We start from the raw sequence: 288,358 nt of genomic DNA, 5'->3' as shown, positions 1-288,358 counted from the left end.
AGGGCTGCAGCAACTTATCGAATACTGAATAATAATCAATAATGATAGTGTTCAACAAAGTTCGTTATCGATCAGTTGGTACTTACTATGACGTCACTCGCCCAATCGCAACAGAGAGTGATGCATTTGCCCCATACAGCACAAGGTTCTTTAAAAGGATAGTTCAACCACAAATGAAAATTACCCCTCCAGCCATCCTCGATGTATATAATTTAATCTTTAACAGATGAACACAATTTGAGTTATATTACAAAATGTCTTGGCTCTTCCTAGCTTTATAATGGTAGTAAATGGTGCTTTTGATTTGAAGCCCAAAAAAGTCCATCCATTCTTTACTAAAGACATCCACATGGCAACCAGGGGGTTAATAAAGACCTTCTAAGGACAATTGATGGGATTTTGTTGTCAATGCGCCACTAAGTCTCGTACAATACATCTTGCGCTGAAAATGCACGAACATGCGTCAGTTGTTACCAGAAACTAAGTTTTAAGTTTTCCTTACGAAAATATTTTACTTACATCACACGGCACAAAGAAGCAGGAGTTACATGGTAATGTAAAAACAGCGCAATGTTTGCAGTTTTTAAAAAAAAATACGCCTGACTTATAACTGCGCAGTTGGAGTGGGAAGGTGGAAAAGTGACATCACAGAACTAATCGATAAGGATGTTTGTCAAAAAAATTTACATTTTCAATAAATTGTTTCGTTTTTGTAGCATTAGTTTCTCAAAAAGCTTTTTAAGGGGCTTTAAAATGACTTATTTTAAATAAAACAAAACAAGCATTAAAATAAGCTACAACCACAAATAAGATATAAAAATAACCAAACACTAAGTAATAACATATCTTTCTAGTTATGCCAAGCTCTTGGTAGAAATAGTATGTGGCTTCCAAATATTGCTGTGGACAATGAAAGGACATTAAAAGTTAAAAAACAGTTTGTATTAAAATATTAAAATAATTTATTTATTTTTATTACTTTTTATTTTTTTATTACTAGATTCATTATCATATACACTGCAAAAAAATGACTTTCTTACTTAGTATTTTTGTCTTCAGTCTTCTTTGTTTTCAGTCATCTTAAATTATTTAATTAAATTAAGTAAAATATAAAATTTAAGTGAATTTGGGCTTAAAAGAACAGAAATATCTGCCAATGGGGTAAGAAAAAAAATCTTTGAATAAGTTTTAGACTTTTTCTAAAACATTTAATTCAAGAAAAAATTTCTCACCCTGCTGGCAGATATTTTTTTGCTTGTTTTAAATTTTGTTATTTTTTAAACTCTATATGTCAAAGAAAGAAAGTCATTTTTTGGAGTGTATATTACACTGAAAAAAATGATTTTCAAGAAAAGAAATTCTTAGTATTTTTGTCTTGTTTTCAGTAAAAATATCTAAAAATTCTTAAATAAAGATGCTTTTTCTTGATGAGAAAAAAGACCCAAGAAAATAAGTCTAGTTTTTAGACCAAACATATCAAATGTAAGTGATTTTGTGCAAAAAAATCTGCCAATGGGGTAAGCAATTTTTTCTTACATTTTTTCTTACCCCAAGCATCTTCATTTAAGAATTTTTAGATATTTTTTAGTGTTTATGAAAAATTGTTAAGATTTTTTTGCTTACCCCATTGGCAGATTATTATTATTTTTTGCTTGTTTTATGCACAAAATCACTTAAATGTAATATTTTTGGTCTAAAAACTAGACTTATATTTTTGGGTGGTTTTGCTCATTAACTCTTTCACCGCCAGCATTTTTTAAAAAAAGTTGCCAGCCAGCGCCAGTGTTTTTCATGATTTTCACCAAAGTTTAATGCCTTCCAGAAAATGTTCTTCTTTAAATATATAAACATGCAATATAACAAATTAAAGAACTGACCTTCTGCTTTCAAACAAAAAAACCGTTTCATCCTACCTTCAGTGGTTCTTTTGCAATCAGCTGTTGAATATGGGTAGGTTTCTGCAAAAACACCACATTTTGAGCAAAAAGCAGAGATAATTTCATTTTTTTGACAGACTTTTCATAGAGATCCCATTCAGAGCGATCTTTAAAACAGACACGGACATGCAGTCGCTTGCCATAGGGCAATACTTCCGGGTTTAAAAAGTTGCGGAATAATCCACCTGGTGGATAATAGCGGTATTGCGGAAAGACGGAAAATCTCGTCATTGACGGGGAAGCGTTTTCTCTTAATTGACAAGATATCTCGTCAATGGCGGTAAAAGAGTTAAGAAAAAGCATCTTCATTTAAGAATTTTTAGATATTTTTACTGAAAACAAAACAAAAATACTAATGAAAATCTAAATGAAAATAATTTTTTGCAGTGTACCCATGATTAAATGACTCGCATTGTCGCATTTTTTTTTTCAAATAATGCTAAACAATATAAACAGTTGTCAGCAAAACTTCATCTTAACAAAAATAACAATAAAACATTTTTTGTAAAATGTTTAAATGATGCTGAAATCAGATTTTGTCAACAGAACGTTTGGGCAAAACAATTTCCCACCACAAGGGACTGAATGTTGTATTTTCCTACAAGTCTCATCTCCTGATAGTAGTGGCACAATAATGAGTCTAATGCCCTCTGTGCTGAGCCAGCACTCTATACAAACTCCCAACAAAGATAAAGTCTCTCAGCTCTTCACAGGCCCACTGTCGCTCATAAAAACCCACGGCAATAAACTCTGGCCTCCGATTACTGTAACTTTCATTTAGCGCGTACCCCATAAGGCAAAACCAAAACGGCACTAATGTAATAAGAAAAACATCTGAGTGTAAGGGCGACTTAAAAGCGAACTGATAAAAGCGATAAAACAGTGACCTGGTGGAGATAATATGTTTAAGTGGATGGCTGAAGTGAAATATTGTGTTCGAAATGTAATTCTTTTAGGTAAAATGACTCTTATGATATATTTTTCTGATTTACAGCTTTGTTGGTGAGTTGGAGACAAAAGGATTTCCAAAAACCAGTCTTGAATGGAAATACTGCATTTTATTGGCTATTTACTTGAACTATATGCACAATCTTAGAAAATTTGACAAATCTAAAATATGGGTGTATCTCACAAAAAATAACGAATTAATGCGAGACCTAATTTATAAGAAAAATTAATAACAAAAATATTTGTAAAAAACTAAAAATGAAAACTATATTGAAGATTAGATAATACTAGAGATTTTTTGACAGTTCTTTGCAGTGGGTGATTATATCGTTGTTGGTACATTTGGTATCCAAAGTCATTTTTTTCTGCTTTTTATCAAATGTGACCCTGGACCACAAAACCAGTCATAAGTCGCACAGGTATATTTGTTAGCAGAAGCCAAAAAATATATTGTATGGGTCAAAATTATAATTTTTTAATGCAAAAAAATCATTAGGATATTAAGTAAAGATCATGTTCCATGAAGATATTTGGTAAATTTCCTAACATGAATATATCAAAATATATTTATAATTCGTAATATGTGTTGCTAAGGACTTCATTTGGACAAATTTAAAGCAATTTTCTCAATATTTAGATTTTTTGCAGCCTCAGATTTCAGATTTTTCAGGTAAGATTAAAGTTAACTTATTTTTTTCTACCCCTTGGCAGATTTTTTGGCTTGTTTTAAGCACAAATTCACTAAAATGTGATATTTTTTGTTAAAAAACTAAACTTTCTTAGGTTATTTGGCTTATCAACAAAATGCATCTTGATTTAAAAAATTTCTAGTTATTTGTACTTACAAATTTAAAGCAATTTTCTAAATATTTACATTTTTTCAGCCTCAGATTTCAGATTTTTCAGGTAAGAATATTTTTCTTGAATGAAGTGAAAAAGTGAACTTTTTTTTCCCCTACCTCTTGGCAGATTTTTTTGGCTTGTTTTAAGCACAAATTCACTTAAATGTGATATTTTTTGTCAAAAAACTAAACTTTCTTAGTTTATTTTGCTTATCAAGAAAATGCATCTTTATTTTAAAATGTTCTAGATATTTGTACTTAAAACAAGATAAAAAAAACTAAGAAATAAATTTTTTGAGAAAAAAAAATCCTAGTATTTTTGTCTTGTTTTCAGTAAAAATAACTAAAAATTCTTAATTTAAGATTTATTTTCTTGATTAGCAAAACGACCCAAGAAAATAAGTCTAGTTTTTAGACCAAAAATATCAAATTTAAGTGATTTTGTGCATAAAACAAGCAAAAAATCTGCCAATGGGGTAAGCAAAAAAATCTTGAACATTTTTCTTAAACACTAAATAAAAAAAAATTCAAGAAAAATTAGCTTACCCCATTGGTAGATTTTTTGCTTGTTTTTTTAGATATATTTACTGACAACAAAAATACTAAGATTTTTTTTTCTTGAAAATAATTTTTTTGCAGTGTGTATCTCGGCCTAAAATTGTCCTATACACTATTTACATAAAATATGTAATATCTTGTGATCCATGACAATTAGTACCAAATTATTAAAAATATAAGCAATTGAAAAAAGCTGACTTTGGACACCAAATGTACCTGCGATTAATGACCCATATTATATAATCGCAAACAATCCTAGCAAAATAAATAGGCACATATTAGGTAGGTCGGGTGAAAATGATACAAACCCTACCTATTGGTAACCTACCACCTTTTGGCAAAGACATTTGTATAATAAATTATTCAGCTTGCTAGTTTTCAGTGACTACAGTTACCAATAGACTCAGTGACACCTTTGGCATTAATTTGCAGTGAAGTCCCTCCAATGCTTTTAATGCTCTCTATTGAGTTTAATAGGTTTGTAAGCTTTACATTCTTGTGACAGAGAGCCTGAAGTGCCGCGTCTAATAGTCGACATTCTCCGAATTGTAAGTGAACTGATAAATGCTAAATCCTGCTGGGACTTTATTTAAGAGAAGAGATTAAAAGGCAAAGCTTGATGCATATTCGGCACAGCAGTTATAAGAGCCGATTAAGCGCAGCTTTGGCATTTATACCTGTGCCGACTGATGTCTAGATCGCTATAGTGTTGGGAACTGTAGAGACTTGAATTATAGTCAGTGTTGTAATGGCTATGGTCAGGGTAATATACTGTAAACTGCTTTATTAAAGCAAAAGAGAAACTACTGTACTGGGTCCAAAATAAACACTCACACTGCGCCAAACGGGAGTAAAACTGGTTTTGCTGTGTAAATAAAATGCTGGTGTTGCTCAGCTGACAGATATTGCAATGTTACAATCGGATTTCTGTTTCTATTATAATAACAGAAGGCCCCTAAAAGAGTTTTTTTTTGAAAGCATAGGGTCTGTCCTTTCATTTAATTTATTGCATGTTTATATATTTAAAGAAGGTATTAAACTTTTATGAAAATCGTAAAAATGCTAGCGCTGGCTATTTGCAACTTGGTGTAACAAACCTTCATTTTAACTTGGCATTGACAGATGTGACAAAGCATGTGTAAAGCAGTCAGAAGTCTAAGCTTTCCCACGTCAACCGGATTTCTGACCCTTGTCATCAATAGGCAGGTCCTTCCTCGTATGACCCGTCTGTGAATGTTAATTAAAGGACTTCTGACAATTACCAACTCAACACATGCCGCGGGACTCTCTCCACCTGTGCGAACCCACTTTATTCTCTGCAGTTATGGACTTCGTTTCAGTTTAGTGCTGATTAATGAAATCAATTACGTGCCACGGGGAATAAGAATGAGTGACTGGACACTGCTGGGCCGTTATAGACAGATCACACTCGAATCAGCGTGTGGTCATCAATGACAGACATTCATATAAACTGCTCCTCATAATAGGTTTTCATAATTGTGACATAGTTTATGAGGTGACATTTATACATTTTTTGACAGAGTTGCATTACGACGATAAAAATCACACTTTTAATATGTTGGCACACTGAAAAAATGACTTTCTTACTTAGTATTTTTGTCCTGATTTCAGTACAAATGTGTGTGTTTATGAAAAAAGTAAACTTATTTCAAGAAAATTTTTCTTATTCCATTGGCAGATTTTTTGCTTGTTTTAAGCACTAATTTACTTAAAGTTTATATTTTTTGTCTTAAAACTAGACTTATTAATGTAAGAATTTTTTGATATTTTTACTAAAACAAGACAAAAATACCATGTAAGTCATTTATATATGTAAAAAAGTAAAAAAAAAAAATATTACATCGAAATTATGAAATAAAGACGGCGATAAACGTCAGTACAACTGAGTGGCAGAAGAGAAAAAGATAGCTATTCAGTGTTTGAATATAAATTTAGCCATGAAATAGAAACTATGAAAAGCTAATGGGCTCTACTATTTTGATTTCTCAGCTTTGTTTTGATGCACAACGGCAGCATTAATATTTCCCATTTACACTGCAAAAAATTATTTTCAAGAAAAAATTATTTTCCAAGTCTTGTTTTCTGTAAAAATATCAAAAAATTCTTAAATTAAGATGTGTATTTTCTTGATGACCAAAACGACCCAAGAAAGTAAGTCTAGTTTTTAGAAAAAAATATAAACTAAGTAAATTAGTGCTTAAAACAAGCAAAAAAATCTGCCAATGGAATAAGAAATTTTTTCTTGAATTTAGTGTTTAACTCTTTCGCCGCCATTGACGAGATATCTCGTCAATTAAGAGAAAACGCTTCCCCGCCAATGACGAGATTTTCCGTCTTTCCGCAATACCGCTATTATCCACCAGGTGGATAATACTTTATAAACCTTCCACAACTTTATAAACCCACCCAGAAGTATTGCCCTATGGCAAGCGACTGCATGTCCGTGTCTGTTTTAAAGATCGCTCTGAATGTGATCTCTATGAAAAGTCCGTCACAAAAATGGAATTATCTCTGCTTTTTGCTCAAAATGTGGTGTTTTTGCAAAAACCTACCCATATTCAAAAGCTGATTACAAAAGAACCACTGAAGGTAGGATGAAACTATTTTTTTTGTTTGAAAGCAGAGGGTCTGTTCTTTCATTTGGTATATTGTTTATATATTTAAAAAAATAACATTTTCTGGAAGGCATTAAACTTTGGTGAAAATCATGAAAAACGCTGGCACTGGCTGGCAACTTTTTAAAAAAACGCTGGCGGTGAAAGAGTTAAGAAAAATGTTCACGATTTTTTTGCTTACCCATTGGCAGATTTTTTTGCTTGTTTTATGCACAAAATCACTTAAATTTGATATTTTTGGTCTTATGGACTTATTTTCTTGGGTTTTGCTCATCAAGAAAAAGCAATTTAAATTTAAGAATTTCTAGATATTTTTACTGAAAACAAGACAAAAATACTAAGAATTTTTTTTTTCTTGAAAATCATTTTTTGCAATGGAAATGGGAAATATTAATCCTGCCATTGTGCATCGAAACAAAGCTAAGAAATCAAAATAGTAGAGCCCATTAGCTTTTCATAGTTTCTATTTCATGGCAAAATTAATTTTTTGCAATGCAAAACTTTACTGTTTTATGTGTTTCTGGTCTTAGGGGACGTGTACACCAAAGCGTTTACACCTGTGGCCGGCATATGTTTTCAACAGCAGCAGCTAGCGGGTTTTGTCAGCGTTTTTCCGCGCTCAGCGCCCAGAGTTGGAAAATGTTAAACTTTGAGTGAAACGCTCAGTTTGTCAATGTCACTTCTCACTCAGCCATCCAATCACAGTGAAGGAGGGGAGGGACAAATATTTTAACAACCAACCGGCACATCGTTCAACGACGAAGCAGAAGTATCATAGCAACCAAAGCACTTGTCTGAAAAAACGCTGGCAAGCGCCCACCGTTGGGGTCCCGCTGGCATTTTCAGCCGCTTTGGTGTACATGCCCCCTTACAGTGAATTATTAATCTGTACGTGTTATCCCAAAACATGCCTTTTTTATATACACTGTACAACTTTTTTACAATGGTTTGTGCTCATGTATAGCTTAGTGGTAGAGCATTACATCATCTCGGGTTTAAACCCACCAAAAATTTTATACTTTGTGTTAGAGCTGATGGTGTATTGGGCAGTGCTCCGACATGTGGTGCTTTCGCACTTTCGTCTCGTGGTCATTTGCCGATCCCATACCCCTCTCTCATCCCTGCACTTTCATGTCCTCTCCTAAAGCTCACTGTTAAATAAACGCAAAAACTGGCCAAAAAATATAACTTTCAAGTTATCACTTTGAATATAAGCATCTGCCAAATGCATAAATATAATATAATGTATGATATGGTCCAAACTTATATTATAGTTAAATATTAAGTCCCATCCTTTAAAGCCTTTTTAAATATCTTGTTTAATGTTGACTTTAAATTCAAGTCCAGCACTCCAGGCAGAACCAACCTAAAAATTCTCATTTAAATTAATTAATTATGAACATGTTTTGCTCTCATTACCGTTCACATTTAGTAGTTTGGAAACACTGAAAGCAGCCTGCCATAAACATCCATCTGTTCCTGCATAAAATCTGCAAATCACAACAAATTAACGCTGAATCGGGTGTAGCAGTGACCATCATGAGTTTTGAGCAGCAGTGTAACATTCCTCTCTGATCTCCCACGGTGCACGGTGAGGTCAGAAGAGGACATTGCAGATTTGGGATCCGACAGGAAATCCTCCAGCAAGCCTCTTACATGCGGTTGTTTATTGTCTGGGCAATCGGCATGGGGTCCCGGGACGTACATTCGAGGGGGTTTGGTGGACAACAGGGGCGGTGCTCACAGGGGTCTAATGATCAAGCAACTGTTCCTCCCCAGGAGACAAATCTGCTACTGGAAACAGTAATGAGGCCTTCGCTCAAGCTGGTGCCAAACATGTATATGTGGATAAACATTTGGACAGGAAATTTCTCCTGGGAAGTTGACAATGCTGCTGGCCTGAAATCTGTTTCGTCTTTGTCTTGGCAGGAACGCCCGGTGCACATTTGTCATCGTTCTGTGATGGCTTTGCGGAACGAGGACTGGAATAAAGACGCGATTCCTGGGAAAATTCCTCCTCCTGTTCTCTATTGACATTGTATCTGCTCTGTGATTAATTAAGCAACCTGTACACCTGAGCTAATATTACACTTTAAGAGAGAGAGAGAGATAAGGAGAATGTGTCATGGAAAACAGGATCGGCCCTGGACTCTTGAAATAAGAGTTTGATGTATCACAATGCATCTAAAGCTTGCAATGCAAAACTACGACTAAGCTGCCAAAACAGATTGTTTAAAAAATAGGGATGCACCAATACAAAATCTCTGTGCCGATACCGATATTCGATTACTTTTTATGTAGGGGTGTAACAGTACATAGAAGTCACGGTTCGGTGCGTACCTCGGTTCAGGGTTCCGTACGGGTTTGGTACAAAAGAAAGGAATCAAATACCAAATGCCTAGGATCTTTTCATTTATTAATTGTTAAAAAAGGACTTAATTTACATTTAATTTAAAAACGACTGGAAATTTGTTTTTTACATATATTTAAATCAGTAATACAACCAAAATTTTGAATATAAACATAAATTAAAAAAACATTTATACAATGATTAAGAGTTTTGCTCTTATATTAAAAGTTTATGTTTTTTTTTATTGTCACATGGTTTTACTACAGTAAAAAAGTTTTGGTGAACTTTGATTACTTTACAGATTTACTGGATATTCCTTGGTTAAAATATGTTTCCTGTAATGAGTGAATGGTATGTGTGGTTATACTATGGTCTTCCTAAAAATACTTTAGTATAACTATGGTTTAAAAATCATCTTTATTAAAGGGATGTTGTTTAATAATAAATAAAGTGTCGTTTAAGCAGACCGATTGGCACATCCAATCCAAGTAACATGAGAATGACTTGAGCGATTGCTTCTTGAAGTGCAATTCTCGTTGTCACGTGACCAACTTTAGGATTTCAAACAGCTTTCAAGAAACTCAGACGTCAAAGTCCGATCAGTCTGCGCTGCATGCACTTGAATGTATTCGTCATCAGACGAATGGGTGACACTTGACCACAAATGGTATTTATTATGACTCAACTTGTATACTTAAATGTTCGGATTTTTTTGAATGAATTTAATATTTGGCTTGATGGCTACATATGGTGAAAATTTTGTCTTATTTTCCCCGCTGTATAAACATATGATTTGCCATTTTACATATCAACATCTATTTACATGGCCCAGTCTGATAACACCAGAGATTATTTACATACAGAAGCCTCATCAATAACAGGCTGTCTATTTTTTAAGAGAGGGTTAGAGAGAGGAAAATATGTTTGTGTTTCCTGAGTTTTCACAGAGAGTTTTTATACTATATGTAAATCTTTCAGTAAAGGATTAAAAAGTAAAATTTCAATTCTGTAAATAATCTTTAGATGCTGTAAATGCAAACAGCAAGGATAAAGAAAAGAAGTGCACTCTGTTTCTGCATTGGAAACCATATGGGTGGTTTTGTTTATCATTTATAAATGGAAAAGATGACTCGGCATTGGAGTGCGGCGCACAGGAACCCATCTAGTTTTGCCAGCCACCCAGTGTTTTTCCCTAATATCCCAAAAAAATTTTGCTCTGTTAAATAAATACACATATATGCAACCCTTTCTGTGATTCCCAGGCTAAAGTCTCAATCTAATTATGAGATTTGGAGCATCAAAGTTTGATTTCATTTTAACCTAACAATCTTTTACATGACCTTACTTGGTCAATATTAAAGGGGGGTTAATGCTATTTCATGCATTCTGATTCATTAACAGGTTAAAGAGATGTAATCCTCATGCTAAACAAATGCAAAGTGTCAAAAAAGTATTTCTGGGCCAAACTCACGCCTCCTCTTTCCTACAAGTTTTGGTAAGAGTTTTTTTTTTTTTTCGAAAATGGGTACCCGTTACGTATCAGTGACCCCATATTCCTTTTATGGGCACTTCCCCCGGAAAGGCAAGAGTTTTTTTTTTTTTTTTTTCGAAAATGGGTACCCGTTACGTATCAGTGACCCCATATTCCTTTTATGGGCACTTCCCCCGGAAAGGCAAGGCCACACGTCAATTGGCATGAGAGCAAGATTGAGGACACTCATTAGCATTGTTCCTTCAAGTTGAAGAAGTCCCAAGCATCACCACACGCGACAGCTTTGTTTTTTATCAAAAATCAACAATGGCACGAAAGAAGAAGTGTGTTTTTGGATGTAAGGAGAAGAAAACCTTGTTTAACTTTCCAAGTAAGTCAGCCTTATGGAAACAATTGATATAGTTTGTTTATCGGGGGTAGCAGCGGCATTTTGCATGTGTGTTTGTTTAACGCTGGATTTCGTTGAAATGGGGCGGTCCCAACTGGGTCATGAGTCGCAGGCGGTAAGTAAAACTGCATCAAATGTCTGTTTTGTTGGCAATCGGCACACAAGTACATATAATGTAAATGACATGAAAATGTAGTGAATTATAAGTTATCCAGAGATAGTGGGATAATGTTTTGTGTGTGTTGCTTGCTCGTGATTCGCTCCTCCCGATAGACGCCTCCAGGATCTGATCTGTCTTTTATAAATCTGATAAAACTAAATACTATTTGGATATATGAAGGATGCAATAACCTGTACTCAAGATTAACATTAGATGAGCAAAAAGATAAGTTATGTGAGCTTTAAAGATATCAAGGTTATATGATCACAGAATGCTGTTTACATTATGCAGGATGGTTTAATGTAGAAAACATAAAATCTCACAAAAATGACTTTAGCTGGGTTTTTACAAACTGGGTCACATATAGGCATTCAGCAGATGCATTTATTCAAAGTCATCTAAAGGAGACAAAAATATAAAAAGTAAAAGTTATGAAAATATTTTTTTTTTTTTAAAGAAACTCAGCACCCTGAATGGTGCGAGATGTGTTGCATATCAAAGTTTTATGAGCAGTAGTAACATTGATGCTTGCCTAGGCAAACACCACTAATAAAATGATTTGCTAGTGATAATATTTGATATAACAATGCTCTTCAATCAAACATACTACAAACAAACTATCACAAATGACAACGTGCCTATATAAAGCTCTACTCAACCATCAGACGTATTACTGAAACAAACAAATATAATCTAGCTATTTTAAGTAATTCAATTTAGCTTTCCAGACCAACAAAACTGAAAACGTGTGGTATAAATCCACAACCCAAGCAAAATTTTTATTGACCAAAGCATCTTTAGGGGAAATGCATGTCCGTCAGACGACGTCTCGACACAGGGAATCAATGATGTCATCATTTTTCGGAGAAGTGAAGGCTTAGACAGAACTGCATTCTCGATGGCACCAACCCAAGCTGCTAACAATCACATCAGGTCCTCATTTCAAAGCCCAAATGAAAAAAGAAAAAGGGGGTTGCCTTGGAAACGGCTCCAGTGCACTGCACCTCCCTGGAGGTCCACCAACGCCAGACGAGGAATGAGATCCAAGCTCTCGCCTGGAATAAACCGCACTGTGTGAAAACTCTCCTATCCTACTACAGCGATCACAATAAACATTCAGGCTATCAATCTGCCAGGTTAAACGTACACGTTAATACGTCACAAGTGACCACAACAAAGCCGTTGGGGTTCTGCACGTGCGGTTTTATATGGGATGAATCATTTGTCGTGGCTTTTAACGTGATAGCATTGTGGTGGGTAGGAGGTTGGTAAAGGGTGAGCTTTAAAAATGAGATCTTATTTGCTTCATCTAGACAGCAATGTGTCTCCACATTTGCAATATGTCTTAAACTGTGCACAAATTTACCAAGAAGTCAATCATATAGTTTCAGTATAAAAATTATTCTTCAGAAAATGATCTAAGCAATGCTATACACATCTACACTGTACTTTATGCATTTCCTACTCAATTGGTTGAGCATTGCGTTAGCAGTGTAACTGTGCATTCATACCACCTTAAAGGTCATGGGCTCGATACCCAAGGAACACACATACTGATAAATGTATAGCTTAAACCCGGCAAGCAATAGCCATAATTTCTTTATCTTACTTAACTACAGGCCCAATACAGTATGTAAGCAAAGTCAACAGAGATTACGAGATGTTTGGTTTTTTATTTATTTATTTATCTTATTTCAATTACTATGAAATGAAATTGTTAAACCTCTTTAAAATTTTCACAGACAACCCTAAATTTTGCCTGGTTTTAGCCTAGACCAAATTTAAGTGATTTTGGGCATATAACAACAACAAAAAATCTGCCAATGGGGTAAGCAAAAAACCTTGAACATTTTTCTTAAACACTAAATTCAAGAAAAATTCAAGAAAAATTACCTTACCCCATTGGCAGATTTGTTTGCTTTTTTATTCACAAAATCACTTAAATTTGACATTTTTAGTGAATATTTTTCAGATATTTTTACTTAAAATAAGACAAAAATACTAAGATTTTTTTCTTGAAAATCATTGTTTTGCAGTGTGTATGTATGTATGTATTTATTTCAACTATATACACTGCAAAAAATATTTTTCAAGAAAAAAAATCTTAGTATTTTTGTCTTGTTTTTAGTAAAAATAAAAAAAATTCTTAAATTAAGATGTATTTTCTTGATGAGCAAAATGACCCCAAAAAATAAGCCTAGTTTTTAGACCAAAAATGTCAATTTTTTTGCTTGTTTTATGCACAAAATCACTTACATTTGATATTTTTGGTCTAAAAACTAGACTTATTTTCTTGGGTGGTAAAGAAAATTTTTTGCACACTGCACAATGCACACGGCAAAAAATTATTTTCAAGAAAAAAAAATTCTTAGTATTTTTGTCTTGTTTTCAGTAAAATTATCTAAATTAAGATGCTTTTTCTTGATGAGCAAAACGACCCAAGAAAATAAGTCTAGTTTTTAGACCAAAAATATCAAATTTAAGTGATTTTGTGCTTAAAACATAATCAAAAAATCTGCCAATAGGTTTAGCAAAAAATCTTGAAAATTTTTCTTAAACACTTGATTAAAAAAAAAAAAAATTGCTTAAGGAAAATGTTCAAGATTTTTTGCTTACCCTATTGGCAGATTTTTTGCTTGTTTTAAGCACAAAATCACTTAAATTTGATATTTTTGGTCTAAAAACTACACTTATTTTCTAGGGTCATTTTGCTCATCAAAAAAAGCATCTTAATTTAAAAAATGTTTGATATTTTTACTGAAAACAAGTCACAAATACTAAGATTTTTTTTTCTTGAAAATCATTGTTTTGCAGTGTGTATGTATGTATTTATTTCAATTATATACACTGCAAAAAATATTTTTCAAGAAAAAAAATCTTAGTATTTATGTCTTGTTTTTAGTAAAAAAAAAAAAATTTCTTAAATTAAGATGTATTTTCTTGATGAGCAAAACGACCCCAAAAAATAAGCCTAGTTTTTAGACCAAAAATGTCAATTTTTTAGCTTGTTTTATGCACAAAATCACTTACATTTGATATTTTTGGTCTAAAAACTAGACTTATTTTCTTGGGTGGTAAAGAAAATTTTTTGCACACTGCACAATGCACACGGCAAAAAATTATTTTCAAGAAAAAAAAATTCTTAGTATTTTTGTCTTGTTTTCAGTAAAATTATCTAAATTAAGATGCTTTTTCTTGATGAGCAAAACGACCCAAGAAAATAAGTCTAGTTTTTAGACCAAAAATATCAAATTTAAGTGACTTTGTGCATAAAACAAGCAAAAAAATCTGCCAATAGGTTTAGCAAAAAATCTTGAAAATTTTTCTTAAACACTTGATAAAAAAAAAAAAATTGCTTAAGGAAAATGTTCAAGATTTTTTGCTTACCCTATTGGCAGATTTTTTGCTTGTTTTAAGCACAAAATCACTTAAATTTGATATTTTTGGTCTAAAAACTACACTTATTTTCTAGGGTCATTTTGCTCATCAAAAAAAGCATCTTAATTTAAAAAATGTTTGATATTTTTACTGAAAACAAGTCACAAATACTAAGATTTTTTTTTCTTGAAAATCATTGTTTTGCAGTGTGTATGTATGTATTTATTTCAATTATATACACTGCAAAAAATATTTTTCAAGAAAAAAAATCTTAGTATTTATGTCTTGTTTTTAGTAAAAAAAAAAAATTTCTTAAATTAAGATGTATTTTCTTGATGAGCAAAACGACCCCAAAAAATAAGCCTAGTTTTTAGACCAAAAATGTCAATTTTTTTGCTTGTTTTAAGCACAAAATCACTTACATTTGATATTTTTGGTCTAAAAACTAGACTTATTTTCTAGGGTCATTTTGCTCATCAAAAAAAGCATCTTAATTTAAAAAATGTTTGATATTTTTACTGAAAACAAGACACAAATACTAAGATTTTTTTTCTTGAAAATCATTTTTTGCAGTATATATATATATATATATATTTATATTTATATTTATATAGATAGATATATAGATATACTTTATATATAATATTAATAATAATTGCCCTCTAGGTTTATTTGGATCTTAAAAGCAACAGGTTTATGGAAATCTATCAGGTTATGATGCAGGGACCTTTTTGTGCAGATGCTTTTTGTGAGTTTGTATGTTTGTGTCAAGTTATTAAACAGAAGGGTGTGACTTCTGGCACCGACTATGGGGGGCATACAGGGTCATACAACAGGGTGGATCTTTTGGGTGGGACCAACTGTAAATGTTGTCTCATTATGTGTGCATCCCACATTAAAAGTCACTTTGACCTCGGTCCATATCTTTGCAACTGTCTATATGCATATGCATCGATTCCAGGACTCAAGACGAAAACAGGTTTCCCAAAACCTTTTGTTACTCAGCAACTTGGCTCATCCTACTCTCTGCAGGATTAGATCATGTTGTTGTTGTGGCTTGTGGGTCTGGCCACGTCTGCATGGCAGGGTTGTGTCATCTTTGGCGCCAATGTGAGTTAGTGCTCAGTGTTTTATCAGTTCATCAGAGGTCTGGATCCAACTCAAAGCTGCTGGGTTTCCCTATTGCTGCCTGTCTGTAAAACTACTCCTATGAATGCTATTAATACCAAAATGGAAATTCTTAGTTATGTTGCATAATAGTTAACCATTAAATGCCTTCTTAACCATGGATGGGATGATTAGTCAGATCATTACGTTTACATTAACGCATTTATCCAAAGCGACTTACAGTGCATATTATTTATCACTATGTGTTTTCCCTGAGAATCAAATCCACAACTTTTGCATTGCTATCCCGATCATTGGTCAATCAATATGGGGTGGATTCTTAAAGGAACAGTTCACACAAAAATTAAAATTCTGACATCATTTTTTCACTCTCATGATGTTACAAACACGAAGAAAGATATTTTAAGAAATTTTTGTAACCAAACCGATCAGAGGCCCCATTGACTTTTATAGTAGGAAAAAATAATACTATGTAAGTAAATGGGGCCTCTAATCAGTTGTTTGCAAACACTCTTTGTGTTCATCAGAACAAAGACATTTGATGACAACATTTTCATTTTTGGGTGAACTATCTCTTTAAAATCTCTGCTTTGGTCGCCTAAATACTGAACATCTTACATCTCTTAACATGAGTATCTCAGTCGTTTCTACTAAAACTTTTTGGGAACATGCTGAAATGACCATCTGTTGTGTTTTGGATGCTGGTTTCCCCATCAGGCTTTCCCCTTCAGTCTAACCAGCATACTAACACCAGCTTTATCAATAACAAAACCAGCAATAAACAGCAAAAACAAGTATTGAGAAACACGATTCATGTGGGTCTTTGGCAGGTGAGCGAAGAGAATAGAAAAATTGCTTTATTAATTTTGTTATTGAAACTACAGCAAACACGTGTGAGATTACTACATTTCTCAAGAGAAAAATCTGAGAAACTTAAGTCTCAATTTGCACTTAAGCATTTTCATTGCTGATGAAATGAAACAAATCAAAATGCTAATTGTGAATTTATTTATGGCAAAAGCGCTGGGTTGTTTTTAATATTGGACAGAACAGCCTTATCGCACAAGAATTCAAACTATTTATGAATTGGCTAATTCATAGGGGTGTGACGGATCACAAAACTCACGGTTCGGATCACATTACGGTTTCTGAGGCACGGATCGGATCATTTTTTGGATTAGCAAAAAAGGGGTGGGAAAAATCTAAGAACAAATAAAGAAATGACAATCATTTATAAAACGAACAAAGTTGCACATTACGTAAGGTCTAAAATTAGCATTAGGTACAGAAATCGAATCAAATGAATCATAACACTGTCTTAATTGTATAAATTAAATGTAATAATTATTTATAAGAGCTACAGATGTGATTTTCTCTTTGTCTTGGGTTGTTTGATAAACATTAATGACACAGACTTAAGAAGGTTAATTGACGTTACTGTCTCTTTAAGAACAATAAGCACAGACTGGTTTCTGACTGTAATCTATACATACACTAAAGACATAAACACATTTTTTTATTAGAAAAAGAATACTGTGGAGATCATCGTTTGTATGTTCCCTATCAAGAACAGAAAGATTTTATGTTCGCTTGCTCTTTGAAACGCGTCTCTCCGTGTATGCACTACTGAGTGCACTTAAACCCGCGCCTTTGAAACACATCCAAACGATAAACTTTCCCTATTTAAATGTGCGTATTAATCCGCGAATCGCATGTGAGCCGAACCGTGAGTCAAGATCCAACTGTGATCCGTCACAGCACTACTAATTCGGATAAATTTGTACAAAGTGAATCTTACAATAACATACGATTATCATAAAAACAATAACAAAACCCCATTTCTAACATAACGGGGGCAAAAGTAAACCATACAAATATGTAGGAAAGTGGTCGTATGAATTAATACAAATTAGCCACCACGTAAAATATGTATGAATTGCCATAAGATAGCATTGGACAGAACACACCATTGGGGTGTAGTTGTTACCAAACATGGGTTGTAAAAACCCAGCATTAACCCAGCATTGGGTCATTTCTAACCCAACGATGTGTTCTGTCCAATATTCACTCAGCATGGGTTACAAACAAGCACTTTTTTTGACTAATCCCAAAACCAACACACTTCAAACTTAAAAGTCTGTATATGCAAACCGCGTATAAATTAGGGATGCACCGAATATTCGGCCACCGAAAATTTTCGGCCGAAAATAGCCCAAAGGAGCATTTTCGGCTTTCGGCCGAAAGACTTTTATCACCGAAACAATACGGCCGAAATGTTGTGATGACGCAAACAGAAACCGCGCCCTGCACGTGCTTGTCTGAAGCAACATGTATGCGGCGTGGATGTATTTAACCGCAAAAGGCGCTTAAGTACGCACAGAGGCACATGCGGTTGTGTCCGGTCCAGACGTGATCATCACAGTGAGTACTCTCTTCAAAGATCAGAACTCTTGATGTGTAAACTTTAGAGAGAGTCGCGCAAATGTGTCTCATACTGTATAGTCCATTAACATGTGCCGAACAAAGCAATGAAAAACAACGTAACGTTTTAATGCTGCGCTGTTTGGGATTCGCCTTCGTTCTCTGTGTGCGCGCGCGTTTAAGTGCCCTCAATAGTGCACACACGAGTGAGACGCAAACAAGCGAACGTAAAATCTTTCTGTTATTGACAGGGCACATATAAACAAAATTATCTCCAAAGTATTCTTTTTCTAATAAAAACATTTGTTTATGTCTTAAGTGTATGTATAGATTACAGTCATAAACCAGTCTCTGCTTATTTAAAGAAACACCTCAATTACTTAAGTCTAACAAAGAGACAAATAGCTCTGAAAATAATAATATATTTAATTTATACATTAAAGACAGTGTTATGACTCATTTAATTCGATTTCTGTACCTAATGCTAATGTTAGCCCTTATTAATGTGCAGCTTTGTGCTTTTTTATAAATGTTTGTAATTTCTTTATTTGTTATTATATTTTCCCCACCCCCTTTTTGCTGATCTGAAAAATAATCCGATCCATCCCTCAAAAACTGTAATGTGATCTGAACCGTGAGTTCTGTGATCTGTCACACACCCCTAGTAAATGTAGTACACAGTGATAGCCATAAATGCATTTGTACTAATAATTGGCATAATAATTTATTTCGGTGTTTCGGTTTCGGTTTTTCGGCCTTGGTTTCCTCATTTTCGGTTTTCAGTTTCGGCCAAGAATTTTCATTTCGGTGCATCCCTAGTATAAATCTTTATTATTTTTACAATATAAAAAAAGGAAAAACAGCCCGACACATGTAAAGTCTAGACAGTGAGCTGTTCATTTCCATGGCATGTGAAGCAGGAATGCAGTATTGACTGGAATAAACTGCATCTGTGACAGAATGCAGATTTGCTTACATTCTAGATTGGAAGTAAACGGGTGCAGCTGGAATTGGGCTGTTTCTATTCCAATGTGTACACAAAACCACCAGAAAAACACCTGCCAGCGTCGCTACGACTGCCAACATGACAAACAATAGCTAGTCAACAAATTACAGCAATTAACAAATAAGCCAAGCATCACTACAACTATTGCACCATGTTGATTTACACAAACCCTTAACCTTGAGCGTTAACCTTGTAACGTAACTCATCAATGTATAAATTGGGCAAAAACATATATAGATGAGCCTTGTAATACATTGAAACTCGTGCAAATGTTCCCACCATTATGCTAGGGTGTTATGGGTAGTTCCTCACTTGAATCTGTCAGGTTTTTACGGAAACGTGTTTCGCTGTCTCACAAGCCTAAACTCGAGATACTCTGATCTATCAAAGAGAGCACGACCTCAGAAATACGCAATTATTATATCTGTGTCTCCCTCAATCCCTCCCATGAGTCTCTGCAGATCCGAGGGTCTATCCATCAGACTCCGTAATAACCTGAAGCGGCAGACCGATATCCAGACAAAGGTGACATTTACACAGGGGAGTGCATAAAAATATGTACATGATACACAAACACATCTAAACCCGAGAATAGACGCTTACGTAAAGCGTGTGAATGCAATTGTCAGCAAATTCCTGGGATTATAGCAAGTGAGTGTGCTTTTAACATGCTGAGGAGAGCATTTTATGCGGATACAGATGCACAAAAACATGCATTTATAAAAAACAAACCATGCAATTAACAAAGTGTGACCTATACACACATAAACTCCAATGGTTGCCAAATATTTGATTTAGTCATTCACTGACTAATGCATAATCAGTCAAAGTCCGCATATTTATGCGGGGGCTGCATTTTTTAAATACGCCGCACTTTCGCTGCATAAATTGCAGATTTCTGCTCGCAAAATATGCGGGGCTTGCATGATTTCATAATTCACGCATTTTTGTAGCAAAAAGTAAAAAAATTTTGCATTTACTTCACACATGCGCAACCATGTCCCCTGTTGTCATAGGAATGTTAGGAAGTACCATAATTACGCAACATGAACATCAATGAAAAGCAGCAAAAGCTGCAAACAGTTTTTTCAAGTTCACGCAGTTTTTGCAAGTTCCTGCAATTTCAGCGCATAAAATTGTATAAATATCCCGCATATTCCATCGCATTTTTTTGAAATTTTTTTGCCTGCAACAATCACAAAAAACTCGTTTTTCAGCAAGGACTGCTTATAAGTAAATGTAGTCATTAACAGACTTATTGGCAATTTGTTTTTAGGCATGTTTGTGCTTGAACATCATGCAACTCACTGGATGCAAAGCCATGCGTCGTACTGATGTCTTTCTGATCGCTAATGTCTCAATCATAACACTCATCAATGGAAATCTGTTCAGTGTCATATCCTGCTTTGATTAATATGCAGAATCTCACTAATTGGACGCCTTATTAATTCAGCAGGGCCTCCTGTAGATGTTTTGGTGCAACGGTGAAAAGATGCCTTAAATAGCACGCCGTCAGATGTGCTGTCAATAAAAGCAATGCACGGGCTATAAAAGTCATTACTGACTCAAGAATTCAGTGTTTAGTAATAAAAAATGATTTTATGTGAGAGGTGCTTGCTTATCCATGCAATTTTCATCGCCCTGATTCTAGGGCAGTTGTCAGGTAGTTACTAGTTACCAGCCCAAGTGCCAAGCTTCATGTTTCTATGATCCCATGAAATAATTTGAGTTGGCATTAAACAAAAAGTGCAATGTTTTCACACAGTTTTTAAGTCCACCCTAATGAAACTAATCAGTTATGTAAAATGATCTTTAGATGAGCCAATTACGTTATTGAATGCAAATTTATTCTAAGCGTATGCAAAAGGCCAAACTTCCATCTCTCAGCGTCTCATCCCTTCGTTCCGTTGCAACTCGCATAAGAAGATTCGAGTGAAGAAGGGGGTTCGTTTTATATATCTTGCCTTAATTCCCTATTTCTTAGGGAGCTCTCGTTCCCGTAGCATTAAAAATAAATCATCTTCACCGTTGAGAGAAAAAAATGATAGAAGGAAGAAAAGACCACCTGCATCTTCCAAATCCCATTCGGCAGCCCTATCCTGCATTATGAAGGAGTCTGTGAGGCAGCGAGTGGCCGCCTGCCTCCTCTTCCTCAGCTCCCCGACTCGCTCCTCATTCATCATTTACAGCGGCACAAACTCAACTACTGACATGCTGCTCGCTGACTCGTACCGCCAAACAACAGCATCACACAGCACTGCAGCACAACTTTTACTATACCAACTTTAAAAAATAAAAGCATGGTTCTCCATAACAATGTGTATACACTGCAAAAAAATAAAAAATAAGAAAAAAATCTTAGTATTTTTGTCTTGTTTTCAGTAAAAATATCTAAAAATTATTAAATTAAGATGCTTTGGCTTGAGAAGCAAAATGACCCTAGAAAATAAGTCTAGTTTTTAGACCAAAAATATCAAATTTAAGTGATTTTGTGCATAAAACAAGCAAAAAATCTGCCAATGAGGTAAGCAAAAAAAATCTTGAAAATGTTTTTAAACACTAAATTCAAGAAACATTCAAGAAAAATTTGCTTACCCCATTGGCAGATTTTTTTTTTTGCTTGTTTTATGCACAAAACCACTTAAATTTGATATTTTTGACTTATTTTCTTGGTCGTTTTGCTTTAAGAATTTTAAGATATTTTTACTGAAAACAATAAAAAAAACTGAGAAAATTTTTTCTTGAAAATCTTGACTCTCTTAGTTAGTATTTTTGTCTTGTTTTAAGCACAAATATCTAAAAATTCTTAAATCAGGATGTTTTTTTCTTGATGAGCAAAATAAGAAAATAAATCTAGTTTTAAGACAAAAATATAAAATAAAAAGTGAATTTGTGGATTAAAGGAGCAAAAAAATCTGCCAATGGGGTAAGCAAAAAAATCTTGAACTTTTTTCTTAAACACTTAATTCAAGAAAAATTTAAGAAAAATGTCCTTACCATTGAAAGAGTTTTTTGCTTGTTTTATTCAAAAATTCACTTAAATTTGATACGTTTTGTCTAAAAACTAGACTTATTTTCTTTGGTCGTTTTGCTCATCAAGAAAAAACATCTTGATTTAAGAATTTTTAGATATTGTTACTGAAAACAAGACAAAAATACTAAAGAAAGTTTTTCAAAAAAAATTATTAGTATTTTTGTCTTGTTTTCAGTAAAAACATCTAAAACTTCTTAAATTAAGATGCTTTTTCTTGATGAGCAAAACAACCCAAGAAAATAAGTCCAAAAATATCAAATTTAAGTGATTTTGTGCATAAAACAAGCAAAAAAATCTGCCAATGGGGCAAGCTAATTTTTCTTGAATTTTTCTTGAATTTACTGTTTAAGAAAAATGTTCAAGATATTTTTTTGCAGTGTGTGCGTTTTCTGGGAATCAAACCTTTCGAATCTTTTGCGTTGCTAACCCGGTGCTCTCTAACAAACTTATATATGGGAACACACATCTTTAGTGCAAGATCTAAAAAATATTAAAGAAAGTTATAAGTCATTATTTGAACACAAAGTCACAAATTACTAAAACAAAAGAACAAGGGTATGAATAAAAAACGCTGAATTGTTTCTAATAAAAATATTCTGAGAAATAAAAAACAAGTAATCAAACTAAAATGACTTCACAGCATGATTATTAAATATAATATATCAATACTGATTCAATGCTGTCAGATATTTAAAGCCTGTAGTTACAATTAGCTGTATTATTGTTTTTTTGTGTGTTTATAATCCAAAAAATTGCCTTATTATACAGCTCTTACAGCTAAACTAGTTGACTAGTTATCTAGATAACCCTCCCAATATCCACAATTCGAAAAATATGTAGATTTGCTAATCACTTCCATGAAATAAATACAATTTAGTATAAGCTGAATGTCAGTACGCTATTTAAAATAGACTAAATGTCAATCAGGGAACAGTCGTGTGCGTGACAATCACATCTAATGCATACTGCCACGAGAGGATGAACACTTGTAATGCAAAAACCATTTGAACAACAAATCAAAGGAAAGTGAAGCCATTTGGAAATCGCATTACAAGGGTGGCCGTGCACTCAAGGCAAATGTGTCCGAAACGTGTGGCTCAGAACAGGGCGTTTTTTTCTCTTAATCCAGTTAAAAACTAGGAAACATGAGCCCAACAGGAAACTGGGAGCAATTCAATCTTCAATTCTCCTGCTTATTAAGAAGCTGAGTGCTGGCTAGTGCGGGTTTAGTGCTGCATCAGAGCGCACGACCGAACCAGGAGACGGATAAACGATGATCCAAGGACCGCTTCTGGGCCGTAACAGAATCACCATGAAGGTGTGCATGGAAAAAACGTATATTAAAATCGAGTCTGTCCCCTAAATAAAGCTTACTACAAAGAAATCAGGTGTAAATAGTGTGGGAGACGTTCATCCTGCTAGACTTTAATCCACAGAGAAAACTACAGACGAGGACGCTCTCAGCACTGCACCTGAGCTTTGATCCGAGTAGAAGTTGACTTTATTGTATTAAATCTTTCAGCCTATCACGGTCTGAGCAGCCAGCTTTTAAGAACGAGAAGAACCTCCCAAAATCTGAACTCAAAAAGATGCCAAAAACAGATGCAAAAATATCTCTACAGTGAATTAATGCTCTAACTGACTGCATCTGGATCATTCTCCAGCAAACAAATGATTTAGACTCAAATTTCATAAACAGTTTGTAGGAACAGTCTTTTTATTTGATCTGACTGCTTGTTTATTTGTTAACTGCATGTTTTTTATTTGTATATACACCTGATATTGTTCGGTGTCTGTTTGTGTTTGTTAAATTTGTAAAGATGTATGGACTCATACAATATGAACCAAATCTAACATTGCGTTCTTACCAGACGCGATTGAAGCGTTAAAGGAACAGTATGTAAGAAATGTATATCAATGTATCATAAAATGGCCCTGATATGTCACTAGACATTAAGAAATCATTTTCATTTCAAATACTAATATCACTGACATCAGTGGTCTGGCCAGGATATTGTCATTTGAAAAGTGGACTTGCAGCCCTCAACAGATGTTTATGTTGTCATTTTGTGTATTGGCCACCAGTTGTGTGATTGCAGTACCAGTTTTAGTCACAAGTTTTGTGATTGCAATACCAGTTTTGGCCACAATCCGACATACTGTTACTTTAAGCGCGAGTGGTTTACATGTTAAGTCAATGCAAAAATGCGCTAGACATTATGCAACACAATTCAGGCAGAAAAGGCGGCACGAATGTCGCGCCACAAATGATGCACTGCGTATTGAGCGTTTTGAGTGTTTGACGTGTGTAATGCATGATTCGCGCAAACCGAAAATAATAATCGAAACTTTGGCAGATATTTGCACCATCTTAACCAATCAGGAGCTTGCTCTAGTAGTGACGTGATTACAAGATTTCAAGTACATCTTTGTCAGTGTTTCCCGCAGAAAATTTGTTTGTTAAGGTGGTAGAGTTGGGCGGGTCCGAGGGCGTGGCAATCAAAGGGGCTGGGCGTACGCGTCATGATGAAAATATTTTTATTAAAAACACTCAAATAAAATTATTAATTTTGAAAAAACAATACAGAAAATGAACACATACTAGATTATTAATTAATTAAATGTTAACAGATACCCTTTAATGGGAATAGCTGCGTGACGGAGTGAAACAAAAGGGTTAATAAACACAAACTGAAGCAGATGTTATAGAACGTCTGGCGAACGATGATAGATAGCGCGAAAATTGTAAAAACTGATTATTTCCCACTATTAATTACATTATCTTAAAGGAGTGTAACGCTCGCAGTGTGAAGCGCGTTCGCGCTATTCTCCGAGATGTTTTATCAACTGGCTAGTTATCCTCCAGACAGTGACAGACCACATCTTCCGGCAGTGTGGCGCGTGCCCGCTCCCAGTGTGATGCGCGTCTGCGTTATTCTCCTAGATGCAATTGACGCCTTTTGTGCAGCAATTGTTTTTTGACGACCTAGTTAAGGCGGTAGAGTTTCCCAGCTTAGGCGGGCCGCCCAAACTGCAAAGTGCTCCCCTGTTTGTACTTTTATAAAAAAAGGAATAAAAAAGATCTTGCTTGGAAGATATATACAGTGGCGGCCGGGGACTTCTTCATCAAGGGCGCACGATGTAAAGCTTGTCACAACATGTGTGTGGCTCGCCATTTCAAAATGTGTGTTCGGCACGTCATGTAAACTCATGTGCATCAGGTGTCCTTTCGAAATACGTGTCTGCTGCAGACGCTTCGAAGGGGTTTATGACAAAAGAGACACTTGTGTTTGCCAGATACTTGCTTAATCTCACGTGTAAAAGTATTTTGTGTATTTGAGGTCTTTCGACTCGCGTGCAGCAGGCAGGTATTTTGACATGATGCATGGTGCACATGGTTAACATGATGCAACGAACACAAATTTTGACATGACGAGCAACACACATGACACTCCGAACACATATTTTAAATTCGTGCCCCTCGGTAGAGAAGTCACCGGCCACCACTGGCTATATATTTATAGCGCGATTTTTTTTTGCGACATTCGCGTCTGGTGTGAACGCACAGTAAGGGTACAAATATACCATAACCTAAAAAAATCCAGATAATGTTTTGCAAAAAAGTGTAACTATCAAATCCCAATGGGATTAAGAGAGAGAGAGGAGACGAAATAAGAGTAAAAGAGATGAAAGAGAGGGAACGGCGCAGGTCAGATTTAAACACACATCTCCCAGATGAGCATCACTGTTCATTGTTTCTTGAGCACATACATCAACTGCTAAATCAAAGCTCTTTACACTTGCGGTGTGAAAGATACACAGTGCGTTAACTCTACAATTATTTGACTTTTGGGATTTAAGAAGCTTAACTGCTAGAGCATTGCATTAGCAGTGCAAAGGTCATGTGAACACATTTGTGACCCTGTCTGTAAAATCCAGGCTAAAGTCTCATAATCTAATGATGAGATTTGGAGCATCAAAGTTTGATTTTATGTCAAAAGATTTTATGTAGAAAACAATAAATCACAATTACTTTAGCTGCGTTTTCACAGAATGGGTCAAATATAAATATTTACTGTAAAAAAAAATGCAGCATGAAGTTAAAACAACTTGGATTTGCAGGTAAATTCAACCTACTATTTTACTATATGTTCTAATGTACATACGTGGCTTTGGATAAAACCATCTGACAAATACATAAATATATGAAAAATATATATTCTATTTAAATTAAAATACAAAGCCATCCAAGCAATGCCTTTGATGTTAAGCAATGGAACTAGAAAGCTTTTAGTGGCCCTAATGACAAACAATTATCTCACGTGATCCACCATCATCTACAAAATGAGCTCTGCTACCATTAATATGATTGTGGTCAATCAATGGAGAGCCAAATTAGGTTTTCAGTGACCATATTTTCTTGGGTTGGAAGTAAAAACGTTTACAATTTCAACACTAGCAATGTAATGACACATATATCCCAATCAACTTAATTATCATGAAGTCACCATGAGAAATGATATAGAGACATTTATAGGTTATATTAATATGATGATATTTTGCATAAAGGGGATGGCAGGCCTTCGGTCTCTGGATGAACAGCAGCATGTAACATACACACTGCAAAAAATGACTTTCTTAGTTTTTGTCTCGTTTACTAAAAATTCTCAAGTCAAGATGCTTTTTTCTTGATGAGCAAAATATCTGAAGAAAATAAGTCTAGTTTTAAGACAAAAAAAATATAAAAATTAAGTGAATTTGTGGATAAAACAAGCAAAAAAATCTGCCAATGAGGTTAGCAAAAAAAATCTTGAACTTTTTCTTTAACACTTAATTCAAGAACAATTTGCTTACCCCATTGGCAGATTTTTTTTGCTTGTTTTATCCACAAACTCACTTAAATTTGATACATTTGTCTAAAAACTAGACTTATTTTCTTAGGTCATTTTGCTCATCAAGAAAAAACATCTTGATTTAAGAATTTTTTTATATTTCTACTAAAAACAAGGCAAAAATACTAAGTAAGAAAGTCTTTTTTTGGTCATGATGTACACTGCAAAAAAAATAATTTTTTAGTGTTTTTGTCTTGTTTTCAGTAAAAAATATCTAAAAATTCTTAAATTAAGATGTATTTTCTTGATTAGAAAAATGACCTAGGAAAATGAGTCTAGTTTTTGGACAAAAATATAATTGTGCTTCCTATCTTGTGCTTAAAACAAGCAAAAAAAAAAATCTGCCAATGGAATAAGAAACACTTTCTTGAAGTAATTTTACTTTTTTCATAAACACTAAGAAAATTTTTCTAATTCCATTGGTCGATTTTTTGCTTGTTTTAAGCACAAATATAAAAAATATCTAAAAAATCTTAAATTAAGATGCTTTTTCTTGATGAGCAAAATTACCCCCCCAAAAAAGTCTAGTTTTTAGACCAAAAATATCAAATTTTGTGCATAAAACAAGCAAAGAAATTTGACAATGGGGTAAGCAAAATTTTCTTGAATTTTTTTTTAATTTAGTGTTTAAAAAAAATGTTCAAGATTTTTTGCTTACCCCACTGGCAGATTTTTTTGCTTGTTTTAGGCACAAAATCACTTAAATTCGATATTTTTGGTCTAAAAACTAGACTTATTTTTGGGGTTGTTTTGCTCGTCAAGAAAAAGCATCTTAATTTAAGAATTATTAGATATTTTTACTGAATTTTTATTTTTTAAGAATTTTTTTTCTTGAAAATAAAGTTTTGCAGTGTGTAATGACTATCAACAAAATGTTAAACCCAGTGACATAAATTTTAAAGAAAGATAGCAAAAGAAAACATTTAGTGTTTGACATTTGAGTGAACCTAAAGGGATTGTTCACCCCAAAATAAAAAATACTTCAATATTTACTCACCATCATGTCTTTCCTTGTCCTTCAGAGCCCAAACACAGATTTTTAATTGTTGTTTGGGTTTCTGGTTACTATAGGAGTGGATGGTGACTGAGACGATCACCATTCACTCGCATGGTAACCAGAAAACCTTTCAAGCTTCAAATACTCCACTCATATAGTGTCCTGAAGACACTTACTCTAAAAGCAAACATCCTTACAGTAAACTGACTAAACAACAGTTCAGACACACAGATGTGAACTGCAAGAGAGGTATATGTCAAGACTTTCATAATATAATGGATAATATTTTAGTTTGTTTGTCCCCAAACCCTTCTGTATGCCTTCAGGACACTTAAAATATACGAAACGAGTCAAGTGAGTTATTTATTAACACTTTTGGGTCACCATCCACTCCCATAATAACCAGAAAACCCTAAAAGCGCTACAGTAGCACTGCACGTTATTTAATGCAATGTCATTCAACGTGAGTCTTAAGTGACCAAATGCAATGGAATTGCATCATCTGCTAGCATGACAAACATCCCTAACCTAACCAACAACAGTATCAGGACGGTCCAAGAGCGTGTTGCAACTCTCTGTGCCGAGATATGAAAACCACACGCTTGGCTCTTATCGTGAAGAGGAAACCAGCGCCAACGTCCTTATGGGACATTATTCACGAGCAGATCGCATTAAACCCTTATATCTGCCTAAGGATCAATTAGGATGCTATTCAGCAGTGCTCGGAGGGACTTCACAGTGCATTAGGACTCCCGGACGACCCCAGCGAACACGGCGACACAGAGTAATAATGGAGAACAAACTCGGTCAGCATATCTGCATATGGTTTTATTCTAACACCATTAACATGCCCACCAACAGAGAATTCATCACGCTGGAAATAAACCAATACTGGGGTGAAAGACCGCAGGTATTGAAGCCAAAATGCAGAAGCACAAGTGTGAGAATGTGACAGAATGTCAGAAAGTGTATGAACAAAAAACAGCATGCAGTCCATTATGTATAATGTGCATTTAGTCCGAGCGTTGTGATGGTAAACATCACACGACATTTATTTAATGTGTAAACCATTTATATCAGTCCCTCCAGAAAAACACGATTATGCGATGGCATGATTTAGTCCGCATATTTATGCAGCGGCAGCATTTTTTTAAATACACTGCACTTTCGCCGCATAAATTGCAGATTTCTGATCGCAAAATGTGCAGGGCTTGCATGATTTCATAATCCACACATTTTTGTAGCAAAAAGTCATATATATCTTAGCAGAAAGTTAAAAAATGTTGCATTTACTTCACACATATGCAGCCATGTCCCCTGTTGCCATGGGAACATTATGAAGTGACGTAATTACGCGACGTGAACATCAATGAAAAGCTGAAAAAGTTTCAAACAGTTTTTGCAAGTTCGCACAATTTTTGCAAGTTCCCACAATTTCATAGCATAAAATTGCATAAATATCCTGCATATTCCATTGCATTTTTTAAAATAATGTGTCGCAAGATCAAAGATTTTTGCCCGCAACAATAACAAAAAAATGTATGTGTTATATTATACTAATATTGTTATATTAGCTTAGTTTCATATCATGATAAACAGTATATCTTAGCAGAAAGGGAAATTTTTTTGCATTTACTTCACACATGTGCAGCCATGTCCCCTGTTGCCATGGGAACGTTATGAAGTGACGTAATTACACGACGTGAACATCAATGAAAAGCTGCAAAAATTCGTTCAATTTTTTCAAGTTCCCGCAATTTCATCGCATAAAATTGCATAAACATCCTGCATATTCCAGCGCATTTTTTAAGAAAACGTATCGCAAGATCAAAGATTTTTGCCCGCAACAATAAAAAAACGTATAACGTATAAATGTTATATTATACTAATACTGGTATATTAGCTTGGTTTCATATCATGATATATATCACTACTAGGGCTTCAACTAACGATTATTTTCATAATCGATTAATCGTCCGTTTTTTATTAATCGACTAATCGGATAAAACATAAATATTTACTTAATTCAATTTTTTTGATTATGCGATTGCATAATTAAGTCTGCATATTTATGCAGTGGCAGCATATTTTTAATACGCCGCACTTTTGCCGCATAAATTGCAGATTTCTGCGAGCAAAATATACAGTGCTGGCATAATTTTATAATTCCCTCGTTTTTTTAGCAAAAAGTCATATATATCTTAGCAGAAAGTAAAAAATGGTGCATTTACTTCACAAATGCGCAGCCATGTCCCCTGTTGCCATGGGAACATTATGAAGTGACGTAATTATGCGACGTGAACATCAATGAAAAGCTGTAAACAGTTTTTGCAAGTTCCCGCAATTTTTGCAAGTTCCGTCAATTTCATTGCATAAAACTGCATAAATATCACGCATATTCCATCGCTTTTAAGAAAACGTGACACAAGATGAAGGATTTTTTATCTTTTTACCGGAAGGACTGTTATATTAGCTTAGTTTCATATCATGATATATATATACATCTACTACTAGGGCTTCAACTAACGATTATTTTCATAATCGATTAATTAAACGACTAATCGGATAAAACATAAATATTTACTTCATCAGTCTTCAGAGACGACTCAATTTAATCTTCAACTTTAGACCTTGATGTGAATTAACATTATTTATTATTAACAAAATAAATAAACCATTATGATATGAAAGTGATGTAGTGATGTGACAACGATGTAGCACACTACTCTTTTAGTGTTACATACCGTTTAAAAAACAGGATGTAAAAGGTAATACTATAGTATTTAATTACAAACATATCTGAACCAAAAGCCACAACCAGGAACTGTGCCTCATCGCTTAGCATCCATGGGGAAAGGCAAAATTTTGACCTTGCTTGAAAGTGACCTCTAGGAAACTCTCTGGAAGTTTTCTTTAGATTATCTCTCTTTTAGAAAGGACGAGAAGAGGTGAGAAGGAAAGGATGAAGGGCTTTATTCCCTCTTTCTGAGCCACGGCACTGACGCTGAAGACATATCACACATTTCTGCATTGACTATGAGCATTGTGAATACACTGGCAGGAAATGAAGCACATGGGTAGTTGACAAATAAACATATGGTGTGACATAGCAGATATCTCTCACAAGCTATTTGGATATTTTTTCCTAGATTTTCGCTATGTCACACCGTATGACACATTTACATACCCAATGCATGCTGTGGGTAATCTAAAAGTAACATTCTCAAGGTCAAAGTTAAGCACCAATCTCAACCCATTTCCATAATCTGATGTATTGTGCATACATTAAAATAAACGCTGTGCACGGCTGTGACAAGTACAGCTAGTAGCCAATAAAAATAATAACCCTTTAATGTGATTTGTCCCCCATTCCTATTTTTAGAATTATATACATCAACTTTAGAAAGAAAAGTGTGCTCAGTTTGCAGCAGTATCACAAGGTTTCTTTAAGACAACTATGAAGTAACATTCCTATCTAGTTATTCCATGTCATTGCTGTGAAATACATTTGCAATTAGTCACAAAACCAGCAAATCTATTGGACAGAGATGTTCATGTTTAGGGATCTAAAGCTCTCCGTAATTACTTCTGTTGTGCCCACACTCCAGACGCTCTCTGAGGAAATCCGACTAATTGGAGCCGGAGACCGGCCAAACCAGCGATCTTTAGCATCGCAGCAAGATTTAGTCATCTTCTAAACTGTTCAAGCGTTTGACTGAAGGTATTCAAGCTCCTAATAGGACATTCGATCATCCTTTATGGTACAATGAGAAATATGTTTGCCTTTGCGTGCTCTTGTTTATAAGAGTTAAGGTGACCCACAGCCTGAGGTACACAGGAAATTGAATCATGCTTCCTTCCCGTATGTGCCAGCAATCCTTCTCATGCTTTTGGCCTTACTCAGATCAAAGCATTTTAAAGCAGAACCATAACTGACCCTTCATTTAAGAAAATATCATTTGCATTGTGATAAAATTTAAACTTTGAAATAAATCTTTGTCTGTGTGTCTGTCTATACATTAAGGCTACACAATATTAAAGACAAAATAAAACAATGTGTTATAACTTGCTAAATAATGCGATATTCAATATATATTATTTAAAGGAACAGTATGCAAGAAATTTATATCAATTAATCATAAAATGGCCCTGATATGTCACTAGACATATCAGAATTTATTTTCATTTCAAATATTTTTATCACTGACATCAGTGGTCTGGCCAGGATATTGTCATTTAAAAAGTGGAGTTGCAGCCCTCAACTGATGTTTATGTTGTCATGTTGCGTATTGGCCACTAGTTGTGTGATTGCAGTACCAGTTTTAGCCACAAGGTTTGTGATTGCAATACCAGTTTTGGCCACAATCCTACATACTGTTCCTTTAAATATGTGACTCTGCCCATGAAACCCCAACTAAAGTAATTTTTGTGATTTACTGTTTTCTACAGAGAGAGGCGTGCACACGAGCACGACTTTTTTAAATAATCGATTATTTGTTTTTATGCATCGATGCAGTAATCGTTCACATTAGCATCGCAACGCGTCATAAAAACTATTACATTCAACAGCACTAGGCATGGGGCGGTATAAGATTTTGGCAGTATGATAAACTTAAAGTCCTCGTGGCTTTAAGGGGGTCGCTATTGACTTTACTTCCAGGTTGTGATGTATTTCCGAGTGAAACGCGATAAATATCACACAAGGTAAGTAGTGGGCATGGCTTGTGTTTTCCACTGTGCTTTGATAAGATATAGATATATATAGATAAGATATATTTTCAATCAAAAAATAGGAGGGGGCGGAGTTAATGGATGCTCCCGCCCAAGCCATCTAACTGACATCATATGAGAATGATCGCCACAAGAGGGCGGAAGTTCATTTGCAGATTTAGATTAAAGTTTATAAGGGCACATACATAAAAAAAAATAATGACTACACACCATAACATACACACATAAGCATACACACTAGGGCTGCAACAGCAAATCGATTAAATCGATAAAAATCGATTACTAAAAGGGTTGGCAATGAATTTCATAATCGATTAGTTGTGTTGCGTGACACAGAGACGTTTAATAAAAAAAAGAAAAACTTCAGTTAAGCGCGGAGCGAAGTGAACACACGGTCTCTCTCGCGCATTGTTGCTTGCAGAGTTTGGCGCCTCAAAGATAGGGCGGAGAAAAACAGGGCGGCAGAGAAAAGATAAAAAACAGCAAAGGTAGAGGAAAACCACATGTCAGTATTTTACTCCTCCCAAACGTAAGCGCGTCACCTGGAAGTTAGCCGGCAAAGAGGTAAACAAACAAAAACGATATGCTTATGCTTTATGGAGCGACGAAAGCAAGTAAAAAAAGTTTTTAAAATGAATAAAAAACTCCAATGACAAACTCCAATGATATTAAACAAAGAAATAAAACGTTGAGAGAGAGTTTTATGAACGCTTTTCCCCATCATGGACCTGTATGTTAAATCATCGCGCCATCACTCTCCAGCTGTTCTGTACTGCGCGCTCCAGCTCATGCCGAGCAAGGAGACGCACGTGCCTGGCCCAACATACAGTACATCATACAGTAAGTGCACAACTAGATTACATGAAAAGTCAATGCAAAGACGCGAATAGACACGAACTGGTGCGGGCGATGCAAATGACGTTGCCGCCAAAACAGGCGCTATTCGCCTCATTCGGGCAAGTAACAAATTTATCAACTCAAGCAAAAAATTTGCATGAAATAAAGTTACATTTTGCGAGTAATTTAGAGCGAGGAATGCGATTTGGTGTGTAAGCCTATAAGTTAACTCCTGTTAGCATTGCATTTTAAGCAAATATTTCAAACATGCTAAGGAGCTCTTTAAATCTGTGCATTTCAGGAAGTGAGTGAAATCTGGAGCTACACAAATTTACGGTATGTGGAAATTATTTGTTTATACCAGATACACAAAATAACGTTGTTTTTTAGCAATGAAATAGGTGCTCTTTAAATGTAAACATCAAATCAATTACTTTTGTCTTATTAATTTAATTAATTTTGTGTAAACACAGCTAATACCTTGAAAACGGTATCACAGAAAATCTAATCTTAGACTCTTTAAAACCTTGGTATACCTTGAAACCCGTAACCGGCCCATGCCTAAACAACAGCACTTGAAATCATTGTGAAATTAATGGTTGAAATTTAACTTTGATGCTCCAAATCTCATCATTAGATTATGGGACTTTAGCCTGAATTACACAGGCAGGGTCACACATGTTTAAAAACTGTTAAAAAATACATTGCAATATGCATATTTTGGTATTTCGCAAATTGTGATATATCTTGCTGCCCTGCTAGTCATGCATTTCTTCATCCATCCATGCAATAGCCAATGTTAAACAGGATCCATACATTCACTTACATAGTCGTGGAATGCCTTTGCTTCGCTGGAATGCTCACAGGTTTCTCTCCTCTCAGGTGCCGCACAGTATAAATCCCAGAATACACTGCAAAACAGACGGGGGAAAATAAAACATTAGGCATTAAAATGAGAAACATTCAACAATGCAATCTAAAAAAACAACAAAATGAACCTTACCACCACCATGAATGTAAGAATCCTGGAGGTTCCCCTAACGTTATGTTCTTCTCCCATCTTATCTACAGAGATGACAGAGGAATCCAGCATTAAACTTTTACAGGTAACAGACTTTGCAATTTGGTTTATTTTGCAAAATTCACATTTTAGAGAGAGCCATTAGGGTCGATATTTGGCCATTTTTAAGGTTATCAGCATTGGCAGATAACAGTGTCTAAGTGCTTAGTCTGGTTTCTTGGGTTTTCTTCATTAGGCCATCATTTTCTGTAAACTTTCTTTGGAACAACGTGGATTGTTAAAAGTGCTATACAGATAAAAATTACTTGACTTGCTATTGGCAATCGTCTTAATAATAAAGCACTCACATCCACTTACAGCTAGTTGAATGTTTTCACACCATTTGTGACATTTGAAGCGTATTTAAACCAAAATGGCTGCTGTTTTGTTTTTCAAAAACGTTTCAAGATGCTCACTTATAATAGTCTCGCAAGAGACGCGTAGATGGGGTAACCTACTAATCTGAACGTATGAGACCACATGCACCGCTTGCGGCTCTTTTCTGCATATCATTGTGTTTTCTCAGATGGCCCGTACACTTAAGTGTGTGTGACTCATATGCAAATAACGGCTAGTCTATAAATATCAGCTCTTCAAAATGTCATGGCTTTCCTAACACTGATCTATCCCACAATGCATCTGCGACATTCAAAGGCATTTAAAACTCGTTCAGGCATAAATGATTGTGATCTTTCATAAAGCGCCTATATCACAAATAAAACTTAATTATAGTATCCAAAGCAGCCAGTTTAAAACAAAAGCACTAATACATATATTAAAAAAATCGTAAAATTGGAATAAGGCGACGATCAACATGCTAATGCCGCTCAAACAATTAAGTCGTTTTCTTACAGACTCTCTACCAAGCCTATTTAGAGGACACCGAACGTCTAATGTGTTCTGCTAGCTCAGCATATCATCTGCGTGTAATTAAATTAGCCGAAGTCCCGAGGGAAGCAGCCGATGCTTACGAGGCCGCGTGTCTGGATGGCACATCGATAAGTCGGAGTTTAAATAAAACCCTACGTTGGCTCACCTCTGACAGGAAGGTCTGTGCCGACTTCTGGGCTCCTACATGTAATAAGTACTCATAGACGTACAGTGCTAGCCTGCAAAAGAGAGAGAGGTTTTAAAATCACGTCATTTTATATGATTATGCACGCTATCGATTCTTTACACAAAAAAATTACGCAAATGTAGTTGATAAGCTACGCTCACACTGCAACAGAGCATTAGCAACACAAAAGTAATGAGTTCGATTCCCAGGAACCACACATACAGATCTGCCAAATGCATACAACTGAATGTAAAATGCCAAATCAAAGCAAGATCGAATTTGGGCCACATTCAACTTTTCACTTTACAAGGTAGGAAGTATGAAGAAGGTCACACTTGAGGGAAGAATTTCACTGTAAGACGAACTTCACATGCAGATCAGCTTTGCTGACGCTGAACAATCTGTCAAACAAAATGAGACACCAGAGAGATCACTTTAGCTGTCATCATAGCCAAAAATATTTCCCTTGAATAATAAAGATAGGGAGTGATAGTGGGTGGTCGACGTCCATTTATTGATCTGACGGTTTTAAAGATTTGATCACTTGACTCGGTACGGTTCATTTGAGGCCACTGTGGGATCTCTCTGTGCCTCCGATGCTAAATATTTATGTACATCTTAAACCTCAGTATGGGATCTCTCCTGTGGTCTATTTCTGAGTTCATTTAACAGCTATTACATCCCAATGTATTGCGACGTAATGACTTTAATGGCCGACTAGATGTTCACATTTTCTGAAGAGAAATGCTTCAAAAACTCCAGGGTGAATGTCAGGGCATTTCAAATGTTGCTTTTGTTTTCGACTAAACAAAGGAGAACTTTCAGTGTTATTGTTACCAAATTATTAAAATAGATGTGTTCACAAACTGCCAAAGATAACTTTAGCGTATGTGACCAAAAAAAGGCAATACCAAGCAATGCAACCACCACATTTTTGCTATCTTTTCGATTGACATTTTATGCATTTGTCAGACAGTTGTAGACAATTGAAGTTACCGCAATAACACACAAAATACTGCAACGAATATTGACGGCAACGCAACACTGCACATCACAATATGCATATCGCAATGGTTTGCAGTAACTGAATGATTTTAAAACTTTAAAAAAATACGTAAAAAATTATGAATAGACCGATTCATCAGTAACAACCTAAACAAACGACTTTTGTGAAGATTGGATGCTGTTACGCGTCTGGGCGGAACTTGATTTCCGGTCTCTGTTTGTTTAATGGTCTGACTAGTGATTAAATTGAACTCTGAAACAAATATCTTGTCGAAAATAACTCATGTTTTGGATTCATAAATGCGAGGGGAGACGCGATCATGGATCACTGCTATGTAAAGGGAGGTTTGGCAGCCATCGGGGCAGTGATAGGGATGTGAAAATTTCATATCATGATTATAGTGACCAAAGTTATCATGGTTATCAACATTATCATGGTTTTGTTAAAATAAGATGGAAATGTTCAAAAAGAACTGATACACTGCAAAAAATGATTTCAAGAAAAAAAATCTTAGTATTTTTGTCTAGTTTTTAGTAAAAATATCTAAAAATTCTTAACTTAAGATGCTTTTTCTTGATGAGCAAAACGACCCAAGAAAATAATTCTAGTTTTTAGACCAAAAATATCAAATTTAATATATAATATATTTTCTTGGGTCGTTTTGCTCATCAAGAAAAAGCATCTTAATTAAAAAAAAATTTAATATTTTTACTGAAAACAAGACAAAAATACTAAGAATTTTTTTTCTTAAAAATCATTTTGTGCAGTGCACACTGAAAACATTTGAACAAGTTTTATTTTTGAAAATGCACAATTTAATATTTTATGTCCCTGAATTTTTTTTTGTGGTAAAAAAATAAATCTGTCTAATAATTTTACTTTGAATGAATATAATACATTATCCTTAAATGCCTTCTTGTGCAAAAAAATATAGTTGCATGTGCGCACCTGCGTCAAACTGATTCTGGCTGAACCGAATTTACAGCGGGTTTTCAAAATCACGGTAATCAAACTTAAATTTTAAACGATAATACAAACTGTCAGGACATTTTATCGTGGTTAATTGTGAAACCGGTAATCGTCCCATCCCTAGTCAGTGACAAAAACGGTTTGGCAAAATGAGAAATTCAAAAATCTTTAAAAAAATATTTGTTTTAAAAGCATGCATCAGGCTTATTTCAATGTACATAGTGTATTTATGTTAATTTTATGCAATAAAAATTACATGTGCACCATTTTATGAAAGTTAAGAGTAAATGGACCTGAAAATGTCAAATGGTGTAACTGCCAATTGCCCCAAAGAATGAGAAATATTAAATATTTTATCCACATTGATTGCATAAAAAATCATTTTAAAATATAATTTTTTTTCTAAATGTAAATTTTAATGCGTTTTGTAATATTTGTCCTGACATATGCTATAAACAGCTCTATTTTCTAAATAATCTTTGGCAAATTATGTAACAATGTATGCAAAAAACGCTAAAGCAAATGATTATATTTTATTCAACATTTTTTATGTATATATTTATATTTTTATTTAAAAAAAAACTAGTTACACCATCTGACACAGACCGGTTACACCACACTGACATTTTTGCAATTATCCCCCAAATATTCTTTCAAAATTAAAGAAAACCAGAAATTTTAGACTCAAAAAAGAGAATGTATTCAAGTAATCTGCAAATTTATTTTATTTACATTTAATTGAACCATACGGACACAAAATAATTAACGTCATGTCATATAGGGGTGTGACACATCACAAAACTTACGGTTCGGATCTCAGTATGGTTTCTGAGGGACGGATCAGATAATTTTTCGGATCAGTAAAAAAAAGAGGTGTAAAAAATCTAATAAGAACAAATAAAGAAATTACAAACATTTATAAAAAAAACAAAGTTGCACATGAAGTAAGGTCTAACGATGATCACGTCTGATTTGAGCTGGACCGAACACATAAGAAACTGCTCACTCTAGCGGCGCATGCAAAACAACATTTAAATAAAACCACCTTCTATAAAAGCAAAGACTGTATGGAATGGTAAATCAAAACAACATGTAAAGAACCAGTCTGAAGCTTTGATCAGACCTCTCACAAACCAGTTTAATAAAATACAGATTAAAGGACGAGAAAGATACACCTGTCTGTATGATAGCTACTCTAATTGAACCTTTCCAAACAATAAAGTTAATCGGAACGTTGTTGTTCCAACATTCCCTTTGCAAAACACGGCAAGAATCCAGGCAAATAGCTGTGAGCCTCCACTAATAATGACTGGCAGTTAATGCAGATACTTAATAGATTTTAGTAAGGCTGATATGCCACAGTGCACGCAGCATCGTTTCAGTGCAAATGCAAATCAGTTTCTCAAGTCTTCCACCCTTCCTGTCATTACCGTAGACTTGGGGCCAGACAGTAAAACGCCTCGAACAGGTTCTAATGAACAAACCGGACAGAGTTTACACAAAGAGATGCGGTCTACTTATCTACGGCGAATCAAAAACACCAATGTGACAATTAATGAAGAAGGAGATCTGGGATTTGTTGGAGAGAGAGGCGGAAAGAGAGCAAGAGAGAAGGAATATTAAAGGAACAAAGGAGTATGACCAGAGTGATGCGGTGAGGATAATAACTACGGATACTGACGCAAATAAAGGCGAAGATGAAAGGAAAGGGTGGGTGGATGAGTGGGGGGCAATTAATACTCCCGAGGTCTAGAAACTTTGGTAATGTCATAGAGACGTGGGTATGATGGAGGGGATAGCTGCTGTGAAAATACCCCCATCTCTGTGGAAATACCCCCTACTGGGGCTGCAAACAGAATTGAAGGGAAAATATTGAATGTACATCTTCATCCAAAACCCTGAGCAGATCAGCCTGGATGCTCATTATGGATTACAGAGGAGAAATACAATTTTATCCATGGTTTGTGGGCACATTCTGATATAAACAACTCTTTGTTGTCTGAGTTACAGATTACATGAATCCATGAGTCGAAAATCGGTTGATAAAATCTTGGTGGTTTTGGTTAAAGTCTAGCACACAGTACGAAACAGACTTGTCAGTCATCCTTTCATGTGTTACATAAGAAACGTTTCTTCAACCTTATTTCTACAACCGTAGCATCATCAAAAAGAACTTCAAATATATACTGTTAAAATCTCTTTCTGTTAAAGTCGCAATGAAATTGAAATGAAAAACTATATATGTATTTTTAATAGTGTGGTATTATTAACAAATGACTTATCTGTTTAAAAATTCGTGTGTGCTCATAATCTTTAATCAAAAATGCAAATCTCCTCCCCTCCTCAAAACGATCTCTCTTCACTTCCGGTCAAAAGTATGGCAGGTGGGCGGGGTCCGGGAGAAGATCGCAGTGATTAGCAATAGCAACACGACCCAACTTCAAACGATCCAATCAGATCTCGATGGACAAATTCAAATCCAGCCCTGCCTTATTTCATCTCAAAAGCCGTTTCATTCGGATATACGTCACCACGGGGAAAATAAGGCAATCACTACTTCCGTTTCATGGCGACTTTAAATGTGTGTGCATTCATCTATACAAAGTTATTATACACAGTTCACACACACACATATATGACGTAAACAAAAACTTATATTATGCTGTAGATTAATCGTGATTAATCGTTATGCATCCCTAGTGGTTTGTGTAAATTTTAGTGGTAACTAGTGGTGAGATTGTGATATTGCAACAAACAGCTCACCCCTCAATTTTAAAACGCATATGGTAGCCACCACAGGACAAACAAGTCGTCGTCTGAGACAACATAGGGACAAAATACGCTCTATAGAGCAATAGTTGCTGTAGAAAATGACGACAACTTCCGTGTAAGGGGACCCGCAGTGTATGCAGATAAAAACGGCTCATTCAAAGGTAATAAAAACAATACAGTTCATTAAGTAAGGTCTTTAAACACCACTGATAATATAGTTAATTATGTATATTATATTGCATCTCTGTCAAGAGATCCTTCTACACTTTAAAACCTAAAAGGTTAACTCAACTAACCATTTAAGGGAACTGATTGTCTTAAACCATTTGAGTACTGTTAACTTAAATAAATTGAGTTATATGCACTTATATTTAAAGGAACAGTATGTAAGAAATGTATATCAATTAATCATAAAATGGCCCTGATATGTCACTAAACATTAAGAAATAATTTTCATTTCAAATACTTATATCACTGACAACAGTGGTCTGGCCAGGATATTGTCATTAAAAAAGTGGGGTTGCAGCCCTCAAATGATGTTTATGTTGTCATTTTGTGTATTGGCCACCAGTTGTGTGATTGCAGTACCAGTTTTAGCCACAAGTTTTGTGATTGCAATACCAGTTTTGGCCAAAATCCTATATACTGTTCCTTTAAGTTTACAGTACTCATATGTTTGTGTTTTGAAACTAAAATGGTTTAAGGCAATCAGTTTCTGAAAAAAATCAGGTTTAACAGTGTGTAAAAGTCACACAATACACCTTTAAATTAAGGGTGTCACGATTTGAAATCGATCGAAATTAAGTCAGAACTTCGAATTAAAAAATGGAATCATCGATGCTGCCATGCTAGGGGTGGGTGGAATGACCAAAAATCTATTCCACGGAATGAGTAATTTTATTTTACGGAACGGAATATTTCACGGTATACATGTTTTTCAGTTTATACTGTTTTTTGATTATAAAAATTTACAGAAATTTGCCACTCACTGTAGCTTTTAACTAAATGCTCACTGCAGTTTTAAATTATGAGCAATTTAAAGTTAATAATGTTAAAGTAAAAATGCCCAGAAGATAACAACAGATTAAGTCTTGATAAGACAGAATCTTGTTTATAATGGAGTTATTAATTTTATAGACTATTGAAGCTATAGTATGCCTTCATTGTATTTTGTCAAATGATAGCATGGCAGATGCAGGAGACACCACACAAGCTGCTCTTTACATGGGAAACAAAAAACTGCACATGCTTTCCGCCTTCAGCTGAACTCAATCAGAGCAGGACAGACCGGTCGTTTCTCTGAACTGAGATCTGTTTAAGTTTCACAACAACTTATTTTAGTTGCTTAAGAGCATTTAAAACAGCATTTAAACATGACTTATGGCGCTTTTCCATTGCATAGTACCCCACGGTTTAGTTTAGTTTGGGTCGGGTCAGCTTACTTTTGGGAGCTTTTCCATTGGGTGCAGTACGTAGTACCCGATACTTTTTTTCATACCACCTCGGTTGGGGTTCCAAGCGACCCGAGCTGATACCAAACGTGACGCGAAAACAGTGTAGATCACTGATTGGTCTGAGAGAATCGTCACGTCATCGCTATAATGTAAATATTAGCTTTAGCTTACTGCTAGCTTGCGCTGTCTCAAGCAAACATGTTGTTATCTGTGTTCTGCTATAAGTTTCCAAACACCCTTTTAGTAATGAAAAACATCCACAGGTTGAGAATCCGGGACACCATAACAGTTTTTTTCCAGACTTGCAGTTTGTGGAGGCACATTCGTGACGTGCACGTCCGCATTATATATGCTTATATGCAACTTGAATGAGGCTCAGCGGAGCGCCGTCGACTGACGCCACGGGTCGGGTGTTTGAACAGAAACTGTCATGTGAGACAGAGGTAGTTATTAACGCGATGAGCAAACATCTATTTGTGGTGGCCAATTTTAATTTTGTGGCAGACTGAGAAATAAATGAATGTATGGGAATGTACAACAACGCTCTCACGTGTATGATGTCACAGCAGTAGGCAGCGTAAATATAACGACACGCCTATAATCCCTCCCACTCCGAAGTGATACTAAACTCGATGGAAAAGCTAACCACGCCAAAGTGAGGTGAGGTGACCCGACCCAAACTAAACTAAACCGTGGGGTACTATGCAATGGAAAAGCGCCATTATTGAGGTATTAGTCTCACAATCTCATCTGACGGTAATAAAACCGTGTTTAAAAAGTCGCAAAGTAGTGTCAGGAATGTTCATCTGACAGGAAGTTTTGTTTTATACCATATTTTTACACTGACAGCACGACTAACATGGCACGGCATCTCCGGGTTCAAGGTCAGATATTATATTTCATAAAAGTCTAGTCTAAAAATGGCATAGAATTTCGAGAATCGAATCAAATCATGACCTTAGAATCGGAAATGCAATCGAATCGAGAATTTGGAGAATTGTGACACCCCTACTTTAAGTCTCTAAAAACTTTTTCCCCAATATAAAATTGTTTGTGAAACTAAAATGTTAACGTTTCTTATGGAACCATACAGCCAAAAATGGTTCTTCTATGGTATTGTGCAGCACCTTTATTTTTAAGAGTGTAGTAAATGAATGAATTCATTCAGACTGATTTGTGAATCAGCTGACTCAAAGGAAAGTTTCATTCACAAATTATTAAAAGAGATAGTTCACCCATTACCGGAAGCTAGTTTAGTTTTAAATAATTTTTAAATATAAAGTTTTAAATATGGAAAAATCCTATCTATAACCCTCAGAAGGTCTTTTTTAACCCACTGGGGCCGCGTGGATTACTTCTGTGAAGGGTGGATGAACTTTTTTGGGCTTTAAAATCAGTAGCACCATTTCCTACCATTATAAAGCTTGGAAGAGCCAAGAGTCAGGACTTTTTTTAATATAACTCAGATTGTGTTTGTCTGAAAATTGATAGTCACATACATCTCGGACGGCTTAAGGGTGAGTAATAATCATCAGGTGGTAATTTAAATTTAAAGTAAAGTTTAAATCAATACCTTTCGACTTCATTATGTAATCCATAAGGTCACGCTGTCACGTCATACAGCTAGTGCAAGACGAGAAGTTGTGGTTTAAAATTAAAAGTACTTTGTCATCTTTTCATTTTGGGGGGCGAAAATGATGATGATCATTTAAACTGCAATTTTAAACTGCACTGAAACTGTCAAATTTTGAGATCAACACTACGGAGAAAAATCCTGGAATGTTTTCCTCAAAAAAACGTAATTTCTTCTCGACTGTACAAAAAAGACATAAACATCTTTGATGACATGGGGGGAGTAAATTATCTGGATTATCTTTTTTATGCAAGCGGAGTAATCCTTTAAGTAACAGAGACTCAATAGTCATAATTTCAATAGTTATAATTTTATACATACATTTTATAACATTATTACTGCATTTGTAACTGCTTTAAAAATTCTAACCTTTTGTCTGTTGTGTGGAGTACATACTACAAGACAGACAGATTTCATACTCTCATTAAAGCACTCACTAGCAAACTTTATGGGACTTGAGTGCACAATCCAACAACATATTGATGAGCAACACATCCTGATGCAATCCAAGACAAATAAAACCAAGCAAGAAAAGCTTAAATTAGATTGGTAATTGGTCCAGCAGAAAGGTTTTACTGTATCTGTGCAAAATTCAACCCGGAGGTCTCGCTCGGGCTGTTATTCTGGCTGAGTTTGATTCAGCCTGTGGTCTCGTCTGTATTTCTCTGCCCCTTGAGATAAAACACTGATGGGGGATGGATGGCACTATTAATGTTTCATAACGGTAGGGCGGTCCAGATTAGGGCAGGAGATGAAAGCAGTGTTTGGGTGAATGGAGTAATAAAACAAACGAGGAAAACATCGGTGACCGGTCTGCTGTTGAGATGACCGCCAAACAAATAAAGACAGCCGAGTTTGTACATCAGGTCAATCGAGGACAAAGTCAGGTATGCCATAATCCTTTATGTAAGGGAGATTCTTTGTATACAGTTTTTTCCTGGGTCACATGCTCTTAAAACAAAGACTTTTAAGTAAGCAATTTGTAGGTTGATTATTGCAGAACAAAGTATGCACTGCGCAATAGTCTCCAGCAAATGTAAATCTGGTTATTTTTGCAATTTCATTTCATGCCACTAGGGGCAGAAGAGAATATAAAAACACTGCCGCGCAAATCCGCCTGTCTACAGTAAACAACTCCCCAACGCTGCCTATTTCAGGACAACAGGGAAGTATGTTAAGCCCAGTCAAGCACACCAGCGCCTAGCAGCCCAGTTTGTGTCTGTCAGGCTTTGTCATGAGAACTGATAATAGACCAGACCCCAGTGACGGAAATAAGAAATCAAACTGCCGTTGCTTGGCAATAGTCTCCCTGTTCGGTAAAATATTAAACAAGTTAATCGGACCAGCGTCAAGAGAAGTTGTGAGACCGTGTCCAGGGACTGAAGCAGTGCTGCATTTGGGGATGGAGAGCAGGCGTCTGGAGGAATTCACCAGAGTCGCACCTGCACAGAGGGGGTGTGGAGGTCAGACAGCGACTGCCGCCCTGACAATTCTTCCTGTCTGCTATTATCTCCTGCAGGCAGAATCGGTCCGAAGCCACTGCTGTCTCCCCAGGGTTTAAGGGCACAAGGCCACCTCATGCCCGAAAGCTCAGTGACGTCAATCTTTAAGGACCTCTCGCCTGGGTGACTGAGCAGAGAGGAACGCAAGAGACAGAACGTTCTGAGGACGCCGCTGACATACGGGCATAAACAAACAGTTTCATCAGTGTGTCCCCTGAGGCTGGACCAGGCTGTAGCTAGGAAGTGTCTACCACCAAAATATTTTTAAAGAGACAGCATACTGTATGTGTCATTCTTTAAAATCAAGGGTTTCTTTGTTATTTAATTATTAGAGAGATGCAAGTACAATCAAAGTCTTGTTTCCTATAACAAATGCTTTTGTGCAGACGGGCATTAACACACTGTAAGTGGAACTAGAGTAGAGCTAGATCAATCATAAAGTGAAGTGTTAACGTCTATTAAGGCCTAATCACACCAAGAGTAACACAACAAAGCAAACTGCTTCATCTGCAAAACAGACAAAGTCAAAAAGTGATACCTCTATATATAAGTTTGTTGATATAATGCATGATTTCTGCTTTCAAAAATATTAGTAGAAATATTTTGAATATCAAAGTCAATACTGGGTGTGCGCATTTTGCTATGATGCATATATATATATACCACAGGGCTGTTGAATGCTTTATTCTGATTGGTTGAGAAATGTTCCATAGGTATGCATTATTTTTGGATAAACGCACACCTAACCTGTCAAATGTCTTAAAATAACCCCTAGAGCAACTTCTTAGCAATGTCTGTGTTAACTAGGGGTGTAACGATACATCGTGTGATTCTGCTTGCTATGCTTTTCAATGAGTTATGGTGAAATGCCGCTACATCCAAAAGCCAGATGGCGCTCTCGTGCAAAAACTCAATATGCATCGCAGAAGAAGTACCATTATACTGGTCGCTCCAGGAAATATATAAACCTACTTAAATCAGGTATTTTCATGATAATAAAGAATATTTATAATGATTATGTTTGAAAAGTGTTGCTTTTTCAAAAAAACTCAAAATGTGATTTAAAATGGATAAAAACTTGATCAAATAGCCGAAGTACATGAAAGAGTTGTGCATCAGGCAGGTATTATAGTGTGCGTCATAAAAATATCATTACACCCCTAGTGGTAACCATGGTAAAAGCAGAATAATTGACTCTGGTCCTTTGAATTATTTGAAAATAACTAATAAATATTTTTTTTAATAATTTAACATCTGGTCGTCAATTATTCCTTACATTACATCCACTGATTTGTATGCTAAATTATTAAAAGTGTAGGTTAACTAACAATACAGACTAAAAAACATTTCCGCAACAACAGTGATCTGGGGGACTAAAAAAACCGAACTTTTGAAAACAGATTTCAAAAGTGCAAGTTTTTAAAAACAATACCTTAATCGGCTCCGTGTAAACTACTAAAAAGCACAATTGTAAAAACTGTGACATCATACACATGCACATTACGTGTTCAGACATCATGTGACATCAGCTATTGGCCTGGCATGCATAAAACAGTGTTTTTGTCATTTTCATCAGATCTGTGTGAACACAGATCATTTTGACAACATTGTTGTCTATACTGGAAAAACACTTGTACCCTACGCGTACAAAAGTATGTAGTATGTAGGCCAGGAGAGGTATTGCAATGTGTCGCAATGCGCACGCCAACCCCTTGCTTACATGTACGAATCAAATGAAACTTTGCAAGCCTGTGTGTTCGACTGTGCGAAGTACACTTGGACCTTTAGGGCGTACTAACACTATACAAACTAGAGGTCTTCACAGGTCCACTTACATCCGAAAACCCGAGGTCCGACCCGAGACCCCATCCAGTTCGGGTCTACAAGTTCCACATGCGCCTCGAACACGGGTCTGGTACAATAATAGCGGCATTGGGTCTCGGGTAATTTTAAATTAATGTGATTTTGCTGAAAAGACCCGAGAAGACCCGAACTCTCTGGCGTGTGTGCATCAATGTCCTTTCAAAACTCTCATCTGTTTGCCAAGAGCGCTTGCGACATTGTGTGGCTGGCGGTGCGTTAATTTTCGTTGAGACAGACATGTCAGTCAATTTTAAATGTAAATTTTAACGGTTACCTTGGTGTTGTCATCATATAACAAAGTAAAAGAAATGGAGAAGCTCGCCAAATTGGTTGCGAGGCCAGCTGCTGACAGCTGCGTGTGGGTCTGCAGAATGCACACAAGTCAGTGCCGTTTACATTCGGGTCAAAAAAAATTGCCACTAGTTCGGGTCGGACTCGGGTTTGTCTGGGGTCAGGTCTCTCTTGTAAAAAAAATTATTTATGGACGTCGGGTTGGGGTATAAAGTGATTCGGGTCTTTTCGGTCGGGTACATTTCTTTGGACCCGAGAAGACCTCTAATCCAAACCTAATCGCGCCCAAGCAATTTTGACCCCTAATCCAGATTCATTATCTAATACATTCACTCCTTACCATTCCCGGGCACGGTTTGTGCGTGCAGCACAGTTATGTGAACGTCTGCGCGGCACAAGCGATAGATTGACTAAGCAATATGATAGGCATGGTGAATGGGCTGTGTGTCCCAAAAAACTCAAAATAGAAGCCACAAACTAAACATTACAAAGCGCTCCACTGTTAAGAGAGCGATTTTCTTCCTGTTTTATCAAAACAATCACATTCTAATGATGAAAGCATGCTTGGGCACAGATCAATAAAAGTAGTGTGAATCTAAGCCTATAGAGGAGAGGGGACAACAGCACTCGAGTGCACCCTTAATGTCAATATCTTTGACCCCCACAGGTGAGCAAAAGCCCCATCCTACTGTACAACAAACTTCAATGTGACAACAAATAATACTTTTAAATAATTGTTTACTATTAATTTAAAAATAATATATATATATAGTAAATATATATATATATATATATATATATAAGCATGAGTTTCAACAAAATACATGATATGATATCAAATCTACTATAATAATTTACACTGTAAGGAGAGCAAATTCGATCAATATTCATTTACACATCAGCCTCCCAGGAAAATTCCCTCACCGAACACCACAGTTCACATTCCTTACAGCTACCTTCAATGTGCTTAGGCTTAGCCATCTGGCTTGTTGATAAAGTTATGATCCTAAAACATAACAGGAAGCAGATCAGAGGAAAAGAGCCCCCCTCCGACAAAATGGTTTTAAAAAATCCTCATCTTTTCCTAGGATAAATGAGCTGCAAAAAGTGGCCCAGTTGAATGCAATATGTTCAAAAACCAAACGGCTGTTTCCTTAATCAGGGAGTTGTTTTAGAATAATGACAAAACAATAATGCGTCTTAATGAGACAACAGGAAATATCATAATGGTTTCAAATGAAGACGAGGAATTTTAAAAACACCGGAAGAGATGTTTTTAGCATACTGCTTTACATAGTGTCGAAAGGTGGTCATTATGTCTTGTTTTCCGGAAAAAAAAAGATCCTTAAAACAAAATGAATGTCTCCAGAGACATTACAACTCACTTAAGTGTTTAAATATAAGTTTATCTTCTTGCCCCATTGGGATTTTTTCCCAAGTCGTGTCTTAATCATATGCAATTTTGTTTTTGAAGTGAATTTTTGTTTTAGAGATTTTTTGATATTTTAAATGGATAAACAATTACTTGACATTTCATGACTTTAACTCTTTCCCTGCCATTGACGAATTGACTCATCAGCTAAGAGAAAACACTTCCCTGCCAATGACGAGTTTTTACGGCGATCTATATTTCCGCTATTATCCACCAGGTGGCACTCTTACCCAAATTAAAAAACCCAGAAGCAAACCCAGTAAGAACTCTGTGTATGTTTTGATCATTGCTCTGAATCTGATCTTTATCAAAAGTCCTTCACACAAATGCAATAATCTCAGAATTTTCCTCAAAATTTAGCATTTTTGAAGAAACCTACCCATATCTGAGAGGTGATAAAAGAAAACAAATAAAGGTAGGATAAAACTTTTTTTTTGAAAGCAGAGGGTCTGTTCTTTCATTTGATTTATTGTATGTTTATATAAATGCTGGCGCTGACTGGCAACTTTTTTTTTTAACTCTGGCGGGGAAAGAGTTAAAGCAGAAGTTCTGCTTCACAGCCCAAAAAGCTTTTCTCAAACAGGTTTTGCTTTCGTTTTCATGGTTTACATTTTTAGGAAACAAATTAGTAGCTCATGGGACACTTAGGATCAGTCACAAGTCTCCTTTAGACCAGTCACAAAACTCCCACCTAAAATAAAATTATAAGGAATGCAAGAGGCAACATGTGCTGTGCCATCCCACACTGATTGAATTTAGGATCAACCCAAGTAAAACAAAACCAAAACGATGAAATAAATAGCGTTTTCTGCAGCGTACAAAGAATAGACAAACCAAAAAAATACAAAAAGTAACCGCCCGCTCTTTCCTGAAACAGTAGGTCAGTTTGAAAGCCTGTCGCAGTGATAAACCGATAACATGTCACAAGCTAGTTCCCTCAACATTGAACATCGCCCATAATAATGAATGCAGTGACGGGGAGGAAAGAAACGAAGTTCCTGACAGTGTCTGGGTCTTTTCTCTCTCTCTTTCTCTTCTCGTCACGCATGCTTAACCTTGTGCTGCTGCGTGGACCACACTGTTTGCATATTAATGCATTGAGATATTAGAGAGGTCTGCACTCCTGAGGATCAGCAGGGGAAAAAGAAAGAGGCATGCACACAGAAACACCAACAAACCCCACTGCAGGCAGACAAACATCAACTGTGAAACCACAAACTGCATTCTGAAACACACCTGGATGTCTTTTAAGATCTTTAAGCAGAGCACAGGGAAAATATGCACAGCAATAAATATTTCCTAGAATACTACTTAACAATATGCACAGAGCAATGGTTGGCAATAACTTCATGATTTTAACACTTTAAGCTTAATAAAGATGCAAAACCCTCTAAGTGCGTCTGGCATGTTTTCTTGTAAATGAGCTCTTTTATCAGGCTCTTATATTTAGGTTTATTAATTTAATTTTACTTTAATAACAATGAAAATGTTATCAGTCAGCATTTAAATGCCTTATGTTCACAAATGTCACTACAGTCATTTCATTGGTTTTTAACTCATTTGTCTTTTTCAGCAAAACCCTCTAAGTACATGCAAAAATCTCCACTTATAAAAGTCTCTAATCACCCTTCACTGTTAACTTCCAAATTCAAGGACCTTTCAAGGACTTTCCAGGTCCAATACCCTCAAATTTAAGGACTAAATGTGGGGACACATTTCAAGTGAGAGCAAGGTTACATCGTGTTACCTTTGAAGATACATTGTTACAGTTCCCTTTCGAGGGAACTTGCGCTGTGTCACTGCGGTGACACTTTGGGGACGCCTCCAGGGGTAAGTGCGTCTGAATGTGTATATCAAATTCAACCAATGGTGAGGCTTAAGTACTTCTGGGAGCCAGGAAGTATATCGCTATCCGAAATATTGCCAAAGTAGGCGTTATAGGGACGCAGGAAGTATGGCAAGGGAGACGCAGCGTCTCGTTCCCTTCTCAGGGAACAACAGTTACATACGTAACCAAAGACGTTTTCATGTGTGAAACACAACTATGCAAAAAAGCATTTTGGTATGAATCAACATTCGCATACAGAAGATATAAGCATTTAAAGCGAACAGTTTAGCACGTGTGCTTAAAAGTACAGAAATTTTATGATATTATCCTTACACTACACAAGGAATAATATGGATTTTATTTCCTGAAAACTTCTTGCACAAAATAGATTCAAGCACTTTCAATGACCTGTATCTATGTATGTATATTTTTTAAAACTTCCAAGGGCCTTGAATTATATCCCCCAGATTCACAAACTTTCAAGGATTTCAAGGACCCGTGGGAACCCTGGTCATTTCTGAATAAAGGTAAAAGGTTCAAATTGGGATAATATCCTAATATATTCGGTGAACCTCCATTAATTGGGTAAAAAAATTATTGCAGCTTGATGTATGCGTGCCGTCGTTCATCCAAATCTTCTTCAATGCACTTAGAGGACTTTGCTGAAAAATCGTCATAGCATTTAACAGATTCTGCCAACAAACTGGTCTTTCTATTCATTATGGACTGTGGCCGGGACTAGGGATTTTCATATTGACCAGTTAACCGCAGGTAAGAATTTATTAATATTTTCAATTAAAAGAAAAATATATTTGTTAACACACGGTGTGTGTCGACATTAGGGTTGTAACGGTATACCGGTATGGCGGTATACCTTGATATTACCTTTCACGGTTATCATACCGTAAACATTTGCTTTTACACGGTTTTGGGAAAAAAATAAAGCGGATCTGACCTGCGCTACTACGCACATGCAACTTCATTCGGCGTGAAATATGTAAAGCAGAGAAAATGTCAGAGCCAGAGACTACAAATTTTAACCTCTATCCCCCACTAGAAAAAAGTTAAAATCTACAGTATGGGAATACTTTGGTTACACAGAAAACGAATGCGGGGTTGTCCTTTAAGATGGATATCCAGTTTGCAAGAAATGTGGACAAAGAGTGGCTGCAAAAAGAGGCACTAAAGCCCATTTAAGTAATTTATATTACAGATCAATTTAAGTTGATTATACTAAGGCCATATAATAAAAACTATACATTTCACTCACTATATGACAATGTGAACAAATGAATATATCCAGAGCAGCTCTGAGAGAATTTGTGTGGGTATTATATCATTTTATTTAAAAGAATAAAATTAAAATTAGTAAAAAAATTAAGAATCAAAGTTTATTTATTTCAAAAGTTTGATATAATAAACCATATGTTCAACCCAAAACCCCTATCTGTTTTTTATTAATTTAAGGGTTTAGCTAATAATAATAATAAATAATATAATAATAATAATAATACGTGTTTAATACCGGCAAACCGCGAAACCGTGATAGTTTCTGAGACGATTATCATACCGTGGAAACTCACACCGTTACAACCCTAGTCAACATACAGACATTTTGCCACTTTTCTACCCTTGAATTGTGAATATCCTGTAAATGACACAAATTATTGCACCCCTGACGGCTGGAAAAGTAATAATTTGTATGAGAAATCATTTGTGCGGCATATGTGTCCGGTCTTGGTTCGGAAGCTGCACGGAGACGTCCCGACAGACCTTTGCTGATCGCCTCTGTCCTAGACCCTGACCATAAACATTTCTTTTTGCACATTCAGAAAAAGAAGACGCAAAAGCAAAACTTTTTAAATCTGTCCTACTGCATGTCGCCACTGTGGTAAATGAAAAAGAGACCTTTTTGGACATTAATCCTCTGAACTGATCGCATGCTCTTTGATAATGTCCTGGTTCTATTGTTGATCTGTTGCTGCTGTTTGCATGTTCAAAATAAATAAAATGTTTGTATTGTTTTACCGGATCACAGACAAACGCCAACTGTATTTTTACTCAATGGCAATTTAATATTAAAATCTTATCAGTTAATGTTTGGTTAACAAGCGGCAGTTGTCGGTCGGGAAAATTAACCAAAATTAACATCCCTAGCCGGGACTAAGCGGATTTTAAGTGAAAGTATTTGACAAATGTTTAGCATCTGGTCAATATCATTATCTAATTTTTGACAGAGCTGGTGTTTAGTGGCTTTAAATGCTTGTTATCGAGTTTGTGTAACCCTGTGTGAAGAGTATGTGTCATGCCCAAGTCTGGTTATATGTACAACTTGCTCAACTTCTAACAACAATGGATCGCAAGACTAATGCCTCTGGGACATCAGCTTTAATTTTTTCGCCTTTTTTCTTCCTTATATCAACTATCCTCCTTGACAGTTAACTACTTCTCCTCTATTCTTTCAAGAGAGAGATAAAAGGTCCTGTGATCCCTTTAAACCTGCCGCTGCTACAACACCATACAGTCTAGCGGCTGTCAGATTCAAACAGTTTAGGTGTTAAAACAGAACTGTGTGATTCTGCACTTCCTATCAAATAAAACATTATGTCACACGGTGAAACGTTTACACACTCTGTCACTTTAAATAACACTTGATCTTTAGATGATACACTTTAATCCATCTGCTGGTGAGGATGTTTTCGTTTCTAAAATGGAAACATATTTTATCAGATCGTACAAATCAATTAGTGATAAAAGCATTGAACTGAATTGTATATTAAATATCTGTTTGATCATTGTATTGTGGGTAAGCTTTGGATACAAGAGTCACTAAATTCACTCAAGTGATGTTTGAGCCAAACTTCCATTAAGATTTCACCGTACCATTCATGCACTGCCAGCCAACACATACTGATCAGTAAAAACACACATGCCATTGAGTTTGTGTGTTCATTCATTAATATCTAAGCCGTGGCACATCCTATAACAAATACGCTCTGGCATGTCAAGCTGTCATGCTCATGTGGTAAACACGGGCACTGGTCCAGCCCACAACATGAATCCATCCTATTTCACATGATCGTCTCTGTAAATAAGGCAGAAAAGTGTGGAGAAACTAACAAAGAGACAATTAAATTGGTGACTGAAGTCTACGAACAATCTCGTAACCAGCAAAACTGCTTTCTCAAGTTAAAAATCTAACGTTGGAGAAATTAGTCGAAACCACAAGTCCACACATGTTCCCGTGTTCAGACGCTGGTCTGAATGAAACTGCAATAATTGCTAATTACTTCAAGACAAGACCTCACTGCACGAGGACAAACACTGTGTGTGTTCCAGATACAGTATGTTGAAGCTGAAGGCACCCAGGAAGATGAAAAAGACAGGTTTGAAAAGGATTTGAAAATGATTACAGAAAATCAATAAGTAGAGGGCAACATCTTCCTGACTGACACCTTACATAAAAGTCCAGCATCCAAAGACATGCCAGATACGCTTTACATTATTGACAGGCCATCACTCTTCAATATAGTATTTTCAAAACATACATACGTGCAGGAAACGTCTTAAAAAAACTTTTCTCTTAAGTTGTAGCTGCAGTAAACATCATATATATGACAATCTAACGTCACCACACCCAACACTGACAGACAAGTTTAAATATATCATATTTCTCAAACATAAACGCTTTCAGCAGCAACAACATTAACGGTACATTGACGTTAACGCTTCCCATTCACTTTTAATGGGTGACGTCATGCATTGCCGAACTGAAATTTGTCGCTGCCTCGTTAGTGCCGTTGCTTGTGGCAGAAGTTGAACATTTCTCAACTTTTTAAGCGGCAACACGTGCGTCAGCCAATCAGATTGCCTTATGCAAATAACTTAGGCAGAGCAAGCCAATTACGTTTATGGAGAATGTGCTGTGGTCACTGTGACTGGCTGTATGCCACGCTTCAGACAAGCTGTTCGTCAAGCTTTAACGCTTTCGCCCCGTGTGAATGTATCGTAATTAACGGCTTTTGTGGACTAAATGCAACTTCCGGTAGACTTCCACATATAGTCCTTTTACAAGTTTATTTCTGATAACAAGGGAAATAAATGACAAGTAAATTACCTTAGTTTATATATAATATCATACGCATATCGACTATTACACCAAGCTAACATTACTGTGTAAAATTAATGTATACAATACAGTTTTTTGAAATCTTGCCTAGCTGCCAAACCTCTCCGAACAGTTGTGATCCATGCTTGTTGTGTCCCCTCGTCTTTAGCAAACAAAAACATTTTATTTTCGACAATGTGTTTCAGAGACCAGAAATAAAATAAATACATCTAGACCGGAAGTTCCCTTCAGTTCAGACGCGTAACCGCGACAACGCACGTGCATCCGATGAAACCGTCTTGCTGAAACTGAACTCCTAAACAAATACCTCGTCGAAAATAATAAAATGTTTTGCGTTCCTATGTAATCTACATGTTGTTTGTTTTGATTGTTATATAAATAAACTACTTTAAAAGAACTTTGTTGTTATTTATTTTTCGCAGAGTTTACCGGACGTTACGTGATGACCACGAAAGCCGCTTGTTTATGTTGTTTCTGCTGAAACCGTCTAGTACATCAGCCATGAAATATTGTTAAATATTATTTTAAGTGAATAGATAAGATTTTCTGTCAGAACATTTGTAGGTGAACCAAGTATCCTCAAAACATAATTTAAAACATCAATATTCAGTGTTCATCATCAATACTACCAATACTTCTAAAACAATGTAACAATTATATTATAGCCAAAAAAAGTTATCATCGCTTGTCGTGTCATCATTCCTGGGAGTCACATGCAGTCAAAATTGTATAATTTAACCCACATGTAAAAAAAAATACAGACAATGTCTTGGTGAAATTTGTATAAAACAGCATTGAAGCGTGCAATAGCTGGAGAGTATGGTTGGCGTGCGTGCACGCGCCCCGCACCTTTCATTGCTGGAATGTCAATAATCACTCCCGCGACATTTTAACGCGCGAACTCACGTGAACTTTTCAGACTGTAACGTCAACGTCAGTTGTAAACAACATCTCAACGGCGTTTAACTGTCTCAATAACGATAATCGCTGTAAAGAAAGATTCCCTCCTGTCTAGCTGCGGCTCACCTGACTGAAATGGAGAATTAAACCCATTTCGGGTACGTGTCACCAATGCATATTTCTTTATCAAAGTTATAAACAGTCTAAAATAGTTGCACTTACCTTCATCAGACACAAAACAGAGACGTTATAATCCTTTGCTTTAACCTGTGTCTACAAAACGTGATGAAGCTACTGTGCATACACAAATGTTTTAAAAGCCCGAAAAAGATTCAGTAAAGTTTGACCTTCTCAGCAGCGCATCCCTTAACTTTTGCGCGTGCACGCTTTCAATATTTGTCGCGTTAATTAGACGCGCGACACACCAGCAGCGCGTGACTGACAACTGACAACAACTTTCTTGCATGAACTACACGCGCTGTTGAAGACATCCTCCGTTAAACGGAGCTCGTCCGCCGCCTGTTTAAACTCCGTCCGGCCCGCTGTCCTCATTATAAAGATTCCCCCCTCATAAATAAAACTTACTTTTCCCTCGCTTGGCTGTCGGACGGTACGTTGTTACTCTTGCCTTTGGCGTACATGCTTGCAGAGAGCTCCGATTGTCACGCACCTGTCAACCCATCACAGCCTCCCCGGACACAACCCCGTCACCATGGTGACTCCAGGAGCGGTGTCTCTCATTGGACGGAGCGCAAAGAAGGAACGCCCATTTTGTTGGGTAACTGCCGTGAGTGACGGATGCTCGGCCCCGCCCCGACAGAAACGCAACCCCTTTCTTATCTCTACAGCGCCTTGTCTACACACGCACACACATACACAAACGGCACTGAGGGGAATTTGAAACCGTACTGAGAGGGATTTTAAACAACTGGCTGTTCCTCTCACGCGCACTCACACCCTCTGCTGTCTCTGGCCAAATTTAAAGTGATATAGCAAATGTAGTTCGGATTGTCCAGTTCTTGCATGCGCATGTTGATTATTATCCGGTCATTTCGTCAATGCAACACAACGCAAATCAGTTTTCTGCTAGATCATTGTAATGTTTTTGTAGGTTTTATATTTTTTATCTCACATGTCAGTTAAAGGGATAGTTCACCCAAAATGAAAATGATGTCATCATTTACCCTCAAGTTGTTACAAGTCTGTATAAATTGCTTTGTTTTGCTGAACACAAAGGAATATATTTGTAATCAAGCAGGAAACAGGAGCACCATTGACTTCCATAATAGGAAAGAAAAATACTATGGAAGTCAATGGTGCTCAGAAATGGTTAGGTTACAAACATTGCTCAAAATATATTTCTTTGGAACAACTTAAGGGTGAGTAAATGATGACAAGATTTTATTTTGGGGTGAACTGTCTATTTAATGAATGAAAGCACAGCTGAAATCAAAACTATATTTTGTATATTTAGTGATTGTTTATTTTAAATTTAACAGTAACCCACTGAATTGCCTTATTAGACTGATAATTTGTTTAATCCTAAAATGCATAACTGTCTAAAGTTTTTGCTGAAAATATTTGCTAACATGTATTTTATAAAACTAAATATGTAACCAACAACATTGCAGGTGTTGATTAAACATTTATTTAAAAGCACACACTGACCCCCAAAATGCAGTATAGTTGGCCTATTTGACCTAGGGTACTATGCTTTTCTCCAGTGACCATACACATTGATCATTCACCATCTTAAAAGTCTTTTTGTATTTAAAGGTGCAGTGTGTAATTTTTAAAAGGATCTCTTGACAGAAATGCAAAATAATATCCAAAACTATATTATCAGAGGTGTATTAAGACCTTTTTATAATGAACCGTTATGTTTTTATTACCTTAGAATGAGATATTTTTATCTACATACACCGAGGGTCCCCTTACGTGGAAGTCGCCATTTTGTATCGCCATGTTTCCACAGAAGCCCTTAACGGACAAACTTTTTTATTAAGTTGCCTCCGTCGATGACATTTTTTTTTGGTGGTGGCTACCATAGCTTCTCTATGCGTTTCAAAAGCGAGGGAAGAGCAGTGGCTTGAGCCATTGATTGTAATTCGCAACCTCACCACTAGATGCCCTTAAAATTTACACACTGCACCTTTAAAACTCATAGTTTATCGTGCATTAATGCAATTATCAACTGTTCACTATGCATATAAGTTGTATAATGCAAATAATAAAATGACCCCTTAATAGGCCATAATTGTATGTTGTTTTAATAAAGTTAGTTATCTTAAACTAATCTGCTGCAAAAGATATATATATAAAACGTTATCTAACACACATCCAATAATATATATTCTGTTTATAATACGCATTTATAAAATGTATAACATCGTGACACTGTGAGACCTTTGAAGGACCTTATGGCCCTAAAGTGATGCGCAACTGTGTACTAGCTGCTGCATTATAAAACCTCCAGTTTTAAGCAAAAATTCGCCTACGCTAAAAAATAATAATAGCTAGATTTATATATCTCTATTTCAGTTTGTCTGAAACTTCCTCATCTTTTCTCTCCTCGGTTGTGTATATTATTTTGGCGCATGTTTTAACTGCTCTCTGTCCTCTAATGTCTGCGCCGTGCTTCTCTCCGGTGTGGGCGGCTTGAAACCGCCTGTGCTGAATAACATTGGCTGTTCCGTTTCACTCCCTCCGAACTCAGGATCCCGGAAGTAGCCGCGTGAGATCATGGTAAGACAGTTCGCGCGCTTTATGACAGATCCGAGTCATGTCTGCTACAATGTAACATGTTAGACAGTCGGGGTTTAGAAACAAAGTAACAAATTGAGGTCCGGTTGTCACAGTAACGTCACTGTGTGCTTTAAATACACGGAGTCTTGGGTGCTGCAAGTCACGGCTGAAGTTGCACAAAGCGGGGGCTCAAACTCTTGTTTAGTTTTAACTTTACTTTGTACTATTGGAAATGAACTCGAAGGGCATTATAACGCTTTATGTAACGTTGTCAGAGTGGCGAAGCAGATCAGGGCGGATCAGCAATTGGGTGTTCCCTGAAAACACATTTAAGGGACTCTAGATCTGATCAGGCTATGAACTTTCAGCAGGTTGTCGTCAAAGTCTAGTTGTCATGAAAATGCAGTGAGTCTGTTTTTTTATGGATATGATGTGAGATGTTTCTTCAGGGTTGCGTGATAACAATGATAAACTCATCTAGCAGTATGAAGGAAGAAAACTTTAAGGAAATGAAGTCTAGAACTGAGCTTTGATTTTTTTTTACCAGTGTCACAATGACAGTCAGTAATGTAAGGTGTATCTGGCACGTGTTTGGCTGCTGGACTAACTTCATATATTTAAAGGGGACATTTCAAGATGTCAAATAAATCTTTGATGTCCTCAAAGTACATATGTGAAGTTCTAGCTCAAAACACCATATAGATAATTTATTATAGCATGTTAAAATTGCCGATTTGTGAGCAAAAATGTGCCGTTTCTAAGTGTGTCTTTTTAAATGCAAATGAGCTGATCTCTGCACTAAATGACAGTGTCGTGGTTGGATAGTGCAGGTTAAGGGGCGGTATTATCCCCTTCTGACATCACAAGGGGAGCAACATTTCAATGACCTATTTTTTCACATGCTTGCTGAGAATGGTTTACCAAAACTAAGTTACTGGGTTGTTCATTTTCACATTTTGGCTATATATTCAACTGACCAATGGCAGACTTTACCTTTGAAGAACAGAACATTGCTATGCTTTTGAAAACTGGTCATTTGAAAATCCTTTCCCTAGATATCTAAGATGTAAATTTTGGATTTTGTCGTATTTATTAAAACCACTGTTTCTTGGTAGTCCTGTAACCTATTTGGTATAGCAGAGGTGTTGTTGAACTTTTTCAGTTCAAGGACCCCTTGGATGCAGATGAGGAGCCAAGACCCCCCCCCAGAGTAAAATTAAGACTGGATTTACAAACTTTGTTGTGATGGTTACATTAACCACAGACCACCAAGGGATCTGGACCCCTGTTCAAGACCTATGGCGTAGATTAGTGGTTCCCAAACTGGGGGCCAGGGACACAAGATGGTGCCAGGGGGGCCCCAGTTTTATGACATTTTATAAAATAGATTAATTTATCATGAATTCTGTGTAATTAAACCTAAAAAAAAAATAAGGATAATAACCAACAACGCTACTTTGTATAATTTAATATGTTTTGTTTAATTAAAATGTTAGGTTTTAGAACAAATTTTTCATACTTTTTTTTGGGTGGGGGCGCGATGGAATGCACCGTACACAAGGGGGGCCCCACGCTGAAAAAGTTTGAGAACCACTGGCGTAGAGCATTGTGTTAGTAGCACAAATGTTGGTGGTTCCCAGGGATCACATGCTGATAAAAATGTATAGCTAAAAATAACTACAAGTTTAAAGTGTCTGTCAAATGCATATCTGTAATGTAAGGAACTCCAAATTAAGTATCATTTAAAAATTCATATTCCCTTTCCAGGATTCCCAAAGAGAGAGGCAGAGACAGGAAAGGACCACTTAGTGACTCAAGCGTTTCCTCCAGGGTAATTGAAGCCAGAGCCTTTCTTGTGTCCCAGGAACCTGAATTTGTGTTGGAATTTGTATTTGGCAAGCAATTGCAAATCAATGTGATTTTGATCTGGGATGATTTTTCAAAAAGCCTTAAAATGTTCAAATTAAATTTCAGATTTGTTTTAAGATCTTTTATATATATATAATTAAAAGCATGTTACACTTGCTTCCTCTCCCCCAAGATGGCAGGTGAGAGACAATCTGCATCATGCTACCTTGATGAACGGACTTTCCGACTTTGCTGCCAGCTCTTTCTCCAACATTCCGATTCCATCCAGGATGGCTGGTGCTGGGAACAGATCAAGGTGATGTGAATGTTTTAGGAAGTCTAGGTTTGTCTATTCTTTGTGCATTTCAGAGGATCAGAATGGAATAAATGATCTAAGGGGTAATTCGCACAAATATGTCCAGGTCACCCCAACGTTACAAAAAAATACAAAAGTTTCTTCTATCGTTTCAATATTTTCATGACAACTACAAGAATTTTCCCAACTATTTCCTATTACCTAAATGAATGTGAACATTTTAAATATTTTTGTATAATTGTAGTTATTTTAAGTCATAAACCTCTTTGGTTACTTCCAGTGCTTACTGTTTTCAGGGTTCCCACGGGTCCTGGAAATCCTTGAAAGTTTGTGAATCTGGGGGAAAGAATTCAAGGCCCTTTCTGGAAAAAAAATCCACATTCCCTGTGTAGTGTAGGATAATATCATAAAAATTCTAGACTTTTTAAGCACACGTGCTAAACTGTTCACTTTAAATGCTTATATCTTCTGTATGCGAATGTTGATTCATACCAAAATGCTTTTTAGCATAGTTGTGTTTGACACATGAAAACGTCTCCGGTTACGTATGTAACTGTTGTTCCCTGAGAAGGGAACGAGACGCTGCGTCTCTCCTCCCATACTTCCTGCGTCCCTGTAACGCCATCTTTGGCAATATTTCAGATAGTGATATACTTCCTGGCTCCAGCGTCACATTGTCCTTGTCGTTAAGTTTCACCTTTGGTTGAATTTGATATACACATTCAGACGCACTTACCCCTGGAGGCGTCCCCAAAGTGTCACCGCAGTGACGCAGTGCAAGTTCCCTCGATAGGGAACTGTAACAATGTATCTTGAAAGGTAACACAATGTAACTTCCTCTCACTTGAAATGTGTCCCCACATTTAGTCCTTGAATTTGAGGGTATTGGACCTGAAAAAGTCCTCGAAAGGTCCTTCAATTTGAAGTTAACTAAGGTGTGGGAACCCATGTGTTTTACAATATAATATAAATACTTAATATTATATTGTAATCCTGTGCATCTGTATAGCAATAGTCATGGGTTTGAACCCAGTGAATACATACTGATAAAAAATGTATTTTTTGAAATGTAATTTGTAATGCATTGTAAGTCACTTTAGATAATGCATAGACGTAAAATGTAAATAAAAGTAAATATTAATCGATTAGAAAAGTACAAGTACTACCATGATTTTTAAATATAATCTCAAAAATGTTACTGGTCTGAAAATAGGTTTCTTTAGTTTTAATCCAAAGCATGCTATCGCTTTTTCTTTGTTTCTTTTACTCTGTATTTTGTGGTAAGGTGGTTGTGACTTGACTACTGTGTGTTTTAGGGTGCTGATGAAGGTTTCATGAGGAAGACTATCCTCATCCCTGTCAGATCAAGCGGGCTGCACAATCCACATCTGTGTACCAAGCAGGCAGAACACACAGACCTTATAGAAGAGGATGTTCAGGTGATATTGCTTGTAAAGTCTTCCCTCTTTTTATAGATCATACTGTATTTAGAGTTAAAAACAGAAGGATGTGAAAAATTCATGTGGTTTGTACAGTAGAGCTGTCAACTTTCAAAATTATCAAACTTACGGTTTCACCTGGTGGGAAAGTATCTGATCTGATTGACTTGCATTGATGTTTTGGTGTGGTCCTATTGAATTTGACTAGTAAGCCTCATAGCAATATGCTAAAATACATAAGTAACTATATAGCAATGGCGTGACAACCTAACAGAACCAGTGGGATCATAGCAAATATTAAAATAGAGTATTTTAACATTTATTGCCTCTGAACTCGGGTATAGTTCATTTATAAATGGGCCACCAAAAAGAGGGCTGACCTAAGTGTTTCCCCACATACTGAATGAATTACCTGAAGGAAACACTTTAACTAAATCCTACATTTTACAGCCGTGCTGGGTTTAGTTCTGGAAAAACTTGCTAATGTTGGCATACGCTTTTATGTGACTGTTAAAATGTTTATGCACTTTTGTCCATCAGAGTGTTACACATAATGCATTCTCCATTTGGAAGAAATGATTGATTTGTAAAATATAGATGTATCGGCATCAGCAAAACACTTCGATTCGTATAAGGTGCTGAATTATCTCCTTTAAAATGGGGATTGTGTCTGATCTTTTTTTTGTTCTTTCCACTCTCAGCCCATTTCATTAGAAAGCCTATCGGCTGATTGCAAATGACTTGACTTGTCGCATATTTACATTCAGCTCACACACATTCAGTCGACATCTCCTGTTTTGTGGAGAAGATTCTGCTAGGTTTCTGTGGCAGAGGAGGCAAGTTTAGTTTTCGTGACCTGATTGTAATGCAGTTTATCCAGTATGTTTTATTGATTCATGTTGCCATGTCCTCTGTAATCATCTGAATAAACAACAGGGAATGTAATTACATTGAGTTCAAATTCTTTTTGTAGTTGAGTTAAGTGAAAATACAGTGCAGTGTCACGGAGAACAAAGAGGACCAAAGGCAAATTAGCAGGTGAGTCTTTTGCTTTAATAAACACAGTTCGAGCCGTACAGGTAGTGGCACTTAGGAAATAAGAGTCAAAAACAAAACATAGGCAAAGCCACTCAGGTTATGTAACTTAGGAGGTCACAGTCCTTTAAAAGGGAAAGCAAAACTTGTCCGCGTGGCTGTGTAACCAAGGGTAGGCAGACAGACTTGGCCGACTCCGCGGCGTTCAAAAGCAGGCTGTGACCGGCTGCGGCAGCAGCGACGGGCTCGTGAGAGAGAGGGGAAATACTGGAGCGCCTGCGTTGCCTAGGCTCGTTCCACACACCTCCTCAGCAGAGTAACTGTACAGAGAGCAGACTGGGTAACACACAGGAGAAACTGCTTATCACTGATATTTAACAAAGACTCGACTCGACAGGACAGGACAGGAGCACGGCTCCGTATCTAACACAGTGTGAGACACAACACAACGTGACCATCATATAATAATCCAACAGAGGAAGGGAAAAAGAGGGAACTATATATAGGGAGGTAAATAACAAGATGAGGAGCAGGTGAGGAAATGAGGAACACCTGGGGGAAGCGCTAATAGGTTAACAAGCGAGTAAATGAGGAGAGGTAAAATAGAGAAAGAACCCAAAGACGTAACAGTACCCCCCCCTCAAAGTGCGCCACCTGGCGCACTAGAGGAGGACTGGCGAGAGCGATAAAAATTATCAATAAGCGAGCGGTCCAGGACGTCCCGGGCAGGAATCCAGCATCTCTCCTCCGGACCGTAACCTTCCCAATCTACCAGAAACTGATGACCACGACCCCGGGGGCGGACATCAAGAAGTCTACGGACACGATAGACAGGGGAACCCTCTATGCGAATAGGGGTGGTAACGGGGCGAGGGGGAGGGCGAATGACGGGCTTGAGACATGAGACATGAAACACCGGATGAACGCGACGCAGGTTAGAGGGCAACCGGAGCTTAACAGAAACAGGGCTAAGAATCTTAACGACACGAAATGGTCCAATAAACTTGGGGGCGAGCTTGCGCGAGGGGAATTGGAGAGGGAGATTGAGGGTGGAAAGCCAAACCCTTTGTCCACACGTATAACGCGGACTCTTAATGCGATGCCTATTGGCAGCACGACGGGTAGCGGACCGAGACTTACAAAGAGCGGACCTAACCGCTCTCCAAGTGCGTTTGCAGCGTTCGATAAAAGCCTTGACAGAGGGCGCCTTAGATTCAGTATTGGAGGCGGAAAACAGCGGGGGTTGGTACCCTAGACAGCTCTGAAAGGGCGATAAACCGGTGGCAGAAGATGGAGCGGAGTTATAAGCATATTCTGCCCACGGGAGCTGTTCGGACCAAGAGGCGGGGTTGCGAAAAGCGAGACTGCGTAAGATGCGCCCTATAGTCTGATTAGCGCGTTCAGCCTGTCCATTGGTTTGCGGATGGAAACCAGAGGAAAGGCTGACAGAAGCCCCGATGAGGCGACAAAATTCCTTCCAAAACAGGGAGGAGAATTGTGGACCTCTATCTGACACGACATTTTCGGGGAGACCGTGGATCTTAAAAATGTGGTCAACGACTATCTGCGCAGTCTCCTTAGCGGAGGGAAGCTTGGGGAGCGGGATAAAACGGGCGGTCTTAGAGAAGCGGTCGATTACGGTGAGAATTACGGTCTTACCTCCGGACAGCGGGAGGCCAGTGATAAAGTCAAGCGCTATCTGAGCCCATGGTCGCGACGGAATGGGTAAAGGTCTAAGGAGACCAGCGGGGGGCCGGTTGCTAGACTTAGTCTGGGCGCAAACAGAGCAAGACGCGATAAAGCGGCGGACGTCACGTTCTCGAGTGGGCCACCAAAATCTTTGGGAGATCGAGGCAATAGTACCTCTGACTCCAGGATGCGCAAATATCTTGGAGGCATGTCCCCACTGGAGAACGGCACGTCGAGCGGAAGACGGGACAAAAAGTAAGCCCTTAGGGCAGAGACGCGGGGTAATAGTGTTGGAAAGAGCGCGTTTAACCAGACGTTCGATTCCCCAGACAGCCGCTCCCACCACCATTTGCGGCGAAACTATGCCCTCCACGGTGGGAACAGAATCGGGGGGAGCGAACTGACGAGAGAGGGCATCAGGCTTTATATTCTTTGAACCGGGTCGAAAGGAAATGGTGAAATTAAAACGCGTAAAGAAGAGAGACCAACGGGCCTGACGAGCATTGAGCCTTTTAGCCGAACGGATGTACTCGAGATTACGGTGGTCTGTCCAGACCACGAACGGCAATAATGACCCCTCGAGCCAGTGACGCCACTCCCCGAGCGCGAGACGTATGGCCAGAAGTTCGCGATCCCCCACGTCATAGTTACGCTCGGCCGGCGAAAGCCGGTGGGAGAAAAAAGCGCACGGGTGTATCCTCCCGTCAGCGGGCGAGCGCTGGGAGAGGATAGCCCCGACACCCACCTCGGAGGCATCCACCTCAACGATAAATTCTCTAGAGACGTCGGGGTAAATAAGAATGGGGGCTGATGAGAAAAGAGACTTAAGGTGATCAAAAGCCGACTGGGCAGCGTTACTCCAACTAAAGCGGGTCTTAACAGACGTAAGCGCAGTAAGGGGAGCTGCTACCTGACTGAAATTCCGAATAAACCGACGGTAAAAATTTGCAAACCCTAAGAACCGCTGCAGCGAGACGCGAGAGTCCGGGGCAGGCCAATCAGTGACGGCACTAACCTTAGAGGGATCCATACTAATGCCCTGGGGGGAAATCACAGAGCCTAGAAAAGTAGTAGTGCGCGCATGAAATGTACATTTCTCAGCCTTAACAAATAACTTGTTCTCCAGGAGACGTTGTAAGACCTGGCGAACGTGCTGCACATGCACCTGGAGAGAGGGGGAAAAAATTAGAATGTCATCAATGTAAACGAACACGAAAATATTCAACATGTCTCTGAGAACGTCATTGACCAATGCTTGAAACACGGAGGGGGCGTTGACGAGCCCGAAGGGGAGGACCCGGTATTCGAAATGACCAAGGGGGGTATTAAAAGCCGTCTTCCATTCGTCCCCCTCCCTGATGCGTACTAAGTGATACGCGTTACGTAGGTCCAGTTTTGTGAAGAACTGCGCCCCCTGCAAGATCTCAAAGGCCGATGACATAAGCGGTAGCGGATAACGATTCTTAATGGTTATGCTATTAAGACCTCTGTAATCAATGCAGGGGCGCAACGAACCGTCTTTCTTCTTCACAAAAAAGAACCCCGCACCAGCAGGGGAGGAGGAAGGGACAATAGTACCGGCCTCTAAAGATTCAGAGAGATATTTCTCAAGAGCCTTACGCTCGGGACCCGAAAGGGAGTAAAGGCTTCCCCGGGGGGGCGTGGTACCCGGGAGGAGCTCGATACAACAATCGTAAGGACGGTGCGGAGGAAGAGAGGCAGCCCGGGAACGACTGAAAACCGCTCGCAAATCGGCATACTCCTCAGGGACCCCAGATAAATCCCCCGGTTCCTCCTGAAACACAGAAACAGAAGAAACAGGAGACACAGCAGAAACTAAACACTTCACATGACATGACAGGCCCCAAGACAGAATGGAGCTCTTTAACCAGTTAATCTGAGGGTTATGTTCAACCAGCCAGGGATGGCCCAAAACAATAGGGGTAATGGGGGAGTGAAAAACTAAAAAAGAAATAGTCTCTCGGTGGTTGCCAGACACGATGAGACTCACAGGTGCAGTGACACGACCAACCTTAGCTAGTATCCGCCCATCCAAGGCAAATACAGTAGTAGGTTCCTGAAGGTTCACCAGCGGAATGCCGTGCCGTAAAGCCCATGCCTCATCCACGAAGCTACCCTCGGAGCCAGAGTCAATGAGGGCCAGACAAGAAGCCGAGGAACTCGGCCAGCGGAGGGAGACCGGTAAGGTAGTCCGAGAGAGAGGAGGAGGGGGAAAAGAGGCGGCGCTCACCCGTATCCCTCTCTCTACCGGTGAGCCCTGGCTTTTAAAGGGCAGGAGGAGGCAAAGTGGTCATCCGAGCCGCAGTAGAGGCAAAGCCGGTTGGAGATGCGGCGATGGCGTTCGGCAGCAGAAAGGCGAATCCCGCCTAGTTGCATCGGCTCCGTGTCGGGGACGACTGAGGAAGAGGAACCGGCAGCCGGGGAAGAGAGGAGTGACGTCTCCACGTGACGCGTCTTCCGTCGCAGCTCGAAACGTTTCTCAACACGAAGCGCTAGGTCGATGAGAGGGTCGAGACGGGATGGAACCTCACGAGCCAGTACCTCATCCTTAACATCAGCACTAAGACCCTCAATGAAGCGAGCCACCAGCGCCGGCTCATTCCATCCACAGGAGGTGGATAAAGTGCGGAATTCCACGGAAAAATCCGCCACCGAGCGCCTGCCCTGGCGGAGGCTGGACAACAGGCGGGAAGCCTCAGGCCCATGGACAGACCGGTCAAAAACCCGCAACATCTCCTCCTTAAACAGGATATACTGAGCCAGACAACCGGCATCGGTGTTCCAAACAGCCGTTCCCCACTCACGAGCCCGTCCCTTGAGAAGAGAGATGACGTAGGCGATCCGGGAACGATCTCTGGCATAGGTGGCAGGCTGAAGCGAAAAAACAACCTCACATTGCGTCAGAAATGATAAACATTCAGTCTGCTCACCAGAGTAGCACGGGGGATTATTCACACGAGGCTCCGGAGCCTCCGGGAGTCTCGGAGGAGAGGGCTCAATGCGGAGACGGTGAAGCTGCTGGGAGAGATCGGTTACTTGGGCAGCGAGAGAATCCACGACATGACGGGTGGCAGCTAGTTCCTCGTCATGTCTGCCCAGCATAGCACCTTGCAGCTCAATGGCAGCCTGGAAAGGATTATCCTCCGCGGGATTCATGTGGTTTGGTTGGATTATTCTGTCACGGAGAACAAAGAGGACCAAAGGCAAATTAGCAGGTGAGTCTTTTGCTTTAATAAACACAGTTCGAGCCGTACAGGTAGTGGCACTTAGGAAATAAGAGTCAAAAACAAAACATAGGCAAAGCCACTCAGGTTATGTAACTTAGGAGGTCACAGTCCTTTAAAAGGGAAAGCAAAACTTGTCCGCGTGGCTGTGTAACCAAGGGTAGGCAGACAGACTTGGCCGACTCCGCGGCGTTCAAAAGCAGGCTGTGACCGGCTGCGGCAGCAGCGACGGGCTCGTGAGAGAGAGGGGAAATACTGGAGCGCCTGCGTTGCCTAGGCTCGTTCCACACACCTCCTCAGCAGAGTAACTGTACAGAGAGCAGACTGGGTAACACACAGGAGAAACTGCTTATCACTGATATTTAACAAAGACTCGACTCGACAGGACAGGACAGGAGCACGGCTCCGTATCTAACACAGTGTGAGACACAACACAACGTGACCATCATATAATAATCCAACAGAGGAAGGGAAAAAGAGGGAACTATATATAGGGAGGTAAATAACAAGATGAGGAGCAGGTGAGGAAATGAGGAACACCTGGGGGAAGCGCTAATAGGTTAACAAGCGAGTAAATGAGGAGAGGTAAAATAGAGAAAGAACCCAAAGACGTAACATGCAGGACATCTCCCGAAGAAGTCAAGACGAGGAAAAACTTGTTATTAATGGGTGTTGTTGGAAACAGCATGAAACTCATTTTCATTATTTACGCTTTCTGTGTAATGTTGCACCTTGCTACGTTAATTTAGAAGTCTACTGAAGTGTGGTCACACGTTTGCTAACAAAAAAAGAAGAGTAAAGATGCAAAATCTGCTTAACGCCAACTCCAAGGTCATGATATTCACATTTGAATGCTCTCGACACGTAGTATGTTTATCAAAAAGTGGATTTAGGTTTTTGCCAAGACATAGAGATATACACAGACATAGTGATACACATAGACATAGCGATACACAAAGACATAGTCATAGAGATACACGTAGGAATAGAGATACAGGTAGACATAGCGATAGACATAGTCATAGAGATACACATAGACATAGAGATAAAGATACACAGACATAGCGATACACATAGTCATAGAGATACACATAGACATAAAGATACACGTAGACATAGAGATAAAGATAGACATAGCGATAGACATAGACATGGTCATAAAGGTGCACATAGACGTAGCGAAAGACATAGACGTAGCGAAAGACATAGACGTAGCGAAAGACATAGACGTAGCGAAAGACATAGACGTAGCGAAAGACATAGACGTAGCGAAAGACATAGACTTAGAGATACACCTAGACATAGTCATAGAGATACACCTAGACATAGTCATAGAGATACACCTAGACACAGTCATAGAGATACACCTAGACGTAGTCATAGAGATACACATAGACATAAAGATAAATGTAGACATGGAGATAAAGATAGACATAGCGATATACATAGACATGGTCATAAAGGTGCACATAGACGTAGCGAAAGACATAGACGTAGCGAAAGACATAGACGTAGCGAAAGACATAGACGTAGCGAAAGACATAGACCTAGACGTAGTCATAGAGATACACCTAGACGTAGTCATAGAGATACACCTAGACGTAGTCATAGAGATACACCTAGACGTAGTCATAGAGATACACCTAGACGTAGTCATAGAGATACACCTAGACGTAGTCATAGAGATACACCTAGACGTAGTCATAGAGATACACCTAGACGTAGCCATAGAGATACACCTAGACGTAGCCATAGAGATACACCTAGACGTAGCCATAGAGATACACCTAGACGTAGCCATAGAGATACACCTAGACGTAGCCATAGAGATACACCTAGACGTAGCCATAGAGATACACCTAGACGTAGCCATAGAGATACACCTAGACGTAGCCATAGAGATACACCTAGACGTAGCCATAGAGATACACCTAGACGTAGCCATAGAGATACACCTAGACGTAGCCATAGAGATACACCTAGACGTAGCCATAGAGATACACCTAGACGTAGTCATAGAGATACACATAGACATAAAGATAAATGTAGACATGGAGATAAAGATAGACATAGCGATATACATAGACATGGTCATAAAGGTGCACATAGACGTAGCGAAAGACATAGACGTAGCGAAAGACATAGACGTAGCGAAAGACATAGACGTAGCGAAAGACATAGACCTAGACGTAGTCATAGAGATACACCTAGACGTAGTCATAGAGATACACCTAGACGTAGTCATAGAGATACACCTAGACGTAGTCATAGAGATACACCTAGACGTAGTCATAGAGATACACCTAGACGTAGTCATAGAGATACACCTAGACGTAGTCATAGAGATACACCTAGACGTAGCCATAGAGATACACCTAGACGTAGCCATAGAGATACACCTAGACGTAGCCATAGAGATACACCTAGACGTAGCCATAGAGATACACCTAGACGTAGCCATAGAGATACACCTAGACGTAGCCATAGAGATACACCTAGACGTAGCCATAGAGATACACCTAGACGTAGCCATAGAGATACACCTAGACGTAGCCATAGAGATACACCTAGACGTAGCCATAGAGATACACCTAGACGTAGCCATAGAGATACACCTAGACGTAGCCATAGAGATACACCTAGACGTAGCCATAGAGATACACCTAGACGTAGCCATAGAGATACACCTAGACGTAGCCATAGAGATACACCTAGACGTAGCCATAGAGATACACCTAGACGTAGCCATAGAGATACACCTAGACGTAGCCATAGAGATACACCTAGACGTAGCCATAGAGATACACCTAGACGTAGCCATAGAGATACACCTAGACGTAGCCATAGAGATACACCTAGACATAGGCTGCGTCCGAAAACTCTAAATTGCTGCCTTCTGAGGCAGCTTTTCAAGGCAGGAATTCAAAGGGTGATGGAAATGCAGCTATAGAGATAGCGAAAGACATAGACATAAACACAGACATAAAAGACATAGACATATTTTGTTTATTTCCTATTGTAAATATATCAATAAATTATTAAGTAGTAGTATATGTTGCTAATGACTCCATTTGGTCAACTTTAAAGGCAATTTTTTCTCAATAGTTAGATTTTTTTCCAGATTTTCAAATAGTTCTATCTCGGCCAAATATTATCCTATTCTAACAAATCATACATCAAAATTTTATTTAACTTTCAGATGACTTACATTTCTTAGCATTTGATTTACTGTCAAGTATTTGGTTTTAAATTAAGATAAAAAAGATTTTCATTTTTATTGAACAAGATGAACAATTACATCATTGTTTAATCTATAAGCCAAAAATGTATCAAATTACTGAAAAGTAGTACCTTTGTCCATACCACACATCCCTACTATTCACTATGATTTAGCCTGTCCCAAAAATGAACATGATTTTTGATCAAATACCGCAGAAATGCTCTTCAAGACTTCATACTAGCATTGTCTACACATTGATACCAGCTTACCATCAGCATCTCCTTTGTTCACTCCCCCAATGTTTAGAAATGTGCAATCGTGCCACAGCGCACGTCACCTGACATGCCCGGCATAAAGGAACATTTAGAAAACTTGACCTTGGTAAAGCCTGTTCGGCAGCAAGCAGTGGTATGCAGGCTACAAGAAAGCCCCTTTTCCATTGTTCAGGAAGGACGATAAAGCGTTTCCAAAAAGATCTGTAGAAGATTAGAGAAGTCAGGACTGCTTTTTTCTCCTTTTTTTGTGGCATCCTGTTTTGAGTGGAATTCTTTAAGGCAATGAATGCACGCCTCACTCAACAAAAATCTATCAGGGTTAACCCTTTCAATGCCAGGCACCTGACTTACTATAAAGCACTGTTGAATGTTACTCTTTGTCTATGAGCACCTGTACATGAAGTAAAGACATTCTTCTTATAGTGTACGTGGCAGTGAAACAGTGGCAGTGGTTTTGCTTCAGAATCCGATTCTTCTGTAGGATTTGGCGATGTGACACATTTTTAAGTAGTATTTCAGACAAAACCAAAATAAAAATTTGAATAGGAAATGAGCAGTGTTTACATCAGCAGATGTGCTATTTGCAGGTATACAGGTTTCTGCAGGAAATGTCTCTAAGATTCATACCCTTGCCAACCAAAACATGTTTATCCTCATTGCAAAAAAACCCATATTTATGTAGTCTAGGTCATATTGTATGGTCAGGGTTTTGTAAAAGTGTATGTCAAGTCATATTTCTTATAGGTGACGCATCCTAATATGTGACGACATTTTAATGAAAGATAACACAACATGCGGTTTTTAAATGAAGGTATTTATTATGAAGTTAAAACAAAATCCAAACCCACATGGTTTTCGAGCATGAACCTTCTTTTTTAAGGTCATGCCACAGCATCTCAATAGGATTGAGGTCAGGACTTTGACTAGGCCGCTCCAAAGTCTTGATTTTGTTTTTCTTCAGCCATTCAGAAGTGGACTTTCTGGTGTGTTTTGGATCATTGTCCTGCTGCAGAACCCAAGTTCGCTTCAGCTTAAGGTCACAAACAGATGACAGGACATTGTTCTTCAGGATTATTTGGTAGACAGCAGAATTCATGGTTTCATTTGTCACAGCAAGTCTTCCAGATCCTGAAGCAGCAAGACTATCACACTACCACCACCATATTTTGTTTTGTTGCTATGATGTATTTTTTCTGAAATGTTGTTTTACTTTTACGCCAGACACCTTCCAAAAAGTTCATCTTTTATCTCGTCAGTTCACAGAGCAAGCAATTTTTTTACACAGCCATGTGGGTTTGGATTTTGATTTTCCTTTATAATAAAAACCATAATAAAAGTGATTTTTTTGCATAATATATGAATGTGTGCTGTGCGTATTTATTATGTATAAATTATGTTATATATATTATATATATATTATGTATATATATATATATATATTTATTTATATTTATATATATATTATGTATATATATATATATTTATTTATATTTGTATATATTCTATGATTTAAAAAAAAAAACGTAATAATTGAAAAAACTATATAAAAAATTAAATATTAAATAAAAAATGTATGTGTGTATGTGGTTAAATATACATAATAATTACACACAGTACACACATATATTATGCAAAAAAACTTTTATTTTGTATGCGATTAATCTTTGCCCAGCACAAAATTTGTTTTATGATCTGAAACAATAAAGTGTGACAAACATGCAAAAAAAATTAAAATCATTTGTTGCAATAGCCAACAATAAAATTATATGGGTCAAAATTATAAAGTTTATTTTGTAAATTTTCTTACCATAAATATATCAAAACTTTATTTTTAATAAATGCAGTTGCAAAAGAATTTAATTTCTCAATATTTAGATTTTTTGCTTGCTTATTCAACTTTCAGATGATGTATACATCTCAGTTTCAAAAAATTGACCCTTATGGTTTTTGTGGTTCATGGTCACACATGGTTTGTTACATTTTATTATTTGCATTAACCTGTTGAACAAACTTTGGTGTCACTATTTGGTTTACAAGTAGATTAAGCTGTCGTGTAACAACATTTAAGTAAAACATATTTTTAAGGGTTTCTCTGGAGAGGGATCCAGCAAGTATTTGAATCTTTTGAATGTAAAGAATGTAAATGGAATTACTGGGATAATTAAACCTGTGATTAGAGCTTATTTAGGTTAATGAAAGAGACCATCCTTCATCATTCGGCAAAATTACTCTGCCAAACGTTAGTATTCCGGTGAGTTAAGGGAACATCTTCCACTCGGCTGTAGCTCGTCCAGTATTGATTCTTCTTTTGACAGTGAAAAACGGGGCCCATATAAAGTGTATACTTGAGCTCGTGGCTCTGTTAGATTCTCTGTAGATGATGCTATTTAAAGCTCTTACTGCAGTGTGGAGCGGCACCCTTTGCTTTCCTTCGAAGTCAGCGAAGGCGAACATGTGTCGTCTTTTAGCAGTCGCACCGTTACGTCCGTGCACCTGTTTGAACGTAAACACTGGAGCGTTTGAATAAAAACAAATGCCATCAGGTTTGTTTTGTGTTAAGAAGTTGTTTCTGGAAACACGGTTTGAGTTAATAAAACACCCTCTGTCAACTTGACCATTTGTCTTGTGTATGGCCGGTGAATCCATGTCCGTTTTTGAAATCCAAATTCTTGTGAATAGTCAGTTATGCAAATGATGAATTGTGTGTCTAAATACTCATTTCAATAAATCAGTTCCTGTCGCTGCATAACAATATTTAATGCGTTTTCTCATTTGGGAATTATCCCATCCTAAGATGAAAATACCCCATATTTTATTCACCGTCAACCCATCTACAGGTGTGTATGACTTTATTCTTCATACAAAACACAGATAGAGTTATATTTAATAATATTCTGGCTCCTCAGTTTTATAATGGCATTGGATAGTGCCCCATTTTTAACTCACCCACCAGTCTTTTTTTTAGATTTTCACAAAATGCTTTCCAGGAAAATTTTCTTCTGAAAATATATAAACATACAAATATATCAAATGAAAGAACAGACCCTCTGCTTTCAAACAAACAACAAACAAACAAACAAAACTGAAAAAAAAAAACGTTTCATCCTCTCTTTATATTTTTTTCTCTGCTTATAAACTCTTAAATATGGGTATTTTTCTTCAAACATATTTTTTTTAGCAAAAAGCTGAAATAATTGCATTTTTGTGAAGGAAATTTGTTAGAGATCAGATTTAGAACGATTATAAAAACATAAACTGAGTGTAAACTACTTTTTTTTGCTTCAGTTTTTTTATTAATTGGGTAAGTGCGGTATTACAGATTTCCATAAAACTTTTCAGGAACACGTTTTTTTTCATGCAAATGTTTTCTCTTAATTGACGAGATAACTCGTCAATGGTGGGGAAAGAGTTAAAGGTTACAGTTATTAAATGTCTTCTGAGTTAAGCAATGGATATTTGTAAGGAAACATTTAAATTTAAAACTGATAAACTATGATTGTATGACATTTAGGGGGCGTGCACATCAAAGCTTTTATGCCCGGGGCCGGCGCATGTTTTCAATTGTTCCCATTGGAAGCTCTGCATTTTTCAAATAAGCCAGCACCTAGGGGTTTTCTTCCACTCCTAGGATGGCTTCAGGAAAAAAAAATTCATTTTGGGATAAACTAACCCTTTAACTTTTCCCTTAATAGTATGCCATAAAAACAAAATATATGTTTTACTTTTGAATGGTGGTACTCTTTAGGGAAAAGCTTGACGTCATTGTTTATTTGACCCAGCTCATTCATTTCTGACGGACGTGTCTGAAGTGAAACAGTAGTAGTTTGTCTCTCAATTCTGCACTGGAGGGAAGAGATCGTATCTTGCAGGCATGCATGCATGAAGAATCATGAGGTTGCTTTGATAGATCCACTGCCTCCAGTGATCCAACGTGTCACTTAGACACTATAACTAATTAAACCTGAACAGTGTATTTGTTAACATTAGTAAATGCATTCGCTAACATAAACTATCAACAAGTTATAGTTTTCAGCTCTTCTTAATCTTTGTTAAAGGTGCATTGTGTAACTTTTAAAGGAATAGTCTACCCTTTTGCCATATTATACTATGTTATTACCTCAACCTAGACGAATTAATACATACCTATCTTTTTTCAATGCGTGCACTGTACAGCGTGTTGTGAATGTGTTAGCATTTAGCCTTGCCCCATTCATTCCTATGGCACCAAAAAAAAGTTTTATTTTGTGGCACCATACTTACTGGTATAACTCCTCATGTAACAGTCTTTAAATAGGGAAAACACGAAAGTGTTTGGTGGCTTCCCTGTTTGGTACCATATAATATATTATATATTATCATATAAACCTGTGGTGGCTACCGTAGCTTCTCTATGTGTTTCAAAAGGGAGGGGTGAGCTGTGGACTGAGCCGTTAGTTGCAACTCACAGTCTCGCCACTAGATGCCGCAAAAAATCTACACACTGGACCTTTAATGTTAGATAATGCCAATACACTTCATTGTGCATGAACTAAATCTTTTGATTTTAGAAAATTTTCAGTATTCAAATTAACATGAACTAAGATTAATAAATCAGGGTTCCTACGGGTCCTTGAAATCCTTGAAAGTTTGTGAATCTAAGGGAAAAATTCAAGGCCCTGGGAAGTTTTGAAAATATACATACATAGATACAGGTCATTGAAAGTGTTTGAATCTATTTTATGCAAGAAGTTTTCTGGGAAAAAAAATCCTATAATGTAGGATAATATCATACAATTTCTAGACTTTTTATGGCCACGTGCTACACTGTTCACTTTAAATGCTTATATCTTCTGTAGGTGAATGTTGATTCATACCAAAATGCTTTTTTGCATAGTTGTGTTTGACACATGAAAACGTCTCTGGTTACTAGGGCTGTCACTTTTCGTTCGAAAATCGATTGCACAATCGATCGGACCAACCAAAAAAAGTTTCGAAAACGAAAATAGGCAATCGATTTTAACCAAATATGTACACTATTAATTTTAAAAGAATTAAACAGTAAAAAATATAGATGTAACAAAACTCACAAACAAGCAGAAAAAGAAAATAAAGAATTCTGAAAGTGCAGTAGGCGTTGCGAAAGCTAGACAGAAAATACCCAGCAATTTTACGCACCTACAGTTTCACGCTTTCAATCGCTGCATCTAGTGTTTTGCAAAGAAAATGGAGGACAACGTCAATAAACCTGTGCAACACGAGAGAGCGTCGTAATTGTGACCTTACAGGAGATGATGAGTTATGACAAGGAGCCAACCTTACGAGCTGACAGCGACCCGCTTTTGTGATGGAAGATTGGCAGTACGTAATACGCAAGTGGTAACGAAGTACCCGAGTTTCCCTGGGACATCAGTGCGGTCGGAGTGCGTCTTCTCAACAGATGGACATATAGTGAATGAAAAGAGCTCTGCTCTTGACCCCTAAAATGTTGATCGACTTGTTTTCCTGACCAATAATTTGTAATGGTTCTAGTCTTTTTGCGCATTTCATTATGCCTGCCTAGTGCCGCCTAAGTTTCGGTTACGTTTAATAAAAAAATACACAGCATGTTCTCAACTTCAAGTAAGTCTATTTAAAGTTTCATTTTTGAACAGTTGTTTAAAATGGATCGAATCATTATTTAAAATAATTTTTGAATTGCCTAAATCATAAAAGCAGCCGGTTGAAGCCTGCAGTAATGTTTTTCATTTATGGCAGCAGTCCACTGTGCATATTTTTTTAGAGAATGTTGCACTACTGTTGCTGTTTTTTATTCTGCACGAAACTTAATTACAATGTATAAGATTGCTGACTTGTGCGTTTCAGGCGCTCTCTTTACATTTGTCTGTTATTTGGCGTTGAAAATGGAAACGTCTTTTTTAGACATGGAAAATCGATTTTACAATCGATTCAATGAACACTTATATATTAAAAATCGAAAATGATTTTTTCACAAAAGTGACAGCCCTACTGGTTACGTATGTAACTGTTGAGAAGGGAACGAGACGCTGCGTCTCCCTTGCCATACTTCCCGCGTCACCCCGTCTTTGTCGTTAAGCCTCATCATTGGTTGAATTTGATATACACATTCAGATGCACTTACCCCTGGAGGCGTCCCCAAAGTGTCACCGCAGTGGCGCAGCGCGAGTTCCCTCAAAAGGGAACAGTAACAATCTATCTTAAAAGGTAACACGATGTAACCTTGCTCTCACTTGAAATGTGTCCCCACATTTAGTCCTTGAATTTGAGGGTATTTGACCTGGAAAGTCCTTGAAAGGTCCTTGAATTTGAAGTGAACTAAGGTGTGGGAACCCTGATAAATGCTTTAGTAGTATTGTTAGCTAATGGTCACAAATAGTTAGGTTAAAATGAACTCCTACCAAGTATTTAAACACCTCCTTCCTGTTTATCTGCACTTGTGCAAGTTGCTGTGCACAAAACCTTTATTCTGCATTTTGACAGCCAATTAATCAACAGTAGTTGCAGGTCGAGAAGGGGTGGGAAAATCCAGCATACGCCACCCATCGAAATAGATGTAACCTTGGTAAACAATACGCCCAACAGACGTGCATGCAGAATTGCTCTAGGGGCCCGTGTATGGCGCCATTATTCATTTTTCCCAAAACAAAGGGGGGAGTGTGCAAACCTCTCTCAACATGTCAGGAACATCTTACGAATGAAGGATGCAGGAGGAAACCCGAAAGGTAAACATGTGTTGTTGCCCACACACAGATGAGATCTCGCTTTCATGTGAAACCAGCGGGGTTTCATCAATCATTGGTGAAGTTTTAAACCGAGTTATGGAGGGAATGAAGGCAGATGCCGGGTGATTATTTTCAAGATGTGTGCCGGACGCGTGTAGATGTTTGTCTGGGTTCGGTGTCACGGCTAAAGGTTCGTGACATGTCTGTGCACGTGTAGTTGATCAGATATGAAATATGACTCTACATATGACATCATGAATGTGAAGACCAGATCCAAGATGAATCTCATGTATACCTGTTAAAGGAAAATTCACCCTCATCCATGTTGATCCAGACCCATATGTTTTTATTATGTGGAACACCAAAGGAGACATTTTGGATAGTCTATGTCATTAAAATGGGTACCAAAAAGTGAAACGGACTGAAATTTGAGACCGTGCTCCCTCTCGTAAATCTCTCATCCATTCGTTCATTTTCAAATTTGGTACCCGAAGGCATGTTTGCTCCTTTGTCGTCTGTATTCCACAGAACAAGGAAAATGGGTCTGGAGTGATAAGAGGGTGGGTGGTTGAGCGAGCTTAAATGAATTTTTATTTTCGGCTGAACTATTTCTCCCAACTTTTATGGATCATTGTTTTCAAATTCCAGATGTGATATTCATTGATTTATTTGTCGCATTTTAAAGTGTTTTTGTTATGCATTGCCACTCGCATGAAGTTTATATTCAATTCCCTCTCTTCTTTTCCAGGAAAATGTTGAGGATGAAACGGCTGGAGTTCAGGCAGTTTGTGAAAGTCGTGCTGTTTTGCGCTATGAATACCACGTTCTGTATTCCTGCAGCTATCAGATCCCGGTCCTGTATTTCAGAGCTTCTACATTAGGTACACGACATTGTTTTTATTAAACTACACGCTGCTGTTTATGTGCTGTCTGTTATCAGTTTGTGTATTTCTGAACACTCTTACTGTTCTGCTTTCTTCAAACGTCTGGTTTTGGTTTACGTGCACTTAAAAATCAGACTCAACATTTACACTGAGATCCCATCTCCACGGGCGTGTTTGAATTTTGGGAAAGTGGGACGAAAATACAATGACAGCCGTATAAACATTTTTGGAGCTCTTATCGAGCAAGTTAGTAAATACGAACATGTTGGTCACTTATACTGTCAGATATACGTAGATGAAAGAAAGCCGTTCTGTCTTTCAGATGGAAGGCCCGTGTCTCTCGATGAAGTGTGGAGCAATGTTCATCCAAACTACAGACAGAGATTATTACAGGGACCATGGGACACATTGACCCAACAGGTAACGTTTGTCAATGTCAGTTTCCTGCATTTATGGTTCACATATCAATAACGATGTATCTGAGGTTTAATCTGTCATGAGAATCCTAAGATCTCGTCTCTGGTGGCAGATCAGATCCCAATGTCTGATGCATATTGCAAAAAGCTCAATTTGTTTGGGAGGGAGATGCTGATTAGAGCAGTGGAGGATATTATAGGTAAGACTATGTTTATAGAGACCGGTGGACGGGTTGTAAGGTCTCGAGGTTCTCGAGAGATAAAACGCTGCAGCATGTGACGCAGGTAAACACGAGTGACTCACATCAAGGCCGTACGAGTAGTGACGCCAGTGGTCTCTCTCTCTTTCTCGCAAGCTATTTTCCATTTAGTGTCTATTCTCCTTTTGTCTCTCACCCTTTCTCTTTATCTACTCAATTTTCTTAAACTCAAATAATTCTCTTACAGCAGCAAGTGAAGTACTGGAGCTATTCAAGTAGATTAGGGCAGCACAATGTGGTCTTAATCCTCCACATTTTCTGTCTCTGAAGGACTTGAATGTTTCAGACATTTTCCTGACTAGATACTACTACTGTGATTAACTACAATTATACCGATTCTCAAGGTTTATGTACCATCTTCTCAAGTAGACAGATTTTTAACTGTGATGGTATAAAGATCCACTTTGTACTTATTATTATTTTTGGATTATCTGAGAGACACTAAAAATAGCAATATTTTTACAGACCAATAGACAGACAGAGAGACAGACAGACAGCCAAACAAAGAGGAAGACAGACAGGCAAAGAGACAAACGGAAAGACAGACAAAGGGGAAGACAGACAGACAGACGGAAAGAGAGACAAAGAGGAAGACTGCCAGACGGAGAGACAGACAGACAGACAGATAGAGAGACAGACAGACGGATGGAGAGACAGACAGACAGATTGAGACACAAAGAGACAGACAGACAGACAGACAAAGAGAAAGACTGACGGAGAGACAGACAAAGAGAAAGACAGACAGATGGAGAGACAGACAGACAGATGGAGAGACAGACAGACAGATGGAGAGACAGACAGACAGATGGAGAGACAGACAGACAGATGGAGAGACAGACAGACGGATGGAGAGACAGACAGACAGACAGATTGAGACACAAAGAGACAGACAGACAGACAAAGAGAAAGACAGACGGAGAGACAGACAAAGAGAAAGACAGACAGACAAAGAGGAAGACAGACAGACAAAGAGGAAGACAGACAGACAAAGAGGAAGACAGACAGACAAAGAGGAAGACAGACAGACAAAGAGGAAGACAGACAGACAAAGAGGAAGACAGACAGACGGAGAGACAGACAGACAGATGGAGAGACAGACAGACAGACAAAGAGGAAGACAGACAGACAGACAAAGAGGAAGACAGACAGACAAAGAGGAAGACAGACAGACGGAGAGACAGACAGACAGATGGAGAGACAGACAGACAGACAAAGAGGAAGACAGACAGACAGACAAAGAGGAAGACAGACAGACAGACAAAGACGAAGACAGACAGACAGATGGAGACAGACAAAGACGAAGACAGACAGACAGATGGAGAGACAGACAGACAGATGGAGAGAGAGAGAGACAGACAGACAGATGGAGAGAGAGCCAGACAGACAGACAGACGGAGAGACAGACAGATGGAGAGACAGACAGACAGACAGACAGATGGAGAGACAGACAGACAGATGGAGAGACAGACAGGCAGACAGATGGAGAGACAGACAGACAGACAGACAGACAGACAGATGGAGAGACAGACAGACAGACAGACAGACAGATGGAGAGACAGACAGACAGACAGACAGATGGAGAGACAGACAGACAGATGGAGAGACAGACAGACAGACAAAGAGACAGACAGACAGATCGAGAGACAAACAGACAGATGGAGAGACAGACAGACAGATGGAGAGAGAGAGAGACAGACAGACAGATGGAGAGAGAGCCAGACAGACAGACAGACGGAGAGACAGACAGACGGACAGACAGACAGATGGAGAGACAGACAGACAGATGGAGAGACAGACAGACAGATGGAGAGACAGACAGACAGATGGAGAGACAGACAGACAGATGGAGAGACAGACAGGCAGACAGATGGAGAGACAGACAGACAGACAGACAGACAGACAGACAGATGGAGAGACAGACAGACAGACAAACAGACAGACAGACAGATCGAGACACAGAGAGACAGACAAAGAGACAAAAAATAGACAGACAGACCGATAGATTTGAGCTTGTGATTTTGCGGTGTGTAGTGAACAGTCAGTGAATGAACTTGGCTGTTTGTAGGAGTCTCACACTGAGATTAAATGTGCCAGATCTCTTCTGTATACATGCATGTATGCATTTACAGAAGTGTTAGTTTATGAAGTTGCTGTTGTGTCTATGCACTCTTAAAATGTTATTTAAAAATGTATTTCTGTAGCACTTTCCACAATTTTCCATTGTTGCAAAGCAACCTAACAGTAAACACATTAGTACAGGCAGCAGATGCGCAAGGAAATAGTCAAGTACTCGAGTCTCGTAATTTTCTTTTTAATTTATCCGAAGCTTTGAGCATGATTGAGTTCGGGTAGTGAAAAGTATCGTCTGACCGGTTAACATTAAGTTGAGATGGAAAAACACGTGTTGTGGCATTGGTTTAATGTCTCAGTTAGAGTTTGTGACAGCGAGAATCTGTTCCTAATAAAAAATGAGGTCAAAACACACATTAACAAAGAGGTGTGTGTGTGCGTGTGTGTGTGTAGGAACATCCTTTACTGGGCCAGCCGTTTTTTATGCTTCACCCGTGTCGCACTGAAGAGTTTATGAAACCTGCTCTGGATCTGGCACAAGCTGAACACAAGTGAGTGAACACAACATATGAAGAGCTCAGATGCAAAACCCTCGAAGTGCGTTCTTGTAAATAGTCAGTAATTGAAATGCTATATTTTTTACAAATGTCACTTTAATGGTATTTAATAAATTTGACTGTCTTTCACTGCAAAACCCTCTAATTCATGTAAAAATCTCTTCTTCTAAAAAGTGTTCAGTCACTCTTTACTGGCCTTTCTGAATAAATGTTCAAAAATGTGATCAATATCCTAATACATTCAGTAAACCTCTTTAACCGGGTAAAGACGTACGCGCATCATTGTGCATCCAATTCTTCTTTTGTGCACTTAGTGGACTTTGCTGAAAAATTATTGTGCCGTTTAACAGATTCTACCAGGGGCGTTGCTAGACATAAAGCTGTACTGGGGCACACGCCCCCATTACTTTACTTTACTTTACAGACAGACAGACAGATCGAGAGACCGACAGACAGATTGAGACAGAGAGATAGACAAAGGGGAAGACAGAGAGACAGACAGACAAAGAGACATGCCGACAGACAAAGAGGAAGACAGACAGACAAAGAGGAAGACAGACAGATAGAGAGACAGACAGAACAGATGGATGGAGAGACAGACAGACAGATTGAGAGACAGACAGACAGACAGATTGAGAGACAGACAGACAGACAGACAGATTGAGAGACAGACAGACAGATTGAGAGACAGACAGACAGACAGACAGATTGAGAGACAGACAGACAGACAGACAGATTGAGAGACAGACAGACATACAGACAGATTGAGAGACAGACAGACAGACAGACAGATTGAGAGACAGACAGACAGACTGATTGAGAGACAGACAGACAGACAGATTGGGAGACAGACAGACAGACAGATTGAGAGACAGACAGACAGACAGATTGGGAGACAGACAGACAGACAGATTGAGAGACAGACAGACAGATTGGGAGACAGACAGACAGACAGATTGGGAGACAGACAGACAGACAGATTGGGAGACAGACAGATTGGGAGACAGACAGATTGGGAGACAGACAGATTGGGAGACAGACAGATTGATTGACAGACAGACAGACAGACAGATTGAGAGACAGACAGACAGACGGACAGACTGATTGAGAGACAGACAGACAGACAGATTGGGAGACAGACAGACAGACAGATTGAGAGACAGACAGACAGACAGACAGACAGATTGAGAGACAGACAGACAGACAGATTGAGAGACAGACAGACAGACAGACAGACAGATTGAGAGACAGACAGACAGACAGATTGAGAGACAGACAGACAGAAAGATTGAGAGACAGACAGACAGACAGACTGATTGAGGGACAGACAGACAGATTGGGAGACAGACAGACAGACAGATTGGGAGACAGACAGACAGATTGATTGACAGACAGACAGACAGACAGATTGAGAGACAGACAGATTGAGAGACAGACAGATTGAGAGACAGACAGACAGACAGATCGAGAGACAGTACTAAGAAAGGTAAACATGTAAGCATTTAAAATACTGAGGTTCTCAGCCATATAGTTACTGCCAACTGTTTATGTAGCTAGTCTCCTAAACTAGTGAATTTAAAAATATTAATTTCATACCTGAAAGATTGATTTATTGTTATCATACACAATCAAAAACAGTACGGCACAAAAATTTTGTGATTTACTCACCCCAAGCTGTCCGAGTTTCGTATGTCCATCGTTTTTCAGACAAACACATTTTCAGATATTTTAGAAAATGTTTTAGATCTTTCAGTTAATTAAATGTCATGTTACGGGGTCCACGACCTTCAAGTCCAAAAAAGTGCGTCCATCCTTCACAAATTAAATCCAAACGGCTCCAGGATGATAAACAAAGGTCTTCTGAGGGTAATCCGCGCGGTGTTGTTGTAGAAATATCCATATTTAAAACTTTATTAACGAAAATAACTACTTTCCGGTAGCGCCGCCATCTTAGTCGCGTCTGCATTCAGGATGAGAGCTTACGCAGCCTACGGAGGCCCTCCGAATTTGTCATACGTCACTAAGAAAAGTGCGTACACTACGCTAATACTCTCTCCTGAATACAGAGGAGTCTAAGATGGCGGCGCTACCGGAAGGTAGTTATTTTCGTTAATAAAGTTTTAAATATGGATATTTCTACAACAACACTGCGCGGATTACCCTCAAAAGACCTTTGTTTATCATCCTGGAGCCGTTTGGATTTATTTTGTGAAGGATGGATGCACTTTTTTTGGACTTGAAGGTCGTGGACCTCGTAACATGACGTTTAATTAACTGAAAGATCTAAAACATTTTCTGAAACATCCGAAAATGTGTTTGTCTGAAAAACGATGGACATATGCAACTCGGACAGCTTGGGGGTGAGTAAATCATGGGTTTAATATCATTTTTGGCCAAACTATCCCTTTAACAGAGATTTTCATCTGATATCTAAAATTGGCCTGTTTATTTTACCTCCCCTCAAATTCATAATTCCTCCTTTCTCCTTTACTTTCCCTGCCATGCACAAAAAAATCAGACGTGGGTTGCCAGATCTGCGTAACAAAACCAGCCCAGTGGTAACCGAAAAGCATACCAATGACCATTGAAAGCCCAAATACCAACAACTAATAAACTAAATGCTTCTATCTTTAACCCACTGAAAAAATTAATTCACTGAAACTGTTTAAGAGTAGCCAAATTATTAACCCCGCCCGAAGGACGATGACTTGGCCACACAGAGTTGTGCACGAACATGGATGGATTGTTTCAATTTTGGTGTTCTTGGTTGCAATGCACACAGATTTGGGTTTTGGTGCCACGATTATGAATGTAAATGAATATGCTAAGCTAACAGTTAAAGTAAATTGTTAACATTTAAACTAGATATTTACACTGATAAAGCGGATTTTAAGCGAAAGTATTTGATGAACGTATAATATGTGCCAAGAGCATTTGGTCAGTATCATTATCTCATTTTTGATGAAGGTTGTGTTTAGCGGCTTTTGCAGAGTTTTTCATGTGAACACAGCAGATTCATATACTGAATAAAATATTAAACATTAAATAAATATTCCAGATTTAATGAAGTGATGTGCAATTATCCAATGTGAACTATAAAAGAAAAAACATTATGTATTATGTTTACATTACAATGTCAACCTTTCAGTCAAGCTCACAAAAAACATAAAACACACTATGCAAATATCATAAACTATGCAAATATTACATGATTTTCAAGCGAACAACCAGGCAGGTCAAAAATGGGCAATTACCAACCCGAAAACGAAGCAAACTTTATTACTTTTGCTTTGAATCTCTGCAGGGATATCAAGATATTTAATATGATGTGACCATTCTGAATTTTTTACACAATATTTACATTACTAAATCATTATTTTTTTTCTAATCCATTTGCAGTTTTTTTTTTTGTTTTAAGCATTATAAACTATATTATAAACATTAGAAAATGACTTATCTTGGGTCATTTTGAGTAAATGTATCTTGACTTACGAATATTTTCAATAATATGTGAATAGCAACCCTAATTTTTACAATATAAACTATATAATAAACATGACTTATCTTGGGTCATTTTGAGAATGTATCTTGACAAATATTTTCACTGGAAAACAAGACAGAAATGTGCAATGTGAAAAATTTTCAATATTTTTATAAATATTACTTATATATTAATAAAAAAATTATTAATACAAATTTATTTTAACAATATTATACATTTTATTAATACTATAAACAGTCACTATAAAAATAATTAATAAATGAATAATATTTATTATTATTATTGATATAATTAATGATACTATTATAAATCTATACATGAATATTAAAATATGAATATTGTAACTATTGAATAATAAATTGGCTAGTCAACATTTGTTTTTTGTGTGTTAATCTATGTTCTCAAGAGCTTATTTTGCATTTAAACCTATAGGTATTTTTTTTGCAGTATTACAATATATAATCAGATTTTGCTAAATCTGTCTTATTTGGTTTTGAGTGTTAAATATAAAATCTGACACATGCATTGATCAGTCAGTGAGATGTGATTAGATGTGAACATCATTTCTCAACCTGTCTGCAGTGATCCACCATCCAGCACCGATTGCAGCATTGCAGGCTGAATAATCACTCAATGTTTCTTATCTTGTCTGTTCTCAGAACAGCGAACTATATAGTGACCTGGCTGAGCGTTGTTGGACCTGTTGTCGGCCTGGACGTCCCCCTGAGCTACAGCACGTCTGTTTCAGCTCCAGACTGAAGATCCGTCGCTCCGTCCGCCGGAGGTCAACTCAACGGCTCTCCCATCGTCCATGTATGATGTTGTATGAGCACTGTATGAAGTCTGAGAGCACCTATAGACTTGTTGAGGGCTGAAATCATTGACAGGATCTATAAATACAGGTCTTTACGTTTCAGAAAATGTTCGATGATGATTATTTCACCGTATGGTTCCCAAGAAACATAAGTACTGATACAATGCCTACCTTGGATAAAAGCATCAACCAAATGCGTAAATGTTGATTTTTAATAGTCAAATAATAATGCTATTTCTAAAATACATGATGTGTGTGTGAGTAGGATTGTTATTCAAATAGTATCTTTGTATTCAAATGTGTAGTGTATTTTCCCTGGATGGTCTGATATTGTAAAGTGAGCTGCGTTGTCCTATTCTTGGCATTTTATGGACCTTAAATTTTTTAATATTATAATATTGCACCTTATGAGCTGGTAAAGTAAATGCTCTGATATTTTTCGTTGCCTGAGACGAGCGTTGGGTCGTGCCAAGCCACATCCTAAAATATCTTTAATGTTTGAATTGAATCAAAGTCCAGGCTGTCGACTCCCTCTGCAATCCCGACCGTCTGATCAGAAGCCGACTTTAGAGTCCGGAGTTTGAGAGAAGCGGCAGAAAGTCCTTAGTCAGCGTGTGTAAATGGGGCAAGTGTCTCTCTGGAGACTCTATCAGTGTTTGGTAAGGAGGTCAGCCTCCTACCCGGAGCATCTCGCTCTAATGGACAGATAGAAATGATGGAGAGAGAGAGAGAGATTGCAGTAATGTTACCTGCATCATAAACAGACATCTTTAAAGAAATAGTTCATTGAAAATCTTTTATGCATTTGGCTAACGCTTTTATCTAAAGCAACTTGCATTGCATTACAAGGAAGGTATACATTTTATCATTACGTGTGTGTACCCACAATCTTTTGTGCTGCAAGCACAACACTGAACCACAGGAATGAATATGAGTCTCAAATACCATAACAAAACCTTTTTTTGTAAGGAAAACAGATGAAATGTTCAAAAATAAGCTGGATGGGACATCCAGTCCACTATTTACGTAATAGCATTGAGAAGAACAGCATAAGCATTGTTTATTTCTTAGGAGGAAAGAAAGCTTTGAGCCACCCATGCGTGTTAAATGATGACAGAATATTTTTGTATGAGCTGTTCCCGTGTCAGTTTGATTGATGGGTAGGGGATCTAATTGAAGTAGGCTAATCAATGTAATGTAGTGAATACGTTTCAGACAGATCTCAATATTATTATTATCTCGAGTAGTTGTTACATTAGAGAAAAGGAAATTAGAAGTGCCTCAGAAACAAATACCCATTTATTTTACACGCTTCGCTGGAGGTGTTTGTTAATAGAGTTGGATAGCTCCTAATGCAGTCTTGAAATGTAATTTTTGAAAGCCCAACTTCTGTAAGACACTGCTGACATCTGTTGGTCAGTGTCTGCTGTTGTCATTTACAGACTGGAGCACAAGGGGGCGGTGTTGACCAAAAATCAACTCCAAAAACTTTTGCATTGCATTGAGTACAAAACATCAATTTTAAAGAAAGAAACTTGTGATGCATTGCTTTAGCAAGGCCAAAGATTGTGGGTTTGATTCCCAATGTACTTGGATGCACTGTAAGTCCCTTAACCTCTTAAGACCTGAGCTTTGGTTTGTCTTTTTTCAGATTTCTTCCAGCTATTTAGGGTTAGGAAGAACCAATAAATATAATAACTATTAATAGTAAATATTTTTCTTTGAATATGAAGCAGTGTAATTGTCCACGTTTGAATTAATTAAAAAAATGTGATGTTGACGTATGTGGACATCCAGGTCTTAGGAGGTTAAGCATCTGCCAAATGCATAAATAAAAATATAATCTGGTTGTCAAACATATTCATGCTTGATGTGATAAACTGCACCTGTGGTTACTTGGCTAATACACCGGTGTGAACCTGATGGATGCTTACTTCATATCACTACAATAACTTTTGCACCAGCTGGTTTAAAGTAACTAAAATGTTTTAGTAAATGGCGTTACACTTTGTAAAAGTACAACATTGGACCAAAAGGGTTCATATTGGTACCAAATGTATGCATATCTGTACCTATTGACAGGGGCTCCTCAAAACCTCAAATTTTCAAGCCTAGGTTTTAGCCTAGTGCAAGCAAATTAATAAATATTATGTTTAATTATTAGTTAATGCTCTGTTTTTAATTTGAAAATGGACACTTTGGTTGACACTTGAAATATAAAAAAATGATAACTTGTTTAAAATGCCATACAAAGAGTCTTTTTTGTGTATTATATTTAACAAATAATCTTTTTAATATTTTGTTAATTTGTTTAGTTTTTTTATATTTTGGCACATAGACCCCCTCGTGTGCACCCCTATGCATTTACATTACATTTAGGCATTTAGCAGACGCTTTTGTCCAAATCGCCTCACAAAGATTAGGAAACAATAAAAGTGATGCATCATAGGGAGGCAATAGTACAAAAGATGCTTATAGACGGTTTTAGCAGTAACAACATAAACAAGCGGCTTTCGTGGTCAACACGTAAATTCTGGTAAGCTTCGCTAAGAATAAATAACAACAAAGTACTTTAAACATAGTTTATTTATATAACAAGCAAAATAAGCAACACATAGATTACCTAGGAAACCAAAACATTTGTTAGGTATTTGTTCAAGAATTCAGTTTAGCAACTAGTCAGACCATAAAAAAAAATTGATACCGGAAGTAAAGTTTTGACCAGACACGTAGGCGTCTGATGAAACCGCCAAAGTATTCACTATTTTGAAACATTTAGGTATTGAAGATACAACATCTCCCCTGTGACAGACTCTGCACAGTTTGGTTTAGGGAGAACGAGGTGCATATACTTCATACCCCATTTTTGTGCCACTGCCTATTGGTACTGTAAATACAGTATAAGGGCCTTTTTAAAGAGTACTGCCCCACAGTTAGAGCTAGGGTACATATTTTGACCGTGTAATGCTTAATTGTATGTGTCTCTCTCTGTTATTTAAATCATCAGGTTTGATTTCTTTCATTAATTTCAATCTTTGACATATCATGAAAATCAGACTTTTTCCATGTTTAAGTGCTATAATTGGGTCCCCAGTGCTTTTATCAACCTAGAAAATGTGAAAAAGATCAACCCAGTAACTTAGTTTTGGTAAACCATTCTCTGCTAGCATGTGAAAAAATAGGTCATTGAAATTTGTCTCCCCTTGTGATGTCACAGGGGGGATAACGCCGCCCCTTAATCTGCACTATCCAACCACAGCACTGCCATTTAGCGCATAGATCAGCTCATTTGCATTTAAAAGGACACAAAAACGGCACATTTTTGCTCACATCTACAAAGTGGCTATTTGAACATGTTATAATAAATTATCTATATGGTATTTTCAGCTTAAGCTTCACATACATACTCTGGGGACATCAAAAAATGTATTTTACATCTTTAAATAGTCTTGTGAAATGTCCCCTTTAAAGATATCATGTTTATGTGGGATGGTTTTATGTAGAAAACAGTAAACACTTAAATATGACTTTTCACAGACTGGTTCACACGCAAAAAATGAATCTGATGATTAAAAGTAGAGTTTTTTTTTAAAGTCATTAATATTAGAAATGTCTACTAGTTTATTTATTGTGGGAATGTTTTATCTGGCAAGAATGATCCAGACAGGAAAGACCGTTTCCTCTCCAAACAACAAGCGTGATGAAATTTGGATAACAATAAAACCAAACACAAGTAGTTTCGTACATCTTCACCAGGGAAATGAAGCAGATTTTCTTGGCAGAACAAAAGCATCTGCGTTCAGTTTCCCAGATACGTGAGAACGAGGTCAAATCTTGTAATGCGCACGAAAGAAAAGGGTCTACAAATGTTGCCTTCCAAAATCCTTTGGGTTGTGTCTGCAGAGTTGATTTTTAATCAAATAAAAAAACAATAGAGGTTGTATGCTTTCGTCAATGCCCAGAGCATAAGTCTAGACGCATAAATGCTCGACTTGTCAGGTCTGATAAAGTTACAGTTATATCAAACCATTATATTATATAACATCAAAGTGTACGCCAATGAGTCTGAGGTATTATTAAAACGTGAAGGAACTACTGATAGTCTTCCAGGTCTTGTGTGCTTGAACATAGACGTCCAAATGATCTGCTCATTGAATATATATAAGATTGTACTAATAACCTCTTTGTATGCTTATACATCACACACACACACAGAGAGAGAGATGAACACAGATGCAAATATAGATTCTCTGAGACCTAAGCTACTGTGAAAAAACCCAGCATCCTTTAAAAGACATCATTGTTCACAAGGGTTCACCGATGCCAACATTTAAATAAGCAACAACTGAAAACATATGGTTGCTTAATGTGGCGCTTATTGTGTTGGAGTTGAAACGTTTGATCAAGAAGATGCCGCGTGATGTAGATCTACAAGCATTTGGACAATCGAGACACTTAAAATGTACAAATGAGAAAATAGGAGAAAATAAAAGCTCATCTGCAATCAAAAGAGGACTGTTTGTGTCATTTAAAGGGCACCTATTATGGTCATTTTCACAAGATTTAATATAAGTCTCATGCGTGCCCAGAATGTGTCCGTGAAGTTTCAGCTCAAAATACCACACAGATTATTTATTATAGCAGGTCCAAAATGCCCCTATTTGGTTGGGAGCAAAAACAAAAAAAAAATTTGTGTCTGTACCTTTAAATGCAAATGAGCTACAGCTTTTCTTTTGGTAAGGGGCACAAAATTTTGTCAATAAGACAATACAGTTTACATGCACCCTAAACATTGCAATCTGATTTATATATGTGTTTACATACGTTCTATAGAATACGAACCGAAAGTTTGCGCAAGGGCACAGCTGGGGTTGCCAGATTTGCGTATCAAAACTATTGCACATTCAAAACTAGCCCAAAAGCATCCAAATGACTGTCCACAGCCCAAATATCAATAACTAATCAACTAAATAATTTATTCTTTACCCCTGGAGAAAATAAACAACAGGTGGAAACAGTTTAAACAGTAGCCCAAATCTAAACATGAAAAAGCAGAGGACATGGCAACGCTACGCTGCGGACAGCATCTCTCGTCGAGTTCACGCTTCATCTCTGGATGAAATTCAAAACTGAGTTTAAGGCTTATAAATACGATTGAGCCATCACAGATTATTTGGTTGCATGTTAACGTACCTACTGAGTGCTTTGAATTAAAATATATTTAGATTCCTGTTAATACAATTTGAGACAATAGTATCTTACTATTGGAGTGGACAGAGTTTAATTTCGGGTGGAAGCTATGATAATGCATGACTGTCAGTCAGTGGCTGTGGGTGGGGCTTTATCAGTGTGATGTCACATTAACACAAAGCAGCATCCCGAATGGCCCTGCTTTGGTTTAACGGGGATTCAAAATTATTTTCCATTTGGTGGCTGTGCCAACACACATTTATGCACCTTGCAAAAGTGGATTTTGCATAATAGATGCCCAGTTTAAACAGCTGGACCCAAGGTCATTTGCAGTGAATGTATGAGGTCAGTTCTCACAGGTGTCCCATAGCAAAGTAACCACAGGTGTAGATCATCACATCAACTGTGGACGTGTTCCAATAACATCTGACAAATACGTTTATTTTGCGGAAAAGAGAAAACCACGGCCTAGTACAGACAGTCGTCTTCAGTTTTTATGATGTATAGCTAACAGAAACTAAAAATCCTAGTCGTTTGCCATGTGAAAGTCGAAGGGTAGTTTTATAGACGTCTAACCATAGGCCAAAAACAAATCAAATGAATAAATAAAACCAAATACCTTGTAATTACGTTTGACTTTGCTTACATGATGGAATATCAAACATTTCAAAAGTTATTTAGGCAAAAAAGACATGTAACCAAATTCAAGTTTATTTTGGCTAGAAGTGGTTTACTCATATCGGGTCTATGGCTAACTTTTAGTCGGTGAAATGATGCTTTTGCTCGCTGGGATCTGTATGCACAAATTTATGTTTTGGGGACCAATGGGAACTCCAGAGTTTGATTTTGTTTACTTTCAATGCAGATCTTTTAAACAAAGACTCTTTTTATCTAAGTCTTTATTAGCATCTCAAACATTGACTCACACTTATATGATCTAGTCATCGTGTTTTAAAAAAAGGCCTTTTGTTTTCACTAAAAGAGCTATAATCTGGATCTTTTTTGCCTGAAGACTTTTTGGACTTGGCCTTCTTTGTCGTGCTGGAACGAACCAAAGATTTGTTTGCTTCAGGACCAGTAGATGTCCTCATATCCCAAACTACACAAAAACAGCAATGTCACACGCAGACTCCCTGTTAATGGCTCTCGTAGGATTGTAAGTCTACCCCAGGAGTTTCTGCTCATCTTAATTCAACTTTTAGATGTAAACTTCACGTGTGACATTTTCAAAAAGTCAAAGCATTTATTTATTGAGTTAATATAATACGGTGAATTTAGTTAAGATGCACGCAAACCGTAGATAAAGTGTGCACAACAGTAATGATCCACACAAACCCTAAAAGCGTTTGACGTCACAGATGATGCAAGTCTCCGAATGAACTTTTTTTTCATGCCAATTTTTGTATTCTCTTTCTTTCTCACCAGCCTCATTTTTTTTCTGCTCCGGGCATCTGTTTCTCATTACCATCCAAAGTCTTGCATCTCATGTAGCCCTGCTGAAGGATGTGACATCCATAAGAGAAGACAAACGACGGTATCAGATGTATATGATGATTGTTGAAAACTGTCATCGGTGCACAAGAAAAATGCTTCCACATTGACACCCGAGATGTCAAAAGATGTCAGATTGTGCGTAGTGAAGTTGAGGTCTGCCCTGTAATGTTCCTCCGGTTTCCTCCACGCTTGTCCCATGCAGGTCTTGTTAAAATGCCCCCCTCGGGTTTGGATCACAGCACCGGGAAGGGGTCCCATATGGAGGGAATCAGACCCTGGTGGAGTTGACATAGACCCTGGTTAACAAGAAGAGATTTGGAAAAGTGCACTGGAAGGACAACGTAGGTGGACGGCACACACACACCTGCAGAGACGAGAGACGGGCGCTAGGGGTTTATGGGGGAAATGTCCTTTTTAAAAGACAACTATCAGCGTGTGATCTGGATATGTTGCGCCCTGTACCCTTTATAAAGGTGCTAATGTGTACCATTCAGGTATATGGATAGGTACACATTTGATGTGCCTCTTTTGTGTACTTTTGTGAAAGGGGACCGCCCCAGCATTTTATATATTTATATATTATTATTATTATTATTTCATGGACATTTACCAGCATTTTTAGTATTTGGTGATGCTAAAGGTGTGTAATGAAATATCCGCACAATAATATAATCACGCCATGATTTGTGTGAAGGTTTGGTAACGACTTTCACTTTCAGCTGGTTTTCATTGGTACGAAGGACGTCCTGCTTTCTATGTGAAATATAAGATGGCAGTAGTTAAAGTTTACAGTCTGTTTCAAAGAGGCCCGCTCACAAAAAGCCCTCCTGCGTTTGACTGATGCTCAAGGATGAGTTGTTTAAATTACAGGCATGTGCGTACGGTCATGTGTGCGTCACGCTACAATTTCGGCCTTTACTCTGGCTTTCAAACGCTTTACTGCCTGACATTCGTGACCCTCTCTGTGAAATCTAATTTTGAGAATAGAAGCATTGAAGATTCAAACTCTTTGATTTTAATCTTTAACATGATCTTACTCGGTTATCAAAGTTATATTTTTACCGAATGTCGAAAAAGTTAATGGGTTTTCACAATTTTTGGCTCCTTAGCAACTGCGTAGCAACAAGCTCAGCATCCGCCAGACCTGGGTACCACCCACAATATCTTAGCATTGTGATAATGAGTTTTGCATTGGCAAACGTTTACGATATCTTTCCTAAAATGTACTTTACGTGATTCTGTCAACACAACATTTTCACGTGTTGGCAGTCACGGTAACTTGTTAGATTGTTTGGTTTTACCTTTCCCCAAAGTGATATTCAGCCTGAAACTAAGCTCATATAAACTAACTTGATTAAATCAACAGAGACCCCACCGAAATCTCTCACATTTCCCCCGACGGCACTTACAGCCGGGGGAAATAAAACGTCCCTTTCGTGGCCCTGCTATGGTTTCTCCTTTTAAAAACATTCGTGTGCAAGAAGATTGAAACTCACCCAGTATTAACATGCTGGGAAAGTGGTTTTACGCTGTAGGCACATTTACCGTCAAAGAGAAATTTATCTTTTTAAGAGACGCTGGCCAGTTCTGACTTCTCCTCTGTTACGTTGAGTAATGCCCCGTTAAATGGTTTATAAAGAAATATTGTCTGCTCATTATTTGTTTTAGAGGTCCATTGGCAACGCAGAAACAATCGTGTGATTGTGTGACGTGGCCTACTGTTACTGCAAGAGATGCTGGCACCAACGTGAATTAAATCCGTGGCACGATGATTTAACTGAAGACAGAGGTTTACTTTATTTTGCCACTTTGTTAAGGGTTTGTGGGTGGTTTATGGGCTAAGATGTTCTGAGTGGTTACTAAGGAGACTGTACAAGACCAAAAACAAGATTGAGCACTGCTATTACAATCAATAGAGTGCCGCAGGGATGACGCAACCCGGAAGTTGTATGCCAATCGAGACACTGGTTCCCTCGCGAAAAAGCGCATTGATTTTCCAGTAAACTTTTGGATTATTGCAAAAAAATAAGCTCTGTGTTTAACTAAAGTTAAAGACACTTACATGCGTTTACAAAAAATATAAAAAGTAGGGCTGGGAAAGATTAATCGCGATTAATCGCATACAAAATAAAAGTGATTTTTGGCATAATATATGATTGTGTGTTGTGTGTAATTATTATGTAAATACACATACATTCATGTATGTATTTAAGAAACATTTACATGTGTATATATATTTATTTATATTTTTATATATTCTATATTATATATAATTTAAAAAAATTGATATATAAATTAAAAAAATAACTTTTATTTTGTATGCGATTAATCGCGATTAATCTTTTCCCAGACAAAATTTGACTTTAAAATTCAGGTCACACTTTATTTTGTAGTGTCCGTGTTATGGTGTAATTATATAATTAAATACCAAGTAATATAAAGTAACAACATGTACTAACTATAGGGTTAGGTTTAGGATCAGGGTTTGGTTTAGGGTTAGTTGCATGTAATTATTCATAATTAAACTGTATTACTATAATAAGTTAATGTAACTTGTGTACCAAAGACATTGTAAAATAAAGTGTTACCAAAATTTATAAAAGTTGTGTTTATCTGTGAAGGCTAATTTGTTACACAAAACGTGTCTTTAACTTTTTATCAACACAGAGCTTATTTTTTGCGATAAACCAAATGTCTATGATATAAATTTATTTATTTCTTTTTTTTGAGAGGGGACCAGTGTCCCGCTAACTTTATTTTATCGTAAAACTTCAGAGAAACAGATTTAATAATGTGCCATGGGCTTTTTATGTTTAAAAATGTATATTGTGTCTAAAAAAAAATACAAAAAATAAAATAAATGCATGTAAAATAAAATAATATGAACCTAGGATTTTTATGCTGTTATTAAACTGCACAGTATGCAATTTTAATTAAAATTCTTTAATTAGAATTTAAATTAATTCAAAGCCCTCTGAAGTCTCTATGATTTTTTGGCTTGCTAGAAATAATAAACATAAAATAGTATTATTAATATCTTTGGCATACATTCAGGATGCTGAAGTTTAATACTTAAGTTTTATAAATCTCCAACCGTAAGTTTGAGCAATAATTAAACCTCTAATGGCATTTTAATTGAGTTAAACTTCTAATGATATTCTGCAAACACAAACTGTGCAAGATGTCTCTCCTGTGACTGCGCTTAAGAATCTCTCTTGATACAGCAATCATAGTTTCTAATCTACTATAGTATATTCAATTCACTCTGAAGCTAATCTAAAAAGTTTTTTCAGCTTGATGTCAAATAATCTTATGTCCTAAGTGTTCTTTCTCCAGCGGTTAAAAATTTTCTCTTTAATGCTGCGTTCACACCAGACAGCCGTCAAGTGCGAGTGATTTCAATGTTAAGTCAATGTAAAGACACGTTTACGTGTGTCTGGAGGTCTCGTGGCGTGAATGAGGCGTTTAACGCGGCACGGTAGACACGAATCTGCATATAGTTCGTGCGAATTGACCGTTGCCGCAGGAAACACGCAAGTTAAAAAATCTGAACTTTGGCAAAAACACGCGCTGCGTTAAAGGATAAGTCCATTTTCTTAAAAAAAATCCAGATAATTTACTCACCACCATGTCATCCAAAATGTTGATGTTTTTGTTCAGTCGAGAATAAATGTTGTTTTTTGAGGAAAACGTTCCTGGATTTCTCTGATTTTAATGGACTTTAATGGACCCCAACACTTAACAGTTTTAATGCAGTTTAAAATTGCAGTTTCAAAAGAACTCTAAATGATCCCAAACAAGGCATAAGGGTCTTATCTAGTGAAACGATTGTCATTTTTCACGTAATTGCGTAATGCCGTGAAAAGGTGTTACATATATAAAACGCACATTTGCGGACAATAAACTGACACAAAAACATTAATTAGTATCATTCGACAAACAACGTCAGAACGGTCCTCTTTCTCCACACTGGGGCGTAGTTTCGCATACGTCCTCCGTGACCTCTTGATGTGATGACGTATTACGTGAGGTCGCATCACAGGTCCGGAGATAGACGAGAGGTTGTGGTTTAAAAGTGCATTTTTTTTTTTTTCTTGTCAAAAATGACAATCGTTTCGCTAGATAAGACCCTTATGCCTCGTTTGAGATCGTTTAGAGTCCTTTGAAATTGCAATTTTAAACTGCATTAAAACTGTTAAGTGTTGGGGTCCATTAAAATGAGAAAAATCCTGGAATATTTTCCTTAAACAACATAATTTATTCTCGACTGAACAAAGAAAGACATCAAGATTTTGGATGACATGGTGGTGAGTAAATAATATGGATTTTTTTAAAGAAAATGGACTAATCCTTTAAACAATCAGGAGCTTGCTCTAGTAGTAACGTGATTACAGAAAGCGAGTTGAGTCGCAGAAGCCCCTCCCATGATGCGAATTTCCGCGTGAATGTCTCGAATGAATGGAATTTAATGCGCGAATGAAGTGAGTAAACTCAAAATGTTCAAGCATCAAACTACACGCGAATGCCGCGTTTTTGCCGCCCCTACCGCGTCTGGTGTGAACCCACGGTAAGAGTGCATTAAAGGAATAGTTCACCCAAAACTGAAAATTCTGTCATCATTTACTCACTTATAATTTGTTTTTCAAACCAGTTTAAATTTCGTTATTCTGCTCAACACAAATAAAGATGTTTTGTTTGTAGAAGATCTGGGGCACCATTGACTTTCATGATAGAAAACACGAATAAAAGTCCATGGTGCCCCAGATGTTGTTTGGGTAAAAACATTCTTCAAAATATCTTCATTTCTGTTAAGTAAAATATAGAAATGTATAACGGTTTGAAACTAATTGAGATGAAAAATAATGACAGAATTGTCACTTTTGGGTGAACTATCCCAAGGAGGAACCAATACAATAATCCGAAGAACCTACAGAAATAAAGGCACAAAAGCTGGAACTGGGGGCTATACCTTTTCAAAAAGTGAACCTTTGTACATAAAAGGTACATATTAGGATACTTTTAAAGGCAGCTTTTTATTTCAGTATGATGTATCACCATAACTTTTTGTTAATCTCTGAAAAATTGTCTGATAATTACAGTAAAACGTTATCTGCTGTAATTTAAAGTACAATTTAAGAACCCACATTTGCACTTGGACCTCATAGTAATTTTATTGTGTAGATATAAGAAGGCACTAATCCCTGCGGTCACGTAAGGAAGTGTAATTTACACAAATGCTGCTATAAATCCTTACTAAGCAGAGAGAGTGGATTGGGTTTACTGTATAAGTACTGTAGGAGGTCACGTACATGCAGCAGCCTGAAATTATTTTCCAGGATCACTTTTGATGCCCCACAGCAGCGCACCCCCTGCCGTCTTCAAACGCTCAGACCTCTGACGGGCCAAACTGCATCACCGGTGTGCCCGCGGGCAACGTGTACTTTAGCTGATGATGTGTGCCTAGCTCTGCTTCCCGTGGAGAGGGCAAACGTATCCCCAGGGACACCGCTTTACACCAAAGACGTCTGACGTCTCCAGCTCAGATCTGCTCATGTGTTGCTTATTATGCAATTTTAAATGTTTCATCTGTAGGGGGCCGAGTTATATAACAATACACAGAGAATCTATTCATGGGAACCCTCACTTTAAAAGCTCCTGTTTCCAATTTAACACAACAAGGGGGTTGAAAGCCTTCCCTTACTAGCCAAAACGTATTGTTTCTTTTTCCGAGGTCTCTTGTGATGTATTGTGTCTCTTGTACGGTGATAATGCAATGCAACAAATCTAGATTTTAGGTCTAAATGGTCATTCGCATTATAACATGAACTGACTTTAAGTCATTCATTGTAAATAAAAGTTGGTGATTTGAGATGTGTTTAAGAAGTTGAGGTTTAAGAGAAACAATGCAAAGTGGTGGCAACCAATAGGAGCGCAGAAAATGTTGTACTACCTGGCACAGTTGGATGCAGAAATGGCTACAGGCACCCAAAAGTGAAGGGAATTTACTTGTGAAATAAACAGTTAACAATTACATCTTGGTGAGAAGTAAACACGTAGCAATTAAATCTTGGTGAGAAATAAACATCTAGCAATTAAATCTCAGTCAGAAAGAAACATTTGTGTAAATAAACAACTCTAGTTAATAGAAACGTCTACACAAGATCAAAATCAAATTAAAAGGGTTGTTCACCCAAAAACAAAAACATTGTCATTATTTAAGTAACATTTCAACCCCAATGTCTTTCTTTATATTTCAGATTTTTTTTTAAAGTGTTGTTTCTGTTTACTATGGGAGTGGATGGTGACCGAGGGAACCAAAAGTGTTAAATAAGTAACTCCCCTCGACTTGTGTCATATATTTTTAAGTGTCCTGAAGATTTGCTCCTCTACTTTTTTGTTGTGAATATCGCTATTGTTTCAGTTGTTAGATATTGACGTGAGGATAAGTAAATAATAACAAAGTTTGTATTTATCTTTTAGCTTTATATACTTGCACTATAGCTTCATTGGTTATAAAACAACTGTTGTACTGTAGTTGTATTACTGGCTCTCATTATAGATGAGATGTTGACTTTAAACCCACTTCACTCTGTCTAAATGACATCTACCGCGGTACAGTATCTCTCGGTGATCATATACGGCCGGTCAATATTTAACAAGACGTAATGCGTGCGATGTGTTGTGGCAGTTGATCTGCTGATAAAACATTTGGCCTCATTCATTCCACTTTTGGAGAATATAACGTTACATCCTGTTTTGAGTACAAAATCAGTCAAACGGCCGGCAGGGACAATGAATACAGTCATTTCAGTTCATCTGATCTTAGCTTGCCACGAGTACCTCCTTGGAGTCAAGGTGTGTAACATTAGAAAGCCCTGAAAATAATCTAATAATCGTTTGTCAGAATGAGGTCTTCAAAAACATACATTTGCATTGACAGAAATGCACTGTCAGAAAAAAATGGTCCTTAGCTGTCACTGGGCCAGTACCTATTAAAAATATATGTACCTCTGAGGTACCACTATGCACTCTTTAGTTCCAATATGCACCTCTGAGGTACTACTATGCACTCTTTGGTACCTATATGTACCTCTGAGGTACCAATATGCACTGTTTGGTACCAATAATCACTCTTTGGTACCAATTTCTACATCTAAGGTACTAATATGCACTCTTTGTACCAGTTTGTATCTTTGAGGTACCACTATGCACTCTTTGGTACCAATATGTACCTCTGAGCTACCAATATGCACTCTTGGTACCAGTTTGTATATTTGAGGTACCACAATGCACTCTTTGGTACCAATATGTACCTCTGAGCTACCAATATGCACTCTTTGATACCAATATGTACCTCCGAGGTACCTCTATACATTCTTTGGTACCACTATACACTCTTTGGTACCACTATACACTCTTTGGTAACAATATTCACTCTTTGGTACCAATATTCACTCTTTGGTATAAATTTGTACCTCTGAGGTACCAATATGCACTCTTTGGTACCACTATACACTCTTTGGTACCACTATACACTCTTTGGTACCAATATTCACTCTTTGGTACCAATATTCACTCTTTGGTATAAATTTGTACCTCTGAGCTACCACTATGCACTCTTTGGTACCAATATGTACCTCCGAGGTACCACTATACATTCTTTGGTACCAGTATGTATCTCTGAGGTACCAATATGCACTCTTTGGTACCAATATTCAGTCTTTGGTACAAATGTGTACCTCTGATGTACACTATGCACTCTTTGGTACCAATATGTACCTCCGAGGTACCACTATGCACTCTTTGGTACCAATATGTACCTCCGAGTTACCAATATGCACTCTTTGGTACCACTATAAACTCTTTGGTACCAATATTCACTCTTTGGTACAAATTTGTACCTCTGATGTACACTATGCACTCTTTGGTACCAATATTCAGTCTTTGGTACAAATGTGTACCTCTGATGTACACTATGCACTCTTTGGTACCAATATGTACCTCCGAGGTACCACTATGCACTCTTTGGTACCAATATGTACCTCCGAGTTACCAATATGCACTCTTTGGTATCACTATACACTCTTTGGTACAAATTTTACCTCTGAGATACCACTATACACTCTTTGGTACCACTATACACTCCTTGGTACCAATATTCACTCTTTGGTATCAATATGCACTCTTTGGTAGAAATTGTACCTCTGAGGTACCACTATGCATTCTTTGGTACCAGTATGTATCTCTGAGGTACCAATATGCACTCTTTGGTACCAATATTCAGTCTTTGGTACAAATGTGTACCTCTGATGTACCACTATGCACACTTTGGTACCAATATGTACCTCCGAGTTACCAATATGCACTCTTTGGTACCACTATACACTCTTTGGTACCAATATGCACTCTTTGGTACAAATTGTACCTCTGAGATACCACTATACACTCTTTGGTACCACTATACACTCTTTGGAACCAATATTCACTCTTTGGTACCAATATTCACTCTTTGGTACCAATATTCACTCTATGGTACCAATATTCACTCTTTGGTATCAATATGCACTCTTTGGTAGAAATTGTACCTCTGAGGTACCACTATAGACTCTTTGGTACCAGTATGTATCTCTGAGGTACCAATATGCACTCTTTGGTACCAATATTCAGTCTTTGGTACAAATGTGTACCTCTGATGTACCACTATGCACTCTTTGGTACCAATATGTACCTCCGAGTTACCAATATGCACTCTTTCGTACCACTATACACTCTTTGGTACCAATATGCACTCTTTGGTACAAATTGTACCTCTGAGATACCACTATACACTCTTTGGTACCACTATACACTCTTTGGTACCAATATTCACTCTTTGGTACCAATATTCACTCTTTGGTACCAATATTCACTCTATGGTACCAATATTCACTCTTTGGTATCAATATGCACTCTTTGGTAGAAATTGTACCTCTGAGGTACCACTATAGACTCTTTGGTACCAGTATGTATCTCTGAGGTACCAATATGCACTCTTTGGTACCAATATTCAGTCTTTGGTACAAATGTGTACCTCTGATGTACCACTATGCACTCTTTGGTACCAATATGTACCTCCGAGTTACCAATATGCACTCTTTCGTACCACTATACACTCTTTGGTACCAATATGCACTCTTTGGTACAAATTGTACCTCTGAGATACCACTATACACTCTTTGGTACCACTATACACTCTTTGGTACCAATATTCACTCTTTGGTATCAATATGCACTCTTTGGTAGAAATTGTACCTCTGAGGTACCACTATAGACTCTTTGGTACCAGTATGTATCTCTGAGGTACCAATATGCACTCTTTGGTACCAATATTCAGTCTTTGGTACAAATGTGTACCTCTGATGTACCACTATGCACTCTTTGGTACCAATATGTACCTCCGAGTTACCAATATGCACTCTTTGGTACCACTATACACTCTTTGGTACCAATATGCACTCTTTGGTACAAATTGTACCTCTGAGATACCACTATACACTCTTTGGTATCACTATACACTCTTTGGTACCAATATTCACTCTTTGGTACCAATATTCACTCTTTGGTACAAATTTGTACCTCTGATGTACTACTTTGCACACTTTGCTACCAATATGTATATCTGAGGTACCACTATACACTCTTTGGTACCAAATTGTACCTCTGAGGTACTACTATGCACTCTTTGCTACCAATATATCTCTGAGGTACCAATATGCAATCTTTGGTAACAATATTTACCTCTGAGGTACCAATATGCACTCTTTGGTACTACTTAGGGATGGGCAATATAAACGATATGCAATATAAACGATAGAAAATTGGCATACGATAGATATTTTAAATCTATTGCACTATCGCGATAATGCGTGTTAATGACACAATCTACCCGCGAACTTTAGAGCCACAAGCTGCAGCCGAATAAACATGGATGAAAGCGCCAGCGAAACAGAGGAGCTTGTGAAAAAGACTGATGCAACATCTATTTTTTGGATTTAAGCCATAAGTTACATAAGTTAACTGCTGCTCCACGCGCTATATATATATATATTATATATTATATATATATTATATATTATATATATATATATATATATATATATATATATATATATATATATATATATATGCAGTATAGTCCCCACAAGCATTTAAAGTGTTTAGTGTTATAAAAATAATTAACTGTGTTTTTTAGCAGATAGATCTTGTCGGCTTTATCATTTTAAAAGTAGATCACCACACAAAAAAGTCTGGACACCCCTGCTGTAGAGTGTGTCAGGCAAAAGTTCCAGCTAAGAGAGGTAACAAGACTAATCTGGCCATAACGGTTTACTTTTACTTACTTTTTTAGCAGTTTGGCTTTTGTAAGGGTCTATATAACCTGTTCTGAAACGAGTCTATTGAAATTATTATATCGCAATACATATTGCTATCGCAAGAGTCTGCAATGTATAACGCAATATGGATTTTAGGCCATATCACCCATCCCTAGTACTACTATACACTCTTTGGTACCAATATGCACTCTTTGGTAGAAATTGTACCTATGAGGTACCACTATAGACTCTTTGGTATCACTATACACTCTACCAATATTCACTCTTTGGTACCAATTTGTATTTCACAGACCTTAATATTCACTCTTTGGTACCAAATTGTACATCTGATGTACTGCTATGCACTTTTTGCTACCAATATGTATCTCTGAGGTACCAGTATGCACTCATTAGTAACAATATGTACCTCTGATGTACTGCTTTGCACTCTTTAGGTGCAAATATGTACTGAACCAGTGAAGCTTAGGAAAATTTCCTTAATCTTTTTTCTGACAGTGTGTGTTTTTGCCGTTTCAGCCTCTTGGGAGGTACTTTTATTACCCTGTGCAATAAAAATACACCAATCTCCCAAATGATTTCTTGTGTCTTCCATCCGCTGGAAAAAATAGTCCCTGACCAACTGTGAACGCTAAGACAATGTTTCACATATGTTTGTGTTGCTAAGGGTGCAGTGATACACAGAATTGTTGGGTGCAGCGGTCATAGATGTATTAAACAGCTATTAACAAATCAAAATGAAGGACTGGAAATAACTGTTTGTAAATAGACATGGGAAATTAAGAATGAAGTTCAGGCCAAGTCCTACATTGTCCAAGAACTTTTATTACTCGTCCCTGTGAGATTGCTTTTGATAAACGCGTCTGCTAAATAAGAACACAAATACTACCACAATTAAATTAAATCATGTTTTTGTTGGGTATTGGGTTGGATTAGTTTGTTTCGATGAACCAATAGCTTTCATAATGATATATTTAATTGTGCCTGCTGTCAACAGACCTAAAACATTAAAAGAAAGTTTTTTTTTATCTATGTTTTATTGAAAATTTGTAAAGTTCAAGATCTAAAAATGATTCCCCACTGCTTTTATGACCCCCCAAGCGTTCGCTTTTAACGTCGAGTGACGTACATTTAACTTACGAGCGGCCTTACAAGAAAACCATCCATAGCTCTTAAGTCTCACTTTTAAACAGAGTAGCGCCTCTTCCCCGCAGCTGCAGGCCGTCTCGTACCCCGTAGAGATGCTCTTCTGCGCTGACACGTGTTGCGGGAATTTGGGCTTACTTCCTCTGGGCTTTCCTTAAAGTCATCTCGCTGAATGCATAAATGTTTAGTGGCTGTTAAGGACACATAAAAGAGCTTTTCCTGCTCTGTGTGAAGAGGACACCAAAAGGTTGACCTCCTAAAACATGAATCACATTCAACTGGTGATTATTGCACACATTTGTGACCCTGATTGTGGCTAAAGTCTTATAATCGTTTTATTTTAATCTTTGACATGATCTTACTCAGTCAGTATTAAAGGGGACATATCATGAAAATCTGACTTTTCCCATGTTTGCTAAAATTAGGTCCCCAGTGCTTCTATAAACCTAGAAAATGTAAAAAAAAAAAAAACAGTAACCCAGCAAGCATTTGAAAAAAATAGGTAATTGAGAAGTGGCTCCCCTTGTGATGTCAAAAAGGGATCTTCTTATAATAATTCCACCTCTTAATCTGCACTATCCAAATTATCTATATGGTATTTTGAGCTAAAACTTTAGATATGTACTCTGGGTCCACCAAAGATTTAAGATTAATTTTACATCTTAAGAAAAGTCTTGTAAAATGACTCTGGGCCAGATCCGCACCGGATCAGCGCCAGAGCTGCTGACATCGGCACAGATCCGGAGCGGATCCGGCCCAGAGTCGTCTGCTGTCTGGGTTATCTTCAAAGATATTGCAGACTGCATTATGTAAAATGTAGAAAACTGTAACTCACAGGCTGGGTCACAGTTTTTTATCTGGACTGAATGGTTGCTGATATTCTTAGATGATATTTAGGTTTTGTGCTTGCATTATTTTCAGATGTTCTTAAACCTGATCACTTTGAAACATTATTGCACGTCTCTCTATGTATGGAGGCATCTTTCATGAGGCATTTGAAACACAAAATGGGGTATGAGATGCCCTTCAATGTTTAGGGTTCTGGTTATTGATAGTATGTGCAAGAAAAATAACAATAGTGATTCTTATCCATCCAAAGAATAATTCTCGCAATTTATACAAAATGTTCATCAAACGTGAAGTTTGTTTGAAAAACCTCAAGAACTTTAAAATGAAGATCTTGAATAAAAAAAAAATCAAAGTCCCAAGAGTTTGGTGAGTGATTCATAACTTTTACTACTCTGTTAATCCATGGCTTAGTTTCGAAAGATTCATGATCTCACTTACTGCCAGGAACAATAATCACTACAGAAACATTTTCAGTTTATCCTGTGTGCAGATCCAGAATGCTTCCAAATGATTTCCTAGAAATCTTATTCCCATGATTTGTTGATATCCGCTCATGTTATTAATGATTTAAGGAAAATGTAGCATTTATTGAAAAAATTACATTCACAAGTTTATATAGTTAAGCCACAGTCTGCTTGAGAAGATAAATGATGTTGTTACGTTTGGGAAACACTTCTGCTATTTAGCACATTGACCTATTTATAGCATTTTTTTCCACTGAATGTTAATTTAGTCCATTATAAAAAAAAACATATTTATAGAATACCGACTCAATTCAACTCAATCAAAACGTATTTCTCCCTCATCAGTAATAAATCTTTTAATGCAAACGTCTCCATTCAAAACAGAGCACAGATTTAAATGAATGATTTTACAAGCATGATATTCATACACATTACCCCCCTTAACATCTCATATTAAAACTTTTGGTGAAAAGATTTTCCGCCTTCTGATGCCCATAAACTTTTCAATGTGTCAAAATGGCTCTGAGCGTAAAAGTCAATGACTACTGGAACGATGACATGGAAACCACAGACAATTTGTATTTACAAAAATAGGTCCAGGAGGATTGAGAAATGCACAGGGTGTGCTCAGAAGCGCTGATCTCCGCATGCATCACTACAGAGATTCAACCGAATCCCAGTTCTGGGACAGTCTCAACGTTGGCAAAGTACACATCTTGTTCCCTGTTATTGAATCTTGTAGCTGTTCTTGGATCATCTCGGCCTTCTTCAAATCTTCGGATGGTTTTGCGGCTACTCCGAAAATAGTATCGAGAAGGCCATTATGATACAGCAACACGCCACATACGGGCTTTTGCGCTCACCTAAACGGGAATAAGAGAGTTAGAACCAAAATAGTAAATATGCACATACCCATTACAATACATTCACACGGGGTGAAAGCATTAACGCTTGACGGAAGGCTTGCCTGAAGCGTGGCCAACAGCCAATCACAATGGCCGCAACACATGCTCCGGTCTTCCATAAACGTAATTGGCTGGCTCAGCCTAGGTTATTTGCATAAGGCGATCTGACTGGCTGAAAGCACGCGTTGCCGCTTGAAAAGTTGAGAAATGTTCAACTTTTGCCCCAGGCAACGGCACTGACGCGGCGCCAACGGATCCACAATTCAGTTCGGCAACGCATGACGTCACCCATTAAAGGGATAGTTTGGCCAAAAATGATATTAAACGCATGATTTACTCACCCCCAAGCTGTCCAAGTTGCATATGTCCATCGTTTTTCAGACAAACACATTTTCGGATATTTTAGAAAATGTTTTAGATCTTTCAGTTGATTAAATGTAATGTTATGGGGTCCACGACCTTCAAGTCCAAAAAAAGTGCGTCCATCCTTCACAAAATAAATCCAAACGGCTCCAGGATGATAAACAAAGGTCTTCTGAGGGTAATCCGCACGGTGTTGTTGTAGAAATATCCATATTTAAAACTTTATTAACGAAAATAACTACCTTCCGGTAGCGCCGCCATCTTAGTCGCGTCCGCATTCAAGATGAGAGCTTACGCAGCCTACGGAGGCTACTCTGCTGCTGCTCTGTGCCCCCGCCCTCCGAATTTGTCATAGGTCACTAAGAAAAGTGCGTTCACTATGCTAATACTCTCTCCTGAATACAGAGGAGTCTAAGATGGCGGCGCTACCGGAAGGTAGTTATTTTCGTTAATAAAGTTTTAAATATGGATATTTCTACAACAACACAGTGTGGATTACCCTCAGAAGACCTTTGTTTATCATCCTGGAGCTGTTTGGATTTCATTTGTGAAGGATGGACGCACTTTTTTGGACTTGAAGGTCGTGGACCCCGTAACTTCACATTTAATCAACTGAAAGATCTAAAACATTTTCCAAAATATCCAAAAATGTGTTTGTCTGAAAAAAGATGGACATATGCAACTCGGACAGTTGGGGGTGAGTAAATCATGGGTTTAATATCATTTTTAGTCGAACTATCCCTTTAAAAGTGAATCGGAAGCGTCAACGCTTACGCCCCATGTGAATGTCCCGTTATGTGATAGGTCTTATGGCATTACTCACCTATTCTTGCACATTTCCAGAATATTCCAAGTAATCTATATGTGGAAGGAAACATAATGCACAAACATTAATGATTAACATACAAAAATAATACAAAATTGCTTTATATTGACTAAAAGCATTCTAATGGTGCATTCACACCAGCCGCGTTAGAGGCGGCAAAAACGCGCTGGACGCTTAGTAGTTGGACGCTTAAACATTTGAGTTTACTCGCTTAATTCGCACGTGAAATGCTAGTCATTCGAGATATTCACGTGGAAATTTGCGTCATGGGAGGGGCTTCTGCGACTCCGCTGAGACACCGCACGCTTCCTGTAATCACGTCACTACTACAGCAAGGTCCTGATTGGTTAACGTGGCGCGGCGCGATTGGCGCCCAATCGCGTCTTTGCATTGACTTAACATTTAAATCACTCGTGCTTGCCGTCTGGTGTGAACCCTACATAACACTCAAGGCTGAGCCATATGTCAACATGCATGCTTTATTACTTTTAAATCATGTCTTAAAACTCTTCTTTTTAACTTACAAATGATAATTTCAAAAAATTGGAAAATATAATTATAATATTATTATTTTAATGCATGGACTATCTTAATGTTGAAGATTATAATGCTGTCTTGTATTCTATGACTGTCAATAAGGCATTCTTCATTGTTTAAAAGGTGCCTTAATGCAGGGGTGGGCATTTCTGGTCCTGGAGGCCCACTGTCCTGCAAAGTTTATCTCAAACCTTAAATAAACACATCTTGTTTAAATAAAATAATGTTCAGAAAATATTTTCTTATTTACAAACAACTACAGCTTAAAACCATTTCTGGGACTTTGGCACAGTACTGCATGTATACCGTAATATAAAATGAGTCCTACGGTGACATAATTTTTTTTTACAAAATCCAGCAGGAGGTCTGAAAATAGTCAATAAGAACAGAAGTTCAACTATCTGATGGGAACAGACAGGAATGCTTCGCCTAAGGGAACGTGGGACATCTGACACTGAATCACCTCCTGCTTTATTAGTCAAGTATGATATGATGAGTAAATGAAGGGAAGCAGGTCACAGTCTTGTTGTAGCTTCTGTCTGATGGTTCCCTGTCTAGAAGGCATTTACAGAAGATTAGAGAGGGTAAAACTAGATGACGGATGAGCTTCACGGGGGCTAAAATGTCATAACAGACGCTTGACAGAGCGGAGATCTACGGGCATCTGGCATGAACAGAAAACAACAAACAACTGTCAGCGAGAACATCTACTGTCAGCAGCCCGGAGAAGAAAAGCGTATCTTTATCTTGGAATTAAACAAAGCTTTAACACGTTACTCTCGAGTAAACGCTCGCTGGCTTTCGTAGGTTTGCAACAATTGTATAAACATGATGGAGTAACATCAAAATATTGGAGCGTTTACATTACGACTCAGAGTTTCTGTCCACGATTACTTTTGCGGTAATTTAATATAAACGTCCAAACAAGTTGGGCACCACGCCACTGTAAAAACACTACAGCAACAAACAAGGCGCAGTTGTACAGAGGATCAGGGGGTGCGAAACCTATTACTTTAATATTGAGCTAATTTGTCTTGGAAAAGCATGGATTTGTTGAGAAGTCCAGACATGTGGCGAACATCTTGTTGCCTCAGTCCGACGTTATCGCACTGTATCTCCCCAAACAAACATTTAGTGATCACACTTATGTTACAGACAATAAAATAAAGAAATAAGTTTAGTTTACGCCTGGTTAAAAATCGAGATTAGATTTTTGTCAAACATCGACTGGCCAACAAATAGTTACTATTTGATTTAAGGCATAAATACATAAGTGTTCAGATGATGCATTTTATAAATATGTTAGATGACAGTAAACATACCCCGTTTTGTTTTTATCCAGCAGACTGGGCGCTAGAGCTCGTATATACGCGCAGGTGCAGATGAGCAGTAAAATGACCGTCAACAGACTCTGGAAATTAAATATGGCAGACTGCAGAAAAGACATACAAAAAAGAAAAGAAAAACAATCAACTTACTATATTAATGAATGAAATCAGATTTATAAAGGGAATCTTGTATTTATGCATTTATCATATTATATATATATATATTAGGGATGCACCGATAGGATTTTTTTGGGCCGATACCGATACCGATTTAAACAGACAACTTCTGGCCGATACCGATGCCGATACCGATATTAGACACTTGTATACAATAATATACAGTTGGTCTATTTGCTAGTTTATTTCTGCATCAAATTATTTTTACTGAACATGGATTGGATCTAATTAACATTCAACTGACCAACATAATAAGAGAGACACAAATTAAGCTAAAACAAATATAATAAGACAGCATGACAACCTTCAAAGGTGGTTTTTGCTGTTCAGCATTTATTTTATTAACAACATTAACTCGTTTTTTTACATATAATGGATTTCTTTATGCAGTATAATTAATAGGCCGATACCGATTGTTTTCCTCGTGCTATTGCCGATATGCCGATGGTTTCAAATTCATCAAAAATCGGCCGATAAATATCGGCGGCCGATACATCGGTGCATCACTAATATATATATATATATATATATATATATATATATATATATATATATATATATATATATATATATATATATATATATATATATATATATATACCCCATATAGCTCATTGGTACAGCATTGCATTAGTTTAGCAGCACAAAAGGTCACAGGGTTCGAACCCAGGGAACACACATACTGATTTAAAAAATGTATGTCATCGCCTTGAAAAAGCTTTTGCCAAATGTCTTACATGATCAAGGTACCTATTTTACTTGTGTGAAATAATGTGATGTGAATCATATAAAACCATACAATTTGTGTTTATGTGTGAGCAATGCAAAAGGTTGTGGGTTCGAGGCGAGCCCAGGGAACACACATAATGATAAAATGTATAGCTTGTAATAAATGCACTTTGGATAAAGTTGTCTTCGAAATTCATTCATGTAAATAAAATTAAATATATAACTAAATACTGACTGTGAAAAGTGGGCGTGACATACAATATTGAAGCCAGGTAGTTAGAGGAAAGTGATTAAAGGGGCATTGGTGATGTCAGCAAAACAAAGCATTTCCAGAGTTAATAAAGTTATTAAAATGTTGATAAAGAATTACATACTATTTCCTTTAGAATAACGTGAAGCGGTGTTATATCATTAACAAAATATGAATGTTAATGTAAGAAATAAACGTCTCATCAAATGCAGGGTTAGGTACCTACTGAAAACTTCAGCAAAGACCAGCATAAGCTGGTAGCTGGTTTAAGGTGGCATTAGCTGGTCTAAGCTGGTCCTCCCAGCCTGGCAAAGCCAGACCAGCTTAAAAAGTGACAAAAACACAGCTAGACCAGCTTTAAAAGTGGCCAAAACACAGCTAGACCAGCTTGCAATACCAGCTAAAACCAAGCTGGGAGACCAGCTAAAACCAGCTCACCAGCTTATGCTGGTCTTAGCTGGACTTTTCAGTAGGGGTTACAACACTAGCGTTAAAACAACAGCCGGCTTTATATGAGGATTTATAATGTTTCCTAAAGAACAGTTTGTACAGTATGAGTTCCGGTCAGTATGCAATCAGTTCAAACCTCATTTATCTTACTGCCACGTCACAGCAACAGATCAACACTGACGAAAACACTCAACAGATCGGAGCAAAATACATCACAGCTAAACACTGAACACCACATACAAATAAACAGATTTATCGACAGACTGAATGAATCTCAGCTGGCTTCTGTTTATAACTCTGCACAACTACAGAAGCTAACAGCGCATTTAGCTTCTCCTGTCATCTGTTGCTGTTTCACTGCGCTATTAACAGATCTATCGTTACAGCAGACAGCTTACTGTGACATACACACGAATTAAAACAACCCGACAAGTCATTTTTATCGCACACGCATACATAAAATATCAAAATAACACTGTAAAACTCACCATCTCGATATCTTCGCCAGCCAACTCACACTTCCGGTACCCGGCGGAGATGACGTCAGCGTACGGCAGCCTGGAAGCGCGAAGCGTCAAAACAGCCACGGAAATGAAACCAACTATGAATGAAAAATCGTTTGTTTTACGGTAAACTTTTATTGTCTCAGGATGAGGTAAGATTTGTTTAATATATTATGTGATTGTTATGTGTTTGTGTTTAAGGTGAAAACGCACTCGTTGTAAATGTTTGTTTTGCAGCGTTTGTTGGTGAGGCAACGTTGTTACGTGTTAAAAGTCAAACACGTCATTGCACTAATATTGCATAATGTTTTATAGTCGATTTCTGTGCACATAACATAGAAACTGGATAATAAGACCTTAATAAGCAGAAATAGCAGCAGTGACGAGGGATAGACTGCCCTCGTGAAATCTTGTTTGTAGTTTTGTTCCCCTCACACACATTCACCATGGTAACCACAGTTTCCTCCGAAATATCATAGTTACTGCAGTTGGTGTTACTGCTGTGAAATCACCATGAACTACCAATAGGCTTTATGCCCAGCTGCACTACTTTCTGAACTTCAGCCAGCTCCTTGTTTCCTGTCTTCCATTATTGGACAAACTGATTAATCCAGGTGTGCCTGACCTCAGTAGTCACAACAACAATAATCAGACACACCTGGATTAATCAGTTTGTCCAATAATGGCAGACAGGAAACAAGGAGCTGGCTGAAGTTCAGAAAGTAGTGCAGCTGGGCATAAAGCCTATTACATGTTAAATGTAAGAATTTGCCCAATATGCTTGTGCAGTGCAGGGTATACAGAGTTTTTGTTGGCATGGGATATACCCACTTCTACTTAAAACAATATATATGGAGGCATAAATTAATTGTATACCCACTTTTCCAGGCACCAATACACTATAGATCACAATAGGAGACATTAACAGCTTTGGAGCAAACCTGACAAGATATTTTGCTCTGACAGGGTATTATAAATATTGACATTAAAAAGCATTACTCTTGAGACAGGCAGCGGGTGATGGATACAGGTTTTGATCTTCTGTTTGCTGCAGAAATGTGACCCTGTCTGTAAAATCCAGGCTGAGGAGATTAGGAGCATCAAAGTTTAATTTCAATCATTGATTTTAAAATATCAAGGTTATATTTTCACAGAATGATCTTTACATTATGTAGGATGATATATGTATATAAATATATTTTTTTTTTACAAATATTATATATAAATATGAATACTTATATATATAATTTTTATATATAAATATATATATAATTTTTTTATTACATGCATATCTGTGTATTTATTTTTACATTATTATACACAGTACACACACTTATATGATGTAATCAAAAATTCTGCAAACTATTCATTGTGATTAATCATTATGCAGCCCTAAATCACACAAAAAAAGACTTGAGCTTGGTTTTCACAGCCTGGGTCACAAATAAACCTATTCGGCTTTCACGTCCGTTGTGAAACAGACCTGCGATATGGTATAGGAATGACAGATTGTCAATACGGTACAAAACACAAGCCATTTTATTAAATTTTTGTTTTCAGGAATGAACACCATTAAACGCTAGACGTGGGACTTTTCCCTTAAAGTCAGACATAATTATTATATGCAGTACACACATATTTGATGTAAACAAAAACTTTTATTCTGCAAACGATTAGTTTCGGTTAATCATTGTGCAGCCCTAAATCACACACAAAAGACTTGAGCTGGGTTTCCACAACCTGGGTCACTAATAACCCGATTCGGCTTTAACGTCCGGTGTGAAACAAGCCTACGATATGGTATAGGAATGCCAATGCAGATTGTCAATGCAGTATAAAACACAAGCCATTTGTTTAAATTTTTTTGTTTTGAGAATGAACACCATTAAACACTAGACGTGGGACTTTTTCCTTATAGATAGACTTAGACATAAAGTCAGACAGAGAATGGTTTCATTCCTTTTTTTGCAACTGCTGGTGACATTGAAATCTTTGTCAGATCTGCAGCTATAGAGCTTTGTGGAGTATGAATATGTCTATTCATGGGTATAGACATGAAAATATAGACTAAATCAGATGGAGTCATAAAATATAGGGAAAGTGGGAAGTTATGTTTTTTTTTTTTTTTTAGAGTGGATTTGGATCTCATGTTTAAGTCACATTTCATTCATTCAACTGTTAATGGATTATGGTAGCATTTTTTGTATCGAATTTACATTTTTGTTGCCACATTATTCAACACATTTGTTTTTGTTACAACACAGGAAATACGTTTTATGGTTACTGTAACTTTTTTGCAAATGGCTATCGGTTATGTTATAACATGTCATTCTTGTTGGGACAAGAGGGGTTTGTTGAGGTGGTTGTGACCAGCTGTGGGCCAACGATAGAAAGACTTAAACATGAGTGGAATGTGTTTTAATTACACTCGGCTGTGTGTCGTCCAGAAGGTCTCTGTTATATTATTAAGCAACCAATAATCTCTCATAACTTGCAGTGGATGTGTGAGCCAAACCGCCATATTATATCTCTTCCTGTCCAGCTTTTGTCCACTTTATTACTTAATAGTGCTGTCAATTATTTTCTATTTCAACAAACTATCATTATGGTGATCAGTGTTTGCACTTCATCAGCTCATTTAAATTTTAAAGGACACACCCAAAAACGCCATATTTTTTAAACTTTTAATACGCACTCTGGGGACACCAAAGATTTATTTTACATCATAAAAAATCTTGTGAAATGTCTCTTCAATTTCAAAAAACCACCATTATGGCGATCAGTGTTTGCATTTAATAAAAAAATAATTGACCGCAAAATTAAGTTTCAATTTCAACAAACCATCATTATGGCGATCAGTGTTTGCATTTTATCAGCTCATTTGTATTTAAAAGGACACACCCAAAAACAGCACATTTTTGCTCACACCAACAAAGTGAAAATTTTAATATGCTATAATAAATTATCTATATGGTAATTTTAACTAAAACTTTACATATGCACCAAAGACTAAAAGGGGCAATAAGTAGGGTTTACCCCCATCTAGTGGTGAAATTGTATTTTGCATTCAAACGAACAGTGCTCCCTAGCGCCTCGCCTTTCCAAATGCGTGTTGCAACTACGTTATGTAATCACTGATCTCCTTCTCCGTTGCAGCTGGTTCACGTGTTCTGAATGAAAACGCATTGTGGAAACGCGTTGGTAGGCTAGTGCTTTTTGTCCCTCTCTGCTATTATAGTTTATCAATACGGCGGAACGATATGGATGTCTCCTTGGACAATGTAAGTAAAGAGGAGAAATTCTAAGCTTACAAAGAAAAGTCAGATCACTGGCAGAAGTCATTTGACACCAATGAGGACATATTCATGAATAAAGACATTGATTTTGATTTATTAAACACTTAAAATCCTACTTGCAGTCCCTTTAAGCTCAAATTGCTCTATAAACACCTTTTCAATGCAGGTTGGCAAGAGCCTCATGAGACTTTGTACAGAACCCCTCCCTAGAGAATCGTCATTCTGTATCGATTGGTTCTTTAAACTGGAAGGCGGGACTTCTGGCGCCACAGTGGCCATGTTGAGGGTTGCATTGCCCCCTATTTATAGTAATAGCAGTGCCACATCTTGTTATGTTCAATATCTAAAATTTTACTGGTCCAAAGCAAAATATACCACCAACAAGTCTGGTCCCTAGAGATGACTCTGGGTCTCTTTTTCAGTTTAAGTCTATGGGATTTTTGGCACAGTGTGTCACATCTTAATCCTCAATTCCCATGTATGGAAGGTGATTCTGGGATCTGATCTCATAAAGGGACTACTGGTTTCTAATGAACAGCTTTGTCTCATCTGTCACTGTCTACCTTGAGAGCGAGGCCAGGCAGATGCCGCTGGAGAGATAGTGGCCGAGTCACACGTGTTGAGTTTTGGATGTGAAAAATGGGAACAATGCACATAAATCTTGCAGTTGGATGTTTAGTTTGGATAAAACATAGGTGTGTGGATAAATGTTTAAAGTTTTGGCCCTAACCCCACTTTACTTTAGTTACATCTTAGAGGGACAGTTCACCCAAACATGAAAACTCATTGTTTGGTCACCCTTACCAATCCAAAGCTGCATGACGTACTGTCTTTTGTATGCTAAAAATACATTTAAAAAAATGGTTAATCTATTAAAAAAATCAATAACTTTGGGATACGATTGAATTTAAAGTTCTTTTATGATACTTTCATGCTGATTTTGCATGTGGTTTTAAAAATGCCTGTACATCCTCAATCTCTATTCGTTGCAGATGCATGAAACATGAGGTATTCTAATGACTAGATTTTCATTTTTAGGTGAACTGTTACTTTAAGAGGATTCGTTGTCTTATAACTCAGAAGCACCTTCTCATATTCTTAGTTGCTGTGGTGCACCTGTCATTACCAAAGGGAGAAAATCACCTATGTGCAGATGTTACCGTAGTTAATGAATGACTTTCCTGTTTCAAAGACCCGAGCTTTCATTTGCCCCGTAGCGTGCGCTGTGTCGGTCCTCGGATAGTGACATTTCCGCCCATTTCTTAGTTTTCCCAAAAGTCATTTTGAAAATAGTAAAAGTCAAAAGTGATGCACAGCAGGAGGAAAGCAGATGTGACCTGTTTATTGAAGATTTCTGACACATTGATTGTCAGGTTGACATGTGGCAGGCATTTTAATGTGTTTGTAGTCATTCACCTTTCCCCTCAGCACTGCATACTGTCAGCTCTGACCTCAGAGGTCAAAGGTTTTTCACATTTCACTAACTGGCCTTCACGTATTATTTTTAGGGTGGCGGGAATTTTGGAAATATTACAAGTTGGAAACTTATTTTGGATTAATAAATGTATGGGAATAAAGTGGAATTAATTGGGTAAATATGGTAAATATGTTTATAATATTATATACATTATGTAATATTTTTAGGGTGGCAGAGCTGGGGAGTTTTGGAAATATTCCGAGTTGGAAATGGAAATGAATGGAAATGAATTAAATACATTTTGGGTAATATATGAATAGCTTCGAATGAAATGCAAAACCCTCTAAGTGCGTCTGACATGTATTTTTTGTAAATTAGCATTTTTGATCAGACTCGTAATGAATTCTGCAACCAAACCGATATTTCTAAATGTCCTGTGGTTGCTACCTTATGCGTTTTAAAATTGAGGGGTGAGCTGTTGGTTGCAATTCACAATTTCAGCCCTATATGCCGCTAAAATTTATACACACCACCTTTAATAGAAACATATTACTTTCACAACATGAAAGTGTGTGCCATAAATCCCAAATATTGCAGCCCAGTCTCCTGAAGATGCGTATAAATAGCAGGAAGTGTAAAACTCATACAATACATACGCCAAATTCCACTTTGGCGTGCATATGATACGCCAGTCCTTCCCATTCACTTAAACGGTGCATCTTTTTTTTTCATTTTATTTATAGGTTTCTCAATTTTTTTGCTGTATTTTACCATTTTCGCTTGGGTTTAGGGTTAGAACAACTTTTTGTTATATAAAAATGACATCCTAACCCAAACCCCAACTCTAACCCCAACTCCAAGCGACCATGGCTTAAATATGGACAAAAACATGGAGAAACCTGTATATTAAATAACCTCATTAAGCAAATCTAAAATCTAACCCTAAACCCAAGCGAAAATGGTTTAAAAAACAGAAAAAAATTGAGAAACCAATAAATAAAATGACAAAAAAAGATGCACCGTTTAAGTGAATGGGAAGGACTGGTGTATCTTATGCACGCCAAAGTGGAATTTGGCGTATGTATTGCACGAGTTTTACACTTCGTGCTATTTATACGCATCTTCAGGAGACTGTATTGAATATTCCCATTTTCCTTTTAAAAGTTTTCAAACTTTCTGGACTTTTGCGACCCTAATTATTTACAAGATATGGTATATAATAAAATATGATGTATTAGAATATGTAAAACAGTTCACACAAAGAATAAATAGGTGTGTTTCCCCCTTTCAAATGTACATTTGGTCACTTTTTTGTGTTGTAGCTCTGTATTATTTTCTTGTTTTGTAATTATACAGCATGCATCACAGCACCAGCGTGCGTAAGATCTCCATCGCCTCCGAGCCTGATCGTGAATTTTTTCTTAAACTGGAGTGGGCCGAGGATCTCGGATCTGGATTTGTCATTCTTCTGTCCGATGGTGTGTCTGCGTGGAGCGGTGAAGGTAAAAAAATCAAAACATAAAATTTCAAGGAACCGTACACCCAAGAAACCAATTGTGCCATTATGAGACACAAATAATAATTGCTTGCTTGCTTGCTTACTGTTATTCTTAATACAAAACTCTGTTGAATATTGTGCTTTGTACCAAATCGTACACCTTTTCGAATGCTTGTGTTGTATGGTTAGTTTCAGAAGAGGACGTGTCCCGGGAAGCCCGCGACATAGATATGAAAAGAGAGCGTTATGTTCAGGATCTACACCTGGCCCTGACCGGAGAGGGACAGATAGGAGAGGGGGAGTACAGCTTTCACCTGGCACCCCTGAGACCCGGCAGCCCCCTGATGCAGCTGTCTTATGAGAGGGTGCAGAACGATATCTCGGTGAGTGGCACGCAAGAGATCCCTACACTACATATCATGATGTAATAGTCGTACTGACTGACACACAAGCGCATGGGGTGCAACCAGGGATTAAAATGAACACCCGTGTGATAATGTCTAAGTTTAAGGGAAGTTATTTGTTGTTATGTCCATCATGCACCTATCCATCAATGCATTAATCCGTCCATTATCGATAAATTTATTAATCCATTATTCATTGATTCGCTCATCGATGTATCTCACTTTTGTCTCTGTGAGAACACAACTGTTTCTTGGATGAGAGAAGGGGCCATATAATATCCGCTTGCTTCCAGCTCTGTTGGGCCCATGATTGACCAAAATCGCTCTCAACACTTAACCATTTCCAGAAAGTTACCGCTCTTCTGTTCGGTATAAAAGAGGTTTCCCTGTTTGATCTGTTGCCAGGCCAGAGGGGGCCGAGGAAAACCAGTGTCTGGAAAGTTTCTGTAAACTATAAAGATCAGGACTATATCACGTACTGCATCCATTACTGTACCAGTAAAAAAGCTACCAATTTCACCAGTCAAAGATTTGGATACTCTTAATCATCTTTTATTATTCTCCATTTTAGAATAAGAGTGTATTATTAAACTGATAAAATTACACTAAAGGGGAGGCATGGGTATTATGTACAAAATGATGTCACTTATTGTTTTATGATGTACTAACATTATCTAATTTTAACTTTAAAAGAAGCCAGATTTTTTATGTAACTGCCACCTTTTTTTAAAGCCCGGATTACAAGGTCTGCTTACTCTGGTCATTCTTTCAACCAACATTATGAGGTGCATGCTGGGATATGTGTTAAACCGTACTCATGCATGCTGCACACCGGTTTTAGTTTTGTTAAAATATTAGGTAGGCACAATGTAAATATTTATAAGACATTTAAGCATAATCCTTTAGATTTAATAGTAAGAAAAAGAAGAAAACTGCATTCAGTCAAGCATTTCTAAACTTTTATTACACTACAGGTTTCTTGTGACCTTAAAAAGATGAATCTAAAGGCTTATGGGGCTTACATACCAAATGCAAATTTAACGATTTGCGTAATTAGGTTACATAATACAAAGTCAATGCAAAGACGCAAATAGACGTGAACTCGCTTGGAGCGAATAGTGCGAGTTGAGAGGCGTGATTGCAGCAAAAACACACGCTATTTGCCGTAAAAATGCGTTGTTGCGCAACTTGAAAGTATTCAACTCAAACAAAAAATCACATGAAACAAAGTTAAATCCTGCGAGTAATCTAGAGTGAGGAATGGGATGCTTTGTGTTTGGTGTGCACGCAGCATTATGGTTATGGGGCGTACACACCAAAAGCGGATTCAACAATCTGTACAAGTAGATTACATACAAAGTCAGTGCAAATATGCAAACTCGGGTGGGGCGATGCGAATGACACGAATTGGGCAGTACGATTGCCGCGAAAATATGCGCAATTTGCCTCAAACGTGTCTTCGCGCAAGTTAAAAATATTCAACTCAAGCGAAAAATTTGCATGATACGTTAAATCCTGCGAGTACTCTAGAGCGAGGAATGCGATGCTTTACATTTGGTGTGTTATACCAGTGCTATCTCACGATAATTCATAAATATTTTACGAGTTTGCTAATTCGTATTAATTCATACAACCAAATTTTTGTACGGTTTGACTTGACGTTGACGTTAGGTGCAGGGTTAGTTTTTTTTATGAGAATCGTACGTTTTTGCTTGATTAACTTTGTATGAATTCATACGAATTAGCCAGCTCATAAAATATGTACGAATTCTCATGAGATCAGGCTGTCTATAGTTATGGGGCGTACACACCAAACGTGGATTCAACGATTTGCGCGAGTAGATTACATACAAAGTCAATAAAAGACACGAAATCACAGGGGTTCGAAAACAAGCGCTATTCACCTCAAACGCATCTTCGCACATGTTAAAAATATTCGACTCAAGGACAAAATTCGCATGACACAAAGTTAAATCCCACGAGTAATCTAGAGCGAGGAACGCAATTCTTCGCGTTTGGTTTGTACGCCCCATTAAAGGTTTAAATAAGTTTTGTAGACAAAAATACTTATATATTTCTTCTCTATTTCTTTCATAACTAAACATCTTTAAAAACATAATCTCATGACGATTCTTACGTATTTTATGAGGTGGCTAATTGTATTAATTTGTACGGCTACTTTGATACGTTTTTGAACGATTTGCTTTCGCCCCGTGACGTTAGGGTTGGGGTGGGGTTTCAGTTTTCTAATAATCTTAAATTTTTGTACGATTTACTCTGTTTGAATACACACGAATTAGCCATCTAGCAAAATCTGTATGGATTCCTGTGAGATCAGGCACTGAATAATGAAGATAAGAAGCCAATAAAAGGCCAGAATAATGGGAACCCTTCAGTCATGTTTAACAGGCATCTCAGGGTAAAACTTCAAGAAGCTAGCTGATAAAATGTAAAAAGAAAAAAAAATTAAGCTTTCAAACAATAGCGTACATTTTGTTGTTTCCCCGAGCGTACAATTCATCTAGCATTATTTACAGCCAAATAATGTGGTTTCCCTAACGTTATTTTTATAAAAAGATGTTACGCATTATTAGGTTATTATGATATGTAAGTTAGGTAAGTAAACGAAGATTTATACTTATGTTCTTTACTGTCTCAAGAACAGACATGATCTTCACATCAAAGTCTTACTTACTACCATAGTAACGCCATGTTGCTTCTCTAGATATAATCGCTAAAAAAAAACTGTTTTCCGTCACAGCAGATGTGATTATTTGGAAATGCCAAGTAGTTTTGAGAAAAAGAGAAGCCGACCCCCTGACAGGCAAATAAAAGTCCAGTTCCACGTGCAAATGTGCGTAAAAATCTCCTCTAGACGTTCATGACTTGGTTGGCCAGCAATGTTTTGTGTTTTAGCTCAACAGCAGCCGTCCATGTAAAGGGAACAAATATTACATCATCACCTCCTGTTATGTCACCTAGAAACATTGTGCGTAACATAACCAGGATCTCAAATCTCGTAACGAACTTCATATGTTTTTTTGTTGACACAGGTGAGAATCTTGATGAGGGAAAGGTTTCTGCTCTTTTTGACTTGAACGTATGTAAAAGGCTTCTGTAAAGTCTCACAGATGTGTCTGAGATCCCGCGCTGTAGTTTATACATTATTGTGCTCTTGAGTAAAGCTGTTTTGGATGGTTAATGTCGTGCTTTTTTTTTCTTTGGCTCCGTTTACACTTTTAAAATCCGGACCGGCGCTTTAAAACTTTCTTATGTAAGCATTGCTTTGTCGTTGGTACTGTTCAGTAAAGATGTCAGCTTATAAATGAGGTGTTGGGACATGAACGTGCTGTACGTTATTATATAAGCGAAGACATTTGTTTTGTGCCGCTTTTACGTCATGCTATTTTAACTTTTTGTTTCAAAGGTCATGAAGTAATGTAATTATATTAAGCATAATAATATGAAAGCTGTTTTATGATTTTTTTGCATGGTCACATATTTATGATTTTTATGCAGATTTTTATTACTGCAGTAGCAGCGCCAAAGTTCGTGGGTTTAAAATGCACACATACTGATAATAATGTACCAAGCATCTGCCAAATGCATACATGCTAATGTGTAAATGATGTAAAATTCATTGTTTCTACTCAATACAGTCATTACTTTTTTGCATTACAGGAATGATGACTGTGCTTGAAATGTCAGAACTGTCGTGATATGTTTTTTTATACATATTAATTATATAATCTTTTACATTCCTCTTTTAATTTGAGGGTTTGATATGTTTTAGGACGATTCATCGGATTCACCCAATTCATACATGAGCAATGTTGTGTTGGTTTAGTATTGTGATACCGCAGGCACACATAATGACACCCTGCGTTTTGTTTGTGGTTACAGTAGTAGGACACATCTGTGGCATTCTTCAGTAAAACAGCTGAAAGAAGGGCATTTAAGAGTCACGTGTAAATTTTCAGGTTGAGTTTTGTGAAAGCAGGTGTTTCTCCTGCCAGGACAGCTCGTTTGAAGACGGCACTTTTATTACAGTAAGCATTTAAAGATTTAGGGATGAACTGACTTCTGTTTCGCAAAGCACATATTAACCCTCACCGATGACCTACGCAGGTGAACCATCAGCCGCAAAATACAAACACACACTGTGAGGTTATAGAATCTGATGAAGAGTCTGGGCAAGTTACTTCCAAAATGTAATACATTTAATATTACATTTGAAAGTAATTAGTTATATTACAATATTACTGTCTCTGAACTGTTATATCAAAATAACCACAGAAGTATAAATAGGCATTCTAAAATGTTAAAATGTAGTTTGTTGATGCCTTTAAATCCAGAAGGGTTACTAAAAAATAATGTAATAAACACAGTGAAGACTTAGGGCATAATACAGTCCAATCACTATAGGTATAATGCAACTCATAGTCTAATAACAAAATAACAAAAACATAGACTGCTATTTGCCTAACAATGCCTAAAATATATAGGCTACTTATACAAAGACTGGTAAAACTAAAAACAGCGATGTTTAAATGGGCTAAATTATATTTAGATAACCATGTTTAGGTCTACGTTACGTTGTAGTTTAGTTTGCTGTTTGTAATAAAACTGTATAGCATAGTAATAGCATAGTAATCTAGTCTGTATATATACAAATATATAGGTATACATATGCTTATATAAACAGTAAATAATAATATTTATGAGGAGCTCAAATACAAAAATGAGATACTGATATTAATGCTCTCAGCACGTATAATATGTTCATCAAATGCCTTCACCTTAAATCCACTTAATCCTCATCTCAGGCCATTCAGAAATACCAGTTTGTTGGATAAGCGCCACGTCGTTTTTTTTTAGCAAATCCTTCTAGTTGTATCTTTAGTGATTTTGCAACTTTGAAGTTGAGGTTTTTGCCGAAAAAGCAAATTTGTTAAAAACCGAGGGGCAACCTTCTGATCTCTCTGATCGGAAGTGACTTAAACTGCAATTCCACGACTGGCCATTAGAGGCTGGCTCCAAAAGGGAGTTAATTCCCATAGACCCTCATGTTAAAATGTCCATCTTTAGAGCAAAAAATATATATGTTTACTGCCTGGTACAAAAATAGTTTTTGGTCTATAGGGAATTTTGCCCTTCCTGACAACTGTGAGTGGGGGGAATTTTATTTGTAACTCATCCGTTTAAATTATATTAAGCCTTAAAGTTCTGCATAATTAAGGGCGTGGCCACTTGAGTGACGGGTGAACTGCCACTCCCGTCGAGCTAGGATGGCGTGGTTTCAGTAATCAGCCAACTCAGCTTCACCCACTTCCCGCCTCTTTACTCATTTCGTTTATCCGCGAGTGTTGCGCAGTGACATGTGGGCAAGATGGCGACGGCAGGCTCTGCCTACTATTTCCTTCAAAAAAGCTTTTCGCAAACCTGTGCAGGGTTTTCCGCAGAAAATATATTATTTAAGGTGGTAAGGTTGGGCGGGTTGGTCGTGGCCGGGGGGCATTGCAATCACCAGCTGACTTACTTTAAATTTGCAAGAACTATAGACTAATACAAAAACAGGCTTAAATAAACCCAAAACATAAGTCCACTTGCAGTTCTCACGGACACGTGTTTTATCCTCCAGAACGTTGACGGACCGTTTCGGCCGTGTTGCGTGCGTGCATGCTTGTGGTACGAAGCGCGTCCCTGCTATTCTCAGAGATGTTTTATCAACTGGCTACTAGTTATCCTCCAGACAGTGACGGACCACGTCTTTCTCTCATTTGGCCGTGTGGCGCGAGTGCCTGCTCGCGGTGTAAAGCGCGTCCGAGCTATTCTCCGAGATGAACTTGACGGCCTTTTGTGCAGCGATTTTTTTTTTTTTTTTTTTTTGTGTGTGTGTGTGTTTCGGCCGCCCGAACTGCAAAGTGCTGTGGGAAACCCTGCTATGGGTAATGTCATGAACACTACATCCAGATTTTAGAAGTCTTTTTTTTAGAAGTCTTTTTTTTAGATTTTTTTTTAGAAGTCTATGGTATGTTAAATACCAAAAAAAATGATTATAGTGACATTTGTAAAAATAAGGCATAGATACTGACTAATAACCTTTTCATTGCCATTAAAGAGTAATTGCTGAACCTAAACATAAGAGTCTGATAAAAAAATGCTAATTTTCAAGAAAACATGAGATGCGCTTAGAGGGTTTTGCATCAAATTTTCTCATATATACATAATACATATGCATGTTATATTATACACAAGTCAATCATACAGTAGATTATAAAATAGTTTTTTTTGTGTTGCACAAACTTGGTTAGCTCAAACTAAAAGTAGTACGTTCCAGGATCTTGTTTGTGTCACATTGCTGATCCTTAAATCTGTGATGGGGCACGTGGCCGCTCCAAAGAGGAATGGTTAATCAGGAAAGATGGATCTTGTTTAAACCGAACACCCCACACACAAAACCTTACCATCTGCAAGTCAAAGGATTTAATTTCCTTCATTACTTTCTCAGCATCTCTCATGCAGACACAAGTGCCAATTCAAAAAAAATAATACCATTGTGTTTCTTCAAATAGTACAAACAAACAAACAATCAGCAAAAACAAGGGATTTTAAAAGTTGCCATTGGTCGAGTTTCAATGGCCCTCCACATCTTTGTAAAAGCCGTAATTGCTATCAGATCACTGATGAAACTCCTCTGCTTCGTGTCTTGTTCATCTTGCCGTTAACTGTTAAGCACTTTTCACATGTTGGCACTGAAGCGAGTCTTTCTGTAAAACATGTGGAAGCGTTCCTGTCACTGCGTGTTGAGGATCAGAGATGTAAACTCATGTTCTGCATCTCAGCGCTGGTCTACACAAAACCAAACATCTACCTAACACACGTGGAGATGTTTTAGTCAGTTCTTTACAAAGGAAATGCCCTTCATTCATTTAACTATTTTTTATCTTTTAATCTGGACCTAAACGAAAACCTACAATTATTTCTAATGAATAAATGAGGTCTGACGTCAGCACGAAACATCTACTCATTATCAACATCCGTGATTTGACCCAAAAGCCTCCTACAAATCTGTTATTGTTCACAGTGACGGAAGGCTCATGCGACTTTGTGTGATTAGACGCTCCGAGCTTCATGGAGATCTTCAGGAGGTCCGCACAGCTCTGTGTGTGGTTTAGTGCTGGATTGGCACCTAGAAAACGACTTTTCCCACAGGGACAGACTGAGGTTGGTTCCCAGCGTCCTCGTGGGGTTATGATGGCATCTGCTCGTGTTCTACCGGCCACTTGACTGATTGCAGAGATGAAACTGTCTAATACTTTCCAGACCGGCCTGCCATGTAAAGAAACAATGCTCGCTCTGTGAAGGGGTCATTCTCAGTCCCTCACTAGAGGAATGTTACGTTTTCTCGACTCTACTGGATTTTGGTCACGTTCACTATTTCACTTCATGTCAGTCATTAGATACATGAGTGTTCCTCACAGGGGCCATTTTCGACTTTGTTTCTTTTTTCCCTGAAGCCTTCTTTGTGTTGTGAATGATGAAGTCTGTCTAAATCGAAACTTTTATTTTAAAATATTGGGAAAGTATCGCTTTCCATGATAAATCTTTTTTAAAAAGATTAAACCAAAAATTAGCATTAACTTTTTATTCCAGACTCAATGATTTTAAGTTTAGCAGATTAGATTCTCTTTGGTGCTCATTTGAAAGAAATTTTTAATAAAAGTGGCACAATTTAACCACACAGAGCAACTATTTTCCTTATGTATTTAAATTTGAATAGAACCGTGTTACAACTTTCCAACATTTTTAAATATGACGTAGACTCATTTTCTTATTTTTCTTTGTTGGGTGAGTCATTCGGGTACTTTTCGCCTACTATTTCCAGATACTATGAATTCGGACATACTACATCAATTGGGAACACCTAAACAAATTTTTTTCAACTAAAAAATTACCCAGCATTTTTAAAATGATTTTTACAAGAATGTAATGCCTTCCAGAAGAAAACCTTGAAATATATAAGCATATATTATATCAAATGAAAAAGACCCTCTACTTTTTTTTAAAAAAAGTTATCTTTTATCAACTCTCAAATATTGGTAGGTTTCTTCAAAAATACCAAATTTTAAGATACTTGTTTTTTGTAAAGGACTTTTGTTAGAGATCAGATTCAGAACGATGATCAAAACATACACAGAATTTGTACTGTTTTTGGATCAGTGGATGCTTCAATGTTATATAAGTTGTGTAAGAGCGCCACCTAGTGGATAATAGCGGAAATATGGATTGCCGTAAAAACTCGTCATTGGCAGGGAAGCGTTTTCTCTTAATTGACGAGTTAACACGTCAATGGCGGAGAAGAGTTACATGAAAAATTTAAGTTGAAAAACTTTATTTATAACTTTATAAGTAGATCCAACTTTCACTTTTTACAGTGTATATAGTATAAATATAGGCAATTTCGGATACAATAGACAAATTATTTTTCATTGCATTAGTCAAATTATTTTCAGTCCAATTTGCATGTTTTTAACGGATCATGACATGATTGATCAAGATTTTAGTAAATATAGTGACTTAATTTTTGCTCCGTTTATAACATACAGCTGTCATATCTCACGTTCCAAGGACTTAGATACTACTTTTATGAAACTTTTTTTTTTTTACGTTGTCCATCTCCCTTTATTAACTTATAATGAATTCATTAAATTCAGGTTTGGGGGGACATGAAGGAGATGACAAATGGTCTTAAGCTGTCACAGGGGCATACATACATGTATACATTACATTTGGTTCCACTATTTACCTCTAAAGTACTAATATGCACTCTTTGGTACCATTATGTACCTGTAAAGCTGCGTGCACACCCTTAGCAATTAGCAATGGCGGAGCAATGCGATCTAATTTATTTCAGTGGAAGCGTGGTGATATCTGCCGACAAAAGTGGGCGTGTCCAACAAAGTTTAACTTTATGCAAATGACGAGCGACTTTCGTGAGCGACAACCAATGAGAGTAAAGCATTGGAGTTTACGTCATCCGTCTTTCAGCATTTACTGAGATGATGGTTACTCATTTGTTTATAGTTGCTTCTAGGACAATCAGAATTAGGAATGATCTCATTGAAAGAGACTAGTTACACACATCGACAAAATCTCTGGCAGTGTGCACGCACAGTAAGTTTCTAATATAAACTCTTTAGGTGCAAAAGTGGACTTTTTGAAAGGGTACAGCACCAGTGACAGATAGGGACCATTTTTTGACAGTGTATAAACTGTTACTCACTCCTCACTTCTGCTCCGCTTTTTCTAATTGCCTTTCATATGTTGCATGATTTAAATAAATATGTTGTTTAACTAAAGAAATAGATGAAGTTACATAGAAGCTACAAGAGCCTGAATCCAGAACAGTTTTGAGAGAAGTTCTTAGCTCATTGCTGACTGGAGAAAATAAGTTAAGTGAGTGTGAGTGCAGACTGAATGTGCGTCATGAAATCTGTCCCATGTTGATTCTTTCATTTAGCACTTCATAAATGCGACCGTGACATAAGAGTTGCTATTTATGCTTTAGTTTTGCGTAGAATGTAGAGTTGAGAAGGTTGCTCAATCTGTATGTCTCTCAGAAAAGCAAACGTTTAAAGAGCTGACTAACATCTTGTGTTGCTGAACAATACAAGGTTTAGTCCATTATCATTAGAGATGCACCAATATATTGGCCGCTAATCGGTATCAGTCGATAAAACCAATTTTTGATTAAAGCTGATAGTCATGGCCGATATATCCTCTTATTTAAAAGAGAACAGAAAAATGCAATGATTTGAGCTCTGTGTATACAAAATGTAAAGAAACATCATTAGTTTAGCGTTAAATATTAATAGTCATTATATGAACGAATAACATTCCGAAAATTACATATCGGCAGATATCAGTCTGAATTATCATCTATTGGTATCGGTGGAAAAATTTAAAGAAATATTTTATATATTATATATTTTAATTTTTTTATAATTTACTCACCTTCATGTCATCCAAGATGTTTATGTCTTTCTTTGTTCAGTCGAGAAGAAAAAAATTTTTTTTGAGGAAAACATTCCAGGATTATTCTCCATATAGTGGACTTTAGTGGACCTCAACAGTTCACAGATTCAATGCAGTTTAAAGGGATGGTTCACCCAAAAATGAAAATACAGTAATGTCATTAATGACTCATCCTCATGTCGTTCCAAACTCGTAAGACCTCCGTTCATCTTCGGAACACAGTTTAAGATCTTTTATATTTAGTCCGAGAGCTTTCTGACCCTCCATTGAAAATCTACGTACGGTATACTGTCCATGTCCAGAAAGGTAATAAAAACATCATTAAAGTAGACCATGTGACACCAGTGGGTCAGTTAGAATGTGTTGAAGCATCAAAAATACATTTTGGTCCAAAAATAACAAAAATTACGACTTTATTCAGCATTGTCTTCTCTTCCGCATCTGTTGTGAAGCGCATGCTAAAGTCACGTGACTGCAGTGACGTGGATGACATACGAAAAGGCTGACGTGTTATCTGGTGCGCCCCAGCTGTTTTTTTTCTCGCTCTGGCTTCGTTTACAGGGAGGGAGACGCACACTGTAAGTTTGAAAAAAAAAACTTCGCAAACATTACGAAGATTACACATCATCAGCGTCATTGCAGTCACGTGACTTTAGTCTTGCGCATGCGCTTCACAACAGACGCAGAAGAAAAGACAATGCTGAATAAAGTCGTAATTTTAGCTATTTTTGGACCAAAATGTATTTTCAATGCTTCAACACATTCAAACTGACCCACTGATGTCACATGGACTACTTTGATTATGTTTTTATTACCTTTAGGGACATGGACAGTATACCGTATGTAGATTTTCAATGAAGGGTCAACAAGCTCTTGGACTAAATAGAAAACATCTTAAACTGTGGAGGTCTTACGAGTTTAAAACGACATAAGGGTGAGTCATTAATGACATTATTTTCATTTTTGGGTGAACTATCCCTTTAAAATTGCAGTTTCAATTCAGCTTCAAAAGGCTGTAAACGATCCCAACCGTCCATAAGGGTCTTATCTAGAAAAACAATTGTCATTTTCACAAAAAAGTACTTTTAACCACAACTTCCCATCTTGTACTAGCCTTGTGATGCGCCAGCTTGACCTTACGTATTACGTAATCACGTCGAAAGGTCACGCGTGACGTCTGCGCAACTACCGCTCCAGTGTTTACAAGTGTGGAGAAAGAGGACCGTTGCAACATTTTTGGATGTGGAATGACACGAATTACTGTCTTTGTGTCAGTTTATTGTTTAAAGGAGCGGTGAATCAAATACTCAATTTTAACTTGATAATTTGTTATATAAGAGGTCATCATACTTAAATGAACATCCTGCAAGTTTCAGAACTGAAAACGTCCGTGCTACTGAAATATAACAGTTTTTGGCACCAAGCCAGTAAAACAAGCCAGTGTGGAATTCGGAAATCTATGACGTCAAAGTAGAATTGAAGCACCGCCCCATAGCCAAATACAAGGACCACTTTTGAAGTCCCGCCCACAGCTTCGCGTGACACACGTGTGTCTCAACAAGTAAATATGTCTTTAAAGATTGACAAATGTAACCAAAATGACTTTTAAATACATTTTTTCTGAGAGACTTTTATTTTGACGCGGTGATCTGTTATGATAGACTGGGAACGCATTTTCGGTTGTGGAAGAACCGCGTGGGAACAACACAGAAGCTAAATACTTTAATTCGGAGGCTTGGAACATAACATTAAATGCCTGGAAAAAGTTTGCTTTTTAAGAAGTTCCAGCTCGTGTGGGGAGTGTTTGTTAACTTTGTGTACACGGATTTATTTGGAAAGAAGTCGATGCTGGATTTGCAGAGAGACTGTGATTAAAAGCACCACTTATATTGGATCTGACAACAATGACACAGCATTATACACAGTAAGACATTTTACTTTATTTAAGTTACTGCGTTTCACTATTGCTTTGTTAGAAGAGATCGCTTGATATGTCTGTTGTAACATCCGTGTCTAAACACGTATGTTTGACTGTTTTAATGTACTAAAAACATTAAACGATTAATAAAGATACACCACTTAACAACACGACTGTAATTTAACGGTAGAAATATACAGTGTTATTTATAAAGAAGGATTTATCAGCCGCAGTTTAGATTCTGATGCCCGTTTACTGTGTTGTATACGGTAATTTAGGCGAGTTACGTTTGAAAGGTCAAACACTCAACAAAGCTTATTTTTTATCATATAACTGTGGTATTTAACATTACGTGAATGTAAAAGCAACCTCACAAGCACAATCGAATTATACAAAGTTATTGATAAGGATTTATTAGCCGCAGTTTAGATTCTGATGCGCGCTTACTGTGTTGTATACGGTAATTTAGTCACGTCGAGTTTTGTTTCTACTTTAATATACGTATTGTCATTTATGTGTATCATATTTAGCACCCAGAATCTTTTGTGGCTCAAACATATTTGTGTTCGGCTGCTATTTTTATCACATTAATGTTTTTAAAACATTTGCCCACATGTAATGATGGGTAATGAAGCCTTCCAATCATAGCAGTGGGTGTTTACGTCCAGGTCTTCAATGCGGCCCGCCCCTTCAAACGAACCATTTCTCCAGACAGCCACTATTCTATGTTACAAAATAGCCTATTACTTATTGTTTTTGATGTTTTTGAATGTAAAAACCACGCGGACATCAGAAGTAGACATCAGGCAACAGTATAAAACAATAAAATCGACAAATTCACCGCCCCTTTAAAATGGTCAGCAAGTGTGCATTTCACATATGTTACGCATGACCGTTCGACGTAATACGTAAGGTCGCGCTGGGGCTTCACACAGCTAGTTGAGGTCCACTAAAGTCCACTATATGGAGAAAAATCCTGGAATGTTTTCCTCAAAAAAAAAAAAACTAATTTCTTTTTGACTGAACAAAGAAAGACATAAACATCATGGATGACATGGGGGTGAGTAAATTTTCCGGAATTTTTTATCCTTTAATATTGGTGCATCTCTACTTATCATTCAATGTCCCTGTAAAGATCATAAAGATTATCTTGTTCAAGACATTTAAATCTAAAATCTATTTAATGTCCCTGTGCATTGTGAGTCATCTCTTAAGTGACCACTTAGAAGAGTTGTGCAGAACATGCTGATAAAGATCTGCACAATTGTTTCAACACACGGCCTTTGCTTAAAGTTGTCAGGTATTAATAGGACAGTAAATCTGACTTTCATTGTATTGTCTTGTGCACCGCTTTCTGTGCGGTCTGTTATCTTTAGAGCTCTTGTCTTGAAGCAGTCGCTCTTATCGCTGACAAGTTGACACATACTACAGGAGCACGACCGTCCCGTGCGTATTCTGGTAGTACTGATCTATTTCAGGATCAGAGGCTGACTGTGGTTCATTGGCTAAGATCACAGCGGTCAGCTTCTCTTATCAGTACGAGAGTCCCGGCTGTCATTCCCAAATGTTTATCCAGGTGTTAGACAACCAGAGAAAAGACACTGACCACCCACTTTTAGCAGTCTTGTTTCCCAAAGATTGAAGCCTCGAACCAAACCAGTCATCATTCCACAACAACAGCTTAAAGACAAAACAAATACAAACACTGACATGACAGACAGTTGACTACAAGATCTTGTTTTCTCTCTATTGGTTTCAGTTCAAGCTCGGTGTGGTGGACCTGCAGGCTGTGCCTGAACCCACTGAAGTCATAAGGGAGCTCATTACTCACAGCCTGGAGCTCAGCAAACATCTGCAGGCCAAAAACCGGCACCTGCTTGAAGAGAACCAGAAACTGAGACGGGAACAAGAACACATCACCACCGAGTAGGTCTTCACCAACACTGCAGTACAATATGAAAACTATTATACTTATGTTTACAAGATCAGAGTAAACTTTGTTTTTGGTGCATCATTGCAAGTTGACTTTAGGGATAAACATACATAAATGACCATTGTGGAGGAAATGCTGTCCTGGTTAGTTTCATTGTTCTTGAAATCATCAAATCTTTGTTTCGTAACGACAAGACGCATTTCAAAGAAACTTGACGTCATTATTTAAGCTGTATACAGCTTCTCCATTGAATCCCCCACGCATGATCTCTCACTATTTAAAACGAAACAGTATCTTGGCTGTATTTTAGAGTGGTTGCTTTGTTGTGTTTCCTATGATACTCACTAAATAAAAAGTGAATAGTAGATATGTGAACGGTTAAGAACAAAGGGGCTTTTTGCAGCTGGTTTTGGGGTATTTAGGGCACATGACGCACTCGGGTGGGTGGTGGCGTAAATAAGGGAAAACAAGGGAATCCCTGGTCGACCATGGCGGCAACACACGTGTCTGGTGCTTCAACATGTGCTTCAGTTTTTCCTCTCTGCAGATCGGCAGCAGTGACATCATCAGCCACAATGTACACGCTTCCCAACATCTCTAAAACAAGAATGATGGAGAATTCGTAATGCTAACCAACAAGGACTTCAGTATTTAGTCCGGGGTGTTTATGGTGCACAGGTGTCATCGTTCGAAGACACTCCTAATGTTTTCCATATTAAATAAGTGGGTGTTAATCCATATATAAAACAACATGTAGTAGAATAAATCAGTGGGTTAACTATTGAGTCACAGATCTGTTCAGAAAGCAGGAATAACCCAATAATATGCAATCAGATTATCATACTCAATAATAATCCTTTGTGGTAACACCTTTCTTGAAGGGGTGTTTATAAGACTGACATGACACATGTCATGATTATGATGTGACACGTGTCATGAACATTAAGGAGAACTGTCATTAAGTGTCATTTGATAAAATTTTTTGAGACCTCTTTGTTATGACCACTTGACATTACCAAGACAACATAACTGACCACTTTTTACCAGTGATACAAGTATAATTTGTCATTAAATGTAAATACTCTGTCAAATAGTTTTATAACAGCGTCATGAATATTCTTCAGTTCATAATGTTTTTTTAAAGTTTTTTTCAGGTGTTAGAGAAATAAAATCAATCATCCAATAATAATACTAAATAAAATTGATAAACTAATATTGTATTGCATTTGGAGACCGATTCAGCTAAAATTAAATGAAAACAGTACAATAATGTGTTATGCCATGCAGTGTGGGGTCCATATAACTGGAAAACAGTTAATTACATTAAGTGAATTAAATTTTGTTTTTTCTTCTATGTCAGAAAATTTCAGAACCTTCTTTGTGAGGAAGAACAAGTTCTGGTAGTTGTCAGTTTTATGTATTGTGCACATACTTAAAGTTAAGAGAAATCTTTTGACGTGTCTGTTGCATTTTGATAAGGTATTTAAAATGATTTGAAATAGTATTAACACTTCTTGACATTTAAATGACAAATTCAATATTATTCCACTGTAGTTGAGGTCAAGAAAAATATTCATGATGCTGGTATAAAACTATTTGACAGAGTATTAACACTTAATGACATTTTAATGACAAATTCAATTTGTACCACTGTAGTTGAGGTCAAGAAAAATATTCATGATTATTATTCTGCTGTCATGTTTATGACAGATTTATGACAAGTTATGATGTATTGGTTTATGTCAAGTTGTCATAACAAAGACATCTGAACCAATTTCATCTTTGCATTAAAAATGACATAATTGAACCAATGTAACTTAATGACAGTGTTGTTAAAAATGTGCATAAAATCTCCTTTATGATTATGACACCTGTCATGTCATGATTATGAAGGTGTTATGTCAGTCTTATGAACACCCCTACAAGTAAAGTATTACCTAATTTGTGTTATGTACACTGCAAAAAATGATTTTCAAGAAAAAATTTCTTAGTATTTTTGTCTTGTTTTTAGTAAAAATATCTAAAAATTCTTAAATTAAGATGTTTTTTCTAAAAAAAAATCTGCAAACGGTGTACGCTAATTTTTCTTGAATTTAGTGTTTAAGAAAAATGTTCAAGTTTTTTTGGCTTACCCCATTGGCAGATTTTTTTGCTTGTTTTATGCACAAAATTACTTAAATTTCATATTTTTGGTCTAAAAACTAGACTAATTTTCTTGGTTCATTTTGCTCATCAAGAAAAAGCATCTTAATTTAAGAATTTTTAGATGTTTTTACTGAAAACAAGACAAAAATACTAAGAATTTTTTTTTAAATAATTTTTTGCAGTGTATGATGTGCATTTCTCGTTCCCAAAGAGTTAGAATAGAAAAATACCCAGGGTGGTACCTTTTTAGGCATATTTGTCTACAGCTGTGAGTCTCAAACTCTACAATTTTGTCCTGTAGTTACAAGTTGAAAGTTTAGCTCTGTGGTTGGTAGGTCGCCACTTAATGTTGGTAAAATATCTTTGTAAAATCATCAGGACCAGAATGTAAAATCTAAAGTCTGAATCCATTATGGACCCACCAACCAAACATCCACCCATCCCTGTCCCCCTGGGATTTGAAAATATGGGAAATTTCCCAAACCAAAACTGGTGTCGTTTAAGTGGGATGTTATAGATATACTGCCGCCTGCTTTACCGTAGGCGAATGTAGCAACCATTTTAAATAAGGCCAGTGGGATGTTCTTATAAAAAATAATAAAAATAGAAATTATTTAAATTGGATGATTGCGGGATAGAATGGTAAAATATGGGAGAATCCCGGGAAAAACAGGAGGGTTGACAGATGTGGTTTTACTGGTCTTCACTGTTTACAGGATGGAAAAGTACGTCCAGGGAAAGGAGACCCTGGAGAAGGAATTGTATAGCCGCTTTGTCTTGGTTCTAAATGAGAAGAAGGCCAAAATCCGAGCTTTGCAGGCGAAAGTCGACGAATTTCAGCAGTCTATGGAGGAGGATCGACTGAGGTAAGGATGTGAATGACCAGCTGTGACCCTTCATTATGATTCACCCTCACATGAGGGATCTTCTGACGCACTGTCGTATTGTAAAAGTTTTCTCAGTTCAACTTTTCCAGCTTTCCACTGTTAAGAAACTCGATTTTATTAGGTAATCTCGTCAGAATGTTACTTTAATATCACTTCCAGTTTTGTGCAGTTGAAACCAACTTTCCATTGATGGATGGCTTGTCAGGACAACCATAAAAAAAATCTGGAATCTGAGGGTGCAAAACAAAATATTGAGAAAATCACATTTAAAGTTGTCCAATTGCAGTCCTTAGCAAAACATATTACTTCTGATAAATTTACAGTAGGAAATTTACAAAATATCTTCATTGAACATCATCTTTACTTAATATCCTAATGATATTTGGCATACAAATCAATCATTTTGACCATACAATGTATTGTTGGCTATCACTACAAATATACCCATATGATTTATTACTGGTTTTGTGGCCCAGGGTCACAAATTTTCTTTGAGAACTAATCCTATTGATCTTTTTGCTAATATTTTATTATAGGGTGATATTTCTCTGACAACTATAGTACTGTGCAAAAGTCTTATGCTGTGTGCAAAGCATTTCGCTCCTCGCTCTAGATAACTCACAGGATTTAAGTTTGTGTCATGCAAATTTACAGCTTAAGTTGAATATTTTCAACTTGCGCGAAGAAGCATTTGAGGCAAATAGCGTGTGTTTTCGCGTCAATCGCGCCACCCAATTTGCATCCTTCGCATCGCCCCGTGCAAGTTTGCATCTATTCCCGTCTTTGCATTGACTTTGTATGTAATCTGCTCCTGCAAATCGTTGAATTCGCTTTTAGTATGTACGTCCCCATTATGCTGCGTACACACCAATCACGAAGCATCGGGTTCCTTGCTCTCGTTTACTTGCGGGATTTAACTTCATGTCATGCAAATTTTTCGCTCAAGTTGAATATTTTCAACTTGCGAAGACAGGTTTGAGGCAAATAGCTTGTGTTTTCGTGGCAATCGCGACACCAAATTTGCGTCATTCGCATCACCCCACACGAGTTTTCGTCTATTCACGTCTTTACATTAACTTTGTATGTAATCTACTCATGCAAATCGTTGAATTCGCTTTTAGTATGTACGCCCCATTATGCTGCGTACACACCAAACACGAAGCATCGCATTCCTTGCTCTAGATTACTTGCGGGATTAACTTCATGTCATGCAAATTTTTCGCTCGAGTTGAATATTTTCAACTTGCGAAGACAGGTTTGAGGCAAATAGCTTGTGTTTTCGTGGCAATCGCGACACCAAATTTGCGTCATTCGCATCACCCCACACGAGTTTTCGTCTATTCACGTCTTTGCATTAACTTTGTAATGTAAATTCAACTAAATAGCGCTTGTTTTTGCATCAAACTCGCCGCACAATTTGCGTCATCCGCATCGTCCCACACAAGTTTGCATCGATTCACGTCTTTGCATTGACTTTGTATGTAATCTGCTCCTGCAAATTGTTGAATTAGCTGTTAGTGTGTACGTCCCCATTATGCAACGTACACAAACCAAACACGAAGCATCGCATTCCTTGCTCTAGATTACTTGCGGGATTTAACTTTGTGTCATGCAAATTTTTCGCTCGAGTTAAATATTTTCAACTTGTGCAAAGACATATTTGAGGAAAATAGCACGTGTTTGCGCGTCACGCTTCACGCTTTGTGTGTACGCCCCATGCCACCATTAGATTTGTGGTTTTTGCAATGGTATAATGATCATATATAGTTTTATCTCTGTTACTTTATTATAATACAACCAGTAAATCCATTAAGGGGCGGTTTCCCGGACAGGGTTTATCCTAGTCCCAGACTAAAATGCACGTTTGAGCTGTTTTAATTTAAAAACACTTTGTCCTGTTTAATTTTAACATATTTTGTTGCCATTGTTTTGTCTTGAGATGTGTTTTTTGTAAGGTATGTTTGTAAAAACTTCTTAAATGACCTAATATTAATAAGGCCTAGTCCTGGATTAACCTAAACCCTGTCCGGGAAACCGCCCCTTTATGTGTATGCAGTATTAAAAAACAGAAAGTGTCTTAAACTTGAGGAATACAGGAACCTGCAGGATCACTTATACCTAAATACTGCCTTTTGCCAGAAGAAGCTGTTTTTGATTCGTGGAGTTTATACACAACCGCCCCTATGTGTGTTATTAAACATCTAACTGGCAAAAACCTGCTGTGTTGTAGAAAGAAAAAGTCTGAAAGTGAAGATCAGGAGGTGAGTGAAACCGCAGCAGATAAGAGTCCAGGGGAGGAGAGTGATTATGGGGGAAGCACAGAAGAAGAACAGGATCAGGAACTCAGACGTCCAGACCAAAGCGCTCCTGCTAAAGGTGACACCTTAAACCATTCAGAAAGAACTGAGATTTCCTTTGTCTTTAACAAATCAGTTTTGTATGGGATTTGTGGGAACTGCTGGCAAATTCTCAGTCGGACTCATTGTGTGCTCGTTGGACACGGTTACATGTTTGTTATGATTCAGATTGCAAATGCAGTTCAGGATCAAACTCACAGAGCCTACAGCTGAAATCCTGCCAAGAAAGTCAAATGAAAGTCATATTTTAATATGGTTTAACAATGTTTAAAAGATTTGGGGGACTTTTTCTTCCAGAGAGTTTTTTGGTTGAAACATATGGCATCCATAGACTGATGTTGGCGCAGTGATGATTTGATCTAGGATGACTGACAAGCCTTTTACATCTTCAAGATGAAAACAACATGACTGAAGTACAGTATATATATACATGCATACAAAAAATAAAGTATATGCATGTGGCATCAGTGGGTTTGACTGCTATATGTTATTAAAACATTGTGAGGATAAAGAGTCAGGCCGTCTAAACGTGCATTAATATAAAAAACAACCTTATTAAACATTTACCATTTGTTCGCCGATTTAATTGTGGCTCGTTTTATTATTTTTATGGGTTTTAATTTAATTTACTTCATATTACATATTTATTTTTAATTTCAGTGTTACACAAAGTTAAGTTTTTGCAATGCAGACTTATTTATTCATTTGTCATTAATAATCATATTTTTTGGGACAATTAAATGAAATAATTTCATTTGTTTAGTATACAATTCACTGAAATGTCCATAAATACACTGTAAAAAAAAACATCCGTAGAAATTGCAGCTGGGTTGCCGGTAATTTACCATAGATTTAAATTTATGTTATTTACTGGCAACATTTTGTTCAAAGTTAAATTAACATTTACAAGTCTTTGTCTTTACAGAGTAAAACTAAAAAAACAGCATCAAGCAAAACATTCTGGGAAACAAAATCTGAAGCAAAAAACAGAAAAAGGTTGATGATGATTTCTGATTCCCAGAATGCTTTGCATGAGGCTGTTATTGTATAGTTTTATTCTGTAAAGATAAAGACTTGTTAATATTTCAAATTTATTTAACTTTGAACAAACTCTTGCCAGTAAATAACATAAATGTAAATATACGGTAAATTACTGGCAACCCAGCTGCAATAACATTGTAATTTCTACTGAATTTTTTTACAGTGTAGGAATAAATTATCATCAGGGTTGCCAGGTTTTCACAGCAAAACCTGCCCAATTGGTACTTAAAACTAGCCCAAAAGCTTTTCGATGGTGATCCTCTGGTCAAAAATTGAGTTCTGGGGGGAAAATTGCGCTTTTGGCGGGATTCATCTGCCAAAATTCACATTCCCAGGACTACATATAACATTATTTGAGTCACATAAAACAGTGAAGATGAAAAATCCCACGAAAATGATGTTAAAGTTGCATAATTTTGTCACACTGAAATATCACACTGTTATTTAGTACACAAACCAGAGTTTTTTGGTGATTATTGCGGGCAAAAATCCTTGATCTTGCGGCACGTTTTCCTAAAAAAATTGATGAAATATGAAGGATATTAATGCAATTTTATGCGATGAAATTGCGGGAACTTGCCAAAATTGCGGGAACTTGCAAACATTTTTGCAGCTTTTGATTGATGTTCACGTCGCGTAATTACGTCACTTCCTAACATTCCCATGACAACATGGGATATGGCTGCGCATGTGCTTACTTTCTGCTAAGATATATGTGACTTTTTGCTAGGAAAATGCAGGGATTATAAAATCATGCAAGCCTGCATATTTAACGAGTAGAAATCTGCAATTTATGCGGCGAAAGTGCCGCGTCTTTAAAAAAAAGCAGCCCCCGCATAAATATGCAGACTTTGGATGATTATGCATCGAACCATGTGATCGTGTTTTTCTGGATGGACTGACAAACATTTCTTTATTACATTTTCACTAAAACTGACTGATATTGTGATTATATACTGTTGTTGTGATATAAAATGTGAAATAAGATGATGAATCTTACCACCCACGCCTGTCATTATTTTTAATTGGTTCTCACTCAATCGATTTCCGTCATGAGATCTCAACTAAAAAGCGAAAGACTCTACACACATTGTTGTTGTTATGTTGGTTTATAGAGAAGCCAGCATCATCAACGTAGGCTGTAGGGGTTTACACAACCTCCATATCCTGCTGAGAACCCCTGGTAGAAACATTTGATGGTGGTTGGATGAACCAGCTTTTGTACTTTTTTAAACCTTTGAGCTTCTCATTAGCCAAAACTGATCCCGGCCTGAGACCGGGCCCTACGCGGACAACATCAAACAACCAGGTCAGAAAATAATTGCAAAGCCCGCAGGTAGTTATCTCTGCACATGCACGCACACATCATCGTTTCCTCTGCCCCCCTTTGCGGCGTCCGTCATCGGTTACGTGCGTGGTTTAGACCCCAGCTATGACATCATCTGCTATGTTTGTTTCTTGGAAACGGCTTTTGGTTGATTTCAACATTAGACTACTTGAAGGCCGCATTCGGGGGCTCGTCCAGTCTGTTGAGTCACTTTTGAAGCAGAAAAGGGAAATTAGGTGGAGTCACAGATGATTTAGTCTGAGAGTTGCACAATTTCTCAGTTTTCCCATGTGTGAGCCCTGTGGAGTAAAAACAGGTTGTAAAACACCAAATCTAGAGTCGCCCCCACATTTCCAGCAGTCACGTAACTTGTAAACAGTATGAATTGTAATGTATGGTTGCTGGGCGTCAGCCACTTTCTTTAGTTTAGTTCCTCGGATTGGCTCGTGATTGGCTTTTTTCTTTTCCTCCAAACACAACATAGTGTAAAGAGAACACACTTTCTCATTACGTCTCTCATGAAGTGTATTTATTCATGTGGTCAGGATGCTAATTTACATTAGCATCTTGAGTTTTTGTCACCTTGTTTTTTTTCTTTTTTATGTGTTGCCTTACTGTAAACAAATAAAAGGTTGAGGATTTTTTTTGACAGAAATGCAATATAATATACATAACAATATTATCAGTGGTGTATAAAGGCGCTCTAAAATGTCCTGCGTGCCAGGGAGTGAGAACAACAAATCTGTTGGTTTTAACCCTCTGCACACCTAACAACCTCTATATTGCAAGGAAATGTCAGTGCCATGCGTATTACAAGTTTAGGTGCTAGAGGGAGTCTATGCCACGTGCATTCAGGTCCGAACAAGAGTCAAAGACGCACAAATTGAGTCCACGCGTGCATTACATACTCTCAAAGTAAAGCCCACAAATCCTCTCATGTGGGAAAAAGCATGCAATGCGCATGTTAAAGTGAATCTATGATGATAATAATAATAATAATAACTATCGGCAACTATTAGGGTTGGCACGGTACATGAAAAACATCCGCACCGTTCGGTTCGCTTGTCTCGGTTCGGAGCGCGTGTGTGTCGAACAGTTCACCGCATGCGCAATGTAGCCTCGTGCCCGTATGTTACTTGAAGCCTTGCATACTTTCGTCTGGCTCCAAAGCGCGAGCACCTCGTCCATTTGGGGAGGTGTTGTTACTCGACGCACAGACTGGGTGCCGGCGTGATGAGACGTCATGCTCTGCCAGATTCGCCTGGAACTCGTGCTTCTTGGGTTGCGGAGACGCAGGCAAAGTTACAAAATTTAACGTGCACACCGCCAAGCGAAATTGGGTCTCGCGCACTCTGCGCGCACTACCGCCCGCTCCGTGTTGACATCATTTTTGACACACGCACCTTCGCACTCATGTGGATGCGTCGATTATAAACAAGGCCTAAAGCTACACTGAAGTTGGCAGTTTGATAAATGAAAGTTAATTCTTCAGTTCAGAGATGGCAATACACATTCTCCTTTTTTTGCCAAATAAATGAAAAGCATGTCATCAATGTCTTCTCTCTAGCTGTATCAAAATAGCTTTCCTTAGAGATGATCCCAATAATGTGCTTAACGTCAAGTCACATTCAGTGATTTCATGATATAACAATTTTGTTAATACTGTATCCTAAATTGTGGATAATTAAGCTATATATTATATGCTAAAGTAAATTTCTGAAGTGTTAACGTTTAAAAGAAAAAACAACAAGAAGAAACGTACAGAATTGAAAACCGTGATCCGTACCGTGCCGCCCCTACCAACTATCGTCATGAAAGCCTCTATTAGCAAAATGTCTGACGATCGTCAATACACGATACTATCCCCTATCGGCACAACCCTACTACATACACCGCGTGTCCTCTTAGTGTCTCAGGCGAGGACATGTTTGTCCTGTGGCGTCTACCATATGCGTTTTGAAATCGAGGGGTGAGCTGTTGGTGCATTTCGCAATCTCACCAGTAGATGCCGCTAAAATGCACACACCACTTTTAACTTAAAATTGGCTTTTTGGAATTAACTTTTGGGCCAAGTAATGCCACGTCTCTCAAGCTATACCAACTTAAAATAATTAATCAACAAGCAAATTTCTGAGTTCACTCCATAGATATGTACACTAGATGTCGCCTTGGCTACAGCAGTTCATTGGACCGAATGCGTCAAACAGAGCCGCCATCTTGAAACAGGGGAATCCCGCATCAGCGTCATTGTAGGCAATGGTGTAACAGAAATAAAATCACCATAAATCGTCATCAACGCGATTTTCTTTGTTTTCTTTTGGTTCGTTTCAACAGTCAGACATGTATTTAGCGTTTAGTCCAGGAAAAAATAAAAGTTTTAATTTTATGAAAATTTACTTTTTTTAACTGTAATGCATAGTGCTAGTAGCCCTTTCATCCATGCGCAGCACAAAAGTCCGGCATCGTTCATGAATTCGAAGTACAGGCGGAGATAGCTGCTTTACCTAGATACTTCCAATGACAAGACCCCTGTTCTAAGATGGCGGCGGTTTTGACGCATGCTCAGAGCCCCAAGGCGACATCTAGTGTATATATCTATGAGTTCACTCAATGTCAGTTGCGCAACAGTCATTCAATATCGTCTGCCTCCGTAAAACCCTACATAAAAGTGTCTGAGCAGCATAAGAGATGGATCGATTAAGCAATATGTTAGGCATGTGAGAGGGCTGTGTGTCATCACGTCCCAAAAGACTCAAAAACTTATTACGATGGGCTCTTCTGTTGAAAGAGGGCTTAACTTCCTGTTTTCTTCAAAACAATCACATCCTAATGACTAAAGCCTGCTTGAGCTTAGATAGAAAAAATATAGAGTTCAAGCCTCACCACAGACATCCGGACACTGTCAAAAGATTTTTAACAACATAATCCTCAGAACTCACACAATGGATGATTCGACCAGACTGCCAGACCACACAAGTGATGACTGTAGTTATGATTTCAAAGTGACGTGAGATCTCACAGAAACGCGAAATCAAACGTGGCTTGAGAAAAACTGATGTTGTGGTAGTTCTTGCATGACACATTATAAACGCCATAGTTGTACATCAATATTATTTTTTTAAATATTCCTCTTTCATGTCATGTTTGTGAGTGTCTTGTTTTGGCTATAAAAGCATGCAACATCCGGTTGAAGCTTGCACACTGTCATTGGCTATCATTTCGGAAGCTGCCCGATCAAGAATTAAAATTATCAAACTTGTTTTATATTTACGATTTGGGATCGGGGAGACTCCAACGTGACCGGGAGCAGAAAATAACCTCAATGACACACCGGAGGGTTTTTTTTTTAACAAAAAATTGTTTGCGGTAACACACTAATTGGGCCACGCCCCCTTTTGATCGTGAATTGTGCAAATTGGCTTAAAATCTTCAGCATAAACAGATTGTGTTGAACGTTGCGTCATGCACTTAGACCTCAACAACACTAAACACAATGGTACCAATGAACAAACATCATTCGACGAACATAACTTTAGATTCAACAGATAAGTAACATTGATATCTTCATTGGGAGAACATTTGGATTTTTTAAAAGTGTTTGGATAAGAAATTCCTGCTTGACCATAAATGTAAGACATAATTAATGCCCAGAAAGAATGAAAAAAAACTAGACGGGGGTCTACACCGTCAGTGTTGTTTTTACAGGTTTCCAGACTTCTACAATATATGTTTTTGAGCCATGCTGTTTGATTCGTTTTCAAGGTTTGTGGCATTAATCTTCCAAATATGTCGAGAGTTTTAGTTTGAGACACTTAGCAATAAATACTCTTGAGCACAGCAAGATCCGATTTCAAAACTATCTCACTTCATGTTTGTCTGACAACACCTTCCCGTCTAAGTGGGCGCTTCATCCAGATTTAGTTAAAATTAGGAACAGACCAATAGTCAAAGGTCCAGTCTACCAACAGTCAGAACCATCGGCATAATGATGGAGCCTCAAATGCCATTTCTGCTAATGGGGCTGGTAATCGTGCCTTTGCAATGTGATTGATAGGATCTAGGGTTCTTGTTTTGGAAACCACATTTAACAAGTAACCAGTAGTATGTAAGTCTATTAGAAAACAAGCTACTGTTAAGCTTCAGTGTCACATCACATAAGGACAGATGCATGTAGTTGGCTTAATGTTAATGCTTAACATATCATGATGATCCTGTTAGTGGAGTTACAGCCAACATCCTGAACTCTGGATGTCAGATGTTCCATTAATCCGGTTCAGTCTCTACAGCGCAAAAGAGTCATTGTGGTTGGGAATATATTTACAAACAGCAATCAATCTTCTCATTTTGTTTAATGAATCGAACATCAGATCAGTAGCGGATGCTTGGTTGAAATTGGTTGAAAAAAGAGCTGAAGTTGCCATTATTTTTAATCATTTCAAGTTAGGCCTCCATGATTCTGGGCAGATTGACATTGCAGGCGCTTGTGTGTGTTTTTACTGTTTAAATTGTGATAAAAGTCTATAAAGCTGTATAATTTAAATATGTACATTTGCTTAACCTGAATATGAAGAGTTTGGTTCCAAAACGCAACAAATCCATTTTGACTATTTTGGGTAAAATGTCAGGGCTCCAGACTGCCAACAAATTTGAGAGTGTGCCACTGAATTTTACATCCAGTTGCACATGTGCGACCAGTAAATTTGACCTTTTGTTTTGTGACACTGAATTTGAAACAGCACATTGTACTTTCTGCATCTATCAAAGTATTTATTAGTAATACAGTGGAAATTTGTAAAAATTTGATTATTTGGTTAGCATGTTGATTTACGGTGTGTGCCCCTAAATTTTTTGGTTGCGCCCCTAAAATTTTCAGTTGGGGGCCACTGTGCTCCTAGTAAAAAAGTAAGTCAGGATCCCTGAATGTGTTTTCTTGAGACATGAGAAACCACTATTTTCTATTACAAACTTTCACATAGCATTTTATAGTTACAATAACATAAAAATTCAAATCCATAATTTCATTTTCAAAGATTTATTTTAAAAACAATAAATCCATGAAAAGTTTTTTTTTTTTCAAAATGCTATGAATCTATTGAATCAATATATGAATGTGCATTAATCTTTGCCATGTTATATTTATTTAATTGAACAGTGGTATACACTGATTAAAAAAAAATAAAACCCTTACTTTGTCATATTAAGAACACTGTCATTGCTGCTGTCATCCTTGGGACATCGTCGCTTAACTTTTTTGACAGCGATCAGCTGTAAAATGTTTTGGTCCTGCTCGATTTTCATTGACTTTGAGTAAAATAATAAAGTTTTTCATAAGATCCCCTGGGGTCAATGTGTTAGCATGACAGAAGCTTGATGCCTCTCACGTAAATTATTCAATTTTGACGGCTTACGTTTCTTCCCCGCCACAGAAAACCAACTCAGGTTTATCAATGCCATGAAAAGTATTATTTTGTTTTTGTTTGTTTGTTGATCACGAAGTACAAAGTAGATGAGGAAAACTAGGATTCTGTGTGTATTCAAAACGCCGCCATTGATGTATACAATGCATGGAATGGTGCGCTGTGATTGGTTAAGTGGATTTATTGCATTCTGCAGAGATGGAGGACTGGTATTGCCTGGGTTTGGTATGAAAGGGAGAAAAGATGACAGAATAACACGACGGATATCAGATTTTGTCACTTTTTTTTAAATGGCGTTTATCGCTTTTTTGAACTAAACTCTTGATATATTTTGTCTTAACAGATATGCCTGAAAACAGCCCAATGGATGACAGTCTAAATGACATCACAGATGTAGCCCCCTGCCGCAAACGACGCCATCGTCATCTCCAAAAGCTGGAGTCTGAGGCCAAAAGAGCTGCGCTGGTGCAGAGATCCAGGTATAAACATTGATGCTCTCATTCTGAAATCCTGTTCATTCACCTGTAATCCTGGAGGGATGTTCTCTAATGCTCAATTTGATACCCATAAACCCCAGCGACTATGGCAATGTTTTATGCCCTTGCGCCTTTTTTATGCAGTCCTGGCTGCATTGTTCTTTTCAGTGAGTAAGAAGTTGTTTTTCCCACATCATCATCATCATCATCTGTTGTGCTTTGTCTCTCTCATTTCCTGCTAGCATTTTGCTATAGATATACAAAAATAGATTTTATTTTCAACTGGAAACCCCATTGGGTTCTCCTTGGCTACTTTAAGTATAAGTAGAAAAATTGCCAGCAGTTCCATAATTGTACACTAAAAATCTCCCGAATGGTTTAGATGTGCATTGAGTAACTTTCTTATTGATGCTTCCTGAGGGAGTTAAAGCCTGAGAAAGTGCTAAAATAATCTCACAGTTTAAGAGATGAAACTAAACTTTCCAAGTCTGAAAGCGTGTGTTCCCGAGTGATTCACTTTTCTTTGTATCTGGTATAATGTGTGTGGTTTGCTCCTACTTGAGGATGCGTGCACGTACAAATCTGAGACGTGCCGAGACATGCACCGCTTTATTTACATCTTGCATGGCAGACATACGTTACGTGTTAAAGGAACAGTTCTCCCATCACTCCCGCAACGTTATGTCATTCCAAATCCATCAAGTTTTTGTCCTTTTTTTGATTCTGTGGTCACTATAATCCATCTGATTCCTGCAACATTCATCTTCCATGTTTTTTTCATATTAAGTGTATTGTTATGGTTGAAGCGATACTTTAGCCAAATAATACATATGTCCATCATCTTTCAGACAAGCACATTTGAAGTTATTTTAGGAAATATCCTTGCTCTTCCAAGCTTTATACAGGGTTCCCACGGGTCCTTGAAATCCTTGAAAGTTTGTGAATCTGGGAAGTTTTTGAAAATCTACATACATAGATACAGGTCTTTAAAAGTGCTTGAATCTATTTTATGCAAGAAGTTTTCTGGAAAAAATCCATATTATTCCCTGTATAGTGTAGGATAATATCATAAAAATTCTAGAGTTTTTAAGCACACGTGCTAAACTGTTCGCTTTAAATGCTTATATCTTCTGTATGCGAATGTTGATTCATACCAAAATGCTTTTTTGCATAGTTGTGTTTGACACGTGAAAACGTCTCGGGTTACGTATGTAACTGTTGTTCCCTGAGAAGGGAACGAGACGCTCCGTCTCCCTTGCCATACTTCCTGCGTCCCTGTAATGCCGTCTTCGGCAATATTTCAGATAGCGATATACTTCCTGGCTCCCACGTCACCCTGTCTTTGTCATTAAGCTTCACTATTGGTTGAATTTGATATACACATTCAGACGCACTTACCCCTGGAGGCGTCCCCAAAGTGTCATCGCAGTGACGCAGCGCGAGTTCCCCCTAAAGGGAACTGTAACAATGGATCTTAAAAAGTAACACGATGTAACATTGCTCTCACTTGAAATGTGTCCCCACATTTAGTCCTTGAATTTGAGGGTATTGGACCTGGAAAGTCCTTGAAAGGTCCTTCAATTTGAAGTTAACTAAGGTGTGGGAACGCTGTTTATAATGTTAGAAAACAGGGATCAGGGAACAACTTCCAACTTTAAACCCAAAAAGTGCATCCATTGTACACAGAAGTAATCCACACGGCTCCAAGGGGTTATTTGGGAAGCTAGTTATTATAGTTTATAAAAGTTTAAAATATGGATATTTTTCATACAAAATCACATCAATTACCCGCAGGAGACCTTTATTAACCAATTGGAGCCATGTGGAATTCCACTGCGAAAGATGGATGCACTTTTTTGGGGTTTAAAATTGGTAGTTGTTCCCTGATCCCGGTTTTCTACCGCTATAAAGCTTGGAAGAACAAGGACATTTACTCAAATAACTCCAAATGTCTTTGTCTAAAAGATAATGTACAGGCGTATCTCGGATTGCTTGCGGTTGAGTAAATTATAAGTCTTAGAATGAGAGTTTGGTTTTGTCCGGCTCTACACAGCAAATGCTCGTCTCTCTTAATGTGGTGACATCCGTGGGCCCTGCAGTGGTGTATGACAAAACGTTGCCTCGACGCCAAACTAGGTCTGCGGGTACTCGCATGTCAGGTGTTGACCGATAGTTTGCGTTAGACTTTTTTTCTTTTCCGCAAACCGATCTCTCCCACAGCTGTAAAAATTTCCAAACAGTAATAGACGTCTGTGCCGTGGAAAAGTGGCTCTGACTTTTTCAGAGAATCATATTGCATATGCCACTTTATATCCTTGGAGAAATCCAGCTGGAGTTCTCCCAGAATTCCCATCATCATCTCGTTCTCTTACTGGAATGAAACAGGCGCGTGGCGTTGGATGCCTCGACTAATTACAGTTCAGTTTGTGCCTTGGAGAGAGCACAAACGCTTCTTGATGCTAACTATTGGCCTTGTTTTCTGCGCTTTTACGTGGCCAGCGGGTTTAAAGAGACAGTTCACCTTCAGATGAAAATGTTATAGTGTGGAAAGTAAACGTTAATCTTTTTGTATGTAAGGTGTATCAAAGTGACCTCTCACGTTTTATGAGGTAAATAATGAGTTAGTCACTTTCCAAACCAGTGCACGTTGTGTCGCACCGCCAACATCTGTAATCTCAAAGCAAATAGCCTTCATTGTCAATTTACGGACCGAGGATGAGCATCACCAATAGCGGCTTCTCAACCGCAGCCAAAAAACGAGCCCCAGGACAGAGCAGAGAATCAGTGCCGCAAAGCATGAAACGCTGGACGCCTGGGATGCAGATGGCAACTGTGTGCCATGACATCTGTTCCAATAAAGACCATTTTTAAAACATTTCTCAAGCAAAGTCTGAAAAGAATGGAGACAGGTCATTTGTTTATTCGGCTACAGAACATCATGTGTTCACCTTTAATCCATGTGTTCTCCGCTCTTGACTTACACAAAAGAGGCTTTGGTTCCCGTGGTATGCCTTTCATTAACGTGTCTCCGTACCAGGTCAAAGAGAAGAAAGTTGAAACAATAATAGAAGATTCAGAGGTGCACCAGAATTCGCAATACAACATTTGGGGGCCTAAATAACCATTACAGAAGACAAGATGAAGACAGATGAGAGAAAGAGAGAGAGAGAGAGACAGTCAGGCAGGCAAAGGGACAAAGATGGATTCATTTAAGCTCTGGTTTACAGACTCCCACAGTCTCCCAACACCTGCCTAGAGATGGAACCAGTACAACATGACAACAGACAACAATCAGCCCCAGTTCGTGTGCATGAATCCAGCAGTCAGCTTGTGTTTTGTTATTTTCTGGGAAAATCTCATGACTTTCCCAAAAGTCAGATGACAAAAAGTAAAACAAATATTTTTCAAATTATTTTAGGATCATTGAGATTGGATTGTGATGTTGTATTATCCTCAATACTACAATGCATTTTTTTTTTGTATTATAGTAATGAAATGCTTCCTGTCTGGACACATTTTGTATTCGAATCAGCATTATCGCAAACATAAATTTGTATGTTCTGAATTTATTTTTATTTTTTTTGACAGATTACATGCAATAAATTGTAGGGCTGCATAACGATTAATCGCAACTAATCGTTTGCAGAATAAAAGTTTTTGTTTACATCATATATTGTGTATAATAATTATAATTATACTAAATATATACATCTATTTTTTCTTACAATTATGCATGCATGTCTGTGTATTTATATATACATAATTATTTTACACAATACACACACGCATATATGATCTAAACAAGAGCTTTTATTCTGAAAACGATTAGTCACGATTAATCATCATGCAGCCCTAATAATTAGCATTTATTTGCTTTAAAATAAAAACTATTAAAACAATGTCACAATGCAATAATCTTAAAGAATACGAAGCCTTTATGCAAAATTTAATTTCAGATTTTTTTGTTGCTTTTACGACTTCCTAACATTTCCTAAAAGTTTTCATGACACACATTTTTGTGATAAAACAATTAGTGTGCATGAATCCAGCAGTCAGCTTGTGTTTTGTTATTTTCTTGCAAAATAATTTCCCCAAAAGTCAGATGACAAAAATTAAAAAATAGATATATTTTTAAAATTATTTTAGGATCATTGAGATTGGATTGTGATGTTGTATTATCTTTATTTTCATTACTACAATGCATTTTTTTTGTATTACAGTAATGAAATGCTTTCCTATCTGGACACATTTTGTATTCGAATCAGCATTATCGCAAACATAAATTTGTATGCAATAATTTGTAGGGCTGCATAACGATTAATCGCAATTAATCGTTTGCAGAACAAAAGATTTTGTTTACATCATATATTGTGTGTGTATAATAATTATGTATATATAAATACACACAAATGCATGTATATATTTAATAAATATTTACATGTGTATATTAGGGCTGCATAACAACTAATCGTTTGCAGAGTAAAAGTTTTTGTTTACATCATATGTGTGTGTGTATTGTGTATAATAATTAAGTATATATAAATGCACACACATGCATGTATAATTTAAAGAATGTATATTTATATACAGTATAATATAAATTATATATACATATAAAAATGTATATACACATGTAAATATTTCTTAAATATAAACATGCATGTGTGGTTATATATAAATTATTATTATACATATTACACATACATATACAGTATAATGTAAACAAAAACTTTTATTCAGCAAACGATTAGTTGCGATTAGTTGTTATGCAGCCCTAGTGTATATACATTTTTATATTTATATATGATTAATATTATATATAAACATTAATGCTAAATATATACATCTATTTTTGCATGTCTGTGTATTATTATACACGATACACACAAAAACTTGATGTAAACAAGAACTTTTATTTTGAAAGCGATTAGTCGCGATTAATCATTATGCAGCCCTAATAAATAGCATTTATTTGCTATAAAATAAAATAAATTAAACAATGTCACAATGCAATATCTTAAAGAAAATGAAGCCTTTATGCAAAATTTAATTTGAGAGTTTTTCATCGTTTTTACTACTTAAACATTTCCAGTTTTCATAAAACGCATTTTTGTGATAAAACAATATTAACAATTATCTAATATTCTTTTTCGTGTTACAAGCTTTAACAAAGATATAAGTTGTTCAATCAAGACAATTTTCATTGTTTTTATTTATTTGTTCGATTCGTGACCATGCATGTTTGTGCCGTGATGCTAATGTTTCTGTTTGATATGTTTGTTCAATTCGAATAAAATCGGTTCATATTGCCCAAAGCGAAATACTCACATTCTGTACATTATGCATCAGATGGTTAAGAAACGATCTTATCTCACAGCCAAATGTAAATTACATTGCGAAATACATGGGCTATGATGGTTTGGGTCTGTTCTCCAGCAGTTGCTCTCTATAGGGTAAAGTCTACAATAATCCGGTCTCATATAGCTGTAGTCTGACATTTATGTACAACCCCCTGGAGCGCAATAACGTCTGACCACCCTCTCCTCATTTCTGGGCTTTTTTTTCGGGCTCCTAACCAAATCCAGAGCTTCTCGTCATCCATCAGTAACATTTTAAAAGAAACATAAGAGCTTTTCCCCAACCCGCCGACAATTCCCACAGTATGAATCAGAAAGCAAAGATAGTGGGGTACAAGACGGGCGTCCGTGTTCTTACACCGAGGTGCTTTAAAGCTGCCGTGCAGCTTAGCGTTCACCAAACAAACGTGACTTTCTCTTACCTACGGATTTCCTCATGACTCTCTATTCATCATCAAAGCTCTCCCTACAGCACCGAAGAGTTCGGTTGCGTCCAAATGACTTCCATATGGTCGCTGCACAGGAGAAGCCCTTGATCAAGCCACATGTTTACACAGATATTTACATGTGTGTAAATTCAGATGCACTGTTTACAATCTTAGCGCAATCTCACACAAAGATAAGTTTAACAGATGACAATTGTAGTTTTACTTTACGAAGACTTGTTGATTCGTGATGCTTCGGTCGCTTAGATCAGTAACATGGGAGCAAAATGAAATCGGACAAATCAGCTGATCTGATTTCACTGTGTATATGGTAGGAAAGATTCAGGCATCTTTCATCAGAGTTTGAGGTATCGTTCATATTTGTAACACAGACTGTGTGGAACCTGCACATCATATATGAGTAATTGTATTCGGCTGTAAGAAGCAACACCAAATATTTTTGACTCGGAGCATGTGTGTCTGAAATATGAATATTTATGTGTGTTCCCATAGCTTAGTTGTAAGAACAATGTGTTTCCAATGCAAAGGTCATGGGTTCCCCTTTGGAAAATTAATCATGGTTTTACTATAGTAAAACAAAAAGACATGATTACTGTAGTATAACCATGTTTACCACAAAATAACCATTAACATTGTTTATTTTCTTAAAGGGGCGATTCCTAGGGGGCACATATGAAGAATTCAGATGCAAAAATGAGCAGTTGTTATCATGATCCAATGAAAAAGATTATTAGTCAGTAATTAAAATGCCTTTATTTTCACAAATGTCATTTTATTGTTATTCAGTAGTATTTCAATGGTATTTGACTGTCTTTTGCCACAAAAACAGAAACATTGCAAATGGTAAAAGTCAAAAAATCAAAATATTAAAACAAGGAAACTGAAGCACACAATGGGGGGTACTGTGGTACATTTAGGTTGTATTCTGTTCCAATTACTTAAGACAAACGCGAATACGCGATCTCATGATTCAATGCATAATCAGCCAAAGTCCGCATATTTATGCGGAGGCTGCATTTTGAAATACGTTGCAATTTTGCCGCATAAATTGCAGATTTCTGCTCACATGATTTTTATAATCCCGCATTTTCGTAGCAAAAAGTCAGATATATCTTAGCAGAAAGTTAAAAAATTTTGCATTTACTTTATACATGCGTAGCCATGTCCTCTGTTGTCATGGGAATGTAAGGAGGTGACGTAATTACGCAGCATGAACATAAATTAAAAGCTGCAAAACTGCAAACAGTTTTTGCAAGTTGGCGCAGTTTTGGCAAGTTGGCGCAGTTTTGGCATGTTCGCGCAGTTTTGGCAAGTGCGCGCAGTTTTTGCAAGTGCGCGCAGTTTTTGCAAGTTCGCGCAGTTTTGCAAGTGCGCGCAGTTTTTGCAAGTGCGCGCAGTTTTTGCAAGTTCGCGCAATTTCATTGCATAAAATTGCATAAATATCTCGCATATTCCATTGCATTTTTTAAGAAACCGTGCCACAATATCAAGAATTTTTGCCTGCAACAATCACAAAAAAAAAAATTCTAGAACGACTGTTAAGAGATCCAAGTTTATATGTGATCCATGAGTGTTTCGCCATCCCAGCCTATCTTTCTTCAGTCACTCTTCACTGTCCTAAGGTAAAACGCTCAAAAATTCCCTCAGTATCCTTATATATATATATATATGTTTGCTAAACATCTTTTAACCGTGTAAAAAAATGAGTCATACGCGTGTTATCGTTTGTCTAATTCTTATGCACTTAAAGGTGCATTGTGTAATTTTTAGAAGGATCTCTCGACAGAAATGCAATATAATAAACATAACTATATTATCAGTGGTGTATAAAGACCTAACAAAATGAACTGTGTTTCCACAGCATTTCCCCTCACATGGAAGTCGCCATTTTGCGCGCCATGTTTCTACAGTAGCCCTAAATGGACAAACTGCTCTAAAGAGTGCGTTTTGTCACTATGTTGCCTCAGATGATGACATGTTTGTCCTGCGGCGGCTACTGTAGCTTCACTATGCGTTTCGAAATGGCGGGGTGCACTGTGGACTAAGCTGTTGGTTGCAATTCACAATCTCACCACTAGATGCCGTTAAAATCTACACTATATTTTTTACGTGTACATGAACGTAAGCACACGGTCGAATGCAAAGCATAGTTTATTTGACTCGTACATGTACACAGATGTTCGTGCATACGTATTGCACAATACGTTTAATTAGGGCCGCAACGATGAATCGCGTGTCCCAATAAAAATGACTCTGAAATCGATTTAGAATCAATTTTGAATCGATTCTTTGTTTCATGCACAGCTTGTGCGTGTACTATAGCATTTGGTCAGTAGGAAGTCCTTATCAATCTAAAATCATTATGAGTCGTTTATAACGTGCATTTAAAAAAGCAACACCATCATTAAACAAAATCATTCAAAATATTCTTTATCATCATGAAAATACCTGAAGCAATTTGAAGAACAGCGATATAAATATTCCTGTAGACATTTCCTGGAATAGCATTTGTAATGCTACTTCTTCTGTGGCACAAAGGGAGTTTCTGCACGAGATCGCCCCCTGGCTTTGGGATGTGGCGGGATTTCACCGTAATTCATAAAAATGAATTTGCACGATTAATCGTTACAGCCCTAAATCTCCTGGGCTACATACTAAATTATCCTGTATGTGTAGGTTGCGAATGCACGTAAATGAGATTGTAGTATGTAGCCCAAGTGATGCATTAAATTTTGTAACAAAAATAATTTTGTGCATACTATTCTGATTATAAAATTTGCGCCATGCAAACAACGCGGACTCTCGCTTATGTGTAAAAATGTAACTATAATTCTAGCTTTAGAGGACTCGCTGTGGCATTTAACGGATTCTAACAAACCGGTATTTCTGAAAGGCCTGAGGCCGGGATTAAGCAAATTTGAAGTGAAAGTATTTGACAAACACAAAGAGCATTCGGTCGATATCATTACGTAATTTCGACAGAGGTGGCATTTAGGGGCTTTTGCATCTGAGCTCTTCATATACAGATGAAAATTGTCTAAGTCAGTTTAGATAAAAGCATCCACCATTTTTTTATAAATAGTGAAAATCAATCAGTGCAGTAATGCAAAATACATTTTAGGTAGCGCTTGTTTCTCTGAAAATAAAGACTCATTAAATTCTCATTAAGATTTGATTTTTTAGGAGAAATCTGTAGTTTAGCTCTCAGTAGCGTGCTAGCTCATGAACACAAATGGATTTATTAGCAACTGAGCGTGTCGTCTGTTTTTGAAGTACTTTTTTAAAGACTTCCTCTTAAATATGAGTCCTGTGCTGTTGCAGGTAAAGCTAATCTTCAGCTTCACACACAGTGAGCATCTGTTCTGTCCATCGCCTTTTTTACTTCGTGTCTCTTAAACAAGAGTGTGAATGCTGAAATTGGTGCTGAGTGAGACCCGAATGTGATTTACACTGATATAAAAACACTTGAGTTTAACAATACAAGGCCCAGATGTCAAGGTATGCACGTGTCTGTAACATGGTTATGTTCTGAACTTTTATAATGTGTGAAATATTACACGTTTATGCGTTTTGCATCTATGCATTTGGCAGACTTGCAGTGCATGCAAACTTGAAATTTTTATCATTTTTGTATTCTCTGTAGGAATCAAACCTATAACTTTTGCTAACGCAGTGCCATTTAGGTACAGATATGTTTACATTTAGTACCAGTATGTACTTTTAAGGTACTAATATTAATAATTTGGTGCGTTCCAGATCGTGTCGTGAAATGGTGTGTTTTATTAATGCACGATGTGCTGAAATCAGTCTTGGCGAGATCAGATTAGATTATCTTAGACCTTAATATAAAACAGACAAAACGTCCCCACTGGCTTACAGTGAAGAAAGGACCTCTAATTACTCTGTTTCATATTCTCTTTTGTCTCCTGGTTCTTTTTTACAGCTTTCCTCCAAGTGAAAGTTTGGCAGACGCAGGCTGTATTGCAGTTGCATTTATATTTTTCCTGATTGTTGTTATTGTAGTATTTTATAGAGACGCACTACATTGTGCCAGAACAGGAGAATAAAGGGTTTGTCCACAGCAGGATCCGCTCAAACGCCATCTTACGCGATTACCGTTGCAGTATTTTATAGGCACACCGCTGGATACAAACCTGTTAGTAATAAGGAAGAGTTTGTTTCCAGGAGAAGGATCTTTAAGAGTGTGTGAATGCTTTACGTGAACGCTGTTAACTTTTAATGAACTCCATTTCCCCTTCACGGTGAGGCTTATTGAAGCTCACAAATATTACTCAGCTTCAGACATGTAAATAAAATGTCTTATATTTTAGTAAAACTTTAAACCTAAAACGTGATTTAATTGTTTTCTACCTAAAATCATCCTACATAATGTAAAGAGTATGTAAATCTTTAATATTGACTGAGTAAGCTCAAGTGAAAGATTAAGTCAATATAAAAATCTAACTTTGATGGATCTCAATATTAGATTATAAAACGTCAATATGAATTTCAAAGACAGAGTTACATGTAATGCGTTAAGCCTTGTTTATATATGGGTGCGTCGGTGTGAGTAGCAAAAATGATGTTGGGTGTGCGACACTTCATTTTGTGTGCACGGCAAATTTTGTAACCACACGCACGGCTCCACATTCCGAAAATGTTCGTTCTCGAGGCGATTCTGTCCGAGCAGGCAAGCCTGTGACGTATCTGTTTGATCAGTCTATGCAAAACAAAGCATTTACTCTATCTGAGACTCTTAAAGTAAAGTATGGAAACTTTGCCATTTAAAACACAAATTATTTTGCATATGATTCAGAATTATTGGCTTATATGTGAATTGAATGAACCAAAGGATGAGAAAATAAAATACAAACCTTGATATTTCTGTATTGGTACATTAATGTATTGCTTGGTAAAGATTAATCGCGATTAATCACGATTAATCGCATACAAAGTAAAAGTAATTTTTTGCATAATATATGAGTGAGTGCTGTGTGTAATTATTATGTATATATAAAAATATACACACATTCATGTATGTATGTAAGAAACATTTACACGTGTATATTTATTTATTTATATTTTTATATATTCTATATGGTATATACCTTTGAAAAAAATTATATATAAATAAAAAAATTGAAATAAATATATGTATGTGTGTGTGGTTAAATATACATGATAATTACACACAGTACACACACATATATCACTTTTATTTTGTATGCGATTAATCACGATTAATCTTTGCCCAGCACTATATTAATGATATGACTATGTTAAATAAAGGCATATTTAAGAAATAGTTGTTTTATTCATGTTCTCATATTTATATATGAAGCTATGATGTTATAAGTACCACTGAACGAAGACTTCTATCCTTTACTTTGTGTGAGTTTTGGACCCGATTGCTTGAGTCGCCCCCTGTTACTTCAGTGAATAGTGCAACAGCAAGCGCATCATCTATAAACACCTCGCGCGAGTATAAACAAAGCTTTATGAAGCCCAATCAATTATGTTTGCATGAACAACAATTACAGCAATTAAAATCATTTTAATTCTTACATATTTTTTTGTTTTGTCTAAGATTAAAAATGGAAAAGATACAATGCAAAAATAAAATTATGCATTTTAACAATTTTTTAATCTTTGCAATGCATATATGTATATACTGTATATGCATTTGACAAGTGCTTTTATTCAAAGTGACTTGCATTCAAAGTAATGCAGTTTAGCTATATTTTTATCAGAAGTTGCGTTTCCATTAAAAATTTGCGCAAAATGTAACATGCGTGCTGTAACTCTGTCTGACGCAGCCCCCGCTAGCTTAGCTTAGCACAAAGGCTGGAAGTGAATGGCTTTAGCTAGCAATCTGCTCCCAATAAGTGACAAAATAACGCGAACATTTCCTATTTCTGTGTTGTGATTTGTATAGTCACACCGTGTACAAATAACAAGGTGATATGAGACACAGCGATCTTTTAACAGTATACATACTGGGAACTATATTCTCCGAAGGTGAAGCACTGCTACTTGGGCATTTGCGCTGCTAACAGAAATCTCTACCATTTGAGTTACAGGAACATATCTTTAAAGGGGACACTTTGCAAGACACTTTAAAGATGTACATTTTTGGTGTCCCGAGAGTACATATGTAAAGTTCTAGCTCAAAATATCATATAGATAATTTATTATAGCATTTTAAAATTGCCACTTTGTAGGTGTGAGCAAAAATGTGCCGTTTTTTGGGTGTGTCCTTAAAAATGCAAATGAGCTGATGAAATGCAAACACTGATCTCCATAATTGTGGTTTGTTGAAATTGAAACTCAATTTTTCTGTCAATCTCTCTTTCTCTCTAAATGGCAGTGCTGTGGTAAGATATAGTGCATGTTAAGGGGGCTGTATTATCCCCTTCTGACATCACAAGGGGAGCCAAATTTCAATGACCTGTTTTTTCACATGCTTGCAGAGAATGGTTTACCAAATTATGTTACTGAGTTGATCTTTTTCACATTTTCTAGGTTGATGGAAGCACTGGGAACCGATTATAGCACTTAAACGTGGAAAAAGCCTGATTTTCATGTTATGTCCCCTTTAAGGAACATATAGGTAGTGATTATTTCTTAAAATTAGCTAACAGTAATCATTAAAACCAGTTGATCGGTGTATAGCAGTGCTTGCTAAGGTTTGTGAACATTGTAAAACATTCACAACACCCTAGCAACCTCATAGCAACATTCTTAAAATGTCTTCAGGCATCTAATCATAACACCTTGGCAACCCCCATAACACCTTATTGTAGCAGCATCATAGCAGCAACGAGACATCTTTGAAAAAAATATGTATGCATTATGTATCGATGTGTGTAGATCTCTGCATACTAATGCTTTTACTTACTGGTCATTGTTTGGTGGTTTTCCACAGTTTCAGACACACGATCGTTTCCTGTGTCTCCCGGTCGTGTTTGTTTGCATCTGCTTCACTGGTCATCAGTCACGGTCGCTGATTTGGCCAAACACGCTGTTTCCAGCTCACATCTGGCAACGCAGCGAACATCACCTTCATGAATCCAGTCGACAAAACTCTTAGTTTTAATTATTCCAGGACCTGTAAAACAGTCGGGAAATAAAGGTGTTGGAGTGTGTGTACGACATTCTCAGTTCAGCTGCCAACCGCCAGCCAGACGTGCATTAGTCAAACTTTCCCATATGAGTTGCATTTCCTCATGAAATCAACACAACCATTGGAGCTGCATGGTTGAACCAACTGGATAGCAGAAGTCTTCATGCTGTAATAGTTTAACAATGGGGTGTAGTTTTAGCATTAGTTTCCCTTAAAGATAAAAAGCTTACAGTAGATTTAAAAATGTTTGGATCGGTAGATCCGGCCCTATACAAGATTTTTTTGTAGAAAAACTTCTTAAAGGGTTTTCCTTGAACTTATTGTGAACCGTTGGACTTTAAGACTTTTTACTCAAGGAGCTGCTTGGATGTGTGGCAAGCATACTAACCCTTCTGTCCTGTGTATGTATGTTTAATACCAGCCATATTGTCCATGTGTTTTTTAGTGCGCCACCGGACAAGCTTGCTTAAAAGGCTACATGATCCTCAGCACATCCTGAAATTAACAGGCTTACGGGGCCATAAATCTCATTTATTTTCCTTGTGACCTGATTTCTTCTAGTGCTTTGAAAACGCTCTCCGTAGGTCTTCTAGACAAGATCCTGAGGGAATTACTGCAGCTTAACCTTTTTTTTACTTTATTGCTGAGGAAGCATTGCTTGACGTGCTCATTTCAACGCAATATTTTAAGAAATGAAAACTTTACATTTGAAATTTGCGACTTTATACTCTACATTAATAACTTTAAAATAAACTTGCTTTATCACATTTACATGGGGTTGGAAAACCTGAGGCCACATTTAAAATCTAGGAAATAAATTGATATCAAGAAATGTTATGTGTATATTTAGACATTGACAAATTGATCTTTATTTAAAAAATTAAAAGATGTGCATTCTCAAAACCATGCTTGATAACGTGAAAAATCTGGTTTTGCACAAACCTAAATCTTATCTCAGATTACATTTCTCAGTCGAGCTGTTATGATGATAATATAATATAAGCAATTCCAGTGTTAGGGGGCGTGCACACCAAAGCTTTTACGCCGGCGGCCACAAATGTTTTCAGTTGTTTCCAATGGAAGCTCGCGTTTTTCTAAAAAGCCAGCAGCTGGCGGTTTTTCGCGCTAAGGGCTAAGCACAGAGCAAAAATATATTCAACTTTGGGTGAAAAGCTCAGCTTGTTCTCACACGGCCGTCCAATCATGCTGAAGGAGGGGTGGGATAAACCTCACAACAACCAACAACTGATGAACAAAGCAGAAGTATTACAGCAAGCAAAGCACTTAGCTGAAAAAAGCTGTCAGTCGGCTGAAAAAAATCTGGCAGTTGCCGTCTGCCTGCCGTTTTCAGCCGGGTTTAAAAACTTTGGTGTGCACGACATCTTAAGGATGTGATTTTTCAGTCAAATGTTGCAATATAGTTTCTCAGTGAATGTATTTGTTATCAATACACTAAACATCTGTTTATGTTTTCCTAAACCCCTGATTATAGTCCAGAGACATTATAAAAATATCAGTCTATGCTCTATAACTCTATGGGCCATATCTTGCACCCAGCGCAATTGACTTTGTCATGTTTTCATAAGAAACCTTAATGTATGTGAACTAAATTTGTAAGTGTACTTTGGGGTTGGACCTTGCTTGCGTTTCTTGGCTTTCAGCGGTGAGGGTGGGCGCAGCGATGTCCTCTGCTGGCGTCAGGTCCTGTGTGGAGGCAGATCCACCTCCCGTTACACGGCGTGCCCGATTTATGCTGGCAAGCTTGGGATTCCCCCGTCTCCTGACATCATTGTAGCGCTTGGCGCAACGATGGGGATGCCAGCTGATGAGACAATTGTGGTTATTGCCTCCTACGCCTGTTTGATCGACGCTGATTTGGGCGGGTTTCTCCCATCCCCATACAAAACAACTTCTCTGTCTTTGACTGCTCTTACAAGAACGTCTGTCTCCTCGGCTGTGAACCGCTCCTGGCGTGTGCCTGGTAAATCCGTCATAATAACTTGCGCCCTTGCGTTTAAAGGGAATGTTGGATGACGTTCTGATTGGTTTATTTGACGTTACGCCCAAACCACACCTATGAATAATGAACCTACTTCAGACCAACCCCTTATTGATTTGCGCCTGGCGCAAGAGTTATTTCTCTCGCCGGGAAAATAGCAACAGCACCCAAGATCCGCCCACAAAGTCTTGCGCTTTGCGTTTCACATCGTTAAAATAGGGCCCCATATCTAACTATATATGTTTTCTGTTTTAGATAAAGGAAATACATGTGCTATGACAAAAAAGAACAGTTTTTGGGAGGCAACATACTTGCATAATAAATGCACAGACCAGGAGCAATAATACCTGACAAATGGAGAAGGGACGGTTCTTCAAAGAACAAATCCTATGTATTGTATTTTCATGTGCGCTTTTTAAGGAAGAAACAGCGTAATGGATGTGACATTTCTGTCTTTTAGAAGTGACAATTTTGGAAGCTGCACTTGCCAACTATGGAAAATATATTTTTAAATTTTTTTAGAGATCACACTGATATCTAAGGCTACATTTACATGACGACGATTGTAGTGAAAACGTAAAAAAATTTCCTTTGCGTTTATTTTGCAAAAACTATTAAAATGCTTTATAATGCATCCCAAGCCAGTGAAGGGCGATGCCACTTACCAAAGGCCCAAAAATGTAAATTCTGTCATTATTTACTCACTCTCATGTTGTTACAAACCTGTATACATTTCTTTGTTCTGATGAACACAAGGAAGATATTTTGAGAAATGTTTGTGACCAAATCGATCATGAGCTCCAATATGCACAGTTGACATCATCGCTTTCACTGATTTGCGTTTTTGGCATAAACTTGCACTTGGGAACCCTTTTCAAATGTTTAAATTTTCAGAACCCCAAAACACAGTTGTCGTGTAAACTAACTGCCAAAACGCAAAAAAGTTCCCATCTTTAGTTGAAAAGTTGTGTGTACAACCAAAACTTTTAAACGCGCCATTTAAAAATGCCAGGCGGATGCCGACTGTTGCCAGTGTTTTTTCAGCTAAGTGCTTTGATTACTATAATACTTCTGCTTTGTTTATCAGTCATTGAACGATGCGCATGTTGGTTGTTGTAATATTTGTCCTGCCCTCCTCCACTGTGATTGGACAGCTGAGTGAGAAGTGACATTAACGAGCTGAGCGTTTCACCAAAAGATTAACAATTTTTGAACTCCTGTTGCTCGGCGCCAAGCGTGGAAAAACCACAGAGCGCGATCAAAACCTGCCAGCTGGTTTTATGGTTCAAAACTTTTGGTAAAAACTTTATTTTTTTGTCAATATTGACATTGGCATGGAATTGCTGATTTGTAATAGAAAAATAATAAATGCAAAAAGATTGTCACCAGGTCTAAGACTTAGAACCTACTTAAAGTTGTATTTTTTTCTATGTCCATGTCAACAGTGACAACTTCATCATGCACATCTGCAACCAACAAAATCAGTAAATATGTGATACTAAAACCTCATGACATGTAATTGATTGTGAAGGGTGCTTTATGACGGTGAAGTGTGCAACATTTGGACTTTTATGGGGTAGCGTGCCTCAGGCGGCATCATGTTTGACTGGGTCACTGTAATCAAGCAGCAGTAAGAATTTACTTCAGTGTCATGACTTATAATGGGCTCTGCTATGTATTTAACCTTTCACCTTCGGTTGACGGTTGTTCGTTCACTTTGTAATTTTAGAGAGAAGCCGACAGAAGAGGCCAAAGCAGAAACGAGCAGAACTCCAAATGTCCAACAGAGACCAGCCGTGACTCCGGCTGTACCTGATCCAGATGATCTCTTTGAAGATTTCTGACCTTCTGCAAATCATGATAACACTGACTTTTTTAAACTTAAATAATAAAATTATACATTTAAACTATTTTTTACAATAAATATGAATACATTTTTACAATATTAAGAGTAAAAGAAGGCTATTTGAACTGTAAATTGTGTTAAACTACAATGCAAGTAAAGTCTTTTTCATTTATTTTAAGAGTGAATTTTTCATATTTGTGTATGTTGTTGTATGGGTTTGATATTAGTAAGTATTAACCCCATGCACGCCATTTGTTTTGTGGACATAAGTTTTACTCTGTTACTATTCACAATTATGAATTGGATGAAAAATTTAAATGATGGAAGGACAAAAATGGGTTTTGCACAGCCATCCTAGAAGAGCGGATTTGGTTCCTCAGAGAACCTTGTAGTGCACTGTAAAAAAAAAAATGCTCAATATATGTTACTTTAACTTAACAAATAAACAATTTCAGCTTGTTTTTCTAAGTGATATCAACTTCTCACAGGTCAAAACTTAAAATGGTAAGTTGAATTGACTTGGAAAACCAAGACTTGCACATCATGCTGCATTTTTTGACAGTGTGGATGTTAAAGATACTTTATGGGACCATACAGCACGACGTAGAAAGTTTAAAGGGGTAGTTCACCCAAAAATGAAAATGTTGTCAACATTTACTCACCCTCATGTTGTTACAAACCTGAATTTCTTTGTTCTGATGAACACAAAGAAAGATATTTTGAGAAATGTTCATAACCAAATCAACCAGAAGCAGTGGCGGCTCTTGCACTGCAAAAAATTATTTTTAAGAAAAAAATGTCTTAGTATTTTTGTCTTGTTTTTAGTAAAAAATATCTAAAAATTCTTAAATTAAGATGCGTTTTCTTGATGAGCAAAACGACCCAAGAAAATAAGTTTAGTTTTTAGACCAAAAATATCAAATTTAAGTGGTTTTGTGCATAAAACAAGCAAAAAACATCTGCCAATGGGGTAAGAAAAAAAAATCTTGAACATTTTTCTTAAACACTAAATTCAAGAAAAATTTGGTTACCCCATTGGCAGGTTTTTTTTTCTTGTTTTATGCACAAAATCACTTAAAGTTGATATTTTTGGTCTAAAAACTAGACTTATTTTCTTGGGTCGTTTTGCTCATCAAGAAAAAGCATCTTCATTTAAGAATTTTTAGATATTTTTACTGAAAACAAGACAAAAATACAAATAATTTTTTTTCTTGAAAATAATTTTTTGCACTGTGACTGCTCATCCGAGGGGCGCTAATTCAAAATAAGTGTTTGGGGTGTCATGTGTGTGGTTCCTTTTTCCAAAATATGTGTTCTGCGCGTTGAGAGATCCTGTGTGCATCACGTGTCTTGTCAAAATAAGTGCGTGCCGTATACGCGTCAAAACCGTTTGATAAAAGAGATGCTCACGTTTACAAAATACACGCAAGGCGCTCCCTTAACGCTAAACTCTGATTACGTATGAGATTATGCGAGTATCTAGCAAACGCGAGCGTCTCTTTTATCATAAACCCTTTAGAGTGGTCTGCAGCAGGCACTTATTTTGACAAGACACGTGATGCACATAGGATCTCTTAAAGCGCAGAACACATATTTTGAAAAAAGGAACCACACACATGACGGGCTACACACATGTTGTGCAAACTTCGCATCGAGCGCACTCGAAAAAGAAATCACTGCCCGTCACTGACCAGAAGCCTTTTAACTTACATAGTAGGAAAAAATAATATTATGTAAGTCTATAGGGCTAATGATCGAACATTCCTCAAATATCTTCCTTTGTGTTCATCAGAACAAAGAAATTCCTACAGGTTTGTAACAACATGAGGGTGAGCTATCCCTTTAAGGAACCTTTATATGACTGTAGAAACTCTGGATTTGACACCTCTTGACTTGGCCAGTAAGCAACCACTTAGACTCATAACAACCCACAAAAATAATTTGACTGGACGCACCTCATTACTGTGGGTACTTGCCAAGGCCACAGACAAACTTAAAAAATATATTTCCCGGTCACAGCATCTTAAATACACATATATTCATTTATATAAGCTGCACAGTTTATGTTTAAATCGCCTACAAAATATGTGTTTGAGATAAAAGATAACGGTACCTTCTCCCCACATGTAAAAGCTCAGGCAAGCCCCTGTAAGCATCCAGGGTTGGCCAGGTCACATTTAAAGACTAATTTGGTCACCTTCACACCCCTTAATAACCTTGTTACTCTATCATCACCTTCTCGTGGACTGATTATCAGTGCGCACTCGCAGATGCTGACCCGCAGATGCGCTTTTACGCACGACCACGCGTCCCGAAGCTGCGAGGGTTTTGTGCTTGAAATAAGTAATTTTTTCACTTGGGAACTGTATGAAACGTTTTGTTAAGAAGATACGCGCGTTTTACTTTGATATTACTGCAAACCGTTTTGCGCGCAATTTTCCACGAACCTCCGCATTTATATACGTTAGCGGTCTCTTACTGTAGGCTGCTCATGAATTGTCTTTAAATACTGAATAAGACGCTCGCTCGTGCTCGTTTGGTCTGTGATGCAAGACTAAAGATTCAGAGAAGCATCACAGCTGTTCTTCTACAGGAATGGATCAGATTCGTTTTGGGTGGGCACTTTCTGCTCCTCCTATGGTAACTGACGAAATCGTGGGTGGACATGCAATTTGAACTTGCTGCCGGCTCATGTCTCCGTTCTTTTCGTTGGCACCAGTGGAAGTAAAAGCACTGAGGTTGTTCACTGGTGCTGGAGCATCAGAGATACTTGCTCGTTTTTGCAGGAACCTCCTAAATTTGGGGAAGCCGAAGTGAAGATTGTCTGCCGGGCAAACATAACAATACAGTAAGTATTATTATTGTACCTCTTTGTTGTGCTGCCTTTTGTCTAATTTCATATGGTGATCATTTATTGTACTTTATATACAGTAGCCTACATCGCATCTTAGTGATCCGAATCTTTATTATTGAATGATATTGAATAAAAGATTTACCTTTAAGCATCTCTTTGTTTCTTAGTTGAGCTCGTGGTCACCTCAACCCTTTGTTATAACACTACAATGCTGATGCGTTTGGCATGACTGTATGACATTATTATCTTATCTTATTGTCTATTTAATGTCCATACTGCCTTTTACGCGGAGAACTGATATCAATGGTGCCACTATTTAGATAAGCTTTATATTCAATTAGGTTTGGTCTGATTGCTCTCATCATTGCAAGATGTTTTATGTATCGCTCTCTAGTGTTTAATGGTGTGTATTATAGGCTACAAGGGCGTGTATAGACACTGTCAGTCTTCAAAGACCTCAGCTGTCACACAAAGATCTTCCAGATCAGAGATCTTGTCATATTAATGGGACATTTATTGTGTTTAACTTAACTAAGAATGAAGCATTCAGGAAGAGTCATGCTTTATTAAAGCGATATATTGTTCATTTGTGAGGGGAGACAATGCATTTTAAAAATGTTGGGTTGTTTTAATCCATTGTTGGAGAAAATATGGTTTTTAAACTTCATATTTAACCCAACCATGGATTGAAACAACCCAGTGTAGTGCAAAAAATAGAGAAGGGGTGTTTCAAGATTGGAACAAAACATCCTGAGACTGAGCCCACATTTAGGACTGCAATATAATCATCTTCTTTCTTTACAGATTCGAGATGTTACTGGACATTAAACACATCCTCTGGTTAGTCTGTGTCTGCAGTGCTGTGTCTCAGGATGGTGAGTTTTATCCATTTCTTTCAAATGAATTACTCAAATGAATTTAATCTGAGTAATCAATGTAAACTGACTGCCAATCAGTTAACTAAATCATGTTTATAGCTAATGACATCGAGGAGGATGACAAGTACTGCATGCTATTTTTGAATGTTTTGTCTTTAATCACAGTTTTAAACATTAAAGGGTGGTTTCCCAGACAGTTATTATCTTAAACCAGGACCTTGTCAAATAAATCTTTGGTGTCCCCAAAGTACGCATGTTAAGTTTAAGCTCAAAATACCATATAGATAATTTATTAAAACCTATTTAAATTGCCACTTTGTAGGTGTGAGCAAAAATGTGCCGTTTTGGGGTGTGTCCTTTAAAATGCAAATGAGCTGATGAAATTCAAACATTGATTGCCATAATGGTGGTTTGTTGAAATTGAAACTAAATTTTGCTGTCAATTATTATTTTCTCTCCCCCCCCCTCTCTTTCTATCTGCACTAAATAGCAGTGCCGTGGTTGGATAGTGCAGATTAAGGGGCGTTATTATCCCCTTCTGACATCACAGGGGGAGACAAATTTCAATGAGCTATTTTTTCACGTTAGCAGAGAATGGTTTATTAAAACGAAGTTACTGGGTTGATCTTTTACACATTTTATAGATTGATAGAAGCACTGGGGACACACTTATCGCACTTAAACATAGAAAAAGTCAGATTTTCATGATATGTCCCCTTTTACAAACATGCCTTACTAAAAACAAGGGACACTGATGTATTTTAAGTTGTGGGGGCAAGTTGTTTTCAGTAGGGCTGGGTATCGATTCAGATGTTCCAGATTGATTCAATTTCGATTCACAAGCTATCAAATCGATTCGATTTCGATTCTCGATTAAATTTTCGATTCCGGTTCTTAGGTAGGTTTTTATACTTGATTCTCGATTCAACTCAATGAATATAGATTTAATACAAATACTATATTAATAAAAAAGAACAGTGAACAGCAGTTTACAAGTGGGTAATTAATAAAAAGAAATTAAAAGCCACAACACATCTTGCTTGCGAAATCTAAAATGCTTCCATACCTCTATTCAATGTTTGCGGAAATAAATATGAAAAAAAAAATCGATTCTGCTCTTTGAGAATCGATTTTTAATCGACCACGTTTAAAAAAACGATTAATCGAAAAATATTTTTTTTTTTTGCCCAGCCCTAGTTTTCAGTTTGGACAGCTCTTACATTTATTTTAGTATAGAACTAGTCTAATCCCTGTCCGGGACACCGCCCCTAAATCACTTAAAGGTGCAGTGTGTAATTTTTAGAAGGATCTCTTGACAGAAATGCAAAATAATATACAAAACTATATGATCAGGGGTGTATAAAGACCTTTTTATAATGAACATTACCTAAAAATGAGACGTCTTCATCTACATAAACTGAGGGTCCCCTTACATGGAAGTCGCCATTTTGTGCCGCCATGTTTCTACAGAAGCCCTTAACGGACAAAGTGTTTTTAGGACTGAGTTGTCTCATACGATGGCATGTTTGTCCGGTGGCGGCTACCGTAGATTGTCTATGTGTTTGAAAAGCGAGGGGTGAGCAGTGGACTGAGCCATTGGTTGCGATTCGCAACCTCACCACTAGATGCCGCTAAAATTTACATAGTGCACCTTGAAATGTCCCATGCATTACACTCTCCCCTACACTAAAAATGGGTTATTTTCAACCCAGCATTGGATCAAAAACCAGCCACTGGGTTCAATAATCCCAGAAAATAATGGGTTGAGTTCGTCTCTTAAAAAAATATAACCCAGCGTTGTTTAGAGTGTAATAACACTTGTATGTGAATTTCAATATCAAACATCAAATCATGGTTTTACCATTGTGTTGTAAAGAATAAAACCATTATCGGTGAGTAAAAAAAAGAAACACGCCCTTTAAATGAGACATATCATGAAAATCTGACTTTTTCCATGTTTAAGTGCTATAATTGGGTCCCCAGTGCTTCTATGAACTTAGAAAATGTGAAAATCTGGCTCCCCTTGTGATGTCAGAAGGGGATGTTATTATAATAATACCGCCCCTTAATCTGCACTATCCAACCACGGCACTGCCATTTAGTGCAGAGATCAGCTCATTTGCATTTTAAAGGACACACCCAAAAACGGTGACTCTCATTTGAGTCACACAGATGCTCATTAAGCAATTCTGTTCAGTGTCAATGCTTATAAATGTCAAATTGTACTCACATTTATAGGAACACCCACAAAGATCACTGTTGTTGAGTCGGGTGTCGCTCTGGGACTGTAACGCTGTTGTGTTTTACGACTGTTTGTAAAAGCTTACAAAAGAAGATCTGCCTCTGAGATCATATGATGTGTCTGTAAACAAATGCCAGCTGTGCAAAGCATCCATCAACTTTCTTTCTTCACAGACCCAGCACGTAGGATGAGGGTGGAGAAAACTCAGCCGGTTCGGGGGTCTTTGGCGGAGCAGGTGGTTCTGCCCTGCCATTTCTCCATCCTACCTCAACCCGCTGGCACTCACAGCACCCCCGCAGCATCCACGCCATCCCATCAGGACCAACTTCGTATCAAGTGGACTAAAGTGGATGGGGAAAAGGAAATCATTGTAGTGGTGGCCAAGAATGGGTACATCAAGATCGCACCAGAATTCAATGGAAGGGTATCGGTGCCCAGCCACCCCGAGGATGTGGGCGACGCGTCTCTGACCATCGGGAAGCTCAGGGCCAGTGATGCAGGCGACTTCCGCTGTGAGGTTATTCGTGGCATTGAGGACACTCAAGCTTTGGTCACCCTGGGTGTCAGCGGTTAGTGTTTCTTTGTTGAGATTAGAAGCATGCTTACTTTAGGGGTATAAGCTTAAATGACTGTACCTTTTTTAAAGATGTCATCAAGTTTTTCTTTTGTAACGCCCACTTTTCACAATCCAATCAATTCCCAATAGAGTCCTGACCTACATTTCCACTCGTTCAATATTCGGTTCTCTCCAAAATATGTCACAATACAGAGGTATAATGCTTGGCGAATGGCATTCATAATGTTCCCATTGGCAAAAACATTCATCAACGCATGTCAGATGTGCTGCGCTCGTACTCTTGTAAGCACATATGATGATGTCATTAGTTAGAGAAGCCAAAACGGATCGGTGTCCCAGTGAGGAGAAAAGAGGGAATAGATTTTTCCATAGTGTCTGGAAAATAACTTTCAGAGTTTGGAATCGTGTCAAACTGTCAACAAGGCCTTATTGTGTTTTAAAATATTAGCCGGGAATAATTCATTATTTGTATTTTTTATTTCTTAAATAGGGGGGAAATAGTAATTCTATTTGAAGTAAACATAATAACTTTTATATACATTTCGAAACTGACATATATATTAAATGTATGCTTTAAACATCTGGCACTGTGTTGACAACTACAAAAAAATATTTCTACTCCAGTGACAGTAATGCACTTATAATAAAGTAATGGGGCAATGCAATAAAAGTTAAAATAAACTGTTTTGAAACTATACCGCAAGACCTAAACATTACTTGAGTTAACATATACAACATTCCAATGTAAATCTCTGAAACTAACCACAATTTTTGCATTAAACTACAACTTAAAGGGATAGTTCACCCAAAAATAAAAAATTATCATTTACTCACCCTCAAGTTGTTCCAAATCTGTGATTGTAATATAATTGTAACAAAGCTGATCTGGGGCACCATTGACTTCCATAGTAGAAAAAAATTAATACTATGGAAGTGAATGGTGCCCCAGATCTGTTTGGTTATTTACATTCTTCAAAATATCTTCCTTTGTGTTCAACAGAACAAAGAAATGTATACAAGTATTTTTTGGGGGGTGAACTGTCCAATGCAAAAGATCTGTCTCAGGTTTACTACCATAAGTTATGCAGTACATGCATGAGTTCAGCTGGCTCAGGTGTGCAGTTGGAGTGTTCATAGGCCATTAGAGAGCCGCGTGCCGTCCTGCCAAATACACTCAATGCTCTTTGTTGGGTCTGGGCAGCGTTGATTGGTACTCAAGAGAAGCGGCGTGCCGACAACACGCTGCCATCCCAGCGAGCAAAGAGTTTTCAGAAACTGCTGCTGCTCGGCCAGAAACATTGCTAATGTACCTTAAAAAAGGCTGGAGATACCCATATAAGGAGATGTAACAGAGCCAGACTGCATGGTATGTTTAAGGGTTTGGCAAATCAAATTCATTTACTCACTTAAATCCTAAAAAGAGCAAAAACGAAAATGAATTTTTTACCAAACCAATACTAAACACCCTTGTCTGTGAAACTATAGTGGTTTGGCAGACAAAAGCCTTATACTCTTAAAAATAAAGGTGCTTGCTACATTTTTGGATGAATGGTTTCATTAAGAACAAAAAAGTTTGGAAAAATTATAAAAAGTATAAAAAATTGGTTTTTCGAAGAACTTTGAACTGAATTGTACTTTAACCTCCTAAGACCCGAGCTTTGGTTTTGGCTTGCATTTTAGTGTCCCTTCAAGTAACCAAAAATGTCACCCTGGGCCACAAAACCAGTCATAAGGGTGTATTTTAGCTTCTTAATGATTTTTGGCATTAAAAATCAATCATTTTGACTCATGCAATGTATTGTTGGCTATTGCTACAAGTATACCCGTGCAACTTATGACTGGTTTGTGGTCACAAATGGTTCTTCTAGCTGTTTAGTTTAGATACTTGTAACTTTTATGCCATGGTGCAATGTCAAGGCCATGGGTTGGAATCACACAGAAACACACAAACTGATAAGTTTATACCTTGCGCTGTTAGTTGCTTTAGATAAAATGCATTAAAGTAAATGAGTTAAAACAGTGTGTTAGTGATATGAAAGGTTTGGATTGGATGAAAGTGCTTTGTAATGCTGTAAAAGTGATTGTTATTCTAATCGTCGTCTGTTTTGGACACAACAGATCCCCAAACAGCTCAACAATACAATGATCTTTCAATTTTGCCACACAATGGCTTCATGTTGTGCCAATTTTAGTGGCCTGTACAAAGGCAGCCCTCAAATCTAGCAAATTAGGATGGGAACGCTTTAGAAGTCCTTTATGTTTAAACCAAATCTTTAGTGAACATGTGATCCCAAATTCGAAAAGATCAGAAATCGAACTTCCTAGAAAGACTATATAATTGTCACATTTAATCCATGCCATGGTTTGATAGGATTGTGAAGCGTTTATTTCAAAAACATACATATACATTGTGAGAAAAATGGTCCCAAGCTGTCACTGGGGCACATAAAGGTCCTAATTTATGTATAAAGATACATTTGGTACCAATATCTAACTTTGATGTACAAATATGCACTATTTAGGTGCAAATGTATACTTTTTGGTACTGCACCAGTAGGGACCATTTTTTCTGACAATGTATGATTTAAAGTAAGCTTCATTAATTGCTTTTGGTTCAAAAATATTAACTTTGTTGTTTCTCGCGTGTCTTCACAGGTGTTGTATTTCATTACCGTGCCAACAGCAGTCGCTACACATTAGATTTCGAAAGCGCCAAGCAGACCTGCACTGATGTGGGCGCGACCATTGCCACCTTTGAGCAGCTATATGCGGCTTACGAGGACGGGTTCGACCAGTGCGACGCCGGCTGGCTGGCGGACCAAACTGTCAGGTGAATTTTTAAGCTACACACGATCTGATCTCTTGTGTTAGGTTAACATGCCATCATTACTGTTGATATGACAACCGCATCTCGGATTGTTCCTGGCAGATACCCGATAACGAGGCCAAGGGAAGGTTGCCATGGAGATATGATAATGAAGCCAGGAGTTAAAACATACGGAATCAGAGATCCAACAGAAACGTATGATGTGTACTGCTATGCTGGGACACTTCAAGGTAAGTTTAGATATCAGATACTGAGAAAATGCAGTCTGATATGATAACCTTTTTATCTACATAGAGAGATGACTTTAAATATAACCTGTTAATTAAAATTGAACCTTAGTCTAAACTGAAATGGTCTTTGGCGAAAGGTCTGCATTTGTTAAAAATGAGCTCATAAAATATTTCAAATCAGTATTTAATGCTCCTTACGTATGAGGTAAATAGCTGTGTAATACGCAGGTTAATATACAGGCATCCCTTAGTACATTATCCCTTACTTTACAAAGTATTGTTCATTGTTAGTTCATGTTAGCGAATGCATTTCCTAATGATGTTATTGTATGTGTGACCTCAGGTGAAGTGTTCTTCGCTCCTGGTGATGCTAAGATGACTCTGGATGAAGCCAGAGAGGCGTGCGAGAGAGAGGATGCAGTTTTGGCATCTCCAGGTCATTTGCACGCAGCCTGGAGGGAAGGCATGGACCGCTGCGACTACGGCTGGCTGTCTGACGGCAGCGCACGCTATCCTGTCTCTGTACCCAGAATGCAGTGCGGCAAAGGACAGGTGGGCGTAAGGACTTTGTACCGCCACCTCAACCAGACAGGATTTCCATTACCGAGTGAGAAGCTTAGAGCTTTTTGCTTTAAAGGTAAGGTATACCTTCACTGTAAAATGAACTTGATCTTAATTGATATTTAAAGGATTGTTCTAACTTTTAAATCTGATTGAATGAGCCACATTTAAAGCAACACTATGTAGTTTCCATGTAAAAATGACTTACAGCTCCCCCATGTGGTTGAAAAGCGCAACAGTGCCTGGTATCAGACACTCTTCTGCAGGCAGGGGGAGGGGCAGGGCTGTGTTTCCTACCCTCCACCGCCACTTTCAGAGTGTGCTTGTAGCAGCTAGGAGGTTGCTCAGGTTGCAGCAACGGTACAATTTGTCCAGTTAAAAGTTGTTCTATCACTGAAATAATTTTAGAGACATTATTTAAAGGTAAAAAAACTACATAGTGTTGCTTTAAAGTTATAAAATACAATACAGTACTGTATATATTATGTACAGGACAATAAGAAATTAAAGGTGCATTGTGCAACTTTTAGGAGGATCTCTTGACAGAAATGCAATATAATCTACATAACTATATTATCAGTGGTGTATAAAGACCTTACATAAGGAACTTTATTGTTTTTATTACCTTAGTATGAGCCATTTATATCTACATACATCACGTGTCCCCTTACATGGAAGTCGCCATTTTGTACCGTCATGTTTCTACAGTAGCCCTAAACGGACAAACTGCTCTACATAGCGCATTCTGTCACTACGTTGTCTCAGACGATGACGTGTTTGTCGTGTGCCGGCTACCATAGCTTAACTATCCCTTTCGAAAATGGGGAGGTGAGCTGCGGACTGAGCCGTTGGTTGCAATTCTCACCACTAGATGCCGCTAAAAGTCCCACATTGCACCCAGTGGCGGCTGGTGACTTCTCTTTTTAGGGGCGCAAATTCAAAATATGTGTTCGAGGTGTCATGTGTGTTGCTCGTGTTTTCAAAATATGTGTCATGTGAACCATGTGCATCACATGTCTTGTCAAAATAAGTGCTTGCTGCACACACATCGAAACCGTTTATGATAAAAGAGACACTAATGTTCACAAAATACACGCAAGACACTCCCTTAACACTAAACTCTGATCTGGCAAACACAAGCGTCACTTTTATCATAAATTCCTTAGACGTATGTGCAGCAGGCACTTATTTTGACAAGACAAGTGATGCACATAGGTTCCCTTGACGCGCCAAACACATATTTTGAAATGACGAACCACACCCATGATGGGCTACATACATGTTGTGATGAACTTCGCATCGTGCGCCCTCGAAAAAGAAGTCTCCGGCCGGCACTGACTGCACCTTTAAAGTGTAATTTACAGTCGTGCATAGGTTCTACGCCATAGGTTTTGCGTAGCCTGACGGGCACCTCGCCAAAAATGTAACAACACGTTTGTTCTACGCAGACCGCAAGCACTGTGATTCGTCCACAAAAACCCCTCCCGTCAGGTAAACAAAAATCTGAAACAAAAAAAAATCTGCATCGCATTTCTTCATAGGCATTTCAGTTTGCGACGCAGAAGTATATATGAAAACTGACGCGTAGCACAACAAAAGTTTTGCACAATTATAATGAGCCCTTAAAGGGGAAGTGTGAAATTGTCAAAAAAATGCAGAAAAACCAAAATGGCCTAAAATTTGAATAGTTTATCCGAATATGAAAATTGTTGACGTATTTTTGTAGGCTAACATGGGCGCGGCCGGTGTGCGATCCCCTTTACACCTTTCATCCATCAAGATATAATCTTCACAAATAAACACATCTTTTATGATTTTTTAACTCTACATGCATTAAGTAGAAACCTTAAAGCTAACCTTACCAAACCACATTCGCTCGACAATTTTTTCGTATTTTTTAAAAATATTTGAAAACAATATGCTGATAAGGAAATACTCTGTAAATGATCTTTTCCCGGAACAGTGCCCATTGTTTTTTTATTCTCATTTTCAAATTCTCATATTTAGCGAGCAATACATTGCATGATTATTATTATTCATGATAATGTAGATCAGCGTATTAAATTATAATCAGATATGGTGGCACAGCGATAACCACGAATCTCACTTATTCTCGTGGGTCTTGTGACTAGTTGTGGTATGTGTGTTTCGTCATGATATATAGGAACAAATGAGATTCAAAGTTATTACTCTGCCGCAATATTTGAATTTTACCGCAACTGGGATCTGCATGTTGCCATGGATAAGCAACATATTGATTGCTATAAGCTCAAAATATTATTTTTTTCTCACAAACATCTTAGATGTCATGTCAGGAAGTATTTTTATATTGTGTGAATTAAATTTTATTTATAGATATTAAAACATTATTTGGTATTGTTTTATGTTAAAAGAAATACGTTTGAGGAGATTTTTCTCACAGTATTATTTTGTCAGATAGGGAGGTGTCTGTTTAGCTGTGATATCATAACAGATGTGAGTTACAGGCTCAATGCAGACCTTTCCCCCATTTAAACGAGCTGGGTGGAAACAAGTTTTTCTCTCCTGGGCATCCTCAGATTTCAACCCCTCAGCTGCTAAACGTCTACCCTAAGTCTCGCTCAAATCTGTGCCTTAACATGACAAATCAACTGACCCTTTTTCCGGTCAACGCGTGACTACGGCCTTTGAACCCTGTAACTGTCCTGCTGGGGTTTGTTTAAACACGCTGTCTGCACAACCTCAGAAGCAAAATGGAAACAGGCCACACAAAATCAGCATTTGACGTGCTTTTAATCCGATTTTACATCAAGTATCTCCTGTTCGCCCCCGTCTCGGGGGAATTCGTGGCTTTCCTGTTAGCCGCGGCCTGTTTCATGAAACGGGTCTTGAAGCACTTCACTTAAATGAGCTTTTACCGCAGAGTACCGCAAAACAAACAAAATCACTCGGGGTAGGCCAGAGAAAAAGAGCGGAAGGCAAGAGTGCCCCTCTATCATATACAAACAAGGACTTGTGGGGGGACGCGGTGCTGTTTCGAAAACACTGGGAGTTTATAAGGGGAAAAAAAGATGCCTTGTGTTTTAAATCAGTAATGACTGTCGAGAAAAGAGGACACATCCCTAATGTAAAACAGCTGGCTGGCTGTCAAAATATTGAGCCCGGGACTATTAGACAGAAATGGTTTGCCTCTATAGTTTTGTTGTGAGGTTCGAAGATGGACGTATGGATGAAGGAAGGGAAAATATAAAGTGAAAGAAAGTACTGGGAATGATGGAGAAGGAGATAGAAAGAGAGAGGGTGTGGACCTTTGTCTACCCAAAATGCTCTGCATATCTTAAGCATTATTCAGTTTTTAAGACACAGACGGACAACGAATGAGCAAACGCCGTAAACAGCCCTAAACAGAGAACAATTAAAGTTTTCATTATCGTCGCACACGGCATGTCAACACTTACCCGTGTTAATTGCTAAAATATGTACGGTGAGGTCCAAACGTCTGGACCAGATTGAACATTTGGAAATAAAGTTTGGGAATTTTGGTGTAAAACAGGGCCGCCAATCACATTTAAGCAAATTTATGATACTTACTTTGGCACCATGCTTTCCTTACTGCGTTTGGTACGGTAAGATATACGATACCAAATAATAAAATAAATGAAACCAAATACTGATATTTTGAAGTCCGAATGGTACATTTTAATAAAACTTTTTTAAATTATTATTTAACAGAATTCATATTACTTGTGTTCCCAAGCTTTTAAATCTCACTGTGTATGTTCCAAGTATTGATATAAGAGTGTTGTGCAGCCGATGGCCGACTGCCATACATGATGTCATGAATGGGTTTGCTGTAGTGTTGAGATCTTTGGAAAGCCATCAACAGGTCTGTGAGAGCCCAGCAGATATACGTGCATGAACAAAAATGAGTTAACATTATACTCTCTTTAACTCAGTGCTTCTCAAACTGGGGGCGCGAGATGGTGCCAGGGGGCCCCAGTTTTATAAATACATGAATTTATCATAAATTCTGTTTAGTTAAGCCTCAGAAAAATAAGGCACAGCACTATAATGTATCATTTAATATGTTTATTCTAAGTTTGAGATTGTTTCATGTCATAAATTTTGTTTGGGGGGAAGAGAAGGGATGTACCCAATACATGGGAAGGGGCACACGCCAAAAAGTTTGAGAACCACTGCCTTACTGGACCAAATTAAAACCGGTCGATAAAAAAGTTTTTATGCACGTGAACAGAAGTTTTAAGGATTTGATTTATCATTTGTGAGAAACCGATGACTTTCCAGGGCTCCAGACTGCCACCAAAATTTGAGAGTGTGCCACTGAATTTTACATCCAGTCGCACATGTGCGACCAGTAAATTTGACCTTTTTTTTGTGATGTGACACTAAATTTGAAACAACACATTGTACTTAATGCATCTATCATCAAAGTATTTAATAGTTATACAGTGGAAATTTGTAGAAATGTGATTATTTGATTAGCATGTTGATTTACAGTTTGTGCCCCTATATTTTTTGGTTGTGCCCCTAAAATTTTCAGTTGGGGGCCAATTTGCTACTAGTGAAAAATGTTAGTGTGGAGCCCTGCTTTCAAACTCGCTTTCCAAAACCTTGATTTTATTATAGATTATTTACCTACGCGACAGAGTCAAAACAATTGGTCGGAAGAAATGTGATCTAGCCAAAAAAGCTCTGGAAAGGAAACTAGAGTTTCAAAACAGATATAAACTGTCAAGCTTTACCCTGTCATAGCACGTCATTTTCCTAAAATAACTCATTACGAGCCAAAATATCCAAAGAAATGCTTAGACTGTTTTGCTATTGTTGGCATTATTGACTCGATTATCTTGACTGTACTGGCAGTGATTAGACTTAACACAGTCAACGTTAAAACACGGCTTGCTCCCTTTTTTGGATAAACTACTGTACCGTTTTCTTATTTTAGTCGACTTATCACAGTACTGTATATTGTGGAGAGATTATGAGTCTCGGCTCGTTTAAAACATTACGCTGACTGTTCAAGATTTGAACCAACCAAGTTGGAATTTGGGTAAAACTTTCTGTTTGGTTTGTGATGCTAATTGATTAAGTTTATTAGGCACAGTTTTCCTCAAAATGTAACATCTTTCCACCTTTCAATTTCTTTCAGCGAGGGAACCCACAACTGTGCCCACAACTGTCTCCACATTTGTGCCCACCACAGCTCTGACCCCCGAAACCCCTCCGATCTCCATCGTAAAGGAGACACCTTTTCAGACCCATGATTTCACAGAAGAGCCGCCATCCATGTTCTCAACAAGCATGGCTCCACGTGACACACTCACCACTTTAAAAGTCACAGTTGCACCGTCTGAAAATGAGGAAACTTGGGATGTGACAACACCACTCAGTGACTATGAAGATAAAGATGACTCTTTGGTACAGTCAGTACCTTTATCTCCTTATTCAGATTCACCATTCTCTATACCCAGTCAGCCCACCACAGGGGATGAACCATTGGAGACTCCTTATGTGGAATTCAGTGGCTCTGAGGCCAGCAGCGTAGACGTGGACACTTCTGTCACTGAGCTTTCTACCGTGCCAGGGTTTGTTATCGATCCAGAAAGACCAGCCATCGTTTATAAAGAAAACATAACTACCACGGACAACACGACTGAAGAAGACTTGCTCATTCCAGCATCCACCACCATAGTGCCAGGTTTGAATCAAGAAGTCGTCCATACTGAGTTTGTCAAACCAACGTCAGCCGTCGACCTTCCTTTAAGCACAAAGAGGCAGGGTCCATATCTGAATGTCTTATTTTTGGACATTTTCAAGGCAAATCACACAGGTTAGATTTCGTAGACATCACGTTTTCAGTACAATAAAATAGGTCATCATTACTGATGTGTCTAGGCAAGGAATTGAGGATAAAACTTATCATACATACTAAACTTCATCCTTTTGATTTTTGCTGCACTATTGTTCCCCTGTGATTGTTGTTGGTCCAAAGCAGCATGTTGTAAATGACGGACTGAGTTTAGGAAACGGTAAGATAAAAATGAGTGTAGGTCTTGGCCGACGTGAGGTCAGGCTTGGCTGTGTCCAACTGCCCACCGCTGTCAAGCAAACATCAGACCTGGATCTTGCATAGATGGCTGGTTTGTGCCAAATCTTTATATAAACCATAAATAAAGGAACGCCAGAGGTTCTGCCCACATCCAGAGAAGAAGGGAAACCGGCCTTCCACGCTTTCCCAGGACCTTAATTGACTCCCAGTGTTGCTGGAGAGAGAGATGATGTTGATAAACTTCTGTAAATAGATGCAGTTGGTGTTCCTGTCTTGTAGGTCCAGTAAATCTACATTAACCGGTTGATCCATTTAAACCATTTGATACGGTTAAAGGGGCATTTTGCTCTTGTTAAACATCAGGGCCGTCGACTGTGAGAAAGACAGGGAGAACGTAGCTCTTGAAGCCACAGACAAATACCTCCAGGGTCAAATGGCAAAGCCCCTTAAAACATCAATCAGCGGTGTAATCACACTGAGTTAATTACTTTCCCTTACTTCAGCCAGTCTGCAGATCAGGTTACCATGTTACGTGCGTGTGCACCACGGGAAAAACTATTATTGAAGATCTGTGTTAATTACAGCCAATAGTTGGATTTCCATCCAAACGTGGAGCGAGTCTTCAAAATTTGCAAAAAAAGAAAAACAAACAAATGCGAATTAGGTGCGTTTCCATCAAGTTGTTCGAGCAAATGATGGTGTTATTGGTAACCTAGTAGCCAACAGTAAATAAAACAAGGAATGGGACAGCATTAAGTTACAATTGGGCAAGTAATAAATTTACTAGCAGTCAACCTTGTAATTGCCAAACTGAATGCATACAGTAAATGGGAAAGACAACATCAGCTGATACAGCTAAATGATCAGTCACATGGGTTTATTCATGGATAACCCTTTTTCGCATAAGTGAAAAACCACCTCAAGGGAGTGTAATACTTTTTTGCAAATTAAGAAATTTGGCATTTCTATCATTCATTTGTGATGCGATACTTCAAAATGTGCATAAAATCAGGGTGATGGAAACCCAGCTAATGTGCCAGTAGCTGGAATCACTTTAGTTCGAAATTAAAGTTTCAAAATGAAAAAGGTTTTTAGACTGACATTTTATTTATATTATACCATATTTTGCAATATAAAAACTGTGACTTTATGGTCTCTTTGGGATGTATCACTAAATGGAATATGGAAAAAGACATATAACCTTCAAGGCTATAAAGTTTGCCAATCATGGCAGTTTCTAAGCTATTAAAAGTTTTTTAAATAAAATACTAAGTTTAAATTTGTTTGCATTATGTAATTTCTCTGTTCTGATTCCAATTGTAGATGTTCTAAAATTCATCGATCAACCAGGGAGCTTTCCCCAAGTACCTCTTGCATCTGGTGAAAATGAGTCTCCTCTGACCAGCGGAGATGTCGAGACAACTTCTGTTAACATCACTCCAGAACTGAGATTCGTCAATGGAAAATACGAGCTGACTTTGAAACCGGACACACAAACTCAGGAGGCTAGAGGAGACCAGTTTGAAACCGCTATTCCAACATTAACAGAAAAAACCCTCCATAATTACCAGATAGACGTGACTACAGAGGAGGCGGAGAGAATCACATCTGAGATTGAGGAATCTGTCTCAACGGAGAGAAGCCCATTCGATCCCCATGTCACAACGACAGAAAGCTCTAAAATTATACCCGAGACAGAGTCACTCCTTTATACAACCAAATCCCCGACCCATGAGAAGTCCTCACAGGCTGCAACAGTTAGCATGCCAATGTCTGAAGGTGGTTCCGGTATGCGGCCAGATGATGATGAAGATCTTAATACCACAGAAGGTTCTGCGGATGATGTGTTCCCAACAAGGAAATTTCAAGGTCCAGATGTAGTGGCTACTGATGAGACAGAAATTGGTGAAATGGAAAAGACTACAGAGAAATTTAACGTAGAGTGCTTCACTAAGGCACCTTCTCCCACATTTCAAAGTACTCCAGAATCTTCAGAAGTCAGCACTGTTGATGTAAAAAAGCACCCAGATGAAGAAGATTTTGAGGGATCGACTTCAGCTGAAGAAGATGGCTCGGGACAAGATTTATATCCAACTGAAGAAGTGAAAGATCCAACATCATCACCAGCTTCTAATCTTTCTTCTCATAGCTTCACAATGACAAAACAACAGCCTATTAGTTTGGCCATGTCCACTACAGAACCCAGTGTGGTATTGTCTCCTCAAATGGAGGGAGTCTCCGAAGAAGGTTCTGCCTTTACCAACGAATCTCAGAGCGAAGACAAAGAGACCACTAGTAATTTATTAGTGCCTGAAATCGAAAAATACACAAGCAGCATTTTCACTATTACTGAGGACATGGGCTCTGGCGATCGACCGGGCGAAGTGTTCACAAAGGATCCTCTCCTTGCTTCTACTGCTGCGTCTCTTCCTATTCAACAAACTGAAGAAACAAAGATCGCCACAGATGATGATGATAAAAAAGGACTTGAGGGTTCTGGAGAAGACATGACATTGTTGAGTTTTGGTTCTACTCAAACACAGACGACACCCATGTTGACAACCCTAAGTTCAGTGACCGCAATCCCAACTGATGCTCCTGAAGCAATATTTTCCTCACAGGAAACGGTTCTTATCCAAGCAGTACCTTCAGGAGAGACAACTACCTCAGTAGAGACTTCAGAGGATATTACAAGCTCAGGGCAGACACCAGAGGAGGAGAAGGCAAACACCTTAGTGCAGGCATCAGAGGAGAAAACAACTACAGTGAAGATACCAGAGGAGACAACAACCACAGTGAAGACACCAGAAGAGGAGGCGGAAAACACCTCAGTACAGACTTCAGAGGATACTACAGGCTCAGGGCAGACACCAGAAGAGGAGGAGGAAAAGAACTCAGTGCAGGTATTACAGGAGACAACAACCACAGTGAAGATACCAGAGGAGACAACAACCACAGTGAAGACACCAGAGGAGGAGGCGGCAAACACCTCAGTACAGACTTCAGAGGATACTACAGGCTCAGGGCAGACACCAGAAGAGGAGGAGGAAAAGAACTCAGTGCAGGTATTAGAGGAGACAACAACCACAGTGAAGACACCAGAGGAGACAACAACCACAGTGAAGACACCAGATGAGACAAGCAGCTCAGTTAAGGCATTAAATGAGACAGACACCCTAGTGGGGACTACAGAGGAGACAAAAACCTCAGTGTTGACACCAGAGGAGACAGACACGTTAGTGGAGTCGTCAGGATCAGAGGCGACAGAAACCTTTGTGAAGATGTCAGAAGAGACCACCACCTCGATGTGGATTTTAGAGGAGACAACTACCTTAGTGAAGACATTAGAGGAGACAACACCATCACTGAAAACCTTAGAGGAGGCAACAACCTCATCGCAGTCTTCAGAGGAAATGCCAAGCTCAGTGCAGACTTTAGAGGACACAACAACCACCGTGAAGACATTAGAAGAGACAAACACGTTAGAGGAGACTTCAGAGGACACAAAATCAGAAATAACCTCAGTTTCACCATCAGATGAGACAAAAACCTTGGAGCAGACTTCAGAAGACACAACAACTTTTGTGCATACTTCAGATGACACAACAGCCTCAGTGGAGACACCAGAGGAGACAAACATGTTAGAAGAGAAGTCAGAAGAGACAACCACCACGATGCAGATGTTAGAGGAGACAACACCATCACTGCAGCCTTCAGAGGAGGCAACAGCCTCAGTGAAGACATCAGAGGAGACAACAACCACAGTGAAGACACCAGATGAGACAAGCACCTCAGTTAAGGCATCGAATGAGACAGACACCCTAGTGCGTATTACAGAGGAGACAAAAGACATTGCACATTCTCCAGATGATTACTCCACAGAGAAACCTCTCACGTCATCTATTCCAGTTTCCAGTCCTTCCATTGTAGATGTTTCTGAAGGACTGCATGAATCCGTCCAGATCTTGGATGAAAAAGTGGTTACCGAAGACGTTCTCACCACTATCAAATCTCCAACGACCGTGCCATTCACAGAAGATTTAGATTATGAAAATGGAGCAAGTCCTTCCTTCGTAGAGTCACAACCACAACCAAAGAAAGAGCTTACCACAAGTCCACCAGAGTCTTGGACTGATGTTAGCTACACTTTTGAGAGCAGCAGTGTTGATTTACAAGGTACAGTATCACATAATCTTATTACATTTAATGTCTAGTATAGGAAATCTTTACCACAGTTCTCATTCTGAGGTTTACTAAAATCGAATTACTTTTGTTTGATAGTGTCCATAAAGAGTAATACTGTAAATGTCTGCTTCTTATTTCAGACCTCCCTCATTGCTCGGTCAATATGTGTGAAAATGGTGGAACTTGCTACTCTACTGACAAAGGAAACTTTTGCGTCTGCATGCCGGGATTCAGCGGAGGACATTGTGAAATTGGTGCGTAGAGAAAATTATCAAAATTTAGTGACACTATTTAGCCCACTGCTGCTTATATAACAAGCATGTTTTCTTATTTAACTGCAGACATTGATGAATGCCAGACAAACCCTTGCCATAATGGAGCTACATGCATTGATGGGCCAAACTCGTTTTCATGTGTCTGTCTGCCCAGCTATTTTGGAGCTCTTTGTGAACAAGGTATGAAATCATTGCAAATACAGAATGAAGTGGGATAATATTGGTCAAAACACAATACTGCTGTAGGCAACATGGACAATAAATCTGTATCACAGATAGAACAGCAGTACTATCCGCAAGTTATACATCTTTAGATTCACAACTTCTCTAACACTATTCTCAAATGAGATAAGAAGAACCAAGAGATATGTGGTGTGTTGGTAACACAGACAAAGGACACCTAAATTCGTGTACGGTTGTTACTTTTTTTTGGTTGCTCTCCTAATGTAATGAAGGCTCTGAATTACATTTTAATATATATTTCAGCTGAAAGTTTTGTGTTTTGACTCGTATCTAAATGTGAATATAGAAATATATAATTTTTGCTAAAATATTTTTCTAGAGCTCAGATTCGAAAGCAGTCAAAAATTGATAATGATATTGATTGAATGTTCTCATGTTATACGTTCATCAAATACTTTCGCTTCAAATCTGCATAATCCTGGCCTCAGGCCATTCAGAAATATTGCGTTGTTGGGGTTATATTTTCAGCAAAGTCCTCTAAGTGCACAGAAGAAGAATTGAATGAACAGTGGAGCACGTACGTCAAAGTGCAAGAGTTTTTTTTTAACTGGTTTAAGAAGGTTTAACGAATATATTAGTAGCTTATATTGATGAAATTTCTGAGCCTTTTACCTTTTTTCAGAAAGGACAGTGAATAGTGGACAGGAAAAAAAATAAGTACAGATTTTTGCATGCACTGAGTGGGTTTTGCAGCGAAAGACCATACATTTTTTCAAATATCAATGAGATGCCTTAAGTGACATTTGTGAAAATAAAAGCAAATAACAAAGGAAAGATCCACACACCGAAGAGCTCCCAATTTACATGATTTTATTTAGTGACGTTTTGTCTTAAGCACTGGATACACTGCACGATTATTGGCAGTCCCAGACGAAAGATTGGCAACGTGAAAGAATCGTCGCGATTTCTGTGATCGTGGCTCTTCATCGGTGGTCCTATGTTGTACAATGAGAGATGTTCAAAGACGGCCTTTTTCCCGGTCTTGCGTCCAAAGATAGCCTACGATAGTTTTCTGAAAGTGTCAGAAATTCGGCATGATCACAGCACAGTGTGTTTGCTGCTACGACGTGCGCGCCGGTATTTGTTTACCACGAGCGCATGCTGGTGACGTTGCGCAACGAGTGACGCTGCCGCCGAAGCTTTCGTGTCATCATTGTACAGTCTACATGCCTCTCGTACCCGAGTTTAAACGATAGATGTCGCACAGTGTGATGAAAGTAATGATCTTATAGGAGGGCAAAAATCGTGCAGTGTATAGTTAGGCTTTAGTTAGTCTGAGGAAGGGCCGTAAAGACCCGAAACGTCACTAAATGTCAACAGCATTTTATAAGTAAATTATAAACAACAAGACAGGTAACAATGAGAACCAGGCAGGAGAACATATAACATCAAACAAGAACAAGAGAACACAAGGTTTTTTTATACATAGGTGGGAAATGAACCAGGACCAATAAAACAAAAGAACTACAAAAGAATAGAAAACATGGCAGACAGAACAGAATTTCAAAATAAGAGACCTGGACAGGGGAAACAGGGAAGACAGGACTGTGACATGTTTCATCCTAAGATGTTTAAGTGTTATGGTGATACTCTGGAAACTAAACTATAAACTCTGTGTTCTTTAGACTATAAAATGTAAAGAAATTGTTCTCTTAAGAAGCTTTAACTGAATGTTTTTTCTATGGCATCGCTGTGAAGAACCATATGTAGTATTTTTTTAATTTGTGTAGGATAAAAGAAAACCCTATGTTAGTTGCAAAATCACACATATGTGCATATGCAAAATATATTTGATGTGGACTGAGAGCCTCATTTTAGTGTCAGTGCCCATTGTCCATCTTAAATGCATATACAGCCTTTGAATTACTTTAAAGAACTTCAAACATGGGAACATCACTTTGGACCTTCTATTGTGGCTCGTATTATGACAAATAACCCTTTATAAAGAGAGAAGAGAAAATATTAAGTAACGTTTTTCACATGGCTGTGGATATTGCGCAGTGTTTGAGGATAATGAAGTCCAGTCGCTCTGCTATGATGACGTACAGTATGGCAGGACTGTCTGGGACTAATTTTGACTGGGTTTCTTGGCCCGTCTTGGTTGTTCGCTCTCTGAAAGGTGAGGGCCCAGTATTCATAGAGCCCCCGCAAGGGTCTTCTCCATGACAGCATCTGAAATCTTTTAATACATCACTGTGTCAAACTCCAGACCTCTTGAAGGGTCCGTAATCTCTACGCCACTTTGGGGATTTTGTAGAAACTCCCATACGCACGCCTCCATCTCAGTCAGAGTAATTCTTGTGACAGGATTCTAGTTTTCCACAATGAAAGTAATCGGAGGACTTGCGTATGTGAACCATCTTGGAAAATTGCTTTGTGAAGAGCGCTATTAACCTTCTCAGGACTAGACGTTATGCTCACTAGGGTGTTGGTCCCTAAATGGATTGGTTCCAGCTTCATCCAAATATTGCTGACATTAGTCAGCAGAGCTAATCTTCTCCACACACACACACATGCATAAACATTACCTCTGAGAACATCTGTTTTCTCAGGCTTCAAATTCAGAAGATCAGAAAACCAGAACTCGATTCTGTACTTATCTTTAGTAAGTTTCGGTTGCGTCACTAAAAGTTTAAACAATACACAGCGATGCCATAGAAGAACCATTTTTGGTTCCCCAAAGAACCATTCAGTCAAAGGTTCTTAGATAGAAACAGAAAGGTTCTTAGAAGGAAACAGAAAGGTTCTTCACATATGAAAGGATCTTTATGAAAGCATACTGTTTACCCAATAATTATTCTTACAAAAGGGAGGATCAACGGCTCTTTTATTTATGAGAGAGTACATGAGAAGTCATTTTGGGCCTAGTACAAGAGAAGTAATAAATACTTTATGAAATAATGTGATGAATATTAATAAGAAAAATTTACATTCTAAATAATGCCAGCCAGGTAAAAAAACAGCCATTGAGTTAAATAAACCCAGAAAAAAACCCATATTTCCCCCACCTACAGTATGGGTTAAAAACAACCTAGCATTTTGGGCTTAAACAACCCAGCATGGCTTAACTTATAACCCAAAGTTTGGGTTTGTCCCTTTTTTGACAACCCAGCATTTTTTTTTAAAGGTATTGGGTCAAACCCAGGGATGAACCCAACCCGTTGGTCTGTAATTTAACATATGATGGGTTGTTTCAACCCAAAATGCTAGGATGTTTTAACTCATTGTTGGGTCAAATAGAAAAAATTCTGGGTTAATTTATTCAAGAGGTGCTCAAACCCTTGGGGAGTGCGAGATGGTGCCAAGGGGGCCCCAGTTTTATGACATTTTATAAAAAACATTAATTTATTATACATGACGTATCATTTATTTTTGAAAATACGCTACTTTTCCAGCTCCATGCAAAAAAATAACCAAATAGTTTCAATATTTTTCCTACAGGTATTTAAAACTTGACTCTTCTGTAGTTACATGGTGTACTAAGACCGACAGAAAATTTAAAGTTTTATAGGCAGATATGGCTAGGAACAATACTCTCATTCTGGCGTAATAACCAAGGACTTTGCTGCCATAACAGCAATGATATTACGCAGTGCCCAAAAATTAGTCCCCTGCTATTGAAAGTTAACAGGGGAACTATTTTCAGGCGCTGCGTAATATCATTGAGCCTGCTGTTTTAAATAGGAAAAATACTAAAACTCTTTGGTTATTTTTTAGCACGATGCTAATGGTCTAATCAGATTCAATGAACTGTGCTAAGCTATGCTAAAAGTGCTAGCGCCAGATCTGGAGATCAGCTGAATGGATTCCAAATTGGTAAAAATCAAATATTTAACTCTTGGGAAGCTGGAAAATGAGCCTATTTTGTCCCTTTAATATGTTTTGTTTTGTTTATTTTAAGTTTGAGATTGTTTTGTCATAAATTTTCTTTCCGGAGGGTTGGGGTAGGCATGACGAAAAGTTTGAGAACCCATCAGACAGAAATTCTAAATTACAACCTGATAAAAGAGTTACTATACTACTATCTAGATTGCACCCTTAATCTCAGATATCTAGAACAAATTTTCACAGTTTGTTTGAAAACATTAGCAATTTACTTTACAGTTTACAGCACTTGACTTCTTTGCGCATTGACGTCCATTAACTGCTATAATGAGAGCAATTCTGCTGTAATAAGGATCTACTGGATATTGAGGGCAAAGGACAAAAGAGGCTTTAAATGAGAGCAATCAGTGAAAGAAAACAGAACTGTGGGTCGTGCGTCTGAAATGATTTACTTGGCCTCTTTTACTGCTGTTTTCTTTCCACCCTCATTAGATGTCATTGTTTGCATTTAGCTTTCACACTGAGAGCCGGGGTCTCTGGGGGGCTTCGGTCCAAGCATAATGTTGATGATATTCATTGTATGTCGTCAAATGAAAAGTTCTCAGAACCAGGTTAACCCGATTATTGCCGGAGCTCAGAACAGACGTGCTTCTGTGTGTCCGCGATACAGTCCGCAACAACCCATTTATACTCGATCTGAAAGACTTTGTTTATGGAAATGGCTCACAAGACATCTTTTTTTGTGCTTTTTGTTGCTATTTACAGCAGTATTTACAAAAAGACTTTCTTAGAGTCTACACTAAAGTGGTTTTTTTTAAGCTCTGATATTATCTTCCTCTTTGCATCCTTGCTATATGCATGCTTGTTTATCTATGTAATTCAATTTATGCCTCCACATTTTCAGATACCCAGCATTGCGACTACGGCTGGTCCAAGTTTCAGAGTCACTGCTATAAGTACTTTACACAGCGGCGTACATGGGAAGCGGCAGAGAGAGCGTGCCGTATTCAGGGTGGACATCTCACCAGCGTCCTATCTCAGGAGGAGCAGACCTTTGTAAATCGTAAGTTTACCATTTAAAGGTGCAGTGTGTAGTGTGTAGCAGCATCTAGCTGTGAGATTCTGAATTGCAACCAACAGTTTAGTCCACCGTTCACCAAAATGCATAGAGAAGCTACAATAGTCACCACAGGACAAACATGGTTGATGTCTAAGACAAAATACAGTAGTGACAAAACGCGCGCTACACTAGTTTGTCCATTTAGGGCTACTGTAGAAACATGGCGGCACAAAATGGCCACTTCCATGTTAGGGGACCCGCAGTGTGTGGAGATAAAAACGGCTCATTCTAAGGTAATAAACACATAACAGTTCATTATTTAAGGTCTTTATACACCACATAATATTGCATTTCTGTCATTAGATGCTTCTAAAAGTTACACACTGCACCTTTAATAAACCACATCCAATGTGATATTCAGAAACATCACTGGGACTATTGCTTGTGCTTTAGTGGCTCAATCAAACCCCCAAGTATTGTATCGAACCCATGACCTTTTCAGTGCTCACGCAATGCTCAATGGGGTGCAGCAACCATTTTTTAGGACAGATTGAACTATGCATTAGTCATGTTGCGAAAGCTTGACGTTGATCTTGACTCTAAACTAAACAAACCTCCCCTCAGCTGCTTGAGGCACTAAAGCGATTTGTTTGCGTCACACAATTTCCCGCTATTACCACTTCAGCCAGGTTATCTAGAAAGGACAATGAGGGCCACTTCAAATGATTCTCCATCAACTTACTTTAAGTAGCTTAATTACATTAATTATAATGATTAAACATCTATTAAATAAGATTCAAAGTTGATTTTTCTAGCATTCAGTGGGAGAATTAAACACTAATTCACTTACTTTTTTTCATGCTAGGTTTGGGACATGACTACCAGTGGATTGGGCTAAATGATAAAATGTTTGATAATGATTTCCGCTGGACCGACAGAAACCCTATGGTAAGACTAAATTCATTTTCAACCTTATTATCTACATTCCATAGCTGCACACCTGTGATGCTGCACACCTGTGATGCCTTGACAGCCAGGTGCAGGTGTTTTGATCTCAGTCTACAGTAAGCTGTCTGTGTGCTGTAATGACTAACAACGGTAACTTATTGTAAACCAAGCAATGCAAAAAAATGACTTTCTTACTTAGTATTTTTGTCTCGTTTTTAGTACAAATATCTAGAAAATCTTCAGCGAAAATAAGTCTGTTTTTTGTAAAAAAAAAAAAAAAGATACAATTTAAGTGAATTTGTGCTTTAATTAAACAAGCAAAAAAAAAAATCTGCCAATGTGGTAAGGAAATTGTTCGTGAATATTCCTAGAATCAAGAAAATTATTGAAAGATTTTTTTTACCCTATTGGTAGATGAATTTTGCTTGTTTTAAGCACAAAGTCACTTAAATTTAAACAAAAATTTTGCTCATCAAGACAGATATTTGTACTTAAAACAAGACATAAATGATTCAGATCATGTTTCTTGCTGTAGTTTACAGGTAACTATCAGTCTGAGTTATACCAAATACACAAGGGTACTTTTTTTATTGAGATTAATACATAATCTAAAAGCAGAGTTGAATAATAAATTGAAATAAGCTTTCCATTGATGTATGGGTTGTTAGTATTGGACATAATAATATTTGGCCGAGATACAACCATTTAAAAATTCGGAATCTGATGGTGCAAAAAATCAAAAAATTCTTAAATTAAGATGTTTTTTTCATGATGAGCGAAACCCAAGAAAATAACCGTGTTTTTAGACCAAAAATATCAAATTTAAGTGATTTTGTGCATAAAACAAGCAAAAAAACTGCCAATGGGGTAAGCAAAAAATCTTGAACATTTTTCTTAAACACTAAATTCAAGAAAAAAATCTAGAAAATTTGGCAGTTTTTTTGCTTGTTTTATGCACTTAAAATCACTTAATCACTTAAATTTGATATTTTTTGTCTAAAAACTAGACTTCGTGGGTCAGTTTGCTCATCAAGAAAAAGCATCTTAATTTAAGAATTTTTAGATATTTTTACTGAAAACAAGACAAAAATACTAAGAATTTTTTTTCTTGAAAATCATTAATACATAAAAGTATTAACATTTAAGTGTTTCATGCATATCACCCTGTATACAGTACATGCATACTACAAATATGTTGACTTGTAAAATTGTACAACAAGCAATACTGTTACACATTAAATAGCCACACAAGTACAGAGAGCTCATTTATGTTTTTTGTTGCAATCACTTAATATACAGTATACTATGTGCATAAATAATTCATCTTCACATCCTGTCAAATAGAGCTTGTATGCATTGCAAATGAAGTATATTACGTTTCAAGAACCTACCACCTTTTTTTTATAAAGGAAAGTCCCATGTAACCCTGCCAGATTTGTGCTTTTTTGCTTTATAGGTTTGATATTTGCGCCCTCGTGTGGGCACTTGCTGTGTTGCACAACCAGTTTTCTAACACCCCTTTTTTGTGCACTGAATATTGCACTAAATGATGCTTGATAAATTCACCAGACTTCTTTTTGTGTGCTGTAGCAATATGAGAACTGGAGAGAGGGTCAGCCAGACAACTTCTTCACTGCGGGCGAAGACTGCGTGGTGATGATTTGGCACGAAAACGGGCAGTGGAACGATGTGCCGTGTAATTACCACCTGACCTTCACCTGCAAGAAGGGCACAGGTGAGGCGTCCAACTCAACCAGGTGTCTCTCGCTGCCGACTGTGAGCTCATTGTGTTTAACCTCTATCTGTCTCTCATGCAGTGTCCTGCGGTCAGCCTCCTGTCATGAAGGACACCCATATGTACGGCAGCTTGAAGCCACGCTACGAGGTGAACTCGCTGGTGAGATACCATTGCAAGAAAGGCTTCATTCAGAGACACGTACCCACTATCAGATGCAGAGAGGACGGCAACTGGGAGACGCCCAAAATCACATGCTTAAATCGTACGTATTTCATTAACTTATTTAAGTTTGTACCTTAAAAATGATGCTGCCATTTCAATAGGTTGCGAGTTTGAGTCCTATTGAATGCACATATTGATACAAATGTATGTTGTTGTCTATGCACTGTAAGTCATTTTTTGGGGAAAAGCATCTGCCAAATGCATAAATGCAAATGTATACAAATGCATTAATGCAAAATGTAAACAGATCCTGTTTAGTTTCTCTGGTGGTGCAGAAATTGCTAAATGAAATTAAACCACATGATCATTCACAAACTTTCCCATGCATCTTAAAATAACATTTCAGTTTTCTTTTTTCCACAGCGTCTGCTTACCAGAAGGCATACGCGCACAAACATCAAAACAATAACTTTTACAACAACAACGGCAAGAGTCTCCATGAGTTGACAGAGGTCAGTCAACACTGGTCAAAAACAGACACCAAACATTGATCTCCAAACAGATCAACAGATAGAGAAATCTTTCGGTCCGAAGCCAAATCATACATTATGTGCCTGATGAATGTTTAAAAGTGGAGATGTGAATTACCCTGAGGGACTGCAAGAAGAAAACACAAAATCATCCACCCAAGAGAGTGTACTTTATATTTTTTGACTATGCAATAGAAATTAAATCGCATATTGTTTCAACCTACATGGGGGTTCTGGTTGTAATGTATATAGTAGAGATATTGATCACACAATTGAAGAGCTGTGAATGGTGACTGTTTTTAACTTTTATTTCAACTTTAAATGCCACGTTTCATATGCAAATAAACAGACAAGTATGCATGCACGTGGAGTAACAGCAAAAGCTGTCATATTGTTTCATATGGATGGGGTGGGAAAGGGACGTCACAGGCAACAAGTGTTGACTGGAAACCTTCATCATCATCATCATCAGCAGCCAAATAACAAAACCCATGGTGCACTCTCATGATCACATTTACATATGGCATCAAAATATATTGCCTATTTTTTTTTTTTTTTAATATGTGGTTTGTAATATATAACCATTTTTACCTTTTTATAAAAAAAAATGAATGTCATGGTAAAATATGAATACTGTATGTGTGGTTGAATGTGTTAGCCGTTTTTGTTGTCGGACACTATTACAAATGTTATACATGAAGCCATAGAAGTTTAATTTATTGCTGAAAATACAATTTAACGATGAACGAACTGTGAGATTTTTTGTTTTTAATAAAGTGTTATTGGAATATTATCAACAGTTTCATGACGTGTTTGATTTCTCAGCATTGTGCGGTGGCTTTTGTTTTCCAATAGAGGGCAGTATAACGTTTAACACGTCATCAAAACCAATCTTTCACAACGACGGACCCACACACATATTAGCCGTTTCTCAATCTGAAGGCTGCAGCCTCCGGAGGTCGCATATGCAGGCTGCATACGTTATCAACCCCTGGTTTATTTAAGTTACCTGAGCATTACATTCGCAGTTCATAATCATATTACATCAATTTACGATTAACTAAGAATAATAGTACATTTTATAATAGTTAATATTCTGAAATAAGACTGTCTTGATGACGTATGTAGCGTGCAAATGCGACCTTTGGAGGCTGCAGCATTCGGATTGAAACGGTCACAGTCACACAGAGTACATTACTGTATATTAATATAGCATTCATTTAATACGACATATAGTAGGCTATATTAATATTATCAAAACATATCAACGTGTTTCACAAAATAATATGACTCACATAACGTTTTGATGTTTGGTCGAAGCCGAGTCGTTTCTTTTTCATTTCTACTGAAGTTGGCGCTATGCTTGAGGTGAATCGTGGGTATTAACAGTCGCGCGGTAAAAAAAACCGTTGAATTTGACGACGTCTCAAACACGCGCCGCCTGCCGTTTGAAGCTGACTGAGGTGAATTAATCCTGCTGTGAAAACAGACGGTAAGACTCCAGAATTCATAAACTTAACAAAGAATTTTGAGAATTGCGTTTTTAAATGACGCAAATATGACGTACACTCAAGTGTGGCGTAAGGATGTAATTGGTCCTTTTTTTACACACAAATGCTAACGTTAGTTCTTTGAAATCAATGGTATGGTAACGTTTATGAGGTAAAGATGTGCTAGTGTTTACACTTTATTTTAGAGATAACATTTCTAAAGCTTTTGAGAGACAAGAGAACAACATTTTGTTTTATTTGGACTGCCAAAAAAAACATTTTACTCAAGCCTGGATTAAAAATGTAAAGTAGCTGTTTTCATTCAAAAGATAATATGCCCCACTCAAGGAGGTCAGGTCATGTGACAACAATGAAGGTTTTGCAGCCTTTAAGCTATAGGGGATTTTTGATTAAAAACATTTTAAACATCAGGTCTACATTATAATGTCCTGTGCCTGTAGTTCAGTTGGTAGAGTATTGCATTAGCAGCAAATGGTCCCAAGCTCCCACTGGGAAGTACCCTTAAAAAAAGTTCTTATATGTACCATTTAGGTACATATACTTGGTACCAACAAGGTATTAAATGGCACCTATTTCGTTGCTAAAAAGCAAGGTTATTTTGTGTATTTGATGGTAAAAAACACATTATTTTCCACATACTGTATTACTGTAACTCTCGTCATCTTTTACTTTGGGGTTTGTACCTTTTGCATATTGTTAACATGTACTAATACACACTTATGCACCAAACGTGAACCGGACCATAGGTGCCCTAATATGAACTCTTTAGGTACACGTGTGTAGTTTTTTAAGGGGTATCACCCCAGTGACATGCCTTGTGACTTAAAACTGGACCTCTGTTGTAGCTCTAAATAAGCTTAAAGGACACCTATTATGGCATTTTTTTCCAAGATGTATTATAAGTCTAAGGTGTCCCCAGAATCGGTCTATGAAAGTTAAACTCAAAATACCATGTCCAAAATGCCTCTATTTGGGTGGGAGCAAAAACTCACTTTTTTGTGTCTGTACCTTTAAATGCAAATGAGCTATAGCTCCTCACTCCATTACTAAAAGAGACAGTGAGCTCTTTCCATTGAAATATATCTGATTAATACAGTCTGAGACAAAAGTATATCACTATTGAGATATGTTGAACAGAGGGAAACTCACTGATGGCGGCGACTATGGTAATGCAGGACTCAGTCAGTGGCCGTGGGTGAGGCTTTATCAGTGTGACGTCACATAAACAAGGGAATCAAAACGACATGTCTAACAGAGACTGCTTTGGATTTTTTATTATTGTAGGGTGGTTGTGTTCACACACTGCCAAGTTGTGCCAACACACATTTACTATATGTTTAAACACCTTATAAAAGTGGATTTTGCCCTATAAAAAACCCCAAGTATATTTAACTCATAGTTTATTTAACTTTTTATGTCAAATAGATTTCCACATTGATACAGTCAAATCATACCTTTAATTATATATTATGTACATAAAACAATGATGAATGTTTGCCCGTAAGGCTGTGACTAAGCATCCAGTTCTACAATTGATTCTGAAATCTTGTAAACAAGGCACATGTACAGTTGCCAAAATCAGTGAAAGCAAAATGAATAATGAAAGTGTGTGAATACAATTGTATTTTGAAACGGCTCCAATGTTTAGAACCATGTTTTTTTTTTTTTAAACTCGTAATTCCATATAGCAGCTAAAAGTCTTTCAGTTTATAATTGGTTGCATAAACTTAGAATTACAACCGTAATCAAATGTCTTGTTTTTGCTTAGTTTGGCAGTCTGTTTTAAATGGTTTCCAAATGCCACAGATGGTCATGTTTCTCTAAAGGTTTACTGCGTCATAGTCAAGTAAAAGACTGAATGCTGCATGCTAATACTACGCACTTAGTTGTGCCGTTATCTTTTCTGTATTCTTAGTGTAAACCTTTACCTGCAAGGTCTGTTTGCTCTACAGTAGAAAATAAATTGTTATTTTCACATTGTGCTGTTATTCATGTACACAATACTGTTGTCGTTTTGGACACCTCAGTTTTAAACTTTGTAAACTGTAACATGCATAGACTAAAACTACTTGTCTTCATAATTAGAAAATGTGCCGTGTGCTTTCTTTGTCTAGCAGACTACTGTACCTCTATTTAACATTTGGCACCTCTGCTATAGGATACGTTTGACAATATGTTTTCTACGCTTTCATGAGTTGATCATATCAGGTGTGAAACAGAACACAAATACATAAAAAGCATTAGATATAAATCAATAAATCTGTGGTAAGAACCGGAAATTCGCAAACATTGTCGGAGTCGTACAGGAGACATTTTATAAACATTTTTTCAAAGAAAATATCATTAACATAAATTCAAAAAAACAACACAGATTTTTTTAAACTATTAAAATACAAAAGTTAAGTTTTCTTTCCTTATTTCCTACAATATGATTTACGTAAGACTCAACATGGCTTGGTCCACATAAAATCTTTTCAAACTAAATTTTAAAAGGTACATGTTTAATATAATAATTATAGCACCCTGTAAGGATGGCAAAGGATAAATTGTGGCATTTAGCACTTCCATTGAATTTTGTTGTAATCCTGTCAACAGAAAATATTTTTTCATCATGCTGTTTAAATGGGCTATGATGTTCTTAACAGATAAACTAAGTAGGTAGCAGTCTAATGTGTTAAAGCTTTACTGTCATTCAGTTTTTAGGACATCCCTCAGCTACTGCATGCTAAACGAAACAGCACAGAGTGAATCTCCAATGCAATATCTAACCAGATATCTCTTCCCTCAATCAAACTAGGGGGCAGATTCACAAAAATTCTTAAGAGAAAAAAGAGAACGCTCTTAAGATAAATGATAAGGAGTTCGAAAGAATTTTAAGTGCAGTTCTTGAAAATTTCTCAATTTTTATTTCAAATGTTTTACATTTTTTCTTAAAGGTCCACTGTGTAGAAATTTAGCGGCATCTAGTGGTGAGAATGTGAATTGCAACAAACAGCTCAGTCCACAGCTCACCCCTTCCTTTCGAAGCGCATAGTGAAGCTATGGTAGCCGCTACAGGACAAACAATGTTATTGTCTGAAACGTAGTGACAAAACACACTCTATATAAACATTTGTCCAATAGGGCTACAGTTAGTGGCGCGAAATGGCGACTCTCATTTAAGGTGACCCTCGATGTATATTCGATAAAAACGCTCATTCTAACGATGGGTTTACACCAGCCACGTTTGAGGCATCAAATTCGCGTCTAGTTTGCCGCTTGAACATTTTGAGTTTACTCACTTCATTTGCGCATGAATGCCGCACGTGAAATTCTAGTCAGAGACATTCACGTGGAAATTCGCGTCATGGGAGGGGCTTCTGCGACTCCGCTCGCTTTCTGTAATCACATCACTAATAGAGCAAGTTCCTGATTGGTTATCGCGTCGTGTTTTTCTGCCAAAAGAAAAAATTTTCAACTCGAACGTTTCCTGTGGCAACTATCAATTCACGGCATTAGGGCGGACTAGACGCGCAAATAAGGCGCGCTAAACGCCTTATTCGCACCGTGAGACCTCCAGGGCGCGTCAACACTTGTTCACATTGACTTGACATTGAAATCACTCGCGCTTGACATCTCTACCACGGCTGGTTTGAACGCTGCATTAGGTAATAAAAACAATACAGTTCATTATGTAAGTTCTTTATACACCACTGATAATATAGTTATGTTTATTATATTGCATTTCTGTCAAGAGATGATTCTAAAAGTTACACAGTGCACCTTTAAGAGAAATATGATAGACTTTGGTGATAGACTTACATTTTGTCATTTAGCAGACGCTTTTGACTTTAGCGTATATAACTTTTTTTAGACTATCTAGCACCATTCAATCATTCATTGAATATATAAGCATGATATTGCAGTTAAACAATTTAATTTTACAATACATTTTTTGAAGAGGAAAATAAAATAAAATGTTATGGTATTACTATATAAAGTACATAGCTAATACTTAAATCAGCACACCTAATATTTGTGACCCTCTCCAATGTTTTGAATGTTTTCTAAGTGGGTTGTTTTCTAAGTTCTAAGAGTAAACATTAAGAGTAAGAGTAACTATTTGTAAAAAAAAATCTTTTAAAAAAATTCTTAATTTTGCTATGTGTCACAACCCAATAAACCTATTAAACATGTTATGTATAAGAAAAAGAAAAAAAAATGTTGGGGGATAAAAAATATTTGTTATTTATTATAAACTTTTTTTATTACAATTTAGGAAAAAATAAGAACTTAACTATTTTTGTTGGGGATTTCTTTTTTGTAGTTATTAATTCTTAAGAATGATTTGTGAATCCAACCCCTGGTATTTTTGCATCAACGTATTAATAATTTTCTTGTCCTGTTTGGCGTCCTGTGGTGAAGTCTTGACTTTTGAGAGGACACCTGAGGTCCCTGATCCTACAGAACCTTTTCACTTCAAACCAACACAAATCACTTACGTTATCTTCAAATCCTTCTGTAGTACAGTATCTAGAGATTTTGTCACAGTTTAATGCGCTCAAACTAACTCCTTACACCATCACACTTAGTTCGCGAGTTATACGGTTGGCTCTTCCTTGTAGCAGTACACGCCATAGAGTTTCTGCTTCTTATCGGGGAACCCAGAGAAACGCACAGCAGCCTCCGTCGGGCTGCAACGTCGGCGTGGACGTGAAATCGGGTAGCGCACGCTACCGTCCGCCAGCCAGCCAGCATCGCAGCGGTCGTAGCCCTGCAGCTTCCATGCGGCGTACATCTGGCCGACTTTAGCGATCTGAGCGCCATCCTTCTGACACGCCTGAACCGCCTCGTTGTATGTAAGTTTGAAGGGCTGTATCAAGTAGTAGAAACGGCCTGGAAAAGAATGGGAGAATTATTTATTCTTCTTAAATGAATGGATTCATCACCAAGATTGTCAAATGTTTTTCATGACAAACCTTTGAAGTGTGAAGTGAAACAAAAGGCGTCATATACATCTTTTTGCTTGTTACGCGTCCCATAAGTCCTCACGCCAGGAACGGTGTTACTGCCTCCACATGGTTCTCTGGGTTTGGTGATTGGGTACTGCACTGATCCGTCACTAAGCCATCCTGCATTGCACCAATCCAACCCATCTCTCCAGGCGTCGTACAGCTGCTCGGGAGATGCCAGGATGGCATCTTGCTCTGTGCAAGCTTTCTCGGAATCATGGTAGTTCAGGTTGTATCGTCCCAATCGTGGAAAATATGGGAACAATATGCCTGTGGGAAGGGTAAAGCATCAGATATGAAATTTCCGGAAAGCTGGTAAATATTATTTAGTGTGATAAGTAAGTAATAGTGATTTGTGAAAATGTAATCAGAAAAATTTATGTTTTCCCAATTAATTTAGATTTAGTGCAGGAGAGGACGCAGTGGGGACACTGTCTCATTATTTGGACCTGATATCTCTTGCATCCGGATCATGCTGATAATCCTCATTCATAAGTTGTTGTGCATTCAGTATTGTTCATATTGCAGAAATGTCAATTCAACTGATCGTTACCTCACAGCGAACTGACTTGAAACATTCAAAGATGCTGTAACAGCTAGACACTTCGATTTGCATGGCTTGAAATGTCACACTACTGTGTTTGAAATGCATGCAAGGTCCTTACCTTGAAGGTCGAGAGTCACGACCACCGTGTCATCTTCCAAGCCATCAATGACCTCACACTTGTACTTCCCATAGTCCTCCAGTGTGATGTCATTGATGACGAGCGAAGCGTCATTCTCACCGGCAGCGTTGAGATGTACGCGGCCGTGGAAGCGACCGTAGCTCTTTTTGTGGTAGCCCATAGCTACGAACACGTCGATTTCCTTCAGGTAGTCTGAAGTAAGTTTAGTCCATTTTATTCTTAGTTTAGGGTTCGGGGGGGATGAGGGATCCCGGTTGAATTTGCATGGCAGTGTGGCGTTGCCTCCGCGTTGAGAGATCACTGTGGGTTGTGTTGTGTTAACTGATAGTCGGGGGCCATTTTCTAAAAGAGAGAGAGAAAGAGAGGAATATTCAGAGCTAGTAGTGATGGACAAGATAATGTGATGCAGATTGAAAAAGTCTGTATAGTCATGGCACACGTCCCAGATAGGATAAAATAGCAAAACAATGAAGGGACTCTATGTGTCCTCCCTGCTTTTCAAGTTCTATTAGTATTGGTGGGCTCTTTACTAGGGATTTCTCAAATTCCCCTGTCCCGAGGCATTGGTCAGTCGCCAATAACTAAAGGCGTTTCATAAACGAAACAGTGTGAATCCTTTATTGGCCGTTGCTACAGGCTGTTTTGTTATGCAAATACATGAATCATCATGCTTGCTAAATTTTTATTTGAGAAATGAAAAATCCCCTTAATGTTTATGATGGATGAGGAACTGTACTGAGAAAATGTTCCTTCAACAACGAAACATTTATAAAACATACAGTATGGCTGTGTGCAAAGCTCTAGAAAAAAACTAGTGAAATTACACTTCTTTATTTCAATTCCATTGCGACTTTAACGCTTTTGCCACTTTATGGTTCAGCGTCACTTGCTGCAATAAACCTATCCTATGCTTCTGCTGCATTCATTGTGTGTATTTAAAATGCGTATGTGTGTTGGCGTTTAGTGTTTCTGTACAAAGTAACATCGCCATCTACTGGCCAGGCAAACGTGATACTATGTTTTAGTCATATTCGCGGATATGTGTAAGCACAGAGATTTTTGACAGTGCCACTGTGTATAAGTGTCATTAAAAAATGCAAAAGAAAAACGTTTCAGTTTTTACTACAACGTTGTCATGTAAATGCAGCCTTGAGTTTGTTATTATCACAGAAAAAAAAATCAGTATACAGGGTGTTTACAACTGCTTATTATCATTGTAGATGTTAAAAAACACATGATAAGATAAAAACTAAACAGATCATCTTCAAAATGTTTTTTTTTTGTTGCATCCTCTACAGTGCTGTGCAACTATAGTTAGAGTCATCTGGTTTTCATAATACTTCTCAAGTAATGAGAAACATATTCAGGCTGTGATTGATGAGTGATAGAAGGTGAAACAAATCTCATGTTTACATAAATGTGCAAGAAATCTGTCTATATCAACAAACATACCCTATTAATCAAAATAGTACCAGAGTAAGATTTGCATTGGTTTTGTTTATGGCACAATGTGATTATATACTAATATGTACCATATGACCCTATAAAATCCGTTTTATTTTTTTTCTCAAATTTTATAGTAAAATCCAACATTGATCACCTGACAGTATTGCATCCCACAAACAGTGAAATGTTTTCACACATTTCTATCATTTTATTTGCTGGTTAAAAATACCACGGCAACAAACTGATATTTACAATTAAGTTATAATGGCTTTTAAAAGATGGTTTATATAAAATTTTCCAAATTCTGTACAATTCCGCACTATAGAGTAAACTCTGTTTTTGTGTCTCAATTCCATCCATGTTTTATGCATTGTGGAAATCTTTAACGATTAGTCAATTTTCTTAAAAAAAAATAAACAGATAATTAACTCTACCACCATGTCATCCAAAAAGTTGATGTCTTTCTTTGTTCAGTCAAAAAGAAATTATGATTTTTGAGGAAAACATTCCAGGATTTTTCTAATTTTAATGGACTTTAATGGACCCCAACACTTTACAGTTTTAATGCAGTTTAAAACTGCAGTTTCAAAGGACTCTTAATGATCCCAAAGGAGGCATAAAGGTCTTATCTAGCGAAACGATTGTCATTTTTGGCACGAAAAATAAAAAAATATGCACTTTTAAACCACAACTTCGTATCTTCTTCCGGTCCTGTGACGCACCAGCGCGACCTCACTTAATACGTCATCACGTCAAGAGGTCACAGATGACGTATGCGAAACTACGCCGCAGTGTTTACACATTCCGACGTTATTGTACGCAAATGTGCGTTTCATTTATGTAACACGTGACCTTTAGAGATAGACGAGAAGTTGTGGTTTAAAAGTGCAAAAATGACAATCGTTTCGCTAGATAAGACCCTTATGCCTCCTTTGAGATCATTTAGAGTCCTTTGAAACTGCAATTTTAAACTGCATTAAAACTGTTAAGTGTTGGGGTCCATTAAAGTCCATTAAAGCAACACCAAAGAGTTTTGGCTCTTTGCTCCCCCTATAGGTTAGAAGCGTAATTGTCCATTACCCACTGTCATAAATACTGAGGCATAGCTGGCTCTGATTGGATTGTAGGTCTGCCGTAAAGCAAGTTTTTGTAGTATTCACTCGGACTACAGGACCACTACCCGACGTTTGGAAACTTCTTTAGTGCGGTTTTGGCCGATAGAGGGCTGCAAAGCGAATGTGAAAGTGCTGTTCACCCTGTTTAGAGTGGATGAACGACTGAAACTGTTTTGGAAGCGTTATTTTAAGGTAAAAAAAACTCTTTGGTGTTGCTTTAAAATGAGAAAAATCCTGGAATGTTTTCCTCAAAAAACATCGACTGGACAAAGAAAGACATCAACATTTTGGATGACATGGTGGTGAGTAAATTATCTGGATTTTTTTTTAAGAAAATTGACTAATCCTTTAAGGCCCTAAACATATAGTTGCTCGTAGAAACCGATCATGATTGTTTAGCAGATCCTGATAGAGAGTAAATATAGAAACCCAAACCTTATCAATTATTTACTACTTATAGTAAGAAATTCCAGCCACTAAAATGCGTCCCATGACAGTAGCCAGACAGGTTCGAATAACCTAAGCCGACACCTAGTGAGATAATTACAGTGTCTCTGTATAGCTAGAGGGGAATTATTTTGGGGATGGGCAGTACACCCCCATCTCTTTACTTTCCCTATTAAATCACAGTCACAAATACATATACTGTACACTTACCTGTGGTGTATATAGTCCTGTAGTGTTCCAGGTCACTGTACGCCGCCTCAAAGTTGTCCGCTCGGCTCACGGAGAGGAGGCAGAAGGTTACCAGAAAAATCATCTTGTTTTGAAGCACCGGGGGGCAGGGGGATCACTTCACTAAATAGAGAGGGGAAGATGGGGGAAGTGAGAGTGTGCATTTCACAAAACCCATCATCAACTGTGCATATATGTAAAAATCAAGGTTAAAGCCTCATAACATCAAAGTGTTATTTCTTTGACAAGATCTATATATGTACAGGTTCACATATTTATTTATTAAGAGCTTAATTTAACAATGCCATGCAGTTTGTAATTGTTGTGATTTTGTGTGACATGCACCAGGTCCCCTGCACGTTTCCATCTGCAGTAAGTCTCCTGTCATGCAGAAACCAGTATGCAGCCTTATGTCCTTTTCACCTATCCACTCACGTAAGTAGTACGATTACTGACAAAACCACCTTTAAACTTAGTCATGCATAACACCACAAAGCCAATTTGCAATACAAATGCCAGTTTCCTCCATAGTGTGAAAAGTAAACGGATGATGCTCGGTACGGCAAACTAGCACAAAACTTCACAGGCTCACTTCTAAAGCATGAATCGTCCCCCAGTACAGAGCAGCATTCTCCTATGACTGAATTCAGAAAGGACTTACCATCTTACGGAGCTCTTGCTCCCGGCCGCTAACACATGTGAGGACGTCTAATCAAAAGATGAAGGTTTGAAAGTATGTAGACTTCTGTCTCTCTCTCTGCAGTCACACTGATTGATCGGCTACTTCTTCATTCATTTCAATGTGCTGACGCACTGAGGTAGTACCTCTCTACTGCAGTCAGCAGAACTGCTCTGCAGAGTAGCCAACCCCCCAAATCTAGCCTGCAAACAGTCATTACGCATACCAGGAAGCTACCGCTGATAACAATGAGGATTTGCAGATGCAGTGCCCTCTTTTGAGATAAGTCACCATAGTACGGCGAGTGTGCTCAGATGGGACAAAGTCAGATCATGGGGACATTTAGGACACTCGGTTGACATTTGTCCCTGGGCATTTATTACAGTACTAGTTTTATATTTAAGCATGACGGTTTTATCTATAAGGACTTGCAGTGCATTGCAAGCATACATTATATCAGTATGCATGCTTCATGGGATCGAACCCATACCCTGCAAAGGTCATACAGTAGGTTCAAATATACTGATAAAATGTATCATTTGGATGCCAAGTAAAAAAAAAGTCAGCCATGTGCATAAATATAACAACAACATTTTTAAGCACATTAAGGTAATAAATTAAGCAGCATGCATTTGCTTTGTTAAAATGTCCTTTATGACACAGCTAAAAGTATCTGTTCCCACCCAAACAACCTTACAACCCTTTTAGTGTAACGACTGTCAAACATGCTATGTTTTGCAGGGTGATGGTTAACCAAACACAGATTGTTAACTGTTGTCCTCACCACCAACGCCGCTGTTGACAGAGAACACTGTCACCAATTACATTCCTTTGTGACAACCTATTGTGTCCAGCGAGGTCAAACACAGGGAAAACCCGTGCCTTTTCAAATGTGTAAACTAGGTCTAAAACACACAACTGGGATTCATTGTGAACACGAGAACGGTTTAGATACAATGCCAGCCCACCAGTTAAATTACATTAGCATTAGAACAATATCAGTCTTGAAACAAGATGTGAATTTATCTTCAGGGAAGAGGCGCCCAATGGGGAAAAAATCCCTAGTTGTTGAAGTCACAGCTGCCAAAAAACGGCTCCAAGTTTGATTGGTGACTTTACTTCAGGACGGTCCAGTGTAAACAATGACTTAATATTCTCGTGCTTCTTAATCTTTTTCTTATTGTTTTTGTAGGTTTAAGGTGGAGTGCTGTTGCTGCCTTCATTTTAAATCCTGTTTTTGCAGGAAGAAATTATTGAGATTTTTTCCTGCCAATGCATGTAGATAATGCCAATTTTTGTTCAGAATAAAGCATGCTCAGGGACTTTTCAACTCAAATTAAAGACCTGTATGACTTTCTTCTGCATGCTATTAAAAATAAAGGTGCTCTAAAGGTTCTTTACAGCTATGCCATTGGAGAACCATTTTTGGTTCCTCAAAGAATTACTCAGTCCTGACCTCAACCCTCTTGTGAGCACATGTACGGCTGTAGTTAAAATTTTTTTTAAACAAAAATGTTTCCTTACAAAAACCCTTCACCGTGGAAAACATTTAATAACCATAGATTTGTTTTGTTTTTTGATGGATGGATGTGCTTTTTGGAGCTTTAAAAATGGGGCACTATCGAATGCCATTATGAAGCTGAAAAGAGCAAGGATATTATTTAATATATATCTGACTTTGTTTGGCTAAATACACCTAGGACAGCTTGAGGGTGAGTAAAAATTGAGCATGTATTTTGATTTTGGGGTGAACTATTCATTTAACCAGTAGTGGTTGCTTAAAAAAGTAGATCACTTTTAAAAGAAAATTTCCTGGTAATTTACTCACCCTATGTTATCCAAGATGTTTATGTCCTTCTTTCTTCAGTCGAAAAGAAATTGTGTTTTTTGAGGAAAGCATTCAAGGATTTTTCTCCATATAATGGACTTCAATTGAACCCAACAGTTTGAAAGTCCAAATTGTAGTTTCAATGGAGCTTCCAAGGGCTCTAAACAATCCCAACCGAGGCATAAGTGTCTTATCTAGTAAAGCGATTGTGATTATTGCCCAAAAAATAAGTCTTGCACTAGCCTTCTGGCTTCCCATGGGTTCTTAAAATCCTTGAAAGTTTGTGAATCTGGGGGAAAATTCAAGGCCCTGGGAAGTTTTTGAAAATATACATACATAGATACAGGTCATTGAAAGGGCTTGGATCTATTTTATGCAAGAAGTTGTCTGGAAAAAAAAATCCATATCCATATTATATGTAGGATAATATTATAAAAATTCTAGACTTTTTAAGTACTCATGCTAAACTGTTTGCTTTAAATGCTTATATCTTCTGTATGTGAATGTTTGATTCATACCAAAATGCTTTTTTGCATAGTTGTGTTTGACACACGTAAACGTCTCGGGTTACGTATGTAACTGTTGTTCCCTGAGAAGGGAACGAGACGCTGCGTCTCCCTTGCCATACTTCCTGTCCCTGTAACGCCGTCTTTGGCAATATTTCAGATAGCGATATACTTCCTGGCTCACCCGTCACACTGTCTTTGTCGTTAAGCCTCACCATTGGTTGAATTTGATATACACATTCAGACGCACTTACCCCTGGAGGCGTCCCCAAAGTGTCACCGCAGTGACGCAGTGCGAGTTCCCTCAAGAGGGAACTGTAACAATGTATCTTTAAAGGTAACACGATGTAACATTGCTCTCACTTGAAATGTGTCCCCACATTTAATCCTTGAATTTGAGGGTATTGGACCTGGAACGTCCTTAAAAGGTCCTTGAATTTGAAGTTTGGAACAAAGGTGTGGAAACCCTGAGCCTTGCACATCCAGGACCTTAAGTTTTAAATGATCACTTCAAAAGGTCATGCATGACAGATGCGAAACGCACACGTACGGACCAATAAACGAACACAATGACATTAATTAGTGTCACATACACCAACTTCTGAATGGTAATTTTTCTACACACTTGTAAACACTGAAATGGTATTTTTGCATACGTCACATGACATTTTGACATGATTATGTAATATGTAACGTCATGGAGGTGCATCACAGTACTAGTGCAAAACCAGAAGTTGTGGTTAAAATGTACATATTATTTATTTTTGGAGGGAAAATAATAATTGTTTCGCTAGATAAGACTCTTATGGTTCCGTTGGGATCGTTTAGAGCCATTTGAAGTTGCATTAAAACTGCAATTTGGACCTTCAAACCATTGGGTTCAGTTGAAGACCACTATATGGAGAAAAATCTTGGAATGTTTTCCTCCAAAACCGTTATTTTCTTTTCGACTGAAGAAAAAAAGAAAGACATAAACATCTTGGATGATATGGAGGTGAGTAAATTATCAGGAAATTTTGTTATGAAAGTGGAATCTTTTATTGGGGTCACTGGTGGTCATCTTAACAAAGTCTGGGACACATCTCGTTAAACTCAAGCACAAATTGTTTTAGGAATTCTGCTGAACTTTCCGTTCCTCGTTTGGTAATACTTTCAGCAAACCCTAAACCTTTCACTTGTTTTTTTAAACTGATGTAAAATGTTTAGTTAAATGGGCTTTTATGCAAGTGACTGAACATCCTTTAAAAGCTGTTTTTACAACAGCTGCACTGCGCTGAACTTTCCTAATGTAAATGTTAATGTTTAATGCATAGTGTTTCGCTCGTAAAGTCGCCTATTCCCTAGACAATAAACCTTCTTTCATCAGAACCACCACTAGACATTATCAGGTTTGCATACTGTACGCACAATTTATTATTATACACAGTTTGACCACACAATGGTCACTGGAAATTGTTTTGGCACAAACTGGGGGGCATTCATTTGCGTCACCCAACAACTCTTAATGGTTCTTGAGCAGCTGTGTGACTCTGAAAGATTACAGATCTGTTTTGGCCAGAGCCTCGTTCCCCTTTGACCTCGTTCCTTTCGTGCCAAAACACAATCTCTTTAAGTGCTCCATTGGAAGAGTCGTCTGAGATCACTACAAAGGCTATTCCATTCCTTATTTGATAGTAGATCTTGAGATTAAGCGATAGCAGTTGTGTTTCTGTTTGTTTACTGCAAGAACATCAAAAGCAGCAGATATTCGGATATTCTGATGATGCATGACCGGTGATGTAAAAACATTTCCTATGTAAACACCTGACTGTCACAATAGAGGATTGTAATGCCATGTTTAACGTATCCTAAAGGAATAACCGAGAAAGACGCATTCATTGCAAGAATCCATCTTTTCTCGTTGTCGTAAGACTAAAGTAAACTCCTAGTATTTAGATTTGCTTAAACAAAATCCTAATGGTACACACATATTGAAGAGATTTTGAGATGGCTTTACACTAATTATGTTTGTAATGCACATGTATAAGAGATAAGGATTTGTCTATGTTGTGTTAAATGGGTTGCTTATGTGTGCCAGGAAATTCTGCTAATAATGTAATTGGAGCGCCTAAGGCAGTAAACCCGCTGAATCTACAGCAGACCTGTACAGATGGCACCGCTGCAGAAACATCTTGTCACTTAGATCCAGAGCAGACCGGTGATTTTTAATGACTCATGTTTAATGATTGTGTTTCTACAAAGTGCTCGGTAACCCTTCATCTCTATGACATCAGACAGTGAGAGAGGACGAAAAGTTGACAAACTTCAAAGTGACGGTGTTTTTGAACGACTGTCTATGTAAACTAGACATCATGCCGATGACAGATATATGAATGGGAACTATAAAGTCCCTTTATTTACAGTAATACAGAAATGGTTATTAACGTGCTTTCAATGTTGACATTTAACAGTGACACTCTGTGCTAAACCAAAGGGTCATATTTTAGGTTTAAAGGAACAGTATGGAAGATTTGTTTATATATTTTTTTCACCTGTACTTACATTATCCCAAATGTTTTCAACATTATTTCACTGTATAAAACTAAGTTACCTAGTTGCCTTAAAATTTTGAGTTAATTTAATTTTAAAATATAAGTTAACACAAAAAAGTTGTTGTCAACTAATATTTTTAAGTTAAATTAACTCAAAATTTTAAAGAGCACCTATTTTACATTTCCTACATTTCCCATTAATTAATGACGGTGAGTCTCATCGGACTGATTTACAGTGGATAGTGAAGGTAAAGACTACATCTCCTATCATTCCAGCTCCTTCACAGCGCCTTTTTGTATGATGACCTCTAGTGGCAAAAATGACATATGGTGCATTTCGATTTTTGTTAAGGTCACAGGACCTGTGATCAGTTGTGCTAACATATAAACATCATTTTAAAACATAAACTTAATCTATAAGGAACGTTTTATGCTAAATAGTCAACGTCTTTTATTTCTGTTTGATGAAAGAAACGAAAGTATAACGTGCAATCTTAACGTGGAAATGAAAACCTGTATTGTAAAGGCCCAAATATACAAAATTTGTAGTTGAATGCACCGCCTTGCAAAAGTATGCTTCATTCGTATGTGTTCACAGGCACTTTTGACACATTTCGACAAATTACAATACCTCTCCTTTCCTACATAGAAGTTACGCATGGCTACAAAAATACGGTGGTTTACGTATATTATGCGCATACTACAATAATAACGAAATTTACGTCATGTGGACTGTATGCTGACCATCACATAAACGTATATAGTAAGCCCAGGCTTTAAGTTGTCTACTATCTGTTTAATGCTGTGAAATCTGTTTGACAGTAACTACATTTACGTTTATTATTTCCAGATGTTTACATGACTCCAGCAAACCTCTTTACTCCTCATCACATGCAGTTTTTACTTTCTGATTGTTTGCTAATAATTGTGGCTATTATTCACAAAGCCAAATGCCAACACAAATGATAAACTCGCATATAGGTGTGTTACCCTTCACTGTATTTACTTTATTAAATGACAAACACGTTCCTATGGATGTATTTTATTATTTGGTGCTGTGATGAAGACTGAAGAATTTTTATAATGCCTGTAATGGTTTTATACACTGCTGTGTTTGTGCTGCTTCTGGATGCTGACAACGAGTCGTGTTGACACGAAAAAAACTTCCTAATGTCAAGTTTACTACGAAGTTTACTACGAAAATAAACATGCGCACTTCAGTTAGTGCGGTTATTGATTAAAGTGTTTACATGGCCGTGTATTGCGATTAAAATCAGCATTATGCGCTTAATCACATTATTTGATTGAAGTATTGTGTTTACATGAGATGAAGTATAATCGCAATATTTCCAAAATATCATTATACAGTAGTCGCATTAAGAGGGTGCAAGTAAACTGATCATCCACAAGCCTTTTTGAATAGGGATGCACCGATACCGATACTGGTATCTGGTATCGGCCTCGATACCACATTTTCTAAAGTACTCGTTAAAAGTCCCCCGATACCTGGAATCGATATCACGGTCTGGGAAATGTCTATGTTTGAGCGGCATGTAAGGGGTTAATGCCTCTTGTGTTGTCCAAAGAGGCAGAGTTTACAACAAACTGGAAAACTAGTCCTTTGTTTTTTTGTTAAATTATATGACTAAAGCTGTTACTTGTAAATTTAAATCATGTTTTTTTATTAAGTACTCGGTATCGGCAAGTACTGAAATGCAAGTACTCATACTCGTATTCCAAAACAGTGGTATCGGTGCATCCCTATTTTTGAATATTATTTGAATTCTGGCTATAGTTTTTAAATATTCCTATAATGAAACAGGTTAAAAATGCCTGAAATACCTAAATCTACCAGACTGTTTAAACCTTATGACAGGTACAAGTACATTTTCATTTGGAGTGTAATGAAATACTGCAGTACAAAGATTCAATCCACAGTACAGGCGTTTTAAGGGTAGCACTAATTACTTAAGCTTCACCCTGACACATGTTAAATTTTCCAGGCATATTACCTGTGGCTTATTGTAAGCAGAACATAAAGAGCTAGTGACACCTCTTCAGGGTTTTTTTGTGCACGAGCATGTGTAAGACTGGCCCCATTGACGGCAGTATTGAACAACCCATTACGCACTTCAGCATCCGACACATCACTCCCAGTTTAACTCTTTAAGAGCTATGTCACAATCTTTCCACATGTTTTCTCTAGAGGTTAGGCATGTGTTTGACCTTCACACTCACTAAAGTGAGTTCATTACATGCATTACATAAGTCAAATCTATTTAGCAGGTGCCGTGTAGATGTATTACTAAACACAGTGATTTAGTCTAGTTTGTATTTAGCAGGTTCATGTTTTGACGTTTCATTTGAAAATATTTTAATATATGAATTTACTTTTAGGCTATTGGGTTATATGTTTCGGGATGTAGATCATCTCTGAGAGGTTTTCTTGGATTTAAAAGAAATATATTTGAGTTCACATCTAAACATTCTGAGAAACAATATGCAAAGGTCAGTAAACAGTTCAGTCATTCAGTGTGAACAATAGGGACACTTTGTTCTGAATAATACAAAGACTCTTGTTGATTCTAGTATACAACAAATTAAGCATGTGTGTAAATGCACGCTAGTTTACCGCACACTATATACTGTGTACTACCTCTGGCTTATTGGAATGATAAAGGAAACAGAAGTCATTATGCAATTGTAACCATTTTCACTAACAGTGATGCATTGTTGCCAAATGTCTTGTTACATTGCCACATGGCCTGGTTCAGGAACTAATTTTCATTTATAATCTTGACTTCAAAGAGTTATTTTGATTCTTTATCTGATGTGAGCATTAAATGTATGTTTTTTTCATTCTCTGTTTGTATGGGTATATATAACCATTTCATTATTGTTGTTCATTACTGAGTTTCCATGTAAGACGTTATACCTCCTATTCATAGAGTCCAGCATGAGGAAAACATCTGTACTCCACATATAAAGAGGCTTTGAGTTTGGCAACACTACCTGGGCATTAACAACACCTCTCATACGGGCTTAAAGTGGAATCATGAGGAATGGATGATGAACTGTGGTGGACTTTTTAAAGCAGTATTATTGAAGGTGATGTGTATAATTTTATCTATTTAAAGCCAGTGCTTCCCAATCCCAGTATACACTGTCAGAAAATAAAGTACAAAACTGTACCTATTCTGTTACTGGGGCATTACCCTCCTTTTGTATCTTTACAGGTATACAATACATTGAAATGTTGTACCTTTTTGAGTACTATTACACCCTAAAGCCCTATTCGCACGGGATTAGTGTTACCTGGTGACCTCTATTGGTTTGTAATAATTGCGGAGGTTTTCTGTGATCTTAATCCTGTTTCAATCGACCATGTCTGGAATCTGTAAAGTAAAAATTCCCCCGCAAATGATATACCATATTTCGCTAAACATCGAGGTTCTGTGATAAGTCCCGTGCGAATCGGCATCTCTGTAATTTGTCGAGGTCGTATATCATTTTCAAGGCTTTTGTTATCTTTTCATTTAATTTTTCTCTATTTCTGCGCCTCTCGCACTGCAGCTGAGGAGCGCACATACAGAGACACATCCCTTTGTGATATTTCTGATATATTTCTGATTTTAAACGTCTAATCAGTTTCTCTTCGCCAATGTTTAATGATTAATATTTTGAATGTCTAGAACTGTCATTATTTAAAACTTGAGCGTTTAGGCGGAGCTGTCAGTCGCGACATCGCAGAATCGTTTCTAAAAAAATTCACTGACGCTCGACACGGCAGCTTTCGCAACGCAGTTGATTTGGTCAAAAACTCTGCTTAACATGATAACAGTACTTTTTACCGCATGTCGCGGCATTGGGTGTATGGGACAAGGAGTTACGTAAAAGCCTCAACATCATATCTGAGAAATAAGTCAGTAAATTTAAGAAAATGTACATGCTATGCTTATCCTGTGCGAATGGGCCACACGAAACTCAGATGTAGGGAGGTAATTTCTAAATCAGACCCCAATACTAATTCCATGCGAATAGTACTAAAGGGGGTCCCACACCAGACGCGCAGCTCAGCGCCGCGTCGAGTTGCGTCTAGGACAACTCGGAAGTATTGTATACCAGAAGTGCACGTTAAATAGCGCAAGCTTCGTTAGATAGCGTCTACTACAAAATGCAAAATATACGTTAATCGTTAATGATTTGGGACAAATATGATGTTATCTAATGTTAAACTATGTGAGTGGCGCTCTGTGGCGCAACAGGGATTTGAGAAACTTCCTGAGTCGTAGCTGGGTGGCACGGACAGGCGCCACCTGTCGGCGCCGGTGTGCGTATACTCATAGAAAACAATGTGTACGATTTTTTTAGAACGGCGATGTGTGGCTAGGCATGGGCCGATTACCGGTTTCAAGGTATACCGAGGTTTAAAACAGTCAAGGTTTCAAAACCACTAAAATGTTCTGTGATACCGTCTCCAAGGTATGAGCTGTGTTTATACAAAATTCATTAAATCATGAAGTCATGTGATTGATTTGATGTTTACATTTAATATATATTACGAAAATATTATATATGTTTTGAAAGCATATTATAATTTAAAGGCTTTATTGTACCTGGCATTTGAAAATAACACATTTTAGTGTTGCAATGGCAATACCGCAACACCGTGAAACCGTGGTATTTTTGCTAAAGGTTATCATACCCCCAGAATCTTATACCGGCCCATGCCTATGTGTGGCGCTGAGCTGCGCGTCTGGTGTGCGACCCCCTGAAGTGTAACTTTTAAGGATCTATTTTGTAACAGTTAAATGTTAGGGGTATGAAAAATGTAACTGTACCTTTAACGTTACACAATAGGTCCTTAAAGGGATAGTTCGCTGAAAAATTTTAATTTTGTTTTTCCAAATTCTGCTGAATACACTGAAAGAAATGATTCATTCAATTCATTCAAAATTGAAATACAAAACAAAACAAAAAACTTTTGATTAAATGTAGCTTAAAAAAATAATTATTGCAACCACTTACCTTAAAAAATTGAGTAAATTGAATGAATCATTTTTTTCAGTGTACAAAGGAAGATATTTTAAAGAAAGTTTGTAATCATAAAGATATGGGGCACCACTGACTTCCATAGCAGCAAAAAGTAATACTATGGAAGTGAATGGTGCCCCAGATCTTTTTGGTTATTAACATTTTTCAAAATATCTTCATGTTCAACAGAACAAAGAAATACAGGTTTGGGAAATGATCACAGGATTTTCTTTCTTTTTGGTGAACTATCACTTTAAGGTACAATAATGGTACAACATTGTATTATGTTTTGTACATTTTTAACATCTCCTTTGTCTAATGCCGCAGACACAATATACTTTTCTTTCCTTTGAATTCCATTCTTATATTATACAAGGAAATGGTGCAGACTGAAATGCCGACTCAGTGCTCATTTGATCAAGTAAGGTAAATTCTAACTTGTGAATTCCTATCACATGAAGACATGTGACCAACAGATGATCGATATGTCAGGTAAAGGAGTCACTAAAAACAAGATCGCACAACAATAACGCAAGTGCACCGAAATCCATGATGTGTCAACTAATAAACAACACAAGCATGTGATATCACATCCAGTTGCTGCCCATATGCGCAGGTCAGGCATTACATACCTGATTCAGCCCATCATCTCTTTAACAAACATGAACTTGGTGTGTTCAATAAGAGACAACTCCAAAACATGCTGTGCGTATGCCAACTAAACATATAGACACAACTTTAAGTAAGCCGTTTCGGTTTGAATTTCCCAGAAAACTCTGTGGCTGTACTCAAACATTGCTATATTCATTTAACCATCCCAGCCAGTGCAACATTGGTTCAACCAATAGTATTTCTATGAGGTGACACTGTCTGTTTGTATAAACCAATGGCAAATGGGCGAGCGCTTTAGAAACAAATTTAAAAATAGTTATTATTTCCACAATTACACATCTTAGTTTTAAAAACAAGGACCTATTTATTTAGGTTAAAAGAGCCTTGTAAGGAGCAGTCCTGTTGCTTTCGGGAATGGCTGTTTATTTTAAATGCGAAAGTCTGTACCGCAAATAAGCCGTTCATTGAGTACGAGTATTTTCCTCCAACGATACATGGGGCGGGTTCGAGGCGGGCCCCCCACCCTACATCTCATTAGAGTTCTGCGGGTTTTGACGTCACCCTCGCGCCACCTTAGCACACACAAAGAACCCTCAGTGTTGAACGATGTATAAATAAATTACCATCTCTGCATCCCATCCTCATCATACCCGCAACCATCTCTGCTTCCAGGATGCTCTCCCACACATTCAGTTTCCTAGTTGTTTTTATAAATTAAAATCATAAAAAAGAGATCTTGCTTTTCGCATCCATAAAGCGATACAAGAAATGCAGATTTCTAAACAGAAAACAGATGGAGAACAGTATTTCTCTAAACAGTGGGCTGTGTTTGTAAGCTTGATGGATAATGAAGCACAATGAAACATTTATGTGGAACTGAAATATTTTATCGTAGGTGTCCTCAAAGAGGGTCAACCTTGCGCAAGCCAAAGTCTCCCTGCATGTCCAGTTCAGATGTCCTCCTTCCAAAGTAAACATTTTTCTCAGTGCTGCAACTCGGCCTCAATGTGTCTGGATTGTTATTTCTTACAAGGCTTGATGCCATCGGACCTTTCTTATAGTCACTCTCTGGACACCCTGTTCTACAAATTAATGATTCAATTAGACCCAGAGAGTTTTAAAGGCTTAATGCAACCGATAAAGCTTTTTTGGATCCATAAAGAACCACACTAACTTCCTAAAAGGTTCTGTGTCAGGCTGTATGGTACCATAAAGAACCTTTAACATTCATTCACAGAAACCTTTAAGTCCTTTTCACACAGAGATTCAGGAAAATAAATTGATTGTGGGATCGTATGATTTTGAAAGATTTTCTGGCATCTGTGAACACATCCCATAAAGATCCCGCAAAGACACGTGCCATCACAGCGTGACGTATAATGTATTTGTAATCGTGCACTTGGAAGAATTTTTTCCAAAGCATCTTAAGCTTGCTAATGATCTCTGATTTCTTGCTCGATAAACCACGCTGGTGGTTTTCTGATTCTGATCATAAACTAGCCCATCACGTGGCGAACAATCTCAGCTTCAATGCGGAAAGTTAGAGGTTCCCTAATCTCTGCTTCATTCCAGTTTTCAAATATTTTTATCAGGAATGTTGGTCTGCATTTAAAACCCCTGGTAAAAAACCCTGGTCAAAGAGTTGAATGATAACTATGCTGTTGTAACAACGCACACGTCCTCACTATGACACGCCCCTTACGCAAGCATTTCTGTGTTGACCCCGGCAATGTTGCGGTCCCCATGCCGTGTTTGTGTTCATACAGAGGCACTTATCGCTTTAATGCTCTGTGTGAAATGGTTTTCTGTTGCACAATAATTGTCCTATAGACCATGAAAAGGTAAGAAATAAATGTTTTTTGGAAGAACCTTTGACTGAATGGTTCTTTGTGGAACCAAAATTGGTTCTTCTATGGCACACTCTAGACTTATGGACTTCCTTAGAGTCTACACTTTGATGACATCACATAGTGCAGACCTTTGGGTCCCTTGACGAGAGTCCACGAGGGCGTACCGGAATTGTATTTTGGGACAGACTCGGGCATCACACCGGAAATAGGAAGAGAAGTTGCCCATCAGTGTGAACTCCTCCCTTCTGTCATCTGATTGGTCTGATTGCTCTTTTGCAAGGACTTCTGGGTTGGTAAAGTGTGTGAAGCCTGCCGCAGTGCGAGCTTCGCCGAAGACCGCATCAAGGGTGCAAAGGGGGCATTGATGAGCACACTTCGAAGTGTAAAAAGACAGATGGACACTCTACGGACTTGTAGACTAAGCAAGCACACGCAATTTAAGGCCACAAGACCGAAAGTCCACATGAAGTGCAACATTTTGGACAGGGCCCAAGAGTTTAAAATTTAACTTTGGGTGTAACGCACAGCTCATCAATTGTCACTTCTCACTCGGCCATCCAATCACAGTGGAGGAGGGGTGGGAAAAATATCACAACAACCAATCAGTGCATCGTTTGGCGACTGATAAACAAAGCAGAATTATCGCAACTAAAGCGTTTAGCTAAAAATACGCTGGCAAGCGCCCACAGTCAGTCCCACCTGGCATTTTTAGCGTGTTTAAATGCTTTACGGTAAATTCACGCGGGCGAAAGCGTTAACGCTTGACGGAAGTCTTGTCTGAAGCGTGGCCAACAGCCAATCACAGTGGCCGCAACCTATTGGCTGGCTCTGCCTAGGTATTTGCATAAAGCGATCTGATTGGCTGACGCATACGTTGCCACTTGAAAAGTTGAGAAATGTTTAACTTCTACCGCGAGCAACGGCATTGACGGGGCGCCGACGGATCCACAAGTCAGTTCGCCATTGCATTACGTCACCCATTAAAAGTGAATGGGAAGTGTTAATGCTTACGCCCCGTTTGAATGCACCGTTAGTGTACACGCCCCCTTATTTTTAGGAGAGTACAGAGAACCCCAAAGCCAATATATTGCTTTAAATAAGTTATTTTGTTTACATTTTAACATTAACAACATTTATGATCATCAATGAGCCACAAAGTCAATTATAGATTTTATATTCTGATGGTCACAATTAATTGATCTGATGTTGAACATGGGTAAAACTATTCTTACTAACTAAACTTAGATAATTTAAGTTTTAAACATCTAAAGAACAGCACTGATATAAGCAAGTTTAAAGCACAAACTCTCTAATGTAGTCAGGAATGCTATTTGTTAACCTAAAGGAAATCATGGGTAAAATGAAATTTAACCCCCCGGGCCACCCGCTCTACATCACACCCCTATAGAGACCAGGGATGAAAGGTCACCTGGAAAATCCACTAGTTTGATGCATTTTGGCAGCCATGTTAAGAAAAGGTCAGAGTTCAGCCATGCTCATCACAGACCAATGGATCTAAACACTGATAAATCTGGCAACATCACCTTAAAATCAGCAGCTAAACAGCTGTTAGACAGAACTGATGAACCACCACCAAACCTCAAATGTGGCAACGTGCATTTTTGTCAATACCAAACTGTTCTTTGGGAAAAGTTTAAAAATGCTGTGTCTAGTGGTGCTACAGAAGGAAGCCTAAATAGATTTTTGGATTTTGCTCCAAACCCATAGATGGCAAACTCAGCTCACCAAGCAACAGAGCAGTTCATTCATGTGTTAAATAAAGCCATGCATTATTAATTTATACCTTTACACACTCACGGCCCCCGGTACATGTTTAACCAGCTGTTTCCGTTTTGCTACTATTGCCTGTATTGAAGCGAACGCTCTGTACGCGCCCATCTCACCTCGTAAGATCATTCGCAGGAGCTCAACAAGCAGGCTTTTCACTGGCCAAAATGTGGGCTCCACTTTGGAGCCAGACTGTCTCATAATTCATTGATTAAAAACAAGGGAAAGTTGTTTGTGTTAGTGTTTATAGGGCCATTCAGATGAATTGAATTAACCGCTACACCGCTTTAAAAAGCCACTAATTTATTTGAGGGAAACATTGAGCTCGACATGACTTATGTAGCTATCATGAAAGCAATTAAATCTTAAGAGTTTGGCAAATGTCAGAAAGACATTAAGAGACATAAAGCACAATAACTAACTGGATGAATCATTATGACAATGGTATGGATAGTTGACAAGGAGCAAATGATGCATGTGCTAAACTGATGTGTATGATGTTAAACAACTATTATGAACTATTTATGTCCTAAAGTGTTAATTCAGAGACCAGCTTAATATCAACCATGTCAGTTGTGAACTACACCATAAAAAAATGCAGCATTTTTGTCAAATAAACATTTTTTATGCTACTTTAACTTACAAAATTAAGTTAAACAATTTCAATTTGTTTTTATGAGTTATGTCAACTATTCACAGGTCAAAACTTAAAATAGTAAGTTGAATTGACTTGCAAAACCAAGTTTTTAACTTTTTTACTGTTTACCCGTATATAAAAACAACAAACAAACAAGAATTATGAATATGAGTCAATGCACAGTATTTAACCAAAAATTCTGTACATTTTTCAATGTCTGACTTTTTGAGCTACAAAATAATTCATTTAAAAAAATATGCTGGTATTTTATCAGCATTTTATAAATCTATATTTTTATGATATTAAAATGCATCATTAATTGCCCAATGAGTACAATCGTTCTGGAGAGACGTTTATAAATTATTTTTTCAATAGAGTAAAATATTACTCATGATCTTACAAACCTCAAAATCTGAAGGTGTATGCTTCAATATCTAAAAAATATAATTGTGCAAACATATTGCTTTATTTTATTACTAAATTAAAATTTTAAAACGAATTTTGAAATGGATGACTTCCCAATCATGAAGAAAAAGCATCCAATAGGAGTCCAGAATAGATGGGTACTCCAATACGGTGAGACCTCAAAACACCAAGGCAAATAGTTACTACATTGAAGATGCCAAAGATTTGTGTCACTCTGTAGATTTGACGTGTTTACTATTACTCAAAACATTGAGGAAAAACGTGCATTGCGTAAGTAATCCTACACTATGTGTCTAGCATTATCGTTTCTAAACATGAACTAAAGCCAATGTGACGTTTATAAATATAAAGAACGTGCAGAATCTCTGTTACAGGTGCTTTATTTGTCTCCACAGATATTATCTTCTTAAAAATACCACCTAATCTAAACTTTTGTGCGTATTTAACCGTGTAAAGTGTCAGAAGAGTGAGTGTGTAAAGGAGAGTTGAGCTCTTACCTTGTGTAACGGAGCTGCGCGTGCCGTTGAATGATCTCTGACGCGTCGCGCATCCCAGGAACACGCGCCTCTTCACACGTCACGTAGTGAGTGAGGCAAGAGGCAGAACCCGCGGGAATAAATGAAAAGAGGTGCTAAGTGCGTCACCAGTTGCTGTTACTATTACGGTGAAATTTAAGAAGACTAACGGCAAGATTATATATGTTTTTCAATTTTCTTAGTAACAGGACTGCATAGTTTTGTTTGGGTGCTTGTTTCTTTAGCCATGACTTTGGTTTCAAGCATTTGCTGGAAATTATGCACCTTGAACTACATTTCTTATATTTGCGTAAACATTAAGACAATGGTCAACCATGAAGGCAGATAAAAACTATGGGTTGTTTTTCACTGTAAACGACTGGGGCAGGTTGTCACGTGTTTCCATTAAAGGGATAGTTCACCCAAAAATGAAAGTACTGTCATCATTTTCTCATCCTCATGTTGTTCTAAATCTGTATGGATTTCTTTTTTCTGATGAACACAAAAAATATATTTTGATACACACAGCTAATTGTAAGCATTGACTTCCAATATATATATATGGAAGTATTTTGATAAATTGAATTCCATCGTATTTTTTCCTACTATTGACGGTTTTAGCAGTAACAACATAAACAAACGGCTTTCGTGGAGCAAACTTAACTTTTGGTAAACTCTGCAAGGAATCCTCAATAACAACAAAGTCCTTTTAGAGTAGTTTATTCTGATAACAGGCAAAATATACAACAAGTAGATTACATTAGTTTATATTTCATAGCTAAAGTGCATAAAAACGACACTGAGCTGACGTTACCCTGTAAAATGTGTACTATATAATTTAAACAATGTTAACTACAAATCGGCTGCCAAACCTATAAAAAGATTCCGTAGAAATGACAGTATTACTAGCAGCTGGTTGCCAGTAACTTACTGTAAATTAAAATGTATGTTATTTACTGGCAACAGATTGTTCAAAGTTAAATGAACATTAAAGGGGACAGAGAATGAAAAACCATTTTTACTTTGTCTTTGTTGAATAATGGTAGTCTACCCACATTCACAAACATACAAAAAGTGCAAAACATGCTAAACATCTCAGTCTCATAGAAATTCCTCTTTTAGAAATGTCAGCCAGAAAACAGCCCAATCTGAAAAACTGATGCTTATGACATCACAGGCATCTAACTGCCCCTCCACTTTTAAATAATTGGCAAAATTTTTTGAGTGGCTGCAAAGTCAGCCAATCAGTAATGAGATTGCAAGTTAAGCCAGTAGGGGGAGCCAAATAGGTGCAAAACCACTTGTTTAAAATCCCCCACCCTAATAGAGCTATCTGAGAGAGGTTTTTAGGAAGCTTCTAAGGCATTACAGACCCAAACAATAAATTTTTTGTCTACATGTCACATCACAGAACAAGGATAAATACTCCGTTCAATCATTCTATGTCACCTTTAAACATTAACAAGTCTTTGTCTTTACAGAATTAAAAATAACAGCCTCATGCAAAGCATTCTGGGAACCAAAAATCATCATCAACCTTTTTCAGTTTTTTTCCTTCAGATTTTGTTTCACAGAATGCTTTGCTTGAGGCTATTATTTTAGTTTTATTCTGTAAAGATAAAGACTTGATAATGTTTAATTTTCATTTAACTTTGAACAAACTGTTGCAGGTAATTAACATAAATTTAAATCTACAGGCAACCAACTGCCTAATACTGTAATCGTGGGTTCACACCAACCGTGTTTGAGGCGTCAAATTCGCGTCTCCCACGTCTAGTTTGCCGCTTAAACATTTTAAGTTTACCCGCTTCATTCATGCATGAAAGCCGCTCGTGAAATTCTAGTCATCGAGAGATTCATGCGGAATTAGAGTCATGGGAGGAGCTTCTGCGACTCCGCTCACATCCTGTAATCACGTCACTACTAGAGCAAGCTCCTGATTGGTTAACGCGGTGCGTTTTTCCGCCAAAGTTCAAATTTGCGAACTAGATGCGCGAATGAGACGGAATCGCGTCTACCGCGCCGTGCTAAACGCCTCATTTGCGCCGTGAGACCTCCAGAGGCACGTCAACGCATCTTCACATTGACTTAACATTGAAATCACTCGCGCTTGACGCCTCTACCGTGGCTGGTGTGAACGCAGCATAATTTCTATAGAATCTTTTTACAGTGTAGCAGTGATCCCTAATCACCGTCTCTCCTCGTCTTTAGGAAACCAAAACGTTATTTTCGACTAAGTATTTGTTTAAAGCTATGTTTATACTCACCGCGTCTGCATGGGCGTGTTGGCGTGCAGGGCAAAAATGACGTCAGCGCGGAGTAGGTGGGGGTGCGCGTTGGGTGCGCAAGACCCCATTTCGCGTGGAGGTGTGCACAGAATTTTTTTTTACTTGAGCCGATTCTGTCCGAGCAGGCAAGCCTGTGACGTATCTCTTTGATCAATCCAAGCAAAACAATGTATATATTTATTTATCTGACACTCTGGAAAGTAAAGTATGGAAACTTTGCAGTTTAAAACACAAATTCTTTTACATGATTCAGAATGTTTGGATTATATTTGTATTGAATGAACCACTGGACGGGGAATAAAATACAAACCTTAAGATGTCTGTACTGTTTGTTTAGTAAAAACATTAATGAAATGATAATGTTTAAAAAAGACATATTTAAGAGATTGTTGTTTTATTCATGTTCTCATATTTATATATCAAGCTCTGATGTTACAAGCACCAGGATTGTTCCAGCGGACAACTTCTTCTATTCTCTTCTTTGTGTTAGTTTTTGACTTGATTGATTGCGTCGCCCCCTGGCAGTTTAAAAAATAGTGCAACAGCGAGCGCGTCAACAATAAACGCCTCGTCTGTTTGGTGAGACAAGCGCGCGATTTGCGGAGGCTTGCGTTGCGGACCGAAGCATGAGTATAATCAAACCTTAAGAGTTCAGTTTCAGCAACCAGTCAGACCATTAAACAAACAGAGACCAGAAGATAAGTTTCGCTCAGATGTGTAATCGCGACAACGTACGTGCGTCTGATGATACCGTCTATAGACGGTTTCAGCAGTAACAACATAAACAAGCAGCTTTCGTGGTCAACACATAACTTCCGGTAAACTCCGCTAAGAATAAATAACAAAGTCCTTTTAAAGTAGTTTATTTATATAACAAGCAAAATAAACAACACGTAGATTACCTAGGTAACCAAAACATTTGTTATTTTCGACGATGTATTTGTTTAAGAGTTCAGTTTCAGCAACTAGTCAGACCGTTAAACAAACAGAGGCCGGAAGATAAGTTACGCTCAGATGTGTAACCGCTACAATGCATGTGCGTCTAATGATACCGTCTATAGAAGTCAATGGTTAAAATCAGCTGTGTGCTTTCATTTTTCAAAATATCTTCTTTTGTGTTCATCAGAAAAAAATTGTTCATACAGGTTTGAAACAACATGAAGATGACAAAATGATGACAGAATTTTCACTTTTGGGTGAACTATCCAGGGTCGTCCATTCTGTGTTACCAGATATGGTCAAAATTCTGAACTGATTGCAGTGGTTTACATAATGTTTAACTTTTAGAAAAAGCATGCCGTCATGACTTTAACCTAATATGGTAAATAGTCTTAAAACAACTCATGATATGACCTTGTCTCATTTAGAGAAAAAGCTGGAATATTCATTGTATATAGATGAGGTCACAGTTAAATGTTTAAACACACTTTATCGGACATTTCTGCCAACATAACACCTTCATACATTTGTAGCTCTGGAAGGGAAAATGTAACCAAGTTGGTTTCCATATAGCACTGTTGTTGTAAAAACTCCAAAAGTAAAAAATACAAGCAAATAGTCATGCAATTCTTAACAAACATTAAGACAAATTTGTCATTGTAATTGAGGATTTGCCCATTGCTTAGAGTAAAACAGCAAAGTATTGTCAGTATTCCCATAGAAACTTATCAAATCCCTCCTTATACTGTATAGTATATTGTCAATATAGTATACTGCATATATCTTAGCCCCAAGATTTAAAGGTGTAGTTCACCCAAAAATGTTCCCCGTTGACTTGACCATAGTCATTTTTATTCCTACTATAACAAGTCAATGGATCGCAATATTGGAGTCGACAGGGCAACATCTGAGCTTAACATCAAAGCAAATTGGTCGGGTTTAACACATGCTCCAAACATCCGTCTAATAAAGTGTGCAGAAATAAAAGCGTTCATGTTCCACTTGTGGACGGGGCAGTAACTTCACACATGTGCATTTTTGGTATGCATGCATGAAAGCCTCTGCTGTTTACAACCAGGCCACACAAAGACATCTTTCTGCTAAAAACCTGCATTGAACGATGTCTTCTGGTTGTGTTTCTCTGAGGCACCGAGTGCACAGGTTTGCTCTTAGAAAGCAGGTACTGTGCGTTGGCTACAAGGTCTGATTCATTCACGAAAAACTGAGTCTTTAGGAATTTAACTGCGCAGCCCCATGAGATCGTGGTTAACTTTCTTCATAGCCTGCTGAATTGCTGGGGGGCAAAGCAGAAACGTTTGGGTTTTAGAAGCTGTTAAACATATTTGCATACTTGTAGGCTATGACTTATGTGAGTATATACTGTAAATTGTCTAAACTAATTTTAATAGAACAACAAAAAAATTTCCAATTATACTGAAATTGTTTTTTTCGTTTACACTGAAAGTCATGTTGACGCATGCAAATGTACAAGTTAACACTTTTACATGCAGTCCCAGGTACAGTATGATTCATATCAGGGCTATTCATTTCCTGCAGATTATGTTTTAACCCTAATGAAACACATCTGAAGAAGATTACTGAAAATTACAAGCATGTGTGTTTAAGTTGAAACAAAACTCTGAATGTATGGATTCTCTATACAGTATATACTGTATATATGGGAGTTTTTCAATATTTTGTATAAAGATAAGGTCACAATTTTATTTTGGTTATTTTCTTTAAACACACTATGAAACATTTCCACCAGTGCCCAAAAATGGCAGCATTACACCTTAATACATTTTTTGTTTTGGAAATGTTACCCATTTGGTTTCCATATGACACAGTGTTCTTTTAGAAAAGGTTGAGGAAATTGCTAAACATATTTGTAATATATAAATATATTATAAATCATCACCTTAAAATAGATGTTTTTTCACAGTTAAGTTACTGATTCAATATTTGCCAGGTTGCCCACTGCCAAAACTTTTCTTCAATGTTCGGTTCTTACAGACGGTTTCTCTCCTCAGGCTGAGCGAGGAAGAGGATCGTTCATGTATCTATCAGTGAACACACATGCCGGAAAAGATGACATCCACATAGACAGACGGCAGATAAAACAGCACTGTCATCCAACCTTAAGACCTCTGCTGATGGGGAGCTAAAATGTTAAAGGTAAACAAGCTAGATAAAAAACACATAAAGTATTTAGTTGTTACATTAACATTACAAACATTACAAAATGAACTTTATTGTTTTTATCACCAATGTATGTCATCACGTACCAAACGACTTAACATCACAAAGGGTTCCAGTGTTAAAGGGCACCTATTCATTGCTAAAAAAACAACATTATTTTGTGTATTTGGTATTATGCAATATGTTTGCGTGGTTTATGGTTCAAAAAACACATTATTTTCCACATACTGTGCATTTTCGTATCTCTAGATTTCACTCTCTTCCTAAAACGGACAGATTTTGTACAAAACTCATTGATTTGAAAAGCGCTGTGTCCCTGATCGGCCAGCTAATCTGTACGTTGTGATTGGCCTGAATACCTCTGACGTCAGCAGGAAATGTGACGCTCCTTACCATGTTTGAAAGAATTGCTCACAATGTAATGCTAACAGGAGTTAATTTACAGATTGTGAGTCAAAAGGGGAGGAATTATGATAATGTCGGTCTTTACTACATTACCAATCCCAGGAAGTAAACTGTTGCTTACAATCCATGTGTTTGTTGTAGACCAAGAAAAGAGATTTACGTTGGAGACGATAACTTGCGTCATCATTTCTTTGTGGTTTGTAACTTTTGCATATCGTTAACACACTTACACACTTAAGGATATGTAAAAACATGAATCGGACCATAGGTGCCCTTTAAGAAGCGATTTACTTCCTGTTTTCTTCAAAACAATTGCATCCTAATGTTGAAAGCATGCCTGGGCTTAAATCGCTCAAAGTACAGTGTAATTGCATGCTTTTGGGGGAGTAGGAACCATCACATTCGGGCACAGTTTGGTTGGGTTAGGTATGATATGAGTGCGCCCCAACATCTAACATCTATAGTTAGGTGAAATATTATGAATTTCATTGACTGTTTAGATGACATAACTCTGTTTGTAGTGAATTAGTGCACCTTTTTTCTGTACTATTCATTCAGCCGTTATTCCAAGATGACTACAAGGAATTTATCTACTACTGGTTTTTCCATAACTTAATGTTAATTATTTTTAGTAGTCAGCAGTTTTCCAGCAGACACACCCGGTCGGGCAGTCTACACAAAAACTTGTCCAGTAAAACGAGTTATGCCTCAAAAATCAACATTCTGTCTGTGGATGCCATGAACGGGATATTTGTCTCAATTTCCGTGTTGAGCTAAAGTTGGCTAAATGCGTGTCAGGAAACTTCCACAGGTTTTTTTTTTAGAGCCATAAGACACTTTTTACAGTCGCTCAAGAGATGTTACACTTCAATCAAAATACTTAAAAACCCATTTATTTTATTGTTGATGTTTATGCATTTGTCAGATGCTTTTATCCAAAGCAACTTGCAGTTCATTCAATCTATACATTTTTATAATGTGTGCTCCCTGAAAATCAATCACATGAGATGCTCTATGCAAGATCACACCTTCATTCACTTAAACCAACTACATAAAGTATACATGAAATACCAGAGTAGGTATTATGTTCCCATTTGAAGTCCACGATAACACAAATTTCCTCAGTTCCTATCCGGGTGGTATCATCTCATTATCATTAAACTAATACAGGTCAAAGCGAATCTATTGTATGCAGATATGGTGAAGCAGGCTCTGTCTTGACTGCATAAGGTGGAGACACAGACAAGTGAATGGGGTCTTTGTTTTGACAGAAGGCTCTGTAGGAGCTCTGTCCCAACTTCCAAATGATTGTCCATCACATCCTGTCTCCAGGGTTGGTGCCTGGTGTTTGTTGTCTGATTGACAGCTGAATGAATGAAACCAAAGCTATCAGAGCGAACAGAGAAATGACTGTTTCCTGTATCTCTGTTTTGGATTATATGTGTTTGTGCGTGTATCGACGTGATGTCTCAGTCATTTTGACAAAGAGATTTAAGACGTTGACACTTTAAGGGTTCATGCAGATTGCATGTTATTTATTAATTTGCTATTTATAATTTGAAATATTTATAAGTAAATATGAGAGGAACATGGTCTTACCGTAGTTGTTTAGCTGGTTACTTGTTCTTACCTCTAGTCACCAGCAGATGGAGGTCTTGTCCTCTGTTACTTATAGTGCAACCATACATCTATACATCTTTTCTTTAGCTATTCTTTAAGACAGAATTAATGCAGTGATCTATTTACTTGAATAACACTAACAATTTGAATAAGAAGGTTAGTATAAGACATATTTCCTTTAGTGCATCGAAATTTAAAATGATAAGCATAATTCACTCAAAAGGAAGCCAAATCAGCACTTTTCCCACTTGCAATCACTGTTGTTTATACATCATTGATTTAATAGTTAAATTGACAGTATATAAATGATGAATGAACCTATGTAGGATCAATATTATGACCCATGTGCTCATTGAAATCATGCATACTTGTTTTTTGCATGTGGTATTGGAGAAATCATACTGAATGATTCGACATTCTCAACGGATTTGCAAGATTTTAATTTCTGTATGGCTCTTTCGCAAATAGCCTGTATTGAAGTGCTTTCTATGAGCTCTTGCGGCTTAGGCGGTGATGAAGTTGTTAGTCAGGACTCATCTCTTGAGATCTGGCCTCTTTATAAATGATTTGCATGGATACAATTTACACCCAGTGTTGAAGTGCCATGTGTCCTTCACAGATGAGAAATGTTTAAAATGAATTAATTATTTTTCTACATTGAAAATTTTTTTTTTGCTTTTTTGTACACCAGTATAACAGACTTTGCATGTTTAAAGTGAAATTGTGCAGTGTAGTTGCGTATTCTGTGACCTTCGCAGTTATGCATTTGGCAGATGCATTTATCCAAAGAAATGTTTTAGACATCTACCATCTACATCTAAATGTACACATTTTTTACCCTTAAAAAAGCTCCTATATGTCCCATTTAGGCACAAAGAAGTGTAGGCATACCTTTTGAAAGGGTACCATCCGGGTGTGCCTCATACATCTTGAAAAGTTGAGGAAAAATATCTTGAAAAGTGAAGCTGCTGGCTCTTTGATCGCCCCCTGGTGGCTGGATGCAGTACAAGTCATAAACCCCGCCCTCTACATGTAAACGAAGAGGACTTTAAAATTACACTTCCAATAAAATTTTCTGAAAGATGATTTTGGGTCTTTAAGGTAGTTGTTATGATGCTGATATATGTTAAATTGTTCATTTTTGCTAGTAATTCGATGCTATAGAAACGAGGCATGTCGTTATGATTGACAGCTTCTCTGAGCGGACTCTGAGCTTCGGGGAAAGATTGAAGATATAACTAACTATTAATTTTCGATTTCTGTGTTTTTCACACACTGACAAAATGGGACACTCCATTCAGCTGATCTCCTGGTCTGGCGCTACCACTTTTAGCATAGCTTAGCATAATCCATTGAATCTGATTAGACCATTAGCATCGCGCAAAAAAATACCAAAAAGTTTGGATATTTTTCCTATTTAAAACTTAACTCTTTTTTTTGGCAGATATGGCTAGGACTATACTCTCATTCTGGCGTAATAATCAAGGACTTTGCTGCTGTAACATGGCTGCAGGAGGCGCAATGCTATTATGCAGCAGCCGAAAATTGGCCCCTTAGGAACTTTCAATGGCAGGGGACTATTTTCGGGCAGTGCGTAATATCATTGCGCCTGCTGCACCCATGTTACATTAGCAAAGTCCTTGATTATTACGCCAGAATGAGAGTATAGTTCCTAGCCATATCTGCCTAGAAAATCACAACTTAAATTGTCAGTCTTTGTACACGATGTAACTAAAGAAGAGTCAAGTTTTAAAAAGGAAAAATATCACAACTCTGTTTTTTTTTTTTTTTTGCGGGATGCTAATGGTCTAATCAGATTCAATGGATTATGCTAAGCTATGCTAAAAGTGTTAGCACCTGACGAGGAGATCAGCTGAATGGATTCCAAAAAGATAAAAAAATCTTGTGTTTAACTCTAGGGGAGCTGGAAAATTTGCATATTTTTTTAAAAAGTGGAGTGTCCCTTTAACTTACCGTATTTTAGCAAGCCAGTTAAATGAGACGTTCAAGGGGCGTGGTTGAATTGGGCGCGCAAGCGTTTGGGTGGAAGTTTGATACCGCGGCTCTACCTCCAGTCTCCACGGACGATACCTTCTGCACATGCCATGGCTCCAAACTGACGTTTTTGCGTAACACGCCCATGGTCGAAAATTTTGCCTTCAATTCATTACAGTGGAAGGAGGCAACGTGCGTTGTCCGTCTTTTAACTATGGTAGCGCCCCAGTATATTTTATGGTGTACCGGAAACATTAAATTCTTTAAAAGATACTTTGAAAGATCCACTAAAATGTATTGTAATGTGCAGCTTTGTAAGAAGCGTCGTCATAATTTCCACTGAAATGGGCGGAACATATTAAGTGACTCCTCCCCCTTTTAAAGTAGCCAATTGAGTTTAGTTTAGCCTGGAATCTGACGAGAAGCTGAGAATGATGTCATATCAATTTCTTATCCGTATTTGCAGAAGCGAGAGAAGCTACGTTTTGAATGCTTTTATCTTCTAAATGTGAATTTTGTCACCTTGCAAGTTCAATTGACTCGTACCGGGACGCAGACGTTCGATGCATGCGCATTGTAACAAATTGCAATATCTTTTTTGGCCTACATACTCCTGTACATGTATGTGCGACCAATATCTAAAGCACACATGGTTACAAATCCATTGGTGCGCGTACAGTACACGTGTAAAGTACCAAAACGATTTTAATTTTGTTGTCATTGGCACTTGAATTAAATCAAATTAACTCCTTGTACCCTTACATAGCAAAGCAGATTCCATGTTTTCTGAAAGGCTTTTGAAATGCTGTGATGCACTTCTTTTGCTGTTGACATTATCAAGGCACACTGAAGATGCTTTATGCATTTTTAATGTTCATCGGCACAGATATGCTTCAGACTTCAGCTGTGAGATAACCGTGTGTTTAAATGTCTCCGAAGCATCTAGATTGGTTAAATTGGTCCTGTGCACTTCCTTAATTTGTGTTGTTGTTTATTGTGTTGTGTCAGGCTGTCAGTATCTGCTGTTTGTCAATGCTGTCTGTTTGGATTGTGTTTACATGTGAATGAAGCCATGTGTCTTCTTCAAGTGTGAACTTTAAATGTGCAGAGATGCAAATCATCTGCCAACGTGTTAAAAACATAAAAAGCATTTTGACTTCACATCACATTTTCTTATGGATGATGGAACTGGTTCACAATAATCCCATTTATTATTATTATGATTATTTGTGTGACATTTTTCTGTCTGTCTTATTTGACATGCAGGTTTCGTCTTGTTAATCCAGTTTGGTCTCGGTATAGTTGGTCAGCTGGACTGTTGGCTCACAAAACCGATTTTGCCCGTACTGGTCAACAACCTTGGACAGGCAAACAATTGTCACTGTGCAAATCCCCAAAAGAAGCTTAACCATCTTATATGTACATTATCAGAGATGAAACAATCTTTGTACCGTTGGTTTTCGTGCATGAATACCAAAGCTTTTTTTAGAGAAGGTCAGAGTCTCAATGTGATCGCTGTGCTTACTGAAGTGTGCAAAGAGAAGCCATCAGCGAAAAATGAAAAGGACACGAAATACCTCAATACATATTCAGACTTATTGTATATACATGGAAAAAGGTCTGCCACAGCAATTTCACATTTTTATTTTTAAAGTGACCCCTAATAGTTGATCAAATATCATCCACTGTATACAGTACTGTATACTTACACTGCAAAAAATGATTTTCAAGAAAAAAATTCTTAGTATTTTTGTCTTGTTTTCAGTAAAAATATTCTTAAATTAAAATGCTTTATCTTGATGAGCAAAACGACCCAGGAAAATAAGTCTAGTTTTTAGACCAAAAAATCAAATTTAAGCTATTTTGTGCACAAAACAAGTTAAAAAATTTGAAAATTGGGTAAGCAAATTTTATTTACATTTTTCTTGAATTTAGTGTTTAAGCAAAATGTTCAAGATTTTTTTGCTTACCCCATTGGCAGATTTTTTGCTTGTTTTATGCACAAAATCACTTAAATTTGATATTTTTGGACTTATTTTCTTGAGTCGTTTTGCTCATCAAGAAAAAACATCTTAATTGAAAGAATTTTTAGATATTTGTACTGAAAAGATTTTTTTTTTTTTAATCATTTTTTGCAGTGTACTTAGGTCTGTTTAATGACTCAACTGTCCTTTGATATATAATAAAATATGTAGCTATGTTTCTAAGAAAGCATTTTCTAAAAAAAGAAGTAGGTAAAAAAGTAACTTGAGCAATCAGACGAATCAGACGACAGAAGGGAGGAGTTCACACTGATGGGCAACTTCTCTTCCTATTTCCGGCGTGACGCTCGAGTCCGTCCCAAAATACGACTCGTGGACTCGTGTCAAGGTTCCCTAAGGTCTGAACTACATGATGTCATCAAAGTGTGGACTCTGAAGAAGTCTGGAGTGTGCCATTTGGGACAGGGCCATTTTAGGTTTTAAAAGGGTGCTCATGAGCGCCCCCTTTTCAGTTGATATGCACCTGAGCCTGCACTTATATGTTTACGGTGCCATTTGGGACAGGGCTAAAATATGGGACTGGACTTAATTTTATCATGAAAGTGGATTATTCCCAATTATTATTTATTTCCAAATTGTGCAGCTGTGTCTTTCAAGAACTTGTCGATTAGCATATTGACATCAGGCGAAAGAAAAGTCATTCTAGAAGAACAAAGTTATTAAAATTTGATGAAAGTTTATAAGAACAAACATTTTTTAGGGAATAATGTGGACCTGATCATTCATGATAAGAAATTATTAATTTATTTATTGATAATAATGTATGTATTCACTTAGCAATACTGTATGTGAAAGCCATATTATACATATAAGTTATACTGTACGTCTTCTCACAAATGTATGTACCTTCCAATCTTTTTAGATTTCAATTAAAAAAGACGTTTACTATATACCGAAAATTTCACCTTCTCACAACCTTTTAAATAAAAAAAATCATACACTATCCTAACAGGAGATCTTAGACCTGACAGCAGCAGTACTTCGACATTTGTAAAGCATCCTGACAATTTACAGCGCAAAAAATCATTACAATCCTCATAAAATGTAATCAAAAGATCATTTACTTACTAATCAAAGACCAAGCTTATTGAATCAGCATTAAAAATGTTTAAAATATGACAGTCCATCATAAAGTGAAGAACATTTCACTGTTCTTCTGGACATCCCAGAAGCTCCACCCGCATTGTGATGCGTCCGTACCATGACCACGGGACGATCCGTACGAATCGGGCGAAGATTGGCGGATCTATCTCGTTCTTTCTGTGCGTTTCGTTGTCAAAGTTTCCTTGGAAGATCTGTCAATAACAAAAAAATACATTGTGGTATTAAAAAAAATCTGTTTCATGAAAGTATGGTCATGTTCTGTATGGGTGGTAAATTAGGTTGTGTATAGCTGGATTAGAGCCTGTCATACACTTTTAACCTGTGGTCTTTTAATAGCGCTTGATAAAGGACGATGTTCACAGATTGGTCCGCTGAGAGAATCTATTCAGTGTTATTCTGGAGTAAAATATCTCTCATTAACAGTGAGTACATTACCCTCCCTGGACCACTAACAAAATCCAACACAAATTTAATGACTTCACTGTGTGTGTTTAGAAGACTGACACATGTTCAAAATTACCTTATGCAAGTAAATTTAAGTTTAAATTGTTTGCCAAAGTCCATTGTACAAACTGCGTGAAATATTGTCTCCCACAATGCACTGCACTCAACTTGACCTTTCATTTTTTAGTGCGTTTAATGAAATAAACCATTTTATACTGGCATTTACAGAATTTGATTGAAAATGTGAAATAACACTTTCTGCTTAAAGTATGATAATTAACATTTGCAGAATCAAACATGCAACATAGCTAGGTGACGGAAAATCGATAATGTAGTATAATGCGATATATTGTCACGTAGTGCATGCGATGTTTTTTTACAATACGATCATTTCTCAAAGTACGTACGTGTGATACAATGAACATACCATACGCACAGAAAACGCACGTACGGATCACTTTCACATGTGAAATTTATAAAAGCGCTGCGTAGACACGGTCCTAAATTTAATCTTACGATAATTTCTCAAAGTGCGTACGTGTGATACAATAAACAAACAGCACGCACAGAAAACGTGCCTACGGATCACGTTCACATGTCAAATCTATAAAAGTGCTGCGTAGACATCGTCCTAAATTTAATCTTACGATCATTTCTCAAAGTGCGTACGTGTGATACAATAAACAAACAGCACGCACAGAAAACGTGCGTACGGATCCCTTTCACATGTGAAACCTATAAAAGTGTTGCGTAGGCACCGTCCTAAATTTGATCTTACGATCATTTCTCAAAGTGCGTACGTGTGATACAGTGAACATACAGTACGCAGAGAAAACGTGCGTACAGATCACGTTCACATGTCAAATCTATAAAAGTGCTGCGTAGACATCATCCTAAATTTAATCTTACGATCATTTCTCAAAGTGCGTACGTGTGATACAATAAACATACAGTACGCAGAGAAAACGTGCGTACAGATCACGTTCACATGTCAAATCTATAAAAGTGCTGCGTAGACATCATCCTAAATTTAATCTTACGATCATTTCTCAAAGTGCGTACGTGTGATACAATAAACAAACAGCACGCACAGAAAACGTGCCTACGGATCACGTTCACATGTCAAATCTATAAAAGTGCTGCGTAGACATCGTCCTAAATTTAATCTTACGATCATTTCTCAAAGTGCGTACGTGTGATACAATAAACATACAGTACGCACAGAAAACGTGCGTACGGATCCCTTTCACATGTGAAACCTATAAAAGTGTTGCGTAGGCACCGTCCTAAATTTGATCTTACGATCATTTCTCAAAGTGCGTACGTGTGATACAGTGAACATACAGTACGCAGAGAAAACGTGCGTACAGATCACGTTCACATGTCAAATCTATAAAAGTGCTGCGTAGACATCATCCTAAATTTAATCTTACGATCATTTCTCAAAGTGCGTACGTGTGATACAATAAACATACAGTACGCACAGAAAACGTGCGTACGGATCCCTTTCACATGTGAAACCTATAAAAGTGTTGCGTAGGCACCGTCCTAAATTTGATCTTACGATCATTTCTCAAAGTGCGTACGTGTGATACAGTGAACATACAGTACGCAGAGAAAACGTGCGTACAGATCACGTTCACATGTCAAATCTATAAAAGTGCTGCATAGACATCATCCTAAATTTAATCTTACGATCATTTCTCAAAGTGCGTACGTGTGATACAATAAACATACAATATTCACAAAAAACGCACATTGGATCACTTTCAGACAATCTACTGTATAAATCGTGAATGATCTTGAATTAGTGCGAAGCTAAACAGTTTCAGATCTCTGCCTTACGTACACAATGCCTGATTAATGTCATTTACATATAAAGAGTGCCTGACAAAATCCAAATCCTGCGAGTGGCAAGAAAGACTTATTTTCCAAAAATCTGCAGCACTTAAACAAGCAAACGTGCATATGTCTGCTCATACCCTGATGGGGCGCTATATGCACTTTTCCACAACTTTTCAAAGAGTGTTTTAAAAATATGACTGTTGGCGTGGATTTCTGCGTACCCACGATCAAATCTGTGCGCTTCAAATAAGGCCCCGTGTGTGTATTATTTACTGTGGGAAGTGTTACAAAATGTGCATGTAATTGCGAAAAGATCTTCGCCTTCATTTTCATTTAGCAAATGTGTTGTTGACTCGTGTCTGCCCAAACCACACATTCCTGAGGCTTCTGTACTGTAAGTGTTGTAAGTGGTTGCTAGTTCTGGGTCTGTCCATCACTGTCAGTCTATGAAATTTTTTGGCCTTTTGTTATCCACTAGGTAAAAATTGCAAGCTGTGATTCCAGCAAGCCACGATTTAATGCATTATTTCAGCACAGGTTTCCCAACCCTATATAAATATATACGAGTAAAAATTATGATGTTTGACTCTGCAGACAGCACTTCTCCCTCATAGATGGATTCTTGCTGGAGTTTACATGCTGAGAAAAGCTTTTGGCCGCCAATTTGGCCGGGAAGCAGGGAGGTGATAACTTCAGCTAGAGGTTGAAGATTGTCTCAAAATGCTGAGAGCTTCACATTTTCTCTTGGCTCCTGCTGATGTCGTCTTTTATTATGTCTGGGAGTGGGTGGCAGTATATTTTACTTATTAAAATGAATTCATTTTTATAGAAAACTTTTAAAATCCTTATAAAAGGTAAAAAAATATATTTTAAACAAATGTGAAGTATATTACTAATTTTATAGTAAATTTTATTATTAAATAATTAACATAAACATATCATAAAACATACTTCATATCTAATTTACAATTATATTTATTAACATTTCATTTAATTTTTTTTTGTTTTATATTATTATCATACTGTAAATGAACTAATATGAATCTTTCTGTCATTTTATCAGTTGCTGACTGCGGTTAATGCAAATATTAATTGAAGAGCTCAGATGGAAAACCAAGTGCATCTGAAATGTTGTCTTATAATGAGCATTTTTTTTATCAGACTCCTAATGGATCGGAGGTCAAGATTAAGCAGATTTGAAGTGAAAGTATTGAATAAACATTTTCAATTACATTTTTTAATTGTTTCAAAGTTAAAAAAAGTTTTAAAACACGGGTACATCTTATATGAGTAGACGTAACGTATCATTTTTTTTTATGGGCACTTCCCCCAGAAAAGCACACCCACACGTCAATCAGCGGGAGAGCAAGAACCGAGGACGCTAGAAGTCGCAGGCATCACTTCAGGTGACAGCTTTGTTTTATATCAAACTCAACAATGGCACGAAAGAAGAAAGTGTGTTTTTGTAAGTAAGGAGAAGAAAGTGGATAGAAACAGTGGATAAAGTTTGTTTATCCCGGGTAGCAGTGGAGTTTTGCGTGTGTTTGTTTAACGCTGGATTTCGTTGAAAAGTCCCAACCGGTTCAGGAGTTGCATGCAGTAAGTAAAACTTCTATGTTTTGTTGGAAATTGCCGCGTAAGTGCATATTAATGTAAACGGAACAAACATGTTGTGAATCATAAGTTATCTAGTGTATAGTGTTGCATGACTCGTGACTCGCTCCTCCCGCAGCTCGTGACTCCTCCTCCCGACAGTTTCCTGTGCGTCATCGGAAAGAATCTGTAAAGTTGATCTGTATTTTATAAATCTGATAAGACTCTTCGGAGATAATACTACTCTATAGGTAATCAAGATTAACTTCACATATGCAGAAACAGCGTGTGTTACGTGAGCTTTAAGTATTAAGAACGTATGATACGTGCCGAGAGCATTTGGTTATAATTGGTTATTTCTTTTTTGACGTAGGAGGTGTTTAGCGCCTTTTGGATCTAAGCTCCTCAATTTTTGCTCCTGATGTTTTGCTGGGAGAATATGGCTGCCGTTGTAAATTTACTGGAAGTAGGTATGTCGACATGCGCTGCAAAGTGCTGGATAAATCAAATGGTCCCACCTTGTCCTTCCGCTGTTTCTCATCCTGATATATGAACCAGCGCTCTCCATCATTACTGAATGCCAGTTTATAAGAACCAACGAACTGTACACGCCCAAAGTCTTTAGCTCCCTGGGTTATAATTCCTGTGATTTTAGTGGGAATCAGCAAGTCTACCTGTGAAAGGGAGAGAGACGGTATGATATTAACATTTCACTAAACTGGGACAACTAGTGTTCCTGTAGCTCACTTGGTAGAGCATTGCATTAGTAACACAAAGGTCATGGGATCGATCCCCAGGGAACACAGACTGATAAAAAATGTATAGCTTGAATGCACTGCAAGGCCCTTGGATAAAAGCAATCTGTCAGATGCATGAATGATAACGTTTGCTTTTGGACTTTCTACACTGTCAAAATTAAACTATTGATTGTGTGACTTGAGTCAAATAAGACCTGTACAGAAGAAATGAAGTGTTTGTGAAGCATGTCAGAAATAGAAACTGAGACACTGCGATTGCAGTGTAGACATGAAAGTGTCATTTTAAAGTAGGTTATACCTCTGCGATCGACCAAAGAGGTGTTTGATGGCCAAACAAATCTTAAACCTGCTTTGGTGGCACCTTCCCTCAGGCTCTTGTCGCTTTAATACCTCCTGAATTTAGTGCTAGGTGATGAACGTCACAGTAAATCACAGCTCTCTTCTCTACAGTGAGGACCTTCATATGATGTTCATCACCATCACTCACAACGCAACTAATCCTGATCCTAAACTGTGAATTAAACGTGAATCCTTTAATGTTTCTGTAAATATCCCATATTTTAAGTAATTCATACTTCCTATTTCTCGCTTTCCCTGCTTCTGTATGATTATTTCATGAGGACTCGTGTTGTGTATCCTGACCTGAACTTACGTGAGAAGCATTCATAGCAGTTGTGCAATCTCATAGGAGACTCTGATTGGCTGAGCTCAGCTTTGCGAGCATGCAGGTGTAATGTGATACATATATTAGGTTGGTCTCCCGGATCCAATTTGTTGACCTTGGTAGTCTATTTAAAGACATAACAGCCCTCAAATCTAAAAACATGTTCAGTTTAATGGTTTTTATACCAGCAATGAAAACATTAACAGTTTGATTTGTGATGTTAGTGACATTGAGGTGAAGTTTAACCTCATGTTGACCTAGAGACGCGTGTGCATGGAGGATTATGGGTAAAATGAAAGATAAATCTATCGATTGCATGAGGATAAATGTTTTCCAAGTGCCATGAAAAGTCAGGGGTTGCATTTATTGCAATGGTTTAATATTGTGGCAAACCTAACACCCCCCCAAAAATCTTTATATATATATATATATATATATATATATATATTAGGGCCGGGACTTTAACGCGTTAATTAAGATTAATTAATTACACAAAAAATAACGCGTTAAACATTTTAACGCATTTTAATCGCACTTATTAATAGAGTCATTCGTAAATGCTGCAGACCCTGTTTTAGTTCGAGAACTCCGGGGTTGTGATGCAGTGTGAATAAAAGTAGACGGAACCTAAACGAACAGCTGATTTTAACGTGACAACGCATCAATTTCAAAGTAAAAATGATTTATTCTGGTAAATGGAGGTTTGCAACGCAGGTTTTGACCAATAAACATCTACCAACAAACTACAGATTATTTTAACATGTATCGTAATGTCTGTTATATGTTAATGTTTGAGTATTGTTGGGTTTAAATATTGTTGTAATGTTGTTTTGTTTCAATTTAATTAGTTTATTACGAGTTTAATTTAAGTTTTGTTTGCTACTTTAAAACGAATTTCGTTTCAAATAATTTGTCTCGTAATTATAAACAATGTTTTGTTGTTAGGTTTTGTGAATATAAATTAAAAAGAACATTAAAAGCAACACCTTGCATCTCATTGATGCATATGCTACCGAATGCCAAAACATGCAGTGAGTAGCCTATATCACTTACTTTTCAAAAAATCAGCCTGGCAGTGCCCAGAAATTAAATTTACACGCGCATTTAGAGCATACTGTAGCAGCACGTTTGATTTGCGGTGTGCTTAAGACTTTTAAAAATCAACTTCATATTAATTTTAATAGGCTACTTTGACGGAGGACACGCACAGAGAACAGCGACGGCAGGTAAAGGAAAAAAGTTAAACGAATAGAGTCAGTTTGTAAGAGCATTTTTAAATTGACTATAAGATCATCAATATGAACTCTGAACAATGAACTATTATAAACATAACAGCAAGAAAAGTCGAAGAGGAACTCGCAACATTAAAGCAATAAGCATTTATGTAGGCTAAAGCTATATATCACCTCTTATTTTTTTAATTTAGTTAAGTTTCAATGGTAACACTAAAGGCGCGTACATTATGCAGCGCTTTTCACATCCGAATCTCACTTAAGAAACTTATAAACGATGTGCAACCAACTTAAAAAATATATTATGCACATTTTTATATATTTTAATTTTAATATAGGCTATAGGCCTATAGTATATTATGTTTTGTTGTTTTTATACGCGAGGTGGGGCATCCGCGCACATAGGTACCAGAACACAGACAGTCAAAACCTGAGAAGTCCCGAACCCTGCAATATTAAACAAACTACTTTAAGAAATGCGGGCCAGGAAGCGGGTCGGGTATATATTTTCTTTGCGGTCCGATTTGCGGGCGGGTTGTTTATACATTGACCCGCGCATCACTGGTAAGCGTCGATAAGAGCATGGTTGTGTGTAAGATATGCAACAAGGAATTCACATATCACCGCAGCACATCGAGCCTCAAGTATCATCTCAATGCAAAACATACAGCAGCTAGCGTGGACTCCGGGTACAACGACTTGGTTGAACAAAAATAAACAATATTTTGTTAAGCTTATGTATTCAGTCATTATTCATAAAAATCCATGTAAAAATACTTCTTAATGTTCTCAGGTCAAATATTTATATGAGATTAAAATGCGATTAATTTAGATTAATTAATTACAAAGCCTCTAATTAATTAGATTAATTTTTTTAATCGAGTCCCGGCCCTAATATATATATATATATATATATATATATATATATATATATTTGTGTAATAATTGTATCACTAAATGATTTTATAGGCTGAAATGACTTTTGTGAAATTGTCTTTGGCATACCGTACAATTTCAAAGATTTAACATCAGGACGTCAATGAAGGTACTGTTATTCCACTGTACCTTGTTTACTTTCATTTGTGTCTCACCTGCAGCCACTGCGATTGGTCGTTGTAAGCTGAAGTCCAAGCGTTGACCTTGCCCTGTTTGTCCAGTCTGGCCTTGGAGGGTTCCCAGGAGAACATGTCCATGTTTAGGGTATGAAACACACTGGAGGAGGTGATCTGATGGTCCTGAATGTGTCCGTTTTTCATTCCCATGGGCTCCGAGCATCCTTGGAAAAACAATAAAAAACTCTGGATGTAATTGAAGAGCTTGGATAAAAAACCTCTACGTGTCAATGCGTCTTACGTTTTCTGGTAAATTAGCATTTTTTTTAGCAAACTCTTAATGGATTTTGCCAAACAAAGTGGTATTTATGAATGGCCTGTGGGCGGGATTAAGTAAATTTGAAGCTAAAGTATTTAATAACTGTATAAGGGGCCATTCATATATCGTGTATTTTGCGCGCTCAATTTCGTTATTTCAAATGTAGGCGTGCGTTATGCGCACTCATAATGGAAGCGACGCAACACGCTCTTTTTCCAGGTGCGTCAACACCGCATCAAGTTAAAAACATCACAACTTTTCAGAATGCCGCAAGCGCACCGCGGGTCATGTGACAAGAAACTACGCGCCTAGCGTTTTCCACACGTTTTTATACGCGGGCCAAGAGCATTTGGTAAATAACATTAATTGTGTTTACATGCAGTCTTACGCCGATTATGCTTAATAAACTGAAAGTGTGTGGGGTAATGTAAACACTTAAAATGATTTTCTTTTATCGGGAAAAGCCCGTAAACGGCTTAAGTAAAAAACGATCAGCACAGGTAGTTTTTTTTTGCTTTTTACCCCGATTTCGCGTTGCATGTAAACCCCTTAACGGCTTTCTCGCAGTTTTGTTCATATGCGCATGTGTCTGCATGGAAGTAAGCGCAAAGTAACGCATAAAAGTCTGCGCTCAACTTGAGAAGAGATACAGCAGTATAACCTAAGACAGATTTCCCGTCGGCTTTTTGAACGAATACATGTACAATACTATAGGCAGTGACGTCACTGCTTGCGAAAAACCTGACAAATCCCATGTAAATACAGTTTTATGCATAGCCTGTTTATTGATTTACATGTAATTTCATGAAAACAGGTTTCTATAATAAGCTGATTTTTTATAGTTATCTGCAGGCAAGTTGTGTTATAGTCACGAAATATTTGATTTATTAATTTATTTGTGTAATTGACAAGATTTTACACAGTTTTTCGTGCCACCGGAGCACAAAAGTCTTTTTCGTGTCACTTAGCATGAATTTCTATTAATATTTTTTTGCGTGTCTGTGGCACGACTTTCATGTCATTTTATTTTTTTTCTCATTGTTTTTTACTATTTTTAAAATGTTGTCGCTTGGGGTTAGATGCGGGGTTTGCGTTAGGATGTAATTTTATGCATTGGTTTCAACATGTTTTTTTTCCGCTTTTAAAACTATTCTCGGAGTTGGGGTTTGGGATAGGATGTCACAGAAAGGTAAAAAAAATAGGAAAAAACAATGAGAAAAACTAAATATAAAATGACACGATAAAGAAAGTCGTGCCTATATATAGAAATTTGTGACATGCAAAAGACATTCATGCTCCAGTGGCACGAAAAACAGCGGAAAATCATGTCAATAAAACAAATTTCCATGAGATTATTCTGTGCATGTAAACGCACTCATTATCTCATTTTTGACATATGTGGCGCTTAGCGCCGTTTGTATCTCAGCTCTTCAATTCTCACCTTTGTCTTTGATAGAAAAGACTATAAATATAAAAAGACTCAGACCTGTCAGTTCACAGCCAAGCAGCTCCATGCGCAGCGTGCAGTGTTTTCTGCAGACTTGTGGGTAAATGCGAATGTACTGCGCTTCGATCGGTGGACTGAATGAGTTGGCAGATGGGCCGCTGTTATCAGTGTTTCCAGTGAATATCTGTATATAAAAATACAAAGAAACATCACAAATCTGCATTGATCTATTTAATGTGATTTTTGGCATAAAAGAAAAATTTATATCATTTTGACCTATACAATGTATTGTTGGCTATATACCCGTGTGAATTATGACTGGTTTTGTGATTCAGGGTCACTTATAAGATTTTGTGATCATTTACAAACAGGTTAATAATAGATTTTATAGAACCTTTTGCAAAACAGAACGTGGATATAAAAGGTTTTGTTTGGAGCCATACAGCCTGAAAAGACCTATATTTTAAAGAGATGAGAATAGTCTAATAATAAAAAATCAGTTTCTTAATTTAAAATGATCCCCACAGGCTCTCTCATCCCATCCGGAACGAACGCTGTGTCCCCTCTTACCATGTCCTCATCCGTGCCCTTGACTTTAAACATGCTCCAGGCCTTTCCATCTTCACTGCATGCTACTTTATATGACTTCACATACTCTGGACTCCCGATTCGCTTGGCTCCTTGCGTTATGAGTCCGGTCACCCTCATCCTGCGCTGAAGATTTATCTGCGAGAGGACAGCACAAAATCAACCACCTCAGCTCATGAGATGAATGAATGAAGTCCTGTGGGGTGTGGGGCGATAATTTATCCCCGTCAGAACCTGCTGTGGCGGAGACAATGATGGCCCAAGAAAAAATCTAAACTGAAAATTCAACTAACCACAGTTTGTGTAGCAAAAGAAAGGTCATGGGTTTGATACTGATAAAATGTATAGCTTGTGATGCACTGTCTGTGAGTCACTTTGTATAAAGCGCAGAATAACATGCACCGATGATTCACAATAGCAGAGAGTGAATGGACACAAATGTTGTGTTCAATTTCATGTCGACTTTGAATGAAAAAGATTGACAGGATAATGCAGTCCAAACGAGGTCTATTTACCTGAATCCACGGATATCGATCGCTTTCGGCTGCGCTCCAGGCATTGACGAGACCTTTCTTGTTAAGTCGGGCAAAGTACGGAAACCACTTCTGCAGGCCGAACAGAGGGCGATGTGTGGAGGACGCCGTTATCTGCTGATTCGAAATGATCCCTCCTTCCATCCCTAAAGGTCCGGTACATTCTGAGACAACAGACAAAAAGATGCAAGATGAGGTAAACCCAGAGATTTTCATTTTAATATTTAGATTTTAATAAAACTTTATGCATTTAACAAATACTTTTTATTTTACAGTGCATTATATATTTCGATCATTCAGGAGGGCATTTAAAACTGTGTTATTATAACCATAGACTAGTGATAGACCATTATATCGGCCGGCCGATATATCGAGCCGATTTTTGCGAGTTTTATGTGTATCGGCATCGGCCGATACGTGGCTGCTTTGTTCGCCGATTTTTTCCAGCATTATTTACAGACAGAGTGCTGGAAGCCGCAAGCGATTGCAGGTCATGTGACAAAAAAAAAATCCATATAGGTCGATCCCTACCATAGACTGTAATATAGATGGACATAGTGTCCGTGACGTCACCCAAAGTCGGTATAGATGTTTTTTTAAGCCAATATTAGGCGTTGCCTGCCATCGCCATCTTGGCCGCGCATCTCTCGCGGATATCCAAAAATTGGCAAAGAGGCGGGACAAAGTTGCTGAGTTACAAAACCATAGTTGCTCACTTTCCATTAACTCTGGTGCTAGCATAGAGTCATAGATATGTACACAGATGTCGCCTTGGCTACGGCATTTCATTGGAACGAATTTGTCAAATAGAACCGCCATCTTGAAACAGAGGAGCCCTTCATCAGCGTCATTGTTGGCAATGGTGTGATGGAAATAAAATCACCATAAATCATCATGAATGCGGTTTTCAAGGTTTTTTGGGGGGGTTCGTTCAAACGGTCAGACATGAATTTAGCATTAAGTCCAGAAAAAAATTAAAGTTTTGATATTATGAAAATCTACTTTTTCTAACTATAATGCATAGTGCTAGTAGGCCTAACATCCATACGCAGCGCAAAAGCCTGGCATCGTCCATGAATTGAAGTACAGGTGGAGATAGCAGCTACTTCCTATGACAAGACCCCTGTTCCAAGATGGCGACGGTTTTGACGCATGCTTTGAACCCCAAGGCGATATCTAGTTTACATATCTATGGCATAGAGTGAGGAGACCCGACCAATATGGCGGCGACGCAGGATTACGTTCCAGCCATAGACTGTAAAAAAAGATGGACGACGCGATGTCGCTTCCTTCCATTGTAGTGAATTGAAGCCAAAAATGTCCGACCATTCGCGCTGCCATGTTACGTAAAAACGTTAGTTTCGCGCACCCACTTCAACAACGCCAATCATAACAACATGCCCTGTTTCTTTATCTTCAAATTACTAGCTAAAATGAAACTTATCACAAAAATGAACAATTGAACATATATCAGCGTGATAAAAACTACCTCAAAGGACCAAAACCATCTTTCTGAATATTTTATTGGAAGTGTAAATATTTTTTTTATTAAGAGCCGAGTCCCATTCGTTTGCATGGAGAGGGTGGGGTTTATGACTTGTACTGCAGCCAGCCACCAGGGGGCGATCAAAGAGCCAGCAGCTTCACTTTTCAAGATGTATGTGGCACACCACGTTCCAACACGTCATGAGGCGTCTACGTATATAATGGCTGCGTCCGAAAATTCTAATGCTCATACACACCCAACATGTAGCATCGTGTTGCTCGCTCTAGATTACTCGCTTGATTTAACTTTGTGTCATGCAAATTTTTCGCTTGAATTGAATATTTTCGACTTGCGTGAAGGCGTGTTTGAGGCGAAATGTTTTCGTGGAAATCACGCCGCCCAATTCGCATCATTCGCATCGCCCCACGCAAGGACGCGTCTGATCACGTCTTTGCATTGACTTTGTATGTAATCTACTCGCGCAAATCGTTGAACTCGCGTTTGGTGTGTATGCCCCATAAATTGCTGCCTTCTGCGGCAGCATTTCAAGGCAGGAAGGTATCAGGCATTCAAAGGTATCTGAATCCAATGTTAGGTTTACTTCCTGACTCCTGAGATCTTATCCCACAATTCTATGCGTGTGCCTGCATGGAGAATGTGATGGGTCGAGCCTGGTCGAGTTCGATAAAAATTAAATGGCGGCCAAGAAAGCGGCTGGAGCACAAATTAATAAATGTAAATAAATGTACATTTTCACTTTTTACACCTTTTAATTGCATTTCTAGCGAGAAATTAGTATTGTAGTTCAAAAACCCTGCCTTTGAAGTGTGTCCGAAAGCGTTTCCCTAACATTTTTTTATTTTAAGAATTTTTTTATGAATAAATAATATCTCGCTGTCTGTGATTCCATGAGCCGGGAGACAGCAATGTGAGTTTATAAAATTTTCACTTAAATGCGTGATATGAATAAAAAAGTGCTCAATTAAGGCTGTTTAAACAATATCCACTATTAAAATGAGTGAAGGCTTGAACACAGAAACAATATTCCTTATGACTTAACAATCCTCAACATTTGTTGAGCTTGTGTGGACAGTTGAACTTGTCGGTCTCGTATTCACAGGTCCTCATCACAGGCCGAATATCAACATAGCTTTTCATCAAAATGTCCTCAAAAACATCTGTCAGGTTGACACCTCTGCATCCCACATCATGCATTCATCGATGAGTAATGCGTTCTCGCTGTCACACCGAGATATGCAGACTTCACTCTCCAAAACTGAAATATCTTCCCTGGTGTCCCTGCAGTCACACCTTTTTCTATCTGGAGAGGTGGCGCATGCTCGCCGAGACTCAGGGGACAACATTAACACAGCTCGAAGCTCCCCACCTATCGATCGTAACATCAGGGAGATATGAAGAGAAGCTGGAGACTGGTTCGCAGGGAGCTCTTATTCGGTTGTTTAGACAACATGATCGCAAATCAAAGCTTATCGAGGGGTGTAACTTGATATAAGCTCCTCTGAGAGCCGTGTAACTGAGAGTGCATGACGGCAATCTTCAACTAATTCAATTGTACGTTCATAGATGTAAGACACAGATGCGAGCATCTTTTCTGAATCTTTATTCTCTATTGAATTGTAGCTCGTGCATCAATGAGGAGTTATATTGCACATATACGAATAGAAAATGTGTAGTATGGAGAAAAATAAGCAAAACCGAATCAGTTTTTTCAACTAAACGTGTCCCATACGGCAAAAAATATATATAAATAAATATATTTTAAAATATATAAAAAATGGCTAAAAAATATGTATTAAAATTGTCTTTGGCCAAAATATATATATTTAAAATTATTTATATTTATGTTGTCGCATTGGAAGAAAAATTTTATATGTTAAAAATATACTTATAATTTAATATATTGTTATACATTTTTTACTTTATATATTTTGGCCAGAAAAAAAAATTTGTGTTGTAAAATTAGAAATGTATTTTTTGCCCCGAAAATACATTTGAAATATATGTTAATATATGAAGGTTAAAACTAAATATATTTTTAAATGTAAAAATATATTTAATTAAGCTTTTCCTTTTACAAAATGTATTTAGCATATATATAAAATATATTTTTGCCAAAGAAATGTATTATTTAGGTGTATGGGCATGACAAAGGTAGTGACAAAGGTAGTGGCTTTCATCCAAAAGTTATAGTTTGAATATGGTTATAGTTTGTTGTGTATGCTAATGAATATTTAAGGGGTTGGCTTTAATTAAATGAGGCGATGAAGCTTATTCTCACTTACTGTACTGACAGTTTCTCCCCATGTATTCGTCTGGGCATTGACAGGTGTAGTTTGCACGCAGATCCGTACAGCTGCCTCCGTTTTTGCATGGATTCGTCTCGCACTCATTAATATCTGAAAAGACAAGCAGACGTAAATCATCGGCAGGAAGTCATTTTAATTCAGCATTAAATTATTCATCCTGATAAAGCTCCAAAGGGTCTGGTATAATTTTTCATTATCTCTTAAATTGCCACATTGATGATGACCTTCTCCATCATATCGTTTAACATGTAACTGCTTATTTCATTTACTACAGTAACAAAATTTCCTATTGTTGCTCTTTCATGACTCATACGACTAAAACCCCATTCACACAGCACCCAGAAAATTTCTGTAAAATTGGCAGAGAGGCTTGCTCTCACTTGCTCCTTATGATCTGGATTTTTCAAGAGAGAAATTACGGATAATTCGAAAACTTTTGGATGCATTTTCCGAAAAAAGGGTTTAAATGGAGTCTCAGATTCCTAATAACCAGAGGAAGAAATTGCTCAGATCAGGTCTTTTATGCACTCTTAAAGGGCACATTATGCCAAATTATATATAACAAGGTGTTTGAAGATAAATGTGTGTTGGCAGTGTGTGAACACAACCAGCCCACAATAAAAAAAACCAACCCTCTCCTACTTTTTTATTCCCATTAAACCAAAGCAGTCTCATTAGACTTGCTGTTTTTATTATCTTGTTAATGTGACATCACACAAACAAAGACCCAACCACTGACGGACTGGTTATTTTACCCAAAAGCTTTTCTAAATGTGTTTGTTTGCACGTTGTAGCCAAATGCAGCTGAAGATGCTATTGTCCCAGACCGTATTCACAGAAATCAGATATATTTTTAACTAAAAGCACTCATTAGCTGCGTTTCCAGTACAGATTTGCGCAAAACTTTAGCGTTATTTCTAAATGTCCACAAAAGACTATTGCGAAAGGACTGCGTTTCCATTAACTGATGATATGTGACTAGTCAGTTGCGATAAGTCATTCCAAACATCACGTTGACTGATGTTGGTAAGTTTACTAATATCACATCGACCTCAATTGCCCCACCCAATACGCGTCATTTGCATCGCCCCGCGTCATTTGATCACGTCTTTGCATTAACTTTGTATGTAATCTACTCGCACAAATCGTTGAACTCGCGTTTGGTGTGTATGCCCCATAACAATTTTTTTGCGATATATGGGAGTTTTTGCGAAAATTGATGTGTTTCCATTGGCCATGTTTTTAATTCACAATGTCAAATTGCGCAATTTAAAGGGTAATGGAAACACAGTTACTTTCTGTTGGTAATGGAGTGAAAAGCTGTAGCTCATTTGCATTTAAAGGTACACACACATGCAAGTGTATAAAAATGTTTGCCACATATGCGAGTTTTCTCAAAATGTATGTGTTTGCAGTGGCCGTATTTTTAATTCGCAATGTCAATTTGCGCAATTTAAAGGGTAATGGAAATGCAGTTACTTTCTGTTGGTAATGGAGTGAGAAGCTTTAGCTCATTTGCATTTAAAGGTACACACGCATGCAAGCGTAAAAACTTTTTTGGCACATATGCGAGTTTTCTCAAAATTGATGTGTTTGCAGTGGCCGTATTTTTAATTCGCAATGTCAATTTGCGCAATTTAAAGGGTAATGGAAATGCAGTTACTTTCTGTTGGTAATGGAGTGAGAAGCTTTAGCTCATTTGCATTTTAAGTGTACACACATGCAAGCGTATAAAAATGGTTGCCACATATGTGAGTTTTCGCAAAATTGATGTGTTTGCTCGCTGTATTTTTAATTCACAATGTCAATTTGTGCAATTTTAGTGGTAATGGAAACACAGTTACTGTCTGTTGGTAATGGAGTGAGGAGCTGTAGCTCATTTGCATTTAAAGGTACACACGCATGCAAGCGTATAAAAATGTTTGCCATATATGCGAGTTTTCGCGAAATTGATGTGTTTGCATTGGCCATATTTTTAATTCACAATGTCAAATTGCGCAATTTAAAGGGTAATGGAAACACAGTTACTTTCTGTTGGTAATGGAGTGAAAAGCTGTAGCTCATTTGCATTTAAAGGTACACACACATGCAAGCGTATAAAAATGTTTGCCACATATGCGAGTTTTCTCAAAATGTATGTGTTTGCAGTGGCCGTATTTTTAATTCGCAATGTCAATTTGCGCAATTTAAAGGGTAATGGAAATGCAGTTACTTTCTGTTGGTAATGGAGTGAGAAGCTTTAGCTCATTTGCATTTTAAGTGTACACACATACAAGCGTATAAAAATGGTTGCCACATATGTGAGTTTTCGCAAAATTGATGTGTTTGCTCGCTGTATTTTTAATTCACAATGTCAATTTGTGCAATTTTAGTGGTAATGGAAACACAGTTACTGTCTGTTGGTAATGGAGTGAGGAGCTGTAGCTCATTTGCATTTAAAGGTACACACGCATGCAAGCGTATAAAAATGTTTGCCATATATGCGAGTTTTCGCGAAATTGATGTGTTTGCATTGGCCATATTTTTAATTCACAATGTCAAATTGCGCAATTTAAAGGGTAATGGAAACACAGTTACTTTCTGTTGGTAATGGAGTGAAAAGCTGTAGCTCATTTGCATTTAAAGGTACACACACATGCAAGCGTATAAAAATGTTTGCCACATATGCGAGTTTTCTCAAAATGTATGTGTTTGCAGTGGCCGTATTTTTAATTCGCAATGTCAATTTGCGCAATTTAAAGGGTAATGGAAACGCAGTTACTTTCTGTTGGTAATGGAGTGAAAAGCTGTAGCTCATTTGCATTTAAAGGTACACACACATTCAAGTGTATAAAAGTTTTTGCCACATATGCGAGTTTTCACAAAATTGATGTGTTTGCTCGCTGTATTTTTTATTCACAATGTCAATTTGCGCAATTTAAAGGGTAATGGAAATGCAGTTACTTTATGTTGGTGATAGAGTGAGAAGCTGTAGCTCATTTGCATTTAAAGGTACACACACATGCAAGCATATAAACTTTTTTGCCACATATGCGAGTTTTGATGTGTTTGCATTGGCCATATTTTTAATTTTTAATGTCAATTTGCGCAATATAAAGTTTAAATTTCTGTTGGTAATGGAGTGAAAAGCTGTAGCTCATTTGCATTTAAAGGTACACACACATTCAAGTGTATAAAAGTTTTTGCCACATATGCGAGTTTTTCGGGAAATTGAAATTGAATATTTTTATTTCGCAATGTCAATTTGCGTAATTTATAGGGTAATGGAAACACAGTTACTGTCTGTTGGTAATGGAGTGGGAAGCTGTAGCTCTTATGTACACACACAAAAAATGCTTTTTGCGTTTTTGCTCCCACCCAAATAGGGGTATTTTGGACGTGCTATAACGAATGATCTGTAGACTATTTTGAGCCGAAACTGACAAACCTCAGACTTATATCTTGTAAAAATGTAATATGTGCCCTTTAAAATTAATGGTGCTTGAAAGGTGCTTCACAGTGATGTCACAGAAGAACCATTTAGTGAAATTTCTTTCATACCTTTTTATAATCTATGGAACCTTTTTCCACTACAAATCATAAAACTTCATATGGTAAAGGTTCTTTATGGAACCATTCAGCCAAAAATGGTTCTTCCATGGCATCGTGATTGTCCTGTATCAGTTTTCTGCGTTAAAAAACACACCTCTATGATAAAGTCTCACTGAGCTTCAGGTTTGGTTTTATTCTGCTGGAAAGGAACTCAGGAGACTTGTTACAGACAGCAAGCCGTGGGGTCATCCGAGCAAAACTTTGCGGATTTGCACGGAGGAATTTAGGTCTCATTTTGCCAGGTATCTGGCAGAGATTAATAGCACCTTTGGGTTTACCACAGTAGAAAAGCACTGGAGGGCAACAACATGGATTACTGGAACGGTCTAAATCCAAGGTCATCTCATGAGATCTGAACGGATGGTTGAAGAGAGCAAAAGTGGGATTTTGGGATCTTTGTCATGATGTTAGATTGTGCTGATCCTCTCACAGGGTGATGCCAAGAGTACAAAGACCTAACATGACAAAGACTTAATACTATAGGACTGAATAAATGTCTGTCATAAATTAGCTCCAGGAAAGTTAAACAGCACAATTTTCCACCATGCACTAAACCTTGGAACTAAATGTTTTTTGGTAATGTAGCTTTAAGCTGTTTTATTAAGCTTCTGTCTGTAAATGTTTTTTGTTATGAATGGCTAACCTATTTTAAAAGAATAACATCATGAACATTGAGCAGATTGAATGTCTGTGTAAAATCATGCATAGCGTACAGTAAGAATACAGTATGTATTGTTTTTTATTTTGGCAGGTTCGGAGTGGGGGGTGACCGCTGGCGTTCATACCCGTCATGTGCATCCAACCACCTCCGTCAGTTGAGATGAAACGCACGTCCTGATTGGTTGAATTTTCTTCATGGGGCCACAGCACAAGCAGTGAAGCAAGCAAATTGGTGTGAGGAACCGAAAGGGGGTTGGTCAGCTGTCACTCTGAATTTGTGGTGTTACTGCAGAACCCCAACAGAGTTGAACACACAGCCCCTGACCTAATACAGTATGTGTTTTTGAGTTTATAATTGGTTTGGGAAACCATGAAGCCATTCGATGCATTCAGTATTTCATTTCTAAAACATGCAAACTGCAAATTTAGCATCTTTAGTTGTGCCAGGACAAGTAGGTTAATGAAGTCAGTGGAGCTACACACATCATAGGTCTCTGATAGAGTGCTGTGGTTGTGTCCAAATCTCCGGACGGTTTTAGGAAAACATCAAAGGTAGAGGTCTTCACGGGTCCACTTTGATCTGAAAACTCAAGGTCTGACCTGAGATGGTTTGGGTCTAAAAGTTTCACGTGTGTCATGGACACGGTTCAGGTAATTTTAAATAAATATTTATTTTATGAACAGACCCGAGAAGACCTAAACTATCTCACATGTGTGCATCGAGTCCTTTTCCAACGCCCCTCTGTTTGCCAAAAGCCCTTGCGACATTGTGTGCCTGGCGGTAGGTTCATTTTCTTTGAGACAGAACTGTCAATCAATTTTGTTTAATGCACATTTTAGTGGTTACCTTGGTGTTGTTGTCAAATAACAAGGGAAAATAAATGGAGCAGCATTTCTTTCAGTTTGACTGGTGCATGCGGGACTGGTGCCGTTTACAGTCGGGGCCAAAAATTGCCACTTGTTCGGGGTCCAATTTTTTTCTGGTTTGTCTTGGGTCAGGTCTTTCTTTAAAAAAAATGTTTATGCATGTCGGGTTTGGGTAAAAAGTGAATTGGGTAATTTCGGATGGGGTACCTTAAATTGGAACTCTAGTCCAGAGCCAATGTTTGTGTAACATTCAGCCATGCCAAGATGTACACTGAAAAAAATTATTCATTGAATTTAAAAAAAAATTAAAGTAAGTGGTTGCAATCAATTTATTTAAGCTACATTTAAATAAAAGTTTTATATTTTATTTTACGTTACTAATTATTTTGTTTAAATGTAGCTTAAATAAATTGATTGCAACCACTTACCTTAAAAAAATGTATTATATTCAATGAATAATTATTTTCAGTGTATCCTTCTTTACCCATGATATCCCCACACTGCAAAAAATGACTTTCTGATTTAGTATTTTTGTCTTGTTTTCAGTAAAAATATCTAAAAATTCTTAAATTAAGATGTATTTTCTTGATAAGGAAAATAAGTCTAGTTTTCAGACAAAAAATATCAACTTTAAGTAAATTAGTGCTTAAAACAAGCAAAAAAATCAGCCAATGGAATAAGAAAATTTTTCTTGAAAAAAAGTTTACTTTTTTAATAAACACTTATTTCAAGAATTTTTTCTTATTACATTGGCAGATTTTTTTGCTTGTTTTAAGCACAAATTTGCTTACATTTTTTTTTTCTGAAACTAGACTTATTTTCCTAGGTCATTTTGCCTATCAAGAAAATACATCTTAATTTTTGAATTTTTAGATATGTTTGCTGAAAACAAGACGAAACTACTAAGTAAGAAAGTCATTTTTTTGCACAACAAAAATTGAGTTTCAAGAAAAAAAATTCTTCGTATTTTTGTCTTTTTTTCAGTAAAAATATCTAAAATTTTCTTAAATTAAGATGCTTTTTCTTGATGAGCAAAACGACCCAAGAAAATAAATCTAGTTTTTAGACTAGTTTTAAAAATTTTCTTAAACACTAAATTCAAGAAAAATTCAAGAAAAATTTGCTTACCCCATTGGCAGATTTTTTGTTTGTTTTATGCACAAAATCACTTATTTTCTTGGGTAATTTTGCTCATCAAGAAAAAGCATTTTAATTTAAGAATTTTTAAAAAATTTAACTGAAAACAAGACACAAATACTAAGAATTTTTTTTCTTGAAAATCATTTTTTGCAGTGTATGTGCAATTCGTAAAAATATCAAATGATATCTGATAATAGCTGCTTTCAGTCTTAACAGTAATTTTCTAGTAATTTAGTAAAGATAGTTTTTAGGATTACCATCAATTTACTGATACAATGCTATCTGTGAACAGAGACCGGTTTAAGCACGTACAATGTCAGAACGCACTGACAGCTTCGAACCATACAATTCAATTTGACAAAAAAAATCACATAGTGAACAATGAATGCTTTTGACCACTTTGAAACCCCTTTCAGAAACGAATAAGCTGTTATCATGAAGGCACAGACACCTGAGATACCTCAAAATTTGTAAAGGGAAAATTTAGTTCCTGTCGTATCCAATCGTAAGACTGACTTTGTGTTTTTATAACATAGACAAATGATCCAAGGAGTTCAATGACACTGTGAAGTCTAATTATTATCACGTAAGCAGGTGATGACAACCGAGCCCAAAAAGCAATGCCTGTAGATCTGTTATTCAAGCTCTTATCTTAAAATCACACTTTTAGCCTGACATTAATTATAGACTTTGCTTAGAAGTCAATTCAGGGGACGGTGTGAATGAAGGTCAGTGAGGGATGTGTGCGAATGTGGATCGAAAGCAGCGTCCCCTCTTTCCCAAAGCAATGAATAATGCAGACGGTCTGTTGTAACCGCAGGGAATAAAAAATAACACAAAATCAAAACAAGCTCTTCACAGTGCGGAGATTAAAATGTCTTTTCACAGGTCTTTGTTTATTATATCCTTGTCACTCACTAAACACACAATACCAAAACATTAATTTTTTTATGTGAACCAAATGGATCACAGAAATGACCAAACGAAACCATTGAGACCGTCATGTACAGTAAGTGAGAATAAACATACTGCAGATTGTAACAAATAATCGGCCAAAGCCAGCAGTTTTTAGTTTATCTGCAATGGCTGACAACCAAACCTATTTGCACCTTCTGTCACCTCCAAAATCTACCATCAACAGTGAGATTTGGACTGGTCAAAATTAGTTTGGGACTGAATGATTTTCATGACCTTCATTTCTGTTAAAGGTTTGTTTTTGAGTGATTGAATTCTTGTTTCATGCGTTGGCATTTAGGGGCGCAACCAAATGTAAAGCTCAGTTGAAAAAGAAATCATGCTTTAAACATATTATGCATCTTCTATTTTAAAGGGATTGTTCACCCAAAAATGAAAACACACAAAAGTAAAAGCTGAACACAGCATAACATTAAAGAGGACATATCATGAAAATCAGACTTTTTTCCATGTTTAAGTGTTGTAATTGGGTCCCAGTGCTTCTATCAACCAAGAACATGTAAAAAAGAACATCCCAGTAATTTAGTTTTGGTAAACCAATCTCTGCAATCAGGTGAAAAAATAGGTAATTGAAATTCGGCTCCCCTTGTGATGTCAGAAGGGGATAATACAGCCCCTAAATAAGCACTATCCAACTGCAGCATTGCCATTAAGTGCAGAGATCAGCTTATTTGCATTTTAAAGGACACACCCAAAAACGGCACTTTGCTCACACCTACAAAGTGGAAATTTTATAATGCTATAATACATTTTCTATTTGGTATTTTGAGCTTAAACTTCACATACATACTCTGGAGTCTCTGAAGTTTTGTGAAATGTCCCCTTTAAATGATATAAGCATTTCTCTACTTTCAGCAATGTAAAAATAGTTTCTTACTGTGTTGGCAATGGACACCATCAAAGCCAAATGGACACCTGCAGACATATCCACCAAAAGTGTCACCGCGGTACGTCTCACTGATCTCACACACGGCTCCATTGTGGCACGGGTTCGGGCGACAGGGCCCTGAATCAGATAAACACAGTACAGTTTATAGCAGGTGCATCTGTAAGTGAAATTCATTTAACATTCTTGACCACACACTACATATATCACTGCTTTCTGTGTCTTCAGACCCTTAATGTTTAGCAGATGTTTAATATGTATTAAAGAATGGAAATTCGAGCTGATGTAATTGATATTCACATCTCATAATATGAGCATTAGCCATCTGCCTTGTATGATATTCAAATATGAAATCTCTATGCACATGCGTCATAAGCTCGTCAACTTTTTACTGGATATACAAAATGGAGGTTTTAAATAAACTCACCAATTACAGGTGCTTCTTCCCAGCCTGATGCTGTTAAAAAAACAGAAGATAAGTCTCAGAATTCAGCAAGTTCTTGGATTATTAAAACTATGAATCAAGAAAAAGATTGCACAAATAAAGAAAGCAAAATGGTGCTTAAAATGTGGATTCTCTGTGCTGACCACTGAAGGACCGTCATGTTAAAAAGTATTAAAGGGGACATTTCATAAGACTTTTTACATTTGTATAATAAATATTCAGTGTCCCCACTTTGAAGGAGTGAGCAAAATGTTGGATAGTGCAGATTAAGGGGCGGTACTATCCCCTTCTGACATCACAAGGGGGCCAAATTTCACATGTTTGCAGAGAATGGTTTACCAAAACTAAGTTACTGGGTTGATCTTTTTCATATTTTCTAGGTTGACGGAAGCACTGGGGACCCAATTATAGCACTTAAACATGGAATAAGTCAGATTTTCATGATATGTCCCCTTTAAGAAATCCTCAAAGACAAACTGATACTAAACATCAGACTTAGCACACCATAACCGATCTATACTGTATTAAAGATGTCGCAACACTGAAATGAACGCAAAACAGACAATAAAATATCTATTTAAGAATCAAACTCATACTCACAAGAAACACTTTCATCGCCTGGCGTGTTGGGACACTCGGCACCGTTCTCACAAGGAACCGGCTCACATACCTCACCTACAAAACATAAAGAGGTATAAATATAAAATCAGTGCACTGTCTATGTAAAGCACAAGTCATCTTGTGTCCTCAGCATCCACACATACAGTACTGTTAAACGTCTACCTTGCGATGCACTTTGAATGATTGTTTAGGCTAATGCACTGTAATATGGGATGTTATCCTCAGCCTTGCTAAAACATTAACTTGAATTATTCAACCACAGGAATCTTTAGTATAACAATGAGTGTTTAGACAGGTGTAGATGCCGGGCCAAACTTCACAATACACTTGCTGACTCTTAAAGGTGTAGCGGAGATGTTTAAAAAAGACAAAATGCCAAAGCTACAGAAATGGGAAAGATTAAGCGAGGTGGAAAATTAGAGAAAGCATTGCGGGTGAAGAAACAAACACAGGTGATGGAGCTGACGGGTCTGAAGTGGGCTTAAACTCAGATTGTATTATGCTTGTGCTTTCCACGGCAATAAAATTCACAACTATGAGACTGTCAGCCGTGTCTGCTGTGCTACATTGATCACAGGGGACTGTAGTTCAAAAGCAACTTTATTTATGAATAAGGCAACAAACACTGGTAGGAATATCTTCAAAGCACTCTTATATTTTGCACAAAAAGTTACCATGATAACTATACGGTATAATTTTCAACGAAACCTGGTTATTGCAGTTATTAATGGTTCTACCATGTGGCATGCAGGTAATATCATGTTTATGTAGACATGGATGATGACATCATACATCCTCTAAAAAGGTTCTTGCAATGATGTCATAGTTGGTTCAACAAAAATTAATCATTTTTTTTATTTTTTACCTTTATATAAATAACCTTATGGACTATAGGTACCAATATGTGTCTTAGACGTATACCAGAAGACGAACATTTGGGAAGAACAAAATGTGATGAGTTTATACGCAATAATTTAATAATTAATGACCCGTATGACTTTAAAACAAGAGACTGAAACTAAAAACACTGACCTAAACCGAGATCCTTTCCAATACAAACTCTGGTGTCTGTCTATATTGAGTCTGTCTCCTTTTAAAGGTCAGCAACAGATGAATGACATTTAACAGAATCACACCACATTCGTTTATTAAAAACACACCAGGTCTCTGGTTTAACCTTGGAGATGATAACAATGTTTTGATGTCTCTATTGATTCGTGCACAAGGACCTCTAAATCAACTCACAGTAACATCAAAGATGAAAACACAACAGCATGCATTCCTATAACATTTAAAACAGCAAAGTGGTGCAGATAACATCATATGCCCAAAATAGGCTAACCCGACGTCTCATTCAAATCTCCCTCATGAATTATGCCTGAGGACATTTGAATAAACACTGAAGATAATCTCAGATGTGCCTCATGAACTTTAACTATGGATGCATTGTGTCAATCTGAGCCGTATTGTAAACATGAGTAGTTTTTTGTCCAGTCAACTCACCCGCGGATGTTGGATGTGGGATGGACGCGTCAATGCGGAGGACCAGGAACAAAAACAAAGGCACCATGACAGTGAACTTGTGCATGTCCTCCGATCTCCTGTAAAAGCGCAAAACGGCTCGTAATCCAGCTGAGATGCGCGGATATAAACGCAGTGTGGACCGAAGGAGTGAAGGATGACCGATGACCATGTGATGCTGTGCTGCCTCTCTTACTGCAGTGATGATGAACACTGACACACACAGCATCCACTGACGAGAAGAGAAGAGAAGAGAAGAGAAGAGAAGAGAAGAGAAGAGAAGAGAAGAGAAGAGAAGAGAAGAGAAGAGAAGAGAAGAGAAGAGAAGAGAAGAGAAGAGAAGAGAAGAGAAGATGAGGGGCAATTATTTTTGTGAACATTTTTCCTGATGTCCAGCCATTATATCCAATGTGGAAAATTAACCTTCAGTGTAATGTTACGGTGGTCCTCAAACCTCCATAAAGTCACAAATCACACACCTACAAATGTATTTATTTATAAATTAAGTTTTAAAAGGTAAAAACATTATGACATAGATAATTTAGAAATTACAAATAAATAAATTTAGTCTTACTTTTTTTATCATTTCACCTATTTTTAGGAAAAATTATCTTTTCATCACTTACATTGGGTTATAAATAACATGCCATGTGCTTTTAGTGACTACAGAATAATTTGTTTATCGTAAATAAATATTGTAAAAACAGCACAAAAAAGTAAAAATAATTAAATCAATATTTTTAGATAATATTATTAACCCTTTCACACATCATGACAATCCAAAGGCTGCAGCCTGCAGAGGTCTCCTATGCAGGCTGCATACGTCATCAAGCATGGTTTATTTAAGTTAACTGGGCATTACATTCGCAAGTCATAAGCACATTACAACAATTTACGATTAGCTAAGAATAACAGTCAACTTTATAAGCGTTAATATTTTGAAATAAAATGGCGTATGCAGCCTTGAAATGCGACCTTCGGAGGCTGCAGCCTTCGGATTGAGAAACGGCCTTTGTCAATCACAGTTTCGGGTGTCTGACGCCATCTGCAGGAGAATCATCATAAAACATTGCGTCACTTTTAATATAGTTCGTGGACACTTTTATCATTTTTACTGCTTTTTAATGCTTTAAAATAAATCAATATAACGTCAGAAATAAAATTTAAATAAATCATGTAAGAAAGCTAATTTTACTTTGTAATCGCGATCTCATATCAATTTATTGTGATTTTCCAGTAGCAATAAATAACTGGAATTAATGCTGCATTCCAGACATATCGGATTTAAGATATATATCCCATCTTAACCCGGAAATAATGTCTGGACTTACGCTCTTTAAATGTTACTAATGTTTTGGTGATACTACATTAATGTTTTAATGTTACTAAATACGGGGTATTTTGGGGTATGAAATCCCCAAAATCCGAGTTGTTTGGAACGCAGCATAAAGGTTATTTCCAAACTGTTTACTATGGTAATTTGTTTTAAGACGCTTGCTCGACTTTATACTGTGCAACAAGAACTGTGTCAGTACCCGATCCGTGCCGCCTGCCCGAACTGTTTTGAGCATGCGCATAATTATGCGCATGCGCAGAAGCTCTACGTGTTTTACGACAGTTTACGACCCTACCTGATCTGTTCTACGCATGCGCGACAACCGGAGTTTAAAAATAGTGAAGAAATGCGTCATATAACAACACCGGCGAACATATGGAGGCTAAGGTAAGTGACGGAAATGTTCGTTCAAAAGTTTTTAATGCAGATATACAGGCTTCTTTATGCATAAACAAGAAGGTCACTAAGACATAATATTATATATACAGTATTTCATATCAGCATGTAGTTAGCTAGCCTAGGTGGCTGGTTAGGCTTACAATGAAATGTAGTGTGTCCGGTTACCTGAAAACTTCGAGTGTTTAAACTTACATTTATTTGATGGTGTATTGGCCCTGACTATATTCATGTGACATGTAAACCACAATCCTTGTTGATACCAGAGGTGGACACTACTTAAGTATTTTACTTTCTACATAAAAGTATTCCTTTTTTTAATCAGTGTTTTACTTTGGAAAACATACATTCCAAAGCATATTATCATATTTTTACTCCACTACATTTCATAATTTCAAGTTTTTGGTTTCCCTACTGAAAATCCAGCTAAAACCAGCATAAGCTGGTAGCTGTTTTTGCTGGTTTAAGCTGGTCAGGCTGTTAGACAGCTGACCCACCAGCTTTGCCAGGCTGGGAGGACCAGCTTAAACCAGCTACTGCCACCTTAAAGCTTATGCTGGTTTTAGCTGGATTTTCCAGTAGGGTTGTGTTTTAATCTCTATCTTTTTATGTTTATCTAATTTATTTTTATTGTTTCGTCATGTCATCTTTGTTTTAATACCTTTCATTGTCTGTGCATGTCACATTAAAAATGTACAATGTAAATAAAGTTGATTTAATTTGATTTAGTCTTTCATCATTATATCTAATGTGTTAACATTGTAGCAGCATATGGTGAGTCAAGATATCTTTTTTTTTTAGTAATTTGTATAAAGGACCAACATGGACCAGTATCTATTTCATGCTGCCCTTCGGCAGTACCTACTAAGTGGGATGTCGATGTCGCGGTTGACTGGAAGAGAGTCATGCGGGTGGCCAACCACTTCGTTGTAGATGGTAAGTTAGTTGAGATAACATTGGACAGACAGACAAACAGACCAGTAAATCAATAAATTAATCAATCATCTCTTTTTCAGACAATCATCTTTTGTATACTATTATTTTCTTTTCAGTGTTTTACATCTGCTCTTGGTTGTTTCCATTTAATGAATCTCGCACTGCATACTATTGTTTGCTTTGTGACAAATTAAATGTTGTGTTTGTAGATTTGTCCATGCTGATGGCCATGCAGCATAGTTGAAGCAGACCTGTCAGAAAACATCAAAAGACTTATTTTAAGTCTTTGAAGGATGCACGCTCTAAATTCTACTCAAATCTTATAAATACAAACTCTAGTAACTCAAAGCAGCTTTTTTCCACAATAAACCATCTTCTGAAACCTCGAACATCCTTATCCACTGACCCCACAGAGGAGCGATGCAATAGCTTTATGGACTTTTTTAGATCCAAAGTTAATAACATACGCTGTTCAGTTTCTGGCTCATCTCTCTTGTCTCCTTTGGTTTTAAACTCTTCGCCAATGAGATTACCATCCCTCACAGACTTCGCTGAGGTTCAGCAGAGTAACATTGAGGAAACCATAAGAAAAATGAAGTCATCTACCTGTTCCTTAGATCCCATCCCAACTGTTCTACTCAAGTCAATTATTCCTGCTGTTAGCCCAATCATCACCAACCTTGTGAATCTCTCCTTTAAAACTGGTCATGTCCCATCTACCCTTAAATCTGCTATCATTTGCCCAGTACTAAAGAAACCAACCTCTGATCCAGAGGTCCTTGCAAATTACAGGCCAATCTCCAACCTCACCTTCCTGTCAAAGGTTCTGGAGAAGGTAGCCGCCTCTCAGCTCAATAACTATCTCAAACACAACAACCTTTTTGAGACATTTCAATCAGGCTTCCGCTCAGGCCACAGTACTGAAACAGCTTTACTCCGGGTGGTAAATGACCTTTTGATGGCAGCTGATTCAGGATCACCATCACTGCTTATTCTTCTCGACCTAACAGCGGCCTTTGACACCGTAGACCATAACATCCTCCTGGGCCGCCTCCAAGACACCGCAGGATTATCGGGCACAGCATTACGGTGGTTCCAGTCTTATCTTTCTGGCAGGACTGAAAGTGTTATTCTGGGAGGATGTAAGTCCAGACGGCTCCCTGTCACATGTGGTGTTCCACAGGGGTCGGTTCTTGGCCCCATCTTATTCATCCTATACATGCTTCCCCTCGGTCGTGTCATCAGCAGACATGGAATGTCCTTTCACTGCTACGCTGACGACACGCAACTTTATATTAAAACTGCCCCAAGTCCCTCCATAGCCTTGTCAAGACTCACCACGTGCCTTGAGGAGATAAAGTCATGGATGAACAGCAACTTCCTCCAGCTAAATCCCAGTAAAACAGAGGCACTACTTGTTGGTACTTCACACCAAATCCGCTCTTCACCTATATCCCAGTTCACTTTTGATGGCCAGATCATTACCCTTTCCTCCACGATTACAAACCTAGGTGTCAGGTTTGATCCACAACTAACATTTACTGACCACGTAAAATACATCTGTAAGACTTCTTTTCATCACCTTCGTAACATTTCAAAACTCCGTCCCCTTTTAACCCTTCCGGATGCAGAGAAACTTGTCCATGCCTTTATCTCCTCAAGGCTGGACTACTGCAATGGACTCCTCACAGGGATTTCTGGCATGAACATCCAAAAGCTGCAATACATTCAAAACAGCGCTGCCAGAGTCCTTATGAGAGTCCGTAAATATGAACATATAACCCCTATCCTATACTCACTCCACTGGCTTCCTGTTTCATCCCGGATCGATTACAAAATTCTTCTGCTCACACATCAGTGCATCACCGGACAAGCACCACTATATCTGCAAGAGCTTATCACTGTGAAATCCTCTACTCGTACCCTCAGATCATCTGGGTGCCAACTTCTTCAAACTCCCACTACTAGGCTCCGAACCATGGGTGACAGAGCTTTCTGCTCAGCTGCGCCTCGGCTATGGAACAACCTCCCCATTGAACTGAGAACAGTACAGAGCCTGGACTCTTTTAAAGCAGATCTGAAGACATATCTTTTTAGAAAGGCTTTTTTAAGTTGATTATTCTATTACTTGTATTGTGGTTCTAATTTTTAATTGTAGCACTTTATTGTTAGACTTTATTTGCATTGTGGTATATATTTTTAACTGTAGCACTTTGAGATTCCTTGGAATGAAAAGCGCTTTATAAATAAAATCTATTATTATTATTATTATTATTATCTCTAAGGTGCTATGAATCCAATGACTAGTAAGTAGAACCTCAAACTAATACATTGCTATTCAAAGGTTTATGGTTGTGGTTTTATTTATTTAAAATGCACCCATTTCATTGCTGAAAACAACGTTATCTTGTGTATATGGTATAATATAATGTGTTTGCGTGGTTTCTGGTAAAAAAAAAACATTATTTTCCACATTCCGTACATTTTTGTAGGTTTAGATTTCCCTCCTTCCTCAAACGCATTGATTTTGTACAGAACTCAGTGATTTAAAAAGCTCTGTGTCCCTAATTGACCAGCTAATCTGTACATTGTGACGCTCCTTACCATGTTTAAAAGATTCGCTCACAATGCAATGCTAACAGGAGTAAACTTACAGGCCAAAGTGGGAGGAATTATGATATTGTCAGTCTTGTCTACATCACCAATCCCAGGAAGTAAACTGTTGCCTACAATCCGTGTGTTTGTTGTTGTCCAAGAAAAGAGATTTACATTGGAGACGATAACTTGTGTCATCTTTTACTTTGGGGTTTGTACCTTTCGCATATCGTTAACACTTACTAATACACACTTACACACCAGGAAATGCAAAAAAGTGAATCAGACCATAGTTGCACTTTACATAAACAGTTAAACTCTACCAGTCTTAATCAAGAAAAACACCTCTTCTAAGCCAAGCATTCGCATACACATCTTATGACCTTGTTCTCCAGTGATGAAATGATAAGAAGTGCACATAAACTTTTGCTTGAAATAATATGAACCGCAGCAATCCTAATCCTTCTTATTTTGCTTTCCTGTTTTTTTCCCATCAGGATACGCATCCTAAAATTACTAGAGGTTACGGAAGCTCCTTTTTGGATCCAGCTTCATTTGTGAAGACTTCAGATGATGCCAACACTCACAGAGACTTAAGACGATGGCAACAATAGATGAAGCAACACTCACAAAGACTTTAGATGATGGCAACTATAGATGGACATACAAAATTGCCAAATATAATATTGTAATTACTGCCCCAAAGCGCAAGTTTGCAGATTTTTAACCCACTTTATATTGTTACAAATACAATAGATGCTAACATTTGAACAGAAAATGTTTCCTCTTTATTCTTGAGTTAATTGTGCTGATTTATTCCCTTTTTTTTATCCACAGTACTTTGCCAAAATTATGTTTTGCATCATCCAAATGGTTCATTTACAAATTACAGACATTGTAACAACACAAAGTGGGTTGAAATTCTGCCAACTTACCCTATAATAATAATAATTGTCTTTTAACTGAACATGACTTTAAACACATGACTTGTATTATCTTAGAGCTATTGTGATATTAATATTGTTTTGTTTTCAGAATATTCTCCTCAGTGAGTCACTGTTACCTCGGACTGATTAAGGGATTTTTGTAACCTTGAAACATGCATTGGTTTTACAATGGTCAAACTGCAGATCTTATTTCAAGGTTTTGTTACCATGGTTCTACTACAGTAACAATATTGAAATGCTGGAATGAAACTGTGGTAACCATATTATTTTAAATCATGGTAAATTTGTGGTTACTAAAATGCACTACTATATGTTGGTTTAAGAGCATGATTATTTTTTATGTATTAATAAACCATGGTTGATTTTATATTTACCTGTGGTTTTACTGCAAATTATGGTAAAAAATTATAGAAAACTTTTGCATGGAGACAGAAAAAAAGTGTAAACTGAATGTTTCTATTCGTAAGTCACGTTGGTTAAATGCATCTGATAAATGTAAATGGATTTGTATATTTATTCTGTTTACTGAAACTAATAAATTTGCAGTTGCTATTGTATATTGTTTATTATTGTGTTGAAAGACATTTAGGTTAGAGTGATTAAACGATTATGAACCATGAGCCGCTGTGTATTAGCTGGGACGCGGTTTTGGATAATTGCCAATAAGTCTTCATTTAAATATGTTTAAAAAGAGTCTTTATTAACTACACAAAAGTGTAGCCTACAAAAATACGCTGCCAGTTGTTATGCTTAGCCGTAAAGTGTTTCACACATGCGTGGTACCAATCGCACAGTGAAATGGTGACGTTCTCTACTACGCAATTATGCGCATGCGCAATACAGATCGGGCAGGCGGCACGCATCGGGTACTGACAAACTGACAGGCGGATGACGTCAAAGTACCGCGAGAGCGATTCGAGAAAGAAAATGGAGTCTGCTCCCGCGGAACTTTGACGTCATTTGTCTGTCGGTTGCGGCGCCGCATGAAGTCGAACAAGTTTAATTGTACTTGTCGGGCACGCGCCTCGCTGGTCAGAAGCGCGGTGGGCTCACGGAACAAATCTTAAGAAAAAATACAGGTCGCTTAAAAATCAATTTCAACACCATTTCCCAATTTATTCATACGAACTCTGCCTTGGTGTTAGTAAGTCGAGGAGCTGAACAAGCATCAAACGCTGGACTTTGTTTGCCACAACTACGCTAGTAACAAGATATCGTTTGTATGTGTGCACTTTCTTTTACGTACTAGCGTACTGTGTAGTATAATGTATCTGGAAACGCAGTTTTATTATCTCAACACGAATTGTTTGATGTTTATTTCTAGATAAATAAAATTTGTGTTGCAAATGTATGAGCTTGCATTGCACAGTGAAGACATGTTGCTGTATTGGCTCTGAATACAGTAGAGTCAAGCATCTTTAGCTTTCTTTAAACGGGGATACAAGTTAATTGTGTTTTTAGGAGGAAAACTAGTTAGGGAAACCCATCTCTGAACTTTGACAGCTTTTGTTTTTAACTTTCCAGGGGGACAATGATGGCAACACATGGTATCAGGAGTTTGATCTCTTCTCAGTGGTGACTCGGATAACCAGCAGGTTAGGAAAGGATTGATTTGGTTTTGGGTTGGGATGGATTTGGGTGTTTAAATTTAAAAAATATCAACATGGAGCATGATCTTTACATAATATCCTAATGATTTTGGCATAAAAAATGGATAATTTTGACCCATACAATGTATTGTTTGCTATTGTTACAAATATACCTGTGCGACTTAAAGAAAAACACCACCGGTTTTCAATATTTTACTATGTTCTTACCTCAACTTAGACAAATAAATAAATCATTATATTTTTTTCAATGCGTGTCAACTTTTCACAGGTCAAAACTTAAAATAGTATGTTGAATTGACTTGCAAAACCAAGTTGTTCATGCTGCATCTTTTTACAGTGTGCTTTGTTTGGGTGATTCTCACGAAACCATTGAAACACCACGGCACTAATGATTTTAGCTATAAAATGTGTAATATAGTAATATTAAAAAGCATCAGAATTAACACAATACTGTGTTCTTCCTTGCACAATGTGTGATTTCAACATAAGAATTTATAATTTGTCAATTTTATCTCATTTTCTGCTGAAATTCTCATTACCGCAATGTGTCCGGCTGTGTTTGAACATGCGTTATGTTGTAATTTAGTCAAATTAACACAAAAATATTTAGAAAAAAAATAAATGGATGTTTTGCTAGACTACTTTAGATGACAGAAAAAATATTTACTGAATATTCATGTATAATAATAATGAAGAAAAATTAGGAAAATCCATGCCTGATGTTCTCATCCTCCGCAACACTTTTTGAGAACAGTTTAAGCACACATACAGAATTTTAATAAAGTTTGTTTTTGAGTGACCAAGCACATGGACCAGTTACTTCAAGATGGCTACCAGGTAAGATCATTTTTTTACAGTTAATTTGAAATATTGTCTTGTCAGAATCAGGGATGCTTAACGATTAATCGTGATTAATCGTTAGCAGAATAAAAGTTTTGTTTACATCATATATGTGTGTGAACTGTGTATAATAACTTTGTATAAATAAATGTACACACGTGCATGTATATGTTTTAGAAATGTTTACATGTGTATATACATTTCTATATTTATGTATAATTTATATTATATATAAATACTTAATATATACATTTTTTTTTTCTTAAAATTATACATGAATGTGTTCATATTTATATATATATATACATATTTATTATACACAGTTTACACACATATGTGATGTAAACAAAAACTTTTATTCTGCTAACGATTAATCGCGATTAATTGTTTAGCATCCCTAGTCAGAATGCTTACACGACATTTTGATTATCATTACCGCAACAGATGCTTATTAAATGTTAATTTAATTAATAGAAGCATAATACTTTGATTTTAAATGCATGTGCAGAATCTCCAAATTATGTTCTTTCAGGTTTGTCATGTCATTTTGAAAATATGTCAGTGTTAATGTTTTCTGACTGTTGCGGTAATGAGATTTTTTAGGACTAATTTTTTAAATTATGTTACAAAAAGTGTTAAATGATAAGTAAAAGTGTTTAAATTAATGTTCCCATTTACTCCAGACTTTGTTTTTCAATGTCTGGTGGGAAAAAAAGTAAATTTAAGCAATTTTTACATTTTCATGCTTGACATTTTTAAAACCAAGTTTTCGTGAGAATCACCCGTTTAGACTAGTCACTAGGCTATGCACATACAGCATCATAAATCTCCAATGTCTGTTCAGCATTTTGTGTCAAGGCCTTTACTACAAACTAATGTTGCTAAATGGCTTTATGGGTAATAGGACTCTGCTGATTAAACTCAGAATAAAATGATAATGAAATCTCTGAGCTATAATGGAGAGAAAGATCACGCTGGTCATCAGCTCATGTTGGTGATGTTTTTTTTCTGTCCGAGTTTATGAGCGTCTCTTCTATTTGTTTAAACAGATAATGATGTGCCTATAGTTTAAGAGGATGCAGAGGGATTTCATTTACCTTATGGGAAATTAAAGCAGTTAAACTGGGAAACATTTTATGATACAATTACTATAAATCCTAAATGAGTCTCAGGGACTATCCTATGGGGCATTTTTAAGAATAGCAGCAGTGATAGGGACTTACTGTTTATACCGAATGTCTGTCTTTGCATTTTTATCAATAATTTTTTTTTCCATAAAATTATTTCAGCAGCAAAAACTATAAACCCAAATCCCAGTCCCTGGTATATCACTTGCCTGCCACAAGGTGGAGCTATAAGGATTTTGTAAGGTGGGATGCATTTATTTTATTGAATATGTTTTAGAAACTTTATAACATTGGATTTTGCATGTAGTGCCTTTAAGTCCTAATTTTGCATAGTTCCTTACAGCTTAACTTCTAGAGCATGGCATTCGCAATATCTATAGATCATGGCTTTCTTTCGATACCTGATAAAATGCAAACATGTCAAATTCCAAAACTTGAATTCCAAATATCGTAAATGTCAAATGTTTTTGCAGTTTAGTTTTCATAAATGGACTAATGGGGCCGACGTAGAAAATGTTAATTTTCAGAAAGCATCCTGTAATAACGATGTGTTTGAGACTCGTAAATCACAAATTTGAAATGCTCATACACTGTAAAAAATTACTCTTGAGGGTGTTAAATTTAACCCATGAAAATTAGTTATAATTTAATTACATATATAAGCTAGCAAGTAAAATAAAAAATAATGGGTATATTCTACCTTCACTATCCATTTTTTAACAGTAATAACTGCAATACTAAAAAAATAAGTATCATATACCCCAAAATATTGGCCTTAGCACCGCAAAGTGCGCATGAATCAACATCCAGGCGGGACTCGAGTCATAATTTTTCATATCATATCGGCGGGAGAACTGCAGTTTGTTGACAGGTAAGTTTTTATTTAACTCGTTGATATGATCATGAATGGAAATGTTAAGTTGTTTAACGGTAAAATCTACCAGAAGTTTAGTCATTTGCGTGCTTCTCTGTCTCTGTTGTCGACAGATTGAAAGGTAGGCTATGTCAGTCAGGTTAGCTTTGAATGAAACATTGCCCAGTTCTTGCACCTGCGAGTACGAATAAAAATCCATATTTGTGATTAAAATATTAACTTCCATTATTATTATTTACATGTCTGAATCTCGTGAACACCAGCTGCTCAATATGAGTGGTTGAACTTGAGCAAGCCACGTGACGAGAGAGAGCAGCGGACGGTTGATGTACGATACAGACGGGAGGGCGTTGAGCAGACAAACAACGGTGAAGCTGTCGATGCTAGATAATTTTCTTGCATTTATCTGTTAATATATTGAGTTTTGTTTTAGAAGGGATCCATTTATGAAGCCATTTTATTATTATTATTATCATTTACGGAATTATAATTAACGTTGCCTTTCCATGGGCTTTTTAATTTAATGTCTGTTCAAAAAAGTACTTCGGAGTTCATATTATATATGTGACTTGTATGTGAAGTTAAATCACTTAAAATTGAATGTAAGTACGTTCTTGTTAGTGTTCAATGTTTTATGCATGTGTACTGTGAGTTATAGCATAATATGAAGTTGTATTTTTGCACTTAATAAGTTTTAAATGAAATTGAAATGTTTGTTTGTATTGATATAGCATGCTAGAGGTAAATGAGATCAGTTTTTCCTCTCATATTATTGTCTTCTTTAATTTTCTAATGATAACGTGAAGAACAGTATTTAGGAATCTTGCTTTTAATGGTTTTTTAACATCTCATGAAGACTTTGGTTTATTTTTTTATGAAATAATATGTTCAAGAAGCTTTATGTAAAACTATGTTGTATTTCACTTGAAATGTATTGGGGTTATTTTGTACTTCCATTAATTAGTTTTAAATGTTTACAGAATGTTATTTGGTCAATAAAGCAAGCAATTTATGCAATCTTATGTATGACTATTTTCTTATTAAATCCTCTCTGAATAAGTAATACGTAATATTTCTTAATGGCTAATCATTATTAATAATAATTTAATAGATCTGTGGCTTAATACCAATAGGGTTAATGTTACTCATTTTTTATGAGTAATTAGTTATGAAAAAAATTAGGTAGACCTTACCTATTTTTTTTTAGTTTATCATAGTAATTAAATTTAGGTACTCTTTACTCAAATATATAGGATATAATTTACTCAAACAAAGTGAGTGCAAATTGTTACAACAATTTTATTGGGTAAATTCTATAGGTTGTTTTTTACAGTGTACGTTTTTTTAGGTCTGTTAAAATATCCTCTCATAGTTTCATTAGTTTAGGCTCTCGTGGTGTTTCACCGGCAATGCTTGCTTACAGACACATATGCGAGTAATCGAAAGAAAAAAAACATGGGAAGCAATAAAAAAGTACAAATTGAAACAAAGAAAATAACATTAATCTATTCATGAAGTAATATTAAACACAAATTGATGTTTTCGGACAAGCTTAGGGTTTGTCATCACCATCTCTGAATTGTTTTATCATGGGGCGTTTTTCCAGACAAGGCTTATCCTAGTCCCAGACTAAAATGCATGTTTGAGCTGCTTTAATCTCAAAACACCTTATTTAAACACATATCAGTATAATTTTTTTGTCTCAAGGTGCACACCAGTATAGTTTTTTGTAAGGTATATTCATATTCTAAAACAACTAAGGCCTAGTCCTGGATTAATCTAAACCCTGTCTGTGAAACTGACCCTATGTGACAGCAAATTTCATGTGATAGTTTTCTATAACAGTTTTCTTCCACCAGGGGGCACAAGGGAGCTCAGAAAGCTGAATTCTCCACTGGGTAACATTCACAATTTTATTTTGTATACTAAAAATAGTAATCTTACATAAAAATGTATAAAAAATTATATATAGAGAGATTTTCTTAGTACATTTGTGCTTCCAACAATAATTTACACCTGAATTATGTTGTTTAATTGCATTTATCATCATGTACCTGGGCCACTTAAGCCCTGCCCAATTTCAGGTCCCCTGATTTATAATACCAACATGCAATCCGCTCAACGATTTTACTCACAAGCCCACAGCTGAATTATTACTGTCATATCAAATGCAACTGATACTGCACACATATATTTTTTTTCTAGAGCTATCCGAGCGCTCCGAGCACCCATGACTGACCCGGCCCATGATTTTGCTGTTGTGCATCAGCTATTTGTCACATAGAAATGAGGACTCTGACCAAAGAAAGAGACACACAGCAGGTGTGATAAAGGATATACATCATCATTATCAAGTGGTGTTTGATGTTCATATTCATTATTTGGTTGTAATGAATAATTTGTTTCTCTTTCACAGCACATCCGGTGGTCACAGAACTCCAGCAGCAGACACAGATAAGTGTAACGATGTAACGATGATCTGTTTGTAAAATCAATGCATGATGTTTATTATGGCTTTTAACATGTGAAATAACATGACAGGTGAGGCTGGTAATCTATACTACATAAGATGTGGTCTTAACACAAAAGGTGAATTAAAGTCCTTTAAACATTTTACAGACGTTACAAAATAGAAAATCATGCTTGAAAGGACCCAATATGGATTTTTTTATATGCAGATTTCCCACGGGGCCTTAAAATCCTTGAAAGTTTGTGAAACTGGGGGGAAAAATTCAAGGCCCTTGGAAGTTTTTGAAAATATACATACTGGTACATAGATACAGGTCATTGAAAGTGCTTCAATCTATTTTATGCCAAAAATCTATATTATTATGTAGTGTAGGATAATATCATAAAATTTCTAGACTTTTTAAGCACACGTGCTAAACTGTTTGCTTTAAATGCTTATATCTTCTGTATGTGAATGTTGATTCATACCAAAATGATTTTTTGCATAGTTGTGTTTGACACATGAAAACGTCTCTGGTTACGTATGTAACTGTTGTTCCCTGAGAAGGAACGAGACGCTGCGTCTCCCTTGCCATACTTCATGCGTCCCTGTAACGCCGTCTTTGGCAATATTTCAGATATACTTCCTGGTTCCTGCGTCACCCTGTATTTGTCGTTAAGCCTCACCATTGGTTGAATTTAATATAGACATTCAGACGCACTTACCCCTGGAGGCGTCCCCAAAGTGTCACCGCAGTGACGCAGCGTGAGTTCCCTTGAAAGGGAACTGTAACAATGTATCTTAAAAGGTAAAACAATGTAACCTTTCTCTCACTTGAAATGTGTCCCAACATTTAGTCCTTGAATTTGAGGGTATTGGACCTGGAAAGGTCCTTGAAAGGTCCTTGAATTTGAAGTTATGTTGTGTTTGAGAAGATTGTCAGGAAGATTTTGGATTATATATTGATTATATATTTATATAAAGAGACACTTTATATATATGTGACCCTGGACCACAAAATCAGTCATAAGTAGCACAGGTATATTTGTAGCAATATCTAAAATACATTGTTTACATTGGGATTTTTATGCCAAAAATCATTAGGATGTTAAATAAATTTCAGGAAGATATTTTGTAAATTCCTTCTGTAATATATATATAACAAAATATCTTTTTTTATTTATAAACTTTCTGTAGAAATTACAGTATTACTGCGTATTACTGGCAACTAGCTGCCAGTAATTTACTGTAGATTTTACATTTATGTTATTTTTTATGTTAGATTTTATGTTATTTTCTGGCAACAGTTTGTTCAAAGTTAAATTAACATAAAACATTTTCAGTCTTTTTCTTCTAATAATTCTTCTGCATAATTACAGCAAATTTTTTTTTCAGTGTATAAAATGTTTGCACCCTCAGATTACAGATTTTCAAATAGTTGTATCTCAGCCAAATATTGTCCTATCATAACAAACCATACATCAATGGAAAGCTTATTGATCATGTCAAAAATTAACCCTTGTGACTGGTTTTGTGGTCCAGGGTCACATTTACACTTTTATAATGGTTTTTCAGAACCTGCTGTTCACAGATTTTCCACTAGATGACAGCATTGTGCTTCATGATAGAATATCAGCTGTAAACACCATAAGCTAGTGTATATTAAAGGGTTTCTTTAGAAATACAAGTGACTTAATATTCATGAATATATTTAAGAATATTTCTCGTTAAAACAATTTAATTTTAATAATGCTAGTTCTTGACATTGTAGGTGTATACTTGGGTGCGATGCAGTGATTTACGCATTTGTGACTTATATTGCATTACAAGGTATATGCACTGAGCTGCAGGTTTTACATAATAGCTGTTACCGTATTACAGATTTTTAGGTCCAGCACCTCTATTGACAGCATAATATGGGTACATTATCTTATACACATGTAAAACGCTGACCTAATTTATATAAATTTTGTACTGAATTGTATCACATTACCTCAGTGAGCTCAGTACAAACCCAGTTTAAGCAGCCTGAAAGAGCTGCAGGACTTTGGCGGAGTGATTTAATTGTTTCGCGACGACCTCTGAGAGACACAATGGAGATTACAAGCACCCACTGACAGCACACAGTTGGTCAGCAGAAGGGATTGTATAGCACATATTCCTGCCTCACTTTTCTCTTTATTTTCCTCTTTCAAAAGAGCCAAACAGAGCACAGCAGGCCTGAGTAAAGAGACGTGGAAAAAAGTCCTTCCTACTAACATTTCAGACAAAAGATTTAACGTTTATCTTTTCCCAGCAATCATTAAATCAATGTCAGATGGAAAATCAACAAGCGGACGGATAAAAAGAACAGAAAACGATATACTTAGTTTGAGATTTCTTTGTTATGATTAAATAACAAAGGCATGGCCCTGACAATAAAACCCCAATTTTTATTAAGCAAGATTTTTCAAGCTTTCCATTGGTTGGGACGAGAGCGATATTATGATGTAAACGATTTGCGTGTTGTCAGCTACCACGAGTCTACAGAGCAGTTTCTCTGTTCTCAGTATGAAACCTCAAGCTGGCACGTTTGGCTGTAGATAAAAAGGAAACTGCAGGTGTGTCCTAAGCTTGCTCTGTAGACTGAGACATGTGACAGCAAAACAGGCCCCAGTGCATTCTGGGATAGACGGGGGGCTTTGGTATGAAGATTAAACTCCCATTATGTTACCATAATGCCTGAATCCAAACTGAAGTCAATGACTTAACAGACAGCATTTGTTTTATCTCAGACCAGATCCAAACATCATATTAAATTATCTAAAACATAACCAAGCAAATACTTAATGACTACAAGTGCAAGTTGAATCAAATTGGTTATGCAAGTCAATTAAAACCTACTATTTTAAGGTTTTAGCTATAATGTAAAAAGTGATAAATTGAAACAACTTAAAAAAATTACATCACTGGGTACACACAAACAAATTCATTAAATTTACTCAATTTACTATTTTTTTTAAGGTATTTATTTAAGCATTAATTTAATTTAATAGCATGTATTTATTATTTTTTTGTTTAAATGTAGCTTAAATAAATTACTTTTACCTTAAAAAATTTGAGTAAATTGAACGAATAATTATTTCAGTATAACACTTAATTTTAAGTAAAAAAAAGTAAATTTATTTAGGTGTTACCAATTAAAGTAATATTTTAAGTTAATTCAACTTTTCATTTGTTAAAGTTTAGTCACTGTGAAAAATATGCACTTACATTTTTAAGTATAATCAACTTGGATTAACAAGTCTTTTCAAATTTGATTTAATGAGTTGATGTATAAAGTTAAAATAACTTAAGCAAACTCAACTTTATTTTATAAATTACATCAACTCTTTTGAAGTGCAAAATTGAAGTGGAAAAATGTTTTTAAAATTGTTTGTTGACATAACTTCTAAACAAGTTGAAAGTTGATTTAACTTAATTTGCCAAGTTAAAGTAAAACAAAAAAAATGTATAGGTTACAAAAATTAGACATTTGTGAATTAAATATGTTTAGCCGTTTATAGCTTTACTTTCGAAGCACCTTTATTTTTAAGGGTGTATATATATATTTTTTAAAATAATCGTTGATTATTGCTGTTCCGTAATGACTCTTTTGGTGATTATTTACAGCCAAAACCAAACTGTAAAAATTATTTGCATCCTTAATTTTTTGTTTGATCAACTCAGATTTAAAGTCATTTCAACTTACTATTATTTTTCATGACAAGTCATGAGTTGCTACAACTTATAAAATGAAGTTGACTTATTTCAACTATATTTTATCATTTATAATAAATTTCAAATAAATGATAGAAGTTAAAATGACTTGTTAATTGAAATGTATTAAACTTAAAACTTTAAGGCGGCAAATAAGGTTTCACAGCACACCTTGTTCTTTATGTGTGTTTAAATATGTATTTTATTTAACTTTATCAGTAAATATGATGATTAATGGAATGTGGAAATCCAACAGGTCTATAAATATCCTTAACTGATGACCTCTCGCCCAGTGGACTTCATATGTCACCCTGTTAGTAGACCTTGTGCCCTTAACCACTCTACTGGTTTGTGAACTAAAGGAGGACAAGTTCTTTTTTCAATTATGGGGTTCGGGCTCTCTGACACAAACCATTTAACCCCTGACCTCCCTTTGGGCAGCCGGACTGCCTACCGCTGGGCCGAGCATTACTACCGCCCTGTAATCCATCCGCTTTGAATGACCGAAGTACTGCAAACAGCTGCCCTCTTACACGATGCTCTAACAACCTGCCTAATTCATTGAGGTCAAAACCAACAGACCGGCCCACCTCTTCATGGGACCGGTCATTGAGCCCATACTGAATTTACAACATCTCAGCGCATGAGCAAAGAAAGTCCAAATTGATTAAATTATAGTGTTTGTTCGTTTGTTATTCACGCTTAAAAATAAAGGTGCGTGACATAATCCTCAAATAATCATTCACTGTCAGAAGAAACATTTCTTTTAATTTTTTTTATAATCTAATAAACCTTTTATTTATTACAAAAAAAATTGTTTTGAAACGGAAAGGTTCTTCAGATGATTTTTTTATGGCATTGTGCAAGTACCTTTATTTTTAAAAGTGTATGGCTAATATTTTACTATTAGCCACATAAAAATATTTTTGTATATTGAACACCATCTTTCGTTTTGCATTAGCAATAAAAACCAATGGTACAAATGCATAGCAAGAAATTCTGGTTGAAGCAGTGCATTGTGGTTAGTTTGGTGAAGACGCCACAAAAGCTTGAATTACTTTAGAACAGGCAGGATTTTAGGACACATAATAGCTACATTGACGTCAACCATTCACTTGCCATTCAATGCATAATTATTGTTCACAGATGGTTTTAACAATATGCTAATGAAAGGCCTGTAATTTATTTGCATTTTCGGGAGACAGCATGGGGGACATTCGTGTCTCACCCTGTCATAAACTTATCATCTGTAATTCTTCCTGAAGTTTAACCATTTTTAAATACTCACTGGCAAAGTAAATAATTTAATATGACAGATTCATATTTTTTTTATTGTTGTAATGTGTTAAATTATCTGATTGATAATTTAATGCCGGTCAGTTAAATCTCTTTTCAAAGTATAAGCATTCACCAAAATAGTTTCTTTTAAAGAATTCCTTTAAATATTTAGGCGAAGCTTGACATCTAATTCACTTAATTCAAGTTTTGTGTTAAGAAGATATATGTGCATGCACTCGAAAAAATGCTGGGTTATCTTTAACCCGCCATTGGGTTAAAACGGGACAAACCCAGCTGTTGGTTTAAATTAACTCTGAAATTTTTATATTTCACCAAACAAGGTGAAACAAGTCAGCATAGGTTAAATTATTGTACAACCCAAAGAGTGGAGTTCGTCCCTTTTGACCCAATGCTCGGTTAAAAATAAACCAGCATTTTTTTTTTAAATCAGCAAAACAAATTTTATTCTTAAAATATGAATGCCGTCACTTTTGCACAATATATATATATATATCTTTTTATTAATGTTATTTTATGACTCATGGGTTTTGGATAATTGCTGCGTGTGCTTACGACCGGACGCAGGTCAGCAGGTCAAACCAATAGTTGACCGAGTGGATTTTCAGTGACTTTTTATGAGAGGTGGTCACTTCACTTTTTCTGTTTGCTGGTGTCCATGAAGAGACTGACCAGACTTTACTTGACCTGGTCTTTGTCTGTCCATATGGACTTGGCACGGTCATGCGTCTGTGAGTCCCTAAGGTCAAGGGGATGAGTTTACATACAGACGACACACATTTTTAAGCCCTTGTTGCTCTTAAATTGCCATTAAATTATTATTCGATTTTTGCAATACGTTAAAGACACGTCAGACAAAAGGCACAGTTGTAAAAATGTGTGATTGTGTGTACGCTCTTGTGTTGGCGCACCAGACAGAAACACAACCGATCCGTGAGTGATGAACGTAGCCGTAAAAGAAAGGCTTTGTCTCAAAGGTTGAAGTATTGTCGCAGGTTGACCTTTCGGGTCAGCGTCGACTCTCCCAGTATCAGAAAGCTGACAGACCATTTTTTCCCACGCGTTGTAAAGCTCTTTGTCCCATGCGGAGAACAGCCATTAACGTTTGAACCTTCTCTTTCGTCTGCGGCATTCGGCCACTGGGTTGCAGGGCGTCTCCTTGGTACGTTGGATAAAAACCCACCAATAGCTCCCTTGGAAACGTGGATAATAAGGATCAGCTAAGCTAACTGTGACAGCGTGGGCCAATTTTCCGGCCTGCTGAGTCTGTAAGGAGTTTTTCTGGAACACACGACTGGAGCCGGAGAGTTTTCAATGAAGTGTTTGTGTGAGAGAAGAACGCACAGGGTTTGGGAAATAAAAAAATAAAAATGAGGGCAGCGATCGTTAGATAGATAGATGGATTTTTACACAGAAAACAACGACGGAAGTGAATTTGCCCTGACAGGAAGCAGATCTTTATAAATCAGCAGCTGAGGAACAGAAAGCAGAATGCTGCTATACAAACCCCCATAATGCTAATAACCTCCAGCCTCAGGGTGCTAATGGAGGACCTTGCTCATTAGCCGAGCGCTAATTAGCATTCGCGTCGAGCGGGAGGGGGGGCCCGCTGCCATGTGAATGTCTAATGTGAGAGCGAACAGATTTTTTTTAAGCCTCTTTACATTTCGCTAATGCATTATTAGACATCTACAGAACGTGCTCTCTTGTACACGCATTAGTACAGTAAAACCCGCTGCGCTTGCTTTTTCCCATCTTTGTCCTCTCCGTGCAAGACAAGAGGCCCGCGCTTTTATTTCCAAAGACGGCCTTTATACGTCCAGCTGTACCTTGCGTAGATCATGCCAGGAGTCACGCTGTTGGATGCCAGACAGAGAGAGATAGTTTTGGCCCCGTACCCTGGCAACTGGCCCTGGAGACAGCGGGTCGACCGCTGCAGGCTCCCTTCCCACGTTGGACGCGTCTGGGATGAATAAGGGTTGGGTGAAATAAGGGAGCCCCTGATGTTTGAAATAAATCTGACAGGCATTTCTAGAGAAGTCCCAGTGTAGTTTTCATCTGTCTGCACTGTCGGGACGTTTTGTTATATAGTATGACGGCCACGCCATGTAGTAGCGTGATTGCTGATGTCATAATTTACAATCACGCATTGTGTCGGATGAGAAACGCTCAGCCTGTTGTATTAAACGGCGCCCCCTGAGCACCAAAAGGCCTTTGGGGTTTTCACAGCTGGAGGGACAGGAGTAAAGGAACGCTGGGTTTTCTAAAGACCTGGGATTTCTTTTCATTAAGCATTTAGATCTTTTACTAATGCTCATGCACAAAATCTACTAATAATGTTTTTATCTGAACACATATATGCATGCAAGGTTGTACATTGTCAGAAAATAGTCAAAAAATGGTTCCTAGCTGTCACTGGGGTGGTACCTTTTAAAAATGTACGTACATATGTGTGTAGATTTGGTACCAATATATTCCTCTGAGGTACTTATGGAAACTCTTTTAGTGCAAAGGTGTACTTTTGGCAAAGGGTTCCACCCAGTTATAGCTGGGGAAAATTTTTCTGAGGGTGTATGAAAAAACTAATTTCTAAAATGCAGTTCCCACGGGTCCTTGAAATCATGAAAGTTTGTGAATCTGGGGTGGGGATTCAAGGCCCTGGGAAGTTTTTGAAAATATACATACATAGATACAGGTCATTGAAAGTGCTTGAATCTATTTTATGCAAGAAGTTTTCTGGAAAAAATCCATATTATTCCCTGTGTAGTGTAGACTTTTTAAGCACACGTGCTAAACTGTTCACTTTAAATGCTTATATCTTCTGTATGTGAATGTTTGATTCATACCAAAATGCTTTTTTGCATAGTTGTGTTTGACACACGTAAACGTCTCTGGTTACGTATGTAACTGTTGTTCCCTGAGAAGGGAACGAGACGCTGCGTCTCCCTTGCCATACTTCCTGCATCCCTGTAACGCCGTCTTTGGTAATATTTCAGATAGTGATATACTTCCTGACTCCCGCGTCACCCTGTCTTTGTCGTTAAGCCTCACCATTGGTTGAATTTGATATACACATTCAGCACACTTACCCCTGGAGGCGTCCCCAAAGTGTCACCGCAGTGACGCAGCGTGAGTTCCCTCGAAAGGGAACTGTAACAATGTATCTTAAAAGGTAACACGATGTAACCTAAACACAGACGATGCCTAAAGAAGACATTTAGTCCTGAAAATTTTATTTCTTGTATTTTCTGTTTGTATCTTACTAAAATAGATTGAAAAATAAATATGGATGGACATTTAAACTTCTAAAACAACAAGTCTGGTGGTGGTGGCCTAAGACTTTTGCACAGTACTGTATGTTTACAGATATGTAGCTTGAATGCACTTCAAGTCACTTTGGATAAAAGCGTCTGCCAAATGCATAAATGTAAAATTGAATAGAAATGCAATCAAACACTCAATTCTGCGGCACAACTTTGCAGCCCGTGACTTATTTCAATGTTTGGTTGTAAGAACATTTAGTTTACTTTAAAATGCTTAAGTGTAGTGTTAGGTTGAGAAGCACTGGTTTAGGTTTAAAACAGAGAGGCTGGACACTGATTACTGGGTGCCAGTCAGGATTGACTTGGCTTTCAGGCTTAACAATTAGGTTTGTAGAGCTGCTGTGAAGGTCTTTTGTAAAGCAGAACTCTCAGTGAATGTCAGAACCCAACCTCCGGATCCAGAGCTGTTGCCACCCGCGGAGAGGTCCGCACACAAACCCCTATATCATTTTCTGACCCCTATATCAAAGTTTCTGAAGAAAAATGCGTACATCACATCACAAAATTGTCAAGTGGAATGGTACAAATTAATTTAAAGGTGCATTGAACTTTTAGGAGGATCTCTTAACAGAAATGCAATATAATTATTTCATCTGGCATGGTATTAGTAGTCGAACTGGGACGCAGTTGTGTTTGAATTCTTGTACCCATAGACAGAGGCTGCATCCCAAATGGCGCACAACTTGCAGTCTTGTGGCAACATATGCGCGTGTCTGTTAAGTCCACAAGACCATAGTGTGTCCTATTGGTCATTTTAGGTTTGGAAAGGGTGCTCATGGGTGCCCTCTTTATGGTCGATATATAGGCTTTTCCTGAACCTGCACTTGTGCAAGCTTTGCAGCAGTTTTATCCACATTAAAGAGCATCTATTTCATTGCTAAAAACAATGTTATTTTGTGTATTTGTATTATACAATGTGTTTGTGTGGTTTATGGTACATTATTTTACACATACCTTAAATTTTTGTAGCTCCAGATTTTACTTTCTTTCTTAAACGCACGGATTTGTCCCTGATTAGCCAGCTAATCTGTACGTTGTGATTGGCCTGAATACCTCTGACGTCAGCAGGAAATGTAACGCCCCTTACCATGTTTAAAAGATTTGCGCACAATGCAATGCTAACAGGAGTTAACTTACAGGCTGTGAGTCTGAAGCGGGAGGAATTATGATAATGTCGGTCTTGTCTATATCACCAATCCCCCTGTTGCCTACAATCCATGTGTTTGTTGTAGTCCAAGAAAAGAGATTTACGTTGAAGACGATAACTCGCGCCATCGTTTACTTTGAGGTTTGTACCTTTTGCATATCGTTAACATGTACTAATACACACTAAAGGAAATTAAAAAAATGTGAATCAGATATTTAGTGCTCTTTAAAAAGGTGTTACATTTTTAAAGTGCGGACTTAAGTGTTAAGTCTTAAGTGCGGCCATTTGGGACAGGGCCTTGAATGCATTGGCTGCTTAATCGTGGGTCAATGGCGACGCCATATTTATGCATTTTGCAGACACTTTTATCCAAAGCGACTTACAGTGCATTACAAGCTATAATTTTTTTTGTCAATATGTGTATGCCCTGGGTTCGAACCCATGACCTTTGGCGCTGCAAATGACTGAACAAATATGGAGGCTATTGTTGTTTAATTCAGAAACGCAGCTCCTTCATTGACTCCTATGTAATTATAGGTCAGTTTTTCCCCTTCCCAATATTGTGGCGTCGTTACTCATCTCAGCAACGGACCAATGCTCAATGCGCGTATAAAGTATGGTTTACACAAGGACTCGGAAAATAGTTAGAACAGGTTTTCCCTCCGTAAAACAGGAATATGATATTTTACAATACAGAGAGCGCTGGATGAAGTGAATATTTACCCGAATATTCATTCTGTAGATTGACATCAATAAAGGAGGTCTTTATCAACTTCACTTAAGGAAAAAGTATCATGGCAAAGTGCCTTGATTGAAAGTATTTCCCAAATGCATTTTAGTTACTTTACCATAGTTGCATTTACAGTATGCTTTTTTCTAACCCTCTTGGTTGGATCACTATTGGACAGGAAACACTGCTGGGTTCAAATGACCCAACTGCTGGGTTATTGTTACTTAACCATTAGTTGAAACCACCCAACAGTTGGGACATTTTAATCCAGCTGTGTGTTTTGTCCAATAGTGACCCAACCCTGGGTTAAACCAACCCAGCTCTATAGAAAGCTTGGTCCTGTATGTGCTTTAATTGTATTGTTGTAGGTTCATTGCATGTTCTCAGCTTTATTAATGCTGAAAAAACAATACAAAACCAATACAGTTATTATAATGGTTTTAATGGTTATAATGGAAGTTGTATTGGTTTAAATGGAAACTATAAAGATCCTTGTGTGTCTCTTGGTGGTATTTAGTAAATGAGAACCAATAAATACCATTAAATCCTACTGTAAAAGGAATTTGTAATGGTGATCATCTGATTTTCATAATGGTATTTGTAATTAGAAGCTATTAGTATTTGCGTTGCATTTTTAAGCAGTAATAGTATATGAAGCTCTTGCTTGATTTGCCAATCTTACGGTTATGTTGGGTTTAGGTCAGCAGGTGACCAGTGGCCTCTTTTAAACAGTATGAGATCCAGTTGTTGCTATGGGGATTGTAAACTATGTCAAGTTAATATATTTGAATTTCCCTCATGTGCGCTAAATGTCTAAACTGTGATGGTGTCTATGTTTTATGTTTAACAGACATTATTTACTGTTTGTCTTATTAAGCCAGATTAACCTTGTTTATGATGCATAATACAGTTTAGTTGTAATGTGTGACCTTGCACAACAATTTAACCATTGTTTCACTACTAGTAACTGTATATGAAGTTACATGCAGTTATTGTACAGTACTGTAGTAACTTGGACTGTGCCAAAATATCGATACAGTTAAATATCGTGATACTTTTATTTTTTACACGATAGTGTGTCGATATTTCAATCTCTACTATGGATATTTTTAAAACCCATCAGATCCCTTCGTGTGCATCCTCCTCCGCCGCTGCTGTAGTCGTCGCTGTCCAGTTGTCTGTCATATATCGTCATTCAGCCAATGTCTCAGAAGTAAGCAGGAGTCAGAAAATGTCAGAAAATTTGAAAACACCTGCAGCTTTCAAAGTCGACGTGTGGAAGCACTTTGGCTTTAAAAAAGTAAAAAAAGTTAGCTCTATTTTTTGCATTTTTGATATGAAAAAAAAGAAAAAGTATTGCAATGTATCGCAACATGCAACGTTTTGTATCGTATTGTGAGCCCCCTGCCAATACCCAGTCCTAGTAGTAACTTTGTTTGTTGTATAAATGTTTTAATATTAATGAAGCTGGTGTGTGGTATATTTGGAGAAAACTGTGAATCTTTTTTTAGGAATAATTTAATTTTGCATGGGATTAATATTCCAATTCAGTGGCATATATATTACACACAACATTAACCAAAAAATATTTTTGTACCGTATGCATGGTATTCTAGGACTCAAATGTAAATACCATGGTATTATCATTTGTTACCGTTATAGTACCATGGCACTTTTTGTAAGATAATTGATGCTGTTCTTGTAAAAGACAGTCTTGCTCCGCGTTTCGTGAATTTCACAACATTTGAATTTTGTTCATTCTTTGTCTCTTTGGTGAGATGAAATAATGTAAAGGTGGCAAAAGATCTGCCCCCACAGGTCAAGCATGTCTGCTTAACCTGTCATCTGAGAAAGGCCAACTCACAAAGAGCTACAGGAAAATGATCTTGTCATTACCATGGTAACAGGCGGCTGGATACCAATCAGACTTGAGAGGGGGAGGAAGTATTCAAAGTGCTACATAAATCTAAAATTGCTGCGCAATTTTCTCTGGCAATTATCCCAAAAGAGAGAGAGAGAAGCAACACCCCAACCACATTCAGAGCAAATGACACAACGCCACTTGAATGTTATAATCAACGACGATAGCGTCGTATCAGTTTTTTTCTCTGTTAAAATATTTATTAAATATTAAATGTATTTGCATTAACATAATTATGGATGAATTACAGATTGATCGAAATGTAAACGTTATATTTTGGCCATTATACAGTATCAAAGCCGTTTTGTGTCTAATTGACAAATTCAGTTTTTATTTCTAAAGAAATCGTAAATATCGTGTAAAAAGTGAAAAGTTGGATCAACTTACGAAATTACTTCAATTGGTAAAACCAAAACAATTTCCTTTTTTTTTTCAACTTAAAGAGCACCAGTTATCTTATTCAAGATTTTACACTTCCTTTGGTGTAGGTGTCCCAACGTAAATCTCTTTTCTTGGGGTACAAGAAACACAAGGATTGTAGGCAACAGTTTACTTTCTGGGATTGATGATGTAGAGAAGACCGACATTATCATAAATCCTCCCGCTTTGGACTCACAGCCTGTAAGTTAACTCCTGTTAGCATTGCATTGTGAGCGAATCTTTCAAACATTGTAAGGAGCGTCACATTTCCGGCTGACGTCAGAGGTATTCAGGCCAATCACTACGTACAGATTAGCTGGCCAATCAAGGACAGTTTTGTTCAAAATCCATGCGTTTCAGGAAGACAGGCAAATCTAGAGCTACAAAAATGTACGGTATGTGGAAAATAAACCACGCGAAAACATACCAAATACACAAAATAACATTTCTTTTTAGTAATGAAATAGGTGCTCTTTAAATTTTTTACTTAAAGCAACACTATGTAGTTTCCATGTAAAAATGACTTACAGCTCCCCCATGTGTTGAAAAGCGCAACAGTGCCTGGTATCAGACACTCTTCTTAATTATTACGGACTATGTTAGTAAAGATTACGGCGACTTTTACCTTCTGTTGAAAGGTCCAGAGAAATTACCTCAGGTACTGTAATACTAATCCGGTGTGAATAGATCAGATCTGTAAATATACACGTAAATTTCGGCATTTCCTGTAATTTGTTTTTTTTTCGAATATAGAAGTGCTTCCGGTACATTCACACGGGGCTCAAGCATTAACGCTTCTTTAATTTTAATGGGTGACGTCATGCGGTGCCGAACTGAATTGTTGATCCGTCAAAGTCACGTCACTGCCGTTGCTCGCGGCAGTAGTTGAACACTTCTCAACTTTTCAAGCGCCAACGCATGCATCAGCCAATCAGATTGCCTTATGCAAATAACCTAGTGCAAGCCAGCCAATTACGTTTATGCAAGACCGGAGCATGTGTTGTGGCCACTGCGATTAGCTGTTGGCCATGCTTCAGAAAAGCCTTCGGTCAAGCGTTAACACTTTCGCCCCACGTGAATGTATCATTAAAAACCATTCACTTGCGTTCTAGGCGGTGGAACAAGTCCAATTTCCAGTTTTTCTCATTGGCGCCATGTTGCGTGTTTGCACATCATGTGATAACAGGAAGCCAGAGGTGGGTAGTAACGAATTACATTTACTTCGTTACATGTACTTGAGTAAATTTTTTGTGTAACTAGTACTTTTAGAGTAAATTTAAGGATATGTACTTTTTACTCTTACTCAAGTACATTTCTAGTGAAAAAACTGTACTTTTACTTCGCTACATTCGGTGGCGTTACTGCGCTACTTTCAAATGGTAATAATTCATGAATATATATATTTTTTAAAGTTTATAGGGCGTGTTCGAAAGTTTCGCGAGACAGGCTGCGTCACCCTTTAGCGCGCGTGACCGCGCGGTCACCCTTTAGCGCGCGCAACCGCGCGTATTTGATAAGAGAAGCAGTGAGGGCGCGTGTGCGTTGTGCGAGATATCGGAGGCAGATCATGCATGGCGGCTTCAAGTTCGGTCTATGTTTTCACTCCAAGAGGTCAAAAAGAATAGTTTCATGATGCGATGCATGCTTTGTTCAATAAACGAGCTGACATCTCAACGTACAGGAATTCAAGATCCAACCTGAAGTAAGTGTCAGTATTGTCTATTTGAACACTATTAATGTGTTTTTGCCATATGCACTCTTGTGCAAGCGATGACAAAACCTAGTGTAAGTTAAACCATACAAGCAGCACTTTCACATCTGCACATTTCCATATAATTTCCCCACAACTAAACAAACTGAACAGCAAAATGTAAGGACGTCTTGCATTTATACACAAATCCGGACACCTCACCAATGTATAGAAAATACATTCAAATAAAAACGGGATTGTATTTTATTTAAATCCTTCCTAAAGAATGAATTAATAAAAATAAAAGAATAACGTTTGATTTTAAAGAAACATGTATTATATATTATAATAGATGTAGAGTTGATTTGCACAAACAGATAAGTTCCATATGAAATTCTAAAATGATCATTTTTATTAAGCTCCTGTTAATGTTCAGTAATTGCACTTTAATGGCAATGAAAATAACCTATTCATATAAAAACATGATAACAAACAGACACACACGTTCTTTTTTGTTTACTGTTTGCATGTTTAAAGGCAGATGCTGACAAGTTTGTGTTGTGAACATGAAATAAATACAGAGTTAACCGTCAGAAAAACATCTGTGTGTGTGTTTGAGATTTTTTCTCAAATGACACATTATGTGATGTTAAAGTACCCATTGCAGGACTGAGATAGGCTGCTTTACTTGTATATAAGCAGAACAATGAGACTTTTAAGGAGAGGTTTGTGAAAAACCTCCAAGTAGTCTGAAATTCAGTGCTTTTGCGCTACTTCTCTATTAGATCGGAAGTAACGAGTAACTAACTACTTGAGTAGTTTTTTCATCTAATACTTTTTTACTCTTACTCAAGTAAATAATTAGATTGATACTTTTACTTTTACTTGAGTACATTTTTGTATAAGTACTTGTACTTTTACTTGAGTACAGATTTTGGGTACTCTACCCACCTCTGCAGGAAGCAACATGTGCACGTGACAACAAGGAAGGTGACACGTTGCGTAATCCAGTCACTTCTGAATGTTTTACTGAGATTTCTAATCCCGTGCAAATTACCATCAATATTACAGACGTCCTTTGGTAAAATTACATGAATCCATCTACCCCCATAAAACGAATCCCGTCCAAATAGGGCTTTACTTACTAAAGCTGGCGTGCTTCCATTTTTAATGCGTTCATATTTAAACACAGCATATCGTTTACTAAATACGCTCAAAATACAAATGGTTTTGTCTTTCAAATGTAATTTTCATTTTTCGGTGAACAATCTTTTTTGGCAAGTTTAGACCAAAGGTCAAGTTTTTGGCTGGTTGGCTTCATCTCTCCCCAGCATGGTTGATGTCCAACTACCCACCCTAATACTGACCTCCACCTTCTGGTATCAATGAATGACTTGCAGATGAGACCCAAGAGAGACATAATCCACTGAACATCATAGAGGGTCATTGACTATCATTGAGAGGTCAAGAAATGTTGACCTGAATGCAAGCAATGGTTGACCCATCATTAACTAGCGTGATGTGGCCCTACATCTCCCAAAGGACCGAGATACATTAGTTTACAGCATTCATAGTTTGTCTAAACATGAATATTCTGTCAAAAATTACGTATTGTCAGATATATGGCTATCTTATAAGTGTGGAGAATAACATTTTAAATGTAGATGTGGATTTTTTAATCAATGCAATGAAAGCGACATGGTGTTGTGTTTGACGCTAAAAACAAAGCCATGTGGGTTTAAGTATTATCTGAGTAAATAATTATTTTGTGTTGCACATTGTAAGGACATTTTAAATTGTGATCCATGAATGCATTGCAAGTCGAAGACAATAGAAACGGTTAGAAATGATCAGACAATATACGCTACATGTAATTGTCGATTTTTGTCCCATAATGGATGGAGTTGCTCTTCACGCAGCGTCGGAGCAGACAGGCCGCCGGTGTCGTGGAAGGGGAGGCTGGGTGGTGCGGACAACAAACTCGCTGAAAGTTCTCAAGGAATCATTTCTATTTCACACTCCACTTGGCCGCTGATTTGAGATCGTGCGTTAGCATAACAAAGCCGCAGAGCCTGTGAACTTGAGGGACCTTTCGACCTCGCCGCTCTCGTGGTGAATAGGCTTTGGCTCTGCCAATAGAAGCCCTCCCTTCCTCGCGTGTTCGTGGCTAAATTGTTAATCAGGGTAATTTAATATAGTTTTCAATATGCCTCGTCTCTCTTTGGAAGGCCATTCACGGCTTCCCCTCTCTGCCCCGAGCGAAAAACACCCCGTTCTTTCATGCGGGCCCAGACGGGCAGCTGCAGTCTGGCCTCTCTCTGGACTGAAGTGAGCCGGTATCATGCATTGCTGCGGTGAAGTGGGGAGTGAGTTGAGGTGGTGCTGAATGTGAAAAGCTTTCAGCCTTGTCTGACTCTAAGAATGATGGAGAGACTCTAGTGCGGTCTGAAGCCGTGGCGGGACAATGGTCTGTCTCAAACACGGCCTGCACACAGCCAGACGCTCCGTCGTACCCACGATCCATTGAGATGCAGCCGTCGATTCGGTCTCTGGATGACTGAGGTCTTACTTTAGTGGGAAAATATGACAGGTGGCTTAGTTTTGTTTGGTTGAATAACATCCACTTGTCTTTTGAACTGTATGGGAGTTTCTACATTACTTTCTTTGCTGACAAGTGGCATTTCTATATTACAGCATATTACACATTTACAATTTTAAAGATATACACCCTCAAAAGCACACGTGCTAAACTGTTCGCTTTAAATGCTTATATCTTCTGTATGTGAATGTTGATTCATACCAAAATGCTTTTTTGCATAGTTGTGTTTGACACATGAAAACATCTCGGGTTACGTATGTAACTGTAGTTCCCTGAGAAGGGAACTAGACGCTGCGTCTCCTTTGCCATACTTCCTGCGTTCCTGTAACTCCATCTTTGGCAATATTTCAGATAGCGATAAACTTCTGTTTTTGTTTTAAGCCTCACCATTGGTTGAATTTGATATACACATTCAGACGCACTTACCCCTGGAGGCGTCCCCAAAGTGTCACCGCAGTGACGCAGCGCAAGTTCCCTCGAAAGGAAACTGTAACAATGTATCTTAAAAGGTAACACAATGTAACCTCACTCTCACTTGAAATGTGTCCCCACATTTAGTCCTTGAATTTGAGGGTATTGGACCTGGAAAGTATTTGAAAGGTCCTTGAATTTGAAGTTAACTAAGGTGTGGGAACCCTGTATATTGTGTGGCAGAAGAGCACTTAGTTTGCAGCATTTCGACCATAGCGCGTAGTAACATCATCACTCCTGACTACTCCCCTTCTCTTGCTCAAACTTCCATCAATATTACTGCGCCCAAGGTCGATTCTGAGAATATAGTTCCCAGTGTGTATAAGGTTAAAAGATGGCTGTGTCTCATATGACCTTGTTATTTGTACAAACTGTGACTATACATATAAATATAAAAAGTTGGCATTATTTTGCCACTTATTGGGAGCAGTATGCTAGCTGGAGCCATTTACTTCCAGTCTTTGTGCTAAGCTAGGCTAGCAGTGTGTGCGTCAGACAGAGTTAAGGGACGCACAGAGATGAAAATGGTATTTAAAATGAGAAGGGACAGATGATCTTATTTTGAGATAAGAGCTGCACAATCTTTTTGTTCATTATTATTTTTTAATGTTGTAAACATGTTTACTTTTCTTTAAAACAATAATTTAGTCTTATATAACTAAGTACATATCTTCAATTGCGTTTTTGCCGCCAGCCACAGCACGCGTTTTTGAAGAAGCGCTGAGAGGGGAATAGTGCCCGACGTCATTCATGTCTTTCCACTGTCCAGTGTTGGGTTAAAAAGGGACAAACCCAGTTTGTTGGGTTGAAATAACCCAAAAAATGAGTTAAAACAACCCAGCAAAGGTTACCTTACAACCCAACTGGGTTCGTGAAAATAATCCTTTAAAATAAAACTTTTTTTTGGAGTGTATGCTTACTGTGCTATAAAGAAAGACATGCAATGGGTCAAAATGTGTGCACACGGCATAGCTAATATGTTGCCCAATTCTGTTGTCTGTAAATGTAAAATCATGAATCGGACCATTGGTGCTCTTTAAACAATTTCAACTTGTTTTTATAAGTTATGTCAACTTAGGTCCAATCTTAAAATAGGAGGTTGAATTGACTTGTTTTAACTTCATGCTGCATTTTTTTTACAG

General features: G+C 37.4%; 7 protein-coding genes and 1 long non-coding RNA gene across 15 annotated transcripts in view; 4 read left to right on the top strand and 4 right to left on the bottom strand.

Annotated features, from left to right (window-relative positions):
- Positions 1-56,506, bottom strand: part of ssbp2b (single stranded DNA binding protein 2b) — an 85,139-nt gene extending 28,633 nt beyond the window's left edge. The window contains exons 1-5 of one of the 4 annotated variants that reach the window (XM_065262165.2): positions 56,217-56,503; positions 35,832-35,904; positions 34,739-34,800; positions 34,562-34,646; positions 1,914-1,958 (exon numbers count right to left, since the gene is read on the bottom strand). In XM_065262165.2, coding sequence (XP_065118237.1) covers positions 1,914-1,958; positions 34,562-34,646; positions 34,739-34,800; positions 35,832-35,904; positions 56,217-56,272 — 321 coding nt within the window. In that variant the 5' untranslated portion in view covers positions 56,273-56,503. Of the gene's footprint in view, positions 1-1,913; positions 1,959-34,561; positions 34,647-34,738; positions 34,801-35,831; positions 35,905-55,853; positions 56,174-56,216 lie in introns of those variants that run through there. The other 3 variants (XM_065262181.2, XM_065262173.2, XM_065262190.2) reach the window with 3 other exon arrangements.
- Positions 56,507-58,331: 1,825 nt separating this feature from the next.
- atg10 (ATG10 autophagy related 10 homolog (S. cerevisiae)) lies at positions 58,332-88,907 on the top strand. 3 transcript variants are annotated; one of them, XM_065262216.1, is made up of 8 exons: positions 58,332-58,376; positions 60,144-60,207; positions 60,418-60,540; positions 61,857-61,979; positions 78,911-79,043; positions 79,369-79,466; positions 82,246-82,343; positions 86,511-88,907. In XM_065262216.1, the coding sequence occupies exons 3-8, from the start codon at positions 60,418-60,420 to the stop codon at positions 86,608-86,610; spliced, it is 675 nt and encodes a 224-aa protein (XP_065118288.1). In that variant the 5' UTR covers positions 58,332-58,376; positions 60,144-60,207; the 3' UTR covers positions 86,611-88,907. The 3 variants fall into 3 exon arrangements, with proteins under 3 accessions (XP_065118288.1, XP_065118285.1, XP_065118277.1); XM_065262205.1 differs by lacking the exon at positions 58,332-58,376 and adding an exon at positions 58,399-58,781; XM_065262213.2 differs by lacking the exon at positions 60,144-60,207 and having other exon boundaries at positions 58,354-58,376.
- A 17,611-nt stretch (positions 88,908-106,518) lies between these two features.
- On the bottom strand, positions 106,519-112,356 carry tmem167a (transmembrane protein 167A). The gene is made up of 4 exons (XM_065262240.1): positions 112,232-112,356; positions 110,132-110,241; positions 108,270-108,304; positions 106,519-107,041 (listed from the first exon to the last, which is right to left on the bottom strand). The coding sequence occupies exons 1-4, from the start codon at positions 112,232-112,234 to the stop codon at positions 106,971-106,973; spliced, it is 219 nt and encodes a 72-aa protein (XP_065118312.1). The 5' UTR covers positions 112,235-112,356; the 3' UTR covers positions 106,519-106,970.
- xrcc4 (X-ray repair complementing defective repair in Chinese hamster cells 4) lies at positions 112,279-163,343 on the top strand. Its single transcript, XM_065262226.2, has 8 exons — positions 112,279-112,398; positions 118,316-118,461; positions 118,647-118,840; positions 132,577-132,743; positions 135,612-135,761; positions 138,013-138,158; positions 146,268-146,403; positions 163,055-163,343. Exons 1-8 carry the CDS (start codon positions 112,394-112,396, stop codon positions 163,167-163,169), a joined length of 1,059 nt encoding a protein of 352 aa, XP_065118298.1. The 5' UTR covers positions 112,279-112,393; the 3' UTR covers positions 163,170-163,343.
- Positions 163,344-165,837: 2,494 nt separating this feature from the next.
- vcanb (versican b) lies at positions 165,838-193,148 on the top strand. 2 transcript variants are annotated; one of them, XM_065262251.2, is made up of 15 exons: positions 165,838-166,019; positions 166,830-166,900; positions 169,319-169,714; positions 172,378-172,552; positions 172,652-172,779; positions 173,123-173,416; positions 178,490-179,170; positions 180,713-183,565; positions 183,715-183,828; positions 183,916-184,029; positions 188,822-188,980; positions 189,843-189,925; positions 191,516-191,660; positions 191,743-191,925; positions 192,249-193,148. In XM_065262251.2, exons 2-15 carry the CDS (start codon positions 166,837-166,839, stop codon positions 192,374-192,376), a joined length of 5,517 nt encoding a protein of 1,838 aa, XP_065118323.1. In that variant the 5' UTR covers positions 165,838-166,019; positions 166,830-166,836; the 3' UTR covers positions 192,377-193,148. The 2 variants fall into 2 exon arrangements, with proteins under 2 accessions (XP_065118323.1, XP_065118331.1); XM_065262259.2 differs by having other exon boundaries at positions 165,840-166,019; positions 178,490-179,038.
- Positions 193,149-195,249: 2,101 nt separating this feature from the next.
- Positions 195,250-219,299, bottom strand: hapln1b (hyaluronan and proteoglycan link protein 1b). 2 transcript variants are annotated; one of them, XM_065262281.1, is made up of 5 exons: positions 219,168-219,299; positions 202,762-202,902; positions 199,523-199,885; positions 198,825-199,127; positions 195,250-198,741 (listed from the first exon to the last, which is right to left on the bottom strand). In XM_065262281.1, exons 2-5 carry the CDS (start codon positions 202,862-202,864, stop codon positions 198,446-198,448), a joined length of 1,065 nt encoding a protein of 354 aa, XP_065118353.1. In that variant the 5' UTR covers positions 202,865-202,902; positions 219,168-219,299; the 3' UTR covers positions 195,250-198,445. The 2 variants fall into 2 exon arrangements, with proteins under 2 accessions (XP_065118353.1, XP_065118356.1); XM_065262284.2 differs by lacking the exon at positions 219,168-219,299 and adding an exon at positions 203,441-203,700.
- LOC135744279 (uncharacterized) lies at positions 203,128-251,201 on the top strand. The gene is made up of 3 exons (XR_010530708.2): positions 203,128-203,214; positions 224,443-224,587; positions 250,408-251,201. It is a non-coding gene; the product is annotated as an uncharacterized lncRNA (long non-coding RNA).
- Positions 231,399-257,027, bottom strand: edil3b (EGF-like repeats and discoidin I-like domains 3b). The gene is made up of 11 exons (XM_065262270.1): positions 256,754-257,027; positions 255,230-255,304; positions 254,612-254,641; positions 254,176-254,304; positions 246,042-246,155; positions 242,235-242,416; positions 241,702-241,857; positions 241,171-241,315; positions 239,405-239,589; positions 236,178-236,333; positions 231,399-231,968 (listed from the first exon to the last, which is right to left on the bottom strand). The coding sequence occupies exons 1-11, from the start codon at positions 256,998-257,000 to the stop codon at positions 231,819-231,821; spliced, it is 1,569 nt and encodes a 522-aa protein (XP_065118342.1). The 5' UTR covers positions 257,001-257,027; the 3' UTR covers positions 231,399-231,818.
- Positions 257,028-288,358: the final 31,331 nt, after the last annotated feature.

The sequence above is a fragment of the Paramisgurnus dabryanus genome, chromosome 10 (genome assembly GCF_030506205.2).
Source record: "Paramisgurnus dabryanus chromosome 10, PD_genome_1.1, whole genome shotgun sequence".
Classification (NCBI taxonomy): Eukaryota; Metazoa; Chordata; class Actinopteri; order Cypriniformes; family Cobitidae; genus Paramisgurnus; species Paramisgurnus dabryanus.
Note: the sequence above shows the minus strand (reverse complement) of the source record. Positions and strands in the feature narration are given on the sequence as shown.

What these genes read in the sequence shown, in the direction of transcription:
- atg10 (XM_065262205.1), top strand. An exon ending in GGTGCTGGGAACAGATCAAG is followed by an intron (nt 60,541 to 61,856) that starts GTGATGTGAATG and finishes TGTGTGTTTTAG; the next exon opens with GGTGCTGATGAAGGTTTCAT. An exon ending in CTGGCACAAGCTGAACACAA is followed by an intron (nt 82,344 to 86,510) that starts GTGAGTGAACAC and finishes GTCTGTTCTCAG; the next exon opens with AACAGCGAACTATATAGTGA.
- tmem167a (XM_065262240.1), bottom strand. An exon ending in CTGGATAAAAACAAAACGGG is followed by an intron (nt 108,305 to 110,131) that starts GTATGTTTACTG and finishes TTCCACATATAG; the next exon opens with ATTACTTGGAATATTCTGGA. An exon ending in CTGGAAATGTGCAAGAATAG is followed by an intron (nt 107,042 to 108,269) that starts GTGAGTAATGCC and finishes ATTCCCGTTTAG; the next exon opens with GTGAGCGCAAAAGCCCGTAT.
- xrcc4 (XM_065262226.2), top strand. An exon ending in CAAGAACACATCACCACCGA is followed by an intron (nt 132,744 to 135,611) that starts GTAGGTCTTCAC and finishes CACTGTTTACAG; the next exon opens with GATGGAAAAGTACGTCCAGG. An exon ending in CCAAAGCGCTCCTGCTAAAG is followed by an intron (nt 138,159 to 146,267) that starts GTGACACCTTAA and finishes TTGTCTTAACAG; the next exon opens with ATATGCCTGAAAACAGCCCA.
- vcanb (XM_065262251.2), top strand. Translation starts at nt 166,837, where the DNA reads ATGTTACTGGACATTAAACACATCCTCTGGTTAGTCTGTGTCTGCAGT. An exon ending in CAGCAGTGTTGATTTACAAG is followed by an intron (nt 183,566 to 183,714) that starts GTACAGTATCAC and finishes TTCTTATTTCAG; the next exon opens with ACCTCCCTCATTGCTCGGTC. An exon ending in GGAGCAGACCTTTGTAAATC is followed by an intron (nt 188,981 to 189,842) that starts GTAAGTTTACCA and finishes TTTTCATGCTAG; the next exon opens with GTTTGGGACATGACTACCAG.
- hapln1b (XM_065262281.1), bottom strand. Translation starts at nt 202,864, where the DNA reads ATGATTTTTCTGGTAACCTTCTGCCTCCTCTCCGTGAGCCGAGCGGAC. An exon ending in CGTGACTCTCGACCTTCAAG is followed by an intron (nt 199,128 to 199,522) that starts GTAAGGACCTTG and finishes CCCTTCCCACAG; the next exon opens with GCATATTGTTCCCATATTTT. An exon ending in TTTCACTTCACACTTCAAAG is followed by an intron (nt 198,742 to 198,824) that starts GTTTGTCATGAA and finishes ATTCTTTTCCAG; the next exon opens with GCCGTTTCTACTACTTGATA.
- edil3b (XM_065262270.1), bottom strand. Translation starts at nt 257,000, where the DNA reads ATGCTGTGTGTGTCAGTGTTCATCATCACTGCAGTAAGAGAGGCAGCA. An exon ending in AGGCGATGAAAGTGTTTCTT is followed by an intron (nt 254,642 to 255,229) that starts GTGAGTATGAGT and finishes TTTTTTTAACAG; the next exon opens with CATCAGGCTGGGAAGAAGCA. An exon ending in GGAAGAAGCACCTGTAATTG is followed by an intron (nt 254,305 to 254,611) that starts GTGAGTTTATTT and finishes TATCTGATTCAG; the next exon opens with GGCCCTGTCGCCCGAACCCG.